Genomic DNA, 288,358 nt, shown 5'->3' with positions numbered 1-288,358 from the left:
CTTCATCTGACCACCCATAGGCCCGTCTGCCACGTCGCCTGTCATAATAGTCATCTTCATCTTCTTCATCTTCATCATTGTCTTCATCTTCATCATTATCTTCATCTTCATCTTCATCGCTATCATCGCTTAAGGCTATGGCAACAGGATGTTTTGCTAACTCTTCTGCTTCCTCTGTAATTGGAATATAAAACAAAATAATGTGTTCACATTCAATACATGTGTTTTAGTTGGACATATATTCAACTTAACGGTAGATGACCCAGTTGATATCATAATCGCCCACATCTAAATGGAGCTTTTGGAATGACAAAGAGGTATCATCCATGAACATGGACTTTCAAAAAGCACGCTAAACACATGAGCATTGATCTAAAAGTGCACTAATACAAAGTGGGGCAAGTATCATTTCTGTACCTTAACCAAGTATTGGAATTCTCTTATACCAAGCAAGTAAATTGTAAATGTTCTTGACTCTAAACCCTGCAATATACCAGTTGCAAAAAACAATAATCCCAATTTGCAACTTTTTTTCTCAAAAGATTCTTAATACATGATTCATTGAGCAAGGAATAACCTTTTTCTTGCTTGTTTTAGATAAGTATGTACGTACACTGCTTTTATCTAAAAAATTACCCTTTTAAGGCGAATCTTTGTTCATGGATGATACCCACTAGTCAATGACCACTAGGCCCCCTGGGGTGGGAGATCCATCCTCATCGTCACTATCATCATCTATGGCTATGACAACAGCTGGTTTCTTGAACTTTTTTACTTCCTCTGTAATTGGAAATAAAATAAAATAAGTAGATAAGTATGTGATGCTTACTATTTGTTCCGGCTGTATTTGCTAGAATATTCTTGCCTATTTCTTGGTGTACAAAATGCATAACCCAGGACTGCTTTTTGTGGGCATAAGATTGGAATTACTACCACCAATAATCATCTTGTTCTGCATCCCGAGTTTTCCACTTCATCTGACCACCCATAGATTTTGAGAAAGTTTTCCATTTCATTTGTACTATTTCAATATTATGCAAGGGAGTACAGCCAAAATGATTTGCGGAGTTCAGCCATGCTTTGCTGCCTTCACTGACGATTCAGGTTCAGCTTCGCTAGGGCCTTTGATGCTAACATGCAAACTGTATACCAGTTTGCTGATATATTTATCAGAGCCTTCATCAAAGCAGCAAGATTATAAACATGGGTCGATGACACAACCATAATCAATTTCCTTTGTGTTCAGTTAAGTACATAATGATCGATCTACTCATCAAATGCTCAAGTGGTCATCACACCAGTATGTCCGGGGTTGTTGTCTGCGGTCAACACTAAATCAATCAAGTATGGTCGTAAAATAAAGTCAATCGATTTTTGGTTAGCGGTGGTTTCGGAGCAGTGTATGTAAATTCAGCGAAGCCTGTCAGTTTCTACAGGTTATTATGGGTTTGGGCTTTGCTAAAAGCCGGGTACCCCTTCGCTAGAATGCATTACCAAAGGCAGTAAAGCTTAAGTTGGCTGAGCTCAGTGAACCATTTTGGCTATTCTCACTAAATAAGGTGAGGATCCCATTTAGATAAAAATGCAATTGTATCAGACGAAAGGCTTAGGCCAAAAAAAAAAAAGCCAATTAATTCTAGTTGATATACATTGCTCCCACCTATGTGAACATAACTATTGGCCATTTGAACAGGTGAAAACGAATAAATTTGCCCAATATTATTGACCTTTAATGAAATATAGCCAGTGAAATTTGCCGTAGTCATGGTAGTGTAAAAACTGGGTTGCCAAATTTTGTGTGTGCATACGCCAGTCAAATGCTTACTTTAACTGCCACGTACGCTTTGCAAAAGCCTTCTGATGCCTTGCTAGAAAAGCGCAAGTAATAAAAATGCACTTTTTGCGCATGCGTTTACATGGAAGACCTCCGTTGGGTAACAAGATGGCGGATCAGTGCAAAGGGTGAATATCCTGTAAAATGGACACATAGTAAATGAAAAGAGGCAACTACTTGGGCATGTGAACACTGCTACATGATATCCTTTACCTAAGCTTACATTACCTTGCCATAGCCACATAACCAAATCAGATAACTTTGTTTTCAGTGCATGCTTATTTGCATTCTATTTGTAACAGGATGTGCAGAGCATATGTGACGTGTCATGTCAAAAACAGACACTTTTGGGCAGGTTATCAATTTTTAGGTTTTTACATATCTTAAATATAGAGATATTTTGCTCCACAACGCCGTTTTCCTCAATGAAATCGGACATTCCTAAGTGAAGATATTGAATTCGTAAGTTATGGTATCATAAAATTGGAAATTGAGATATCGGCCTTTAAAAATATTATTGACAATGTTAAGAGTAGGAATTATCTTGAAAAATGTCTCAAAAATGCCAGATATTCCAGTCTGAAACTATCAGACAATATTTTAAACATTAATAACATCACAAATTCGCAACAAACCCAAATTGTGAAAAAATCACCCCGAAATGATCTCCTGCACATGCGTACTTGCGTAATACTTGTGCGTGTGTATTGTATACCATGACTGCTATAACATTAGACCCAGCTTTAACCACCGCTTATCAGTGGGAGCTGGTAGCCTAATGGATAAGGCGTCCGCCTAGAGATCGGAAGGTCGGGGTTCGATTCCCATGCCGCACATTCCCTTGCTTTTTTTTCAAGTTGGGTTGTGTGCCGGTCGGGATTTGTGTTTATTTGTTGTCATGTTTAATTGTAACACTTTGGGTTGGTTAAACTGTTCATTCTTTCTTATTAAATATATTCAGTTTCCTCTTGTAGCGAGCAATCGTTCCCCATTGTGTTTATTTGTTCTTGTGCAGGATGCGTATCCCCATTACCTACTTCACCCCGGACAGATTTTTGGCTATTTCTCCATTTACGATCCTGCCCAAAAGTGTCTGCTTTTGACATGAGACGTCACATATACAAACCCTTGTGCGGCATTCCAGTGTGCTGAAATTTAGCTTTACATTTACCTTTTCTTTCTTGCACATACTGCTCTCTCTTTTTCCTTGCCTCCTCCCCAATGGTCTTCAAAGCTTGTTCTATGTAGTTATCAAGGACTAGCGATCTTGTTTCTGTGGTAATTTTTGCTCTGCAGGTGGGGCAATCATTCTTGGTTAGCCTCCACTTGGCTATACAATGCTTACAAAAGGTATGAGTACAGTTTAATGTAGTTGCCTGTGCAGAAGAACAGTGGAATCAAAATATTAGTTTATATTGTGACTGAAATATATGTGACACAATTTGGTCCATGGGGCCAAAGGAAGCATTTTTGACATTTGAGTTACTACATTATAAAAACATTAGGTTATCATATGCTGATATCACCAAAAATCTAGCACACTTGGTTCTAAAGTTCTGGTGATGTCTATTTTCTTATGTATTTAATTTTGTTTTACTCCAATTTTTTGCCTTTATTTCAAATTTAAACAGTGACTTAATGTAAAATGGTATAGTGGTGTGCATAACACAACATCTTAAAAGCGTCATCTGAAATGCCAAACATAAATCGGGAGCCATTTATGACATCATATTTCTTATATTCAATCTTAAATTATACAACTTACATAAAGCAAAGTTAATGACCCACACTCAAACACTAGAATAACCATGGTTTACTCCCTATAATTGCAAAATACAGACCATGTTACATTGTGGGTTTACCTTACTACATTAGTTTGCACACCAAAGCAGTAAACCCTATTCACTGTCGAAGTGACGTAATAATTGGATTAACTACCATAGATCGCCCTGCACTACAATATTAACACGGTACTATACCTATGCATTGAACCATATGTCAAAGAAATGCTGATCACTCATACCTGTAAGATTAGTATCTTTGAAAAGAGTGGTATTGTATTCAATCTATGATTGCAGACATACACAGGTGATGAGTGCAACCTGCTTGTAGTGCAGGGCGATCTTAGTTAATCCTATTATTACGTAACTTCGACAGCGAATAGAAAGAGCCCATGTTTAAGTATGTACTATCAAATGCTTTCCAACACATTTTCATGCACATACATGTACTTGAATCTTCTTGTTGTCAAGGGTCTCAAGCCACTATGATTTGAAAAGTCACAAACCAACAGTTGTTCAAGAATTGGGTGGGGGGTAGCAGCTTGAGTGGTTTCTCTCATACGAGTCTGACATTGCTTATTTAACAAGTTACAATATTTTGTTAATACCAGTTACAAGGGTTACCGACATTGAAATACCAAAATTGAGTTTGAAACTTTTATTGGACAAATTTTCTTGCATCCGAATTGCACAATTTAACCCAGGGCTTTGTCATGTAGATTTACATAGACACACTGCACATACAGTTTTTGGCAGAGAAGAACAGCAGTTGTTTACATTTTGAGAGCATACAGAGCGTAAAGACGGATGTGGGGCTCTGAATGGCTGGATCAATCGTCTGACAATCATAGCAACAGACCGATAATCTGATTGGCCTTATTAACAGGGCGCTCGCGTCAATCTGAGCAAGGGGCTGCCGTTCTTCTCTGAAACCCAAGTGTAGTTACAATAACACCCAACCAGCTACCCAACAAGCTACCGGTCTTTTTGTTGCAGTAACTAAAAATGATTACGGTGTTTAACCTTTTACTGACCTGAATGAATAGATCATTGCATACCACACATTGTAGCTCCGAGTCCATCACTTCCTCTACATGATTCAAGATTTCTTTTTTGGCTTTGAGGATCTCAGCCTCTCTTGATTCTTGCTCCAGCTGTCTTGCAGTCAACTAATGTAGAAAGATAAAGACAATCATCAAGCATACTTCGCATATATAACAATAACATTTTTGAAGTTGCATTAGAAGAAGTCAGGTTATAACGGTGGGATCTTCAATAATAAGGAAACAGCTAATACTCTCCAGACCTTTTAGTTTATACAGTTGGCCAAGCAGTTTCACCACAGCAAGGGCAGGAATAAAAATGACAAATCTACATGTAATAAATAGAATTATATCCTTCATTAATATATTCTTATTCACATTGGTTAAAACTGTATCATGTGAGTCAAAAAGCCTATGTAAAGGAATGAGATACTATTGGGAACATACTATTTCCCCTGCAAATTGTACTACCATTTCCCTAGTTCTTAGTGGTTGCGCAACCACTCATTTCAGTATCGGCCCGTATTTGGTGTGTAGCGAGTCAAAAATGTCTTGTGAAGCATACAAGTAGCATAGAGCTGCAGTAAATATGGTGGTTTCATGGCATAATCTGAGTTATATGACGTTTGATCAGCATCATATTTAACATAGAACAGGCTATTCATCTCACGGCGGTATTGCAAGTTGCTAAATTTTTCACAGGCTTTTTCATGCCAACTATAGCACTGAGAGGACACTCAATGAGTTATTTGATCCCTTCATCAGGACAGTTGTGTACCGGCAGTTATTCTTTCTGGACAACATTAGGCTATGAAATAACCTTTATTTAAGTAACTTTATCACCTGCACTGTATATATCTTCACTTGGCATGCACACAGCCATCACAGTACGTAATACGTCAGAGGCGGACAAAGGTAGACTGTACTTTACAGAAGAGAGAGAGAGAGAGAGAGAACCTGATGTGCCAATTGATAAATTCATGGCAAAAATGAGGCAACAGCTAAATGAGGCAACAGCTTTTAAACAACATTCACCAGTAGGCCAACATTACTCCATGGCCGGTCACGTTCCTGGCTTATTAGCTTACTTACTTCATTCATTAATTCTGTGTGCTCTTTTTCTTTCTTGGCCACCATCTCTTCCAATTCCATTTTCTCCATCAACATCTTGCTGCTTAATTCCTCTGTTTTCTTCTCCATCTCAGCCTTGAAGGTTTTCTCTGCTTCTTCTTTCTTGGCCAACAACGTCTGCAGTTAAAATAAATTGAACATGTCGTGTTCAAAAGGCAAAAAAATATATTTGTGTTGCCTTCAGTGACCAACCCAATCAACATTTCTTAAAATCAGTTTGTAGCACAATGCAGATAAGGAAAAGTAATTGCTCAAGGTCCAGATCCAAAACTTGATTCTACAATACAGTTCAATAGTAGATAAGCTTAACATGGTGCTCACAATATGTCTCCTATTATCAATATTACAGATTTTTGTCTATAAAGTACTGCTTGGTAAGCTGCTTGTGTATTCAATCTATCAAAATAAGACAACGTTTTCTCCTTTGATATCTTTGCAAAATCTCTTAGAATTCCTTTAATCCTTCCAAAGGTCTAATCTTTCAGGTCTATTAAGTTCTAATCTTTCAAGCAAATATTTGTTGTGATCAATGTTTACCTTTCTCTCTTCTTCAAGCTGTTTCTGAATTATGCTTTCTCTTTCCTTCATCCATTTATCAAGCATCTTTGTGTTATTCTCCTGCACTTTCTGTAAATTCTTCTCTTTCTCCTCCAGCTTCTTGGAAAACTCATCTTGCATGTCTTTTTCCACCTTACTCTTTTCTTCCATCAATGCCGCTTTGTCCGCTTCTATCTTTGCTAAGAAATCTGCCTCTTTTTGTTTAAATTCCATCTCCAGTTGTTTTTCCCTTTCTAGTTTAGCATTTTCTAATGCCGATTCTTTTTCTTTGAGTTGTGTCTCCCATTGTTCATTGAGGTTAGCCTCCAGGCGTTGTTTCTCTGCTACCCAGGTTTCAATCTGTTGTTTCATCCGTTCTTCTTGTTGTGCTTCTCGAGCTTTAATGTCTGCCTCAAGAGCCTCTTTATGTCTTTGTTCTGCTTTCTCCATTTCTGCTATGAGTTCCCTGGGGAAAAGTAGAACAGATAAGTATATATTCTGTTTCAGGCACTCAATTAATAGGAATGTTTTAATGAGCATGTTGAAGAGGGTGGGGTGGGGGAGGTTACTGCGCATGCATCATGGGTTATTGAGCGTGCGACAGAAGTGTTGAGGGGGACTGGCAGGCTCTTTGTAGCAGGGTTATTAGTTGTCACTTATGGCAACTTAATATACCTCTGGGATAAGTGGACTACATGAAGTGCTAAATAGCACAAAAACACATGCCATAGTGTTTGTTAGCCAGATTTCTGTCGGTCACTTTTTGGCCAGAGGCCTTATTAACCTTCACACTGCTGAGGTGGTTCGGGTATGGTGACCCATATGTTGCCTGCTCTTGCTCCATTCCAGGAAAGACACCCAGAGTATAGTAATTTGTGGCACTGGCTGGTGTTATGGCTAAGTCAATGCATGAATTTGCATGAATCAAAGTTTATTCTCATAACAAAGTCTAAACAGTAGATAACTTATGTGAGTCAAAAGATCCTTGCAAATCCAGGAATCACAACTGATTCTTGCACTTGTTCGCACAAAATTTGAACACTACAATAAAAACCTTGTTTCAATTCTGAAGCAGACAAAAGGGTAGCAGACAACTTCAGTTGGGTCAGTGTGATGCTGGAGAGTTAAAACACCTACTTTTGGCAAATGCTATTTAGATTTGCTGCAGTGTACGTATTTCCAACAGTGTATTGCACAACATATCTAGTGGGGATGAACATTTTCTAACCTGTGTGATTTCTCCACCTCAGTCTTGGCTTGCATCTCTTTATCTTGCATTTCCTTCTGTAGTTTCTGACGTTCAGTCTCCTGTTCTTCAAGCTGACGCTTAAGTTCCTTCAACTGTCTTTGTGCTTCAGCAGCCTTTTCTTTGGCTAACCTGCTTTCCTCTTCCAGCTGTTTCTGTAATTTTAACCTGGAAATCAGAAAACCAGGAGCATTTCAGGGAATCTTCAAGCAAACTAAAATTTCATACATGATCAGCATTTACTCCAGACATGCCAACTTTGAAATCCAGATTTCCGTACTCAGAAGAACAAAAAACCGTATTTTGCACCCTAAAACCGTATTTTTTAAATATGTACCTTTTGCATACCTGCCAACCCCAGAAACGCCATATTAAGTAGAACACATAATTGCGAGGGAGCACTTATGCGACCGAGCACGTAACGGACGGAGTCCAGAGGCCCACCTTACGAATTTGCAATCAAATTTGGCAATACCAAAGAACCATTCCATCAAAGTAATAAATCAATTCAGAAAGATGCTTCCTTTACGAGTTATCACTCATTGAAAGTGCTACTTTGCTATACTTTACATGGAAAGCGGCCATCTTAAAGTCGTCATATTTCCTTAATCACATGACCGATCAAGCTGATTTTTGGATATGTGATGCACAGTTGAAAATTAATTATTAAAAGATTTGGTGACCTCAGTCGACCTTTGACCTTGTATGTGACCTTTGACCTCACGAAATTGGATAAAGTATGTAGACCAAACAAATTGATATATTTCTGGAAACATTGGGTTTTGTTACTTCTAATGTTGTTAGAAGCATGCTTTGTTAAAACTTTCAAGTTCAAAAAATCATTGATCATCATCATCTGAATCATCATCATCATTATAGTATCAGTCGGTAGGCCTAACATCAGGTTTTGTTCATGTTTTCCAAAAAATAATTAAACAGTTTAATGCCAATGTCAATTAAAAGACTGTACTGAGTATAGCAGTTGTACTATGCATGGTTAAAGAAAAATATTTAAAATATTAATGTGCCACTGGTGCACCATTGAGAAAACAAAGTCGGAAAGCATCTTGTAGGCTTATTCTTTTGCAGACCTAAATAGTTAACTAAATACCTCCAGAAGACATAGCATGTGTAGCAGTTAGATGAAGATGCTTAATAAAAAATATTAATGTGCATGAAAAATCTGCAAGTCAGGAGAAAATTATTTCGGAAACCATCTTGTAGTAGGCCTATAATATTTCTTTAATGTGCATGCATCGTGCGAAAGTCGGAAGTAAAAGGAGGTCGGAAACCTTCTTGTATGCTTATTCATTTGCACCAATAAAGCTAAATAGTTTACTAAATATCTTCAGAAGACATAGCATTAGGTGGCTAATAAAAATATTAATGTGCATGAAAAATCTGCATTAAGTCAGTAGAAAATTATTTCGGAAACCATCTTGTAGGCCTATTAAATATTTCTTTAATGTGCATGCATGGTGCGAAAGTCGGAAGTAAAAGGAGGTCGGAAACCTTCTTGTACGCTTATTCTTTTGCACCAAAAGAGCTAAATAGTTAACTAAATACCTTCAGAAGACATAGCATTAGGTGGTTAATAAAAATATTAATGTGCATGAAAAATCTGCATTAAGTCAGTAGAAAATTATTTCGGAAACCATCTTGTAGGCCTATCAAATATTTCTTTAATGTGCATGCATGGTGCGAAAGTCGGAAGTAAAAGGAGGTCGGAAACCTTCTTGTACGCTTATTCTTTTGCACCAAAAGAGCTAAATAGTTAACTAAATACCTTCAGAAGACATAGCATTAGGTGGTTAATAAAAAATATTAATGTGCATGAAAAATCTGCATGTCAGAAGAAAATTATTTCGGAAAGCATCTTGTAGGCCTATTAAATAATGTTTTTAATGTGCATGCATGCATCCCGCATGCATCATCGAAAGTCGAGAGAAAAACGATGTAGGCCGCCACTTAAACTGACCAAGAAAGTGGTCAAATGATACTAGTAATTCAGTCGGTAGTCTAATCTTGCAGCTGTTTATCTTTTAAGACACAACATTTTATTATTTTGGTCAAAATTCTGGAATTCCGTATTTTTTTTTGGGGGTGACCGTACTACCGTATTTTTCACGTTTTGCCGTACAAAATACGGTGAAACATTACTAGTTGGCATGTCTGTTACTCATATGCCATAAAAGTTGTGATTTTGGCTCAATGAAAATTAAATTTGCCCACAAGAATGTGCAATTTTGTTTTATAAAATTTTAGTAAATTTGAGGAATTTCTGATCCAGAATGGTGGAAAATACTTCATTTGGCATACCCAATTTCTAAACTAAAGTAAATACTGCATATAACATTTTTTCAATATATTTAAGTTAACTAGTTACAAATTTCCATTGCAACAGGTTTCATAATTTCTAGACTGGACTTACAAATGAAACCGGTTTTGAGGTGGATTTCATGTCTACATGTACAATGAGTCTGTGCTGCAGATCATGTAAACTATCCATAGGGAGGGAACTACTGGGTACCACACTCTCACAGAAAACAGAGTGGTCGCGCTTCATTGCTCTGTCATGCCTTCGGCGCTCCCCGCTCATCCTCCATCCATCGTGAGTAGTCTTTGACAAAGACCAGTCGACAATTGACATTCTTAATTCTCTGCATTATGCAAACCTCACTCACTGCTGCACTGCTGTGCTCAACAGAAAAATGATTTTGCAAATCTGTAGAACACCTCTAAAATATAAAATGGGCTATTCCAGTTGAAATCCATTCATCCCTAACTTCCACACAAGGAGTGTGATTTTCAAATGGGGATACCTGAATGGGCGACTCCATAGTCATTCTCAATGAACAACCAAATAGTAAGCCAAATGCTAAGTGCCGACCAATTTTGTTACAGAATATCTTAATCTTAGAAATCTACATCTAAACCAACCTTTCGGCTTCCCTCTTCTTTGCCTCTTCTGCAATCTGTTCTCGTAACTTGCGCTGCTCTTCATCAGCATCCTGACGAAATCGTTTCATAGGTGGTGCACCTTGTGTGTTTTCATCGCCCTGTTTAGTTCTTTGTGCACTCTTCCTATGCAAACTACACAAACAGGCTTTATCATTGTTATTAGTTCTTGAGCTACTACCTGCCTTCGCTTTATTACAATGAACAGGACAATGAGGATAGGCACTACTCTTGGTCACACATGCCATACACTGTTTCTTAGCCACAACTTTAGTTTTCTGCCTATTTCTACGATTTTCAATATCCCTAGCATGCCTGGCTAAGATTTCTTTGGCTTGTTCCTGAGTGAGTTTTTCAAGTATCACGTCAAATATATATTCTGGTTGTTCATCACTTGTTGGGATGTCCAGTTGGATTGTATCACCGATGCTAATGTTCCAAGGTAAACCTGCAATGATCCTGTCTCTATTAACATACACACCATTTAAGCTCTGAAAAAAAATAGAAATGGTTGAAATCTTTCACTGAAGTCCAATTAATGTTGCAGTTCTATAGGTATTACTAATACTATTAGTGCTATTGGGTTATGACTACAAAAAGGGTCACAGCAGATTTTGTTTTCATATTTTGAAACATTATCTCAAGAACCACAAGAACAAAAAGTATGATGTATTCCATAAAAATATGATCCACATTATCCAACATAAAATCATACTGTACGGTACTTCAGAAAATATCCAAACTGATCAGTCTTCTTCAAATATCATGTTTAAAATGTTGGAAAGGTACAAATAACAAAGCTGAAAATAATAAACACCTTATCCTTGAGAAATACATGTAATACATGTATACATCCTTTTTCCCAGATATGTTTCACAATTACAAAAACGGGTGTCAAAATAAAAACAAGACACCGCTCACCAACCTTATTATCTGTTGCAGTCCATCCACCTTCCTCATTCTGCTTGAATATCACATGCTTTCTTGATAACATCAGGGGATTCTTGTCTGATAACAGCTGCACAGTAACATCATAACTTCTGCCGATTGTTACCTGGTCATGAGCAAAAATTTAAAAAGTGTGAATTGCAAAATGTATTTGCGCCAGATATTGCAGAGTTGTTGCAGAAATGTTTCCACCTTGTTTCAAATAAGAGAAAGATCTTGGAGAGAAAATTTTGTTGAAGGTGCACTGCAAAAAAAGTTCTTTTCCGAGTAAAACTTTTTTCGAGCCACGTCCGTTGGGAGTATGTCGTTGGTCAAAATGAAAATTTACTTTATAAGAAACTATAGGAAAGCACTTTCAACCATACCATGCCGGGGAAGAGGCCCAGAGCCGTTAACTTAATTACCCATAGACATATTACTATACCTCATAAATATTTATTAGGTCGGTAATCCATACATCTAATTGAATAATGACGCCAGCGTCCGAGTACAGTATCTTGACTACTTCCCCGCGCCTGTGCAATTACACACACGCGGGGAAGTAGTAAAAACTTCCGCACCCCTACCACACAGCGTCTCAACCTCGCGTGTCACAGTTCAGACGTAGCATTATGCTATAAAACGGCGATTCTGCAGATGCATTTATCGCGATTCGTGAAAATGCTGCAGTTATTTTGTCGAGTTTTTCCGATGGAAAATAACACACAAATTTGACGTTCAAAACAAAATTTTATTTATGGGGTGTGTGTTAAAAAATAAATTGGAATAATATAGGCCTAAATGTAGATTGATTGAACAGAAATCCTCCAGTAAATTACCAACCAAGAGCTCGGTGTCGTATATAGTGGTTATGTCAGGCCAATTCTTGAGTACGCTGATGTGGTGTGGCATTCTGGAATCTCAGCTAAACAGTCCAAATATATAGAGGCCATTCAAAAACGTGCCTGCAGAACAATTCTGGGTCGGCACTATTTATCTTATAGTAATGCGCTTCAAGTCTGCAAGTTTGACACCCTCTCTGATAGGAGGGAGGAGCACTGTCTTAGGTTCGCCGAAGGGCTTACCAAAACAAATTGTACAAGTTCTCTTATCCCTCCTACCAGGAAGGAGTGGTAACAAAAGTTATGTATATTATTGGGGCAAGGAATCCAATTACTACACTGAAATGTCAGTGATTCAAGACAAGCGGTTCAATATATATGATAGGAAACGAGGTACATCCTAGCGATACCTTATTTCTTTTCATAAATAATGAACCGCTTGTCTTGGGTCACTGAAATTCCAGTGTAGTAATTGGATTTCTTGCTCCTATAATATACATAACTTTTGTTACCACTGTCTGTGTTATTAGTTTTTGAGAAAAATGCAAAAATAGACACAAATTTTTTGTGTACATCGTGGAACATTAAACTACGCTTGTTACTCCGCGACTAATCATGCTATATACACGAGCGTACAATGCTACTCTATGCGTCCATATAGCGAGGTTATCTGCGTACAACAGCTTACTATGCGCAGCCACGCAAAGAGTAGGCCTATGTTCCACGATGTACATAATTTAATAATTTGTCTATAGGTCGTGTGTCATGAGGTGGTCCATTTTGTGTTACATGGTCAAAATGGTCAAAAAGATTATTTTTTAATATGTTATAGATATTGTAAAACTACAACATCTCATACCATTTTTACCTCAAAAACGTTTATCGTTTTGGCGTAATTGCCTAATTAATAACTAATTAGCCCATAGGCCGCAATGTAAATCAAAATTTTCAAATGCGTTTTTCTCAAAATGGACATTATTCACATAAAAACCTGCACAACAAATGTCTGAAGTTGGATTTTGTCCAATGTGCTAGGATATGTTCACAACATAGTGATGCATCAGTCTCACCCTTCAAATTTTTTTTATGTAATCGCGTTCACGATATACAGGGTGCGCCAAAAAAAGTTGATATTTTTTAATTAAAATTGAATTAATCATTCATATTTTCCCAACACTACTGCCTACCATTTTCATAACATTGCAAAAATTAGTTTCCTTGTGCAATTTCCTTTCAGAAAATGTATACATTTATCATGATACAGTGAATATTAAAGGAGATATGGACCTTTGCAGTTTTTGCACGTGATTGCATTGACTTCTGTGCATTTAGAGGCAACCCGTGGTACAAAATGTAATGAGAAACTAATATGGAATATGAAATTGATCAATTTTGAAGTCAATCTTGTTTCTTTAAGTAATTGGCTCTAAAATGAGACATTGAAAAGCTCAATATGACAAGGGGTTATGAAGATACAATAATTTATTCAAAGCAACACTATGGAAATCTTACATAAATCCTATGCTTTTACCTACTCCTGATCCACGTGCTCCTGATCCACGTGCTCCTCCACCCCATCAATTTTCAATTCCAGCTGATGCCATTTATTTAGTTTGACTCTCTTTTCAGTACTAGGTTACACAGTTTTAGCCCTGTTCTTTAGCTTTAAAATGAGACCCAAAGTAGCTCAATAGGACAAGGGGTTGGTTCAATTTGACATTTTTCATTCGAATAAAAAAAAAAAATTGTAACACCTCCACCTTTTTTGGGGTACCAACTTGTGACATGCGACCACTACTAGTATTATTGTTACGATGAATAAAAGCAATGTTAAAGACAAAATCCAAATGATAACCCTTTTTTGTATTATTTGGCAGCACATGTTTTAGCTTAGCATCAACAACACGTTAATTAAAGAAATGTGGAAGTAAAAGTATGAACATTTGCAGATTGACGGACTTTGCACATGTTTTTGCAGTTGTTTCGGACCACGTTTCGGACCAAAACTGACACAGAAATGAGAAAAATTATCATAGCGATTGGAGATGGAATATCACAGCAAAAATGCACTTTTATTTTATTTTAACAATGTTACAATCAACATGATTTGATGAGGTGTGTAGACCCGGGGTACGTAGCACATGAGCAACAAGGCCAGGTTGCCATTCTGATCATGGCATTCCGCGGCGTTTCCCGCTATGATTGATTGTGAATTTCAGATGGACGCACAAAAATCTGTCTGGACGCAAGTTTTTGCAACCTTCATGACCTTGTCAGCAAACTTGCGTCGTCACAACGCCAACGCAACGGACGCAGATATTTTTAAACCTTACGGGAACCCTGGATCATACATATAACTCATGAACTAAGTTAAGTACTTCATATCAGTCATGTCACTGTCAGTCCAAGAGCCAATATCGATAACCATTTTTTTTTTAATCGAAATTTGAATTATTAATTAAAATTGAAACCCGGGATTGATGAAACCCATGAACCAGTCGAATTCTGCACCCCATCCCAACACTCGTCCACAAGCGGCTAGGGGACGACAGGTAACCTTGTCAATCAAAGCACTCAGCTATTGTTCTCTCTCTGTGCCTGTGACCGTTATCCATTCAATGACATCGATCGGAAGTCGGGTCACGATGCTGGGCCGACTATGCCAAATAGTTGGAGGAAAAAAAAAGAAAAAAGAAAAGAAACAAGAAAGAAAGAAGAGAAATAAAATGATGAATAAATAAATCTATAATTAATTGTAAAAAAATAATAATAAATAAATTTAATTAATTCATAATTACAGAGAAAATAAACATTTAAAGTAGAATTATGTATATATGCCCGCCCTAATGCTTGTACAAATCTCAAATCAAAATTGAAATAAAACAAACACAAAATAAAATTACATTAAATAAAATAAAATAAGCTGAGATATATCATAATAGTATAGGCCTACTTATAATAAAGTTAATTAAGGTAATTGTGTCTTAGGCCAAGTAAAAAATAAAACATGTTTCACGTCCGGTTTTCAAAAAAAGGAGGAAGAGGGGCTTTTTATTTACTATTTTTTATCGCAAAATTGGTGTAAATACCCATACTTGGAGCTGTTTTAGCGTATATAATAATGCCTGGAAAAAGGAGGAGGCCCTTTTTTATTTGTTGTTCTGAGAGTTACACCCCCTCTAATGATCACAAAACCTTCCTAAAATGTTTCTTGTATCTTAACAAGGCTAAAGAAAGCATTCAAACTTCCTAGACATATTTTTTGAAAAGTTATAAAAAATTTCAAAAAATAAAAATATATTTGAGGAAACCTCAAAAAAGGAAGCGGAGGGGGCGTGAAACATGTTTATTTTTTTATTTTGCCTTATAAAGAAAAACTGTATGGTCAAACTCATAAACCAATTAATGAAAAAGGAATGAGAAATTTCAATCACAAGGAGAAAAGAAATATTTATTTTTGAAGAAATAGGCAGAAAGACGACTAGAACCCGGAGACGAGAACAGAAAAAGAAAATCTAACTTAAAATAAAGAAAAATAATAGGGCCTATATAAAGAATTACTAAAATGAAAGAAGAAAAACTATTTGATAAAGTATTAAAACAAATAGGGCCTTAAGGCAAATGCGTACAAAGAAATGAATAAAGAGAAAAAGAGAAAAGCAAAAGAAAAGAGAAGAAAATGAGACAAATTAAATCATGAAAAATCAAATAAAAACGAAAAGAACTACATATTTTGAAGAAAAGGAAAAAAAATCTCCGTGATGAGAAGAATAAACAAAATGAAAGGAAGAAAGAAGAAAATAAAGTGTTGGCCTAACAAAAAGAAACTAATGATCAGAAATAAAGTAAAGAAAGAAAATTCCACCATCAGAATAATTTTTTATTATTAATATTATTATTATTGGATCAATCGATCAATTAGAATAGATGTCGATAATTAAAGGATCTCTGTGTCGATTCACAGGATAGCGGTCAACGGATTACTGTGTGACAACAATAGCTGAGGCTGAGCGGAAGGTTACCTGTCGTCCCGTAGCCGCTTGTCACTCGTCCCAGCTCTATAAACCTTATACACATCCCTCATTAACCATAATGCAGATTGAATTGACAAACGTGACCACAATATTATCAAATACCTCATTTCCAGCAATAAGTGGTATCAGAAACGCTACGGAGTCTGCATTTTCAGTGCATTCTCTTCTCCGCAAACACCAAACTTCGGCGGGCTCGTTCGACTCCATTTTGAGACGTCAACAATAACATTGGTGGCAGTATTTTTTTTACTGATTCATGTAGCAGGTGGTGCCAGACACCTCCCCAGATTCCAGCAAAATACTGAAGAAGGCCTACAGACTTTTGTTGACAAATTCTGGATAAAGTGAAATCAAATTCTGGAAAAAGCTTTTCTTTATAAAGACAAAGATGTGAATCTAAAAGGTGAAAGTTAGCCAAGATTTAGGCCCTATGTGTGTGTGCCGGGGGGGGCAAAGCCAAATTTTCCGGTTCCCACTTACCGTTACCAATTTCCCATTTAGTCATTTTAATGACTCTTTACTCAAACACCCACCCACCCCCACATACCACATAGGGCGGGGTGCAATAATCATGTGTTTCCGACAGGAAATATCCAACGGGCCTTCGCAATGCCATAAAACCTTTGCAACTCCATACATTTTGTTTATCAATTTTTTTAAGACCCCCTATTTTTCTTTCAAAATATTTATGACCGACCCCCCCAGTATATTTGGGATCCCTCTTCCGAAGAAAATGATAAGCCCCTGGAATAAATTAATCTAAATTCTTGTCAAATCTTGTCATTGAAATTGCTCAGTAGTTTTACAGCATCTCAAATTGTCTTTATAACCAATTTCCTGTTGAAACTCACTGTGAAGATAAATGTGCCATGCTCATGGCTTATAAGAATGAAATAGGAACATTTTGAATGTCAATATTGGATAGCGAAGTCAAATACATTGGGTATCAGAGACCACTTAGAGTGAACCAGTAACACAAGCGGCTAGGGGACGACAGGTAACCTTGTCAATCAAAGCACTCAGCTATTGTTCTCTCTCTGTGCCTGTGACCGTTACCGGGGACCGTTATCCATTCAATGACATCGATCGGAAGTCGGGTCACGATGCTGGGCCGACTATGCCGAAATAGTTGGAGGGAAAAAAAGAAAGAAAAAAAGAAAAGAAACAAGAAAGAAAGAAGAGAAATAAAATGATGAATAAATAAATCTATAATTAATTGTAAAATAATAATAATAAATAAATTTAATTAATTCATAATTACAGAGAAAATAAACATTTAAAGTAGAATTATGTATATATGCCCGCCCTACCGGGCCGCCCTAATGCTTGTACAAATCTCAAATCAAAATTGAAATAAAACAAACACAAAATAAAATTACATTAAATAAAATAAAATAAGCTGAGATATATCATAATAGTATAGGCCTACTTATAATAAAGTTAATTAAGGTAATTGTGTCTTATAAAAGAAAAACTGTATGGTCAAACTCATAAACCAATTAATGAAAAAGGAATGAGAAATTTCAATCACAAGGAGAAAAGAAATATTTATTTTTGAAGAAATAGGCAGAAAGACGACTAGAACCCGGGGACGAGAACAGAAAAAGAAAATCTAACTTAAAATAAAGAAAAATAATAGGGCCTATATAAAGAATTACTAAAATGAAAGAAGAAAAACTATTTGATAAAGTATTAAAACAAATAGGGCCTTAAGGCAAATGCGTACAAAGAAATGAATAAAAAAAAAAAGAGAAAAGCAAAAGAAAAGAGAAGAAAATGAGACAAATTAAATCATGAAAAATCAAATAAAAAACGAAAAAGAACTACATATTTTGAAGAAAAGGAAAAAAAAAATCTCCGTGATGAGAAGAATAAACAAAATGAAAGGAAGAAAGAAGAAAATAAAGTGTTGGCCTAACAAAAAGAAACTAATGATCAGAAATAAAGTAAAGAAAGAAAATTCCACCATCAGAATAATTTTTTATTATTAATATTATTATTATTGGATCAATCGATCAATTAGAATAGATGTCGATAATTAAAGGATCTCTGTGTCGATTCACAGGATAGCGGTCAACGGATTACTGTGTGACAACAATAGCTGAGCGGAAGGTTACCTGTCGTCCCGTAGCCGCTTGTACCAGTAACTCATTGGTTAAAGGGGCACTTCGTGATCCACAGCTAGCCTCATCCCCCACTTTTCTCAAAAAAGTTGAGATTTTTATATCACTGGAAACCTCTGGCTACATAATGTTTATGTACAAAATATTTCTTGCAGATTAATTCGTTTAGCAAAGATATCGTGAAATTTGAATTTCGTTCTGGTGCACCAGAACGAAATTACAACGTATTGTCTATGGAGCAGTGTAATACACATAATCATGCATAACTCGCAAACGCAAAATCGGAATCAACTGAAATTTTGGGAATATGCTTTTTTCGTGGATATGTACTGAAAATGTCATAAAAAGAGGATGCTAGGATCACGAAATACTCCTTTAAGTCCCAAAGAAACTTTAATTTTATAAATTATATACTGGGCAAAAAAATAGAGGACAGTAAGAACTGTGCATTTCACTAGTGCAGACCCAAGTGAAAAAAAAAAACATGTTACATTTTGTAACAATATAGGAAAATATTGGAAGAGTTCAAAAATATAGGAAATAGAGGACCCAGGACTACTTGAAGCTCTGAATTGCTATTGATAATGTGATACATGAGATGCATGCTAGGATTAATAGCACAATTTTTATCCTGCACAAATGCCTTGCCATGGTATTAAGATAAATGACACTGAAAATATACACACATATAACAGAATATCTTCTATGAGATATTGTAATGATTTACTCAGGGTGTGGTATATGGATGATGCGTGATTTCCTGATAAATAACTCAGAGAACTGAAAACATGGAGCAAAACGACAATGGAAGTACAATCATAAAATAACACGATTTATTAATAAAACACGAATCCTAACCATACAGAGACTGCCGCTTATATTGAAAGTCATGTCTCTAAACAAATGGTCAAGCCGTCTTTGCACAGAAACAAATGCACGTTTTAACTCAACAAGCTCCAAATCATAAGTGAAGGTGCATCGGATGACTGGCCCACGCGCACGCTCATGGCACGCTCCTCTCACATGCCAGTCCCCAGACAAACAAGTACCTAGACCTATGACTTTGGTTTGCGTAGTGAAGTCAACACTGCTTAGCAACGATTTTGACAAGGGCACAACCCGGACGCAAACAAGCAGACATGTTCGCGTCTACAGAACATGTTGCGTTTGACGCGGGCGATAACGGCGCAGCAATCACGCAAACGATCACGTTTTTCGTTCCAGACATGAACGCTTATTTCTCCGCGTCCGACCACCGACCAAAATCACCTTGGATACGTGGATTCACCTACTGCCATGGTTAGGGATGGGCAGTTACAGGTCTAGGTGGTATGTCTATGTGCCAGTCGACCCAGCAACAGCACCAACCAATCAGGGAACGGCGACGTAAAAGTGCGACGCAAAAGTGCGTCGACATAGTCGCCACATCTCTCCGTCCCACAGAGGAGTAAGATAAGACAGAGCGCGTACCACCAGTCAAAGTCTCCGCCTCATCCGATAATGAGGGCCGATTGTTCCATGAAATGCGACAGGCGAGACTGCTACGCAATTACCGCGTATTTTCAAGGTCTATCGCGTAATCGCGAAAGCACGCAACGCTCTATCGCGTAGGCACGCAGCGTTGGCGTGATTGTTTGACACAGCACGATCGAACAATCGGCCCTCATGAATATCACGAGAACTGGTAGCATACAATACACGGGGACTTTGACTGATGGTACGCGGTCTGTTTCTCTTTTGTCCATGCTCCGTCCTCATTGCAGAAATGCGTCTACCTTTCGCTGCATAATGCATACCACAAATGCAGACGCATCCACAATAACGAGGAAGAGAAGTAAATGGGACAATTAGTAAGCAATTAGCGTCAATTAATTAACAAAAGGAATAATTTGGGTTTCATTTATGAAAGTCCGAAAATACGCAAATAATCAGGAATGTGCGCCTTGTGCAAATACAGCAAGTCAACACACTCTCCTGGGTCAATGTCCGTTCGTCAGTCGATGGCGACGCAAAATTGCATCGCCGAAGTCATTACATTTGATGAAAGTTTCATACACAAGAAAAAGGTAAAACCTAAATAAAATAGGGAGACACCCGTAGGCTCAGGGCATTTCAATATTTATTGGTTTTTTTTAATATTTCGAATGCTATTAATCTATGGCAATAAAAAATATAAAAAGTTGTAGTACATACTACATCTAATATATTCATGATCAAAGTTGAGCATACCTAACAACACCAGTGACCGTGCCTAACACATGCACTGGATTAATGGATAATCTGAGAATTTGAAGTGATCATATTCAAAGAAGCGCACTTTTCTTTTCACTTCCCATTTGGCAGGGAATATCTAGTTACTGTCCAACCATTAATTAAATGTTTTTGATGAATATTCATCCTAAACAAATTCAGCGAGTTAGTGTTCTCCTTGTTTTATACAAAGATGTCTGAGTGGCATTTGAAGCCAAATGGTTTTTGACGAATAGCTGAAAGTTTATTATCGTCATCAGACTTTCATATCATCAAAAATCCATTTATATATTGTACAATTTCTGACAAAAATTACCTAGAAAGCAAGATGCAAATCAAATTAAAGCTATAATGGAAATTGTACATTATGGCTTTAAGAACAAAATGCACAGATACCTTGGTGTAATTGCAATGTAAGTAATTGCAATGGACAAGTAATTCACAGCAAGTCTCAAGGTGCTGAAGGTTTTTTATGTTCACTGTATTTTTAATTTATAGAGTTCCCTTCAATCAATTCAGATTGATCAAAATAATAATATAATATAAGACTTCATTTTAGATGATACAAGAGCATAATACAAGTGATACAAAATATTCTGCATGCATATCAACTTGTTGTGGATTAGTTTTTTCCGACTCATAAAAAACATTCTTGCATCATCTTCACAGCTGACCTGGGATGATAAATTTGAAATGATTGTTGCTGTCTCGGGGGTAGACTACAGCGGCCTTCGCCATCTGGCCAAAGCATTTTTAAAATACGTAAAAACAACTTGGTTTTAATGCTAATTATTGCATGTTCTAGGGAAGTCTGATTATCTTTATAAGATAGCAGAGTGGGCGGGTTTTCGCTGAAATATTTTTTGTGTCAAAAGTGAAGCATTCTATGTATAAAGGAATATATGAATATTAACTGCACAACATGTAGAACGATTCATGATACCCAATTCTGGTACAGTTGGTGTTGTTTAGGAGGGGAGAATTTTATTTCAATTTTATATCGTCAAAATATTTTTTGAATTTATTGAAAATGGACACTCAAAAAATGATGAAAAATCTATGTAATTTTTACATAGAACCCCGATAAAGATTACTGTATCGTTTTTATGGTAATCTAATCTTCCATTTTCTAAAAACATCTTGGGGGTTCTATGTGGAAATCTTGAATAAACTGGGGGAAACCCAGCGTCTATACTCCGGGGACTAGGCCTACAAGAAAATGGCAGAATCCCTATACAACACAGCACAATACACGTTTTGTTGTATTTCTATGCTATACCCCAGAAATGTTGGAGTTGCCTATTGCCAAACCCGTGATTTGGTAGCCCAATTGGGCGACTTTTGAAGATTTTCCCCGTGACTTTTGACAATTTCCTGTCCCATAGAAACCAATGGTTAAGAAAAAATTTGAGCGACTTTTCAACATTGGCTCCCACGACTTCTGATAGTTTCCTGCCCCATAGAAACCAATGGTAAAGAGAAAAATTGGGTGACTTTTCGATTATTTGACCAGCGATTTGGGCTGAAATCTTTTTGCAACCCTGCCTATAACCTATATATATGTTTAAAATTCAATATGGCTACCAACAATTCATGTGGTCCAATGGATTAACGCGCTGGATTTGGAGATTCTGTATGCAGCTGCGGCGTGGGTCCGAGGCCCACCTCTGCCAAACTGAAATTCACTTTTTTTAATTTCATATTTGGGAAATGGGACTGGGCGAATTTATGTATGGCAAAGAGTGGTGTAGGGGTAGACATAAGGAGCAATAACTAGCTGGCCCAAGGGTCACCTGGGAAGGTTTCCAGCTGACTCAAGGGCAAATCCACTGGCCCTGATTTGTTGTTAATATTGTAACATGTCATAAATTCATAATTATGCCAAAATCCCAACTGGTCCACTGGCCCATCCAGACAGAAAATCTGGCCCGACCAGAAAACTATTGGTCAGGGCCAGTGGCTAAATTGTCCCCTGCTGTCCATGAAAAGCTAACACTAGTACAGTCATCTTCTTGAAGATAGGTGGTCTGAATTTTACACAAGATTTACCACCAAAACATACTTCTAAGGACAAATAGAGTGATGATGAAGTGTGAGGGGGATGAGGCTTTCAATCTGATCGCCCACCTTGAACATGTTAAAGGCATTTAGTCATTTATCACCTGGAACTTATTTTAATAATGTACCTGGCTGATAGGTATTTTCATAAGTGCTTTTTCTTCAAATTTACGGCTTCTGATATCTTCAATTTTGTCAAGGAAGTCATTACTTATCAAGTACGGTCAGAACCTGTACTCCATTTTCATCTAACCTTTAGGCAAGAGTAGCCACAAATAACTCAATATTATTTATTGCAATTATTTTGCCTGGCTTGTCAGTCATGATATCATGCAAGTAGACATGTATTTTTCAAATTAGTGACATCTTGGATCTGTTGCTTACACTGAACTATTTCAACATGACTTATGTTCACATGAACAAGATACCAGGCTCCCCTCTCACATTCCTTTTCTACTATGAGCTCATTATAGCTACATTGTCTTCACAAAGGTTTTGCCTAACTTGGAGTTACATGCACTTTAAGGCATCCCGCTGGAACTTTTCCATTTCAGATCATTAGCAATGTTTCTGTCAGAAATGTCCTTCTGAGATGTTGGATACTTTCACCTTCAGAACAGCCTATCTATTTCATTGTTGGGCAAGAGTGGCTAACAGTAGCTCCATCTTATTCAGGAAGTTTTTCCCTGGCATACGACTCATATTTACTTCATGGTACCCTGATGGCAGGCTTTCCCATTTGAAATCGGTGACCACATTACTCTTAGGACTACATGTAGCTGATTGAGAAACCTTGGCTCCTTGGACGAGAACCTGGATGCCTTCCAATGGATCACTGCGCACAGCAATTTTCCTGGTGAAATGGTAAGAGTAAATGATATGGTAAGCTTATATAAAGACACAATAACTATACAAACAAAATAAGCATTTAGGACTTAATTATTGCTGATTCATTTACAATATATGGTATTTTGCTCCACACCAAATAGTACTTGGTGAAAAAAAAAAATATGGGTCTTGGTGACAGTCACTGTTTACTATCTGTAAATGTGTACTTTTCTTAAAAAACATGTTATTTTGCCTTAAAACCGATACTACCGTATTTCCTCGCTGCAGGGGGGGTGCATTTTCCAAAAGGGGGGGCATTTATTAGAGGTCATTTTTAGACAGATAATTCCTGATAAAATCATTAGGTAAACTTAAAAATCACACTGAAATGACAAACTATGAACTTAGGAATGATGACTTCAGGTTTACAACCATTTTTTCCCCATTACCGATGCCATTAACGACCATGTGTACACCTTGGTAAGCTTATTTTACAAGATAGCATAGAAATATCAGCATTTTTTAAACATCTTGGTTGAAAAAAGTGGTGGGGGCGTTTAATTGAAGGGGCGACTATTCAAGGAAATAAGGTATTCTAGTTTTCCCGTAACTTTTTCATGACTCAAGCAGTGCTGATCAGGGAGATTACATCCTTTTCAAATGGCATGGCTGATCATGCTCAAATTTGATTTTTTTTTAGTTTGGTTTACACACAGTTGAAATTGTGCATTGTGTCTTCTGTACTTCTGTTCATCATAAACTTGACAAAAAGCTGTATTCAACTTTACTTTCCCATTCAACTTCATGATAGATAATTGACTCACATACCTGTTGCCATTTGGTGTGGCAATCATAATAGCTGATGCATTGCCTAACTTAGCCACAGGTCCTACACCCACATGGAAGTTATACTGCAATATTTGCATTCCCATGGCTTTTGATAATGTCGATACTGTGTTCACTTGATGCTGTGATACCTGAAGAAAAAAATTAAAAAATTACAATAACAATTGAATTTTGGTGGATTTACATTATGACAAATGAAGGAAAACATCAGAAATGGCTAGATTTGAACCAGCTCCACCAAATAATTTGCAAGGCATTACAAAATACATAATGGACACATGTCAGACAATATTTGCAATATATGCACAAACTTTCACCACCAATTTGATTATTTCAAACATCCCAGCTTTCTTAATTAGCTAAGTATTACCAATACAAGATGACTAATTTTGAGCTTATAGAAACTTTTTTGTCTGGTAATTTCAATATGGTCTGTGTGACAAGCTATTTTATGCAAAACCCAATTAGACTCAAATGAGATGATTTTACATCTAGAAATGGGATAGACCCTCCCTCGGGTCCATGGAGAACTACTGGTAATGTAGATTAGGCCTACATCGCATTAAAAATCCACCCCATACATGGACCCTCCCAGTCTGTAAGCAATTTGCCTTCAAGTTCCCACAAAATGCTGGGAGTTCACTTTGACGGATTTGGAGTCACTCAATCTTTCTATATACCACATCCATGTTTTCACTACATTAACGTTTGTGTAGCGACTGAAACAACGATATTGTATCCGACCAATCAACGCCAGCTTGGCAGTGCGGGGATATTTGAAAAAGCTTCCTAGCTAAATAATGTGCAAACATTTGCAAACCGCCTTAGCGATAATATCATAATATGGACAATAGGCCTAAGTCCGAGTCGAGTGGTTGCCTTTTATTATTGCTGCGTACCATGGGTCTATCAGGCGCAGCGTGCCACTTGAGCTCAATACCTCTCAGTTGTTGACAAGTGTCCCATCCGATCTTGCGTCACATCCGGCATAGCTTTGTGCTACCATATTTGAATTGAAACTGGGGCGGGGCTTTCGTAAGTGACACCGGAAACAACGTGCTTCGTTGACGAATGTTTGGAAGGGAGAACTCTAACAGATTGGACCAGTCTCGGAATCAGCGCTCAATGGACTTTCGCGTTCACTTATAATCTGAGTATATTTCTATATTGCTGCATGGTTGACTGTGGTGGGTGTAATTAGTGGCGTCGATTTGTGGATGAAGGGGGGGGGGGTTTTTGGCATTTAAGAAAATAAGGGGGGGGTTACAGGACTTTTCATATTTTTTTCATAGGGCATTATGTAATTATTTATTGTTACATTATCCAGAGATGGAACCGAACCGAGACTGGGGGCCAGTCTAGAAATGGGAGTAAGAGTAACCTTTCAAACTTTCACAAATGTGTACCAATACAGTACAAAACTTACCTGACAAAGGAGAAGATCTTTGAGTTCTTGCTGTTCATGGCTCAACTTGATAATTCTGCCATCTTTGTTGATTGCTCTGATGTAATCCACATCAATGATCAGTTGTAATGATGACCTAGCAGTCAAATTAAAAGTTAAGACATTAATATTAGTTGGCATTAATCATTAATGCAGTACCACCGTCGACAAGAGATGAATAATTGTTACTGCAATATATGAAAATTTAAAGACAAACATCAGGAGTCTAAAGTGAAAACATATATGTGACCATCCACCACGAAGTGGTAGTAAAGTCGGCTCTAGACCATTTTCTGTTTATTGCAGATTTTGTAACAATGTACTTTCAGCTTTAGAATGACACCTCAACCAGTTTCATCTGACATCTCGAAGTGAAGTTATGGTTCATCAAAGGTCAAATTTCTTATATATTTTACATAGAAATCCATATATTGTTTTTGATTGTATCTCAAAATGGTAAATGCCGACTTGACGACCAGTTTGTGGTGGATGGGCACATATCATGATTTTTCCATTACATCTGGTGAGTATACCTTGGGGTCATTCTGTGTGAGGTGAGAGTCCAGGCTTAGGGTAGGCAAGTTCAAGGAGGTAAGTCAAGTGCTTTGAGAGGTCCAAATGTACATTTGAAGGATCTTCTTCCCAGTTCCCATCTTTTCACTAACCTCCCTACATCATGTACCAACCAGCAGACGTGGAAATGCTCATCCGGAACATCACCTCAGGTGATATCAGGTTAGGTTATAATTAACTCTGATATCACATGTGGTTGCTTTTATACCATTACCCTCTGATCTACAACCTTAGACATAAAAGAAACATGTGTCCTTCAATACAAACCCACTCACCTTCCCAAAGACTCATACCCTGTAGACGTTACATAGATCTTGACAGTTGTTTGCAATGGCTGAGTGAGGGCACTCCAATGACCCATTAAACATGTATCTTGTAGTTTCCCTGATAGCTCATCAATAACCAGGGCTGTTCTTGATCTCAACACTATATGCTTGGCCTGTTTGAGTAGTTTCTCTAATAAGCATTCTGTCTGTTGCATTTCTGCTAGTTGTTTAAGGCTCATTGCCTGTGGACCCGCTAACCTCCGCCTCTTGCTGATAGTGTGTGAAGCTGTGACTGGACGGGGTGTTTGGCCGTTAAGATTACTACGATGCAACTCTCTTAATAAGTGGTGTAAAGAGAGTTCTAGTGCATGACTGTGTTTAGCTTTGACCATAGGCTCGATCTGGTAAAATAAATTCAACATAATAATTTCAAAACAAAATCATACGGTAATCAGTTTCTGGCAGGTAATTACAGTAATATGACTTGCGAAGGTGAAATTCAAAGTATCCATTGCACAAATTTAATGCTCCAGAACCAAACCATGGTATCTATAAAGTTCTGTAAAATTAAATGGCATGATATCCTCATTGTTATTGCAACACTTTTGTACTTTTAACTTTAAAACTACAAGCTACTCCGACAACTTACAACTAGGGCTCAACTGATTATCGGATCGGATATTGGTAAAAAAAAACGATTTTTTTTTTAATTTTTAAAAGTTTTCAGCGACTTTGGAGAACTACTGGACATATTCTGAAGTGCTAGTATCATTCACACTTCACAGTTAATTTGGAGAAAAAAGAAATTAACTGTGAATGATTATGATCCTAGCACTTCAGAATAGGTCCAGTGGTTCTCAAAGTCTCAATTGAAACCCTAGTTGTAAGTTGTCAGAGTAGCTTGTAGTTTTAAAATTAAAAGTACAAAGGTGTTGCAATAACAATGAGGATATCATGCCATTTAATTTTACAGAACTTTATAGATAGATTTTTTTTTCTTTTTTACCAATATTGGATCGGATCAGATATCGGCCGATATTATAACATCAATATCGGATAGGTAGACAAATGCCATTTCGGTTGAGCCCTACTTCTAACCCTTTTGATGTAGGAGTGTGATCTTGCCATACCTGTTTATCCATGCTAGTGTCATGGCATAATGTAATACAGAGTTGTACACCAGGGAAGATATTACAGATGATCTGGTTACCAACAACTAGATGAGGTATGGGGGACTTGAGTTGTACTGCTTCTCTTGCAATCTGAAATAATAAATAACCAAAACAAGATTAAAGAATACTCATTAGAATAGAAGCAATAATACCAAATTACCAATATAGGTGATACTCTGGGACTGATCTGATATACTGTGTAAAAAGAAATGAATTGTACAGTTCTCAAAACATCCTCTAAAGGTGCAGACCTTCAACTGACCTTGCCCTTCAAAAACTTATAAGAAAACTTAAGTTAAAGCATCAATATTGATCACTTTTGTTTTGTGTTCTGAGCAACTGCAGATGTAAAGCGTCACTATTGATCATTTTCTGTTCTTCAAAATGCAATGAAGTGGAACCCTTCCTTCCTTTCTACAAATAATATCTTCTTTCTATTGAGCATCCACAAATTTCCTATTTCTCTCTGGAATGCATTTTCAGGGGTTTTTTTCCAGTAGTATCCTTACTCTAGAAGGATAAATTCCAGTGAAAACTCTTCACCAGCTAATGGCAGAGAATGGATGTATTTATAATTTGGTTCACCTCAAGTTTGGTAGTGACGTCAATGCTTCTTCGCGGTTGCGCTGCAAGCGTGCCAACAAAACGCTCATGTATGGGTGCATGCACACTTAGGGCGTTTAACTTAACGGACGCGATTTCATACTGCGGCACGGAAAATATGCACATACGTCACTACCAAACTTGAGATGAACCAAATTATAGTGAACAAATTAATCTGTTAGCTGGTATATTTCAGCAAACAGATCTCAATAGAAAAACACCATTAGTTAACCTCACCTGAGCAAAAGCTTCCTTACAAAACAGCACATTCTGAGCAGCCTCTAGTCTCTCCTGCCAATGTGGATCTTCTGATACCTTACTCCTACTTGACTGAATAGCAAATGCTGTGGCTATTTCAGCTTCACCTGTAAACAACAAGGCAGATATGTGTGACTATGTCTGCCACATAATTGTATATACCTCAAATGCAATGCTTGTTTTAACCACTTACCAAAAGGGGTACCATTACTGATTGAGGGGCCCCAGTCATTTTTGGCATTTTTCTTACGAAATTTGTCAATTTTGATGCATTGCCTGCACAACTGTCCTGTAGCACAAGAAAATTAATTTTAAAACACAAAAACATTTGCCATAAGAACAAAATGGGAAGATTCAAGAATAGAATATGTTAACATTTTGCTTTGTTGTTTACTTAATGAGAGCATATATTTAAAATCTTTCTTTTTCCATTGTCCACCCATTTATAATGTCACAGGTTCTTCTTAGGGAGCAACCCCTGATTACAATAATCAGTGATCTGTTCATTCTTTATCCAATGTCGATTTTGACAATGCCACTGCCCACACTCGGCACCCCCTGTCCAAATGTTACTTTTAAACAATTCGTAGCAACCTTTTGAAAGATCAGCAACAGCATACTCTTAACATTACAGTACAGTACTCATACCTTCTTTGATTAAGACTTGAATATAGCTTGTTCCTTCTAGATCTGATGGTACAGTGACCTTTAGAGGACACGCTTTTCTCTCTGGTGTGTCTTCCATGTCTTCTTCTGGTGTCTTTGTGACTTCAAACATCCCACTGTGCCAAAATCTAGAACCAGCTGCAAAACAAAACATCGTGGGCATTGTTTTTATTTGGTGACAATGTAAGGCAAATCAATAACATGTAAGAGTGGCAGGAGATTTCATCTGATGAACAAAAAACATAGAAATATTCACCGTTCTTTAGGTCAATAAAAGATGGAGACTACATAATATCCAGATTTTAAAAACTGCCTTTGCATACATCATATTTATAATAATGTTATTCCCCACTCCTTCAAGTAAGTTTAATGTTCAAATCCCAACTAACATGAATCAAACTGATACAAGTAGTTGCATATTAACTACCTGTTTTAAAGCTGAGATCCCCTAGTATATTATTGCCAACTTTCTTGAGTCTCCAATGTAATCGTAACCTGTGTAAGGCCGCATGGAATTCTGATTCCTGGTTGACTTTAGCGGTGCCTGCTGCAACATTTTGTGGTCTTGTCATACCCTGTGCTCCTTTTAACAAGATACTAGCGGCCGATGTTAAACTCTGAAACAAAACAAAATACAAGTTTAAATACAATAAGCATAGTTTTTAATTTTATCATGAAAGCAAATTAACTTGAGACATATCATAACCAGAAAATGGTGTTCAAATCAAGTTATTATCTGAAAAATCCAAGTACATACACCTTTATACCTAACTAACCATTTTCCCTATCCAACTGGGGATCTATTTACAAACAAGTTTACATAATTGACATAATGTGTAACTCAATACAGTGTTAACTTTCCACTATATCTCCGGTTGACTACAGGAACTATTTCATACAAACAACATGCTAACAGTATACTGGTGCAGGTAGCCCTAGCTGGCAGTATTAGCCTATAAAGTGTTTTAACATGATTTAAAGCCTCAGTTGCATACATGTAGTATAGCGCCATTTTGGCGAACAGAGGTATCCCTGTTACCAGATTTGTCCTCAATTACAAGAATTTTTCCTGTGGTATATCCCCAGTTGGATAAGCAAAACAAATGTATCTTCCCCCAATCCCCCACACCCTCAACAGATAAACCCATCAGAGCTACCATTTACAAAAGCAGAGATATGAGAATGGGGCAAAGGTTTTTCTGCTTTGAAAACATTTTTCTTCTATATGATAATGTCAACAAAAAGTAGACAGATTTTAAGTTTGAATTAACCAATACTTCAAGTAATCATGCATTCAACCTACCGTTTTCTTATCAACAAGTTGTATAATTTGAACTTGTTTGACAGGTGGGGGTGCCTCTTGTGACACTGGATCTAGGACCATGTAGGGAGGTTCCTTGGCCCACCGAGAGATTTGAAGTATATCAGATAGAACACTCATTTCTGTCAGAGCCATCCTGTGGAGAAATCAAATTAAATTGGACATCATTAGTGAACTATTATTAGTAGCCTAGGCTATTATAACATTGTCTTTCATTTACCAGCATGTATGGTTCAATTGACTACCTTTATTATCTTCTTACAAACACAGTGAGAGAAAGTGCATAGTGCCACCATCATTGATTGCATGAATGTGTTTATGAACTGAATACATTTAACAAAATAAACTGATACCGGTATATCAAAATATGTCGACTGTCGAAAGATATCAGTGAGTATCGTTCTGTTCCCATATTTATTGGGAGCATCAAATCATTTGCCAAACAGATTACTTGTGCCCAATTACAATAAATCGGTAATCGGATCAAAGGAAATTAACAAGGAAATAAAACACCAGGACATAACAAAATAGCACTGGGGATCTTTGAAATTAATTTCTTGTTAGAACATTTGGATGCGAAACACACACTCATGATGCATAATTTTAATAAATTAGCTCACACCAGGCTTGAATTTTCTAGCATTACCTGAGTTTATTTCTGACCGACTCCCAGGGCCAGGTAGGAGGTTGGAATGATGTTGGTGTTGCCTCCTTGCTGTCAGGTGTGTCCAACTCTTTCTTGGCATCTTTAGCAGCCTCTGTAGGTTCTTCTTCGGATGTACTGAAGTCTATCTTATGAGCTAGCTTTGTCAGGTTATCTGACATAGACAGCGGTCTGTAAAAGAAAAATATTGTACTTTTGTTATTGACATGTACATGAAATGAGGTGGTCTTCTTTTTCCTGATCCTGATATATTTTCTTTGTTCTTTCCAGGCATAGATGGCGCTATTCGTCCATAGGGAAGTGGAATGTGCATGTACAGTCCAAAAATGACTTTACTGTGGGGCTCAATGGAAAAAATCACTAAAAATTAATTTTGACAACTAAAACCTAAGTGATGTTGATTCATAAACTATCACATAGTGCAATCTATGTTCCACCAAGTCGACACTTGTTAAAGCGCAAAAGCAATTTGTGTGTAAATCAAGACCATCCAAAGCAGCTTTCTTACAGTAAAGAATAGGAGGTCATCTGGGGTCATATACAGTAGTGTATAGTACGTGTGCCTGCTGTCACAATATCACACGCAAAATTTTGGGCAATTTGGTGACACTATTTTTGTCTGTAAATTACTTCAAAAGTATATGCACTAGAAACATGATTGACCCCTGGCCTTATTGTTTAGGTAATTTTATTCTCTTTCAAATGAAAGAACTTTCAGCTGCAAATATTGAACATCAAAATTTTATGAACATCCCTACCCACAGTTCCGAACACTCCCTTATGCTGTGGTTTAAGTTTTAGTATGTTATTGTTTTTAGTTGTCTTTTTAAACCCAAATCAAAGAATGCTCCTTTTTCTTTCCCTCAAAACAATTACCGTATTGGTCCGAGTATAGTCCCACCCGTTTTTTAGGAGAAAATTTTTCACAATTGGGGTGGGGTGGGATTATACTCGAATTTCCATTTTTTTTTTTTTAATTTCTGGAATTTTTCGTAAAATGGGGGGTGGTACTATACTCGAACGTGGGACTATACTCGGACGAATACGGTAGTATTCATTCCAGTCGTGTCTCGCTTGTTAGACTCGCGTAAGCTTAGACACGCTGGACGCTGAAAGACCACACAACAAATTAAAACGCTAGATAAGCAGAGCTTGATAACTAAAAATTAAGATCTAATGATCAATTGGATTGATCATGACACCTGGCATACCTAGAATATATTCATGTTGTTAATTCCACGATTTCATGTTGTTAAAAGCCTAGTCCTGCCAGCAAGACTTCAGTCTTTATTATAAACATAATGACATAGAAGTCCTACGGATCTAGGTATGATGAGTTACAGTTACTGGAACTAGTTAAAACCATAATAATGATGTGTGATTTGCAATTATTATGAATAGAATATAGATTTTAGGCCTGTTATCGACACATGATTCAACACTTCGTCAGGGAAAAAAATACGACAATCGACACATGTCGAAACTCGTAATGAGATTAAAAATGCTGAAAAAAGTCAAAAGATAAGCTTAAAATCACGCCGATATGAGTTATGATTGCCGACTTCCGGTGTAAACATACTTCCTGGTTCGTTCTACTTCCGGGTTCGGGTCAACTTCGGGAGGTAATTTTCAACTTTTCGATGAAAACATGATCGTACGGTAAGCTTATTCGGACAAAATAGCATGGAAATTTCATTTTTTTTCTTTTTGATATGTGTCGTAAAGTGTCGAAAAAGAACAATTTATTTTGACATGTCGGATTACGGGTCATATCAATGATAATACGATACATACGACAGTCGATAACAGGCCTAATAGATTTAGAGTTTTCCTGAATCCTCGATCCTGCACATTGTTGATTGATTGACATTCATTGTGATTGTCATTCACATTCAGTATTCACTCCAGACGATGGTGGCCGACAGTCATTTAATTTAATGCGGCAACAGCCAATAGCGTAAACAAAACAGACAATATGACGGCAACACTGCCTGGACGTTGGACGCCCCATGCCGAGGTGCGTTTTTAGCTCTATTGGCCCTGTTACAGAAAAAAATGCACAAAATAATATATATTTCCCAGTGCAATGCATACATTTTTACATGAAATTAAATAATTTTGGATTCAAAATGAATGTGAAGAAAAAAAAAATTATCGCCGGGAGTGGGAATCGATCTCTTGTATACGTGAGGGAAAATTTTTAGTACTGTATATCATATAGGTAACCTAGGCAAACCTTAGTTAACACATTTACTAGTCAGCTTAATTCGCCGAGACCGGGCCCCAACACAATGCATATTTACATAGAAATTTGAATTTTTTTCGAGAATAGGTGGGTGAAGGAAACCTACATAAATATGTTTTCTATACTTCACTTGACCCAAATATATGATTTTTATGGTGATAATCAAGTCGCACATGGAATTTTAGAGGATTTTGATAGCAGTTCCATTAAAAAAAAGCTGCCATCGCCATGAGACTAAGATTTAGAAACACCCCCAACATGCCGTTTTGGGGAATTTTGCTAGCTGAATCTTTTTGATGAAAGTCAATCTTTGACAAGATGTAACTTTGCTACGGAAAGTGCTAAAAAAAAAGGTTTTCAGTTTTGGCTTAGTTTACTCAAGGGCTTTAATTTGATATATAAAACGATGCAATTTGATGGCAAATTTGAATTCACCTAGGATACCTATATCCAGAGAAGATGAGAAAAGAGGAGATCGCTCGAACATATAATCCGATTACCCACAGTTAACCTCTATTCACTTTTCTTTGTTTGGGGTACTTAAAACACCACTTGAAACTTCCTTTGTGGTAATCTGTTCATCCGCCACACGCTTCGTCTGATTTGGTAGTTCTCTCAGTGGAGAAAATAGTCCACACACGGAAGTACATCGTTAAAGTCCCAATTTTGCAGTCAAATCATGCTTTTTTTGTTTTAAAAAAATAATACTAACCAGGGTGACCATGATTTTTAAACGAGTGAAGAAGCATTATATATATTGCAACTCCCATTAAAAAAAACAAAAAAATTGTTAAGTTATGGAAAGTCAAGCATAATTAATTTTCCAGTCAAATTAATATAAGGTCAAAGGGAAAGAAATTTAAATGATTACTATTTGAATATTTATGGCAGTTTACGGAAACATAAAACCAGTGTAATCAGTAATTCAAACTCGTGTCAGTTTCTCCATATACTCCCGTTTTGTGTCCAAACGTGTCCAAAAATGCTATTTGGATCCAAAATGCGGGTCTTTTTCACAGGGATCTCGGGTCAAACTTAGCAGCCAGTCATGCCAAACAATACAGAAATTATATTTCGCGGTCAACTGACGTAACAAATTGATATCCGGGCATGCGTCGTTTAGAGCTAGACAGTCGTGACTTCATAAAGCCACTTATCGTATTAGTTGATCAATCGGATTAGATCATTGTTTCCATCAATAGGCGGATGCACACATTATTTATTTGATGTGGGCAGCGAGCGACCTCCTCTTTTATCATCTTCTCTGCTATATCATAACATATTGACTTTTATTGTGTGTTATTCATTAAAATTTAAAAAACAGTACAATACAATGAGGTTTACTGTTGAACCTCAACAGATTTAGACTGATAAAATAGTGCTTGATAACATGCATGCACTGAATTATTTGAGACATTTTCGTGTTTACGTGTAAAACCAATGACGACGTCAAAATTCAGTCAATCTTGGCCCCCCCCCCCCCCCCCTTCACTCATTGATCACATTCATTATTAAATTAATAATTAAACACCCCCCTTATTTTTGGTGTAAACAATTCTGACCACCCTATTTTGGTATAAAAATTCTGACCCCCCCCCTCCCATTTTTAATACTAGTATATGCAAGCCATCCTTCCGAAGAAAATTACAGCCCCCCGTCATATGCCCGTGCACGGCTGCAAAATTTTGACGCTCGATTGATCACCTTATTAAAGAGAACACTTTTAAAGTCTAAATCACATTCATCCACGGTGCAAAAATTTACATAATGTACAAGCGATACCAAAACTTACTTAACAAACGTTTCCTGTCCATCCAAGGCCACTTCTTGAACCAAATGTTCTGCCAGAGATTCAACACTCACTCGCAAAGCAGACGCCATTTTTCCTTGTTTTGCTACATACACAATTGCCAGATCGCAACTGTATGACTCAAAACGTCCAATGGGCGTAATATACCATCCAATTGGGCGCATTTAGATTCTTCATACGTTCGTGGAATCGACGGGTGTATTTCAATTTCCCTATTGGGTGGAAAAACACCCATTCGTTCTAGAAAGTAGCATGGTTGGCAACATGCAAGATTATAATTGCTTTGCATTGTGGGAAAGGTCATGACGTCACCGGGCGATCCCGAGCCGAAAATGGCTGGTGAGTACTAAAATTTTTCCGGCTCTCACTTTTTATTTTTAATTATTTTGGGCAATTTTAAGTAGAATTTAACCGTTTTACAATGACTGTTTATTTCAGATCCTCCTACTCGGTGGTACTGCAATTATTGCCAGGACGAGCTCAAGTCGTTCAGCGTAAAATGCTGCAAATGTCCCGACTTTGATCTTTGTTTACAGGTAAGCACGCATAGGTTTATACGGCTGACTACAGTCGATATACACCCAGACACAGCCCGCATTGAGTGCAGGGTCAGTCCGCTGTGGCAATTTAAAGGGAAGCTTTGCTCGCTGTGTGTGTGTGCACAGCACGGCGGCCATCGTTGTGCACATCTTTTCGGATGAGATAAAGTCATTGATTAAAGCTATGCAGCTGTAAATAGTAGGACAAAGCAAAGCCCTGCCCCCTTTGTTTCCTGGTTGTGTTTGTTGATTTAATTTTGTGTAGAACTAGAATTAATGTTGTGTGCATAATATGCATAGTGTACTACACACTACAGTACAGTCACTGTATACTACTGGTATTCCTAATTTATACAGAGTACATATGTTTAGATGGCCTGATGGCCACAATATATATTACAGTGTAGTAAGTTGTATTGTATCCCTACCATGCAAACATCATGACATTAACATTTTTAATTATTAATCAATCACATTTATTTATTTATTTATCAGCACTATAACTATAAATTACCAGTTTACCTAAATTCTGCCATGGTCATGATGGTTCCATGTATCCCGGGCCGGCCATGTATGCAAGCTTAGCCTTCATGCAAAAAATATAAAAAGAATGCCTGCCTAACAATTATATTACTAACAATAAAACTGATTTAAAATATTTATGTAATAAAGATGATTATTAATAATAATAACAATGGTAATAAATAAGACCAAGTAAGAAAAAAACACCATATAGGCCTATATCGTCCGGACTTTGTCAAAAATCGGTGAGGGAGGCCCTTTAATATTATTTGTTATTAAATATGTACATTGTAATGTTATTTTTTTACCAACTTCATTTAAGTGTAAAATTGCAATTACATAGTGTTTGTCAACACATCATAAAAACGGTGAGGCCCCTAATAATTTTTTATTTCCCCCAACCCCTGTAGACCCATAGCTTGAAGAGAGTGTTTGCAATGTGTTTTACAAATGATAATCAAGAACTTCTTCACATCTTTTCATTTCAACAATTTTAGAAACAAAGTAAGGGAGCAAATAACAAAAATATTTGAAAAAATCCAAAAATCGGGGAGTCGGGGACGATATATACATGTTATTTATTTTACTTGGCCTAATAATAAAATAATAATTAATATGAAATAAGAATAACAGTACAACTGCCAATAATTAGGCATAGAATATTCTATGAAATTTAAGATATAAAAAAAAAATCACCATTGTATACTAATTATATTACTGGTATTATTAAATTGAAATAGGACTTCCCAATATAATTTTGTAAAACTAGATTATAAGCATGAGAATTTTCAGGCTTTTGCCTGAATTCAGGCCGTTTTATTGTCCACATTTACGCATTTTGTTTCAGCTGGTTTTGGTTTAAAGGCTGAATTCATGCACTTTTACAGGCAGTTTTCAAATAAGCCTTTCTCATGCCTGAGATAAAGAAGTGAATTATTAGTCAGCAAGGTGTTGCATAACAGTGTGTTGCATGGTGCAACTGCAAGTGTTCATGGTGTTATGTTTTAAAAGTCATAATTATTCTTTTAGCAAATCTAGTGACATCTGATCTAATGTGTTAATACCTGTTGACAGACAATCCCAGCTTGACCCCAGTGCATCATGTGCATTAAATTTCAATGAAAACATTGATCCATTCTAAACAAAGAACCCGATCAGTGGGATATGGAATCCGGTGTCGTATGTAAACACTGATCGGAAGCAAACAGTTGAATATCCAACTCTCCCCTCCGGACTTCTCATCACAAAATGTGATGAAGGTCAGCATCAGGGATCAAATGATACATCCTTGTGTTTTATATACTGGCCACAGTGTAATTATACCATCAAGGTACTATCTATGATTATAAACAGCAACCAATTATAACATCTTCATTGCATTCCTTCCAATCCTGCAGTGTTTTTCATCTGGTGCTGAAATTGGAACCCACCAAAGAGACGATGACTACCAGATTGTGGTAAGTGCTACTTCAATTTAGGCGTTATGTGCCGGGGTTATGTGGTGATACTGAAAGTTGATTTTCTGTCAGAGTCATCCAATTTGGGGTAATGGACAAAAGAAGGGAAGAATAAGATAATATTTAATCAAAAATGGTAAAAGATGGTAAATGAATAATACAAAATAGGAGCAGAAATGGAAAGGATGAATTCCAATTGTTGTGATTTGCTTGCTTTTTTGTTTTTGTTGGGTTTTTTTTTGGGGGTGTTGTTTGTTTGTTTTTTGGTGTTTTTTGTTTTGTTTTTTTCCCTCTCCAAATACCAAATAGATGTTTAATGCATTTCTGTAACATTGTCTCAAGTGAAACGTTTAAGTCCAATTGCAACCATTAGTCCATTGTTATAGATTGATGAATTGAAGTGTGTGAAAATATTGGATCCAAAGCATAATAATGATACAATTGGATGCTTTATGCCCAATATTTATTAGTCTCGATATAGTTTTAAAATATTAGACAAGACCTAAACTCATAGTTCGCCCAATAAATATTTTTATATCAAACTAGGGTAATTGGTGCTATATGAGATCCTTCATTGCAGGGACTGTCTTTTGGAATTTGCAGGAGAGCATTAAATAGCTCTTCTGGAGCCTTCAAGGAGAGCTGTTTAGAGCATTTACAATAGAATGTAAGGAGAGAATGGTCAACTAAGGAGAGCTAAAAGTCACTCTCCTATATCAGATTTAAGGAGAGCAGTAGAGAGTGATTGCTCTTGCTCTCCTCGAAAGGCAGTCCCTGGACATGTATTGTTGATGCCGAAGGTCATAGGTCATTTGATGTTAACTTGTAAAAAAAAGCTGAAAATGTTAAATTGTTTAAATTTTATGTTATGTAACTTCATTTCAACAATGCGATACAGAGATGGAATATTTGATGGTTTGGTGAAGTGGACTTGATTTCTTCAACCAAGCCAAAATGACAAATACTCCCATAATCATTGATTCAATATAAAAACAAAACGCTCATTATTTCTATCTATTAAATTATTTCCAAATACTGTAACAAATCGCGATTGAAGAGGTTCATCAGGTCTGTTTAAAATTAATCGGCTATTTAGAATTCATTTGTCAAGACCAAATGAAAAACTTATGTTTTAATGAACTCTAAATAACTGTACTAAATCTGTTTATAATTTATTTTGCCAGTGAGATACACATAACATAGTTGTTTAGATTGCTGTACCCATAAGCATATGTATTTGAAACTCTTATGATATGAGGAAATGCAACTTTTCAGGACTTGTTTAAGTTGTTGACTATGCTGATGTTTAGCATGCCATATCTTTTGTGTACAATGTACTGTAGTACACATACATGCTGAAAAGACCTGTGTGCATGTAATTATTTCCACTACTTATTAAGGAATGTATTTATAGAAAAGTTTGCCTTTACTTTACCAATCAGTTTAAATACCTTCAGTGAAATGCATTGGAAATGCAACCTGGGTTCCCTTGCACTTGGTAATGCAAAATCATTGGAGCATATAAATAACAAAAAGAGTTCCACTTTTTAAGATTTATTCACAGAAATGTCAAGCATGATTTAAAGGGTTGTTTCAAACGTGTAATGGGTCACTGAACTTATTCAAGCATTGGTGCATGCTCATTACTGGATAAGTGCCACACCCCCTTTGCAACAACTGCCAACCAGCAACTTCTTACTGGTCTTATTGATGTAAATTTAGGAATGTATACAGTGGTCACTTAAACTAAGCACCATCATGATTCATGACTGTATTTGTATGAAACCCAAAATTTTTTTGTAGGTCACCAAAGTCATTTATAATGCAACCAGTTTTGGAATTTACAAGAAGTCTAATTGCAAGAACCATCAAGCTGATTCCCACACCTTTCTCAAATCCCAAACACATAATAATATATTTGATTTGTAAGTCTGTTTCCCAGGGTCATGCTGCAGTAGTTTTCACCCTGCATGTTGTAGAATGGTGCCAGTATCTGTGGTATAGAATGAATATTATCATTCTTATTCTCATTAAATTTGTACTTTCCGTAATGCATAGACCTCCACGACTACACAATGTGGAAAATTGTAAGATTATTATATCAAGTTAATGATATTGGTAAAGATTATTTTAGCTAACCAAGTAACGAGTGGCCAACTAATAGAGCATGCCAATCTGATAACCATGATAACATCCAGTCACAATGCAGTGCTGCGAGTAACTCCGAGACCTATTCAGGTACCATTTCATGCTCTTTTTACTATCGGTCAGCGACTCTATTCACGTTTGTAGAAACTGACACGCCCCCTAATCAGGGACATTCCAATGCCCTTTTCATTTGTGTATGAATTCAGCCTGGATCTAAATCAGTAGAAAATGTCATAATTTAGTTATTTTGATACATCAGTTGATCATGAAGATAAAAAAAATTAAAATAGGTTATTTGTTAAAGGTACCAGGGCAGTGGCAATTTAACAAATGTTAGCTTGTTGGTGAAAACAAAAAAATGAGTATCTTACAGAGAAAATTTTGTGTTTGTTTTTTCAGTAGAGAAGTATTATAGTGAAAAGTTGTTATTTTGCTGGTGCTGTGATCATGATGTTTGTACTCACACAACACATCAAATTAAACATGTTTTAATGTAAGATTTAATGTTAATTCAATACATTGCATTGAAATGTGAATTTGGGGGATTTTCATTTCAATGCATTGGAATTGAATTGGAATAAAAATGATTTGGCTTGGGCATGAATTGAATTGGACTGGAATTGAAATAATTGTGAGCAGTGAAGAATTGAATTGGATTGGAATTGAAATAAATTTTCTTCCAGAGTGACATAACATCAGTAGGAGCCAAGATATTAGATATTGGTAGTACTAGCCCAGTAGTACTAATATTCAGGGTAGTCAGGTTTAACCGGCACTGACACTAGCCGACTGGAAATTAATTTTTCCTCATAAAAAGACCAAATAAACATCTGTTTAGAAGGGTGATACTCCCGTAGTCTATGCCACGATCCCCTGCGCTCCTTAAAAAGATTTGGCTAGCTATAACTCTGTTAGTATAAAAGTATTATTAAGTTGGGTATAGTTTTTTATTTGCACATTTTTTACAAGGTGTACATATCCTTGTGTACAAGGTCAGTGTCCAATCAAATAGATTTGTATGTAAACACCGATGCACTGACCCAAATAGTAAATACAGTGTAATTTTTGTGCGATCAATTTTTCACACTGAATGCTGTTATATTTAAAGATGGCTGCTATGCCAGACACATGGTTGCTATGGTGACCTTGCCTACTACTAGTAAATTTTCACTTGGTTTTACAGTTCAGTGATCGTATTTGATGTAGTTGTCTGATGCTCTGTTCCAGATAGACAAGTGAGCCAATTGAACAAGGGATCATTTACATTATTGGAGCAAAATGACAATGAATACAAATTCCACAATAGAATGGTATTGACCTGGCTTGGGGTTAAGGATAAAAGATGTGAACAAATTTAGTGTTAGAAATGTAGAAGGTTGTCTTTTGTGTTGTTCATGAGATTGATTAGAATTGGATTCAAAAGTGTAGGCCCTATACATTTGAAATATATATTTAAAAAAAATTGTCATTTAGTGGATACCCCTGCATTGCAGAATAAGGCATGAAATCTTTGAAACTCATTTATTTGTATTTAAAAATGCCATCATTTCTCAACTGAAAATGTTAAAACATCAACTGTTTAAAATTAAAACAAAACAACAACAAAAAAACACAACCAAACTAATTATGCCAATTTCAAATGAAATAAACTTTTTTTAGGTTTCTGGTTTTTTTGTTGTTGTTAAATTTTCTCTACACTATTTTAATTTTTGGTTTAAATACCATTTCAAGCAACATTTGTATACTTTTAAATAACTATAGTCTATGAAAATGTTTTTCTTTTGTTGACCATTTTGTGGTTAATTTACACTAAAAAGTGTCTTTGAATAGAAAATAATTTAATCCATGGTTTAATTAATTGAGCTTCAGTAACTTTGCCCCCTGGTGAGCTTATTAGTTTCACATTCAGTGGCAGAGTTCATAAACTCTTTGTAAGTTGGTCAATTTTACGGGGATGAGTTTGGCCTGCCCCAGGGTGAGTTTCACTGTCCCTTTCCATGCAATTGATAGGTGTGGTACTTGCTTTCAATTGCGGTATTTTAAAATTATTATTATGATTATTTGTATAGTAATTTTTAATTTTGATTATAATTGTTATTATTATTAAATTATTATTATCATCATCAATTCATCATCATCATCATCATCATCATCATCATCATCATCATCATCATCATCATCATTATTGTTGTCGTCATTGTCATCATCATTGTGAAATTTTAAATTTTAAATGCATTTATCAATATCTCTGCATGTTGCTCGCCTTATGGTGTGTGCAGTATGTAGATCTGTATGAAAAAATGGGGCAATTTATGTTAAAATGTTGTGTGAAGTAGAGTTCATTCAGTTGAACAAAGTGTGACCCTACAGTAGGAGGTCTTTGTATTATATTATACCATTGAAAGTTTATATGTTTACATACAACTAGTCTACAGTTATTTGGACAAAGGGACATTTTATTTACACATCTATGGACACCTGTTGAATTCTGCACATTTCAAGAGCAAAAATAATGGGTTACCATGGTTACAGTAGCATGCTACAATTTCAGCTAAGTTAAAATTTAAGAACAACTAAAATATTAAATAAATGTAACATACAGTACCATAATGAAAAATACATTTTCACTTGATAACATGGCATCAAAATAATGTGCTATTTAATATCAGAATTCTAGTTCAATGTTAAACAAGCACATTGACATATTTTAGGGATCAGTAATGTTTTTGTTTCTGCAATGTCTCATTGCAACAAAAAAGGGAGCAAATAAAGAGAGAAAGCAAATTAATATTTTTACCAAAACTATGAAAGGTCATTTTATTTAATTAAATTTCAGTGAAACTGAATTGACATGCCTATAAATTGGAAGTTTGTAATAGTCATTTAAAAGAATAAGAAAAGAAACACACACAAAAACATTATATAATTTAATTTACATCAGCTATTAAAAAACATTGCAAATGTAATTTTAATCACAAACAGGCTACAACTGAAATAGTAGTTGAAAGGGTATAAATTTTAAAATACAGCTTTTTGGTTAGTTATGCACTGATACACTCACTTGTTTTATAGAAAGTGTATGAGATAGCATTAAGTCATCGGACAAAAATGGAAAGAAAAAATTAACAAAATGTAAATTAAAATAATTTTAAATAGCAGTATGAAGTGGCACACAGTGCATAGTATGTGTGCACTGCACAGGTTACTCGCAGAGAAGCCAATATCATTAGCTGTACATCAAGCGGCCGTGTGTAACAGGAGACAGTATTATGAAGAACGGCGACTCATCATTTAAAGCAAAAATATCAGAAATATTATCCATCATTTCTCTAGACCTGTGCACATTGTGAGGTGCACTATGTAGTTGTCGCTTTGATTCAGCAGGGCTGCTACTATGCAACTGAATTTATGTGTGTGTGCAGCTGAGAATTTATCCATTACTAATTAACATGTTTTTGAAATAGCTGAGGATCATATAAATTTGACATGGTATCATATAAAATGTTTTAAATATAGTGGTTGTAGAGACATAAAATCTCATCTGAACATCAGTTATCAAGTCAGGTATTGGTTTTATTTTATTTTATTTGTAAAATCATGGAAGTACAATGTGCCGTCTATAGGTTATAATAATGACAAGAAGAGTAATAAATTATTAATTGCTTTATTTATAAGTGTTATTCATAGCCTCAGTGAAAACATCTCAGGAAATGCAAGAAGCTCTTGTCACTCAGTCAACGTAGACTTGCCTAAAAGCCTGTTGCAATGTCAAAATTAAAATTTACACTTCTGCAGAGCTCTTTTTTGCCCAATTTTAAATGCTCACTTCCTATAGAGAGAGGAAAATATGTTGCTGGTTTTGTGTTTCAGATTTACTGACATACTGTTAGTCTTTAGAGTTCAATTATAGTCTATTATGTTTGAGGTGCTTTATTTTGACAAAGTGAAAATAATCTTTTTAAAAATTAGTTGCTTTACAGTATACTGCAGTGTTAACTGGACATTAAATGAATGAGTCCCATACAAGTAACGCTATTGATTTCCTCAAACTATGCTGCTGTAATATTACTGTATTTCCTGCAGGTGGATGACTTGCCAATTCCATTTAACAATTATTATTATTTCTGTCAAGTAATTCTACAAACGAATGACTAAATCAAATTAATAATATTGACAGTGACATTGCCCTATAGATACTTTATTCTACTGTATAGATGTTCTGACTGTGAGATTTAAACTGTAACCACGTTGCATCAATGGGAAAATACTTTAATATTTAATAAATAGATTTGATTTTTAATGTTTTAAAATCAAGCAATGAAAAAAATATATGTCCTATAAAGCTTCTAAAAAGCTTTACTTAAAAAATAAATGAGACTTCACTTTTATTAAATTTTGTTTAAAATCTTTCAATTTTAGGAATAAAGGAAACATGAAAGATGTTAAGATTCTGTGTATTCGTAGATCACCAGTCACTTGCTGATATATACATATATGTGTAAATTATTATTTAAAAAATCTTGTAGAATTTATGTAAATATTATACAGATTTGATAGCATTTTTGATGAACAAATTGGCAGGTATGTGCATTGTATGCAAAAATAGCCCTTAACATGCTCAACTACAAATTGATATATGGCACATGTCTGCATGATGCATTGAGGTAGCAATAACCTCATAACTACAGACAAGGTTCCATCAACAAACATTCCCAGTATAATTAACCCCTGGTCAGTCATACACCATGGGTATCACTTTTGTCTGCTCATCTATTTATATGCAGCACGCTTAACGCTCCAGGGGGATGCGTGGTCACAATATATAGTGATAACTTTGTTTGATGGATTAATTTTTTACGTCCTGTACAATTTTGCAGTGATTAATTATTCAGGGAATATTTTATGTTTGTTGTTATTTTTAGATTTTATTTTTGTCCCATTCTGAAACTATAAATGGTTATTCTCATCAACATGGCTAAGTTCTACCAAAAGTAATTGACACTGATATAATCATAATATAAACCTGAGACCTCTTTAAAGTTGAAATCCAATATCAGGCAATTATTTGTATAAATTTATTCTTTTTTTGAATGAAAGATATACAAAATTAATTCTGTAAAATATGGGTATAGTTCCCTAGATTATAATTTAACATAAATTTACAATGCTGAAGCTCTGAAAATAACTGTAAAAATGTGTGCAAGCAAAGCTATGCGCAGCACACTCCTGGCCCTAGGCATGTTCAGTGAATGTGTTTAGAATTGATATCAAGCAATTCAGGATGTAACTTGTGCAAGTTGTATTTTTCACAAAAGATGTTGAAAATAACAGATTTTTAGCAAGGAAGTTGCAAATTCTTCCTTAGTTTCCATTTCCTGTTAGGGAACAAGGTCAACAACAGGCCATTGTGTATGAAGTCAAAAAACAATAAGACTCAAAATACAGAGTTCATTTCATATTAAATTTACATGGGGCTTACATCTGAATTTTCTTCATCAAATCAGTTATTAAATTGTCAATTGTCAGCACATTTTTTTAATCAAGTGATTATGTGAATGTTTATTAAAATTATGGCAAACAGAAAATATTATCTTTTTGTCTTGAAATAGATGGGTTTTGCTTTTTAAAAAAATGATAAGAAATGACAAAAAAATATGCAATTGAGCAGTGCAATATTCATGGATATATCAAGAAATGAATGTGTTTACAGGGATACCATGCGCTGAGTGATATTCCTGGTTGATTGGTAACTGAACAGAGAAAATCAGTGAAAAGTCACGACTCTGTCCAATCCATTTAATATTAGCATCTAGTCTCAGCCCAAGGCTTAGTGGTAGTGCCAGAATTCTTTATTTATGAAATTTTAAGCATACAAATTTCTTCATATTTATTATCATATTAATTTATTCATTTAATGAAAGATTATTGTTTTCAGGAATTCTTTCAAATCAGAGAATTGAATTTTCAGAAAGTTTCTTCAGGTATTACTATCTTCATTACAAATTTATATTAATTGCCTATTTAATACTATAAAATTGATGCGAAAGAATTAAGAGATTGTACTTGAAGTTGATCAAAATTTAGTCTCCATGATGGTAAAATTGTTGCTTCCAAGACAAACAAACAAATTGATTGTATCTTCAAATACAATAATGTAATGCAGGGTATCATATTAAAAAGGGTATCATAATAGAACCACAATGTAAAGCTGGCTGTATTGGTGCTGTTAAACCACTTTTTTTTAAATTTAGTTTATTTTTAGCAATGGTAATTATATTTAGATAAATTTATTGTAAAATAAAACTTTTTTTTTCCTTCTTTCTTAAAATGGTTTGGTACATTTGGAGCTGTCTACAATCCCAATCTAGAATTAAATGTGTAGATTGGTATATCTTTTTAATCAGTGAAAATTGAATGACTGTAAAATAAAGCCGGTTTTATGTCCCAGTATAGTGTAATTGGATACACGTTTGTGAATTTGTCAGCAAGAGAAGAATAGTGTACAGTCCATAACATTAGACAACTTAATTTTCGCAAGCTTCAAAAAACATCAATATTATGAGAAGATTAGTTTTAAACATAAGGAAATAAATGAAATTAGAAACCTGCCTTTATTGTTGCAATTTTCAATATGATAGTAGAAATTGCTGTTCTTGAAAAAATCTTGTCAACTGTAGTATTGTACACATAAAATGCTTGTGAAAGAAAACTGTTGTGAAAATAGTGTGTACAGACAGCCAGGGTTGTATGTGTGTTTTTGTACTAAAATCAGATCACGAACTGCATGTACCCTTGCACATATTATTACCTAGATGCAACTATGTGCTGTGTATATTTTTAGCAAGACTAGAGCTGTTTTTTGCAGTCTTTTTATGTGTATTCTAAAGCAGGCTCAGTTCCTCTGGGGTTGTGGGGTCTACCAGGTATGCCAGCATGGAAAGGTGACTGGAGTGCAATCGGTATAGTGTCAGGGAGAGTCTGTCACACTAGTAAATGGGAAAAAATTTGGTATCATAACAATCATGTATTACACCCCACCAAAAAGGTTTCATATGTATCATAGATGTGACTATTAAGCCGAAAGTGACTAAGCCGAAAGCCATGTATTGAAGACAAAATAAGACTTTTTTTGTTTTAACAGAGCTTCAACTTTGTCAATACTGCTGTTTTCCTCATTTTTGCCAAATTGCCATTTTGAAAATACCCAATGACAATCTGAATGACTTGTCCTTCACATTTAAGTAACTTGTACTGACTTTCAATGTTTTTGCAATTTCGCTGGGATCACTGAATGGACCTTTAAATGAAAGTTTGATTATTTTACTCTCTCTTCGCCAAATGCCATAATACCCTACAATACAACATAAAGTAGGACTTCACCCTTCAGAATGCTTTAACAGCTCAGTTACTATGGTAATTAAGGGTCCTGCACATTATCTAATAAAATCTTTTATTTCTGTTTCACCCTATACAGGACCATGCTCTGTTTGAAGGCAGCGATTGGAGTGTTAGCGAGGAATATGCTCTACTAGATGGTGTAGAAACATTCGGCTTTGGAAATTGGTAAGACACATTTTGGGTGAAATATGCTCAAACTAGCATTTTTTCTTCCGTAAGGTAGATATTTTCCATGGATTGCAGCATTACATGGAACACATGTATGACACAGAAGTAACCACCAACACATGACACAGAAGCCTATCTGAAGTTCAAACCTATCCTCCAAACCCATCCATAATAATTCTATGGCAGAGTTATGAGGGGTTTTCGCTAGGTCAATTTTCATGATCTTATCAATTCTGGACAGTTTAGTGGGTGTTTAATTTGTGTTTCCAAATATATTCACATTTAAGTACTATGTGTGATAAATATTTTTGTATGGTTAAATATTCGCGGCAGCCTGTTCAACCGCAGAAAGTACAAAAATTACCCCCCCCCACTATACAGTAAGATGGATTGCAAATGATAGTGAAATCTTCCCCTGGATCTGTAAAAGATCTTAGTCTTAAAAAAAGTGTAGTGATCTATAGTGCGCTACGCACAGGCACAATGCCTAAACGTTGATCCACAAGCCTCAGCACACTTTACAAGTTGTCGCTGACCACTACGGCCCACATCATTCCATAAACCATTAAACAACAATTCAGGGACTTTGCTGCTTCAAGAGAGCACATCCTAGACATTCCACAAATAACTTAGCAACCAGGATCAGTTCCCAAATTTCATACGAGTTACAATGAGACAAATTAGCAGTAAGTTCCTTGTCCAAGAGAGCATACTAGGCACCGCCAGGGTTCGAACCGGCAACCTCTCGCACCATAGTCGATCACCTTATCAATCGAGCTAACTTGACTGCAAAGCATTAAAGTTACAGGATACTTATAACAGTAATAAGGAGAAGTTAGGTACTCTGTGTTAATATAAAGCAAGTAACAAGTTATCAATTATCTAAGCTTTTCTTAACTTACGATTTTATTTTTATATTACTCAGGGCGGATGCAGCCAACCATGTAGGGACCAAATCACAGGCAGAGGTCACAGAACATTACAACAGTACTTTTATATTAGGCAATGTAGGAAGAGGTGAGCATTTGATTACAAGAAAGAATGTACATCAGAGAATCATGTGAGGTGTAGCCAAATATGTAGCAATGGATTAATGTTACCGTTTCATTCACATTACACCTAAGCTGTAACTGTAAACCCTGAAACAAAAGCACACATGATGCTCTCCATGAGGTCTTAAGATGACTGTTGTTAGTTTATCAAGAGTTCAGCTCTCGGACATGGCCCTCTCAAGGGAAAACTACACCCTACTTATGTTTTCTGGCAAAGAATACCAAATATTTTCAAATTGAACCATTTAAGCCAAAAACTTTGATTAAAAATAAGACAATGAAACCAGTGAAAACATATAAATTAATTTGTTTGAAGTTGTGTGATAGATAACTATATTAGTAATAGTAATTTAGTAGTTCACAGATGTCATTTTCACAATTTCATAATGTTTACTTTTACAGTTACAATACCAGATAAACTTACTTCCAAAGTTATAGATCACACTGGACCTGAGGAAGGTAAGTGGAACCTGTTTGAAGCAAGATTGAAATGTGTAGAATGTAAAAATAAAAGCAAGCAAGCATTACCATTTGCTCCATGATGTGATCCATCCAATGCTCTGAAATGTGGAACTCTCACAAATCGCTATAATTTTTAAAGGAAATAAGTAACATTGTTACAAATAAGGTATAAAATTGAATACCTGAGTGGAAGAAGTTTTATAGACAGAATGTTTTCATCTTCAGAGGAGCTTTAATACATGAACATACAATATTACATACATTTGAAATTATATATGATATTTCCATGGCAACAGTACAGGCCTTAATACGAGCTGGAGATCGGCCCTTCTTCCACTAATATACTGCAAGTGCCAGTTCCGTAAGCAGATGTGTTATAAATAGCTACAGAAATTTGGTAATTAATTACCCATTAATTGCACAAGTAGAAGCATGTAATATGTTAGCAAGAAAGTTCATTGTATTGAAAAGCAGATTTCATAGTTGAACAAAATTCTTCTTTAACCCTTGTGGAAGAATGGCCCAACTCCATGGAGTTGGGCCTTTCTTCCATGAAAACCATAATTAAGTGTATGTGGAAGACTTTAGAGAGTGGATTTTGGCTCATCTTTCAAACATAAGGAAGAACAGTCTGCTGGCAATAAAATGCTGGGTCTAACTCATTTGGAGTTGGGCCCTTCTTCCACTCAGGTATTCAATTGTGTAGAACAAATTTTTCCATGTGACTGTTAAATTCTCGTATTAAGCATAAATATCTTCATTGATTACCTGTATACTTTTAGTGCAGAGTTGATCCTGAATCTCACTGCTCATTTGAGAGCCAGTCAGAATGTATGAATTGACTCTCTTTTTCTTGTGCTGATTATTCCTTTTACATTTCCTTTGCAGGTCCCTTATCTCCAAGTCTCAGTACTACGTTTACTCCTGTAGATATTACATTAGCTGATCAATCAGAATTAGGATATATGCCTCATAGAGATGACTTTGAAAGAGTAAGTAAAGATAGAAAAAGTCAGATGGGTCTATACTAATTCATACATTCACATACACACTCATCGTAGGATGCAGAATTTTGTTTTGTACATCATTTTTGTTGTTTTTCCTGAAAATCAACTGATTTTACAAAAATGATGTATGGGAAAAATATCACCCCGGACACCCCTGAACTGGATGAATAATCTACACAAAGATCGCAGAGGTTACTTTCTGGTTTCCCACTATCTAACAGTGGACATTTTGTGTATTTAATGTGGATGTTGTAAAACCTGTATCTATCAACTGGTAACTAGTTTATTTGTGCCAAAAATTCACCTTGTTTAGGCATATTTTGGCATTTTTTGCATGCAGAGTATGCATTGTTTTAAGTTATTAAGTTATTCTGGGAATAGTTTGGCATGACAACTTTGCGCAATTTTGCTCTTGTTGGAAATGTTGTCCAGTACGCTACTACATAAAATACATGCTCACATACACATGAACCTGTTTGTGTTTTCACTGCGAATTTGCAGATGCCGCATACACTTTGTAAAAGCCTAGAAAAGCGAGAGAAACAAAATTGCACTTTTTACACATGCATTTGCAGGGAGAACCTCGTTTTGGTAGCAAGATGGCAGATCTGTGCAAAGGGCGAATAGTGCATGGGATGAACTTACTGCATTTTTCAATCCAAATCTAATATACTTTGTACAACTTTTCTTATGAATTTGTGTTGTGGAAACCATTGCTACCTTCTACTTCAAGTTTGATATTTCTCATTGCAGGAGTTTGATAATGATGCAGAAACATTAGTGAGTCATCTAGCTGTAACAATAGAAGATGATGATTTAGATATTAGTAAGTAGACTTCAATGTTATAAAATATAGTATACAAATATTGAATGTTTATGAGTTCAATGGTAAGAATATTTCCATGAGGTGAAATATGGACTGTTCCGTTCGAGGCTTTGCCGAGTTGAATGGAACAATTCATATTTCACCGCTTCCATTGAACGAATTTCTTCCGCTTAATTTTATAAATCACCAAGAAAACAAAATAAATTAAAAAATATCTTAAATTTGTATTTATTTTAGAAGCAAAACCTGCACCTATAATTGGCGGGTCCAGATGGAAACCTTGCGCTGCCTGTCACAAGCGTTGCTATGGTAGCTCGCGTCAGTGCAATGGAAAAATGACCATTGTACTCGCATGAGTGCAATAGACCTTTGCAGCTGGCCGCTAAAAGTAGCAGAAATAATCAATAGTAATTGACAAGAAACTTTGTATGAGTTATATAATTAGGATTATTCACTGGGAACTTTGGAAGTAAAATGTTGATGAGAGATAGGATCTGTTGGATTCTTTTTACAGAGTGTGATTCAAAGTTAACAAAACTAATATTGACAGAAATAAAGCTTATGTTTACATTGTAAAAAATGATCCATAATCATTTGCATACAGCTTCCATTATTTTGTTTGTTTTGGTGTTTTTTTAGTGTTGGGGTAGTTAAATGTCCACAAAATGGCTCATATTTTCTACAAATGTCACTTAACAACTACTGACAAGCAAGCATGACATGCATTGAACATCAGTTAAATACAATTTAAATATTTTTTTGGCTGAAACATATCATGTGTATATGTATGTAGGATTAATATTTTCATATGTTTTTTTACAGGTTTAAAATTAGCCCATGTAGATATTTATACAAGTAGATTGAAAGAAAGATTAAGAAGAAAGAAAATATCGAGAGATTATGGCCTTATAGTAGCTGCTTGTTCATCAGCTAAGCAAAAGCAAGGTAAGATGGAGGAGTGTATTTCAAGGATTTTGTGCAACAAAGGGCTATATGCATTTTTGGTGATATTGTGGTTTTGGTACCAAAGTAATCCTGAGAACACTGGGCATATTTTAGACATGAAGGGCTATCTGCATTGAAATTTGTATTTAAATTACATGGATTTCAATGTCTGACTTCCTGAGCAAAAGTGCCATTTTGTTTAGTGCAACAAAGGGCTATCTGCAAAGCTTCCATAGAGTTGTATGCAACGTAGGGGGTCTCTGGTGTTTAGAAGAACAAAGGGTTATCTGCATCTGGGCTATCTGCAAACGTTTTTGCTCATATCTCGAAATGCCCAATTTGTAGATAGCCCTTTGTTGCACTAACCTCTCAATTTGTTGATCAATCAACTCAAATCGTGTATGGTTTGCTCAAGCAAGCAACTTGGAGCAAGACTCATCAACAGGCCCATAGCATGGAATTATTTTTTTGATTTGTTTTTTCAATTTGACCTTTTTTCATATTTTTGAAAAGGTGGACTTTTTTTGGGCGGTGCCACACAAAATGAGTGGGGATTTTTAGTGAATTGGGGGGGGGATTTTGTATGACCATAGGCCAATTTTAGGGGTTTGGGGGTACTTGGGGCAGGTATGAGGGACTTTTTTTTACCTTGATGGATTACCCCTCCACTGGCTATGTCACGTGCTGCATGTCAAAACAAAATATAGCACCCTTGCCAATTTGAATTCATTGCACACAGGAAGGGGGAAATAAAACAAAATACTAACCTTTTTCTGAATACAGAAATTTACATGATATCCACCTCTTTTTTTCTTTCTTTCTTTGTTTCAGCAGCAAATAAAAACAAGAAGCAACTCAGTAAACATGAATCAGACTTTAGGGAAAAGCTAAGACCATTTTCACAATTTATGACACCTAGAGACCAGGAAGAATTATATGAAAATGTACAAAGTAAGTAAAACATAAACAAGAACTCAAGGGATCTTTTTGAGTCTTTGTGCAGCAATGCCTTTCTGTGGTTACTGTTGGAGATGGTAAAGATAATTCTTGCACATTTATGCAAGTGAAGCAGCACACCGCTCAGCGGCAGCAGCGTGAATCTGAAAGCAAATGCTGCCGCTCAGCTCCACTCTGTGCTCATTGGCCAAAAATCGTATCCTGTTTTCATAAATCTGAGCGACACCGCTCCAGAGTTGACTTGAATTCAATTCCTAGCTATCTGCCACTTCGCAGTAGAAAAGTTGATATATATCGGCTTGCCTGTGGTCACCGCTAGCATTTCTGGTGCAACTGCGCAGTGAAGCAAAATTGTCCTCAGAACAGCAAAGCGGCAAGCAGCAGAAAAGTATGAAAACAGCCTAAGAATCATTAAGAAAAGGAGAGAACACTATGAATTACTGTTGGTACATTCAGGTAGCAAGATTGACTATATTCATTGTTTTTACCAAATCGTTAAGCACAAAGTAAATTCGAACTACATAAACTTCTGGACCCAGGGGATATAGGCCCTTCTTTGTCCGAGAGTAGCATGTTCAATAAAATACATCTGCATCGTGAAGGAACGTATATAGTTTAAATATTGTAATAATGACAAGGTTAAAAACAAAACTTTTATTGGGAAGTAAGATCTCATGTAAGTAAGAAATATACTCAAATGAGATATACAATATTATTGTTTCTTGATTGATGTAATACTGGTAGGAATAACTCAAGCATTTGCTGTTTTGTTTGTTACAGAGGAAAAGCGTCTCAGAGCTAAAATAAAGGAATTATTAAAATATAGGAGAAATGGTATCACAAAACATGAAGGTAAGCAGCCCGTCCACATGGACATCCATCTTTCAGCCTTGCAGTAGGTCATTTGACAGATTTTGTCAAAATGTAAATTTTGTAACAAAATCAAAGATATCAGTAAACCCATAATACAGTACAACCTCACTTATCCAGCCGTGATGGGACCAGGCATTGGCTGGATAAGTGAAAAATCTGGATAAGTGAATTATATGTAATTTTGCATTAAATGTCTGAACTGCTAACATTGAGACAGCAAAATAATTAGTCAAAATGGGGTACAAACAAAAAAAGATGGTATTTGAGTGTGTATGTCACTGTCCTTCTAAATGTAATAGTGCATGAAATTAAGGTCTCAAAGCATTAAAAACATGTTTTTCTATGAAAATCACATGTCAGGATAACAGAGAGATCCATATAAAAGATTTCAGAAAAAGTGAGGTTGCACTGTAAAATGTCTTTGAAGTGTACCATTGTACAAGAAACAAACAATTATTGTAAATATAATTACAGCATTATCAAATAATTTACTTGTTTCTAATCAAGCATCTTTTTAAAGAAAAAAATCACAGTGATTTAAATCCACAACGTTCAGTACACTGTACATTTTAATCTTTTGTTGTACTGTCCTTTGCCACAAAAGTGTATTTTGCAAAATAAAGCAATCCCTCAGTTTATCAAATTAATGAGCTTGCTTGTAAATTTAATGGATTCATAGTAACTAGAAGTCAACCATATCCTGCTATGCCTGCATGTCAATACTGCCCTCTATTAACTGTACAAAAATGGTTGTTTGTACAATAATTTCATGACTACTGCAGTGAAATGCTGCCCTCTTCCAATGCTGCCCTCTTGTATTGGCTTCTTAGTGAATGTATTTCACAAGTTGATACAGCCTGGATAAATTATCTCAAAATGGATGACCTGATTTATGAATCAAAGAAAATGGGAGGGGAAAGGGGGGGTAAGTTTTCACATTGTATGTACCCTTTTTGCAAAGTTAGTCAACTTTGTGTATTTAATGTAGGTCCAAATGTATTCCTAGTTGAATCATTGTACACTATTTAATTTACACAAAACATTACAAATTGTAATATACTTTGATTTGAAATGTTACAGAGTGTGCAGAATACGAAGCAGCTAGATTCAAGAGGGAAAAAAGGAAAGAAAGTAGGAAGAGGTTAGCGGAGAAAGCCAAAGGCAGGGTGCTATCAGCAAAGAAAGAAAAGGAAAAACTAAACAAAATAGAGTAAGTACACAGTTCAGTTGTTAACGATGACAAGAGGAATAATGTCTGGGTACAAAATCACTACTAATGTAACATTCATGGGTGAGTTAGTCGGCAATGAAAGACTGATTCATACCCTAGAAATTGTACTCGAGAAATAATTGTCTCTAGGGCACTAGAGAAGATACCGTCCGTTTAACATGGCCAAATTCAATTCAACAAAAGGAATTTTGGAGGCAATATTGATTTTTGAAGACCAATGCAAGGAGCCATCCTAACATGTTTGGTATGATTTTAAAGGGTATAATATAAGGATTTCAAATTTGTATATCTCAGAAAGTTGTCTTGTAAATTTTGTGCTCATTTTTTATGCTCATTTTGTGAGAGCAGTTCACAATTATATAATTCTATAATAAAATGCAGGTGTAATAAGGTTAGGGTAATTTTACCTGTTTCTACTGACATTTGTGGCTGTGAGTTGCCATGTAACAAGTCCAGTAGAAATAGATGTTACTGTGTAATGATGTGTGCTAGCCAATCATGAAGTAGAGTACTGCTACTATGCCATACACATTGTCCCTGAGTAATATACAGAGGTGAGCTTCCTGACTACTTCTTAGTTTGCTGGCATTTCATGCTGGTCATCAGCATTTCCCACACTCATTGAAATACTGATAAGAAAATAAGAATACATGCTATTGATTAGGCCTGCAATTCACCTAAGAAAATATATGAAAAAATCCTACAGCTTAAAAAGATGAGCAAAAGAGGCCCAAATTGGGAAGCAGAAATATTCAGAAAGCCAAAAAGTGTAATGTCAAAGTTTAACATGCATGCTATTTGACCCCTAAAAAGCTTCCAGTAAATAAATTGTAGCTATGTTCTTGCCATTGATGTTGCATCCCCTGTGTTTCATCCTTCTTTACCTTAGTATTTAAGAGTCTGTGGTCCTCTATCTATCAAATCATTTGACCTGTCTGAAACAGAGATGAAAGGTTATGCCTGCATCTGCGACCACAAAGTGAAGATATTTATAATGGTCCAAGAATGGCATCTGGAAGTATATCTTCTCATATACCAATTTGTCAAAGTCAGACATTTTTCCAATTCGGTTAATCATCTCATTTGATATAGAAGATGATCTTAATTACTTCTGACAAATCGCATTGTACTAGTAGATTTTAGTGCAGTAGCTAAAGGGTGTGGTTCACCACACTACTGTAATATAAGTTGCCCTTTGAGGGAACCTGCTGGGATGAATGAATTGTTTAAAAGGATTGCCTCAAGAAAAAGTTTGTTATTTGTTCCACATGTGGGATGGAAGATATTCTAATAGTGTGTACTTTTGTCAGAAATTGACATAAAGTTAATTTAAAAAAAGGCTGCAAAACAAATTTGAAGTTCATTGTTATATCATTGTAGCAATTTACTCAATTGTTTCTCAGTTGTTGAATTCTATTGTTTTTGCCCAACAGACCTTCTCGAAAGATATATTTTACAACACAGTTAAGGCTGCAAAACATATCAAAGCTCATTGTTATATTATGTCAATGTAGTAGCAATTACACATTTTTGTTTTATGGCAACACAGTCTTGCTCAAAAAAGGTTATTTAACATAATTATGTACATCTTTGGATATACCCTCTCCACCTACTCCCCACTATCGAATCACAGGCAGCACTTGACATCTGTAAGCCAATACGTGCTACACTGGGTAATCTGTCAAAGTCAGAAGTACTTCAGCCCTAGTATGTAAATCCCATTTAACTTGTGTAATGATAACCCATATCATTTTTGTCAGTCCTTGTGTATACATTGAAAGGCCAGGCGGTTGGCTTGAGGGTTTGACTGCAAGGCTCCATCCCTCAAAGAAAGTTTACCGGCCCTTCTGGAATCACCTTTGGGCAAATACTTGCATGCATTTCCATGTGTGTAAAACTGGACTTGCAAGTGTTATATAGACAGTAGACTCTAAAGTCAATGGTACCTTGCTTGGTGCCCCAGAGAAGAGAGAAGTAAAAGTACATCTGACACCACTACCCTAAGTATGCATCTATCATTTATATCTTTGTATAGATCTTTCATTTTGTAACTTACAAATGAACAATTTTAACTTGTATTGTCATGGGTCTGTACTTTCATGTTGAATGTTGAATTGTGATTATCACAACAAATGTGCAATAATCTAAAACATCGAAATGAAGATATCTACCATGTGGGTTTTGTTTATTTGAAATATTGATAAGACAGCCTAGATGTACTTTTTGTGCTGTAACAACTTCCTTTGTTTATTTAAATAACTCATTGTGTAAGTGATTTATGTTTAATAGCAGATTATATCTTTTAATTATTTATATAAAGTTCATTGATGTTCATGGAATTATAAGGTTACCTTCTTTGAACACAGTTTAATCAATCCATTGATGTTGAACGTATTGATGGTTGTGAGCATTTTGATCTTGATTTCATAATAGCATTGCAGGGATTCATGTATGAATCTTTGATAAAATAGATTTCAAGCATTTAACCTTATTGTACCAACAGCATTCAGGTTGGCATTTGATCATAATTATCATGAGTTAAAAATGGAAATTTTGTACCATTTTACCCACAATTTTAAGGAAGGTTGCAAAATTGCTGAATTAGTTCTTTTGAATTTGTGAAAATGACATAAGACATTCCAAAATCAGCAGTTGATGAAAGCATCCTTTATTAGCGCATGATTATGATGAATGATTACGGACACATTCTGTCAACTGTATCTCAACTTTTCATATGATAAACCAATCCACTTTGACACAGATCAGGTCAATTATGTCCTATTTTGATCAATTTTGATAAATCACCACATAAGTCAAGCTTGATCTTTTTGTAATTATGCTTAGTGCACTAGGTCAATTATGATATCATTATGATGGAGTAGTGGTGTCTTCTTAAAGGACTTAACATTGATGTGCTTTCCAAGTTTCAAATGCTAGGTGATAGGATGCAAAATAGCAGCAGAACATTTATAAAAAGGTGATTAAACATTTCCAACACCCTGAGTAAATTGAAAATACAAAAATAGTTTAGTTCAAAGTTGGATCACATTTAAATTTACTTTCTGGCCATTTCTTCTGAACACTTTTGAAAGTGTTGGTGTTTACCCTGGATCTAAACACACAATAATGTGGCTCAAGGCCGTAGCAATGTTGAAAAATGTGGGCAGATATCAAAATGTGGGGCGGCCATCAAAATGTGGGGCAGCCATCAAAATATGGGGCAGCCAAAATACAAATAGGCCTATGTGCCAAAATAATAATGCCATAAAGAAAAACATAACAAATTGTCAAAAAGTGGGGCAGCCATGCCCTCCCCATCTGCCCTTCCATGCTATGGCCATGATGTAGCTGTGGAAAGTCTTTGTACGTGCTGCCATACCTTGTACAACTTCATCTACACTCCCACATATGTTCATGTATGTACCCTGGTAAATGCTATAGTGTGTCTCATCTCAAGTTGAGAACAAAACACCATGTTGGATTTCGCAGTGATAGAATCGCTCACTCCCATGGGGGCGTAAGCACACGCGTGGAAGGGAGAGTTGTCCGTATGCTGGCGACATAACCGTGTAAACGCACTGATTCGAATCTGCCACTATGAAATCCAGCATGGCATTACTCTCAACTGGAGACAAGACACGCTATAGTTGCTTGTTCCACAAGGTAACAACAGCAGACTCCTTCCTCAGTCAAATATTTACCTAACTTGGACTAGTTTGTTCTCAGAAGAAGTTTACATAGCAGAAGTAGGACAAGGCTGTTTAGTCTCAGTCTGTTTATCTAGAAGGACATACAACACGTTCACTGCCAAAGCAGATTTGAAATTGGTTTTGTTAGCTATAATAATTGAGAGATTACGCAAACATATTATCTGGAAAGATTTAGTTATCAATATGTATATAACATTGTATTATAATGTGGTGATGAATTGGACGGAAATGTAAGTTAGAATAGGATTTGTGCATGCAATTGATTTACGGTGCTTACATGCTATGCATGGCATGGAAATTCCTGCATTTTGGTCACATTTTTTCTTTAAAAAAAGATGTGGTCATCTAAGGGGCGTTTAATTAATAGAGTAAATAGGGTATGCATGTGCATCAATACCAAAGCCTACTTTGACAAGATTCTGCTTCCCACAACACCATTAAAACTGCCAATTGCAGGAAATCAGGCATAAACTTTACAACCACATTTCATTCCTCAAGAGTAAATTTGGTTTACTTCAGGCATACAGTTGATGCAAAGAATACTTTGGTTGATGGAAGAACCATATGAACACATTCAATCCATTCTACAGAGCAGACTCCCCATCTCTACTATAAAGATATTACAATGGAGTTTTAAAGAGTTGCCTCTGAGTAACCAATCACACCTTTACCAAATTTGACTTCTTCCAATATTAATTTGCATTAATAACATGGCCTGCTCCCGGTCCCCCGCACTCCGTGCATCCGCGGGTATTCATGCTCGTCGGAAATTTCGCGAAATAAGGGGTGTTTTCAGATGAATAAAACGCGATTCGCGAAACACACAAAAAAGGGTGTTTTTTCAAACCACATGTTGGCGAAATTGAAAAAAAAGGGTATTTTCATCGAGCAACCTACGCGTTTCTGCCAGAAAAGGGTATATTAGAAATATCGTTCGCTTGAGCGAAAATAGGGTATTGTCGAAGGGCAAATAATTCGCGAAATCGCTAAAAAAGGGAGTTTTTCCCTAAAAACTTCGCGAAATGAGATGCAAAAGGGGTTGTTTTTAAAGTTCACCGACAAGCATGAATACCCGCGGATGCACGGAGTGCGGGGACCGGGGGCCTGCTTTGTTTGTTTGTTTGTTTGTTTTTGATTTCATTCATATTTATATTCTCCCTAAGATTTGTTATGCCAAGGTAAGGTTATTATTAGCACCAATCACATAGAAGTATACTTATAGCCAGGCCCATATGCTCTCCACAAAAACTCCACTTTTCAGGGTAATGGGTTAAAAAATGTTTGAGAAGGTCCAAATTTTTTGGGGGGAAGGTCTACATTTGGGAAATTTCGCCCCACTCCCTAAAAATCCTTTGTACGGGCCTGTCTGCAGCCAAGAAGTGTGCAGACAGGGAGTAGCGTGAACGTGTAATCCAAACTTCAGTGTGTGAAGATAGACATCTTCTTTTTGGATTTACATGTTTAAAATGCCAAAGAATCATTCACAAACTATCATTTCCTGTTGAAGAAATCTATCTTCAGGAGGTAAAAGTCTGCTATATGAATGCATGCAAGACAATCACATCTTGGAAATGTCACTCCCACCACAAAAACCACTTCAGACACCTAATTTGACCCTTCATAATGTTATTTCACCCAAGCAATTGGCCATTTCTCTGTGGATTTGGGCAATTTCAAAGTCTGTTGCAGCTTTGAAACATACATGTAATATCAGGATAATTCTAGTAGTGTCTGTTCCTCAGTAAGTGAATTTGGACTGCTTGAAAAACACCACCTTTGGGCCTGAATACTAGAGCAACTTGATCAAAGTGCCTATAGACTTTCCTCCATCAAACTCTTGACAACCAAGAATAGGTCATTTATCATAATCAAGAGTCCCTTGAGTGATTGAGTAAAGTGCTAAAACAGTGTTAGCAATTAGAGTTGACAGTAAATTCTTAGTTTCCTGTAACAGGCATGCCCCCTGGCTGCTGCAGAGGTCATCTGAGGACACAATTGTATCAACCTTGGGCTGAACATGAGAAATGCCCTTTTAAATGTTTACAATGGTGAAATAAAACATGGTACAGGTTGAAACATTTAAACATGCCCTACATTGTAAGACTATGTTATGTTTTTGAGTGATAGACAAGAACATGTTGCAATACTTTTGGCTGTGATCCCTGTAAATGAATGCTCATAGGTACACACAATGAAAAAAAATCTCATGTTTCCAACATTCTACAACATCTGGGAATGGAATGGAATCCAAGAAAAATGTATCTATCAACAGAAAGTACAATGAACAAAAACATCTTATTCCAATTTCAGCAATTGCCCGGACCAGATCTCGATCTAGCTTGTTGTGTGGTATAAAATGATGAAATAGTTTGTAATAGCATGAAATATTCAAGTGTCAGGATCACTTTTGTAATATTGAATTACCAACAAGAGCCTGCCAAGCAGAATGGGGAACTCTGGAAGCTTGGGAGGGAGCTCCTCGTCCCCGCAGACCGTGCATCCGCTGGTATTCATGCTTGTCGGTGAACTTTAAAACACCCCTTTTGCATCTCATTTCGCTGAAGTTTTTAGGGAAAACACCCCGCTTTTTAGCGATTTCGCCAATTATTTGCCCTTCGACAATACCCCTATTTTCGCTAAAACGCGAATGATATTTCTAATATACTCTTTTCTGGCAGAAACGCGTTGGCTGCGCGATGGAAATGCCCTTTTTTTCAATTTCGCGAACACGTGGTTTGAAAAACACCCCTTTTTGTGTGTTTCGCGAATCGCGCTTTCTTCATCTGAATACACCCCTTATTTCGCAAAAATTTTCGACGAGCATGAATACCCGCGGATGCACGGAGTGCGGGGACCGGGGGGGAGCTTCAGTCTTCCTAGCACTTCACTAGCATTTGGGCTTCCAACTCAATCTGGTTGTAAAACCCACAACTTTGTTGTAAAAATTGAAAAAAAAAAGAAAATGCCTGCAGAAGACAACCGTGATTCTTTTTTTTTCCTCAAATCTCTAGGTGAATTCATATGTTCAGCTTGCATCTCACATGCTGTATTTCAGCATTTCACATTTCAAAATACTCTGTGCCCCAATTGATTAAAAAGGGGAGCTTAAAATCCGGCCCTTCCCGATTCTGGTTTGCCTTGTTGTGTTGTAGCTGCTATTTTATCACACACATACATGTACCTATACCATATTATTTCCTAAAATTTAATTCAGGAATGCCTTAATCTCCACTGTGGAAGACCTGCATTTGTGCAACATCCAGTCTTATTTCCTACCAGACACATGTCTCTCTTGCCCAATCAACTTTGAATTATCTTTGTGAGCTTCTTTCAGCCTATGCTCCCGGAAGAGAAGGATTGAGATCATCTTCCGATAAGACCCTGCTTAGTCAACTTAGGGCACGTAGAGCAGCTGGTTCAAATACCATCTCTGTCTCTGGCCCGAGGGTATGGAATAAACTCCCTAAAGCCATCAGGGAGTCTTCTTGAATTCACAGATTCCATTGAGAATCTGTGTTCAATTCCAGTTTTCAGAAAGAATAGCTTCTTTCTTGTTCCTTCTGTTTTTTGGTTTTTTTTGTTTTGTTTTTTTCATTTTTCCTCTCCTTGTTCAGCACTTTGATAAATTTCAAAGGCGCTTTATAAATATCTTTATGTATGTATGTATGTATGTATGTATGTATCAACAGAAAATGTGGTTCTCATATGTGACATGGTCTGGTCCATGGAGGCCATAGGTGGCAAATTTGAAATTGAGATAAAGGTAAAAATATGGGGGGGGGGGGTGGGGAATAAGAAAATATACATAAGAAAATAGCATCACAAAACTCAGAACTTTAGATACATGTACAAGTATGCTAGACCTGTGATGTTTCAGTATATGATACTATGATAGCCTAACAAAAACCAAAAACATTGAACAAATACCCATTTCTTCTCTGTCTGAGTGATATTGCCACTTAAGGCCTACATGTATGTCTATATAGACTAGTAAGACTCTAGCACTAGGACAATGTCTGATGATGTTGTTATGAAATCTTAGAAATGCTGAACTTCTGAAGATTACTATCAATCAACTGAAAGTATGTTAGCAGTTGATTGGTTTTCATGTAGGCCCTATCTGTCTGACTGTGTGGCATAGAATGATTGGAATAGCTCTAATAGGATGTGATGCAGAAGAGGACATAGCTTCATTGGTAATTACTGTGTTGATGGCAGCATATAGGTCCTCTTGAATCTGGATTTCCAAAGTTCATTTTGGTGTGAACATATGGTGAAGGGACCAATCATTTTGTAGGTCAATTTGGTACAGATGTACATGTAGGTTGAAAGGTTGAGGAGCCTGGATGGGAAAGCTAGGTATGCCAATTACCTGTTATGAAAGACCTCTCTCCTCCCAACTCCTCCGCAAATCCTTAAGGTATGTTCATGCTTTGCCGCATTTGCGTTTCAGTGAGTTGTGTTACCCAATACCCGCATTGCAGTCTCTTCCTAAAATACTGCATTGCAGTATGGCAAGTTAAATGTGACCCAATGTGATCCACTCAAAATTGAGTTACTACCATTACTAACTTGCTCAGTACCTACACTTACTGATGTTGAATACCCAGGTCTCTTGAATACTTGATTGCAAAGTTATCAACCTTTTTTATGTCCATTTTCTTATGTTTTTTATTGTTTTTACCTAGCTGGGGGGTTTACACCCCCCAGCTAGGTACTGTAATGCTATCCGATTCTTCTTTCTTTCTTCTGTCAACAAATTTCTAAATGCTTCTCCGCCTACATGTTACACCCTACAATTACGTAACTTGCACATATGTACCGGCTATATTCAGTGCCCATAGGGTGCAAACAGAATTGCGGTCAAAAGTCATTAAGGGGGCATTACCGGTATATAACCAAATACTTTCAAAATGCTTCTTCTGCCACATATTACATAGCACAATGACGCACTTACACATGTGCATCGGCTTTACCCAGTGCCCATATCTTGCACACAGAATTGGGGTCAAAGGTCATTAAGGGGGTAAAATCTTATCTGGACATCTGTAAGGGGTATGGGGCTTAAACTCAGTGACAACAAATCTCATGACCAGGAGAACATTTTGCAGGGGTCAGGTCAAAGGTCATGCAGAGGTCTAATTTTAGAAATGCATTTCCTGGACATATGTAAGGGGTACGGGGTTCAAACTTGGTGACAACAAACTTAATGATCTGGGAAACATTTTGGAACATTTTGCAGGGGTCAGGTCAAAGGTCATGCAGAGGTCAAATCTTAGAAATGTATTTTCTGGACATCTGTAAGGGGTACGGGCCCAAACTCGGTGACAACAAACTTGATGACCAGCGGAACATTTTTGGAACATTTTGCAGGGGTCAGGTCAAAGTTCACATGGGGTCAAATCTTAAAATTGCATTTTCTGGACCTCTCTAAGGAGTACGGGACTCAAACTTGGCGACAACAAATCTCATGACCAGGGGAACATTTTTGGAACATTTTGCAGGGGTCGGATACCGCCACAACACCAACACGCCCCAGCTAGGTTTGTGGTCTATGACCACCATTTGCCACTAGTTTCTTCTCTTTTTTACCTATTAGGCTATTTTTTCATTATTGCCAACTTTAACCTGATTGGACCAGATCTGGTCACAAATTTGTTTTAACAGGATTTGCAGTGTGTAGCATTGAGTTGCAACAGAAAATGATAGATATATCGGTAACACAAGGCAGATGCAATGAAGCATGAATGGACCTTAATTAAGGCTTATATTTAGATAGATAGTTGAGTGGATGCTTTAGAAAATGTTTGTAAATAACAGTAATTATATACTTCATTAATATATTCTTGTTCATTGATTGGTTAAAAGTGGATCACATGACCAAAAATAGTTTTACCATCAGTACTCCTATCCGTAAATAGTACCTCTAAGCCGTAAATAGTATTTTCAATGTCCCGGATGAGCCGTAAATAGTACCTCCAAGCCGTAAATAGTACTTTTGACCATGCCTTCGCTGCCGCATTCGATCGCGACGAACAGTTCACGCACGCTAAACTGCCATAGCGTCATTTCAAGCGCTGCTGTAATTGGTTAGCCCGATTTTAGGCTATTCGATTTTTTGAAGGGTAGGTTGTGCTTAAATTAGCCGTGCTGTTCACTCAGGATAGAAGCGGGAGAGTCAAAACGTCAAATAATTTTCTTTTAACAAATCAATGAACAAAGAACATATTAATGAAGTATATAAAACAAATATATACTGCCTTTATTCGAAGTTCTGGTTAAAACTATTAATCCTCGTTGAGATCAATTAATACTATTTTCCTTCGGGCTGCGCCTCAGGAAAATAGTACTATTGATCTCACCTCGGCCCATAGTTTTAACCAGAACCTCTCATGGCAGTATATATTTGTATAATAGTATCTCGGATTTGACACTGACAGCTTTCAGAATTTCTGAAATAGAATTTCCAGCCTGTAGTAATCTGTATATTGGTTTCAAGCATTTCAGATTTCTCATTTGCCTTCTGTGTGACCACATACCCTACAAATGCTCTGTGGTGTGACCAACTTCATTTCATGATGTGAAAGCAAAAATCTGTTTTACCGATTCTCACAGAGTACTACTGCATGAGAGTTAATTTTTCAATGATATAAGCTCACTTTTGTAGGTCATTAGTCTTCTGTCAATCTCTGCATGACAATGATTTAGTCCTGATGGAAATTATGTCTGGTACATACATGTACATACCAATAAAGTTTAGCAACCAATTTCATTTCCAAAATTAAGACACAAATTGCTTGATACAGTTTCCTGGTGAAAGACAAAAGTGCAGCTGCTTTGCAGAAGAATTCCATATATCTAGTCCACAAAATGTGCTTTATTCTGTCTGATTTTGATCATGCTTGTTTGACCAGGGAAGTGATCTCACCTCCCTGGTTTGACCAACACCAAAATGTAAGATACACACAATTGTGTATTATTATTTAATTTTAATAATTATTTATTTTTGTGTCAGGAATAAGGCCAAAAAAAAATTGTTGTGTTGCCCTCAACCGCCCGACCCTAAATCCTGAAAAATCAGGGTCGGCATTTTTTTTTTTTAATGATGATTTTTACAGATTTGTTCAAAAAAGCAATGTTTTTCACTTAAAATTAATATTTTATTGAAAGACTTGAGGGCAACACAACAATTTTTTTTTTGGCCTAATAGCAAAATATTGTTCAAATAATTACCAAAAACATGTAGCAAAGTTGTTTAAATATGAAAAATTGAATTTTAAAGATTTATTTCAATAGACCCAAGTATATTAATATCATCTCCCTTGTTAACAACTATTTTGAAAATGGATATATACTAAAGTAGGCCTAATATTGGTATCCTTTCCACAGATTGCCAAGGTTACTGTGGCATTACTTGTGGATATACCACAAACTAAAATATCACACTTTACACCCACAAAATGTTTATTCAAATTTTGTTTATAGGGAAATATTGTGGTCAAAATCGGATGCAATTATAGACAGCATGGAAAGCCATCACTGCCTACACTGTCAGCAGCTTTACCAAACTATAAAGAGGTTAAACTTGATTTAACATCCAACTATGTTTAAAATTTGGCGTCAAATTGATGACATTTGTTAGAGTCATATCTTCCTGAATGTTATTATAGTAGCTAGAAATAGAATAAGTCATGTTTGTGTAGGATTTAAAGGGGAACTATTTGCTTTTACTTCAAACTGAAACTAGGAACCAAGCTTCTTCTACAGTACAGACCATGTACAGTATTAAGCTGTATTACATGTATGACTATGATCGTAGGAAAAGTTTTCTTTCTCCACTTTCTTTTTTCTTAAATTCATAATAAAAACAATGGAAAAGTCTGACTCAGAATCTGTACTTGACCTTATTTGAACCATGAAACTTATTTTTAATAACCATAAATTTATTTGTGAATTTACAGTGTTAACTTCGTGGAAAAACCCCAATCATCAGTTTGGAATGCTTTGAATTGACCCAAAATTAGCATTCTCAATCTTATGCCTCAGTTCACAAACATATTTAACTGTTCAGTATTGCACTTTTAAACTGTGCTGTGAATAATCTGCTCTATGCTGATGAGTAGGGAGAGAGACAATGGTCCACTCCTCCGTCTTTCCCCAAAGTGTGTCATGGGGTGTGAATCCAGTACTGATTTTGTGGGAACCAAAAGTACATGGGGGTCAAAGCGAAGAAACCAAGTGGTCATTATGGTATTGGTTTACTGAACTTCATTGTTCAGGATTAGAATTCCTTGTATCAGGAATACATGTCACAAGGGCTTGTGTTGACTTAGTCAGGCGAGGTCTAATCCCCCCCCCCCCCCATCACCCCTACTCCATATGAGACCATGAACCCACATACAGCCAACAACATGGATTATGTATAGGAAAACCCCTGTTTGGGAGCCTGTTGTTAGTTTCATCAATCCAGTTCCATGTCTTAAATTAGATTCATGAAGCAGAGAGATTTACAATTTAGGACCACATCAGTCTGACTACTTTGAACCTGACATTAGAAGACTGATATACCTGAGCTGAATATGACATACTTTAAACCAAACCAAGAAGGGTTGATTAAGTTGGATTTGGAGCTGTCTGTTTGTCCATCAGTCACTGCTTAGGTATTTCATGTAAACATTTTTGCCACATTGTTTCATGGTGTTATGGTAGAGGGTAATGGGGCAGTGACCTGCATCATTTTGTGCAGCAATATTTGGTTTTCCAATAAAGGATTTTCTGATAAGTATTTTTGCCAAGAGTATTGTGGGTCATGCCTGGGTGAAAGAAAGGTATGAAGTACAAATTGAGAGAGTGACTCACTTTGAGGAGGAAAATGTCATGAAAGTGTGAACTTTCTTGACAATTGTTTAGTAATGAATGTTATAATATCCTCATCATTGTAATGTTACCCTTGTGTTTTGGTATATGGTGTTCTGTTTCTTCAGTTCTTTCATTTGTGTGTTCTTGCATTCATTACATAGTTGGGTTTATCCCAGCTAGTTCCTGTTTTTAAGTTAGGCGGGCAGCCTAACTTTAAGTTAGGCGGGCAGCCTAACTTATTTCTTTCTTGCCATTTCTTTCTTCTTAAGTTAGGCGTGCAGCCTAACTTATTTTTTTCTTGCCATTTCTTTCTTTATGTCAGGCGGATTATGTCAGGCGGATTTATCCGCCTGATATACTGTGAAGCTCCTAAATCTTCTTCTTTCTTTCTTCTTTAGTAGAACCAAAAAACGCTACTAGTGCCAGACGCTTGGACCAATTTTGACCAAACTTGGCCACAAGAAGCACTGACCCAAGCTTAATATAACTTCTACACGGATAGGGGTCAAAGGTCATGTAAGGGTTATTAGGGGTCATTTTGTGAAAATCTTAAAAATGCTACTTCTCCTTTAAATGACATGCTATGACCACCAAACGTGGTGAGCAAGAACCGCTGGCCCAAGCTTCAAATAAGTTGTACCACAGATTGGGGTCAAAGTTCATGTAAGGCTTAATAGGGTCATTTTGTGAAAATATTTGCATGAAATGTAATGAAGCAGCTATCATTAGAGGCAGCAATTTGGCAGATACCTTGTGCAGAGAAACAGCTATTTGATAACAAGAGATAAGCATATAGATTGGTTGCATGCTTGGGCATGTCTACTGGTGTGGTTTTAAGTTTCCAGGAAAATTAACAGTAAATATTGTGCTGCTATTTTGATAAAAAGAGATAAGAGTTGTTAGGTTTGGAAATTATGCTATCCCATGATGCATTTATGAAAATACACACTAAAGGTTTGGAAATGATGCTATCCCATGATGCATTTATGAAAATACACACTAATGGTATGTGATAAATGCTATATAGTTGTGCGGTGGGGATGGTGGTCAAATTATATTCCTTCCCATGATGCATTTATGAAAATCAATACATACACACTAAGGCTATATGGTAAATGCTATATAGCAATAATGGTGAATACTAGTACTCGGGTGCGTGGGGGGGGGCAAATTTTGAAATATGTCCGATTGGGCTAAAACTTACATATAATAATCATAAGGGGATCATGAAACATCGGCTATGGTCATCCAAGGTCAAAAGTTACAGCTGTTCCGATGGGGCAGTAACTCTGGGAAATTGATCCCTGACACTTGGGGAGTATGAAACCGCAAAGGTCATGTGAGGTCAAAGGTCAGGTCAAATTTAAAGTTGCTCTGATAGGGCTTCAACTTCGGGAAAATGATCCCTGACAATTGGGGAGTATGAAACCACAAAGGTCATGTGAGGTCAAAGGTCAGGTCAAATTTAAAGTTGCTCCGATCGGGCTGTAACTTGGAAAAAATGATCCCTGACAATTGGGGAGTATAAAACCGCAAAGGTCGTGTGAGGTCAAAGGTCAGGTCAAATTTTAGGTTGCTTCGATTGGGCTGTAACTCTGGGTAAATGATCCCTGACACTTGAGGAGTATAAAACCGCAAAGGTCAACTGAGGTCAAAGGTCAGGTCAAATTTAAAGTTGCTCCGATTGGCCTGTAACTCAGGGAAACCAATCTCTGACACTTCATGAGTATAAAACTAAACAGGTCATGCGAGGTCAAAGGTCAGGTCAAATTTAAAGTTGCTCCGATCGGGCTGTAACTGGGGAAAATGATCCCTGACACTTGGGGAGTATGAAACCATAAAGGTCATCTGAGGTCAAAGGTCAGGTCAAATTGTAAGTTGCTCCCATTGGGCTGTAACTAGGGGGAAATAGTCCCTGACACTTGGGAAGTATGTAACTGCAAAGGTCATCCGAGGTCAAAGGTCAGGTCAAATTAAATATTGCTCCGATCAGGCTGTAACAACTTGTGGAAAATGATCCCTGACACTTGGGGAGTATAAAACCGTAAAGGTCATCCAAGGTTACAGGACAGGAAAGGTCAAATGTCTGATTGGGCTTAAATGTGATGCAAATTACCCTTGATTTGAGAGAGCATGAGTACATGTAGTCAACTCACGTGTACCCGAGGTCAAAGGTCAAATGAGGTCAATCAGAAGTCATCGCCTGACATTCGTGGCTCGTGAGCCACAGTAGCTCTAGTTCCTCTTCTTCTTCTTCTTCTTTCTCACAATTTGCTACTACTCCCACATCCTTGATCGGATTTCGACCAAACTCAGTCACAAGCAGTATTGGGTAGCTGGCTACAAAAGTTATGGATTTGTTTAACGTCCGAGGTCATCCAGGGGTCACAGGGTCAAATAAGGTCATTTTAACCGAAAATGCTCCGATTGAGCTGAAATTTAAATGCAATGATCCTTATGACATTCTAACCATGTTTAAAACATGTTTAAATTTATTTAAGGTCATTAAGGGGCCATAAAGGGGTCAAAGGTCAAGTTTTTCAAAATGCTCCAATTGAGCTGAAATTTAAATGCAATGATCCTTATGACATTCTAAACATTTTTAAAAAATTTAAGATTCATTTAATGTCATTAAGGGGTCATAAAGGGGTCAAAGGTCAAGTTTTTAAAATGCTCCAATTGAGCTGAAATTTATATGCAATGATCCTTATGACATTCTAAACATTTTAAAAACATTTTAAGATTTATTTAAGGTCATTAAGGGGGTCATGAAGGGGTCAAAGGTCAAGTTTTCCAAAATGCCCTGATTGAGCTGAAATTTAAATGCAATTAGCCTTATGACATTCTAAACATGTTGAAAATATTTTTTAATTCATTTCAGGTCATTAAGGGGCAATAAAGGGGTCAAAGGTCAAGTTTTCAAAATGCTTCAATTGAGCTGAAATTTAAATGCAATGATCCTTATGACATTCTTAACATGTTTTAAATATTTTGAAATTCATTTAAGGTCATTAAGGGGTCAAAGGTCAAGTTTTCAAAATACCAGCTTTCCACGATCAAGGTATATTAAAATGGCAATTAATGAAACAGTCTTATTAAAATTAATACTATCCAGCACAGTAGGCCTACATGTATTGCTGCTTTATCAGATCGTCACAATCATTCTTTCTTTCTTTCTTCTCACAATTTGCTACTACTTCCACATCCTTAATCGGATTTTTACCAAACTCAGTCACAAGCAGTATTGGGTAGCTGGCTACAAAATTTATGGATTTGTTTAACGTCAGAGGTCATCCAGGGTCACAGGGGTCAAAAAGGTCATTTTAACCGAAAATGCTCCGATTGAGCTGAAATTTAAATGCAATGATCCTTATGACATATTCTAAACATGTTTAAAACATTTTAAAATTTATTTAAGGTCATTAAGGGGTCATAAAGGGGTCAAAGGTCAAGTTTTCCAAATGTCTGATTGAGCCGAAATTTAAATGCAATGATCCTTATGACATTCTAAACATGTTGAAAATATTCTAAAATTCATTTAAGGTCATTAAGGGGCAATAAAGGGGTCAAAGGTCAAGTTTTCAAAATGCTTCAATTGAGCTGAAATTTAAATGCAATGATCCTTATGACATTCTGAACATGTTTTAAATATTTTAAAATTCATTTAATGTCATTAAGGGGCCATACAGAGGTCAAAGGTCAAGTTTTCAAAATGCCAGCTTTCCACGATCAAGGTATATTAAAACGGCAATTAATGAAACAGTCTTATTAAAATTAATACTATCCAGCACAGTATAGCTGCTTGATCAGATCGTCACAGTCATCCGCCTAACTTACCTCGTGCCCTTGCAAAGGGCACAGTTGCTCTAGTTAAGTTAGGCGGGCAGCCTAACTTATTTCTTTCTTGCCATTTCTTTCTTTCTTTCTTCTTCTTTCTTCTCACAATTTGCTACTACTCCCACATCCTTGATCGGATTTCAACCAAACTCAGACACAAGCAGTATTGGGTAGCTGGCTACAAAAGTTATGGGTTGTTTAACGTCAGAGGTCTTCTAAGGGGTCACAGGGGTCAAAAAAGGTCATTTTAACCCAAAATACTCCAATTGAGCTGAAATTTAAATGCAATGATCCTTATGACATTTTAAACATTTTAAAAGTATTTTAAAATTCATTTAAGGTCATTAAGGGGTCATAAAGGGGTCAAAGGTCAAGTTTTTCAAAATGCTCCAATTGAGCTGAAATTTAAATGCAATGATCCTTATGCCATTCTAAACATTTTAAAAACATTTTAAAATTCATTTAAGGTCATTAAGGGGTCATAAATGGGTCAAAGGTCAAGTGTTCCAAAATGCTCTAATTGAGCTGAAATTGAAATGCAATGATCCTTATGACATTCTAAACATGTTAAAAATATTTTAAAATTCATTTAAGGTCATTAAGGGGCAATAAAGGGGTCAAAGGTCAAGTTTTCAAAATGCTTCAATTGAGCTGAAATTTAAATGCAATGATCCTTATGAAATTCTTGACATGTTTTAAATATTTCGAAATTCATTTAAGGTCATTAAAGGGGTCATACAGAGGTCAAAGGTCAACTTTTTAAAATGCCAGCTTTCCACGATCAAGGTATATTAAAATGGCAATTAATGAAATAGTCTTATTAAGATTAATACTATCCAGCACCCAGGACAGTATTGCTGCTTGATCACATTGTCACAATCATCCGCCTAACTTACCTCGTGCCCTTGCAAAGGGCACAGTTGCTCTAGTTAAGTTAGGCGGGCAGCCTAACTTATTTCTTTCTTGCCATTTCCTCTTTCTTTCTTTCTTCTTTCTCACAATGTGCTACTACTTCCACATCCTTGATCGGATTTCGACCAAACTCAGTCACAAGCAGTACTGGGTAGCTGGCTACAAAAGTTATGGGTTGTTTAAAGTCAGAGGTCATCCAAGGGGTCACAGGGGTCAAAAAGGTCATTTTAACCAAAAATGCTCTGATTGAGCTGAAATTTAAATGCAATGATCCTTATGACATTCTAAACATGTTTAAAATATTTTTTAAATTATTTAAGGTCATTAAGGGGCCATAAAGGGGTCAAAGGTCAAGTTTATTAAAATGCTTCAATTGAAGTGAAATTTAAATGCAATGATCCTCATGACATTCTAAACATGTTTAAAATATTTCAAAATCAATTTAAGGTTATTAAGGGGTCATAAAGGGGTCAAAGGTCAATATTTTCAAAATGCTCCAATTGAGCTGAAATTTAAATGCAATGATCCTTATGGCATTTTAAACATGTTTAAAATATTTCACAATTCATCTAAGGTCATTAAGGGGGTCATACAGATGTCAAAGGTCAAGTTTTCAAAATGCCAGCTTTCCAAGATTAAGGTTTATTAAAATGTCAATTAATGAAACAGTCTTAAATTAATCTTATCCAGCGCAGTATTGCTGCTTGATCAGATTGTCTCAGTCATCCGCCTAACTTACCTCGTGCCCTTGCAAAGGGCACAGTTGCTCTAGTTAAGTTAGGCGGGCAGCCTAACTTATTTCTTTCTTTGCATTTCTTTCTTTAAGTTAGGCGGGCAGCCTAACTTATTTCTTTCTTGCCATTTCTTTCTTAAGTTAGGCGTGCAGCCTAACTTATTTTTTTCTTGCCATTTCTTTCTTTCCTCTTCTTCTTCTTTCTCACAATTTGCTACTACTCCCACATCCTTGATCGGATTTCGACCAAACTCAGTCACAAGCAGTATTGGGTAGCTGGCTACAAAAGTTATGGATTTGTTTAACGTCCGAGGTCATCCAGGGGTCACAGGGTCAAATAAGGTCATTTTAACCGAAAATGCTCCGATTGAGCTGAAATTTAAATGCAATGATCCTTATGACATTCTAACCATGTTTAAAACATGTTTAAATTTATTTAAGGTCATTAAGGGGCCATAAAGGGGTCAAAGGTCAAGTTTTTCAAAATGCTCCAATTGAGCTGAAATTTAAATGCAATGATCCTTATGACATTCTAAACATTTAAAAAAATTTTAAGATTCATTTAATGTCATTAAGGGGTCATAAAGGGGTCAAAGGTCAAGTTTTAAAATGCTCCAATTGAGCTGAAATTTATATGCAATGATCCTTATGACATTCTAAACATTTTAAAAACATTTTAAGATTTATTTAAGGTCATTAAGGGGTCATGAAGGGGTCAAAGGTCAAGTTTTCCAAAATGCCCTGATTGAGCTGAAATTTAAATGCAATTAGCCTTATGACATTCTAAACATGTTGAAAATATTTTAAAATTCATTTCAGGTCATTAAGGGGCAATAAAGGGGTCAAAGGTCAAGTTTTCAAAATGCTTCAATTGAGCTGAAATTTAAATGCAATGATCCTTATGACATTCTTAACATGTTTTAAATATTTTGAAATTCATTTAAGGTCATTAAGGGGTCAAAGGTCAAGTTTTCAAAATACCAGCTTTCCACGATCAAGGTATATTAAAATGGCAATTAATGAAACAGTCTTATTAAAATTAATACTATCCAGCACAGTAGGCCTATTGCTGCTTTATCAGATCGCCACAATCATCCGCCTAACTTACCTCGTGCCCTTGCAAAGGGCACAGTTGCTCTAGTTTCTTTCTTCTTTCTTTCTTCTTTCTCACAATTTGCTACTACTTCCACATCCTTGATCGGATTTCGACCAAACTCAATCACAAGCAGTATTGGGAAGCTGGCTACAAAAGTTATGGGCTGTTTAACGTCAGAGGTCATCCAAGGGGTCACAGGGGTCAAAAAAGGTCATTTTAACCAAAAATGCTCTGATTGAGCTGAAATTTAAATGCAATGATCCTTATGACATTCTAAACATGTTTAAAATATTTTTAAAATTATTTAAGGTCATTAAGGGGTCATAAAGGGGTCAAAGGTCAAGTTTTTCAAAATGCTCCATTTGAGCTGAAATTTAAATCCAATGATCCTTATGACATTCTTACCATTTTAAAAATATTTTAAAATTCATTTAAGGTCATTAAGGGGTCATAAAGGGGTCAAAGGTCAAGTTTTCCAAAATGCTGCAATAGAGCTGAAATTTAAATGCAATGATCCTTATGACATTCTTAACATTTTAAAAAGATTTTAAATTTCATTTAAGGTCATTAAGGGGTCATAAAGGGGTCAAAGGTCAAGTTTTTCAAAATGCTCCAATTGAGCTGAAATTTATGTATGCAATGATCCTTATGATGTTCTGAACATTTTAAAAACATTTTAAGATTCATTTAAGGACATTAGGGGGCAATAAAAGGGTCAAAGGTCAAGTTTTCAAAATGCTTCAATTGAGCTGAAATTTAAATGCAATGATCCTTATCTTATCCAGCACAGTATTGCTGCTTCATCAGATCGTCACAATCATCCGCCTAACTTACCTCGTGCCCTTGCAAAGGGCACAGTTGCTCTAGTTAAGTTAGGCGTGCAGCCTAACTTATTTCTTTCTTGCCATTTCTTTCTTAAGTTAGGCGTGCAGCCTAACTTATTTTTTTCTTTTTTTTTCTTCTTTCCTCTTCTTCTTCTTTCTCACAATTTGCTACTACTCCCACATCCTTGATCGGATTTCGACCAAACTCAGTCACAAGCAGTATTGGGTAGCTGGCTACAAAAGTTATGGATTTGTTTAACGTCCGAGGTCATCCAGGGGTCACAGGGTCAAATAAGGTCATTTTAATCGAAAATGCTCCGATTGAGCTGAAATTTAAATGCAATGATCCTTATGACATTCTAACCATGTTTAAAACATGTTTAAATTTATTTAAGGTCATTAAGGGGCCATGAAGGGGTCAAAGGTCAAGTTTTTCAAAATGCTCCAATTGAGCTGAAATTTAAATGCAATGATCCTTATGACATTCTAAACATTTAAAAAAAAATAAAGAATCATTTAATGTCATTAAGGGGTCATAAAGGGGTCAAAGGTCAAGTTTTTAAAATGCTCCAATTGAGCTGAAATTTATATGCAATGATCCTTATGACATTCTAAATATTTTTAAAACATTTTAAGATTTATTTAAGGTCATTAAGGGGTCATGAAGGGGTCAAAGGTCAAGTTTTCCAAAATGCCCTGATTGAGCTGAAATTTAAATGCAATTAGCCTTATGACATTCTAAACATGTTGAAAATATTTTAAAATTCATTTCAGGTCATTAAGGGGCAATAAAGGGGTCAAAGGTCAAGTTTTCAAAATGCTTCAATTGAGCTGAAATTTAAATGCAATGATCCTTATGACATTCTTAACATGTTTTAAATATTTTGAAATTCATTTAAGGTCATTAAGGGGTCAAAGGTCAAGTTTTCAAAATACCAGCTTTCCACGATCAAGGTATATTAAAATGGCAATTAATGAAACAGTCTTATTTAAATTAATACTATCCAGCACAGTAGGCCTATTGCTGCTTTATCAGATCGTCACAATCATCCGCCTAACTTACCTCGTGCCCTTGCAAAGGGCACAGTTGCTCTAGTCTTTAAGTTAGGCGTGCAGCCTAACTTATTTTTTTCTTGCCATTTCTTTCTTTCCTCTTCTTCTTCTTTCTCACAATTTGCTACTACTCCCACATCCTTGATCGGATTTCGACCAAACTCAGTCACAAGCAGTATTGGGTAGCTGGCTACAAAAGTTATGGATTTGTTTAACGTCCGAGGTCATCCCGGGGTCACAGGGTCAAATAAGGTCATTTTAACCGAAAATGCTCCGATTGAGCTGAAATTTAAATGCAATGATCCTTATGACATTCTAACCATGTTTAAAACATGTTTAAATTTATTTAAGGTCATTAAGGGGCCATAAAGGGGTCAAAGGTCAAGTTTTTCAAAATGCTCCAATTGAGCTGAAATTTAAATGCAATGATCCTTATGACATTCTAAACATTTTAAAAAAAATTTAAGATTCATTTAATGTCATTAAGGGGTCATAAAGGGGTCAAAGGTCAAGTTTTTAAAATGCTCCAATTGAGCTGAAATTTATATGCAATGATCCTTATGACATTCTAAACATTTTAAAAACATTTTAAGATTTATTTAAGGTCATTAAGGGGTCATGAAGGGGTCAAAGGTCAAGTTTTCCAAAATGCCCTGATTGAGCTGAAATTTAAATGCAATTAGCCTTATGACATTCTAAACATGTTGAAAATAATTTAAAATTCATTTCAGGTCATTAAGGGGCAATAAAGGGGTCAAAGGTCAAGTTTTCAAAATGCTTCAATTGAGCTGAAATTTAAATGCAATGATCCTTATGACATTCTTAACATGTTTTAAATATTTTGAAATTCATTTAAGGTCATTAAGGGGTCAAAGGTCAAGTTTTCAAAATACCAGCTTTCCACGATCAAGGTATATTAAAATGGCAATTAATGAAACAGTCTTATTAAAATTAATACTATCCAGCACAGTAGGCCTATTGCTGCTTTATCAGATCGTCACAATCATCCGCCTAACTTACCTCGTGCCCTTGCAAAGGGCACAGTTGCTCTAGTTTCTTCTTTCTTTCTTCTTTCTCACAATTTGCTTCTTCTGCCACATCCTTGATCAGATTTCGACCAAACTCAGTCACAAGCAGTATTGGGTAGCTGGCTACAAAAGTTATGGGTTGTTTAACATCAGAGGTCATCCAAGGGGTCACTGGGGTCAAAAAAGGTCATTTGAACCGAAAATGCTCCGATTGAGCTGAAATTTAAATGCAATGATACTTATGACATTCTAAACATGTTTAAAATATTTTAAAATTTATTTAAGGCCATTAAGGGGCCATATAAAGGGGTCAAAGGTCAAGTTTTTTAAAATGCTCCAATTGAGCTGAAATTTAAATGCAATGATCCTTATGACATTCTAAACATTCTAAAAACATTTTAAAATTCATTTAAGGTCTTTAAGGGGTCATAAAGGGGTCAAAGGTCAAGTGTTCCAAAATGTTCCAATTGAGCTGAAATTTAAATGCAATGATCCTTATGACATTCTGAACATGTTGAAAATATTTTGAAATTCATTTAAGGTCATTAAGGATGTCATACAGAGGTCAAAGGTCAAGTTTTTAAAATGCCAGCTTTCCACGATCAAGGTATATTAAAACGGCAATTAATGAAACAGTCTTATTAAAATTAATAAGCACAGTGTTGCTGCTGGATCAGATCGTCACAGTCATCCGCCTAACTTACCTCGTGCCCTTGCAAAGGGCACAGTTGCTCTAGTTTCCTCTTTCTTCTTTCTTCTTTCTCACAATTTGCTACTACTGCCACATGCTTGATCGGATTTCGACCAAACTCAGTCACAAGCAGTATTGGGTAGCTGGCTACAAAAGTTATGGGTTGTTTAACGTCAGAGGTCATCCAAGAGGTCACAGGGGTCAAAAAAGGTCATTTTAACCGAAAATGCTCTGATTGAGCTGAAATTTAAATGCAATGATCCTTATGACATTCTAAACATGTTTAAAACATTTTAGAATTCATTGAAGGTCATTAAGGGGTCATAAAGCGGGTCAAAGGTCAAGTTTTTCAAAATGCTCCGATTGAGCTGAAATTTAAATGCAATGATCCTTATGACATTCTAAACATGTTGAAAACATTTTAAAATGCATTTAAGGTCATTTAAGGGGCAATATAGGGGTCAAAGGTCAAGTTTTCAAAATGCTTCAATTGAGCTGAAATTTAAATGCAATGATCCTTGTGACATTCTTAACATGTTTTAAATATTTTAAAATTCATTTAAGGTCATTAAGGGGGTCATACAGCGGTCAAAGGTCAAGTTTTCAAAATGCAAGCTTTCCACGATCAAGATATATTAAAACCGCAATTAATGAAACAGTTTATTAAAATTAATACTATCCAGCACAAAGTATTGCTGCTTGATCAGATCGTTCAGAGATATTCTCATCTTCTCTGGATCGTCACAGTCATCCGCCTAACTTACCTCGTGCCCTTGCAAAGGGCACAGTTGCTCTAGTTAAGTTAGGCGTGCAGCCTAACTTATTTCTTTCTTAAGTTAGGCGGGCAGCCTAACTTATTTCTTTCTTTGCATTTCTTTCTTTCTTTCTTCTTCTTTCTTCTCACAATTTGCTTCTTCTGCCACATCCTTGATCGGATTTCGACCAAACTCAGTCACAAACAGTATTGGGTGGATGGCTACAAAAGTTATGGGTTTGTTCAACGTCGAAGGTCATCCAGGGGTCACAGAGGTCAAAAAGGTCATTTAATCAAAAATGCTCCAATTGAGCTGAAATTTAAATACAATGATGCTTATGACTTTCTAAACATGTTTAAAATATTTTGATATTCATTTAAGGTCATTAAGGGGCCATAAAGGGGTCAAAGGTCAAGTTTTTCAAAATGCTCCAATTGAGCTGAAATTTAAATGCAATGACCCTTATGACTTTCTAAACATTTTAAAAATATTTTAAATTTCAATTAAGGTCATTAAGGGGTTATAAAGGGGTCAAAGGTCAACTTTTTCAAAATGCTTCAATTGAGCTGAAATTTATATATGCAATGATCCTTATGACATTCTGAACATTTTAAAACTATTTTAAGATTCATTTAAGGTCATTAAGGGGCCATAAAGGGGTCAAAGGTCAAGTTTTTCAAAATGCTCCAATTGAGCTGAAATTTAAATGCAATGATCCTTATGACTTTTTAAACATTTAAAAAATATTTTAAATTTCAATTAAGGTCATTAAGGGGACATAAAGGGGTCAAAGGTCAAGTTTTTCAAAATATTCCAATTGAGCTGAAATTTATATGCAATGATCCTTATGTTCTGAACATTTTAAAACTATTTATTTTAAGATTCATTTAAGGTCATTAGGGGGCAATAAAGGGGTCAAAGGTCAAGTTTTCAAAATGCTTCAATTGAGCTGGAATTTAAATGCAATCATCCTTATCTTATCCAGCACAGTATTGCTGCTTCATCAGATCGTCACAATCATCCGCCTAACTTACCTCGTGCCCTTGCAAAGGGCACAGTTGCTCTAGTTAAGTTAGGCGGGCAGCCTAACTTATTTCTTTCTTTGCATTTCTTTCTTTCTTTCTTTCTTTCTTCTTCTTTCTTCTCACAATTTGCTACTACTTCCACATCCTTGATCGGATTTCTACCAAACTCAGTCACAAGCAGTATTGGGTAGCTGGCTACAAAAGTTATGGGTTGTTTAACGTCAGAGGTCATCCAAGGGGTCACAGGGGTCAAAAAAGGTCATTTAAACTGAAAATGCTCCGATTGAGCTGAAATTTAAATGCAATGATCCTTATGACATTCTAAACATGTTTAAAATATTGTAAAATTTATTTAAGGTCATTAAGGGTCATAAAGGGGTCAAAGGTCAAATTTTTCAAAATGCTCCAATTGAGCTGAAATTTAAATGCAATAATGCTTATGACATTTGAAACATTTAAAAATATTTTAAAATTCATTTAAGGTCATTAAGGGGTCAGAAAGGGGTCAAAGGTCAAGTTATTAAAAATGCTCCAATTGAGCTGAAATTTCAATGCAATGATCCTTATAACATTCTAAACATTTTAAAAACATTTTAAAATTCATTCAAGGTCATTAAGGGGTCATAAAGGGGTCAAAGGTCAAGTTATTAAAAATGCTCCAATTGAGCTGAAATTTCAATGCAATGATCCTTATGACATTCTTAACATTTTAAAAACATTTTTAAATTCATTTGAGGTCATTAAGGGGCAATAAAGGGGTCAAAGGTCAAGTTTTCAAAATGCTTCAATTGAGCTGAAATTTAAATGCAATGATCCTTATGACATTCTTAACATGTTTTAAATATTTTAAAATTCATGTAAGGGGGGTCATACAGAGGTCAAAGGTCAAGTTTCCAAAATGCCAGCTTTCCACGATTAAGGTTTATTAAAACGGCAATTGATGAAACAATCTTATTAAAATTAATACGATCTAGCACAGTGTTGCTGCTTGATCAGATCATCACAGTCATCCGCCTATCTTACCTCGTGCCCTTGCAAAGGGCACAGTTGTCTAGTTAAGTTAGGCGGGCAGCCTAACTTATTTCTTTCTTGCCATTTCTTTCTTTCCTCTTTCTTCTTAAGTTAGGCGTGCAGCCTAACTTATTTCTTTCTTGCCATTTCTTTCTTCTTTCTTTCTTTCTTTCTTTCTCACAATTTGCTTCTTCTGCCACATCCTTGATCGGATTTCGACCAAACTCAGTCACAAGCAGTATTGGGTAGCTGGCTACAAAAGTTATGGGTTGTTTAAACGTCAGAGGTCATCCAAGGGGTCACTGGGGTCAAAAAAGGTCATTTGAACCGAAAATGCTCCGATTGAGCTGAAATTGAAATGCAATGATACTTATGACATTCTAAACATGTTTAAAATATTTTAAAATTTATTTAAGGTCATTAAGGGGCCATATAAAGGGGTCAAAGGTCAAGTTTTTCAAAATGCTCCAATTGAGCTGAAATTTAAATGCAATGATCCTTATGACATTCTTGACATGTTTTAAATATTTTAAAATTCATTTAAGGTCATTATAAAGGATGTCATACAGAGGTCAAAGGTCAAGTTTTCAAAATGCCAGCTTTCCACGATCAAGGTATATTAAAACGGCAATTAATGAAACAGTCTTATTAAAATTATTACTATCCATCCAGCACAGTGTTGCTGCTGGATCAGATCGTCACAGTCATCCGCCTAACTTACCTCGTGCCCTTGCAAAGGGCACAGTTGCTCTAGTTTCTTCTTAAGTTAGGCGTGCAGCCTAACTTATTATTTTCTCGCTGTTTGTTTCTTTCTTTCTTTCTCACAATTTACTACTTGTGCTACATCCGTGATCGGATTTCGACCAAATGCATACCCAAGCCGTATTGGGTAGGTGGCTACAAAAGTCTTAAAATGTTTTAATATCGGAGGTCATCCAGGGGGTCACAGGGGTCCGAAATGGTCAGTTTTGCCTCATATGTGCCGCACCCCCCATTATAATTAGGGGCAAAACATGGAGACATCTAGTCTAGTGTTTTGATAAACAAGAGATAACCACAGGCAATGGTTCTGCTGTCTGTGCTTCAAAACGTGTAAATTTTAGTCTCGATTGGTCTAGTGCCAGGTGGTGAATGCCGTGCATTCTCTAAATTCAGTAAATTTCCATCGTCAACCGTGTGGAAAATGTCATACGGCCGGGCGGTTTCACAAGTTGCCGGCTCTATCATACCAGTCGCCGCCTGGCTATTGCAGCTGCAATCCATACATCAAAACATGTAAATTTTGGCTATTCCAACTGCAATCCATACACCCTTCAAGCAAGACATGACTGGAATCGTCCACATAGGGAGTGAATATTACAAACGGAGTCACCCATTGAGGTAGGCCCATTCGAAATTCACACGCCCTGTGTGGGAGATTAAGATAATGTCTTCCGGAGAGGTTGTATGAATTTCAACTGGAACAGCCCAGTTGGGGTGTTGGAAACCGCAAGTGGGCGATTCACACTAAACAAACTGAGGTATGTTCAGATGCCAATTTTGTTACATATCTTGAGTGTAACTTGTGATGTGATGCCTGTATGCTAGACATAAACAGCTACAACAGTATTATGCATTGCTTGAGATAGTCATATCTTTAAATAGGTGTGATTGCAGTTGTTTGTACATGTACATGTAGAGATGGCAATGGTATTAGAAGCTATTACATGTGGTTGTGAAATAGGCCATTGTGGGAAATGACTTCATTCAATCAGATTTGATCTGAATATTGTGAGGTTAGTGATGCAGTGGTATTAGTACTATAAAAGCTTTTGTGCTGCACTGGTACTGCACACACGTACTTTTCTTCTTTCTTGAAGAAATGTATCGGAACTGGTTGGGGTGGGTGTGTGTGTGTGTGGGGGGGGGTGATATCTTGGCTAAAACTGCATCACGCCTTCCCATGATGCATTTATGAAAATCAATAATCCCACTTTATAGTTTCTACAGATGACGCAATAATGGTAAATAATGGGGGGTAAGTAAAATGTTGAAATATGACCGCATTAAACTGCAAAGGTCATGTGAGGTCAAAGGTCAGGTCAAATTACAAGTTGCTCCGATTGGGCTGTAACTCGGGAAAATGATCCCTGACACTTGGGGAGTATAAAACCACAAAGGTCAAGTGAGGTCAAAGGTCAGGTCGAAGTTGAAGTTGCTCCAATTAGGCTGTAAGTCGGGGGAAATGGTCCCTGACATTTGGGAGTATAAAACCACAAAGGTCATGTGAGGTCAAAGGTCAGGTCAAATTTAAAGTTGCTCCAATTGAGCTGTAAGTCGGGGGAAATGATCCCTGACACTTGGGGAGTATGAAACTGCAAAGGTCATGTGAGGTCAAAGGTCAGGTCAAATTTGAAGTTGCTCCAATTGGGCTGTAAGTCGGGGGAAATGATCCCTGACACTTGGGGAGTATGAAACCACAAAGGTCATGTGAGGTCAAAGGTCAGGTCAAATTTGAAGTTGCTCCAATTAGGCTGTAAGTCGGGGAAAATGATCCCTGACACTTGGAGAGTATGAAGCCACAAAGGTCATGTGAGGTCAAAGGTTAGGTCAAATTTGAAGTTGGTCCGATTGGGCTGTAACTCTGGGAAAATGATCCCTGACACTTGGGAGTATAAAACCACAAAGGTCATGTGAGGTCAAAGGCCAAGTCAAATTTAAAGTTGCTCCAATTGGGCTGAAAGTCGGGGGAAATGATCGCTGACACTTGGGGAGTATAAAACCACAAAGGTCATGTGAGGTCAAAGGTCAGGTCAAATTTGAAGTTGCTCCAATTAGGCTGTAAGTCGGGGAAAATGATCCCTGACACTTGGAGAGTATAAAACCACAAAGGTCATGTGAGGTCAAAAGTCAGGTCAAATGTGAAGGTGCTCCGATGAGGCTGTAACTTGGGGACAATGATCCCTGACACCTGGGAAGTATTAAACCACAAAGGTCATCCGAGGTCAAAGGTCAGGTCAAATTTAAAGTTGCTCTGATTGGGATGGAACGCGGGGAAAATAATCCCTGACACTTGAGAAGTATGAAACTGGAAAGGTCATCCAAGTTCAAAGGTCAGATCAAATTTAAAGTTGCTCCGATCAGGCTGCAACTTGCGGAAATGATCCCTAACACTTGGGGAGTGTAAAACCGAAAAGGTCATCCAAGGTCAAAGGTCAGGTCAAATGTAACATTGCTCCGAATATGAAACCGAAAAGGTGAACCGAGACAAAGGTCGGGTCAAATTTAACTTTGCACAGTATTGCTGCGTGATGATGTCATCACAGTCATACGCCTAACTTACCTCGTGCCCTTGCAAAGGGCACAGTTGCTCTAGTTTCTTCTTTCTTCTTTCTCACAATTTGCTACTACTGCCACATGCTTGATCGGATTTCGACCAAACTCAGTCACAAGCAGTATTGGGTAGCTGGCTACAAAAGTTATGGGTTGTTTAACGTCAGAGGTCATCCAAGAGGTCACAGGGGTCAAAAAAGGTCATTTTAACCGAAAATGCTCTGATTGAGCTGAAATTTAAATGCAATGATCCTTATGACATTCTAAACATGTTTAAAACATTTTAGAATTCATTGAAGGTCATTAAGGGGTCATAAAGCGGGTCAAAGGTCAAGTTTTTCAAAATGCTCCGATTGAGCCGAAATTTAAATGCAATGATCCTTATGACATTCTAAACATGTTGAAAACATTTTAAAATGCATTTAAGGTCATTTAAGGGGCAATATAGGGGTCAAAGGTCAAGTTTTCAAAATGCTTCAATTGAGCTGAAATTTAAATGTAATGATCCTTGTGACATTCTTAACATGTTTTAAATATTTTAAAATTCATTTAAGGTCATTAAGGGGTCATACAGCGGTCAAAGGTCAAGTTTTCAAAATGCAAGCTTTCCACGATCAAGATATATTAAAACCGCAATTAATGAAACAGTTTATTAAAATTAATACTATCCAGCACAAAGTATTGCTGCTTGATCAGATCGTTCAGAGATATTCTCATCTTCTCTGGATCGTCACGGTCATCCGCCTAACTTACCTCGTGCCCTTGCAAAGGGCACAGTTGCTCTAGTTGCCGTTTCTTTCTTCTTTCTTCTCACAATTTGCTACTACATCCACATCCTTTAACGGATTTCGACCAAACTCACTCACAAGCAGTATTGGGTAACTGGCTACAAAAGTTATGGGTTGTTTAAAGTCAGAGGTCATCCTAGGGGTCACAGGGGTCAAAAAAAGGTCATTTTAACCAAAAATGCTCCGATTGAGCTGAAATTGAAATGCAATGATCCTTATGACATTATAAACATGTTTAAAATGTTTTAAAATTTATTTAAGGTCATTAAGGGGTCATAAAGGGGTCAAAGGTCAAGTTTTTCAAAATGCTCCAATTGAGCTGAAATTTGAATGCAATGATCCTTATGACATTTTAAACATTTTAAAAATATTTTAGAATCCATTTAGGGTCATTAAGGGGTCATAAAGGGGTCAAAGGTCAAGTTCTTAAAAATGCTCCAATTGAGCTGAAATTTCAATGCAATGATCCTTATGACATTCTAAACATTTTAAAAACATTTTAAAATTCATTTACGGTCATTAAGGGCAATAAAGGGGTCAAAGGTCAAGTTTTCAAAATGCTTCAATTGAGCTGAAATTTAAATGCAACGATCCTTATGACATTCTTAACATGTTTTAAATTTTTTTAATTCATTTAAGGTCATTAAGGGGGTCATACAGAGGTCAAAGGTCAAGTTTTCAAAATACCAGTTTCCACGATCAAGGTAGGCCCTATAACGGCAATTAACAGTCTTATTAAAATTAATACTATCCAGTACAGTGTTGCTGCTTGATCAGATCGTCGCAATCATCCGCCTAACTTACCTCGTGCCCTTGCAAAGGGCACAGTTGCTCTAGTTCTTTCTTTCTTCTTTCTTCTTTCTTCTCACAATTTGCTACTACTTCCACATCCTTGATCGGATTTCGACCAAACTCAGTCACAAGCAGTATTGGGTAGCTGGCTACAAAAGGTATGGGTTGTTTAAGGTGGCTGTGTACTCTCAGACATGCATGTAGTAAAAGTGCAATAACTTTGTAATTATTCACAAAAACATATAAAAGTATACATTTTTATGAAGGCAAGACATCAATAAATCTTAATATAAATACAGATTTGGGGGTAAAAACAACAATTTTGAAGAAAATCACAAAAAAGTGAGTTTTTGGCAATTTATTTATGCTACAAAAAAAAAAAAAAACACTCTTTCCAAAATATTTTATTTTGTTTTTAGCTCAATCTTGAGGCTCCATTCCAAAAACGGTTTTTTATTTTTTTGATATTGGCCTTATTTTTGAGATATTGACCATATAAGGCATCAAAATGAACTTTTAAAATTCAAAACGCCTATTTGCACAAAATGATGCCCAAAATCGGAAATAGACCAAAATATAAAAAAATGAGAAAACCGTTTCTTGAGTCGATCATGCTTTTTACGATGATCATATTTGCTTACCTATAGATGCTGTATTTATTGAGTTATCGTGTACCTAAATCGTCATTTTACCGAGAAAATGAACATTGAAATAATGGCCGTTGAAGTTTAAAGTTGTCACATTTTGCACTTTCATCGAATCTACAGGAGAATGCGACAGTTTTCGTTTTTGTTTCGTATATTACCTGAACATCGGGTAAATCCACAGCCCCTTGAGAAGTTTGAGCGAAATCCATTCATAACTTGATATTTAAATCGGGGAAAGAACTTGAAAAACCCACATTTTATCAGCTAAAACGGAGCCATTTGACCACTAGGTTTTTGTGAAATCAGTGCTTCCGTGGTGTTTCCATAAGATGCGCCACGCAGCATGCAGATAAGCGCAGCGTATCGTCAGCGTATTTGTGCGTGAACAAATTGCGCGATACGCAAGGCGATGAGTTGTTGCGCGCGTGTACCTTGCTGGTACAACAAAGATTTTCTTTCCTTTTCAATTTCAAACACGAGTGGAATAGTGAAATAAAATCCTTAAAATATTGCAGTTGGAGTTTACAAATCTGGATTTTCATTCCTTGTATTTATAAAAAACATAACAAGGTACAAACATATCATAAAAACTCAATTTTGAGAAAGAAACAATGGCTAGAGTACACAGCCGCGTTAACATCAGAGGTCATCCAAGGGGTCACAGGGGTCAAAAAAGGTCATTTTAACAGAAAATGCTCCGATTAAGCTGAAATTTAAATGCAATGATCCTAATGACATTCTAAACATGTTTAAAATATTTTCAAATTTATTTAAGGTCATTAAGGGGCCATAAAGGGGTCAAAGGTCAAGTTTTTCAAAATGATCCAATTGAGCTGAAATTTAAATGCAATAATCCTTATGACATTCTAAACATGTTAAAAATATTGTAAAATTCATTTCAGTTCATTAAGGGGCAATAAAGGGGTCAAAGGTCAAGTTTTCAAAATGCTTCATGAGCTGAAATTTAAATGCAATGATCCTTATGACATTCTTTACATGTTTTAAATATTTCAAAATTCATTTAAAGTCATTAAGGGGGTCAAAAGTCAAGTTTTCAAAATGCCAGCTTTCCACGATCAAGGTATATTAAAACGGCAATTAATGAAACAGTCTTATTAAAATCAATACTATCCAGCACCCAGCACAGTATTGCTGCTTGATCAGATCGTCACAATCATCCGCCTAACTTACCTCGTGCCCTTGCAAAAGGGCACAGTTGCTCTAGTTAAGTTAGGCGTGCAGCCTAACTTATTTCTTTCTTAAGTTAGGCGTGCAGCCTAACTTATTTCTTTCTTGCCATTTCTTTGTTTCTTCTTCTTCTTCTTTCTCACAATTTGCTACTACTCCCACATCCTTGATCGGATTTCGACCAAACTCAGTCACAAGCAGTATTGGGTAGCTGGCTACAAAAGTTATGGATTTGTTTAACGTCCGAGGTCATCCAGGGGTCACAGGGGTCAAAAAGGTCATTTTAACCGAAAATGCTCGATTGAGCTAAAATTTAAATGCAATGATCCTTATGACATTCTAACCATGTTTAAAACATTTATAATTTATTTAAGGTCATTAAGGGGCCATAAAGGGGTCAAAGGTCAAGTTTTTCAAAATGCTCCAATTGAGCTGAAATTTAAATGCAATGATCCTTATGACATTCTCAAGATATAAAAAATATTTTAAAATTCATTTAAGGTCATTAAGGGGTCAAAGGTCAAGTTTTTCAAAATGCTTCAATTGAGCTGATATTTATATGCAATGATCCTTATGACATTCTATACATTTTAAAAATATTTTAAGATTTATTTGAGGTCATTAAGGGGTCATAAAGGGGTCAAAGGTCAAGTTTTCCAAAATGCTCCGATTGAGCTGAAATTTAAATGCAATTAGCCTTATGCCATTCTAAACATGTTGAAAATATTTTGAAATTCATTTCAGGTCATTAAGGGGCAATAAAGGGGTCAGCCCTCGAATTAACCCACGGCACCCATGGCATTTTGCCGTGGGTGCCCATCCCCACTGCCGTAATGCCCTCACAATATGTCCTTTACCCAAAGCAGTCACTTGCCGTGCCCTCTAATGAAAATGCCGTCGGTGCCCCAGCCCTGACCCTTCATTATAAAATCATCTATCAGACTGTTTGTGTGTGTTTCTTCACTTTTGAGAAATTGCCTTGGTGCCCTTCTCAAATTTTAAACAGTTGCCATGATGCCCTCTTGAAATATTACAAACTACCGTGCTGCCTTGCCTTTTGAGTGAAAATCCAAGGCAATTATCAACTTGCCCTAAAAAAGTTGCCGTGCCCCTTCAGATCCTTAATTCGAGGGCTGAAAGGGGTCAAAGGTCAAGTTTTCAAAATGCTTCAATTGAGCTGAAATGTAAAATGCAATGATCCTTATGACATTCTTAACATGTTTTAAATATTTTTAAATTCATTTAAGGTCATTAAGGGGGTCAAAGGTCAAGTTTTCAAAATGCCAGCTTTCCACGATTAAGGTATATTAAAACGGCAATTAATGAAACAGTCTTATTAAAATTAATACTATCCAGCATAGTATTGCTGCTTGATCAGATCGTCACAATCATCCGCCTAACTTACCTCGTGCCCTTGCAAAGGGCACAGTTGCTCTAGTTGTGCTTTCTTTCTTTCTTTCTTTCTTTCTTCTTTCTCACAATTTGCTTCTTCTGCCACATCCTTGATCGGATTTCGACCAAACTCGGTCACAAGCAGTATTGGGTAGCTGGCTACAAAAGTTATGTGTTGTTTAACGTCAGAGGTCATCCAAGGGTCACAGGGGTCAAAAAGGTCATTTTAACCGAAAATGCTCCGATTGAGCTGAAATTTAAATGCAATGATCCTTATGACATTCTAAACATGTTTCAAATATTTTAAAATTTATTTAATATCATTAAGGGGCCCATAAAGGGGTCAAAGGTCAAGTTTATCAAAATGCTCCAATTGAGCTGAAATTTAAATGCAATGATCCTTATGACATTTGAAACATTTAAAAAATATTTTAAAATTCATTTAAGGTCATTAAGGGGTCATAAAGGGGTCAAAGGTCAAGTTTTAAAAATGCTCCAATTGAGCTGAAATTTCAATGCAATGGTCCTTATGACATTCTTAACATTTTAAAAACATTTTAAAATGCATTTAAGGTCATTAAGGGGTCATAAAGGGGTCAAAGGTCAAGTGTTCCAAAATGCTCCAATTGAGCTGATGAGCTGAAATTTAAATGCAATGATCCTTATGACATTCTAAACATGTTTCAAATATTTTAAAATTTATTTAATATCATGATATAATACTGCATGATAGAGTGTGCACCTTTGGTAGCACCTCGCATCTGTCTCTGAAACAAATTGTGATTTCTCCAGCTACGGTGCATTTGCAACCTTCCATTTGATGTACATATGTTTGGATAACATTTGTGATCAAAGTGGACACATTGTTTTGGAGTTTCTACAACTTTTGAGGAAATATTAACTGTGACTTGTTTTTTTCATCATCCTCTTGTATAATCTAGCCCATGGCTGCCATACTTGTACACAGTGTTAGCTTTTCACTGTTGTTGTTGGCTGTACAGTCAATTACACTTGTTATTCCATCAATTGATCAGTCTAATCATCTGAATGATCAATATTTTCATCTTCAAAGTACTTATCTGTGTGATAATCCAGCTGATTATCACTCTACCACAATGTGTTATACTAGGAGTGATCTCCTTAAGTACAATACTGGTATTTCAACTACATGTAGACTGCCTCAAGAAGTTTGGTACAACATTAAGTCACTTGGTTTAAATAAACAGAAACCAACTCGTCGAGGAAAGAAGAAGATACTTTCAAACAACTTTCCAATTATGAGCTGTGTGGATCCATCTGCATCACCTGCAATGATTTCTCATTCCAATGAGCAAACTGTTCAGCAAAACCAATGTGAGCACTCACCAGGTAACCATAGCAACATGAAGTTAGGTCTATGGAATGCCCAGTCTGTCGGCAATAAAGGGGACACAATAACTGATATAATCTTGAATGCGGACTTGGACTTCTTCTTCCTCACGGAAACCTGGCTCCGTTCTGATGATCGTGTCATCACTGGGCAAATGTGTCCTCCTGGTTACTCATTTTTGGGTGTACCCGTAACTCTGTCCATCATGGGTGGAGGAACTGCCTGTGTTTTCAAGAGCCAACTGAGTCTCGAACTCTGCGAAGAGAAACTACCTAAAAGTGACACTTTTGAACATTCATTATTTTATATGAAGAACCAGAACCTTTACTTTGTTGTTGTGTATAGATCATCATCTTTAAAGCAAATGCCTCAATACTTTCATGATTTTGAAATATTTCTCAATGCAGTTGACCTCCTTCCTGGACGATCAGTGGTATTGGGTGACTTCAATATCCATATGGACATGCCCGATGAAAGCGACACCAAATCTATGCTTGCTATCCTTGAGTCTCTTAGTTTCGAGCAACTTGTTGATGAGCCCACTCATGTAAAGGGACACACTTTGGATTTGGTTATGGTTAAAGAGAATGATCATGTTGTCAAGCCATATGACATCCACCCTGTTCATGTTTCTGATCATTTTCTCATACTTTGTGACATTGATTTTAAGAAGCAGTCAATTGTCAGAGCCACCAATGTGTACAAAGCGCGGAATTTCCGCAATATTGATCCTGTTGCTTTTGAGGAAGACCTTGTGTTCAAGCTCAATACCACTGATGATTCCATGGATGAGGCACATGTAGACCTTGTGCAGTTTTATAACAAAACCTGTAGCCAAGTACTTGAGACCCATGCACCTGCCAAAGAAAAACCATGTACCGTTAGCATCAAACCTGAATGGTTTAATCAAACTGTTCAGGATGCGCGACGCCACGTAAGGCGGAGTGAACGGCGCTGGCGTAAAACAAGGACTGAAGTTGACCGTCAAGCCTATATTGATTCCCAGAGGGAAGCTGCAACAACCATTAGCAAAGAGAAAGCATCTTTTTATAATGAAAGGTTACTCAATTGTAACACTAAGGACATGTATAAGACTATAAATGCTCTTTTGAATAAGACCTCACGTGACCTTCCTGATAGTAGCTCTCCAGCTACATTAGCTAATGATTTCTGTAAATATTTCATTGGTAAAGTAGAAACAATTCGTGCTGATGTTGATGCTGTCCATGCTACCTCTTCAAACACCACTTCTCAATGTTCTACATCTAGCACATTGCAATGCTCGTCTTGACAAATTTGAAGTTGTGTCTGAAGAAGAGTTATCTAAAATAATAACGCCATGGACCTCCAAGTCATGTGACCTAGACCCCCTCCCGACCTGGTTGTTAAAGAAACATATCCATATCTTTCTCCCTATTCTTACTAAGATCGTCAATAACTCCCTCCTTTCTGGCTGCTTTCCTGCTGAACTACGTAGGGCTACCATCACGCCTGTGCTAAAAAAGGTGTGCCTTGACAAACAGCAGCTCTCGAACTACCGGCCTGTCTCCAATCTGGCCTTTGTTGGTAAACTGATTGAGAAGGTTGTCAGTGTTCAGCTCACCGAGTATGTCAAGTGCAATAAACTGGCTGAGCCTTTGCAGTCAGCGTGTCGAGCTGCTCACAGCACTGAGACAGCACTCTTGGCTGTTCATAATACCATCCTCAGAGCTATTGATGACAACAGGGCTGTCTTTGTGGTGTTACTGGACTTGACTGTCGCATTTGATACGGTGGATCACCGTATTCTGTTGCAGCGGTTGAGCCAAGAATTTGGCATCATTGGTGATGCCCATAGAGTGTTCCAGTCCTACCTTGAAAATCGCAGTAGTCAGGTCTTTGTGAAGGGATGCTATTCTGATAAGGTTCATCTGCCTTATGGTGTCCCCAGGGATCGGTCATTGGCCCGATATTGTTCACCTATTACACTCATGCCATCGGGAACATTATTCGTAATCATGGCCTCCAATATCACCTCTATGCTGATGATGTTCAGCTGATTATCACCTTTAATCCTGCCATCCCGGGTGCTGCAGCTTGTGCCTTGTTCAAACTTTCCAACTGCATCCATGAGCTACAAACTTGGCTCACCAGTAACAAGCTCAAGCTCAATATGGCGAAGACTGAGTTTTTTACTGCCTCTTCTGATTATCACTACATTAATCTCAAGCATCTCACCCTTTATTTGGATGGGTTGGAGATCTCTGCATCTTCATCCATAAAGAATTTAGGGGTCATTTTTGACCATGACATGAAGATGTCCAGTTATGTTGCACATTTGTCCAAAACTTTGAACTGGCAGATTGGCAATATTTGGAGGATTAGGCGATTCCTAAGTTTTGATGCGTGTACCAATGCGGTTAGGACTCTTGTCCTGTCCAAGATTGATTACTGCTCCTCCTTGCTTAATGGCATCTCCCAGAAAAACCTCACCCGCCTACAGCTTCTCCAGAACAAGTGCGCCAGACTCATTTTCAGAGAACCAAAATATACGCATACTTCTCCTTTGTTTCATAGTCTGCACTGGCTTCCAGTTGCTAAACGTGTCCAGTTCCGCACTCTCGTCCATGTTTATAAGGTTCTTGCTTCATCTACACCTGAATACCTGTCCTCCATCCTTCACACCCGTCATTCTGGGTACTCTTTGCGCTCTACTGCTGCCACTTGTCTTTCCATTCCTAGATCCCACAAGTTGGCTGGTGACAGAGCATTTTCCATCATTGCCCCTGTTCTATGGAATGGCTTGCCTTCCCACATTCGTGACTCTCCCAATGTCCAAACTTTCAAAACGAACCTAAAACCCACCTTTTCACCTAATGTTTCCTCCCTCTTGCATTTTTCCTTTTCCATAGCGCTTTGTTTCTTCATTTAAAAAGCGCTCTCTAAATCTGTGTATTATTATTATTATTATTATCATTAAGGGGCCCATAAAGGGGTCAAAGGTCAAGTTTATCAAAATGCTCCAATTGAGCTGAAATTTAAATGCAATGATCCTTATGACATTTGAAACATTTAAAAATATTTTAAAATTCATTTAAGGTCATTAAGGGGTCATAAAGGGGTCAAAGGTCAAGTTTTTAAAATGCTCCAATTGAGCTGAAATTTCAATGCAATGGTCCTTATGACATTCTTAACATTTTAAAAACATTTTAAAATGCATTTAAGGTCATTAAGGGGTCATAAAGGGGTCAAAGGTCAAGTGTTCCAAAATGCTCCAATTGAGCTGATGAGCTGAAATTTAAATGCAATGATCCTTATGACATTCTAAACATGTTTCAAATATTTTAAAATTCATTTAATATCATTAAGGGGCCCATAAAGGGGTCAAAGGTCAAGTTTATCAAAATGCTCCAATTGAGCTGAAATTTAAATGCAATGATCCTTATGACATTTGAAACATTTAAAAATATTTTAAAATTCATTTAAGGTCATTAAGGGGTCATAAAGGGGTCAAAGGTCAAGTTTTTAAAATGCTCCAATTGAGCTGAAATTTCAATGCAATGGTCCTTATGACATTCTTAACATTTTAAAAACATTTTAAAATGCATTTAAGGTCATTAAGGGGTCATAAAGGGGTCAAAGGTCAAGTGTTCCAAAATGCTCCAATTGAGCTGAAATTTGAATGCAATGATCCTTATGACATTCTAAACATGTTGAAAATATTTTAAAATTCATTTAAGGTCATTAAGGGGCAATAAAGGGGTCAAAGGTCAAGTTTTCAAAATGCTTCAATTGAGCTGAAATTTAAATGCAATGATCCTTATGACATTCTTAAGATGTTTTAAATATTTTAAAATTCATTTAAGGTTATTAAGGGGGGCATACAGAGGTCAAAGGTCAAGTTAATACTATCCAGCACAGTGTTGCTGCTTGATCAGATCGTCACAGTCATCCGCCTAACTTACCTTGTGCCCTTGCAAAGGGCACAGTTGCTCTAGTTAAGTTAGGCGTGCAGCCTAACTTATTTCTTTCTTGCCATTTCTTTCTTCTTTCTTTCTTTCTTTCTTTCTTTCTTCTTCTTCTCACAATTTGCTACTACTTCCACATCCTGGATCGGATTTCGACCAAACTCAGTCACAAGCAGTATTGGGTAGCTGGCTACAAACATCATGGGTTGTTTCACGTCAGAGGTCATCCAAGGGGTCACAGGGGTCAAAAAAGGTCATTTTAATCGAAAATGCTCCGATTGAGCTGAAATTTAAATGCAATGATCCTTATGACATTCTAAACATGTTTAAAATATTTTAACATTTATTTAAGGTCATTAAGGGGCCCATAAAGGGGTCAAAGGTCAAGTTTTTCAAAATGCTCCAATTGAGCTGAAATTTAAATGCAATGATCCTTATGATATTTGAAACATTTAAAAATATTTTGAAATTCATTTAAGGTCATTAAGGGGGTTATAAAGGGGTCAAAGGTCAAGTTTTTAAAAATGTTCCAATTGAGCTGAAATTTCAATGCAATGATCCTTATGACATTCTAAACATTTTTAAAACATTTTAAAATTCATTTTAGGTCATTAAGGGGTCATAAAGGGGTCAAAGGTCAAGGGTTCCAAAATGCTCCAATTGAGCTGAAATTTGAATGCAATGATCCTTATGACATTCTAAACATGTTGAAAATATTTCAAAATTCATTTAAGGTCATTAAGGGGCAGTAAAGGGGTCAAAGGTCAAGTTTTCAAAATGCTTCAATTGAGTTGAAATTTGAATGCAATGATCCTTATGACATTCTTAACATGTTTTAAATATTTTAAAATTCATTTCAGGTCATTAAGGGGGCCATACAGAGGTCAAAGGTCAAGTTTTCAAAATGCCAGCTTTCCACGATTAAGGTTTATTAAAACGACAATTAATGAAACAATCTTATTAAAATTAATACTATCCAACACAGTGTTGCTGCTTGTTCAGATCATCACAGTCATCCGCCTAACTTACCTCGTGCCCTTGCAAAGGGCACAGTACAAGCAGTATTGGGTAGCTGGCTACAAAAGTTATGGGTTGTTTAACGTCAAAGGTCATCCAGGGGTCACTGGGGTCAAAAAAGGTCATTTTAACCGAAAATGCTCCAATTGAGCTCAAATTTAAATGCAATGATCCTTGTGACATTCTAAACATGTTTAAAATATTTCAAAATTTATTTAAGGTCATTAAGGGGTCATAAAGGGGTCAAAGGTCAAGTTTTTCAAAATGCTCCTATTGAGCTGAAATTTAAATGCAAGTATCCTTATGACATTCTTAACATTTTAAAAATATTCTAAATTCATTTAAGGTCATTAAGGGGTCAAAGGTCAAGTTTTCAAAAAACCAGCTTTCTACGATCAAGGTAGGCCTATATTAAGGCAATTAATGAAACAGTCTTATTAATATTAATCCTATCCAGCACAGTATTGCAGCTTGATCAGATCGTCACAGTCATCCGCCTAACTTACCTCGTGCCCTTGCAAAGGGCACAGTTGCTCTAGTTAAGTTAGGCGTGCAGCCTAACTTATTTCTTTCTTGCCATTTCTTTCCTCTTTCTTCTTTCTTTCTTTCTTCTCACAATTTGCTACTTCTGCCACATCCTTGATCGGATTTCGACCAAACTCAGTCACAAGCAGTATTGGGTAGCTGGCTACAAAAGTTATGGGTTGTTTAACGTCAAAGGTCATCCAGAGGTCACTGGGGTCAAAAAAGGTCATTTTAACCAAAAATGCTCCAATTGAGCTGAAATTTAAATGCAATGATCCTTGTGACATTCTAAACATGTTTAAAATACTTTAAAATTTATTTAAGGTCATTAAGGGGTCGTAAAGGGGTCAAAGGTCAAGTTTTTCAAAATGCTCCAATTGAGCTTAAATTAAAATGCAATGCTCCTTATGACATTCTTAACATTTTAAAAATATTTTAAATTCCTTTAAGGTCATTAAGGGGTCATAAAGGGGTCAAAGGTCAAGTTTTTTAATATGCTCCAATTGAGCTGAAATTTAAATGCAATAATCCTTATGACATTAACATTTTAAAAATAATTTAAAATTCATTTAAGGTCATTAAGGGGTGAAAGGGGGTCAAAGGTCAAGTTTTGCTAAATGCTCCAATTGAGCTATAATTTAAATGCAATGATCCTTATGACATTTTTAACATTTTAAAAATATTTTAAAATTTATTTAAGGTCAATAAGGGGTCATAAAGGGGTCAAAGGTCAAGTTTTCAAAAAAACAGCTTTCTACGATAAAGGTATATTAAAAAAGGCAATGAATGAAACAGTCTTATTAAAATCAATCCTATGTCCAACACAGTATTGCTGCTTGATCAGATCGTCACAGTCATCCGCCTAACTTACCTCGTGCCCTTGCAAAGGGCACAGTTGCTCTAGTTCTTTCTTTCTTTCTTTCTTCTTTCTTCTCACAATTTGCTACTACTTCCACATCCTTGATCGGATTTCGACCAAACTCAGTCACAAGCAGTATTGGGTAGCTGGCTACAAAAGTTATGGGTTGTTTAAAGTCAGAGGTCATCCAAGGGGTCACAGGGGTCAAAAAAGGTCATTTTAACCCAAAATACTCCAATCGAGCTGAAATTTATATGCAATGATCCTTATGACATTCTAAACATGTTTAAAATATTTTAAAATTTATTTAAGGTCATTAAGGGGTCACAAAGGGGTCAAAGGTCAAGTTTTTCAAAATGCTCCAATTAAGCTGAAATTTAAATGCAATGATCCTTATCACATTCTAAACATTTCAAAAATATTTTAAAATTCATTTAAGGTCATTAAGGGGTCATAAAGGGGTCAAAGGTCAAGGTTTTTAAAATGCTTCAATTGAGCTGAAATTTAAATGCAATGATCCTTATGACATTCTAAACATGTTGAAAATATTTTGAAATTCATTTAAGGCCATTAAGGGGCAATAAGGGGGTCAAAGGTCAAGTTTTCAAAATGTTTCAATTGAGTTGAAATTTAAATGCAATGATCCTTATGACATTCTTAACATGTTTTAAATATTTTAAAATTCATTTAAGGTCATTAAGGATGTCATACAGAGGTCAAAGGTCAAGTTTTCAAAATACCAGCTTTCCACGATCAAGGTATATTAAAACGGCAATTAATGACCACAGTCTTATTAAAATTAATACTATCCATTCAGCACAGTGTTGCTGCTGGATCAGATCGTCACAGTCATCCGCCTAACTTACCTCGTGCCCTTGCAAAGGGCACAGTTGCTCTAGTTTCTTCTTTCTTTCTTTCTTTCTTCTCACAATTTGCTACTACTTCCACATCCTTGATCGGATTTCGACTAAACTCAGTCACAAGCAGTATTGGGTAGCTGGCTACAAAAGTTATGGGTTGTTTAACGTCGGAGGTCATCCAAGGGGTCACAGGGGTCAAAAAGGTCATGTTAACCGAAAATACTCCAATTGAGCTGAAATTTATATGCAATGATCCTTATGACATTCTAAACATGCTTAAAATATTTTAATATTCATTTAATGTCATTAAGGGGTCATAAAGGGGTCAAAGGTCAAGTTTTTCAAAATGCTCCAATTGAGCTGGAATTTAAATGCTATGATCCTTATGACATTCTAAACAGTTTAAAAATACTTTAAATTCATTTAAGGTCATTAAGGGGACAAAGGGGTCAAAGGTCGAGATTTTCAAAATGCTCCAATTGAGCTTAAATTTAAACGCAATGATCCTTATGACATTCTAAAACATTTTAAAAATATTTTTAAATTCATTTAAGGTCATAAAGAGGTCAAAGGTCAAGTTTTTCAAAATGCTCCAATTGAGCTGAAATTTAAATGCAATGATCCTTATGACATTCTTAACATGTTTTAAATATTTTTAAATTCATTTAAGGTCATTAAGGGGGCAATACAGAGGTCAAAGTTCAAATTTTCAAAATGGCAGCTTTCCACAATCAATGTTTATTAAAATGGCAATTAATGAAACAGTCTTATTAAAATTAATCTTATCCAGCACAGTATTGCTGCTTGATCAGATCGTCACAATCATCCGCCTAACTTACCTCGTGCCCTTGCAAAGGGCACAGTTGCTCTAGTGCTATTCTTTTTCTTTCTTCTTAAGTTAGGCGTGCAGCCTAACTTATTTTTTTCTTAAGTTAGGCGTGCAGCCTAACTTATTTCTTTCTTGCCATTTCTTTAAGTTAGGCGTGCAGCCTAACTTATTTCTTTCTTGCCATTTCTTTGTTTCTTCTTCTTCTTCTTTCTCACAATTTGCTACTACTCCCACATCCTTTATCGGATTTCGACCAAACTCAGTCACAAGCAGTATTGGGTGGCTGGCTACAAAAGTTATGGATTTGTTTGGCGTCCGAGGTCATCCAGGGGTCACAGGGGTCAAAAAGGTCATTTTAACCTAAATGCTCTGATTTAGCTGAAATTTAAATGCAATGATCCTTATGACATTCTAACCATGTTTAAAACATTTTAAAATTTATTTAAGGTCATTAAGGGGCCATAAAGGGGTCAAAGGTCAAGTTTTTCAAAATGCTCCAATTGAGCTGAAATTTAAATGCAATGATCCTTATGACATTCCCAAGATATAAAAAATATTTTAAAATTCATTTAAGATCATTAAGGGGTCATAAAGGGGTCAAAGGTCAAGTTTTTCAAAATGCTTCAATTGAGCTGATATTTATATGCAATGATTCTTATGACATTCTATACATTTTAAAAACATTGTAAGATTTATTCAAGGTCATTAAGGGGTCATAACGGGGTCAAAGGTCAAATGCTTCAATTGCGCTGAAATTTAAATGCAATGATCCTTATGACATTCTTAACATGTTTTAAATATTTTTAAATTCTTTTAAGGTCATTAAGGGGGTCATACAGAGGTCACAGTCATCCGCCTAACTTACCTCGTGCCCTTGCAAAGGGCACAGTTGCTCTAGTTCTTTCTTTCTTTCTTTCTTCTTCTTCTCACAATTGGCTACTACTTCCACAGCCTTGATCGGATTTCGACCAAATTCGGTCACAAGCAGTATTGGGTAGCTGGCTACAAAAGTTATGGGTTGTTTAACGTCAGAGGTCATCCAAGGGGTCACAGGGGTCAAAAAAGGTCATTTTAACCGAAAATGCTCCAATTGAGCTGAAATTTAAATGCAATGATCCTTATGACATTCTAAACATGTTTCAAATATTTTAAAATTTATTTACGGTCATTAAGGGGCCCATAAAGGGGTCAGAGGTCAAGTTTTTCAAAATGCTCCAATTGAGCTGAAATTTAAATGCAATGATCCTTATGACATTTGAAACATTTAAAAAATATTTTGAAATTCATATAAGGTCATTAAGGGGTCAAAGGTCAAGTTTTTAAAAATGCTCCAATTGAGCTGAAATTTCAATGCAATGATCCTTATGACATTCTAAACATGTTGAAAATATTTTAAAATTCATTTAAGGTCATTAAGGGGTCAAAGGTCAAGTGTTCCAAAATTCTCCAATTGAGCTAAAATTTGAATGCAATGATCCTTATGACATTCTAAACATGTTGAAAATATTTTAAAATTCATTTAAGGTCATTAAGGGGCAATAAAGGGGTCAAAGGTCAAGTTTTCAAAATGCTTCAATTGAGCTGAAATTTAAATGCAATGATCCTTATGACATTCTAACATGTTTTAAATATTTTAAAATTTATTTAAAGTCATTAAGGGGGTCATACAGAGGTCAAAGGTCAAGTTTTCAAAATGCCAGCTTTCCGCGATTAAGGTTTATTAAAACGGCAATTAATGAAACAATCTTATTAAAATTAATACTATTCAGCACAGTGTTGTTGCTTGATCAAATCATCACAGTCATCCGCCTAACTTACCTCGTGCCCTTGCAAAGGGCACAGTTGCTCTAGTTCCTCTTTAAGTTAGGCGTGCAGCCTAACTTATTTCTTTCTTGCCATTTCTTTCTTCTTTCTTCTTTCTTTCTCACAATTTGCTACTTCTGCCACATCCTTGATCGGATTTCGACCAAACTCAGTCACAAGCAGTATTGGGTAGCTGGCTACAAAAGTTATGGGTTGTTTAACGTCAAAGGTCATCCAGGGGTCACTGGGTCAAAAAAGGTAATTTTAACCTAAAATGCTCCAATTGAGCTGAAATTTAAATGCAATGATCCTTGTGACATTCTAAACATGTTTAAAATATTTTAAAATTTATTTAAGGTCATTAAGGGGTCATAAAGGGGTCAAAGGTCAAGTTTTTGAAAATGCTCCTATTGAGCTGAAATTTAAATGCAATTATCCTTATGACATTCTTTACATTTTAAAAATATTTTAAAATTCATTTAAGGTCATTAAGGGGTCATAAAGGGGTCAAAGGTCAAGTTTTTCAAAATGCTCCTATTGAGCTGAAATTTAAATGCAATTATCCTTATGACATTCTTTACATTTTAAAAATATTTTAAAATTCATTTAAGGTCATTAAGGGGTCATAAAGGGGTCAAAGGTCAAGTTTTTCAAAATGCTCCTATTGAGCTGAAATTTAAATGCAATTATCCTTATGACATTCTTAACATTTTAAAAATATTCTAAAATTCATTTAAGGTCATTAAGGGGTCAAAGGTCAAGTTTTAAAAAAACAGCTTTCTACGATCAAGGTAGGCCTATATTAAAAAGGCAATTAATGAAACAGTCTTATTAATATTAATCCTATCCATCACAGTATTGCTGCTTGATCAGATCGTCTAACTGATCTAACTTACCTCGTGCCTAACTTACCTCGTGCCCTTGCAAAGGGCACAGTTGTTTAGTTAAGTTAGGCGTGCAGCCTAACTTATTTTTTTTCTTGCTGTTTCTTTTCTTTCTTTCTTTCTCACAATTTACTACTTGTGCTACATCCGTGATCGGCGATTTCGACCAAATGCATACCCAAGCCGTATTGGGTAGGTGGCTACAAAAGTCTTAAAATGTTTTAATATCGGAGGTCATCCAGGGGGGTCACAGGGGTCCGAAATGGTCAGTTTTGCCTCATATGTGCCGCACCCCCCATTATAATTAGGGGCAAAACATTGTTTTGATAAACAAGAGATAACCACAGGCAATGGTTCTGCTGTCTGTGCTTCAAAACGTGTAAATTTTCGTCTCAATTGGTCTAGTGCTAGGTGGTGAATGCCGTGCATTCTCTAAATTCAGTAAATTTCCATCGTCAACCGTGTGGAAAATGTCATACTGGCCGGGCGGTTTCACAAGTTGCGGCTCTATCATACCAGTCGCCGCCTGGCTATTGCAGCTGCAATCCATACATCAAAACATGTAAATGTTGGCTATTCCAACTGCAATCCATACACCCTTCATGCAAGACATGACGGGAATCGTCCACACAGGGAGTGAATATTACAAACGGAGTCACCCAATGAGGTAGGCCCGTTCGCGAGTCACCGTCCCTGTGTGGGAGATTAAGATAATGTCTTCCGGAGAGGTTGTATGAATTTCAACTGGAACAGCCCAGTTGGGGTGTGTGAAACCGCAAGTGGGCGATTCACACGAAACAAACTGCGGTATGTTCAAATGCCAATTTTGTTACATATCTTGAGTGTAACTTGTGATGTGATGCCTGTATGCTAGATATAAACAGCTACAACAGTATTATGCATTGCTTGAGATAGTCATGTCTTTAAATAGGTGAAATTGCAGTTGTTTGTACATGTACATGTAGAGATGGCAATGGTATTAGAAGCTATTACATGTGGTTGTGAAATAGGCTATTGTGGGAAATGACTTCATTCAATCAGATTTGATCTGAATATTGTGAGGTTAGTGATGCAGTGGTATTAGTACTATAAAAGCTTTTGTGCTGCACTGGTACTGCACACACGTACTTTTCTTCTTTCTTGAAGAAATGTATCGGAACTGGTTGGGGTGGGTGGGGGTGTGTGTGGGGGGGGGGTGATATCTTGGCTAAAACTGCATCATGCCTTCCCATGATGCATTTATGAAAATCAATAATCCCACTTTATAGTTTCTACAGATGATGCAATAATGGTAAATAATGGGGGGGTAAGTAAAATGTTGAAATATGACCGCATTAAACTGCAAAGGTCATGTGAGGTCAAAGGTCAGGTCAAATTACAAGTTGCTCCGATTGGGCTGTAACTCGGGGAAAATGATCCCTGACACTTGGGGAGTATAAAACCGCAAAGGTCAAGTGAGGTCAAAGGTCAGGTCAAATTTGAAGTTGCTCCAATTAGGCTGTAAGTCAGGGAAAATGATCCCCGACACTTTAGGAGTATAAAACCACAAAGGTCATGTGAGGTCAAAGGTCAGGTCAAATTTAAAGTTGCTCCAATTGAGCTGTAAGTCGGGGAAAATGATCCCTGACACTTGGGGAGTATAAAACCACAAAGGTCATGTGAGGTCAAAGGTCAGGTCAAATTTGAAGTTGCTCCAATTAGGCTGTAAGTCGGGAAAATGATCCCTGACACTTGGGGAGTATAAAACCACAAAGGTCATGTGAGGTCAAAGGTCAGGTCAAATTTAAAGTTGCTCCAATTGGGCTGTAAGTCGGGGAAATGATCCCTGACACTTGGGGAGTATAAAACCACAACGGTCATGTGAGGTCAAAGGTCAGGGCAAATTTGAAGTTGCTCCAATTGGGCTGTAAGTGGGGGAAATGATCCCTGGGAAGTATTAAACCGCAAAGGTCATTCGAGGTCAAAGGTCAGGTCAAATTTAAAGTTGCTGATTGGGCTGCAATTCGGGGAAAATGATCCCTGACACTTGAGGAGTATGAAACCGCAAAGGTCATGTGAGGTCAAAGGTCAGGTCAAATTTGAAGTTGGTCCAATTGGGCTGTAAGTCGCGGGAAATAATCCCTGACACTTGGGAAGTATTAAACCGCAAAGGTCATCCGAGGTCAAAGGTCAGGTAAAATTTAAAGTTGCTCTGATTGGGCTGCAATTGGGAAAATAATCCTGACACTTGAGAAGTATGAAACTGGAAAGGTCATCCAAGTTCAAAGGTCAGGTCAAATTTAAAGTTGCTCGATCAGGCTGCAACTTGCGGCAAATGATCCCTAACACTTGGGGAGTGTAAAACCGAAAAAGGTCATCCGAGGTCAAATTTAACGTTGCTCAGAATATGAAACCGAAAAGGTCAACCAAGACAAAGGTCGGGTCAAATTTAACGTTGCACAGTATTGCTGTGTGATGTCATCACAGTCATACGCCTAACTTACCTCGTGCCCTTGCAAAGGGCACAGTTGCTCTAGTTAAGTTAGGCGTGCAGCCTAACTTATTTCTTTCTTGCCATTTCTTTCTTTCCTCTTTCTTCTTTCTTCTTTCTTCTTTCTTCTTTCTCACAATTTGCTACTACTGCCACATTCTTGATCGGATTTCGACCAAACTCAGTCACAAGCAGTATAGGGTAGCTGGCTACAAAAGTTATGGGTTGTTTAACGTCAGAGGTCATGCGAGAGGTCACAGGGGTCAAGAAAGGTCATTTTAACCGAAAATGCTCCGATTGAGCTGAAATTTAAATGCAATGATCCTTATGACATTCTAAACATGTTTAAAACATTTTAGAATTTATTGAAGGTCATTAAGGGGTCATAAAGGGGTCAAAGGTCAAGTTTTTCAAAATGCTCCAATTGAGCTGAAATTTAAATGCAATGATCCTTATGACATTCTAAACATGTTTAAAACATTTTAGAATTTATTGAAGGTCATTAAGGGGTCATAAAGGGGGTCAAAGGTTAAGTTTTTCAAAATGCTCCAATTGAGCTGAAATTTAAATGCAATGATCCTTTACACATTCTAACTATGTTGAAAACATTTTAAAATGCATTTAAGGTCATTAAGGGGTCATAAAGGGGTCAAAGGTCAAGTTTTCAAAATGCTTCAATTGAGCTGAAATTTAAATGCAATGATCCTTATGACATTCATAACATGTTTTAAATATTTTAAAATTCATTTAAGGTCATTAAGGGGGTCATACAGAGGTCAAAGGTCAAGTTTTCAAAATGCAAGCTTTCCACGATCAAGGTATATTAAAACCGCAATTAATGAACCAGTCTTATTAAAATTAATACTATCCAGCACAGTGTTGGTGCTGGATCAGATCGTCTGAGTCATCCGCCTATCTTACCCGTGCCCTTGCAAAGGGCACAGTTGCTCTAGTTGCTGTTTCTTTCTTTCTTTCTTTCTCACAATTTACTACTTGTGCTACATCCGTGATCGGATTTCGACCAAATGCATACCCAAGCCGTATTGGGTAGGTGGCTACAAAAGTCTTAAAATGTTTTAATATCGGAGGTCATCTAGGGGGTCACAGGGGTCCGAAATGGTCAGTTTTGCCTCATATGTGCTGCACCCCCCATTATAATTAGGGGCAAAACATGGAGACATCTAGTCTAGTGTTTTGATAAACAAGAGATAACCACAGGCAATGGTTCTGCTGTCTGTGCTTCAAAACGTGTAAAATTTCGTCTGGATTCGCTCTATTGGCAGGTGGTGAGTGCCGTGCATTCTCTAAATTCAGTAAATTTCCATCGTCAACCGTGTGGAAAATGTCATACGGCCGGGCGGTTTCACAAGTTGCCGGCTCTATCATACCAGTCGCCGCCTGGCTATTGCAGCTGCAATCCATACATCAAAACATGTAAATTTTGGCTATTCCAACTGCAATCCATACACCCTTCATGCAAGACATGACTGGAATCGTCCACACAGGGAGTGAATATTACAAACGGAGTCACCCATTGAGGTAGGCCCATTCAAATTCACACGCCTGTGTGGGAGATTAAGATAATGTCTTCCGGGGAGGTTGTATGAATTTCAACTGGAACAGCCCAGTTGGGGTGTGTGAAACCGCAAGTGGGCGATTCACACGAAACAAACTGAGGTATGTTCAGATGCCAATTTTGTTACATATCTTGAGTGTAACTTGTGATGTGATGCCTGTATGCTAGATATAAACAGCTACAACAGTATTATGCATTGCTTGAGATAGTCATATCTTTAAATAGGTGTGATTGCAGTTGTTTGTACATGTACATGTTGAGTTGGCAATGGTATTAGAAGCTATTACATGTGGTTGTGAAATAGGCTATTGTGGGAAATGACTTCATTCAATCAGATTTGATCTGAATATTGTGAGGTTAGTGATGCAGTGGTATTAGTACTATAAAAGCTTTTGTGCTGCACTGGTACTGCACACACGTACATTTTCTTCTTTCTTGAAGAAATGTATCGAACTGGTTGGGGTGGGTGACTGTGGGGTGTGTGTGTGTGGGGGGGGTGATATCTTGGTTAAAACTGCATCACGCCTTCCCATGATGCATTTATGAAAATCAATAATCCCACTTTATAGTTTCTACAGAACGACTCAATTAAATAGTAAATGATGGGGGGTAAGTAAAATGTTGAAATATGACCGCATTAAACGGCAAAGGTCATGTGAGGTCAAAGGTCAGGTCAAATTACAAGTTGTCCGATTGGGCTGTAACTCGGGAAAATGATCCCTGACACTTGGGGAGTATAAAACCACAAAGGTCAAGTGAGGTCAAAGGTCAGGTCAAATTTGAAGTTGCTCCAATTAGGCTGTAAGTCGGGAAAATGATCCCTGACACTTTGGGAGTATAAAACCACAAAGGTCATGTGAGGTCAAAGGTCAGGTCAAATTTAAAGTTGCTCCAATTGAGCTGTAAGTCGGGGAAATGATCCCTGACACTTGGGGAGTATGAAACCACAAAGGTCATGTGAGGTCAAAGGTCAGGTCAAATTTGAAGTTGCTCCAATTAGGCTGTAAGTCAGGGAAAATGATCCCTGACACTTGGAGAGTATAAAACCACAAAGGTCATGTGAGGTCAAAGGTCAGGTCAAATGTGAAGGTGCTCCGATGAGGCTGTAACTTGGGGACAATGATCCCTGACACCTGGGAAGTATTAAACCACAAAGGTCATCCGAGGTCAAAGGTCAGGTCAAATTTAAAGTTGCTCTGATTGGGCTGCAACTAGGGGAAAATAATCCCTGACACTTGAGAAGTATGAAACTGGAAAGGTCATCCAAGTTCAAAGGTCAGATCAAATTTAAAGTTGCTCCGATCAGGCTGCAACTTGCGGCAAATGATCCCTAACACTTGGGGAGTGTAAAACCGAAAAGGTCATCCAAGGTCACAGGTCAGGTCAAATGTAACATTGCTCAATATGAAACTGAAAAGGTGAACCAAGACAAAGGTCGGGTCAAATTTAACGTTGCACAGTATTGCTGCGTGATGATGTCATCACAGTCATACGCCTAACTTACCTCGTGCCCTTGCAAAGGGCACAGTTGCTCTAGTTTTTAGTTATTTTCTTGTTGTTTTTTATGTTCTTTATTTTTATTTGTTCCCCTTTTTTTTCCTTGTTTTTTTTCTATCTTTCGTGTTTAAATTTGTTTGCCTATTTCTTTCATAATTACTTTCTTCCTTCCCTCCCTCCTTCCTGAATCCTACCTCCTTTCTGAATCAATATTGCTAATAATAATTGCTTACAAGAATTATTCCCACATCTTGAAGCTACAGAGGAAAAACATATTACACAGAACATTTTATAAACAGCAACTTTGCAAGAATCAGGTCACCTATGAAATTAGCAATTCTATTCGAGTTAAATTAATGAATTTCTTTATTTTCTTGTGTTTTTGCTCACCAGATCCAAAGAAGATACAATTAAGAGGGAAAAGGAAAGGGAAAAGGAAAAAGAAAAGGAAAGGGATAAAGATGATAGAGGTAAGTGCAAGGTGCCATACAATAACGTTTCTGTTTCTCTGAGAGGAAAAAGGACAAAGCTAATAACTTCAAAGTTCAACTTGAAGGAACTTTAGTAATGTCAATAACATTTTGTCAGAACAAAATTGAGTTTAGCAACAACAACAGAACATTGGTTTCCAAATGTAATGTTTTTACCAACAGTATTTCCCAAAGAACAAAACAGGTGCCAAAATATTTTAACATACCAAGCTCTTTTATATGCTAAATGTTCCTTTGAAGAAACTGTTGTGCATCATTCATTCATCCCTCTCTGATTTTACCAAATCACAACAAATATAAAAATAATTAGCAAATAAATACATAAATGAAGGAGATGAGAAGACATAATACCTCACCCTAAAATAACAAATTTGGTCAACAGATATTATAATGGCAAAAGCTTGATAGAAGTAAGTTCAAGTAACTCTGTATACCAGTATCAGCGTTCTGAGGGTTAAAACGCCTGGTCACTGAGAATTTGATCCTGTTTAGAGGGAAACTATAGTATCCAAAAAAGGCTGAATTCTATCTGGATTTATTTGAAAAAATTGTGTCCGTTGCACGCTTCACCCTCCTCCATTTGATTATACACCAGTGTGTTTAATCCTGATAACATCTTACCCCTTCCTTTTACTATTATATCATGAAGGAATATTAAGTTACAAAGCAACAACTTAACAAAAATTCAAGAAAAGACAATATTGCTTTTAGTGAGAGCATATTAAGATGTAATTGATTACTGTGATTACCTATTAATGTCTATTTTTGGCTCCAAGCTTGCTTGACGAGCCATCGTGATCACGTTAAGTGGACGGTGTATTTTGCTTCATTTTTCGCCACTTCCGATGGTGCTTTTTATGCTAAGGTTATTTCTGTGTGCGATATGTGCTTTTAAAATTGAGTTCTAACTTTCTAAAAGTTATTTTTCAATCGATTGCACTCCATATTGGGTTGAAATGTGGTGGGGAAAGTAGTTATTTTATGAAAGAAAAGTCCGAAATCGTCATGAGAAACGAGCAATTTCAATCGCTTTGCTTGGTTCCATGTGTGTGCTAGAGATTATTTTGGTCTGTATAATTTAAGTTGTGAGAAGATGACGGAAATAGACGGATTGCACTATTTTTCTTTGGCAAGTCAAGTGCACCTGTTATCTGAACACGGACTGAAAAGTCATGCAAGCTGTTCGTATTTCACCACACTCTTTGTAGATTTAATTGTTAGAATATAGTTAAAAACAGTAAATTAAACCATATTGTGGACATGATTCTGAGGAAAAATTATATTTTCAATGGGATTTACCCCTCTTCGCAAAATTGAAAATTGTTCGTATTTTTCTATAGCAAAAACAGTCTAAATAAATGATGTTCCACTTTGCCCAACAATTTTATACTTCAGAATATCAAAGATTAATATGTTTTCTCCTGAAAAACAACATAGTTTTTAGGCCAGGACTTCTTAAGAAATTCAAGACCATGGTTTATTTGGTCGATGTTACATCGACTGTGCCGACCAATCTCGCCATTTTTGACTGTTTATTTTGGTTTCACCACACAAGGGTCATGACCTTACGGCGCATTGATTGATCATGTTGATTCTAATTGGACGGACCCAAGGTCATCACAGTTTATGAATGAATAATTCATAAGGGGGTGGCAGAAATAGAAAAGTTGAAATAAAATGTACATAATTAATATTGAATTAAAATGTGACTGAAATAATTATTAGTGGTTTCAGAAATCATTGATCATGTTGATTGAAAGTTGCAAAGTTTAATGTTTTACTCTAGGCTGTACAATATTAATCATTCATGAACTAAGTTTTTGAGAGAAATCAAAAGGAATGTCAAGCAATCAATGACAGCCGGGGAATCACTTTTAAAAATTAAAAAAAATTTCCCCAATCAGAAAAAAGTTACAAAAAAAATAATAATAATTTGACCCGATTGCTTCCGGAAATTAGTAACAACTGTCATGTGGGCATGAAACTGCGGTGGGTACAGTCAACATTTGGAGTCAAATTTTGGAAGGTCAATTCGGGGTCACCAGGGGTCATCTGAGGTCAAATTAGTAAAAACTACTATGGGTATGAAACTTGGTGTGTACCGTCAACATTTATAGCCAAATTTTGTGAAGGTCATTTCGGGTCACCAGAGGTCAAATTAGTAAAACTGTCGGATGGGCATGAAACTTGGTAGCTACAGTCAACATTTGGAGTCAAATTTTGGAAGGTCATTTTGGGGTCACCAGGGGTCATCTGAGGTCAAATTAGTAAAACTGTCGTATGGGCATGAAACTTGCCCGTACAGTTAGAGGCAAATTTTGGGAAGGTCATTTCGGGGTCACCATGGGTCATTTGAGGTCAAATTAGTAAAAACTGTTGTATGGGCATGGAACTTGGTGGGTGTAATCAACATTTAAAGCCAAATTTTGGGAAGGTCATTTCGGGGTCACCAGGGGTCATTTGAGGTCAAATTAGTAAAAACTGTCAAAAGGCCATGGAACTTGGTGGATACAGTCAACATTTGGAGTCAAAATTTTTGAAAGCCATTTCAGGGTCACCAGGGGTCATCTGAGGTCAAATTAGTAAAAACTGTCGGATGGGCATGACATTTGGTGGGTACAGTCACCATTTAGAGCCCAATTTTTGGGAGGTCATTTCAGGGTCACCTGAGGTCATCCAGGGTCATTTGAGGTCAAATTAGTAAAAACTGTTATATGTGCTTGAAACTTGTTAAGTACAGTCAACATTTAGAGGCAAATTTTTGGAAGGTCATTTCAGGGTCACCATGGGCCATCTGAGGTCAAATTAGTAACAATTGTCGTATGGGCATGAAACTTGGTGGGTACCAGAATGGTCGTCTGCAGATCCGTCGGATAACGCTTTTTCAATGGGAAATGAACTTTGCTACTTGGATGTCACGATGAGGTTAGCATTTATTCCGTATTGAAAAGTGTGTTCCGACGGATCTGCACTCGACAGCCCTCGTACAGTCAACATTTGGAGTAAAATTTGTGGAAGGTCATTTCGGGTCACCAGGGGTCATTTAAGGTCAAATTAGTAAAAACTTTTGAACGGGCATGAAACTTTGTGGATACAGTCAACATTTATAGCCAAATTTTGGGAAGGTCATTTTGGGGTCACCAGGGGTCATCTGAGGTCAAATTAGTAAAAACTGTTGTATGGGCATGAAACATGGTGATACCGTCAACATTTGGATTCAAATTTTTGGAAGGTCATTTTGGGGTCACCAGGGGTCATTTGAGGTCAAATTAATAACAACTGTCGGATGGGCATGAAACTTGGTGGGTACAGTCAACATTTGGAGTCAAATTTTTGGAAGGTCATTTTGGGGTCACTAGGGGTCATTTGAGGTCAAATTAGTAAAAACTGTCGGATGAGCATTAAACCTGGTGGGTACAGTCAACATTTAGAGTTAAATTTTGGGAAGGTCATTTCAGGGTCACCTGAGGTTATTTATGCAGGGGTCATTTAAAGTCAAATTAGTAAAAACTGTTATATGGGCATGAAACATGGTTGGTACAGTCAACATTTAGAGCCAAATGTTTGGAAGGTCATTCCAGGGTCACCATGGGTCATCTGAGGTCAATTTAGTAACAGCTGTCATATGGGTGTGAAACTGTGAGTACAGTCAACATTTGGAGTCAAATTTGTGGAAGGTCATTTCGGGTCACCAGGGGTCATCTGAGGTCAAATTAGTAAAAACATTTGGATGGGCATGAAACTTGGTGGATGCAGTCAACATTTGCAGTCACATTTTGGAAGGTCATTTTGGGGTCACCAGGGGTTATCTGAGGTCAAATGAGTAAAACTGTTGGATAGGCATGAAACCTGGTGGGTACAGTCACTATTTAGAGCCAAAGTTTTGGAAGGCCATTTCAGGGTCACCTGGGGTCAACTGAGATCAAATTAGTATAAACTGTCGATAGGTATTAAACTTGGTGGGTACAGTCACTAATTAATTATAGCCAAAACCTTATTCAGACAACACTATTCTTGACATTGGCTTATGTATTTTGATACATTTTGATCAGTTTCGTCCATTTGGACCCATTTCTATCCAATTCCACCAGATTCGATCCATGTCGCTAAATAGTAATTCCCTAAATTGATTGATGTATTCTTGTATGCTCTGCAAATGAGATAGCACCAACCAACCAGATGTACCCAATGAATGTGATCGGTCACATTGCGCAATCAACTCCAAGAACAATTACTTTCACTGTCACCAAAAAGCGCAGAGCCACAGCGCCATTGGTGCTCTTGTTGTTCCAAGTTATGGATACTACAAGTACATACTTGCAAATATAACTACTATGTCATATCAATTATGTCTATTTATTAAAACTTAGCAAAGGAAAGTAATTTCCCCACCTATTTCAGGAATGTTATAGAAATTGGAACAACTTTTTCTTAGTTTTGGAAAATTCAGTTCCTTGAATTTTCCTTTTTTATGCCTGCCTCCACCGCAAGGCATACTGTTTTTGCAATGTCCGTGCTTCCGTCCTTCCGTCCTTCCGAGCTTCCGTGCTTCCGTCCGGACGCTATATCTCGGGCATGCATGGGCGGATTGACTTCAGATTTTCAGGATAGGTGGGTCATGGTCAAAAACTCTGGCTACTTTTTTTTTGGGTGAGGTTCAAGGTCATATACTGAGGTTAAAGGTCATTTGAGGTCAGGGGGCCCATTTTCCTTATTTACCTCTTTTCTCAGAGACTAGGGGTCACACGCCTCAAACTTGGTGGGTGGGTGCATCTTGACCCCAGGCAGAACAAGTTTGTATTGGTTAGTGGGTCAAGGTCACCTGAGGTCACCCAGGGGTCATCTGAGGTCAAATGAGCAAAAACTGTTGTATGGCCATGATACTTGGTACATACAATCAACATTTAGAGCCAAATTTTTGGAAGGTCATTTTGGGGTCATCTGGGGTCACCCAGGGGTCATCTGAGGTCTCGGGCATGCATGGGCGGATTGACTTCAGATTTTCAGGATAGGTGGGTCATGGTCAAAAACTCTGGCTACTTTTTTTTTTTTTAGATTCAAGGTCATATACTGAGGTTAAAGGTCATTTGAGGTCAGGGGCCCATTTTCCTTATTTACCTCTTTTCTCAGAGACTAGGGGTCACACGTTCCTCAAACTTGGTGGGTGGGTGCATCTTGACCCCAGGCAGAACAAGTTTGTATTGGTTAGTGGGTCAAGGTCACCTGAGGTCACCCAGGGGTCATCTGAGGTCAAATGAGCAAAAACTGTTGTATGGCCATGATACTTGGTACATACAATCAACATTTAGAGCCAAATTTTTGGAAGGTCATTTTGGGGTCATCTGGGGTCACCCAGGGGTCATCTGAGGTCTCGGGCATGCATGGGCGGATTGACTTCAGATTTTCAGGATAGGTGGGTCATGGTCAAAAACTCTGGCTACTTTTTTTTGGGTGAGGTTCAAGGTCATATACTGAGGTTAAAGGTCATTTGAGGTCAGGGGGCCCATTTTCCTTATTTACCTCTTTTCTCAGAGACTAGGGGTCACACGTTCCTCAAACTTGGTGGGTGGGTGCATCTTGACCCCAGGCAGAACAAGTTTGTATTGGTTAGTGGGTCAAGGTCACCTGAGGTCACCCAGGGGTCATCTGAGGTCAAATGAGCAAAAACTGTTGTATGGCCATGATACTTGGTACATACAATCAACATTTAGAGCCAAATTTTTGGAAGGTCATTTTGGGGTCATCTGGGGTCACCCAGGGGTCATCTGAGGTCAAATTAGTAAAAACTGTCGTATGGGCATGAAACTTGGTGGGTACAGTCAACATTTAGAGCGAAATTTTTGAAGGTCATTTTGAGGTCATCCAGGGGTCATCTGAGGTCAAATTAGTAAAAACTAGCATATGGGCATGAAACTTGGTGGGTACAGTCAACATTTAAAGCCAAATTTTTGGGAGGTCATATTGGGGTCATCCAGGGGTCATCTGAGGTCAAATTAGTAAAAACTGTCATACGTGCATGAAACTTGGTGGGTACAGTCAACATTTAGAGCCAAATATTTGGAAGGTCATTTTGGGGTCATCCGGGGTCACCCAGAGATATCTGAGGTCAAATTGATAAAAACTGCTTTGTATCAACTTTTGAGTGCTACATCGCTCCCTTTGGTGGAGGCATCACAGTCGACGCTGTGCGTCGAAAACCGCGACATCCGAGAACCGCGGTCCATCTAGTTTTCTTCAGCAAATAGGGAATGTGCTATGAAATTCAGGGGTTTGTTATACGCTCTGTAATTCTAAATTTTTTAAAGAGAATGTCTAAATTTGATAACATGACATATTGCTTATTAAAATTGGACCATTGGTTGGCTCAAGAATAATTCTTGTATATTTAGCGTTTATTGTAACCAATAAATCAGGGGAAAATCACTACCATATCCTTTTGCAACCAAATGAATCAGAAAACATTTCTAAACAGTGAATATAAAGGTGAGCAAATTATATGTGAAAAATGATGTTTTTATACTTTCAGCTTATTTAGTAAACTGTACAAAGTCAGTGGGATTTGGCAGTGATAAAATAAAATATGCAACTCATAAAAAACAATCTTTTGGATAAAACTAAAAATGAGCAGAAGATGTTTTTTTTCATCCGTTTTAAATATGTATCCTTTTCAAACAAGTCTGTACAGAACACTGTAGCCGTAAAAACAACAAACTGTTTTGTCAAATTTGCTTTCAATATATGGAAAAGGCAAATGCTAGCATTTTAAACCTTTGAAATCGACAGTCTATAGTTAACCTTATTTATACTGCTCCACTACTGACATTCAAAATGGATTATAAACAAAGTCAGTAGAAGAGCATTTCATCAAAGCAAATACAAGTAGCTTGAGATAGCATTAAGTATGTTATCTTGGAGAATGTTAAGGATGCCCTGAAGCTGTACCACCCAGCTCTGTGATCAAGCTTGTAACTCAAAGAAATACTTTGACGTATTGAATGCATTATTAAAGTGGCATTTCTGGATCATACCCTTCGCTTTCCGACTTGAAATGTCTATGTTTAGCTAACATTAACATGAGTCAATGAACTACCAGTAAGAGATCTTACTTTAACAAAAGATCAGTCATGTAGGAGGCAGCGTTTTATTTATTTATTTACATTCACTTTTATCTTTATAAACAAATTATCTTTAACCAGGTTTGTAGCCAGTGGGTGTAGTGCATAATCCAATGTTCTAAAAGGTGCACAGTGCAAATGAAATTGATCAATGCAGTGGTGGAGAAAAAACGTGTTTGCCTGTTTTTTTTCCGCATTATCATTATGATGCAACATATCAAGGGTTTAGGACCAGAAGGCCCTATCTGCAATAGCTGCCAGGTGTGATGTTGCTGGATGTATACAATATAGAATGCAGAAATGGTCAAAATGTATATAGAGCAGCTATTTCAGATAGGACCTGCTTGCTCCAATCCCTAGATGTATTGTTGTGAATATTTAATGTGTTACAACTTCATTGTTCACCATGATTTCAGTTGTACCATCATCAGTAGGCAACACATTATCATCAACACCTCAAACAAAATTAACGTAAAACCAAAATGGGTAAAACATGACTGTGATTCAGTTTAAAAGTACTACGCAGATGACTTTATCATGTCATTGCCTGGAGGGGGAGCTTTTCTCTTATCTCGACAAATCGCATACTGAAAAATGTTTACTTCACCGCAAAGAAAGGGCTGACTTGTTTGAATTCATCAATCCCATAATTCAATTTGATATAACATTTTAGACATGGCTTGTAATGATACACGCTGCAATAATCTTGAAGACGTCCTATGTAACCACATTGCATTATGGTATATTTTGGTATTTGAATGAGAATGAGGTCTATAAAGCCATGCAGCAGATTGAGGTTATATAGAAACTGTATTCAATAACATGTTATAGAGATTCAGCGCTCTGTTGAAAAATTCTTTGGACATTTACCATTGGTAAACGGCTATGTAATAATATATTCTTAATCAAAACTGGATTTCCTGTTTCTAAATCTCATTGAAGTAAATCTAGATTTCTGTATGATTTTACATCATTTAGTTATCAAATGTAATGGAATAAATTAAAGGCAGTTATTGAGATCAATACTTTTCTCTGGAATAAATGAATTTATGTCAAAAAGGAAATCTGCATACTCAGCCCAAACACCAAAAGGATTTAAAAGAAAGCAAATGCTATATTTCTAATTTCATATATATAGGACCAAAATTGTTATACAGTTTTTCTTTCCACCAAAACTAGGGCTGCTGTTGACAATATTGTTGACAAAGTAATTTTCCTGATTGTAAATAAGTGTGGAACAATTGTTTACAAAAAAATATTCCCTAAAATATTATAGATAAGCTGAAAATATACTTCCCTATTATTTACCGTACAATAACTGTATCAATCTTCTATTTAGTGAGTGGTGCAGATTATCTTTCCATTACAATCCCAATATTCTGATGATGTGTAAACAACACACTCTGAACTTAATATTTTGACTTAACTGATGCTTTGTCGACAACTTGTCCACATTGAAAACTCTACTTGACAATAGCCATAACCAAAACCAAAGTTAAATTCAATTGAACATGATCATGTTAAAAGTAAAAGGGCATTTCGTGATCCACAACCTCAATACCTCATCCCCCCACTTTTCTCAAAAAAAGTTGAGATTTTTATATCACTGGAAACCTCTGGCTATATAATGTTTATGTACAAAAAAATTCTTGCAGATTAATTCGTTTAGCAAAGATATCGTGAAATTTTAATTTCGTTATGGTATACCAGAACGAAATTACAACACATTGTCTATGGAGCAGTGTAATACACATAATCATGCATAACTCGCAAACGCAAAATCGGAATAAACTGAAATTTTGGGAATAGGCTTTTTTGTGGATATCTACTGAAAAAAGTCATAAAAAGAGGATGCTAGGATCACGAAATACTCCTTTAAGCATAATATGGATCAGAAGAATTTGTATTCCGAGCTAAGTGTACTATTTTTGACCAGTCAAGTTGTTGGATTGGAAGCATTGGTCTGTGGCAATGCGAGTTTGAGCGCATGACCCTGTTTGTTCTCTTGAAATAATTGAGTTAACTAGCAGATCCTGGCTGCAATGGTGTATTGTGGTATGTATATGGTGTGCACTTTAGCTGGTAGTCCCTCAATGTGTTTTTAAAAAATGTGTCTTTGGCCACAGTGGTCAGTGAATTTCCTGCAAAGTGTGCTAAGGCTTGTGGGTTTATGCTTGTGTGTTGAGCATTATAAATCACTGCACTTCTATTTTATTGGTGAAAATTGCATATGGCTCTGAAAAAATAGAGGATTACAGAGCATTCAATTGTGCTTTTAAAGTCATCAATAATATTATAACCACAGTCATGGAGTGTTAGAAATGTGTATAATAAAAGTTGTTTTGTTTCGTCTTTCATATGAGGTATGATAAAAAGGAATCATTTACCATTGTTATTCAGATATTGACCCATATTTCAAGTACTGCATGACCGATTGAACTAGAAATGTAAATTCAGTAATTAAATAATTTCTTTATATTTCTACCATTTGGTGGTACTTCTCATGATGAAAATGTAATCCAATAAGATTTGGGAGACATGCTAGTAATAACTAATCCAATTAGGTCTATCAAACAGCACTATCTTATGATCAATATTTTCAGAGAAAGTGCATTTGAACTCTTCGATAAATTGGATATTGTAAACTCTTGTGAACACATCGCTACCTGGATGCAGATCAAGAAATTTAGAATGCATAGCAAGTAGCAGGCCTATTTTGATCCAGGGACAGACAAACAAATATGAGATGGTTGTCTTACTCCCTCAAGTCAAAGGAAGCATGTGTGGCTACAAATTAGGTTTTCCCTGCCTATTTGGATCAGTTCCTCTAGATCATTGGTAGGTGTGGGGCTATCTGTGACCCTTGCAAGCTTGGTTTAATAGCCAAAATGTTGGACTACAGATACTAGTACATGTAGTGTCTGTGGATACCCATGTTAGCCAAGAGGAGATAAACTCAAATCTTATCGGATTTGGATGTTCAAGTGAAAAAGCATTTATATGATGCTTCTGACTCTTTTCACAAGATAATCCAGGCCCATTGGCAAAAGCAAAAATGTTTTTGTTGCATATCTAATGGAAGATCTACATTGATTGTGTGGATCAGTCTTAGTGCAAAATGATAGTATAAACAGAACAAATGACTCAATTTGCAATCATTTTTACTTAAAAATGTAATTAGAAAGTGTCAATATTTCAGTTTATGTATCCTGTACCTTTTGGGAAATAATAATAATAATAATAAACAGACACTTAATATAGCGCATTATTACGAAGAGCCTCAATGCGCTTTACAACAAAATATACATGCATAAAAAACATTAAAAGAACCAACACGCCTAAGAATACAGTCAGAAGGAGAGCAAAACATGGCCAAAGGCTGAAACTCAAACGTGATGGTTTTACAAAAGCAGGCAAGCAATACAAGTAAAATACAGTTATACAGTTATACAGTTATAGAACCACAAAATATAGGCAAGCAATATAATGATATAATGATATAATATGAAAGTAAGCTACAAATATATCAAAGCATCAACATAAAAATATTTCAATTACAAATGCCAAGTAATAAAAGAGAGTATGGATGACCAGCATCCAAAAAAAAAAAAAAAAGAACATGTCAAACAACATTATTTTAATGCAGGCAAAACCTTATCTAAACAAACATCAGAATACATAAGGCTAAGTAAAAAATAAAACATGTTTCACGTCCGGTTTTCGAAAAAAAAGGAGGAAGAGGGGCTTTTATTTTCTATTTTTATCGCAAAATTGGTGTAAATACCCATACTTAGAGCTGTTTTAGCGTATAATCCGTACATACAATAATGCCTGGAAAAAGGAGGAGGCCCTTTTTTATTTGTTGTTCTGAGAGTTACACCCCCTCTAATGATCACAAAACCTTCCTAAAATGTTTCTTGTATCTTAACAAGGCTATAGAATGCATCACAACTTCCTAGACATATTTTTTTGAAAAGTTATAACTGAATTTCAAAAAAATAAAAATTTATTTGAGAAAACCTCAAAAAAGGAAGCGGGAGGGGACGTGAAACATGTTTATTTTTTTATTTGGCCTAACATAAGAGCATATTACATTTCAACAAACTATATGAAACCACTAATGATCATTAATGATTATCGGAAAGATCATTAATAATTATGAAAACAAAACCAAATAATGTGATCAAGCAATTAACAAAGATACAATATATATGCAAAATATAATGCAAAATGAATCAAAATATGAACCAATAATTATGAGGAACACGCAAAGGCAAGAGTAAATAGGGAACCCTTGAATAACGAAATGCCTAAAAAGTGTATAACAAATTGGCAATAGTATCTCAAATGAGAAAGCAGCGTGGCACACTGGTTAAGGTCTTTGCCTTTGGTTCGAAAGGTCCCAGGTTCAATTCCTCGCAGGACCTTTAAAAAACCTCCGCTCTCCCCATGGTTCATCTGGCAATGGCGGGGCAGATGATCCATGGTAAAAGACCTCGCTTACAGGCGGTTCCGATCAGGGTAACATCCGATTGTCGGCTACACTTGCCTGTCCTGTAAAAATACCCTGACCAGCTATCTACGGCAATCCCCTTTGATCACCAGATCACTCGTGCCTGGCCGAAGTTTCATCAGCGTTATCTCCTAGATTTCAGCTGTTAATGCCTAGATATGCCCGACATAAAAAAAATGTCAGTGATTTGTTTACATTTATTAAATATGTTTTCTTAGTGTATTGGCAAAATATCACCCAAATTAAGCAGTGCATATGTTACTGAGCTGCTGCCAACTTCCAAGTTCAACCAATATGCTTTTATGGCATAAGAAAATGTGTATATTTCCAATAAAGAAAATTATATTTGACTTCAATAATTATTGAGATGCTTGTCACTTCTCTTTTCATATCATTGACAGTTGAATGGAAATGAAATCCTCATTAGTTGAGGTCAACATTTTAAGTACTCAATTAAAGCTGTAATTATCCTTACATACAATTGCATTTATCTTGAAATCAGATCGGTTTAAATTAAAAGTCTATTTTCATTTGAAAGTGCATTTCTTAGATATTCTGATATTTTTAATAAAAATTATTATAGTCATAAATATCTTCAAGTATAGACCTTTTTCTATTGCATTGATTCCGAATTTAAATTCAATTTCCAACACACACAGGAAATGCTGGCTTATTGTAATAATTAAAATGACCACTGGGATTAATTACTTGAAAATGTTATGAATATTTACCAAACTACCGCCTCTGTACAAATACAGCCTCTGTTACCGAGAGATATAAAAATCATCAAAGTTCACCAGGGCCAAGTGCACTTTGCTTTCAATGAGCCTGACTTTCTATCATAACCTCTGTTATTGAACATCCATTGTAGGCCTGCAACTGTAAGTGTGCATATCATTCATGAAACATGTATTCATAATTTTCCAAGTCCACATGCCCCATTCTGCTATACTTTGACTCTCACAACTAATTTATATCTAACAATAAACTAAAATAAATCCCCAAGTCCTAAACAAACAAAAACAAAAAGCATAGGTTTACTTCCATATATAATGTCAATATATATTTTTATTAAAACAAAAAAAACATCATGAAGATTTATATAAATATGATATAGAAAATAAAATAATATAGAATATACAGGAATCTGTGAACTAAAAGTTATTTGATTCCTAAAAGTTAATTGGCCATGTATAGGGATGTGTAATGGGCTATGGTCAGACAAAGATAGCCAATTATAATGAAATACTTTTGGTTTGTCCTGCATGATTGATGTGTTATTTGAGCCATGTCAGAAGGTGCTAGAGTACATTGAAATGGTTGAATGCAATGATGAACTTGAATGATCAAACAAACCTTAGAATTTATTGAATTTTTTTGTCAAAAGGTGAAACTCTATGAATATCAAAGATGACTAGTTTGTTTTGGTTCAGGCTAGGTTAATGACCAGAGTGAATACATGTATTTGAATATTTGTGAAATTCTCTATACAAGTTACGATTTCCATGAACTTGCATTGTAGACTATTTCTTTGCTGAAGCCTTAAGCAATGTTGTGAAGCTGAGACGATTTAGGTATTATCGTCTCAGGTTGAAGCACCATCTTTTTCATCATAAGATATTCCTGTTGTGTTGCATGAACAGAACCAACATTAAGACTTAAATATTCAATCATTTTACTACTCCTGACTCCAGAGTAATTCAAAAAATATATTGTTATATTGTTATGCCAGATGAAACATATCTCAATTATAATTGTCCTAACTAGGAATAAAAGTTAATCAATTTCTTTGGAAAAAAAACCAAAACCCTTTATTTTGCATGTTTTCTGAAATAACTGTTAACTAAAGTCACCAACTTTGCACAAGTCTAAGCATTCAAAATCATGTGTATATGCCAAAATATCACTCTTACATGTGATTTCACTCTTTGTCTTTTAATAATTGATTATATTTAATAAAGGAAAATATGGATCCTGATATGAAACCCCTTTACAAAAATCAGAATGCAGACTTGTATGCCTATTATTTAATTATTATTTAATTGCTAAAATGCATGTTCTCGTCGCTCATTTCCAAACAATTGGCCAAATATAAAAATTTAACTTTATGTCAGTTAAATGCAACTAAATGATTTATGATTGAGCAATGGTTTTTTTTAACAAAACCGATTTTTTTAAAAAATCCCAACACTGATTTAGTAGTATCATAATATTCTGAACCTGGAGAAAGTTTTGGCCTGAAAGTTACACTCCACATCATTTATGGTAATTCTAACTGAATGGGGTCAGATATTACCTGTATACTTAATTCCTTCAAATTACAATCTAGTTTTAAATCACAAACCACTTAATTAAGTCAATTTGAAGAAAAAAAACATAACATTTAGGCCAAGGATACTTTAATATGGGTGAAACAAAATCCGGTTTTAATCAAAAACTCATTTAACTGTACAAGTGTAATCAATCTATATTAATTGTACCTTAGTTAAATCAAAGTGGTTAAATTAATTGCATGTCAGTTATTAAGTGGTTAGACCTTGTACCCAAGACAAGTCCATTAATAATTGTCATAGGTGTACATGACCTACCAGAACTTGACATTCGTGCCATCAGTGTCAGTTCAAGTTTATGTCAACAAGTTATGACAACATCTTACATATGGGAGTCATTTTCATCATGATTTTAGACTCTTCATAGACAGAGGTTGGTGATGAGTCCAAGCCCAGTTATCAGGGGTTCAGTTTGTTTTAAGAATAACTATGTCCACATAGAATGTTCAGCATACCCTGGAATACCAGTTATGCTCAATCAATACACTGTTCTGTTAGGCATGCTTGTTTGTGACCTTTTAATGTATTGGCTATAACAACATGCTATAGTTTTTGACAAGGTTCTTCAGCGGTCAGCCGATTTGGCGCTGTTTATAGCGTAGACACGGAAGTGGGGTTCTGATTGGCTAATTGAATCATGTCATCATCCGGGGTCGTCATTCACATTGATACCTCATTCACGATCAAGCTGCGTTGCAACGCGTGTTCTTAATTCTCTTTACGCAATAATCAGGAAGAGCACCACTGAAGGACCTTTCCAAATACTATAATAAAGCACCTTCAACCCAATATCAGTACTTCTGTACTCCAGGAGAAGTTGTTTTTAAAGTAACTTGTAAATTTTCTTTTTCAGCCCCTGTTTTATAAGATTTTGTAATGAGTTTTAAAAAAAAGGTAGTGCAATGCACTGCTTGTTTGTCGCAAACACTAATCTCTATTTCCTTTTGTTTTTTCAGAGCTAGTAGAAGATGAATTCAAAGCAATAAAATCATCTCCTGGTTTCAACTTCCTGTCAGACAGGGAAAAGAAAGTAAGTATTAAATACTACCTGTGCATTGATTACAAAGATCCTAAGCTTAAGGGCTAAGGTAGAGGTTTTGTCTTTTATCTGTGTCTCTTTATAAACCAACATCCTTCTACTACATACAGAGATTACAGTTTTTTAGAAAATGTTCATGATTTCAGGATATTTGCATCATATACTGTGAGCATAGGATACTTTTTCTCCACTGTGCATTTGTAGGTGAAGCTGACTTGTGAATGTTGATTTATACAAGTACACCCACATCATGTCTGCATTGACAAAATCGTTTTGTTTTGGGAAGTTGCTATCAATTAAAAGTATATGGGGTAGTCCTTTTAGCTGCTGTAGAGTATGCCAGGAATATACTGGTTCTCATAAAGGTACTCTAGCGAGGCTTCACAGGGTTTTAAGATTCTTCAGGCGAGAGTCTGATTGTGCATAAGTGCGGTTTCACTTCACTGAAATCAGACAAATTCAGCATTAAATTTTTCAGATTAAAAAAATGGTTTTGCCAGGTGAAATTAAAAGTTATATTTTAGCCTTCATGTCAGATTCTGAATGCTTTTCCTTGTTATGTGCCAAATCTTTGTGACTATTATTTGTCAAGTGTCAAAATTAAAATGTGACTTTAATGGTCAAAACTAAGCAAGTTAGTGTTGTATTTTACTGGAATTGGGGAGTAGATGGCGTCATTCAAAGAAACTTTAATCACAGCACGTATCCGAAGTCAATTGAGTGCAGTTACAATAGATTAGGGGACCTGGGAAAGAATTCCAACACCATTATACTGTTAAATAAAGCCGTCAGCATGCATAGTTTTGCAACATGTATCAGATACTTGCATATTTATCTTTGTGTTTGTCTGTTCAGGTGTGTTTTTCTCCTGTTGCTTGTCTTATATGTGACATGATCAAGGGGAATGAGTCACATGTCGACCCTGGTCGTAAATGAGTTTTACATGTGATTCTAAAGAGGACATTTAGAGCTTTCAGAAACTGAAAACCCCATGTTGATATGGCTTTTCTTTCCGAAATGACATTACTTTAGCAATCGCTGAAAACAAAAGAAAACAAAAGAATTTTAACACTTTCTTTGCCAATATCTCAAAATCAATGTTAGCGACATCCGATTCATTCCCCTTGATCGTGTCACATATGTCTGTTTGTCCAACTGTCTACATAGGTGTTAATGATAAAAATGTGTTGCCTGTCCACCTGTATAATCTATATCCCATAACTGACTGGTTTTGTGTGTTTTTTTTGCAGTTGTGCAACTCCATGAAGATGAGGCCTGCCAGATATATTACACTCAAGGCTCTCATCATCAAGGTAAGTTAATATTACAGATCATTGAGATTTGCACACATTAATTTTTCACATCATGAGCATTTTTAACATACTTGGAAGTATAAGAAATACATTTAAAGGACATCTTGTGGGCCACAGGATGGGTAACGAAGAAGATCCCAGAGTTAAAAAAGTAAATCAATAGATACCAGCTAAAGATATTGTCATAATGGTTTATACATTGTGTTTGGATACTCCCAAAGCTGTTAGATATCTCTGCCAAGTTATGAGCATGGCAAAAATATTCATTTAATCCTTTGTATTTACACAGCTAGCCTGAAAGTATGAAGGACCAATACATTCACCACTTTTCACCCTCAAACTTTTTTACAATTTTTATTTTGTTTTCCTAGGACCATCTATTACGGAAGCAGGGCATCCCACACAAGACACGGTATCCAAGTAACTTAGACAAGGCCCATAGGAAACGAATCTTCAACTACCTGACTAAGAGTGGCTGGATCAAATCCAGTTAACAATGGCTACTTCCTATTGGTGCTATCCACAACTCCAAGCCTAGCTCTATTGCATATAGTATGTGTGTAATTTATTCAAGTCTGTTAAGCGAAAAATTGCTGTCAGACAGCAGCCATGTCTGTCTCTAACTTGTCCGTCTCTAATGTTTGTTAGCATAGCGTGGAGGCTATGTGCAGCAGACAAGTGTATCATGTATAGGAGAAAGAACTATCAAGGCGATCAATTGAGGATTGGCCAATGATAATCTTTATTTACGCACAATTATCCACCTGTTTCATTGGGTAAAACTCAGTTGTTCATTAATTAACTGGGGCATAAAAACCAGCTCAAGTTACTACTGGTTTCCCACTATACACAGAGTAAATTATTCTGTCCAGGCCTTTACATTCAGATGTGGGTTTACCCTTTGTGTGTACATTACAATGAGGGATTATGAGATTTATTCTGGGATCTTTCGTTAATTGTTTCACAAGTAAATTATTGAAATCATTATACATTGGAATGACTCCTGTTAATGAATTCATATTACCAACTACATCCAGCAAAGAAAGAGCTGAACTTTGGTTAATTACCTTTTTTTTTGTTTACTAAATGTTACCAAGAACTTCCCCTGATGCATCATAGCTTGAATGCGAGAACTTACGACACTCATGCATACAACTGAGGACATTATGTCTGATAACATAAAGGAAATAATAATCATCTCATATTATTGTGCCAAATTAATGTAAGTGCAACAAATCCGCAAGTACTTTCACAAACCTTTTGGTTCTTATCTACTGTGCATCTCAAAGTTTTGAAGGAACAAGATAAAGCCAAATAGGATTACATCATCAGTTGTTCATAGCATCAGTTCTCAATTGGACAATGGTAAGTTCCAAGGGACAATGTCCAAGATTTGAGTTGTTTTCAAACTGAAAACAGTAATTCAATATCATTTTTGTGTTGGAGTAGTTTCTAAAGGAAACCACACTTTTTTGATAACTCAGAGATATTTTGCTTAAAATGGCTACAATTGTTACTTATGTTAAGATACATGCAGTTGCATTATTTGTGTGTGTAATTGTGTACTCCAAATGTATTTTAATTTCATTCAAATATGGTGCAAGATAGGTCAACTGTATTCATCATTTTTTTATACCTTGTAGTGCGTAAGGGAAATTGAGGTAATCTTCAGTCCGAGCCAGCCCAGGCAGATTCCTTGAATACAGACAGGACAGTCATCTTTATTTTCTCATTATTACCCAATTTTAAGCAGGGATATGAGTTTTAAGTATACCAGTCAAATGTGCATTTGATGCAACAGACTCTTACCCGCTTAAATTATGCAAAACCTCAGGATGTGCGTTCATTGAGCTCAGTGTTGTGGCGTTTGGGACATGGAGGAATGAAGGAAACCCATTACATTTCCACATTCCCTACTCCCTTATGAAGTTTTTCTTGAACTGGTGGGTGCTCCGGTGATGTATGCCCCAAATAAGCAAAATTAAATTGAATCAGTCCCTATTAATGATAAGGGAACAACCCAAAAGTTCAGCGATGTCCTATAAATGAAAATGCTTTGGTTAGAAGGCTGACTTCCTCCTTCTCCCTGAAACAAAAGTATGACATTTTGAAAATTACAACCCGAAAGTTCAATGACCAATAATTTTAACCATTTTTTGTCGCAGGCGGTCGCAAAAAAGCAGGCGAGACTTGTGATTCGAGAACCGCCTTGTTTTATGAAAGGACTCTTGTTTATAGGACATCAACAAACATTTTGGTTTGTTCCCTAAAAGGTGTGCAATGTGTACAAATTCTTAAATAACTAGTTTATTACGATTTACCTGATTTGTATTTTGTTCCTGTTTTTGTACTTGTAATTTTGTTTTCTAGGTAAAGTGTGTTCCACTTTTATAGGTGATTGGTTTTGTTGATTTATTTATTTGCTTTATGTGTGTATTAATTCTTTTATTTTATGTATCATATCAAATTTCATCACGTTTCCAGAGTGTGTGGTTCATATCCTGTATGTATTTGAATACAAAATGATGGACATCGTGTAAGAGGGTTGATATCTGCCTCACCTTGATCTGTGTTTTGACACTTTTCCCAATACATAAGTGAAATGAAGGTTTGCAAGTCAAGTTTTCTCACAAGTCAAGAAAAGAATTCTTCATTAGGCATGATGCAGTCGATTCTGAGTTTCATGCCTACACTTCCATTTTAGGCATCCATTTGAATTTATTATTGAAATTCTTATTATTGAGATTCTGTAACAAATAATAATAATAATAATAAATCTTGCCTCCCCCTCCAGAAAATCAAAGAAAGTTCTCCAAATATTAAAAATCACAGAATGTCTCTTTGGAAAAGTAAAATCTCAATTCAGCCATATTTCCTGACTTTTTGATTGAGGTCATCAGTGTGAACTTCTTATTTAACACATGAATTTTGTCAAATTAAATGAAATTTCAAAATAGTGAATAATTCAAGAGTTAGTTACCTACTTGTTTTGTAAAAATTTGTGACAAACTCAAAATCGACTTCCGCTGCACCTTACCGTGTGAAAACAGTCGTATGTTTTGCATATGAGAGGAAATACAAATGAGTGCTTGCCTTATGTAGGAGAGATTACACACTTGTCTTGCTCTTCAATATTTCATATGCTTTCTTTTGCTGTGTTTGTTTTGTATATGTATGTATTATTGAGCATAGATAGAGAAATATAATTCTATCTCCCACACTCTTTATGCTCCTTGTATTTGAAGGATGCCAAACCTTTATTTCTTGAGAGCAGTCAAGTAAATATATGATTTTGAATTATTCCATACAAATGATAGCATATGTTTAAATCATGAAAAGAGAATGACAGATTGCTATCCGGATGAGATTATAGGAATGGATATGTACAGTTTCCGCACATCCATAATTTGTTGTCAATTGTGTTATTTATTGAAATCCTAAAGATTTATGAGTGGCTTAACTTGTCACTGCTATTCTTGTACAGCCCAAAATATTAGAATAATTATGTATATTTGGACATAAAAATCATATTTTTCATGTAATTTTTGTAGAAATTTAAAACAAATGAAATTCAGAAAAGAAACTTCACAGTGTTGTTTATTACATTCTGTGTTATGAAACAATTTTGTTGACGTTTTTAAAAATTGATATTTTTGGTTAGGTTTGTGATACCAGATGAACATCTTGGTGAAAGAAGTTTCTCATTATTTTATGAAGTAATTTGCTGAGCTAGTCGGTTATGAAAAGTTGACACCCAGAATATGTATAACTTAAAACGTTAAAAATTTCATTGTAGCAAACAAAACAGCAATTTTTATGTTTTTGAGGTTTTGGTTCCTAAAAGTTGTAACCATTTTTGTTTACAGATCAGTCAGGAATTGCATACAAATAGCTGCTAAAAAATACTCTCATTAGAAATATCGTGAAAATTGTGGTTTATGACAGGCCATTAAAAGTGGAAGAAATATGGAAATCTTTTGTCAATTTTAGTTTGGCTTTGTTGACAGAAAACCATTTATCATGTCAAACACTGTTAATGACCCTGAACTTGATACAAGTTAATTCCAGTTTTTAAAATGTGTTTACTTGACATAATTTTGATTCTGCTACATATTTAATATGACTCATACTTGCAATTATAAACACAGGGTATTGATCTTTTAGCTATCAGAGGTATTGACAAAATGACAAACAACTAAGATTTATATCTATTGACATCTACAAGGAATAAGGATAGAGGTTAAAGGATGTTGATTTTCCAATTCATGGTGCATTTTGCAGATATTTTTACCACAAAAGAAATCCAGTTTTAAACAGGTTGTGCTCTCACAAAGATATGAAACATGTAGTAACTTAAGTTTCAAAGGTTTCAAGTGAAAGCACTATTGCTTGTAATGACATCAAAATCTGAGCGCTATGCAAGTCATGATTTTAATGCTCTAAATAATAAATGACAAGGGACCAATCCAGCAATGTATAGTTGAAGAACATAGCTTCAGGTTTATAAAATGATACATTTGGGATCTTTGAAAGTGTTGTACATCTTTGTGGGTGAATGTTGCACATCTTTGTGAGAATAGTCCTGAATTAGTAATATCAGCTTATCTCCCAAGCTGGAAATGCTTCAAAATTGTCAGCTTCACTAGAGAAGTGTTGCTTTGACTTCAACCTTGGCTTGAAAAAAACTTCTTCTAAATGTATAAAATGCAGAAATTTCATCTTTTGCACTTTGTGAATTACATTGCAAGGCAAATTTTGAACGTATAAAAAGTCGGTGTTTCTGACGAGCACTGAGATTTGTCTGTCAAACTGACTGATCGCAACCGTTGTTAATTTTCACTGTGGTCTATATACATGTATATCCAAACAGTGTATTCATACTGAATTCCTTCATCAACCCATTGTGCCATAGGTGCTAGAACTACTTTATATGAAATATTACTCATAACTTATTTTGTTTTTATCTAGAAAAATACCTCAGTATCACATACAATCATGAAATATAAATATAAAGATTATTGCTGTTGGCAAAAGTATCATGGGAAAAAACTCTAAGCTAATATATGTAGACGGAAGCAAACAATATGAAGAGTGTCAGTATGGGTGTAATCAAGCAAAGGAGTGCTAGCAAATTTATTATTAGTTTCTCTCACAAGATTACCATTTACTTAGCTGAAAATGCCTTGCATATTGGACATGATATTTATGAGAAATTAGTGTCTTGAAGCAGAAAAAGATTGGTCGAGGTGTGTTTTCCCATGTCTCAAAATCAATAGTCCTGTGAAGGTTGTCACTTTGCTTGATCACATCATGTATGACAGAATGCAAAGCAGACCTAGCCATTCAAAAGAATGGGGTCTGCAAGTTTCCAAATGAGCATGACGGGCACAGAAGAAATGCACTTGACATAATTTGACAAAGCAGTGTTATATATTCAACATGCAAAAGGACTACACTGCAGCACATGAATTAAAGCTTGTCCTCTCATAATATTTGGATAAAATCAATATGCAAGTTTTAAATTGCCCATGTTGTTACAGGGACTGTCTTTTGGAATTTGCAGGAGAGCATTAAATAGCTCTTGTGGGGCCTTCAAGGAGAGCTGTTTAGAGCTCATTTACAATAGAATGTAAGGAGAGAATGGTCAACTAAGGAGAGATGAAAATCACTCTCCTATATCAGATTTAAGGAGAGCAATAAAGAGTGATTACTCTCACTCTCCTCAACATGCTCAAAAGGCAGTCCCGGTTGTTTGTTCTGTCCCGGTTGTTAGTAGAAAACAAACTCAAATAATTGCTTATTACTGACATTAAAAAGAACATGGCAGTATGTTGGCAAAATGTCAAAAAATCCATTTTCTTGACATACTACATGTACTTTCTTAGCTTGATTACACGACACAGTATGCGTTGATTTAAAGATAAGATTTAGTTAGCTTTCATTGTCATCTCTATGGTAGCTATTATGGTATCACTATTGTCATCCATCCCTAATAATAATATAGGCTATGCAAAATCACCTTCATTCCATGTTCTGTCTATACCACTTTTTGCTTATTTAATTTCCAAATGCAAGATATCTATGAACTTCTGCTTTTGTTTTCTACTCTGTTCATGATCTTTGATGAATGACTACATGTTTGTGATTGACATGAATTTGTAATGATGCACAAATAATAATCAAAACTTCCTACTTATGTAGTTATGAACAGAGTGTAACAGTATTATAGGCCTTTTGAAAGGGCTAGAAATCTACATTTGTACATGTTTCAGTTTGTACCTTCTTTGTTACTTTTGATTTTGTTATGTTGTCCATCTATTTTTCTCTTCAGCATTTACCAAGGACTTTTGACAACTGCCATTTTGATACTAAATTTGATATAAAAACAATGTTTTGAAGACTTGTGTAGTCAAGGCTAACATTATGAAACAGCGATATAGTAGACAAAGAAATGTGGCAAAACCTTTGAAAAAGGTCACACGTTCCATATCGAAAAGAGAAGTATTTAAGATGTATGAAGAATTTCCCAGTACTGTGACAAGGAAAGGGACCTTGCTATGAATGATCCTGATAAGAATTAAATTGGACAGAAATGAAGATATAATTGAGGGTTTTTAGTACAAGGCATTTGAATTCCGGTTAATCAGTCTTGATGTAGATTGGTCAAGCTTAAGCGCAATCGGTCAATCTATTGTTTAAATCCTGTGACCAAACCCCATGTCGATGGTGCTGAGGTAAAACTGGTCATGGTTGAGATCATCGAGTCTCTAGATTGATCCAGCTTGGTTTCAGTTGATCAATCATGATTCCTATCATTTGCATTGATTGGTCATGATTCCAGTTGATAGTTTTTGCCTCGCCCACATCATCATATCCCCCGACATCAAGAAGCTAAAGAGACCCCACATTCATAATGCAGAATACTAAAAGTTACTTCATAAGCAAATGATTTTTCTACTGAACACAGACCAATTGTTGATCAGTATTAATTTGCAGAGCTGCCAACTCTCCCTCTTTTCGCAGGAGACTCCCTACTTTTAAACCTTCAGAACTCTTAATTTTTGGTCACCTCCCTGAAAAGGAAATGGTTTCATCCATTAAGATGTACACATTTTGACAAATCTCCCTGATTGCAACAGGAAATCTCCCTTTTTTCAAGATTCAAATGTTGGCAACTCTGGTATTGATCTTCTTCTGTATGGACATATACATTCCAAACTAGTTCCTCACTCCATACTGAGTGCTCTGGAACAGAAATGATGCACATTAACGTGGATCCAAATGCCTGGTAAAGAAAACCCCAATGTAAACTTGCAACTTGTAAATGGAAAGATGTTTTATCTTGAAATGTACAAAGGAAACAGATTATTGTGATTATGGTAGTAACGTATATTGAAAGGGACATTTTACTCATTTCTAGTTTACTGGTAACTTAGTGCATATAGTGTGTAGACAAAGTAGATCTATTTGGTGGATGTTTGGGAGGGAACAGGTATTTAATTTATTTGGGAAGGTACATAGGGAGATATAAAAAATGTGATTTGGTCAAGATAAATGGATCATTTGTCACACAAAAATACATTCTTCATTTTCACTATAATTAAAAGTTCTTGTTATTATAGCAGCTTACAATGTGCTAACTGTTGAAATATGAAAATCTTCATATTCCTGATAGTAACAGTAAAATACAAAAGAATTTGCACACTTATTTTGACTATATTTCTCAAGATGGATTTCAGTGACAAAATGCATTTTACTTGATAATATCACATATGAACATAGATGTACTGGTGCAAAGTTATAGTGGGCGTTAAAGGAGTAATTTAGGGCTAATATGCACGGAATCTGAGGGGATGTTCTTATCACACAAAATCCCTCATGACATTGATCAAAGTTACATAGAATAGACCTGCTTTTGTCAAAAATCATCGGATTTTGTCACTGATGAAAATGGTAAAGGAAGATGGGCGAGAATGCTTGCCAAGACATGTCTGGAAAAACCTTTCAGGTGTCTGATTGACCTTATGATATGATATTAAATTTCTCAGTGTTTCAAAGCAGTAAAATGTCCCTTTCATGTAAATTGTGATGATATTGTGAATAGCATGTGAAACTTAGATCTTCTAAGTTTATCGAAAATCTTGTGAAAATTGTTTCTAGAATGTATTATAGAGCATGCATTATTGAATGGGTCTGTGGAATGGTTCTTCAACAAAGATTTTTACATAAAAGATACAAGTTGTTGACAAAAAAAATATAGTTGTGTTTTACGAAGTTTGTTTTTAATAGTGTGTGTGTTTAAAAAAAAGTATTGTTTGTTAAAGACAGCGTCAGAAATTCACATCCAAAATTGACCAACAGTTTGCCCCAGGACATTTTGCAATACTGTTCTCCCTTTGTTTCTGTTTCAACCCAAAATGAGGCCTAAATCTTGTTTTGGTCCATTTTTGCATTGTAATACATGTATAGTATGGTCCCATTTGTCCTGGTGACGGGAGCAGTTCAGCGGGAGAAGCCAAGTACAGATCCTTATGATCTGTGGTTAAAGCCATAATGTACAATCTTTTAAAACACAGGTCCTCAACATCTGTGTTTAAAATGATTTTTGTCAAATTTTTTCAAACCCGATTTTTGACACATATCCCAACTTGCACCTAATTGAATTCACTCAAATCCATTGCGTTTTGGACAACGGAGCAAATTTGAATGAAAGTCGTATGACTTCCACAGTTAAGCAGCTAAGATAGTGACTTTGCTTTCATTTTGCCTTATTAGTTTGGCTTTTAAGTTGATCAGAAAACTTTTCAGGCAGTTAAACTGATATTTTGGAATATTTGACAAAGAATAATAAAATTTGACCGAAATCGTTATCGTATATATAAAGCTTTAACAATCTTGCCCCTTTGAAAATTCCAGTCAGTGCGCCGCTGATATATAAGAAGGTTAAAATGAGAACAACTAAAAAAATCTTTCAAATCTAGATCATAAAAACATGTTATTCAACTTTAAGCTACTTTAGTATACCACTAAAGAATTCAAGTGATATCTGATGATGTTGACGTCACCATAATAGTACGATCTGATTTTGATGACGCAATTTTTATTCTGAAAACCAGTTGTTTTCAATTAGAATTGCTTGTATCTGGTGCATACCGTGCATGGTATTGTTTATCCCGATTTAGGTATTTGTTTTCAACAGGTGTGCTCGCTAAGTAAAAGCACTAAAAAGTAAAGAATATCTGGATAAAAGAATTCTATTATACAAAGTTGTTTTTACTAGCCTATTTGCAAATGTGACGGGGTACTGTGTAGTAAAACAGATTGCAGATGGGTTTTTGTTTGTTTTTCACTTTCTACTAAATCGGTTTGGTTTTCTGTATTGCAACTTTGATATAAAATTGGATCGATTGAGCCCATATTTATTGGTCGAGCTGTGAGTTGAAGGATATTTTAAAACTTATAATAAAGCATCAAATTTTATCGTTATTGTGTTTTGGATCCAATATTTTCACACTTTGATTCGTCAAAACATGACGTGAACACCCCGGCGTGAACATGTCCAGACAGACTAAAAATTTTAGTGGGCCTATAATTTTCATGATTGTGCTTTTAATTGCATACATAAAGTATCATAAAGGATGTCTAAAGCCTACGATAACAAATGAATTTCCGCAAGGAAGTTTTAACAGCAAGAATATTTACACCCCATGGCCCATAGTCTAATAACTGCGTTAGTGTGTGTACAGTATAGGCCAATTAAATTAAATAGCAACGCATGATGTTTCTCCTGTCAACAAACTTTATTACAACCTTTATTTAGGGTCGAGCCAATATAGGTTATCCTACTTTTCTGTCCCATCTTTATCGCTGCAAACGAGTAGGAAGTAATTTACTCGATATTACATTTTACCATAACAATATTAACATTCAGTCTTGCAACTGAACAAAGGCTATATAGGGGGCCTACTCTTTCATTTCTGGAGGGTTGTTGGTCTTCTTCCTTTGGTCTACTTCGTGCTCCCACACCCTTACGCCAAAAGGGTATACCATCAGAAAGGACTCCAGAACCTATGTGTGCATATCAGCCTTTCTTGCAGCTTTAGTCGTTTTGACAAATATTTATTTATTTATAACATTCGGCGAAATGCTAGGCAAAGCCAAATATTGAGAACAATAAATTGAAGGGATGCCTATACATGAATAACACCAAAATCAAACAAAGAGAATAAATCAAAACACAAAAGGTACAAAAACAAGCCAAACAGACAAAAAAAGAGCAAACGGAAATGGGAAAAATACACAAAAATATAAGACATCGTCCAATTTGTTTTATGTCGACAGACATAACTGATACACACCGTCAGTCCGAACCACCGTCAGTGCACCGTCAGTCCGAATTTTTAAGGATCCTAACCCTAACCCTAACCTAAAAATTCGGACTGACGGTGTAACGGACTATATAACGGGGAGCCAGAGACCCCATATGAAATGACAGGGATGTGAGAGTTCCTCTTTTCAGCTGATTTCCTTCCTTTTTTTTTTTTCCTTTTTTTTGTCAAAATGTACGTGTTTTCTTTTATTTTCAACCATATTTGGCATTTTACCCTGATTTTACGCTGTTTTTCAGCGGGGTTTTTTTACAGTAATTTTCCTCTTTTTTTTGGTCTGTGGCCTCTCACACCCCTGAAATGGGGAGGGGTGCTCTAGAAGGTGAAACCGTAGGCCCATAGCAAGAGAAGATGAGAATCTTCTCTGGCCTACCTCTAAGCTAAAAGTTGACCCAAATTTTAAAGTGACCCATTCATCATAACTCTAATATAATAATATGGACTCATTCTGCAGTTGGCTGAAAAATGATCCATAAAGTTTCATAGTCGGAATCGTCGACCCGCCACCCCTGGCTATATGGGGGTATTTGCATTGGGCTATTCCAGAAAATAGATGCACACCCCCTATAGAGGAGTTCGGATATCCGGACTTTTTGTCCAGTCTGTTGGAAATCCAGACTTTTAAAGTGCCCAAAGGCAAAAAAATAGTTTGAAATCAGAAATCCTCAATTTGAGAGCTCATTTTCAACATTTCCGTGATTTGTCCTTCATTTGATTGGATTTCCAAGCTTTTTCCAGTAACATTGGCAACTGGAAATCCAGTCGTTTTCAGAAAGCAGACTTGGAAATCCGGATATTTCTTTGATTGAAAATTTACTCCTCTATAGGGGTGTGCACCTATTTTCTGGAATAGCCCAATACCTTATTGGTATTGGATTACATTATCATATAATACATGCAATTATATGCGTTACTTATAATGGTCAAATCAACTTAAATTTTGGAAATATTTCGTGAATGTTGAACCATAGCCTCACACTAAAAAGAGGATGTTATAGAATGCATGCACGTAACTTTTAATAAGTTTCGCTTTTTGTCATGAGTGAGATCATCTGGCCATATTGACTATTAGTATAGCATGATTAGTTCAACATATAAAAACACCAAAACTAAATCTGTTGGAAAAATTTATAGGTCAGACGTGTATTGTATAAAAATCTCTGAAACACTCATACATCGCAGGCCATTTTGGGGTTTAACTTTTTTAACACGCGGCCCACAATAAAAGAACTTAAAAAATCAAACCCACTCATTTAATTATGTATCTATCAGTTTTCGTCGGCATTAATATCCAAAATGGGGTTAACCCTTACTTCATAGAAAAAAAACGAGTAACTTTCATCTGATGCGGAATAGCATCCTGAGGGGAACACCTCTTCATGACTCATAATGCGTTTACACCATCAAAAGGTGCGCAGTGTACCACCCTCATTTGCCAATAGACAAATATCCCACAATGCACAGGGCAGTTGTGTACGTAAAACAGGAAGAGATGCAAATAGATAACCGATATGTTTAACTGATGTTTAAGGGATGGGTTCATTAAAGTAGCGTTCTCCGAAAAGTTTTTCGATAAATTCATTAATTTCTCAAAAAGTAAAAATCTCAGTTTAATAAATAACGGCTAAAATGAAAGCCATTATTGGGGGCCTAATTATCGTATCATTATAATAGGTCTGGCACCAATGCAAGCATTTGTTTCGGTGTCCCAAATTCATAGTAAAATATGCTGACGCTATTTTTTTACAAATCGCCTGGAATTGCATATTTAGGTTTCAGCGATTGCTGAAAAAGTGGGGTATGTTTCTGAAAAGCGTTTCCGCTTGGAATGTAGATGCCTATTGTTGAGCTAAATGTCCGTGATTTTAATTTATAAGCTCTTTCATTGACAATTTGCAACGTCTTTTTCATACCATACGGATCGCCTGCTTGAATCCCGATATTTAAAAAATATCGGGATTTTAAACCAAACAACCAGCAAAAAGAGTTCTCTAAACTGTCCTCTAACCGCAGATAACATTAGATCGACTGTGCTATTGGTAGAATTTAAACGAGAACCAAAAGTGTTCGCCGAAGTCATGCAAATATGGACTATCGGAGAATATAGCGTTTTTGTAAGAAGTTGCATTTTTGGCAATGTTTTATAATTATGTTCTTGCTATGAAGAACATTAAGAATTTACTTCAAACGTCGTATGTAGTTTACATACCTATTCCGGTTCCGCTATGTATATATTAGAATCCTTGATCGTCGTTATTTGCAATGTCTTTTGCACTTTTCTCCTCCATAAAATGGCGAAAATATTCCTATTACAGAACAACACCTCCAAGTCACTTTAAAATACCACAGCACTATATAGCTTGCGTTGACAGTTCTGACAGAATACAAGTCACTCTGCATTGAGCGCATTGGAATCCCAATTCTTTCTCACATTGATTGATTTCAAACAATTGATTCGAACCAACGCCCTTGATCCTAATGTACTGTGTTCAGAAGTTTTGAATTGAGTTATCAAATTTGTAACAGCTGGACTCAGTCTTGCGTATAATAAGCGTCACATTGTAATTCACATTAGATAAATGAATGTGAAATGAATAAGAGAGTAATTTATCGGTGAGTTATGTACTGGGACTGTTTTCTATATAACTGTATTATTTCTTGTTGTTTTCTATTATATTTGTTGGTTTAGTTTATCGCTATGCACAGCTCCAAGATATAGTATATTAGTATAGTGCGTTTTATTTTTAATTCATCCTATTATTTTGGCTTCAGATGGACATAAACCATTTTTTACAGTTATTGCTGATATTATTTCTTTATTTTTGGTAAACCGAAATAATAAACTATAAAACCACTACTGATAGAATATATTTCCTATAAGGCGCGTGAAAGTCGATTCCGAGTTTATCGTCCCCCGCCCGTGTCACTTTTTGGAAACCAAAAATACCCGCATCAAATTTTCAAAAATGCCAAAATAATTCATTATTTTCAAAGTATCAGTGTTTTCACCAGTTTTAGCAATTGGAAACATATATTTTTGTTTGTAAAACATATATTCATAACTTGGAAGCATGAAACCAGGCTCTTTTCTAATTTTTCTAGTCCTTACCCATATAAAAAAAAACATGTTTATAAATCACATGTATGAGTTTGGCTTCAAATCAACACGCATTTTAGGTCAATAATGAAATCTGATGAAATAATGAAAAATGAAAAAAGAAAAAGTCTCCTCACCAACCTGAAAAAAAAGTAACGATAAACTCGGAATTGACTTTCATGGGCCTAATCTATACTGTCATGTTGGTGCCAATTAGAGCATTTGAGATTGTTCATCAGGGTGGTAAAAGTTGTTCCTGAGAGCATCCGAAAGTCCCGCTGCCTTTAAATTTCAAGCCGTAACAGTATCAGAAATGTTGAATGATATCAGGCAGCTGTTAATTGCCTAACCCACCCCTCCCCAAGCCTCGAAATAAGCAGGCACCCAGGAGCCAATGGTCATAACATTTTGGCTCCTGGTCCACACCAAAACCAGGCTCCTCTTTTTTTTTTTCAAATAGAGCCTGTTAGTTAAATCGGTTTTTGTATGTAACATGTACAATTAAAAATTAAATGACTCATGCATAGCTCTTTAAAAATGCCTCCTGGTTCACTAGATAATCACAGGACGAGGGAACCGCTTTTTCCAAATGTGTGGTTCCTGGTCCAGATCTGCTTATTTCGATGCTTGTCCCTAATAATATAAACCCCGGGCCATAAACACAACACATGCCCCCCACATCCACACACCTCGCTCTGCTTTCACTTTGCAATGGAGCTTATAACTCCCCATTAATAACTCAGGAAATCATTTTGTATTCTTACATGTCAAAACTAAGCATAGGCCTACGCCTGTCATTATTTTGCTATCGGGGGAGCACTTCATTATATTATATGAGATCTACTAATGACGCCTACTAATTTCAAAAGACTTTTTGGCAACATTATCAGTGATAAATATAATAAAAGTTGTCCGAATGAAACAATAAAAGCGTCTAAATCATGATGACGATAGATCCAATGGGAAACAAGTGTGTGTGTGTGGGGGTGGATGACAAACCATGTGCTGGGTGATAGCGAAAGGGGGGTCTTAATTTAAGGGCTATTCATTGATCCCAGAGAAAGTATAAAATGGTAAAACAAATTTTAATTCTATATAAAATGCCTAAAAGTGAAGGATAAATCATTAAAATTGTCATTAGATATTTTAAAACGTTTTGGCAAGAACCGAGGAAAGCAGTATAGTATTGATAAAATTATAGCCCCGTTCCTTATTTTTTTAATCTTTTAAATCTCCTCTTGGGATTGTTCTTCATTATTGCCAATGCCATGATTGCTTTTTATAGTCTGGTACAACTGTTATATTATGTTTGACATATTTAATCAGTGGCGTAGATTTCTTTTTGACATGGGGGGGGGGGGGATGGAGCCCGGGGGTGGAGTTGGAAAAAAAATTGAAGTATAGTCAATCGAGCGACAATATATGGCAATTATGGTACAATTGCGCGCTAAGTGCTCGAAAAATTTTGGTATTTTTAAGCTAAACTGATGAAATATGGTGTAAAAGTAGAATAAATGCGCGCGAAGCACGTGAAAATTTGCACTTTTGGGGCTAAAATGGGCAAATATGAGGTTAATTTGATCAGAAACCCATTATCAGGCATCGACATGGGGGATGACTGTATGGACCATCCCCTGGCAAAATATTGGGAGGGGGGATAAATCCCCCATCCCCCGGGATCTACGCCTATGCATGATATTTTTGGATTTGAGTATATTTTGATGTTTTTCATAGTGCAATAGTATTTTGGTTAAATTAATATTTTGCGTGCAATAATATGACCGAGTGCTTTTCTGATCCCGGACAAGACAAATTTCAATACCATTTAAAGTTAGAAGTACTCCCGGGAAGTATGAAGCATGATTAATAGCTCCTAGTATTGCATAATATTATTACTATAGTCTGGTCAGTACTAAAATCGCAGAGTGATTTAAAAATATTACTATAGTCTGGTCAGTACTAAAAGCGCAGAGTGACTTTATTTATTGCATTTTTAATTAAAAGAACCACTTTTTAGGTAAGTTACACAGCTGAAGTTGTGATAGTATTGAGATACAACAATATCATGGTATAAACAAAAATATGTTCCTTTGGTAAAAATTTCTATAGTCTCTGCCCTTAAAGGTCTAACATCGTTGGCCTGGTCAACTGCATGTTTATGCAGGACCTCTAAATACCAACAATTACTAAATGTTTTATAATATAGGATTTAGGCATATAACCTTGTCCTTACATATAACAAAATGTTCTTTTACTTTAGATGCTTTATAATAGGACCTTGGCGAGTTTTGTTGTCATGGATTATGTTAATTTTGTTATGCTATAAAATGCTGAGATTGTGTAAGACTTTATGAATAAATCCAGGTTTGTTGGTAAAGGACCATTCAATGATTTGCGGGTGATTTGCTCATCCGCGGATTTCAAATTCAGATTCGGGTACCTTTGTCGTTGTCATAGATGGGCTAACATAGCCTGCTAGGTTCAGCCGACCGAAAGCTGATCATTTTACATCAAGATCAGTCCAACTGAACTCTGAGGAAACTTAAATGCGATTTGTTTGTGTATTATGCAAGTTTTACAGCGTTAAAGACCCATTCAGTGCCCGGATTCAGTGCCCCCAGCGACTGAGTGTAAAAAAAATAAATTGCTTATAAATTGCTTAAAAGAAAGTGAAGGATAAGTCATTCAAATTGTCATTTGGTATTTTTTATAATGAATAATTTGGCAAAAGTTTTTAGATCTCAGTACTAGGACATTTTCGCGCAAAGCGCGCGAAAAAAAATTCAATTTTGGACTATGTTAGCCCGAATTGAAGCTGATTTTGCTATATTATAGGCCAGTGTGTGCGAAGTGTGCAATTTTTGTAGGCTATTTTGGCCCAAAACATGGTGTTTTTCGGCTAAAATGGAAGATGCACACTGCACTGGCCAATGGTAAATCATGATGCAGTCATGTCTACAGTAGAATTCATCTCGACCTTTGCAGGACTTAACCCCATTAAAAGCTATTAAACCAAGATAACACTCATTGAAACAGCTCAACTGATTAAATCGGATCTTCTCTGGTTGTGCACAAGTGACTGTTTTCATGTGCGATATCGCAATAAAGCTTGGTATTCATAGCTTCAGTTGGGTAACCGATTATAAAGGAAACGAAAGGAAACAATGTTACTGTGGCTTTGTTCACGAAATCAGACAATGTCGTGCTTTTTGTAAACCAGCATTCTTGAAAATGAGCAACATAATGATTTTTGACTAAACACGGTTTAGAAATAATTTCTTCATATTTTTGGTGTTATCTGTCGTTTACATGTCCTTCCTAAAACACAAAAGTACGACCCTCTCCAAACACCTAAATTAGCTAAAAATTTAGGACATGTTACAAAACTTTATTTTCTAGAACCTATTTAGAATAATTTAAATGTAGCTTTTACCGGTTTTTTGTGGCATCCTTCAGAAGTGAGCGGTCCGATACCAATATTTTCGGTCAAATCTCCATTCAAATAACACGGGGAGTTGGCTAGCTATGCCTTGCCCTCACTCATATTTTACAAAAGTACGACCATTTCTGAACATCTAACCTAGCTGTAATTTTAGGTCATGTTAGAGAAATATATTTGCTAGAAGTTTTGGAGAATAAATAAAATATTGGCTGGTTATTTTTCACACAGTGATGTTAACTAGGCAAGTGTCCATTCTCCCAACATACATCATTTGTAGGGGTCACGCGTCAATGGTGATAGCCAGAGGATGATTTAAGCACTTCCCAGAAGTCTTGCGGTTAGCACAGCTGTGTGAGTGAACATGACACCACTGCCCGCCCACTGCATACACACGTGCATGGTTAAATTTGAATTTGGACAGATATATTTACAATAAAAACACCTTCTAAAGGTTGGTCGATTTCACATTTTACGTTATCTACAGAAGGTGTGAATTATCCTTCATGCATACATCACTTTAGATCTAAAATCGACCAAGTAATGACGACACACGGGCAATTCTAAAACAACATCTTTTGCACAGAGTTCAATGGGATTTGAAAAGTAAAGTGGCAGTTGAAACTCTAGTGATAACACTTTTTACGGTGCATGATGGGGCTTCCTTAAATCATCCTCTGGGTGAGAGCACTGTGTATTGTGTATAGGAAAACGGACAGTAACTGCAGTATGTCCGGCCCTGGTAACCAGCGTTCCGAAGCTTTTATATGTCTATCGGTACCCCTCGGTAGGCCTACAACCGATAGTTGTACCGATAGACATATAAAAGCTTCGAACGCTGGTTACCAGGGCCGATTTACCATTGGCCTGTGCAGTGTGCATCTTCCATTTTAGCCGAAAAACACCATGTTTTGGGCCATAGCCTACAAAAATTGCACGCTTCGCACGCACTGGCCTATAATATAGCAAAATCAGCTTCAATTCGGGCTAACATAGTCCAAAATTGAAACTTTTTTACGTCATTAAAAAAGGGGGTCATTGAGTACAAACAAAATGAAAGAGAGGGTAATTGGGTATATGCCTAATAGCCTGCCTAACAGAGTGAAAAAGGGGTAATTTGGGTATAAAATGTCAACAAATGGGTCATCGGATAGAACATTTAGGAAAAATGGAGCTTTCTCATGAATTATACCTGGCTTCCCTTATTGTTGTTTTTTTTTGGGGGGGTCTACATGAAACATTTTATTCCCAGCCATATAGCACAAAACATTTTCGTAAAAACGTCTTCAAAACCTGTCGCCACGAAATATTTTACAAAAACATTTTGACAACATTTTAAAAACGTTTTTGTATTACTCTGTGTATTAATCAAATTAAACCAATTTGGACAAAGCACTGTGGGATCGCTACAACATAGCCAGGCTGAGCAAACTTCATTGAATGAGGTCACTGATTTTCTCTTACACGGACGATGTGTGTGTACATAACACAACACGGTGTGCTCCATTCGATTCATGCGGCTGCCACTTACACGTTCTTGGTGCTACCAGTGAAGATGCACGGTGAACTGGAGGAACAGATAACACTTGGCAATTCGACATAGGATTTATTTCCCGGATTTATTTTATTGCCATTTTCGATTCGAATTGTTTGGACTCTCGACAATTTAGGTGAATATTTTGCACTTTACTAGATGTGGTATTTTATCACCCACTACATTTTGCATTAATTATGGAATATTGTTGAGACTAGGCGGGCGTTGTGTCAATGAACCATTGCTGCGTGACTAACGGGCAACTTTTGGATCACACTTGCCGTGCACTCCATTGTGCTGGAAGATATCAAATACCTGTATCCAGATCCAGGGACTTGTATCAACTGCAACTGATGTTACAATTAACTTTAATTATTGGAATTTATTCGCGGCTTTTGGTATTAAAAAGGTGAGTAAATTACTGTAAGTAAAATCGGTTTATAATTGACCAATTAGATGTAAATGGGAAAACAGATCCGTACGTTTGGCAGAACAGTAAACAAACTGAAGAGCCAATTTATTCATTTTAAAATTTAATACACAAACCTGATTCCAGTTTTTGGAATTTTAAATATTTCAAATCTAAATCTTATCATGATTTAGGCAGATCTTAATCTTATCATGATTTAGGCCTTCACGAGACTATCGCTAGCATCTTCTCCAGTCCATGCATGCATCTTCTCTGTCATTTTGTTTGATATTAAAATCCGGACTATAGAACCCGGGTATAGAACTAGAAATGTCATTTTTAAAACATCAGGATTTATGCAATACATCGGCATAATCTGTCACTTTATGAATGTACAAAAATAGATGGTATATTGTCATTTCAATTGTTACAAATTTGCAGTATGCCTATTATATTAGCTGATATGTACATGTATCAATTGATCGAATCACCCGTCGAATCAATATAATAATATTATCCTGATAGAGCTGATTGAATTAATAATACTTCATGTATAACGGTAAACCGCAATCCTGTATGGTGACTTGATTGTTCGATCAGTAGCTCTGTAAATTGTTTGTCATGCAAATCTTATTATCTAATTTGTCATGATGATAATGATTACAATTTGTACTGCCATTATTTACATTTCTGGTTTATAAAAACAACATACAGGAGCATCCATTTAAATTCCTGAAGTTCATGATTCACTAAATTTGAACTCATTTTGACTCTTTTAATCTTTATGTTGGTAGGTTACCATAATTTCCGGGTTTAATTGTGCAAGAATAATATGTTTGCATCGGTTTATTCTGATAATTTCTCATCAACAACCACTATTTTGAGCATTTCCCAATACTTGGCCTGAACGCAACAATCATTGCATGCACATGCTATAATTTTTCCAAAAGCAATATATTCAAACCCCAGCCATACGGCTTCAACTCTTGTGCAGACCTTTATTTCCATTTCCATGTTTCTTGAATTTCTGAATAAGTACGACTAAAAATTCCAAAATAGTTTATATAATCGACCAAGTATGATGTGAAGGAGAAGTATGGAATAATTATATAAAAGGAAATCGTGAAAACAGGAAATAAAAGACTAAAAATAAACTTAAAAGCCACAAAAGTAGAATAATACTAATAAGTAGTAGTTTGGAGACTTTACCATATTCATGAACAAGCAAAACCTCAAAATCGAAAAGCAATTTGTAAAAGATTTCACGGATGATGATGTGTCAAGTGATGTTCATATTACATGTATTGTAAAACCTATTGAGAGATTTAAATGATACCTGAGTAAAAATGAGTGGGACAAGCAAACAATATTCAGGAAATGTCTATTCAGGTACCCCATTCATTTGGAAAGTCAAATAATTTTCGGTACATGGGAGATAAGAAAATAATCTTCAATTTGATTCATGTATAATGAGATTATGAGATGTAATTTCAAAGTAAGACATCCTACAATGTATAAAATATTAAGACTTAAATAATATTTTTAGTAGCACAGTATAGTAGTCAATATGATTATAGTAAAACCATGGAAATGGTAATACTTTAGATGGACAGGACAGGCCTGTGGGAAAATCCAATTGCGAGCCATGTATAAATGGAGATCTTAATATTAAGGTTATTAATTATTTTAAACTGTTGTGATTACGAATGGTAGTGAGCTTTGGCAAAAACTATATTGCTCAATTCATAGCGAGTGTGTAGAAGAATTAAAATATCACAGATATACTTTTATACGTGCTGCGGTTCTTTACGTTGTAAAGAGGGCTGAAACAACAACACTTTTGTAAAACGTACATAACTCAAAAACAACAATAAATTAAGCAAGTTTGCAAAGTATACGATGTGTAGAATGAACTTTTGCAAAACATCAAGGTGTTATTTTTCAATAATATATTGATTTAGACAATGAAAATCTTTTTAGGTTGCTTCGACCAACAATACCTCGTCTACCCTTAATAATTTGCTTGTTCTAGATATTGGTAATTTGTTAAACTCTTTAGCACTCTAGTAATGACAGAAAAATCAGTTATGTGTCGATATTCCAAAGGGTCATTAGTCCTAACCCAATAGACCCTATGATTAATACTTATGCTAACCCATAACCCTAAATTTCACCCTAACCCTAAACTAATAATATAAGTCCTATTCCTAACCCTAAAGTAAAACTACCCCTAACCATACACCCTAACCCTATAACCCAGCCTAACTCTGACCCTAATCCTAGCCTAATCCATGTTGCTAACACTAACCCCAAAGCTAACCCTAACCCTATCCCTAATCCTAATCTGAAATGTCCTATAAACCCTAACTTTAAGGGGGTAAGTACACTACACCCTGACCAATTTTATAGGAGTTGTTTGGTTTGCTGTTTCTGTGTGCATGTTCTCATCATTGATGGTTTGGTGGACTGTCATGAAACATGATGGATCATAAAAAAGAGTGATCCTAAAAATGCCACCACCCAAACTAATTACAAGGCATCTTCTGCATTGAAGCTGGCTTTCCCTTTAAAGGGAATTTTTATTTTGCATTTTTCTCAAATATTATAGTGCATTGGTGACAAGTAAGATATGTATTATTATAGGGGCAAGGACTACAACTACTGTACTGAAAATTCAGCAACTCAAGGCAAGTAGTTATTGATTATGTTTATTAATCAAATATTGGTTTTCCCTCATTTTTGACTGTAACTCCACAATTGTTGTCTTGCTGAAATAAAATTTCTAGTGCAGTAGTTGTAGTCCTTGCCCCTATAATATACATAGGCCTATCTTACTTGTCATCAATGCTCTATAATTTTTGAGAAAAATGCAAAAAATAGGCACAAAATTGGTCAGGGTGTAGTACCCCCTTAACCTTTTTCATACAAATAACCCTTCAGACTCTGGGCCCATAATCAGCGTTCGAAATTAGTTTTAGTTGTCCGGTTGCCCGGGACAACTAAAAAAGTCGCCGGACAACCAAAAATACTGATTCGGCGGACAACCATAAATCTAGCCAAAAGTCACATTTGTAGGCCTACGGACATCCAAAAACTTAAGACAGACAACCAGAAATTGTAATCTGGTTGTCCGTGGGACAACCATTTATATTTTCCTAAATTCAAACACTGCCCATAATACTATAGAGAGCTGTACATCTAGATGGTAAGGCCCCATGACTAGATGGGTGCTGGGTGCACAGGTGTTGACTATGAACTATACAAGAGTTGAGTTTGCAAAATTCTCCCTCCCCACCCCAGGATCCACGGATAAAATTGTTTCTTGGTTGGAGTGACTTGATCAATTTTAATGTATTATATAATTTTAATGTATTTATAAATTACTTTTGTTAGGATAAGGGGTATAAATGTTCACATTTTCAAGACAAGAAGCCAGCTTTGGAATATCCATAGAATATGGTCTGTATATCCTAAACCTTTAACATTGACATAACCTAACATAACCCCAAACAAACTGTGAATAAACCCTTGGAAATTATTCAAAATGCAGAATTATTTCAAAAACTACATTTGTACATGTATTACTTGCATATAAAAAAAAAAGTAGAATTTACTCCCTGTACTTTATTATAGTTAGAGGGATTATAAATAGTAAATAGGTGTTGTTGTTTTTTTGGTTTTTTTATAGCCTTTTTTGTGGATACCGGAGGGTGTGGCTTATGACCGAGTCTGGAGGTGTAAAAGATTGTAATCTTCATCTGCTTTTCATAAGGGGGTTTCAAAAGAATTTGTGAATGCAAGATCCCTCAAGTTGTCATGTGCCAAACTGTATGCCAAACATGAAACTCCTGCAACTGAAGGCTATATCATTACTATTTAAAGGACTGTTCCGGGCAAACAAAAGTGATTCATTCCAAGAATAAAAGACTTTTCAAAATCCCCACTGGTTGCTTTTTATTTACATTCAATGCATAGTAATCACAACAAAATGTAGGTATAGTGTTGTTGACCAAGTGGGTTCAGTCCGGTGAGGCAGTGTGGTTCAATGCATCTATTCATAGGGTGTACAATGACAAGTTCAGTCAATGCAAGTTTTCACCATGCCTGATGAACCATAGACTATGGGTTTTACACAGAATTTTGAACACTCTTTGTACACTCTATAGTCTATAGATCCCAATCCTAGTTGTTTCAATGCATTTTAACTAATAAAACCATGGAAATGGGACACATAAGATTTTTTGTTAGGTGGAGGTGAAATTTAGAAAAATAGCCATCAGGTCAAAAAAATGGAGTGAAAATTAAGCAATTAATCAATTTTCAGCATACCTAAAATTTGTGAAATTGAATTTGTTAATCTTTAAAAGTAGAATTTTATTTAAAAGTGTGTTATACCACAGACCCTAGAAATCTATTAGTTATTCACATAGGGTAGTGAGCGTCTTCCCCCAAACCAATCACAATGGCACCAAACTGTTTCAGTCCAGACCAAGTACTTTCAGACGAGGTGAAAAATAATGTTTGTAATGTTTTTTGTTTCCTTATTGTATTGAATGGGTTAGCAAATTGTGTACCACTGTACTTGTTTTGCTGTTTCCACTTCACCAATCAACCATGAACATACCGCATTCAATTGTAACTATTATTGCTGACAACTTCAAATTTGTCATTTATACCAAGAGTATATTGACATTTAAAGTTTATTCAAATCATATCCGAAACTTTGTTTAGAATTTTGGATAATTTGTGTATGCATAAAACATATTACTCGAACTTAATGTATAATACCCAATCAACCATTTACAGTGCGATCTGAAGTCAACAGAAAACCAGCTATATTATCAAAATTATTCTGCAACCAATTTTACATCCAAGATCATTTAAACTATTTGATCAAATTAGCTCTGTTTTTTTTAATTGTTTGCACATATTGTCTGTAAACAAACTTTTAAAATATCGCAACATTCATCAGGCCTGCTTTTTATGGAACACCCTGTAGAATATCCTGCTAAGCTGAAATACAGACATCAGACATAATCTATCAAGATTAACATTTACAATACAAATGGATTCATAAAGCCAGAATAAAGGTTGATTTAGTTGTTGTATGCTATGCTGTAAGACTTTCACATGCTTCAGTGTATTACCAGATTTCCTGTTCTATTTTTTAATCAGGTACTCAACACAAAATATGCAACAGTAGGTTGGGTAATGTAGGTTTGGACATCAAATAGCATGATTTGGTAGCATCATCAGCTTCTAGGCTAATGAAAGTCGATTTTGAGATTCCTGTCACCCGCCCTTACTTTATTCTCTGACCGTCACTTGAATTCATTATTGTGATTTTCTAAAAATTAAAATAAAAACTGGTCAGATTTGCACAAAAAAAGAAGATGACCCAATTTAAAAATACCATCAAAAAACATCTGATGGATCAAGCCATAAGAACTGCAGAGTTCTTTCATTAGGTATTGATGGGGTTTGATTTTTTTGCTTTTGGTCGTAATTTATGTGCAATATATGGGATTTGGGTGTTATTTATTTATTTATTTATTTATTTATTTATTTATTTATTTATTTATTTATTTATTTATTTATTTATTTATTTATTTATTTATTTATTTATTTATTTATTTATTTATTTATTTATTTATTTATTTTTATGTGCAATATTTTGGGTTTGGGAGTTATTTATTTATTTATTTGGTTCTGTTGCCTGATCTGCTTGTTTCCTCCATTTCTTTTTTCTTTAAGGACCCCAATGGAAATAAGCTTCAATTTTATTGAGGCTTTTTGGGCTATCCTTGGTACTCGTCTGGTGTTTACTCCATAATCCATATATTTCGTTGCTATATCTGGTATTTCATGCAATTGACCATATCTTGTATGGTCGCATGTCACAAATAGGTCACCCAAAAATGGAGCAGCCGTAACATGAAAACACTTTCTTCACACTTCAAGTTAGGTTTATTCTAAAAGTACAATACCTATTGTAGCAAGTTTGGTGTCATTTTGTAGATAATTATGTTCTTTTTCAAATACAAAAAACCCCAAGTTAATTGGACAAGTACCTTGAGATTTATACCTCAATATGTAAGATGTGTCAATGGAGCAGCCGGTTCGGAGAGCAGTTCGGGAGAAACCCCATAGGGTTATACACAAAATTGTGAAAATATGGCAAACTTCAAACCTTTGTATCTTGAAAAGTACAACTAGCATGGACCTCAAATTGCACATATATCATCCTGGATTGTAGATCTACCTCATAGTACATCAACTGTAACAAAAGATGTAACCAATTAATTTCCTAATTAAATGCTAATTAAGACAGTTTTCCCTATATGTTACTGTACAAAGTGTGCATACTATGCTCCGACATTTGTAAATGGACTATCTCTTGTCCGAGTCACCCTGCTTATTCAAAAGAACACATATTTTTAAGGAAATTTGATGAGGAATTCAATTATGCTATTAGTTTTAGTGCCAGAAATGGAGGAAAAAAGTTTTGATTGAAAAATGTCATAAAAATTGTGAAATTATTTTACAATTTTGACCACCCTGTATGTTTAGCATAGCGATACTAAACTCTTTCTTCCTAATTTGTTTGAAGGACCCATGCAATGTCTTTCTGAATCCATATTTATTTTGATCTACATAGCTTTCAGAAAAGGAAAAATATGGGGTTCACCATGACAAGAAAGATGCTAATTTTGTTGTTGTTCCACCCTGTATATTTCTCACCCACCCTGTATTATGATGTTATGCTTTGTTGATTTGGCATCCTTGTAATATAAGCTTTCCAGAAATATATACTTATAATGGTCTAAAATGTATTCATTAAAAGTTGTGTTGAATTGAATCAAAATTGGTGATATTTTTCTCATTTTACATCATGTTACACAAAAGATGACCAATTCATGACATGCGACCGTATGTATTTATAATGTATATTTTTTATCATATGTGCTGTAATATTTTTATGTGAGTACTGAATAAAAATATGAATGAACTTAGTGGAAAATCAAAATTGAAACATCCATTTCATTATCAGCGATTCTGTTCAGTTTAACTTGTTGCGATAGATTGACGTCTGATAACAAATAACAACACATTTTAAACTTGCGTTTGGTCATATAATGAAAGTCACAAAATAATGAATAATGAAAAAGTTACCTCACTTTTTTCAGAAATTATGTGATGGGAAACTCAAGATTGATTGTCAGTAGCCTTATTTCATAGTGACACAAAATTGTCTAAAAACAATTCTGGTTTGCTAATAAATTTGGAACAATTTCATGTTGGAAGTTGTTGGCATACATATAGCCTATGACGATGCTGTCTGCAGGTCTATTTTTTATAAATATTTTTAGGTCATATATTTTGCTTTTATTAGTGATATAAAATCACTGGTGCTGCTGTGGGTGCTACCACAGATCCTGCACACAGCATTAAAGTAACTAAAATCTAAATGTTAACTTTAACACCACTTTCCAAATATTCTAAACTTCTATTCTGAACTTTTTAACTTGGTGAAGTCTAAACAAATCAAGCACTTGAGAGTAATAACATTCCCAACACACAACACCTATTGCAAAATTGCAGCACATGAAGACATATAATAAGTATTTTGAGTGTTGATCTCATTCTCATCACACACCAGGATCTGTTCACTGCTTATCATTATCACCCATCTGGATACATCAACTTCACAGTTAGCTGCTTTCACCAGATGTGAATCATCTCAATAAGGGTGACACCAAATGAACCCATTGCTGACCTCTGACATCTCCCTTGCCAAATACTAGAACTCTTGGTTTCAAACGCTACAATTTTCCAGGGCAGAGTTCATTGAAGTACAGGGAAAACAAATGCTGACACAGCCATGTTCACCCCTACCCTCTAAAATCATGGTTCGCTTTAAAGCATTTTCTAGGCCTGTGTATAGGTTGCCTTGATCTGGAAGATGCAAATCTTTAGGCGTAGCTACTAGCTAGAGAGGCCCACGGTGAGATAGCCTGCATTTGCTGCGCAGCAGAAACAAACCAGGTGACAGTGAGCATGTTGAGAGGATTTAAAATGCAGGGGAGTAAAAGTGTGGTAATGAGCCTGTAATGCTAATGCTAATGCTAGGAGCTTAGTATAAACATGCTCTATTATTATTATACCCGTTTAACTTTAAGTCAATGACGTCAGCATGAGAGGGGGGCAGCTTCAAGAAAACCATCTTGACATGTTAATGGCTGCACTAGAGAAAAAGCAATGTACATGTATTAAAGCTTATTAACTATTATCAAACATTATAAGTAACAGCAGCACAGAAACATCTGTTAATTTTGTGATCAAACTGTACCAACATGCCATTAGAAAACAGATTGCTCTATTTATCTCAGCATTATCTCCCAACAGCCGGAGGGCAGATCACATTCTCAACAGAAGAAACAGTGTTCTCTTCTTCAAATGGTTGAACTTCCTCTTAAAATAAACTTGCAGGACCTGCTGACTTTGACCTTAGATGATTCCCAAATGAAACCACATAATCCCATATGGCAGTTAGGGATCAAAAGGATTTGAAGAAAAATGTCCTTTGGGAGTTTTGAAGAAATCCAGCTCATTGCAATAGCCTCCTTTCTCCAGGCATAGTTCATCTCCCAGAATCCTTCCCCACTTTCATCAGACTGATAAAATGACACGAAAGTGGTTCTGGATGTACCTCTTGGTTTTGGATTCTAGCCAGTTTTCCTCCATCATGTTCAAGAGCTTTCAAGTTCAATTGGTGCATGGTGAGTAAATAGATTGGTATGGTTGGGAGAAAATCCATTGAATTTGATGTCTGGATTTGATGCCATTTATCATTGTTAAATATATTCATACTGATCCACCTCCTATTTTGAAAGAAGAAAAGTTTCAGAAAAAAGATGCATCAAAGCCAAAGAGATTCCACCAAAAGAGTCTGGACTCAGACCATGTTTCCATAGAGAACAAAATGGATACTAATTAAATACTGGGGATATTCTATATTACACATGAGCATATTTGCAATGCCCTGCACCCCAAGTATCCTCCTCTGGAAATATGCTTTTCTTTTTTAATGATAACTTGAGTATTTTAAAACTTTATTTTCAGATCTGGTCAGCATGGCTAAGTTATGGATGAAATGCAGCCATTTTCCAGTGATTCTCACAATACTTATTTGTAGTATCAACACAAGCATAACAGGTAAGACTCCAGGTTAAAGTGTTGTGATAGTGTACACATGTGTGTGACCACATTTCATTTTTCAAGACACCTCCTAAACAGGTCACCTTAAAAGTAAAAAACACCCCCAAAACAACCCAATTTTACTGTACACCACTTTTCTCCCAGCACAATTTTGGCCAAACAAATTTATCCTTGAGCAGAGAAACTGCTTTTCTTGATTAAGATTAAAAATTATGACTGATTGTGATTTAAATTTTAGCCAAAGATCATGCCAATTTAAGTTAGTTTGGTTAGCTGACCTTTTTTCTGAAAAGTAAATCTCATTGTCCAGACAGAACTTGACCAAATATTTATCTTGTGGTCTGAGATCTAACATTTGTCTTATTTTCTTTATTTAAGATGAGTTTGACCTTATTTTGAGCATAATTTGATAAAGAAAACTGGTTTAAAAATCAATCTGTAGCTAATATTTGCTATCTACTGAAGATAGCATTCTACCATGCAAATGCACAGGTTAAAAACCATATCCCTGTTTGACCATATTTCAATCACTCAGCTGCAGTTACAGGTTGTTAGGCACACCATACTGAATATAGTTATCTATGGCTTTTTAGTTTACGTACCCTAGTAATGCAATACTCATAATTTTATTTGCCCATCCAACTGTGAATCAATAAAACACAGTATTCCAAAGTCCATTTTTGTTCAATATCACTATATGTGATTAATTGTGGTGAGTGTTTAATCATTTATTATATAAATGAAATAATATTTACCTTGCAAACAGATGAGTAATACTTCTCTTGTACTGGTATATGTTGGTGTAATAATTAATTTTATTTTATTGGTTTGGAACAATTAATATCATCATGAAAAGATGGCTTTTATAGCAGATGACCAATTTTAATACAGAAGCTATAATCTTTACAAAATGATTATAATGTTGGTTTTAACAGTTTCGTTGGTTCATTTATTTGACAATAATTACAGTAAGAGGACAGCCCAATAAAATGTTGGTGTTGTTGGACAGATGTTTCAAATGCACAAATCATATATCAAAATGTTCAGAAGAGTAGGAGAATCTTTTCAGCTATGTTGACAATTTTGTTACCCATGCGTTCTATTCCATTGCTATGGCAACAGTTGCTCCGGCCCCCATTGAATGTTTTTTTCTCATTTTTACCTAAAAATGTCACATTTTAACTAGCTATTTCTTTGAAGCTAAATGGAGAAGAAACTTCATATTTGGTGTGCAGAATACACAACACATGGATATATGAACAAGATCATCAATTAATTTGAGACATTTGATGTTAGGGTGAAAATGTCATTTTTTGGTGACTTTTGTACAGCTTTAACCAAAAATGTAATTTTTACCAGATATTAAGATTTTCATTTGATTTGACGCGTGTACACAATCTTTCTTTTTTTTTTCAATTTAATTTTTGCTAGATTATTAATATTCCTCTACATGCTCTACCTTTTCAGCTTGCATGCTTATCATGCTTATGAGAAAGTCCAACAGATTGAAAGTCAAGACTAGCAATGTACACTATAAGACTATGTGTATACATTTACATTTTGTTTATTATATTTCAGAGGGTGTGACAACCACAGAACCAGACAACACATGTGCCAGTCAACCTTGTGAGAATGGTGGGACGTGTGTGCGATTACGGGAGGCGTTTGTGTGTCAGTGTGCAGACGGATATGTAGGACTCAGATGTGAGACTCATGAGTCTGAACAAGGTGAGTTACCAAAAAATGAGTCACAAACATACTGGGCCTATAAGATAAGGCGACTTTGTTTGACAGAGTTAGGTAGATATGCTATTGAAATAGGCTGGGCACAGATTCAGTGGCGGCACCAGGATTTTTTTCGGGGCATTAGGGGCAAAGTGATTATTAGGGGGCAAAATTGCCGCAAAAAGTGGAAATTTACGTAATTTGGGGTTTTTTTTGCTTCAAAAGTTGTGGGAGCAAGAAAAATATTGGGGGGGCTGCAATCGAGTTATAGTCTCGAGTTCAGGTAAATGTTAAAAAATTTACACATTATTATACATATCTTTTCAACCCAAACTCAGAGTGAAATTTAGATACATGTTGGAGTAATATCATTGTAAAGCTTGTCAGTAATTTGTCATTTTATTTTTGAGAAATTACATGTAAGATGTCTTTTTATTGTAACCTGTGACATTTATTTTGTGAGTCATGAAATAAGTTAACTCTTCTTTACATGTACTATAACTAGACATTTATATTGTGACTCTTCATTCTCTCATAGAAAAAACTGCCATTTATCAGATTTTGTAAATTATTAATGAGACTTCATGTATTAATGATGCTTATGATTCAATAATACAGAAAGCAAAAGCCAGCGATATACACTCACTCGCTAAATCAACACTACTATGTCAATATTCAAGTGAATTCACATTTGCATAACGTTGAACGTTAACTCTATCATCTCATCTTGGTGGTTGCTTGCCGCTCTTGTATCTGTTTCGTCACCGTTTACCAATATATACCTCAGGGATTGGATCAGTTTCTCCTGGTGCTTTAAATTCGCACTGAATAATGCTGAAGTACATGATAGGGCATTGTTAAATCCCTGTGGATGGTTATACGTAGTTTTTCATAAATTCAGTGCTTAAACATGTTTTAACAGAATGTGAGAATGCAGTTTCTAGAAAATCATTTGAATTGGCTGGAAATAAATTGGGATGACTTGCAGTAAATGTCACCAAAATTGCTTCATTTGTCATCTTGAATGTCTAAGGGTATATTTAGCCTGAAATTTAGCCTTGTAATGTTTAATAAACATTGCACAAATTGTCTTGTTAGTTCCAGTGGCAGTGCCAAGTTGGAACCAGCCGTCCCAACAAATTATGAAAATTTCCACTTTTTGCGCCAATTTTGCTCAAAATTGGTTGATTTTGCCCCCCCCCCCCTTAATTCACTTCCCCTATGCCACCCCTGAAACAAAATTCCTGGCCCTGTCACTGGTTAGTTCCCAAAGGCTAAATTATTTCTATGGCTATATCATTTTTTTAAAATTAATTAACTGTGAATTATCCTAGCACTTCAGAATATGTCCAGTAGTTCTCCAAAGCAGCTGAAAAAATAATTTTTAAAAAAAGCAGAACATTTTATTTATTTTTTATTTTTTACCGATATTGGATCGGATCGGATATAGGCCGATATTATAAAATTGATATAGGATATCGGATTGGTAGACAAATGCCATTTCGGTTGAGCCTTAAACTAATGCAACTCGATTGAACAAGCTTGGTTGTTTGAACAATTAAAATTTATGATAATTCAAATCAAATTAAAGATGTGGTGTTGTGTTCCTAAAAATTATTACTACACAAATCACTTAGTGTTTCGCACTTACACTTGAACGTTGTTCCAGGTCAAGAAGTGTGACATTTGCTAATGTATTTAAGGAGAAATTGGAGCAAATTTGTTTCTTGTCTCTAGATCTCCTGTTTCATTTATTGAACTAATGTCAGCAGCAGCTTGGATAGCTTACTGTAAATCTGCACTTTTAAAGAAAGCTTTAGCTTTTTTACTTAGCATTTATATCACCAATGATTTAGGTTTTTTTCCGAGATCAGTAGTATATATTTTCAGACCAATTTTCAGCTATATTTTCATGTTCTCTGTATTAAAATTAAAATTTCTTTGGAAGAACATGAAAAAAAAGGATCTGTTCTGTAAATTTAATTGATAATTTAACAGGGGCAGATTTAGGGGGGGGGGCGCAGCTGGCGCGCGCCCCTCTATTATTTGACTAGCAAAAGGCGCCGGCCTAACTTAAAAATACAAAATATGAAAGAAATTTTAAAAAATGAACAAATTCGGCCATGAACAGCAAACAATGGGCCAAAACCATTGAGTTTTCGAGGGGGTAACCCCCTTAACACCATTTTTTCGTCATCGACCAAAAGGCGCCCCCTCTATCAAAAGTTCCTGGATCCGCCCCTGTTTAATATCAATTAGCATGTGTTCAAGATTGATAGATCACAAGCCATTCACCTGGTCACCAACATTATCAAACCACACAAGTTCATTTGAAGGCTGTGACCACAATTAATGCAAATATAGAGGGCACAACCATGCACCAGTTGTATGCAGTCGTGGTATAACCATGACAACAAGTCATGGGGCTAGTTTAATTCTGAAGTGCAATCTGGGGGTGGGGGTATTCAAGTTTGGTTGGGTAGGGATATGATTCTGACAATTTGAAATTGTAGCCATCAATATACCAAAAGCTACCAAAATTAGACCCATCGCTATATACAGTCAAATTTAATACAAAGTGCTAATGCACAAATCAATTGTAGTCCCAGCCCCCTGGCAATAGCGGGGGGTCCGAGCCGGGACTTGGCGAGGGATGTAACAGCTCAATGTGTCCCGCAGTGCGGGGCGTGGTTGGGGAGTGTACGGGGATGTAATGCCTCTCAAACAGGCCGGATCTACCCGGGGAGTGTACCGGGGCGTAATAGAAGAATACTCACAACTGTGCCGGGTCGTATCTTGGGGAAACACTCATGGGGACTTCGAACATGGTGCCCGGGGCTAGGGGGGCGGGGACTTGGCCGGGGATGTACCCCGGGATGTACACAGAAATAGTGCCCCGCCCTGCGGGGACTAATCCGGGACTGTAACATGTTTGTAACAGTTTCCAAAATTACATCCCCGGGTAGGTCCCCGCTATCCCCGGCCCCCTGGGGGCCGGGACTACAATTGATTTGTGCATAAGTTAAAAGATTAACTTAAAACGTTTCACAAAATATTTTGACAAATAAAAATTATGGCTACAGTCACTGGGCAAAATTAAAATTACATTTCATTAAATGATGTCCATATTAATGATGGGTCCATCACTGCCATCAGCCTAACCTGGTTATTACTAATTAGCAATGTTAATTAGTAAACCTATTACAGGATGAGAACAGGTTATTGGCGAGTTAAAAAATAGGCGAGTTAGAAAAAGGCGAGTTAAAATGGCGAGTTACCCCCTGCAGTGTTTTCCGGAAAGTCCACGCGTCGAGTTGTGAATTTCCGGAAAGTCCACGCAGCGAGTTGTGAATTTTCAGAAAGTCCACGCGGCGAGTTGTGAATTTCCGGAAAGTCCACGTGGCGAGTTGTGAATTTCCGGAAAGTCCAAGATTTTGAACCAAAAATGCAGTTTTGGTCAAAATTCAAAAAATTATTATTTAAAAAATTGCTACCATTAATGTATTCTTTGACTCATGTCCGTTCCATATTATACTTTATCATATAAATAGATATCAGCCTTGATTTTAAATACTGCAATCAATAGTTATTACAAATACCATTAATACTGTACAAATTTGCCTAGGCATTATGTGTTTTGACTTTGGCACATACAATTTGATTTTTTTCCGGATTTTATTTATACTAGAAGAAGAGGGCAGCCTATGCACAGGCGAGAGTAGCACTGCCTCTATATATTAATTCCCAAGATCATTGCAAGCCCGAGAGAAATATATATGATAAATGGAAACTGATTTTGCTGATTTTGGACTAGCAGCTTTAAAAAAAAACAGTACTTAATACCCCGCTTAATACACTGTGATATTTTTATTTCACTGTTGGGACTTCATCATATAGTGTTACTGTAACTCGCCACTGGGACTTCATAGTGTTGCTGTAACTCGCCACCGGGACTTCATAGTGTTACTGTAACTCGCCACTGGGACTTCATAGTGTTACTGCATGTAACTCGCCATTGGGACTTCATAGTGTTGCTGTAATTACCACGGGACTTCATGGTGTTACTGTAACTTCGCCACTGGGACTTCATAGTGTTACCCATGGGAATATCTAAAAATAGCCTGACTCTGTGGGGGTAACTCGCCTTTTTAACTCGCCTTTACCTAACTCGCCCATATTGTAACTCGCCTAACATGCTCTCTTACAGGATCATCCACCATGCATCGTGTATGGTCAGTAAGCAGCAGATATTAGACACATATAGGAATGGACTTTGTAAAGGAGAAAAATGTTTGTTTTTTAGCCCAAGATTTTATGAAAGTTGACCAAAAACAGATTTTCTTTGAAAGCTTGGGCTTTAACTCTTGATACTTGTTGTTGATATACTTAAAGCCATATTGTAATATTTCCATAAATAATAGATTAGTATTTCTTTTCCATAAAATATTTCCCCTTTTAATTTTGAGCCGAACAACTGAGGCAAAGAAAGCCTTTGTTTTGTACTATAATGTGCACATTGGAAGATAATACGCATAGTGGCCAATTAGTGATACAGTTTTGTGCAGCATGCTTTCTTTATGAATCATTACAGGGCCAAGATGGAGGAAGCATTCTTTGTGACATTCCATCATGATCTTGAGCTATTTCGATACAGCTACATTGAAGATGTAATAGTGTCCAATTTTCAGTTTTATTTAAGTTTAAAATTTTACATTTTAACATTTAGGCCAACATTTTATAATAATGGCGGTAAATTCAATTTAGATCTGTCCAATTAATCCAATAATATAATGATCGGTTATAATAAAGGAGACTAAATGTTTCTCTATTGAATTTGAATTGAATTAATCTAATGAATCTTTAATGATGACCATCTCACTATAGGATGTCAAACATCATCATCTGTCAGTGCACAGTCCTTTAACCCCAATATGTTTGTATATTGACAGAATGACCTTTCATTGTGTTGGGTACATAAACTCATACTCCATAACTAGAGGTCAAATTTTGAGCCATGCTTTTTTAATGGAGTTCAGTGATTGTGCCATTGGAGTTGAGATCATTTTGCTTATAGTGTCTCAGACATCAAACTAGTTGACAACTTCAAAATATTTTGCTATTATTATAATACACTGTGATCATAACATATCAGTGAACATGATCACAGCATGGCATTCACCAAGGTGGAAACCACCGACAATTAAAATGGCTATTCGATCTCACGTGTGTCGTATCATGTTTTAAACACTCAATAAAATTCCAATAGGCGCGAGGTTAGGTGTGTCCTTGCGAGATAAGTGCTTAGCTCGCAGCAGTGAAAACAATTAAATTGCAGGAGCAATTATTAGCGTGGATCACTATTGGTCAGTGGAGTAGATAAATGCTCTGATTTGCTATATAATGGCATTATATAGCTTGATTATTTATATATTAACACAACAACAACAAAACTGCATATAGCGCCTGTACAAAACACCTCAAGGCGGTTTACAGAGAATAGGCTATACAAATTAATACTAGTGCTACAATTTAAATCATAAAACTATATTAGTAAGGCATGTTTTAAAAATATACTATTTATTATTATTACGGTATTTATTATCTTTACCCAGGGTATGCCCGAATCAGCTTAAAGCTAGATACTATAGATGAAAAGTACCGTACGGTACTTTAAAAACCTAGTATATGACAGAGATTCAATGTTGCTCAGTCACGAGGGATCATTTTCTGGACACAAGCATAGATATGTGATGGATATATTTTTACAAAAATGCATTTGAATTAAAAGCTTCATTCAAGAGAGTTAAAAAGCCATAATGGGTGATTTGCTCCACAGTGACGCCCTCAATATTTCTTGAATTTCTACTTTTTGCATGATTGTAATGCCCAGTGGTGTATGAAAATACTGTGAAAGACCAGGGATATGAGACAAAGACTGAGCCAAAAATGCTTTAATTGCAGTAAAATTTAAGTTTTTATATTAAATCCGGAGATCTCCGGTTTTATTCAGAGTTCAAGCACTTGAATGTCATTGAATCAGTAACGTATAAATGTGCGCATATTGCTATTCATCGTACGTTTTATAATATACGTCCCAGCTACATGATGCTCTGTGCAATAATACATGTAATAAGATCAGCGAGCTAATACACGCATTGCAGGCGTTGGAATGAAATAGCAATCTTTGTTTTACCTCATTTGTTTGGCTTTAAATTAAAAGGGGATGATGTGATCAGTGAAAACTAATATTTAAATAGGAATCTATTCTTTATGCAAATCACACATTATTGATATGATCAAATCCAATCACTGTATATTTCCTGTTCAGAATGAAAGATGCTAACTATACATTCAGATGACCTGAATTAGACACAACCCTGAGGAAACTAAACACTTCAGTGAACATCTTAATACATTTGTAATATCCAAATAACTAAATGTGTGTAATCTGTGTATAGATTTTGCAATGTATAAGAAGTCATGATGAGGAGCAATTGAAGCCTGAAGTGGAAAAAGTGCCTACGCACAACCCAATAAGCGCACCCCTAATGAGCCTGATAAATTTGTTTTTTTCTGTCCAAAACCTGTGATATCAGGATTCTGCTGACAATGGTCCAGCAATGGTGTGAGAACCATCCTAGTTTTTAGTAATCCCAAACTCTCAGCGTATCACCTAGTATTAGCTTGTTCTAAATTTGTATAAAACCTAAAGAGATGTTTATTATAACGAAATTATAGAAAAATACAAGGTATAAAATAATTGACACACATCAAGTCCAACTGTCCAAGGCAAATAATGACTGCAATTGTATAGAAGGTCTGTAAATTTTTCACTAGAGCATTGAAATAATCATGAATTTCACTATATAATTCCTCAAGGGTTAAGACCTTAACACGCTATTTCCCAGGATGCTGTTAACCCTAACCACAAAAAGTCTTATGAGGAAAATGAGCATAACCCCTGTAGCTACCAGTCAGTAATCTTGTGCTTGGCATGCAAGGGTCTAAGGTTCGAATCCTGCGAGTATCAAGTAACTTCTTTGTTCATCTTCCCTCCTTTTGCATTCCTTCTTTCCCTTCTGATAGCAAAAAACTAAATAGGCGGTGTTAGGGTTAATGATCATGTATATCCCTTGATTGAGGCTTATATTAACCCTTAAACCACAAACAATCTTACAAGGAAAATCACAAGTCAAATATAATTAAGCACAGATTCGTTGGCCAGGCCAGCGAAACGCCAGTGGCTATACCGGTTCGTGATTTTGTGCTTGCCAAACAAGAGGTCTAAGGTTCATATCCCAGGGGTGCCAAGTGATTTCTTTGCTCATCTTCCCTCCTTTTGCATTCCTTTTTTCCCTTCCGATAGCAAAAAACCATGGCAGTGTTAGGGTTAGCAGATGAGTTGCATATAAACGGTCGGAAACACGGAAGTACATAATCTTATCATCTTTTTCATTTGATTTGATGACTATAAGTTATAAAATGTTTGACTTTGATTTCCTGCAAACATCAAAGTATATGTACTTGAAGATGATAGAATAAACTCTACAATTCTATTGAATTGATGCCTAAGATTTCTTGCAGCAGGTCAGTCAACATCATTTGTAAACTTTACCAGTACTCATATTAATAGGAAAGTACAAGTGGGAAATTTATGTAAGTGGCATCCATATAATAAATAGCCAAAGGCATAAGAAAACTTTCAAAATTATTATCAAACAAAATCAGTCAGAACTCAGCAGTCTTTGCTTGGGTGAAAAAATCAAAATTGACTTTTTGTGCAAAAATGGAAGGAAAAACATTACTTTTTTCACATGAAAATATTTTTATTGACATTCTGAAGAGAAAATGTTAAAAAAGTGACATTTTTTACCCTCATCCCATCTTCGATATTTGTCAAATATCGTGAAATTAGTCCAAAAGAAGCTCGAATTTAGCATTTTGTTATGCCAAATTTTGTTGCCATAATTATCTTAAACCAAAGGTAGCCTATAGCTGCTAAGTTAACTTGTATTTATATGTATTTTAGGTGTGCTAAACTTGATTTTCCTAAAATTGACCAGGGCCTACTGCAGACTGGTTTTGCTTGATCGTATAACGTTTGAGCATGATTCAAAAACCTTTAGATTACACCATGCCGGTTTCACTGGCCCGGCCAACAATTCCCCGAGTATATATGACTTGGGCTGATTGTGTCATCGCATCATGTGATATCCATGCATTCAGTGCTTTTTATAGTGAGCTTTAGTGAGATTCAGTTCAGTTAGGGTTAATCGTTTTCATCCAAATGGTTGTCTGTCTGTTTGGCTGGCTGCTTGTCTGTACGGATGGACAAGCAAATTCATGAATCTTCATAATTGATTTGAAAGCTTTTAAATTGCCCTTTCAAAAAACCTCCAATTGGCTCCAATTATGTCAAAACTGTTGGCAGATACATTTGCTACATTACCGAATTGTGAATAGTCCCTAGATGTAGAGAAGGCAAACTTAATTCTTGATACTCTCTCAAGTAGCAAAAAAGTACACACACATGCAACGCTTATATTGGTATTCATGTATTCCTACCTCAATTCACACCTGTAGCCATTAATATGTAAAGAAAACTCCGCACGAACGTTTACTTTATTACAGAGATTTCATCGTCTTCTTTATTTTTAATTTAACATATTTTAAGTTGTAGCAGATAAACTAGAGTGTCATGTCCTTTATTAGGAAATCAGGGACTGTATACATTTAAATTTCCAAAGGCAGTTGTATTCCTTAATTTAATACCATGAAAAGACGGCCTCTTTTTCCCGTTCTACACGTACACATCGTCTAAAACGTGCAACGAAATCTTTCTATTATGTTTAGTTAAGATGGGGATGGGACGCATTGTGCAAGATATGATGTCACTTACTGTTGCCCTGCCATTGATCCAGTGGACTTTAGAATAACCATGACTTAGAATTACGCCACTTGCGGTTCCGCCATTATGCACTATGTGCGGGAGAGCCTCGAACTGGCAGCATACATGAATGGGAATTGAACCAGTCATATAACATTCTGTGTAAGGTTACGTAATTCTTCCTTTCATGTATGCTGCCAGTTCGAGGCTCTCCCGCATATAGTGCATAATGGCGGAACTGCAAGTGGCTAATAACCACTGACCACATACAATAGCACATTATATTCACACATTTGACAACTGCACTGGCAATACCACATGATCCACATCCAGTCATCCACACATATAGCTAAAAGCATAAGGTTGTGAACAATATTTTGCAGTACAGCCGGTTTAAATTTAATACTAAATTGTGTTAATTGTCTGGTAATTTCATTTCATTTCATATTTATTCAAAATTACATCGTGGCAAATTATATTGTTGTGTACTTCTGAATGAAGAAGCAAAATGTTCAAAACCCACATCACAAATACTCAAGAATTGCATGCAACGAATGTCATGGTGGTAGTAGAGTCAAATTACAAAATTCACAGCTATATAGAATTGTCTGACAGTACGTATTATGTGATTGCTATTAACTTTGAAAAGTGGTTTAAAAAAAAGAATGGAAATTTTGAGTTCTGCATTGAAATGGTAGAATAGAACACCAGGATGGCATGTTTTATGGATGCTGCATAGTAATGCCTTTTAGTTTACATTGCTGCAATATAACAATTTAGCAGGGAAAGTGTTTCATCCATTAAATAGGAATTGAATTTCTTTCTGTATGAGATGACTTCAACTATTTCACCTGAGTGGTATGGGGTTATACACCATAGCTGCCCTATACATAGTATCTTGGGCATAGTATAGTATAGTATATTCATACACTCTTACATAGCGAGAACCAATCAGAGCAAGCGTTAGAAAAATCCAAACCATGCATTGATTGTGTATAGTGTGCACTCCGCGTACATTGATTCATTTTTCGACCGGGTTGATGCATTTATATTTGGTTCTATTTTCCAATATTTTAGTGATAATTTTGTTATAAAAACAGCAAAAATCATGTGCTTTTTCTTCTCGTGTATGAAATAGGTTAATGAATGCATATTACTTGTTGCTCGAGAAATTAGACAAAATAATGTTGATGCGTCTAATGCACTCCTCCTTCGGGGCTCGTGCATTAGACGCATCAACATCGGCACACAAATTTCGCGCAAAATTGCAGCAAAAAGTGGAAAATTTCTTAATTTTTTGGGTTTACTGGGGGAGGGAAACTGGGGAGAAATAGAGTTCTGACTGGGGGAATTTTCCCTGCATTCCAACCCCTCCCCCTTGCTGCCACTGCAAGTAGAATGTCAAACAAGAGGAGGAATGTGACGATGGAATTTAACATGAAACAGCTATTACAGGATTGACTTTATTGCAATGACACAGTACAATACCAGCGATGAATACAATTGGAACAGTTAAATGTAGGATGAAGAGCGACAGTCTGATAGAGAGATTCAACATAAAAGATATCTTACCCTTCCCATAATGCATTTTCTTACATTTCAATAATCTGTACTGATCTGCTATCTAGTGCAGCATGCATAAGTCGAGAGTGACGAAATGTACCTCAAATGTAGAGAGCATAATTATCCAGATCTTGCAAATTGTGTTTTTTTCTTGACTATATGAATCCATTATTTGGCCAGTCTATTCTCAAGCTATAGATGAACAAAGGGAACATGAGAGGGAGTGTCATTTGATGAAATGAGGTGATATGTCATGTTGCAAAGGATTCTGGGAAGCGTAAGATATCTTCTGGAGATTCAATTTAACTGCCGCTTTTGGCAAGGTACTTTATACCTGTTATTTTGGCAGCAACTTAAAATTAGCCTTGTTACAAATGTCAAAGGATTCCAACGGAAATGAAAATATCCTTCAATGTCTGTGCAATGAAACTATTCCTTTCAAACGAGCATATTAATAAAGATAGCAACTTGTGTTTGGTTAAGGAAAAGGGGTTTCAAATCAGGACACTTAATTTGAAAATTGTGTCACATATATAGCACACTGCTACATTTGATATTCTTGGTAATGCAAGCCATTACAACAACTCATGCATATCAATTTGATCAAAATATTGTGGGTTTTAAATGCTGATTTTCAGTCACTATTTATCTGAAATATATACATGAAACTTGATATCTAGGTTAGTTGTCTAAATAAATGGGTAAAGTATATTTGTCAGACAAGTTTGAATACATGACAATGTATTTAGGACAAATACTTGTCAAAAATATAGGCAAATTTCTAAATGTTAAAATGGTCCATTTTTATGTACAATTTGATAACCATGATTTAGTACTATAAACCTAGAATGTTGGCACATTTGCAATTTTTACCAGTCTGTTTTAGGTATCAAAACACTCCCACCTTCCCCACCCAAAAAAACCCACACCAGAATATGTTGGTAGAACAAATTTTGAAATACAAATTTTTTTTTTAAAGCCATTGGTTGAGTAAGTCCAATGTCAACCTTACCATTAATTTTGTAGATGCTATAGCTATTTTATTATAATTTGTTTCTGAGAAATGAACATTTATGATGTTACTTGATCAAGAAATGATAAACTTATCATGACCGTATCATATCCTGAGATCAATTTTTCCCAGCTTGATCACATCACATTATATACCTTTATATTTAATTGAAGAAAATGTGCACCAAAATCATTTTATTTTAACAATTGAAATGTCAGATGATTCAGTGTTTCCAAAATAGGGTTGTTTTTCAATTTGGCTTTCCATTAATAGTAGTTTTTGCTATGCGTGATCCAGCCTCTATTCCCACCTTGACGGAATACGTTGTCAAGATCAGTTTGTAGTATCGACTACTCTGCTTTATCTTCATCCCCAAGTTACTATTTAATATCAGTGGGGATTTATATTGAAACTGGCAAGAACCGTGATTGAATCCGTAGCACAATACAATGAGGCACTCCAGGGAGGCACTCATTTCATTTATAATGTAGCTGAAATTGTTTTGGCATGGTTTCCTTTTCGCACGTTGTAGGAGTGAAATGTAGGGTTCATTAATTAATATAATTAGGACATGATTTCTTGTTTAACGTTTACAGTCATGATGGTGAGAGCAGAGTCGAGGACAGAAACAGCGATAATACCCTCAAATCTATTAAATCAATGAACACAGTTCAAACAGCGATAATACCCTCAAATCTATTAAATCAATGAACACAGTTCATACATACCCAAACATTCAGTGATTGCTGTTCATTGAAACAGTCAAAGAAAATAAGATGTAACATTTTAAATTAGGGGTTTTCCCTACAAATGTTTTTGTAGTTGTCACGCTAAGCAGCCAGGCATATAGATATAGATATGCTGTTGCAGCACCCGCTCTCGGCCAATCACTCACGCCATCATGGGTAGATATTTTTGGCTCATATTTACTATCCTTTGGAATGTACAGAGCAAACCACACAAATGATAAGAAAATATACAAAAAGAGTATAAAAGTACCATATATGGAAATATCTCACTTACTGGCTATATTCAGTTTTCAGTGTATGAAAAAATCCAAGTTATACTTTAATAATTTGTATAATCCAAGTTGGGAGGATTTATATTGCAACTGACAACAACCATGTCTAAACCAGACAGACATGCCCACCGGTGTATGGGGTCCACTCAAAAAATGCATTTTCCATAGGAATCTTTCAACTAATCTCCTCTCCCAGCATGTCAGAAGTGTGTCAAAGAAATTACTTTCCTGAAGCTGAAATAAAGCCTTCACAAAAAGTAACAGAGCCATTATGAATACACCTATAGCTTCAGAACTATTCATCATATTCACAATAATTTAACATAGAAAGAATGTTGGTTTATTAACATGCATCTGCCCAAGAAATATAAGATCTATCATCCAAACATATTCCACCAGGCCAGTTTCCATGATATTGTTGTTAATTCTCACAGCATTGAAAAAAATAATACACATGGAATCTCATTAATAAGATAATAATTTGTGACAACGTATGTCCATAAAATATCACCCTGCTAAAGCTAATAACCTCAGAGTTGCAATGCTGTCATGAAGACATGATGATGGAACACGATATCCTTGTCACCACTTTGAAATCATTTATTACCGATTCAATTTCAAACATGCATGCTCCTTGTGCTGCATGGCATGTTAAATTAAGGGATATTTCTCTAATTCATTAATATTTAAAATATTTTGTATGTGATAAACTTATTTTGAACACAATTTGGGAAAACAAACTTGTTTAAGTTTGCTTTGAAGCAGAATTTTTAGAGTGCAAATATCTGCTATCTACTGAAGATAGCATATTATGCTGAGTATCTTACTCTTAGCATGTGGTGAGATCTGAATATCAAACAGGATCAGGCCAGTGTGCGGGGGGTAAAGACAGTGTAAAAATGTCCAGGGTCTAATTAGAAAGACAAATTAACAAATGGACCACTTTATCATGTTTTACTATTCAAAATAAATGCAAAAGTCATGGGGTACAAGCCTGAGCATGCTATACTGAAAAAAAAAAGACCAAGTATAATGTATAGCATATCTCATTAATCATTATCTGATGTGTGCACAGAAAGATTATAGCAAATGCTAAAGGAGGCACAAATAAGTCCAATGCGGATATTTACAAATATCAAATTCACCCAGAGTGTCATGAAAATAACCCCAAGGCACATCTGTTGTATTTGCCATAGTTACATATGAATGTTAAGATTCTAGTAGTCCTACTAAGAGGATATTTTTAGGCATTCCGAAGGAGAGACCTTATGGCAGCATGATCAATTTGTATGTCTGTGTGTCAACCATAAATATAAGACTTTTGGTTAAAATTTGGTCTCATATGAACACCAAACTTGAGTCATAGCAGCACTACGGGAACCTTCAAGTTGTAACACAATAATGGAGCTGTTTCTTCATTCAATATTCATTAAGCATGGTGTGAATGCACACTTCATTGACTAATGACGATTATAACTATTCTTCATCGAATGAAGAAATGTTGTGATGTGAACGAGTTCAAAGGTCCATATCATGTTAACCTCCAGGCAATGCTGTCATGAAGATATGGCGAGGAACAAGGTCTTCTTATTACCACTTTAAAATCACTAATAGCTGGTTCAATTTCAAACATGCATAATACTATACTGCGCCAATAAAGTATCCTTACACTTGGAAAAATAATCACAATTCCCAAACTAAACAAAATTGGGGTAAATTTTGTTTTTTAATAGATGCACTAGATAATCCTGCACATTATGACACCACATTGAATCCAATGTGACTTCAAGAAGCAAAGTTACAAGCATTTGATTAGACGAAGGTCCAGTTTTGAAAGTGACAAACTGGCCTATTCAAAACTCCACAGACTAGACATCTGGTTTGAGTGTGGTGAATGGCTAATTTATGCATTTGGCTTTAATTTAAAACAAAAGGAACAAAAGAAGACTGAAATAAACGAACTGACAAATAAAATGAAAGTTATGAAAAGTACACAGAAGTAAAAACTGAAATTAAAACTTCTTTAAATAACGCTTCATTGAAGAAACTGTGCTGTCTCTTTGTTTCGCTTGTTGTAATCTTTTTTATGCCTTGTATAGGCCAGTTTGTCACTTTTAAAACTGGACCTTCGTCTATTCAATTGCTTGTAACTTTACTTCTTGAGGTCACATTGGATTCAATGTGGTGTCATAATGTGCAGGATTAGATAGTGCATCTATTAAAAAACAAATTTTACCCAATATTGTCCAGTTTTGAAATTGTGATTATTTTTCCAAGTGTAAGGATACTTTATTGGCGCAGTATATATTGTATACTGTATATATACTGTAATATTTCTTAAAGAAATTTTTGCATGTTTTGCATGTAATTTAACTTATTTTGAAAATCAAACTTGTTCAAGTTTGGAATCAAACTTGTTCAAGTTGCTCTGAGGCAGAATTTCAAAGTGCAAATACCTGCTATCTACTGAAGATAGCATGATTAAAAATACTATGGTGAGCACCTCAAGATGTGAGAAGGAGTGTTCATTGTAGAGCTTTCAGAGTCATAATTTATTGGCATTAAAATATAGCAAATATCACAATTTTTCAATTTCTCTGCTTTAATTTTATCTGAAACAAATGGTTAATGTTACCATTATTAAAAACAAATATTTAATAATAATACACTGCATTTAGAATACTACCCGGTATCATAACAGGTACATTTGAGGTGACATAATTATATGTTATTTTAACCAAAGTATGTGCATTATACTTTTGAATTTGGCAAAATGAAATTTTTTTTAAATCATAATTTTCCGTTTTTATTCAAATATCACAATTTTCAGCTGTAAATGCTCAGCCTATCTGTCTATCTTGATGGTGTCCACAATGGTTTGACTACTGAACAGTTAGGATATAGAACATATTAGGATATTTGAGATGAGCATGAAGAAGTAAAGATGCAATCGAGAGAAATAAACAGAAATGCCCAATCAAACCTGCTTGAATTACATTGCCTTGTCATCCATCCAGCTTTATTATATATATGCCTATGTAATTGAGTCCACAGATCTGCCACATCTTATAAAGATGTTACAAGTATATCAAAACAAATGGATTAAAGACAGGATGTTTTCTCTGTTTTGTCATGTTTGTGGGCACTATGTGTGCAACTCTGCCATATTACGGTGTTACCAAGTGCTCGTCTGTGATTGGTCACAATACTTTTGCCGGCTCATCGACAGATCAACATTGCTACTTGTCAGTTTTTGACAAAGATTAAAAGCAGGCAACAGAACTTGGAGTAATCCTTTTGAATAGTCAGCATTTTGATATGAAATCTTGAGGTACTGCATCTGTTTGTATAGCTGTTTAATGAGTTTCAGTTACTCCTTCCAGATCATTGATCATATCAAACTTGTCAAACTGTTGCTTTAAAATCATATTATGTTACTGAAGATGAGGCCTGGTTCAGACCTTTATAATTTGATGTCAACATTCAATCTGTTTCAAGTCATTTTTATCTTCTAACAAATCTTTGTTGATGAAAAAGTATTAGCCATCAAATATTCTAGATGTTGAATGCTATCACCACCAAATAGGCTATATGATGTCAAATACTTGTTTTGTCAGCAACAAAATTGTTCAAAGATAAAAATGACTTAAAAATTGAACAAAATTCTTGTATATGGAGTATGAATCAGTCTTGTTTCAGAGCAATCACTCAAAGAAAAGATCAATACATATGAACACATCTTTGTAGGAGAGTACTGATTAAAGTATACACATAAGTGACATGCTGCCAAATGACAATTTCATCCAAATAAGCTCAGATACTGATTGGTTTCACTGCAACTGAGGGTAAATGAAATGAATCAAAATAGGCAGGATTTGTATTGCAGATTGATGTCAATATCAAAGAATAATTGTGATAAGAATATTTGAGAAATATTTTCTTTGCACTTATATCAAGACAATGGTATCTGCAGTGCTGTATGGTGCAAAAACTGATTGAGGAGCCAGTGGCTCCTAACTCCAACCGCTCAAAGTCATTCTGCCACAATGGTTTAAATCTACGTTCAATTTTAAGTTTTTTAGGCTACTTTCATTTCCAGTTCCATGACTTTACATAACACCACTATATACCTTGCATCATTAATAGTATTAGTATTTAGTAGCTGTTGGATTACTTGATTTTATTGTTTCATCCTCCTTCTCCTTGTTCCCAAGGTTCATCAAATTCAAAGTTCTTTTTTACTTTGATGCCATCTTGAGTACTTAAAACAATCAAAACTTTTGACCTATCCTATCCTATTTGCTGGCGATTAAAAGCTTCAACAGTTGGTCGCCATTGGCGCAAGGGATTGGAAGTTTAGTCGCATTGGAAAAAATCTAGTCGCCAATGCAACTAAAATGGTCGCACCATACAGCACTGGGTATCTGACATGCAAGCTTTCATTTAAAAATCATATTTTCAGTTTGGCTGTGTACATGTTGCCTGGGGCATTGCCCTACTTGTCTGGATATTAAAATGTAAAGATTGACTTTAAATCTAAACAAGATCATCTTTGCAACAAACATGACAACAACAAAAAGATACAAAAAGTTGTTAACAAAATGTTTCACTTTCAATAATTTGTCTTTTTTATTTAAATTTCATTAATGTCATTGAATGTACCATTGAACTTTAACTAAAATACATTCACTATTTTTTTATTTCTTATTTGTAATATCTCTCTATGCAAAAGTTCAAGATAGTGCTGGATACAATATTTTTAGAAGAGATGCGCAATATCATAATCAAGCAAAAAAATTTTAATAATACTTAAAAAAAAGCTATGTCTCAAAGCCGCAGCACACATTCGTTTTTCTTTAGCAATGTCCATGTCAGCTGAAATGACAAATTCATTTTTTATTTCCTTTTTCTTTCTCTTTTTTTCTTTTTTCTTTTGCCGTAAAATCATGAAATTCTGAGACAAATTTGGAAGAAAATTTACTTGATTCGATACTTGCTTTGTTTAGGTATAAAACAATTCATACTTGTACCCCAAATGTGTAAATCAACAACAATTTTATGCTGTGTACTTTCGAACACTCAAAAATGGCATCTTAATTCAAAATTTAAGTGCTAAAAAAATCTTTAAAGAAAATGAAAATCTTTGAAAAAAACCGCATTCCGCATTAGTTTTTGAAATTGCCATGGGCTTTGAGACAGCTTTTTTTGTTCAGCCTAATAGAATGCCTGAATCAAATAGTTTTAAATATAGATATAATTATAACTCCCAAGGCTTTTTGTGGCTTCAATTTGCTCATCATAATGCTTCTATTTTTGGCAACATATTTTCAACACTCAAAAGGTTTTGAATTTGAATGCGCAGCTTCATTATCAAGTTAACATTCATCACCCGACCTCATTTTATCCGTTTAACCATTTACTCTGCAACATCATCTTGATCACTTGACCTGATTCAGGGCTATATTTAGGGCTAAGATAAAAATGCAAGTTCAGGCAGCAAATAAAGTACAATTTATTGATTTTAACCATAATTTATAGCCTAATATTAGGCATGTCCACTAAAAATTGAAGTACTTTTAAATTGATTCAGACCTAACTTATTGGATGGGAATTGATGAAAGAAACATTTTGGCGTTTAAATAATCTTAATCGGACGTTTCATTCCAGAGATATGGCCTTTCGAGTGTCACGGTTTTATATAGGGCTGCTAGAACATGTTAAAAAGTTAAAGTCCAAAAAGGAATACTAACAGAAAGTGCAACTTTAAGGTACTTTTTCTTAATGTATTTATTAACTATCTTATCTGGAACATTATATTTGCTTATAACAACATGAAAATAAGATCATCCTGAAAATTTAATCGATTTTGTTGACATACAACAAAAACTATAAGACCTCAAAACCCATGGTTTGTTTGTTGAAACCTCAAGCATGATCATAGATGGCCGCCATGGAAAATATCTCCATAGAGGAGATGAACAATAAGTGCATTATTTCAAATGAAAAGCGGTAGTCTTAAACATTGTTCAATCTTTTAAGGTCAGCACATTTTATCTTCAAAAATTATTATATTTCATCATGGCATAAGTTTGGTAACATTAATCACTACCAATTTTGAGAAATTTGCTCCAACTCAAAGGTTATCTTTACTACATTGAGCAATACACTGTGTGCATGGAAGCCATGATGGTCCCCGGTTTTATACTCCCTATGAAATGGACATGGTAGTGAGAAGTGCACGGGAAGTGCATGATTTGAGATGGCCCATGTAGGCTTAAACATTCTTAAATTTCTTAACATCCTACACATTTTGTCTTCATTAATAGTTATATTTTATGAGTATGTAAGTTTGCTTGTCTGATTCACTCCAAATTCGGAGATAATTGCGTTTGAACACCTGATGCACGGAATGGTGTCACTTCAACCTAGTTCATTAAAAAAAGTTGATCTCTTCATGCAGGAAGGTCCTCTCTATTTACTGACCAAACAGGAAAAAGTTTGGTGAATGTTTTCTGGTGGAATCAGGAATTTCTTGAAACACCCTGATATAGGCCTACATTTGGATCAAAACAAGTATGTACGCCATTTAACATGCCTGGGATTTCTTGTATCGATAAGTTTCTCCATAGACAATACGTGTGTGAGTGCACGCAAACAAAAAAAAAAAAATCGTTCTAGTGGAAACTGTATTGAGAGTGGGCATCCCTACTAATATTGCGACAAAAAAAGTTGTTTTATTGTTCTCATCCGACCAGCCCTAATCGGCATCTTAAAATAGTTTCTTCACTTTTTTTGAAATATGAATGAAGTAGTATACAGTAGAGAAATATCCCAATTCATACCTATTTGGGCTATTTGTTTTAAGCTAATTATTAGGCAAACATGTTTTGGCTCTGACGTTTTTTATTATTGTTTTAAAGTTTAACCAATCGGACCGACCAACCCTACCCCAAGGAAGGAATCTATGGACAATCGTATGTGGTATAGCCTGCTAATGGTTAAGCCGAAAGCCATGTATTAAGACAAAATAAGGCATGAGAAATTAGCTATATGTATTTGAATGGGACTTCAATTTTGTCAATACTTCTGTTTTCCTTGTTTTTTGACAAGTTGTTCATTATAAAAATACCTAATGTCAATTTTAATGACTTATTCTTCACTTTCAGGCAATTTATACACAATTTTAATTTTTTTCACACTTTTGCTGCAGGATCATTTTTGGGTCTTTATACTTATAGTAAGACCCTGTTTCTATAGAGAGATTGGCATGCCAGGAAAGAGCATATTGTCAAAAATATTCAAAAAAGTCCCAAATGTCAATACGGATTGCTTGATAAAATTACTTGCAAATGAACATAAGTCCATACCACATTTTGTGCATTCCTCACGTAAAAAAATAAAATCCTAGGCTCCTATAGCCTTATCCTTTGTAAAAGTCAGTAATTTAAAAATTATTGCTTATATTAGAATCTATGATATTGTATGATTTTAAAAATAGACATGTAGGCCTATTTTGTTAACAATAATGTGGTGTGATCTTGTCTAATTGGAAATTAGACAGAGCATAGACCATGTAGACCCCTTCTAGCACTGCTAGGGTCTACAGACAGAGGAGGAAGTTTACAGGATATTGCAGTCTGCAGAGATGTAAGGTGTCAAGGACAATAAAATTAGAATGAATGGACAATGAAATCAGTTATTAGACACAATTGACCTAAATATGTGACATGATCAAGGAGAATGAGTCACATGTCGGCCCCGGTCGAAAATGAGTTTTACACATGATTCTAAAGAGGACATTTAGAGCTTTCAGAAACTGAAAACCCCATGTTGATACGACTTTTTTGTGTGAAGTTATGTCAATTTATCAATCGCTGAAAACAATATAAAACAAAAGAATTTTAACACTTTCTTTGCCAATATCTCAAAATCAATATTAGCGACATCCGACTCATTTCCCTTGATCATGTCACATATTACAGAAATTAGTTGCTAATAGGCCAAATTATATTGACCTAAAGCCATATGATTATACCATTCAGTATTTGCTTGTGTACAAATAACAAACCAAATTGGTTTGAGGAGGAACTCGTGGCTAATGTGGTTTAGCACGATGGACAATGATTAATATTACGGTACATGTACTGGATGTAGAGTTTAAATTGATCAAATAAAGCAAAATAAATAATATATACCATTTAAAAAAAAGTAAAATATCATCTGTACATTTGATTGGGTCCTCAAGCAAGTACAAAATGGGTTCCAAAGCTGATCCCTTATGTGAACAAAACAGTGTGAAAATGGTCCTTTTGAGAAGATGGCATATTGCATTGATCCCTGACTGGGACTTGCAGAAAGAAAGTCAGGTGTTCTGATACTTTTTTGATCCCGTATTGGAATTACTTCAGTTCAATGTGTGTTTAGCCCCTTACATACATTATGATACAAAGACTTCTTGTGAAATGTTATAGGTACCCAATTATTCGCCCGGTGGGTTCAGTCTTCACTGACAATGTGTACGCATGATGGTTCCAATTAGGGGTACTTTTCAAGAAATGTCCGCGGAATTTTCTAGGACAAAATTGTTCACAATTGTCCACATTAGGGGTGCTTTGGAGCAAAATTGTCCTTGATATGAAAAATAGGGTGTATTTCTTGAACTTTCGTCCGCGTTTTACCGCTACAGTTTTCATTATTGTCCTCATTTCCCCATGAAATAGGGGGGGGGAATTCAAAAGCGTCCTTGAAATGGTAAAATTAGGGGTATTTATTTCGGAAAAATGTCCTCGATTCCTCATGATAAGGGGGTGAAATGAAAATGCGTCCTCAAAATGATAAAAATAAGGGAGGTATTTGGTTTCTTGATTCGCGCAAAATAGGGGGTAAAATTGCTGCAAATGTCCTCGATTCCCCGTGAAATAGGGGTCATTTTTAAATCCTGGAACGGTCATACGTCCTACCTTTAAATACAAACTGAACCCACCGGGATTATTCGCCGGGGTCATTCCAATATATGTAGTCTCATTTAAAAGTGTTATTGGGTGTTGGTTCATTTTGTTGTGCACAACATATTATGGAACTGAACAGACTCATCTGGAATATATATATAGGTTAATATAAAGTAGGCCCTGAAGTAGGACTATTATGGTCTATAGGCCTTCAATTCAAACCTGAATTAGGTCTGCTTTTGTAAATGTTATACAAGTGGTCAATATGACTAACTGAAGATAAGTGGAACTTTATAATTGCATTTTGTAAGACTCTTGACCTTTTTAGTTTGTGGATGGTAGATATATGTCATACTTGACTCATATATTGGAAATATTCCAATGAGACAAAAATACATCAGATTTAGCTATATCTTTGCCATGATGTTATTCAGACTGTAATATCGCTACATGTAGGTATTATCATAGATCATCTTGTTTTTTTCCGGGGGTACTCAGTACAAATGACCATACGGGACGTGCATAAACATGGGTAGCATTTTCAGCCTTCTGGTATATCAATGACCCTTTTTCAAAGCCTATTTTGGTATATGAATGGGTCCTTTTTTCAAAATTTTCTCAATTTTTTCGGAAAACAGCCCAATTTTTCCTTAATCTAGCCAAAATTTTCAAAATTTTCCCAAAATTTTGGGAAAATTTGTAAAAACTAAGAAAATTTTGGGTAAATTCGGCCGAAAATTTTGACTTTTGGTATATCAATGGGTCCAAATTTCTTTAAAATTGGTATATTTATGGGTCTACTTCCAAAATCTCAGCGGCACGTCCCTACCAAAACCAAACTTGAGTACCCCCCCCCCCGGGGTTTTTTGACGATCTGTGGGTAATGGGGTATTATTACACTATTTTACAATATCCGACAGAGTAAAGGGTTTTAAATTACAGCAGTATAGCAGAAGGGTTATGATGATGATACATGTTATGTCACAAATTGATTCTGTTTGACTCTGATAGAGTGAAGTGAAATCTCAAAGAGCCCTTCAACATGTTAATGAAATTAAATCTGTATTTGCAACAGTGATCTTCATAATGGATTTCAAATGAAGATATAATTAGTAAAAATAAGCTTAAATATAGTTGTGATTGCATGTAATTGCTCTCAGCAGAATCATAATCAGTTGAAGATGCAGGGATGGTACTCTTGAGATGCAGGGACGTACTCTGTATCATGATATTAAACTCTATACAGTCTGCAAACTAAAACTTAGGGGCTGCGCAATATTATGAGTGGGGGGGATGGGGTAAAATTTCATAATGGCATGACAAAAATTGCTTGGCCCTTCTCTCCGGCTTGCCAAAATTACTTTTTGCCCCCTCCATCTGCCTTTCAAAAAATCTTTACCCCACCACTCCTTTGCACATGCATGCCAAATTTTGGGGTTTCGAATTTGCAAACCTTATGTAGTGCAAGTGTAACGAGCAGGACATTTTGTGCAATTTAATGTTCCTGTACTGGTTTACAAAACCTAGAGTGTACCGGGGTATTATTTTAAAGATGCCACATAAGACATAACTGTATGCCCCCTAGTGGTAAAATCATGCCCACCCCACCCCCAATTTAACCTCCCCAGGGCTCATAACTATTGCACACACCATATGCCATTGGCAAAGAAGAGTTTGGATGGAATTGCCCATACAATCTTTTCACTGCTCATTCCACTTCAACAAAAAATGACTGACTTCAAATTCCCAAGTCCTTGCAAATTAAAGCCAAAATTGGGGACCATTGTGTGTAAAACAATGACTGATGTGAAACACATTTTTGAAATTTTGGTATATTTTGGGGGTACAAATGTGGCCAAATATTGACAAATGGGTTAAAATTGCCAAATCACCTCTATTATTTACCAGGTCAAATTGTACTTTCCCAGATATCAGCCTCCCCCACCCCCATAAAACCCTCTACTTCATATCTCGATATGTACACACCTATTTCAAATAATATCCATTGGGCATTCACATCTATGCATCTTTCATCATGTTCATCGCTATTTGAAAGGAGCGCACAAAACATTTTGACATTAAAGTTTAAACATGTTAAATTGCTATCTGCATGCCTCATGAAGAAATGACATTCAACATACTCAGTGCTCAATCACAGTGACTCAATAATAAATGCCAAATGAGATGTAGTCATCTGTCATTATGAGGATCAAAATGATATATGACATTAAATAGCAGGCTATAATTGGTGTCTCAATTAGCTAGTGACAGGTCAATTACACCAGTTTGTCCTCATTTGCCCTTGTTGAGTTCATATGCTTGGATCAAAGTATTTGGTTGGATCAATCGCAGATTCTCAAATTGATGTTTTGCAAGTTTGCTGCATTTATAATTTTAAATACTTCTTGCTCTATGTTAGTACAGCTTACAAATTTATGTTACTGCTTGTCTTTATTTAGAAGAAAAATAACCAATTCAACGATTTTATCATCATCTAAATAAATATGATCCAAAGTTTGTACAGAAATACAAAATGAATAATAATTTGTGTCTGAAAGATCAAACTGTTCCTCTATTTGTGATTAAGATTATATGGACATGAATCTATTTTTATGATGTTTCCAAATTTGCACACTGCCATTTGTAAATTGAATTCCTACTTGCTTGTTAGTACAGCTTGTTTTAAATGTATAGTCTTTATTTAGAGACTAAAGGAGTAATTCAATGATTATCAACAATTCCATCATATCAAAGTTAATCAACAATTTTATAATAATTTTATCACGATTCCTAAACCTTGGCCACAATACAAAGTAATAATTTTAATAATCTGAGTCTGAAAGTAAAGAAACTTAATTGCATATCAAGCAACATAACAAAGGTTGAGAGCCAGAAAGCCTCAACTCACAATCACCTGCTCCCACAAAATGAGCATAAAGTCGCCAGGGCACTATAGACGATACAGTCCAATTAATCAGGACAAAATACATAGAAAACAAAATATTGATTTATGAAGGAGCCAAAGCAAGGAGCCAACTTTATGCTCATTTTGTGAGAGCTGGTCATAGTGAGTTACGGCTTTCTGGTTCTGAACATTTCGATAATTATTTGAAAGGGTAGACTATTGAGACTGTGAATTCTTGTGATATGACAAGAAAGCTGACGACTAGATAGGATTATCAAAACACCTTGAGGGTTAAAGCGATAGATTACTCAGTGTCCCATGTAATTAAAAGATGAAATTGAATAGGATTTGTACGGAAACACAATGGAAATATCGTGCAGCCTTTGGGTCATTTGTGCCATGTTATACCATGGATACCTCTATGAGATAGATTCAGTGTCTTCCCATGGTAACATCGCGATTGTAACAGAATCAACTCACGAGTGTCGAGTGGCTATGATTTTTGTCATATATAAGTTGACTGCAAATGTTTGGTTTTATTGAGACACTTTTTTTTCAAAATATCACATTACCATGTTGTGGCTATAATACGTGCTATATGAGGGCTTATTTTATTCTTCATTAACACTGTTGTTACAGTTATAAATGTGCTTACAAATTACATATGAGGGTCATTCAAAAAGTTCTACCTCCATTATCACATCTCTGTTATCTTACGTTTTAGGCTATTGAAATTACCCATGATTATATTCTTAAGTCTTGACTGCAAAATAAAATAGAAAAGTTATTTGATGAAAATGTGATTTTTTTTTTCAATTTCCTAGCACGTAAGATAACTGAGATGATGGAGGTAGAACTTTTTGAATGACCCTTGTATAATACTGAAAGAATCTATCTTATCTGTTGGCTACATCAGCATTGTTGTAGCACGCAACCTTTTTGGTGTTGGAAAATTTTAATCTACAGATTATTGTATTGAAATTTAATAGTACTACATGATATGCGTTTGGATCTGTCAGTTTGTAACAAAGGCTGACAAGATTTAAAGCTTCCAAGTTATCATAGAAGGTATACCTTTAGCTTATGCCTACCCAAACCTGGCGTCTGTCAGACAGTCCCTTGTTATCTAGTGTTAGTTTAGAAACTACTGAAGTATATGCCAAATGATAGTTAACCATCTTGAGTAGATATAAGCTTACTAAGTCGTACTGCCCTAGGATATTTGGGTTTCATACTGAGATAAAGAGACTCCTGATGAACAGCACACCACAAGGTTGATTTCATAAATTGTAATGCATTCAATTCAAAGGAGTGTTGTCATAGACCTGGGTCATAGACTGTAAGTGTTGTTAAGGGCTATAGTGTAACCCACCTAATATATCGCAAATTTAAAAAAATCTAAATTTTTGATTTCAGAATAATGCAATTTGGTGTGTCTGATGTGGTCTCAGGTCCCAATGTTTTTATCTTCAAGTCTACTATTTAAAACATACTGAAGCTTTGGTTCCCAAATCCCAACGATTTTCTGTCCCGAAACTACGATAAAAACTGTTTGAACACAGATTGTTTAAACTGCACAATAATTCCAAAAGAAAATTATGTATGTGATGAGCCACCATTCAAGTTCATTTAGTTATTATTTGCAAAACTGAATCTGTAGGGAGCACAAAGTGGTTTCCTGTGAGCGATTTTCGAGAGCAAGCCCAAAGGAGTACAAAAGAGTGGTGTTTTTAGTCTATATTGTGAAAATGTAAATCTGGAAATGCTAACAAAAATTGATCATGATCTGAAAATCTTTTTTTTTTCCAAGTCTTGAATCAGCTAGGCCAGTGAACTTGCTTTTATTTCTCAAAGGAGCTATAGAATTCATGGAAAATGTACCACTGTCAATTCACTGAGCTCAGAATAATGCATTAGTAATATTGATATTTGAATCAAAATTTGTTGATGAAAAGCTCAGAATAATGCATTATTAATATTGATATTTGAATCAAAATTTGTTAATGAAAAATTTAGTTGGATATGTCATGTCAATCAGAATTGCTTAATTATTATTTAATTGAGTATTTCGTAAGCTTCAGATTTATGCTGTATGGCAAGGTGATTTGAACTTACTTTAAATTTCCAGCTGAGTTGACAGTATTAGTATTGAAATTCTAATGTATAAAAATATAATTGTATAATTCTCTTTTTTTTTCAATTTCAGAGCAAACAGCCTGTGCATCTCAGCCTTGCGTCCATGGTCTCTGCCACAGCACTAACCCGTCATCATATACATGTATGTGCTATATGGGCTGGAAAGGGAGCAACTGTAACATAGATGATAATGAGTGTATTAAAGATGACCGTTGCAACAGTAAGCAGACTTGTGTCAATCTTATTGGAAGTTTTGAATGTCGATGTCCAGCTGGTTTTACCGGAGAAAATTGTGATAAAGGTGAGGTTGCAAAATTTTAACTTGTACACTTTCTTCATACACTCCTATATCAAAGCAGCCAATCAGAAAAGTGGTTAGAAAAGTACCGTATTTTGTCAAATAGTCGCCCCCCTCAAATAAACGCCCCCCACCACTTTTTTCAACCAAGATGTTTCAAAAATTCTGATATTTCCATGCTATCTTGTGTAGTAAGCTTACCAAGTTGCTCACATGGTTGATAATAGCAGCAATAAATGGCGAAAATCTGCATCGGCAACCCGGAAGTGAACCAAAAGTCAGTGTCAAAAGTTCATAGTTCATCATTTTAGTGTGACTTTTAAGCTTACCTAATGATTTTAACGGAATTGTCGTGCTAAAATGACCTCTAATAAACGCCCCCCCCCCCCTGGGAAAATGTAACGCCCCCGGGGCGTTTCTTTGACGAAATACGGTATGCAGAGTGCATTGATTGTGTATAATGTGTATTCCGTGTACTACGTGCAGTGCTTTTGCAAATGCTCGTGTCGTACTCATGTAGGAATGATTCATTTTTCGGGTGGGTTGATGCATAGGTTGATGCATTTATATTTGGTACTATTTTCCAACATTTTAAGGGATAATTTTGTTATAAAAATAGCAAGACCTGTTTTTCTTGTGTATGAAATAGGTTAATAAATGCATATTACTTGTTGCTTAAGAAACAGTACAAAATAATGCACTTTTACTGAGATATTGATACTCTAATGCACTCCCCCTCCCTTCGGGGCTCATGCATTTGACACAATTTCACTCCCAAGTGCTAGGTGTTTATTAACTATTTTTTAGGATGTCACAAAGTATTAACTAGCACATGAAAAGTACTCTTTTTACCCATTCATTTTTAGAATGCATGGAAAATGTTACATAGAGATGTAATATTATCAATCTGATGGATTTATTTTCAAATACTTTTAGATATCTGTACAGCAGCCAATCCCTGTGAGAATGGTGGTAAATGTGAGAGGGCGCCAGACACAAATATTGGCTACACCTGCAGTTGTCCACAAGGCTTTGGAGGAGAGAATTGTCAAGGTAACCATGGTAATAGGTCACAATCCTAGAAATCAAAATTCAAATGTACTACTGTATATTCTCCTCCTGATGAAGATTAGGGTTGGGTTAAGTTAGGTTTGTGAAGAAAATTTTTCAAAAGTAAATGTTTTCTATTAGATCTGAACACATGGAAGTTTTGGAGAAAGCATCAATTGGAGTACCGAATAATAGACCTAATTTTCCTGATTATGTAAAGCACATAAAATCTTTGTAATGTCTATGGTCTTTGGATTTAACCTTTGATGCAAAATAATTATTTTTTGATGGGGGTCAAACCCCTATCCCATTTCTAGGGAAAAAAACAACAAATATTGGCTCTTTTATGTTGATTATTTTAAAAGGTGGACTTATGTCTAAAGAATTTCTTGTAATAAACTATTCCATTTTTGCCATTTTTCACAATTTTTCAGAACATGGACCCATGTATAAGGATTTTCATTGAAAAAAACATAACCCCATGTCTAGGGATTTGTTGTGAAAAGGCAACAACAGGTCTCTGTTCGTATACTTCAACATTGAAGGAGAGGAATAAAAATTACTTTGGTTTGGCCCCTGTGTATAGGACTTTATACACCTAATTTCTCATAGCGTTACATGTATCAATGATACTTGTTCTTTATTGTACACTCTTCATAGTAATTTAACTCTTTTATGGAGTATTCCTTCTTGTACAGATTTCAATTCGTTTTATTTTAAATATCTCTCTTTGACCTGTTTCTCTCTTAACACAGCCTCAGAATGTGCTTCAAATTTCTGTCACAATGGAGGTATTTGTTACGAAGCAGATGACACTCAATTCTGTGAATGCAGTCTGGGATACTCAGGCAACTTCTGTGAAATTAGAGAAAGTAAGTCACTTGGCGGGAAAGTTGCATGATATAGGAGTCACATGATTTTATTATTGGCAGTGTTGGTATTGCATTTGATCAATTTTAATAGGTGATTGCAATTAAAAGGGAATCTTAGAAATTAAATTAGTATGTTTAAAATTTATCTTTGCAAATTGTAAGCTGGGATTGTAAGGTGATGAATTATAAAGGCAGGTTATATGTCAATAATTCTACCAAAGAAAGAAAGAATGAATGAATGAATGAATGAATGAATGAACAAATAAGTAGGGACACGAAGGACCCGGCCCAAGAACACACACAAGACTTTTTACTATTTAACCGAAGACCTAACTGCAAATGAACACAGTTTGCAATCTGCAGTAGGTCGCAATTGCGTACCAAATGCATTTTTGAGATATGTCCTCTGTATCTTGCAATAAACATATTGACCTTGGCTGTGTATCATACACAAAATTTTGGTCCTTGGGTTTGTCGATTAAATGTCAATCCAGACATCCTCGGTTTTAAAGCAATAATGTCAGTGGTCGGGGCAGGCGTAGGTAGAGGAATGTGTGTGCATTTTGAATGAATGATATAGAGTATTAAGAGTGGTTTGGCGGATAAATTTTAATGAAAATCAGACTGCAGCACTACAGGGACCTTCCTACTGCATAACAGATTTAATGAAGCATGGTGCAATCAAATTAACAACCAATATGAATGTTTGGATGGTACGGTATCTAAGAGACGTCAGCTATGATCACATGATAGCAAACGCCTTAAGACTCTATATATTTTAGTGTATGAAACTATTGCCTAATTTGACACTATTTTTGCCCATGATCGTGATGAAAATGGCTATATTGTGACAATTTTGTATTTTACACTATTTTGGTCCATGATCGGGGTGAATTTTGATGGAAATGGGCTCCTTGCCCTTTTTCTTTTCCTTTGGTCAGTCACACTTTTTTGTCAGTTTCTTCCAGATTTGTCAATTTTTTTGTCCTATTCTTAGTAATTCTAATGACATTTTTATCTTTTTCATCCCTATTTTTCCCAGGAAAATGTCCATGGCAATTTGCCCCCCCCCCCATGACTGCACCACTACAAACACCACACCTTGCACCATTTATATGTGAGGATTCTGATTAAGAGCTACTTAATTTAATTTGTCATTTCTGCTAGAATCACACTGTAAATGGAACATGGTGTAAACTTTTTCCGCTTAAGATATTGTACCAATGTGCACATGACTAACACAAACATATATTCTTTAGCCTTGGTTTGTGTTCGATCTTATGCAGGTGAAACAGCATATTTTAATTTAGTTTTGAAGCTCAATTGGATTGCTAGTGCAAAATGCAGTGAGCGTAAACATTGAGATTTAAAGAGATACCGATATGTAATTTAGTGTCTGTGTCCCAGTGGAGCTCAGCAAAAATGTTTTTAATTGGTTTTGGTTGCATCGGCATGTAAGACTCAAGACCCGATAAGTGTTAGTAATAGCAGGGATATGGTAATTTTTATATTTTTTTTTAATAGTGTGTGTGCGTGTTAGAGCATAGACAGAAGACATGTTAAAGAGAAGCTTGTGTGCATACTATTTTGTGTTTGTGCACATATGGATTCAATTAAATTCAGATTTATTCAGATTTATCAACATTGTACAAATAAAAAACATAGTATTGCACAGGCTAATGAAATACAAATTCTTATTTACAATTTAACAATTGATTACATTATGTAAATGAGTGCACATTACAGAATTAAATACTCATTAAAGTTTGTTTGGTTTATATAAGGCGGAAAAAATAAGACTCATAACACTGTGTATTGATATAGAATGGCATGCACGTAGTTGGGCACAATGCTTACGCTAGTTGTGCATTGCGTAATGCGTGACTGGCGCACGCTTTAAATTTACATTTAATAAATGTGAATTTACGCGAGCGTGAGTTGGGACTTTATTGACGCGCGCAGTAACAAAAGCCAAATAATTTCTGCCTTATATAAGCCGATCAAACTTTAGTAATAGTATCGGACAAAAAAATGTGTTGGTGACACAAGGAGAGCCAAACCAACAAGTATAATATTTTATAAAAATTATTTCCAAAACTAGAACCAAAACAATATATAAACAAAAACAAGCCATAAAAGGGAAAGGATATGTTACTATGATATTTGTGTGCATAGGGTGTGGTGGTGGTGTGCATGGGGGTATAGGTGGTATGTCATAAATGAGCATGTGTGCACAATTTCAGCTTCCATGAACAAAGTGAAGAACTGCACGTTGGGCAAATGTTGCGAGCTTGGCTTCAAAAGGTGGCTAGGGTATATGCCATGGTGGCTTGAAGTTGAAGTAGAGGAAGAGCAGGTTTAGGTTTAACATTATATGCACTGCAGAACCTGGAAATAGGGATTTGAATTAGTTCTGCACAAATCATTAATATCTGATCAATACCTATACATTTTATCAACAGAATGTGCATGTTGAATCAGAATGTGCATGTTGAATCGGAAATATTTTGGGTTGAGGCCATCTTAATTTAATAGTTTGCCCGCTCGATCGCATTAGTAAAAGACTAAAATCGCCCAATTTTTGCGTGCTATTCCTGCTGGATTGAGTAAATGTAATTTTTTCACACATTCCGCATTAGGTCTTTAACTTGGGAAGGGAAGGGCTCAGAGGATGATTTAAGGAAGCCCCATCATGCACTGTAAAAGTATTATCACTAGAGTTTCAACTGCCACTTTACTTTTCAAATCCCATTGAACTCTGTGCAAAAGATGTTGTTTTAGAATTGCCCGTGTGTCATTATTACTTGGTCGATTTCAGATCTAAAGTGATGTATGCATGAAGGATAATTCACACCTTCTGTAGATAACATAAAATGTGAAATCGACTGCCATTTTGAATGTGTATTTATTGTAAATATATCAGTCCAAATTCAAATTTAACCATGCACGTGTGTATGCAGTGGGCGCGCAGTGGTGTCATGTTCACTGAACACAGCTGTGCTAACCGCAAGACTTGCTGGGAAGTGCTTAAATCATCCTCTGGGAAGGGCTTTGAGACAACTATTAAATTAAGATGGCCTTATTTCAATATTATTTTCATATTTTAACTTACTAACTTTATAAACCGATTTTTTTCCATTCCCCTCCCTTGAACCACACCATAAACTTGTATGCGCTTGTTGGCATACACATTCAGATTTCTCACCATGTGAGAGCCAACCATGCGAAATAACAGCATGTGCAAAGAAGTTAACGACACCACAGGATACGAATGCATGCGTGAGTTTGACGATTCACGATTACGATTTCATCGCATTGTTGCATGAGCCTCATCCTTGTCTTCCTGATACCCCGCTAGTTTTCTTTATAAAATCTTTTTGCATGATTCTGAGTTCTTATTACTTGACTCCATTATCATCTATTGTAATATTTTCCCTTTTGCATGCTTCTAAAACGGTATAAATGTGGATGTGAATTTTGTCTAACTAACATAAGGTTGTTTATGCCAGCTTTTATTGTTATTTGTTTGTGCATGGTGCTTGTGCTGCTTGCTTAATATATATTAAGTAAAGCTTAGGTTAAAATTTGCTGAGAAATCAGTGCCAAAACTAACTAGACGCCGACGGTGACCCTTTTTTAATGCAATACCTGCCTGTAGAGGATGAACCAGTTGGTATTATATATGTGACACAATCTGGTCCATGGGGGCCATAGGCGGCAAATTTGAAACCGAGATAAAGGCAAAAATATGGAGTAAAAAACAATAAAATAGATTTAAAAATATATGCATCACAAAACCTCACAACTTTAGAACCAAATATGCTAGACCTTTGGTGTTTTCAGTATATGATATAGCCCAATGTTACTACAAGGTACAAATTATAGTAACTCAATTTTCAAAAATGCCTCCTTTGGCCCCCATGGAGCAGATTGTGACACATATGTCTTATCTAGCACACTGTAGGTGTAAACTTTGTGTGACAAAATATCCCGGCAAAATATATATCCTTTGTTGAACGAAACATTTAATATTTTACCACAAACAACCAATAACACAACAAAAATATTGAATACATCTTTTACCACTTTGCCATACCTCAGAATCATTTTTAGTAACCAACAACTAATTTGTGCTTGATAATGATACAGGGATGTTTTGCTCCTTAGTGAAATGTACATCCTTTATGATTATGACCACTGGATTCTGACTGGTAGTTTGATTGAATTGCCTTATACACTAGCTACCACAGATTCACCAAAGGTACACCAAAGTCAATTCAGTAGATGCGTATGAGCTGACCATGTTAATGACAAACTTTTCATGTCTTAGATGAGCTTTCATAAATTTATTAAGATGTTTTTTGCTAACCTCTCTATATTGTTGTAGCTTTCTTTTTATCATATGCTTTGCTTGCTATCATGATCTCTGATGTGTTGTTTAAATCTTGCTAATATACTTTGTAATAAGGATGTGAACATAGTAAATATGATAATGCCATGCCAATATGATCAAGCAAAAAGAGGACAATTGTCACCAAAGATGTATATCAGTGGTACTCCCTATTCCAGAAAAATACAGCACTATTTTTTGGGGATTAAAAAAATAATATCAAGTTCTGCCAAATGAAACATAGCTCAATCCTATTCATTCATTTAGTCCTAGCTGGAGATAAAAGAAAAAGTTAACTATTTTACTAATTTCTTGAAAAAAGAGCCAAAAACATGCATGACATATCAGTCCTCATTTTGTTTGATGTGCATATGAATTTCAGCAGTTGTTTGCATGCCTACAATGAATTCTGTATTCTTATAACATAACAGGTACTTCAGTTATTTCCCCTGTTCTATCAACATTGATATTATATTTTTGCATGTCTAATATTTCCTTACTATAACATTTCTTTGATAGGAATTTGGGGGTATAGGTAAAAGTAATTAAATGCATGCAAGGTTGGCACTTCTTAGTAACACTTTTCCTAAAAACTTATGGTCAACTGTATCAGTCAGAACATTTGAATAACTTTTCATTCTCAGTGTGTCAGGTACGTTAACTGTGATACAGAAATTCACTATTCAAAATGGCTGCCATTTTCCCTTATTTCTTTAGTTGGTTGTAACAGTCAACCATGTCAGAATGGCGGAAGTTGTACGACATCACCCGATGACCCTAATGGCTACGTGTGTGAGTGTGCCATTGGATATACAGGGAGACTTTGCGATCAAAAACTACATGGTGCGTTAAAAGTTTTGTTCATATATTAAAAACAGTAAATAAAATAAATATAATTATAACTTATAAAAAAAAATTGTTATGATCAAAATATGAAATCTAAAATAAAAATCAATAACACAAAGATATAGCCAATTAGGCCAAGAAAAAAAAATTGTTTGCTTGCCCTCAAATGAATTTTAATAATTGGGTCGGTCGGTCAGGATTTCTTTTTTTTTCTTTTTTTTTAAATTGCTAGCAAAATCTACTGTTTTTATCAATTAAGGCTCAAAATATGAAAAATCAGTCACTTTTGGTGTCAAAATGAATCAACTAACATTACAAAACAACTAAAATGTTGAACACAAGCTGTAAAATACATTTTTTTAAACACCTTCAGAATGCAACAATTTGAGAAAAAAACCACTTTTTCAGGAATTTCCAAAAATAGGGTCTGTATTCTTTTGTACAGTAAATAGAAAAAAAACCTTTTTTCTGATTTCCAAAATTAGAGTCGGTCGGTTGAGGGCAAGCAAACATCTTTTTTGTGGCCATAGTGCAGAAACATTAGAGATACTCTTCTTTTCAATTAAGCCCTATAGTTTATAAAACCTGGCATTTGTGCAAATTATGGAAGATCTATATATTTTCATATAATATGAGTCAATTTGCCATTACATAGGAGTCACTCAAGTATTTGTAAAAATAAACCTACTTCCTCTTGTATAACAACTTGCCTGAATTCTTAGCTGTTTGGTAGAAAACTGCTCTACTAATTATTATGCAACTGTTATAACTAATTTCATAGCACTGATAATGATGTTATCTTTCTAATAATTGTAAGCCTAGAAATTGATATTAGATTAGTGCACTAATCGACTAACAATTAAACAACAATTATGAAATAAGATTATGGATCTGTTTTGTCTCCACAGCTGTTTGTTATTATAATGGAAAAACTTATATACATGGAGAAATACGCATTGCGGAGTGCAATAAATGGTATGTAACTGGTTTAAAATTGGGCAAAAAACAAAAGATAGTTTGCTTGTCCTTCACAAGTTTTTCAGAATTGGGTGGTCAGTAGGTTTTAAATATATTTTTAAATATTTCTTTTAAAGGTAATAGCCAAAGCATGACTCTGTGCCTTTATTCAGCTTTTATAGCCCAAGTAGTTATGAATTGGGAGATATCTCTACTATATACCACTTCATTCATGTTTTCAAAACAGTTTAGAACTGTGTAGAAACTGTAAAAAAAATCAGGATGTCAAAAATGTTGAAAGAAATTTTTTTTTTTTGAATTACCAAAATTAGGGTCGGTGTTCATTTGCACAATAAAAACAAACAAACAAACAAACTTTTATTTTAATTTTCCCGATTAGGGTCAGTTGGCGGAGAACAAGCAAGCCATCTTTTTTTTTTTGCCTTTCAGTAAATTTGACCTGATGTGATCTAATCAGTGTACAAATAATCACAAATTATGAAATTCAGAGAGAGAATAAACAAATACAATTATCAGATGTCAAAACAATAGATTTTTTAACTGAAAACTTATGCTTGAATCATGGATTTCTAAACACTTGGCAATAGAACGAGGTATGTACGTCATCCACCAGTGGAGCTCCTGCGCCCCTCCGCAGAACTTCCGGTAGTGGATGTTCTGCGCTCGGGGCTCAGAGAATCCACTGTCGGAGTTGCTGCGCCCGGAAGCAAAATAATAGATTTTCTTATTATAATGACGGTGGGTCATTTCTGCGCTCGGGCGCAGAACATCCACTATCGGAGTTGATGCGCCCGGGCGCAGTCCCTTATATGTAACGGTGGATCATTGCTGCGCCGAGCGCAGAACATCCACTGTTGGAGTAACTGCGCTCGGAAGTAAAATAATAGATTTTCGTATTATAATAACGGTGGATCATTTCTGCGCTCGGGCGCAGAACATCCACTGTTGGAGTAACTGCGCTCGGAAGTAAAATAATAGATTTTCGTATTATAATAACGGTGGATCATTTCTGCACTCGGGCGCAGAACATCCACTATTTTTTTTGAATTACCAAAATTAGGGTCGGTGTTCATTTGCACAATAAAAACAAACAAACAAACAAACTTTTATTTTAATTTTCCCGATTAGGGTCAGTTGGCGGAGAACAAGCAAGCCATCTTTTTTTTTTTGCCTTTCAGTAAATTTGACCTGATGTGATCTAATCAGTGTACAAATAATCACAAATTATGAAATTCAGAGAGAGAATAAACAAATACAATTATCAGATGTCAAAACAATAGATTTTTTAACTGAAAACTTATGCTTGAATCATGGATTTCTAAACACTTGGCAATAGAACGAGGTATGTACGTCATCCACCAGTGGAGCTCCTGCGCCCCTCCGCAGAACTTCCGGTAGTGGATGTTCTGCGCTCGGGGCGCAGATAATCCACTGTCGGAGTTGCTGCACCCGGAAGCAAAATAATAGATTTTCTTATTATAATGACGGTGGGTCATTTCTGCGCTCGGGCGCAGAACATCCACTATCGGAGTTGATGCGCCCGAGCGCAGTCCCTTATATGTAACGGTGGATCATTGCTGCGCTCGGGCGCAGAACATCCACTGTTGGAGTAACTGCGCTCGGAAGTAAAATAATAGATTTTCGTATTATAATAACGGTGGATCATTTCTGCGCTCGGGCGCAGAACATCCACTGTTGGAGTAACTGCGCTTTCCGCAGAACTTCCGGTAGGTGGATCATTTCTGCCCTCGGGCGCAGAACATCCACTATCGGAGTTGATGCGCCCGGGCGCAGTCCCTTATATAATATAGCCCTAATAAGAAAATGTATTATTTTGTTTCCGAGCGCATCAACTCCGACAGTGGATGTTCTGCGCCCGAGCGCAGAAACGATCCACCAGTATTATAATAAGAAAATGTATTATATTGCTTCCGAGCGCAGTTACTCCAACAGTGGATGTTCTGCGCCCGAGCGCAGAAATGATCCACCAGTATTATAATAAGAAAATGTATTGTATTGCTTCCGAGCGCAGTTACTCCAACAGTGGATGTTCTGCGCCCGAGCGCAGCAATGATCCACCGTTACATGTAAGGGACTGCGCCCGGACGCATCAACTCCGACAGTGGATGTTCTGCGCCCGAGCGCAGAAATGATCCACCGTTACATACCCAGACAAACAAGAACCTAGACCTATGACTTTGACTCGCATAGTGAAGCCGACACTGCTTAGCAACGAATTTGACACGGACGCATACCCGGACGCAAACAAGCAGACATGTTCGCGTCGATGGAACCTGTTGCATTTGACGCGGCGATAACGGCGCAGTAATCACGCATAAGCAGCGCGTCAAACATGTTTGCGATATTTTTCCATGAGGCTAGTAACCCGTCAATCCGTCAATATCACCTTGGATACGGGGCTTCACCTCCCGCTGTGGTAAAGGATGGGCAGTAATAGGTCTAGGTTGGTATGTCTATGGTTACATATAAGGGACTGCGCCCGGGCGCACCAACTCTGACAGTGGATGTTCTGCGCCCCCGAGCGCAGAACATCCACTACCGGAAGTTCTGCGGAGGGGCGCAGGAGCTCCACTGGTGGATGACGTACATACATGATAGAACACAGCAGTTGAAGGACCCCTGGAACGATTAAGGGGTTATCATGTGACTTTGAGCGATATTATCAAATGATGCAGTACGTTAAGTAGGTATTCTAATTATATGATTTTGCAATTCTTGACAGAACATGATAGCTATTCTTAAGATTGTAGAGTGGTTGGATCGGGTGTTTTCAGGCCTGTAGCATATCTAGGGTATTTATTAAGTTTTTGGGACAAATCTGCTTGCATAGAAATTTGGACTTTATCCCCTAAAAATTGACTTTAAAAATTTGAACATTCCCACTCACAAATGGACAGTGTGTGATTTTTTCCCTTCCAAATTAGGGCCTTTTTGGACTTATTTTAATGTATGTTCATAAAAAGGGTTACTAGTTACAGGCTGGCCTTGTTAGTATTGTAACCAAATTGGTGTTGATTTTTCCCAGCAATTTGCAAATTAATGGGGATTTTCTCAACCACACTGTTATCAAAAAAATAATAATCAAATGTAAGAAATGGTATGATCACAAACCAGGGTATTTAATACTTTCAATTTTATTTATTCTTATTTAAAGTCATATTTTTACCAGGGTAACCGTTTTGCACGTACTGCTTTCCACAGGTTCACTTGGTTAAGCATTTTTCTATTGTGAATGTAGTCAATAAAATATTTTCATGATCATTAAAAAGAGTTCAATTCATAGCTATGCATAACTGAAGATTAGATAGGATTGATCCAGACGGTACAATAAACATCAGGCTATGAACTTTGTGCAGATTTTCATAAAAGTGCAACATTGGCAGTGTGTACCATATTTGACAAATTTTGCAATTATTAGGCTATATGTTTCTTTATATAAATTATTCATATGATAAATTAAGTATGGTTTGTAAATTGTTTTGTGGTATAAATATTTACAGGATTGTACTATCTTGCTACATAACTTTAAACCCCATGAGAACTACCTGCCGATTGGCCAAAAAGAAGTTTTCATTATCAATTAACCCAATCAGCAACATTGTTAGAATGTTAGGCAATGTTAGATCGGCAGGTAGTGCTCAGGGGGTTAAAACCTCCACAGGATGAATAGAAAATAAAATAATGTTGTTCAGTGTTGTAAATTTGTTATTTGAGAAGGAAATTGAGGCAAATTATAGTCACATATGTAGGCCAATAAGTACATGGAACTACCTTAAAATCTTTACACTTGAATAGATATTTATTACGCCCATTATTATGTTCACCGACACTCAAGTGACAAACCTACTATAGAGTTATTCAGAGTAAGACATCTATTTCCCTAATTGATTCAAATGGTTTATCTTCACTTCAATTGCATGAAGCATTCCGTGGACACACTGAATGATCATGCACTTTTTGTAACAAAACAGTTCGCCTAAGGTGATAGTTGAACTTGCGGATATGTATTGAAATCTGTGATAATGAGGGGTACCTTGTGACAGTTTAATATATAGGCCTACTGATTATAACAATAGAATATTCGGTTCACTTATGGAGTTGAGTTGAGTATTCAGTATAATTGTCCACAAAGATCTATAAGCATGATAGGGGTAGTCGGCAAATTGTTATTAACTTGTCAAATTTCAAATTGGTCTGATATACATCAAGAAAGGCTAAAAACTGTTTGTTTGGAAAAATATTTGTATAGCATAGCAAGCAAATTAATCATTAACCAGATGCATATTTTGTAGAATCGGGTTGCCTAAAAGTGGTCATTTTCTCTCCAATATTTGAAATCTTCTTGATTTATTATTCAAATAAGTCAAGTAGGCAAGTAGCCAATTAAGCCAAGTAGAATTTTGCAATAAATGTTTTGGATTTTTTGCTAGCACACAGGGTTAAGCTAATGATTATGGAATTCTATTTATCTGATGTGGATGAGCTTGGATGAAATATAGTGCATTGTATCCCCCAGTAATATTTTGTGGCAGAATTGATATCCATGAATCCGAACATACAGTACATTGGGTCACATATCTGCTATGCAAGGTTGCAAATTATTTCCAGAGAGTTGCCATCATGCAAATAATTATTTGTTTGGAAGAGTCAATTGTACTTTACTTCCTTATGTTTGGATTCAAAGCATTGCAAGGTTGTTATATTATTAGTATAACTTGCTTACTTGTACTACTGTATAAACGGTAATTTTTGTGAGGGTTTATTTTTCATGAATTTCGCAGAGTTCCAACTGCGAAATTAACACATCGCAAATTATGTTTTAATGTATAGAAAGTATATAGGGCAGGATTAGACAATCAGGGAAATAACAAAATTATAGGCCTAAATGTTCTTCTCACTCCAAATCGCGAAAAATAACTATACACAAATATTATACACTTTTGATATAACTCATCTTTTTAGATAGACAAGTAAAATAATGCCATGACAGAAATATTCTACAATGTTGTTGTCAACAATATTCATTTGATGAAAGTCTGCCAACGACAATTTCAAATTAAAGAAACTTGGGAATTGTAAGGCCTTTTTAAATTCCAGTGAAGACAATAACTTTAAAATGTGATTTACTTGCTGGTTTCTCATACCCAGGGACAGGCGATCTGCGTGAAAAAAAATAGCAGATTGCGCGTAACTTTGTTTTCAGTGCAAATCATGTGTCCCTGCCCATAGGAAAAATATATCCAATTGCACGGAGATTGCACGGGAAAAACGTTCCGTGCAAATCACTTGTCCCTGCTCATACCTGTACCAATTCAGAGGGGCTCATGCATGCATGAGGGCTCCCTGTATGTAAATGTAAACATTTCCTATTTGCAAAATGTTGGGACAGCTCAAATTGAGCTGGACAATTTAAAGATTTGTGACTAGGGGTGTTTAATTTCCTTTTTCCCCTGATTTTTTAATTTAGATATAAAATTATTTCTACTTTGCAGAAGAATAATCATTATAAAAAACAATAATATGTTAGAGTATAAATGCAGAACCTGGTACCAAAATCAAACACAAGGGGGAATATTTCTGCTGATACAAATGTGACTTGTTTTGTTGACCTGAATGGCTTACAAATAATTTTGGGCATTTATACTAAAGTAAATACTACTAGTAGCTCTCTAGTTTCAGAATATTCACAAAGATATAGTAGCTCATCAGTTATGTCAGTTTTAATAATTTCTTTCCTTCTTATTTTCAGTCATTGCAAATTTGGGTCATGGCTATGTACAACTAAATTTTGTGGGTAAGTATGGATTAAAATAATGATAGGCTGCATGGTTGGATTAGCTGGGTGATTGGTTATTGACTTATAGATAAAATAATTCTTTGTTTAATCTTTTTTTTTAATTAACGTAATACTTCATTGCATTGATTGATTAATTGAGATCATACAATCAATTAATATATTTGAAGGTATGACTGGTTGGTGCAGGTGCGTGGCCAGCTTGATCGTTCCTATGGGCAAAAGAGAAATTTGTCCCAGTTGAATGAAAAACAAGGCCCAACATGCCCAATAGGGGCTGATTTAACTTTTGTTCTTTCTGTCCCCCGGTTTCTGTCCTGATTTCAGACAAAAGCAATTTTTCAAGGGGGCATTCTGCACTCACCCCTCACCACTGCAGCCTGGGTTTGATTCCCTGATGCAATGCCAGACCCTCTTAACAGGTTCTCCTTGTTTTGTTATAGCTATATTTAACGCTACACAACAACACATTCAGATTGATTAGTTGGGTGATATGTCACATGTTATAATCCCAACATTCATTTATATTTCAGCACAATAGCAGTGATGCTTGATTTCACAGAAGATTTCTCATTGCTCACAGGAAGAACAGCAAAATTCAAAAAGTAAGTTGCACCTTTATGACTGTAATTTAAAACAAAAAACCCTCTCTGATGAGAATGTTATCAAAATATGAAGATATGTGACTATAGTTATCAATCAAACATGGCGTAGTCTTGAAGTGGCATCAAGTACATTAAAATAATGCAATGTTTGGAGTAAATCTCACTTCAGACCACTTGGCATTTATAGCCACGAATGAAAGAAAAACAAAATCTAGAAGTATCAGGTATTAATGCAAAACATGAAGTTGTTTTAACTTAAAAGTACATTGCATATAAAGGCAAAAGCAAGCAATTGCATTTTCAGGGAAAGAAAAGAAATGGTTGATTGTTGAAAATTCAAAACCTCATGAATATATGCGATATGTTTAATCTAATCACAGATAATAACTTTTAAATATGCGGACACAAATGTAGGTTATTGAAAAAGTATAATGGCCGTGTCTTGTGAAGTAGCTAAAAGTACGCTTTACAATGAGCGTGATGTGTGATGTGTTATTACTTTCAGATGTTATTTTTATAATCATTATAGTCAGATATATTTATTACTTTTCATGACCTGTAGAAAATGTCATATTAAATAACTAGTGTCAAACTAACTGCTTCTTTTCTGCTCCATTTTGTTTTGTTGTTTCTTTCAGTGCATTTGAATTACATCTAGCAGAATCAATTCATATAAGTAGAAATGTAATACAAGATATGCAGGTACGTTTCTTTTCAGAATAAAGAGAGCATGAAAAAGTCTATGCAACAATGAAATAACAAAAGATACTGACAATGGGTGACTCTACATGGGAAGGATCGACATCAATGAACACTCCTGGGATGAGGATCAATGTGATCTTCTCTTGTTTGTGACAGTTCGCGCAGACAGCATTGTGCCATGAGTGCACTTCACACACACGCACTGTAACACACAAGAAATGCGCTCACTACGCAATCATTTCCCGAATGTGGATAAGAATGCTGTGTAGACACTTGTTATTATGGATGTGGATACCAGGAGTGTGCATTGATGCGGATCCCAATCTTGTGTGCAGTTGCTCATTGTAGAAGCTGATAAGTTTGAAACCAAGTACGATAGAGTTATCACCGGCCCCGGTCACCGGTGTGTCCAGGATCTGGAGGGGGGGCTTAGTGGCTAAAATCGCCAAAAAACAGCTGATTTTACATGATTTTTAACAATGAGCGATGTGCGGGGGACTTCAGCCCCCAAAGCACCCCCCTGGACACGCCACTGGTTATAAGGATTCCAGCAATAGCATGCTTGGTTACTGTGAAACATGATGATAACACAATTACCTTTGACCCAGATAAGTCAGATCAAATCACATTGCCTTTTTCACACCTGATTGTTTTATTTCAGATATCAGCTGGTAGTAGTATTCATATTGAATTCAATTTAGTTGCAACTGCTGATGTGGAAGCAGATATAGAGGATGCAGCAACCAATGTAGTATTACTGGTAAGTTTTCATGAGTTAACTAATACCCCATTTTTATTGGACAAAAGTTGTAGTATAGAATGCATTATATACCTCATATAAAGATTCCTGTCATCTGATTGGTTGAAAGTGCAGTCATTGAATTAACTATGCCCGCAAAATGAACTATGGACCGGTCCATGGAAATGAACTATAGACCGGTCACGTGCGTCACGATCAAACTGCGCGTTTTTCCCAGCGTAAATGATATTACGCACACGTTAATGTTTTCACGCGCTATAATTACGCAGAAAGCGCAGATTGTAATCTGTGTGCCGTTCGCATTGAAACTATTTTAATAGTTTAAAATTAAAATTTCTCTTCCCAAAATCGATGCTTTTAACCAAACAGATGACAAGAATCTTAAGATTTGGTATATAAAACAAATATTGACTGCTTTTTATTCGGGGCATGGTTAAAATTATAGGCCCCCGGTGAACTCAAAACCATGACTATGCCCCGAGGCCCCAAGGCGTATCCCTTGGGCCTATAATTTTAACCATGCCCCTCATAGCAGTCAATATTTGTATACTATGGTCACAATTAATTTCATTTTGTCTTTAGACTTATTATGTTAACAGGTAGTTGCAATTTATGATTACTTGGCACTTGAGTTAAGTCAAATAGGGTTCAAGTGTTAAATGAGCACAACTTATTGCTCTTTTTTTCCAAGTTGGCTAAGGAAAGAGACCTGGATTTGAACCTCCGGTACTCCACACCAGCACTCTAACCATAGAATCTTGTAGCATTGAAGCATGATAATTTTGTAGGTCTCGTATTTCACATCATACTTCTCCCTCTTCTCTAGCAACATGCATGAGAGAGAAGTACAGTGAATTATGGATTGTGTACCGGTATTATTTAAGGGTAACTGTTATGATCAAAAATAATTCTTCCACTCAGTTGAGTTAGCGCACAGAAAAAAATAACCATGACCAGGATTTGAACCTAGGACCACCGAGATTCTGGACCAGTGCTCTTATCTCAGCTAGAGTCGGAGATATCAAGGCAGCTTCACCAAGATACCCAGGAAGCTTGCTTTGGAAATCTTGGGGGTTACATAATATATTTAGTATGTTACAAGATGTCATATTAAATCAAATACTTCGTTGCATTTTGTTTGTAGTATTTGCTAGTTTGTTTGTTTAATCAGCAAAAGTGGTAACATATTCTCTGATGTAATCCTTTCATTTCAGCTGGATTCAGGTCATTATATTTTCCCATTTGAGGGTCATGCATTCCACGTAGATCCAACTTCTGTGCAGTTAGTCAAGTATGAGCCAACAGAAGAAAACCAAACATACAAGCCAGTTGTAACACATTCACTGCTGGTCACGGTGTGTGTGGTTGTAAGCGTTACATTAGTACTAGCAGTCATTGCAGGACTAATTATAATATTTGTAAGTACAAATTATTTCTCCTAAATGTTCAGTAGTGTGACATCTACCATACCATAAAAACTCGATAGATAGCAGATGTGCTTACTATCGAGCGCTTTTAAAACAGGCAAACATGAAGAGCCCCATCCACAAAAGTGTAAAGGGTTTTGAGCAAATCATCGATACACATAGTTATATACGAACAAATAAACCTGCAAATGTGTATCTGTTGGTAAAGCACTGGACTTTGGTACAATTTCATGTTACCAAAAGCGCTCAATAGTAAGCACATATGCTAACTATCAAGTTTTTACGGTAATTTGTCGCTTAAGATAGTAATGCCAGACTAATAAACAAGAGCATCACACTAAACAGTCAGTCAGGGGGTCATGCATACCTCCTGTTTTTGTCCATGCAATCATACAGTTTTTGAAGTTGGCTAAAAGGGACTCCATAAAATTGCATTTTACTTCCCTGAATATCAAATTGAAAGAAACAAAAAAGTTTGTGGTTTGCATATATACGTGATATATCATGCCATTATTTTCAAAACAAAGGCATTTTATTGTCCAAAAGTGACAAATTTAACCAGTATTACCAACTTGATAACAACACAACCCTACAATATGTCATGGACATCAAACAAAAGCTAAATAACTGAAATAGAAAATTGCCCAAAATATCACACATTACAATGACTGCAGCAAGCCACACATCAACAAATCACAGCTAGGCCTGTAATATTGTAATGGGTATGAATAGCGAGACATCAAAATGTTTTCTTTCATTTCTCCTTTTAAATGCAGGTTAAAAGAAGTAAATCAGAAAAGACAGCAGTAGATCAATTTAACACACCAGCAGGGGTAAGTGTTCCTCTCAACATTTTGGTTATGTTGTAGATTAACCCTAACACCGGAAAATACCACAAAATACCACGATGAAGAATTCTGCGCATGCATGAATCCCAGGGTCTGCGATGACGCAATCACCCGAAGTGTTATATGCTCACGGAATTGCTGGCCGGGCATCAATAACCTGTGTAACTACTGGTCCGTGATCGTGTGGTTGGCATGCGGGGGGTCAAAGGTTCGAATCCTGGGGGTGCCAAGTCAAAATTCTTCTTCTTCTTGACTTTTTCGTATCTTCTTTGACTTCCGATATCAAAAAGCAGGGTTCAGTGTTAGGGTTAATAAATGCATATCACTTGTTGAGAGAGAAATAGGACTCCATAATGCGCATGCATTGAGATGTTGATTCGTGCAGTGCATGAGCCCCACATGGGCAGTGCATTAGACGCATCAACATCCAGGGCAAGTGTATTATTGTGTCCAATCTCTCAAGCAACAAGGGATCTGCATTTATTAACTTCTTTCAAACACAACAAAGAAATTCTGCAATTTCTGCTATTTTTTATAATATACAAAAAATACTTAAAATGTTGGCAAATTTGACCATTATCAATACAACCACCTTCAAGAAAATTTATCAATCTTGCAAGATGAGAATGCACAGCGGGTAGCAGGTGCATCGAAATAGGCGTGCCTCGTTTTTTGTCTCTTTGCTACACGTCTGGCCTATAGTATACAAAATTGCACACAAGTGCAAATGTACAATATTTATTCACTCCTATTTTTCTAATGGTTTTTCTAGGTTCAAAACTCAATATATAGGCCTAGGCTATTTTGACTCGCATTCTGATAGGGCAGTTTTAGTTTTATGGACTGATCTTGATGTAACTCGCATCAAAATGCTAACTATAAGAACTCAATTTAATATGACTTAAGGAGGCTGTGTACTCTCAGACATGCATGTAGTAAAAGTGCCATAACTTTGCAATTATTCATGCAAGACATATAAAAGTATACATTTTTATAAAGGCAAGACATCAATGAATCTCAATATAAATACAGATTTGGTGAAAAACAACAATTATGAAGAAAATCACAAAAAAAGTGAATTTTTGGCCATTTTTGTTCGGTACATCATAACAAAAAAACACTCTTTCCAAAAATGTTTTTGTTTTTTTCTTAGTCTTGAGGCACCATTCCAAAAATGTTTTTTTAGTTTTTGATATTGGCTTATATTTTGAGATATTGACCATATAAGGCATCAAAATGAACTTTTTAAAATTCACAAACGCCTATTTGCGTAAATGATGAGCATAATTGCTTACCTATAGGTGCTGTATTTATTGAGTTATCGTGTACCTAAATCATCATTTTACTGAGAAAATGAACATTGAAATAAAGGCCGTTAAAGTTTAAAGTGGTCACATTTTGCACTTTGATCGAAACGCACAGAAGAATGCGGCACTTCTCGTTTTTTCTACCTTACATTACGTGAACATCGGGTAAATCCACAGCCCCTTGAGAAGTTTGGGCGAAATCATTTTATATCTTGATGTTTAAATCGGGAGAAAGAACTTGAAAAAATTCACATTTTATCAGCTAAAACGGAGCCATTTGACCGCTAGGTTTTTGTAAAATCAGTGCTTCCGTGGTGCTTCCATAAGATGCGCATGCAGATAAGCGGTGCGTATGCGTAGCGTATCTGTGCGTTAACAAATTGCGCGACTACAAAACGCGATGCGTTGTTGCGCGCGTGTAACTGATGGTACAACAAAGATTTTCTTTCCTTTAAATCGCGGAAACGAGTGAAATAGTGAAATAAAATCCTTAAAATAGAGCAGTTAGAGTTAACAATCTGGATTTTCTTTCCTTGTATTTATAAAAAACATAACAAAGTAAATACATTTCAAAAAAACTCAATTTCGCGAAAGAAACAATGTCTATAGAGTACACAGCCGCGTTAAATCAATGAGATTTGAATAAAATGATAAACAACCACACTATAAATGAAAGTGTAACAAACCACCTTTTGCAACTTTGTCTTCATTTTACATCACATTTTGTTGCTTTTAGCCCAAGAATTCAAATATGTCAAGAAACTATATAAAAAAGTTTAAATTGTTATGTATAGAGCAGTATTAACTAAACCTTTGTTTTGTTTTGAATATTTCCATTCACAGATTAACATGAACAAGCTGAACAACACATGTGCAAAACAAAATAATTTAGAAAGCCGGCAATCATACAACTCTGTTTCAAAAGACAGCGATGACGAGAGTGGAACAAGCGAAGGAAATACCAAAAATATCAACCTCTACAGAGATGACGATTTATACTAGGTTTTTTTTTTTATGAACCAATGCACGCAATACTTTCATTCACAGATTATAAAGGTAAATGGATCAAAATCCTGAAAATCTCATTCTGCCATGACTGAGTAATTGTGACTTGCTACCACGAATTGGGCGTAAAGTCGCAAGTTGGTAGTTTCAAGACGTCCTGGCTACTGATTTGGTGTTCTTCGTTTGCCATGCACTTTTCAACGGTGTGGTCAACAACAATGGAGCGGCCCCACCTAGATGAAATGAATTCCACTTGTAATTTACGAAGGACATACTACTGGCTTGTACAGGTGCAGAGCAACAAAGGATATCAACTCAGTCAGCCAGGATTTCTTGAAACTACAAACTCGTGACTTTACATTCATCTCGTGATAGCAGGTCACAGGCATTGAATGCAGGGGCAGGTGGCCATGCGATGTGCATGCGGTAGACCAATATTTGGATTCTTCATGCATATGCCAAATAGATAGCTACATAAAAAGCAGAAGGACTTAGTGATAATGATCTCTACTTTTCCTTCATGGATCACACATGCTCCATAGTATAAAATTCTGTATGCAAGTCACATCCACATACACCATGTACACTACTCTAACTAAAGGATCAGACTTATTTTTCAAAAACGGCATATGTTCAGGCAACTGCACACTTGCACCTCCAAGTACTGACATCCCATGGCAGTGAAAACACTGTGCACCATAAGTACAAGAATGCAAATAGAATTGTCAGTCTCTGATCCTTTTTCATTTTTTGTAAGTAGTGTTGTCTGTACTGCTTAAAACTTGGCAGCATTGTTCTAAGTATTCATTTTTCTTCCTATTTATAAGTTGTATAAATACAATTAATGGAAGTGAAACAAAAGTATGTCACAATTTATACAAAAGCTTTCTGAACTTAGAGGCACACTTTCAACATTAGGTCTTTCATAGTAAAACTAGTATAATGTATTTCATGTGAAAATTATGTGTGATAAATTCTTTATAATTTATCTACTCACAAAAGAACAAGGTTTATAACAATTCCATAATTTGTATACCATTGAGATGACAATCTTAAGATAACTGTCAGATAGGCCTACATTCTTTGACTCTTTGTGTGAGCACAAAGTGCTAAGACAGATGAGAACATGTACACAATAGTATAATGTATCATATTGGCCTTTCTCAATCACACTTGACTTTTCTACATTTTTGTATTTTCACATCCATCTTTGTGCTGAGCCAAAGATTTAAAAAAAGAAGTCCTATTGATTCTTGTATCATTAAATAAGAGCAATTAATTGTTTCACATTGTAATAGCTTGAACGATATATAATTAAGTCTGCACAGATATTTGATGTAAGAACTTTGGAATATGACCATTTTATATGACACAGGTCATCATAGCCACATTGTCAAAATGGTCCATTTTCTGGTGACAAATCAGTCTCAGAAGAAGTGCAAGTAAGAAGTGTCAATCAGTTTGCTCTCTGACAGTTTTAATGATGCACAAAATGGACCAAAAACTTCCAGCTGTTTGAGATTCACTTAAAATGCTCCTATACCTGTTAAATAATGTTTCATCTTTGACCACATAATTTGTCTCAGATGATAATATAAGATGTGGGAAGTCCTGTTGTAGAATAGGCCCTATGTTGCAAAATGTAATACATGATGCAAGAGAATATGAGCAGAAGTGGGTGCTACCTTCATGTAAGCATCCCAAATTTTCTCTCCTTAACCCTATAACCCTAACCCTCGGGCTAACCCTTACCCTAACCCTAATTCAAACCCTAAAACCAAACCTTAGAATTTGTGATGATCCTTACATGAAGGTAGAACCCAGAAATGTTAATTGTGTGTTAAATTTCATCTGTTAGTCAGGCCATGCAAACTGATTTCTTTCTTGATTTCTCTAGATTTAACCAAAGTAGTTGTAGGCTCAACCTTCCTAGTATTCACCAAATTATAGTTCCAACTATGCTTTGTATTCATTATATTTAATCAGGAATAGTTACCTTCATTGATTTGTTTCATTTTTCTTATTGCCTACAAAATGTAAGACCTCCTGCATGCTTCCCTTTCCCTTCATGCAATTTGAAATTCTAATTTGTCATGACATAAAAAAAACCAGATTGAACTCCACCAATTAATGAATGATGAAATTGATGGGAAAGAACTTGTTGATCTTGCTTTTTCAACTTAAACATTTTTCAATCAAACTTCAAATGCTAAATCATTTGAGAATTACTCCTTTTGATTGATTAAAAAAATTGGAAATTCAAACCATTCAACTGAAAAAGATTTGTCACTAACTGCCATTGACAAAATCAATCTTTTTGATTGAATATTCAATATGAACTCAAATTATCAGACTTTGCCAAGTACTCCATTCCAAGTGAAACAAAAATTTGTTCTTTTCCTTCTTCACTTTTTTCAGTGGATGTACTCTCATTTATTTCTTCAAATACCTGTATCCCAGGGCATTTCTGAATCTACTAATATGCGTTAACCTTTATAGAATATATTTATGAAGTTTTTTCAATTTTGTTTGTGTTTTGTTATAGACTGTTTGCATTAAATGCATTATTTGTATTAATATGGATTCATGAGTTGTTTGAAACCAAAGTTTCACTTAATCATGTTGCAACTCAAGTTTGAAATAACTGACAAACTTTTGTTATTAAATAATAAATGTGATTTATAATATGTTGTTTGAATGTTAAATTTAACATGTTTAATAGACTAATCTGGCGCTGTATTTTTCAGGCTATATGCTGCAGTTGTAATACCACATGCATGAACCAAACAAATAATTGTTTGGTCATATACCACTAAATCACATCCAATGATGTTTTAGTACAAAAGTTTCAACTTCTTGACTATAATTGGTGATACAGTTTCAGTTATCAGTTTTATATATGTGACCCATTCCAGCAAATATACAAGTACCTTTGAGCTTGGAAAGTTTTGAGAAATAGACAAACTAAGCTTCAAAAATAAAGAAAAACATAAGAATTATGTTGGCTAAATTTATTGTAACTTCACAATCAAACCTTCAATTGTAAGGTATGGTATCATGAAAAAATTGATTTTTGCCTGTTCTAAAATTAAGTTACTTTTTTGAAAAATATTAAGTTGAAGGTATATTTTCCTTGAATGGGTCGCAAATATGCACCTTGGAATCAAGCTTCTGGTAATGTTTGAAACTGCATTTTACAGTCAGCTATAGAGCTAGTTACCTAGCTGGGGGGTTTACACCCCCCCAGCTAGGTACTGTAATGCTATCCGATTTTTCTTTACCTAGCTGGGGGGTTTTCAACCCCCCGAGCTAGGTACTGTTTTGCTATCCGATCTTTCTTTCTTTCTTTCTTTCTTTCTTTCTTCTTCTTTCTGGCAATTATTTCAAAATGCTTCTACTCCTACATGTTACACCCTACAGTTACGTAACTTGCACATATGTATTGGCTATATCCAGTGCCCATAGTGTCTAAACAGAATTGGGGGCAAAGGTCATTAAAGGGGCATTTCCGGTATTTAACCAAATATCTTCAAAATGCATCTTCTGCCACATATTATATAGTACAATGATGTCATTTGCATATATGCATCGGCTATACCACACGCCTATAACTTGCTTACAGAATTGGGGCCAAAGGTCATTAAGGGGGTAAAATCTTCCAATTGCATTATCTGGACATCTGTAAGGGGTATGGGGCTCAAACTCAGTGACAACAAATCTCATGACCAGAGGAACAATTTGCACGGGTCAGGTCAAAGGTCATGCAGAGGTCAAATTTTATAAATGAATTTCCTGGACATCTGTAAGGGGTATGGGGCTCAGACTTGGTGACAACGAACTTAATGATCAGGGGAACATTTTGGAACACTTTGCAGGGGTCAGGTCAAAGGTTATCTGGGGTCAAATCTTCTAATTTCATTTTTGGGATATCTGTAAGGGGTATGGGATTCAAACTCTGTGACAACAAATCTCATGACCAGGGGAACATTTTGCAGGGATCAGGTCAAAGGTCATGCAGAGGTCAAATCTTAGAAATGTACATCTGTAAGGGATACGGGGCTCAAACTTGGTGACAACAAACTTAATGACCAGGGGGACATTTTTGGAACATTTTGCAGGGGTCAGGTCAAAGGTTATCTGGGGTCAAATCTTAAAATTGCATTTTCTGGCTGGACATCTGTAAGGAATGTGGGACTCAAACTCGGTAACAACAAACCTTATGACCAGGGGAACATTTTTTGCATTTTGGGGGTCAGATACCTCCACAACCCCAACACGCCCCAGCTAGGTTTGTGGTCTATGACCACCATTTGCCACTAGTTCTTTCTTTCTTCTTCTTCTTCTTCTGTCAACAAATTTCAAAATGCTTCTCCTCCTACATGTTACACCCTACAATTACGTAACTTGCACATATGTACCGGCTATATCCAGTGCCCATAGGGTGCAAACAGAATTGGGGTCAAAAGTCATTAAGGGGGCATTTCCGGTATTTAACCAAATACTTCCAAAATGCTTCTTCTGCCACATATTACATAGCACAATGACGTCACTTACACATGTGCATCGGCTTTACCCAGTGCCCATACCCTGCACACAGAATTGGGGTCAAAGGTCATTAAGGGGGTAAAATCTTACAATTGCATTATCTGTAAGGAGTATGGGGCTCAAACTCGATACAATAAATCTCATGACCAGGGAACATTTTATGGGGTCAGGTCAAAGGTCATGCAGAGGTCAAATTTTAGAAACGCATTTCCTGGACATCTGTATTGGGTACGGGCTCAAACTTGGTGACAACAAACTTAATGATCAGGGGAACATGTTGGAACACTTTGCAGGGGTCAGGTCAAAGGTTATCTGGGGTCAAATCTTTATAACTTCATTTTCTGGATATCTGCAAGGGGTATGGGACTCAAACTCAGTGACAACAAATCTCATGACCAGGGGAACATTTTGCAGGGGTCAGGTCAAAGGTCATGTAGAGGTCAAATTTTCTAAATGCATTTTCTGGACATCTGTTAGGGGTACGGGCTCAAACTCCACAACAAACTTACTGACCTGGGGAACATTTTGGAACACTGTGCAAGGGTCATGTCAAAGGTCATCTGGGGTCAAATCGTAGAATTTCATTTTCTGGATATCTGTAAGAGGTACTGGGCTCAAACATGGTGACAACAAACCTCAAGACCAGGGGAACATTATGGAACATCATGCATAGGTCAGGTCAAAGGTCATCTGGGGTCAAATCTTAGAATTGAATTTTTTGGACATCTGTTAGGAGTACAGGACTTAAACTCGGTGAAAACAAACCCCATGACCAGGGGAGCATTTTTGGAACATTTTGTAGGGGTCAGATACCTCCACAACACCAACATGCCCCAGCTAGGTTTGTGGTCTATGACCACCATTTGCCACTAGTTCATACTCCATTTGCCATATAGACTGGGAAATACAGTATTATTGTTGTTGTTTGTACAATCTAATTTTGTTTATGGAAGAAACATGAAAAGGTTAATGTAGGCTTGGATAGTAAATACAAAGGTTGTCCTATTTATTATGCACATATTCAGAAAAGGCAATCTTTCAGCTTTGTGTTTTCAATCCAGGTGATCAGTAAGATATCATTAACCTTTTGGGGTTTATTCCATTATTTCTTGCTGGTCAAGAAAGTTTAAATGGACTATAGAAAGAGAATCAATTTATCGTAAAGTTTAAATGGACTATAGAAAGAGAACCAATTTATCTTAGTGCCAAATTGACAATCTCCTTGGGTACAGTGCCTTGTGGATCTTTCATCCAAAAGCTGATATCACTGAACTTTTTGTGGCGCCCTCTACGGAGGGGCCACAATATAGGCATGTATTTGTAAACTGCTTCTAATTTCACTCTTGCTAGATTGCCTTCGCAATTGTTTTGCTAAAATTATGCCCAGCTCAGAAATAAAACCACAATTTGCTTGGATTTTATTTTATTATTGTTTTCTGATATGCACGGGATAAAATGGTGAGCGTATATTCTTTGTTTAAAATACAAAATTAGGATTTATAAAAACACCAAATAAATCCTGACCTTTGTATGCGTTCAACCAGTTTACCGTGTGCCTTAGAACCCGATAGACGGTGACATTTGACCATACACTAGGATCCACAACATGCTCATCTATCATGGGAACAGTTCTTAAACCCTAATACATTTGTACATTCATCCTTTGTACACAAACTCATACTCTGCAACTTGAGGTCAAATTTTGCACTATGATTATGTAATTGAGGTTATTGGACTATGCCATTGGGATGAGACTCTTATGGTCCATAGTGTTAAGATCAATTAACGAGCTTTCTTAAACTGATGGCTTGATTCTATGAGCGTGTTTCTACAGAGCCAAATACCGTTTTGGAAACGGTATGGAACCGTTAATCACTCCTGTGGAAACAGCCTCCAACGCCTTTTTGTAACGCCTTTTCATCGCCAACGGAACCTCGTTGGAGTAGGTTTTTGCCGTTGACGAAGCGGGTAGATTTTCTGTGGAAACAGACCTAAGCGGTAACTTGCCGATTATTGAGCAAAATCAAACAAAATGGCTGTTAATCAACATGTTAATTGGACAGACGACATGAAAAAAAAAATTAATAACAGCCTGGGCAACATAACAAGTCCAAACTATTATGTAAAGCCACAATTTCTCTGTGATACGGAAAATCAGAAAAACTCACGGAATTCGGGGTTTGCTCACGGAAATTTGTAAATGCTACAAAATAGTGAAAAACTGTGTAAAATGTAAAACTTTTTTGTTGATTTGCAAAATATAACAAAAAAATTGATTATTTAGCAATAATCAACCATTAAACAATCCATTCTAGCATTAATTCTAGGCCTCACGATGCAAGATTTTGGCGATACTACCGTAAAAGGTAAGACAAAATACACTTTTAAAACATGTTTGTCATTCAGATTAAACGGTATGAACACTCCAACGGCAAAAACCTGTCTGTGGAAACAGCAGGTTAAACGGTAAGATAACGGTAAGATAGCGTTATCCATTTAGCGGTAACTTAGCGGTGGGCCTGTAGAAACACGCTCTATATAGCGGTTACTCCATGATTGGATTAAGTAAATAACTAAATCCTGTTATCTATCCAGCAATGTTTGCTTATCTTAATTATTGTAACAAACTGTAGTGTACTAAATGGCACAAGACAGAAAAGGCAAACAGACATAGATTTAAAGTTTTAAATTAGAGAGTTGACAGGAAGTTGTAAGAGTTAAATTGTTATGGATATATGATTGGTGTAAGCGCGAAATGTTGAATGTCATATCAAAGTCATCCGAGGTGAATTAAGTAATGTCAATCACAAATTGTTACAGGTCATTTGAGGTGGACTAAGTTTATATTTGGATTGTCAGAACACCTTCCCCAATCAAACACATTTCTCTTGCATTTGATCATCTTCTACTCTTCCCTAGAAAAATCATTATAATACCAAATCTACACACCATGGAATTCACCATATCACGTCCAAGTTCACATTGGGCGCCACATTCCTTTTTAAAGGAATTTTTATTCTGGGGAAAATTGTTTACTGTACAAGGCATATCTAAGGAGATTATCACCAAACTTGATAAAATATGATGTAATTGGTGGTGTGATTCACCAAAATGTAATATGTGATGATTAACTTTGTAAATGACAATGAGTGTTTTCATGTGGTGATAATAATAATAATATTATACAAATATTGACTGCTATGAGGGGCATGGTTAAAATTATAGGCCTAAGGTGATCTCAAAACCATGACTATGCCCCGAGGGGTTGCTGAGGGGCATAGTCATAGTTTTGAGATCACCGCTGGCCTATAATTTTAACCATGCCCCGAATAAAAAGCAGTCAATATTTGTTTTATATACCGAATCTTAAGATTCTTGTCATCTTTCTGGTTAAAAACATCGATTTTGGGAAGAGAAATTAATAGTTTCAATGCGAATGGCAGATTACAATCTGCGATTTCCGTGTAATTATAGCGCGCGAAAACATTAACGCGTGCGTAATATCATTTTACGCTGTGGGAACAAAGCACATGCAGAACTATGCCCGGGGAATAGTTACTTTTGCGGGCATAGTCAAAACTATCCCCGCACTTTTAACCAATCAGATGGCGGGAATCTTTAGATGAGGTATATACAAATAACTGTTGCCTATTACTAGCGAGGCATAAGTAAGGAGGGGATATCCATACAAAACTAATCATTCAAGCTGTGGACATATAAAACCCATATTAAATGATTCAAAGTACATATATATGGTATTTGATAGCAACGTTTGCACAGTATTTTTGTGGGACATAAGAGCACATCAGATATATCAAAGATATACATTTTCCCCCAAAAGACCTAAAAAAATTAAGTCTTTTCTGGAAAAAAATGTGTATTTTCAATACGAAAAATCAAAATTTTCAAATGATTGTCGGCTTTTCCTCCCAGTTACTTAAATATTAAATACATTGATGATTGTTAATGTGATGCGATCAAGCAAAATGGGATGTTGGGAATATTGCTTTTGAGATATATTCAATAATAGTATTCAACTTCCTTTGCATTTTGTAAAATGTGTTTTATATCGCCAATTTCAAGAAATCAAAATTACTTGATATCAGAAGGACATTCCTCATATTAAGAATGCATGCAATTTGATATGTCTGATATTCTCTCATGACCCACAAAACGTTGCTATCCGATCCCTTCATATTGCTATACGATCTCTAATAACTTATCACTGTAATAGGCCTCGAGATAGATTTGCCCAATATTTGGACATATTGTTGTTTGATTGTTGTACTGTAATATGTAGGCCTTCTTATTCACTTCATTTAATTATTTTTGGAAAGATAAAAAAGGATTCAGATTGATTATGCAGAAATAAAAAGAAATCTAGTTTTGTAGCACTATATTATATTCCAACTCAAAAATAGGTATGAAAACAATGGTGACATAGTACAATGAATTATTATTCAATCATGTGCTTAATTTACCTAATTTTAAATAACATTGTGTAAGAAGGTCAGGATAATTATGATCATGATAGACAATAGTTATAGTGAATTCTTGCTATACGGTACAAGCAGGGGCGTCGCTAGACCAATATGATTTGGGTGGTGTACAGCATGTTTTGCTGACGGAAATATTTTGTGAATTGTAGACCAAAATTGTTTTTTTTAGCCAGGATGGCGCTCAAGAATCTAAAAAGTGGGGGGAGGTAACAGTCAATTTTTTTAAATTAGTAACTACTATAACATTTACAATATGTCTATTACGTAACAACAGCACAATTTCATAACACATTAATATTTTACATGACTGTTGCAATTTGCTGACAATCACATAGCTTTGATTACATTTGCGATAATCACATGGTTTTGACGACAACAGTCTATTTTATGCCGACAAAAATTGTGTATAGGGGTGTCATGCCCCCCTCTAGCGACGGCCTTGGGTACAAGAGGTAACTTTCATGTTAGGTTTTCACACTTGTTCACAAATCACATTGAATTTGACTATTCCATAAATCCCCTATGGAAGACATGTCCTAAATCTCCCACACAGGGAATGTGAATTTCAAATGGGGTAACCAAATGGGCGACTCGATTGAAATCTGCACCCCCTGTACCCGCCCCTGTATGGAAGATCAAGGTTATGTCTTCCACAGGTGGTGTATAGATTTCAACATGGAATAGTCCATGAAGTAATGAACACTGAATGCTAAATAATCACAAGTGATCTGTTCTATGTGTTTTAACAAATCTTACTTTTTAAATCAATTATGGTTGGTTGAGCTATGATAGATATGTTACAGTGATTGCTCTTCAAAGGCAAAATAAAGGCAAAGTAAAGGAGTAAATGCTAAAGTCTTTACAAATCTTGACTTCTGTTATTCAAAGTCATACCTTTCTCAATTCAAGAGACTAAAGACAAATCCAAATTTTGCAGAACACAGATAATTATTTCATTCTTTTATTACCTGTTCATTTTGAAAATAGTGTGGAAGTTACTCAGTTATGTACCCATAAGGAGATCATAAAGTTGTATTTGTAAGTTTATGTGCTGTTCTAGAGTATTATATTTTTCCAGATTTAAATTTGTAAGTTATGAAGCCATTTTGGCTTTTAAAGTTATATAACCATGGGCGTTACCAGGTGAAGTCGTTAGAGGTTAAGAATTGTGATATATAAAGGTATTGGACAGTGTATAGCACCCCTGGATAGGAGCTTGGAGGTATTGTGTAATTGGCATACCAAAAAGCCTATACAAATGTTCAAGTTCATGTCTTTTTGTGACAGGAAGGTAGGCTTCAATTGGCAAAAAGAACCTTTTTATCAAATCACTAAAAAATGGTCAAAATAGTGAGGCCATCTTATGCCTGGTCCTGGTGCCTCTCCTGACTCAAACAGTACACAGTTTATCTTGACTAAAATGTATGCCATTTTGTATAATGTCATACATCCTAATGGTTTAATAAAGCTACAAGTCCAAATTGTTAGAAGTTCATATTTTCATGAAATAACTGTTTTTGTATTTTTGCTAATTGAAATTGAAGTAATTTGTATATTTGGGCAGAATCTGATTGTATAATAATAATTGTTTTGATTATATTGATTACATGATTGCTATTCTAATAAATATTCAGAAAATAGAATTTAGAAGTGTGCTGCTACTTATTCAGTCTCTCTGACGGTACCTCTGGTTTGAATTACTAGTATTTAAATGTGTATGTTCAGTATGTTTATATTTGTAAACATGGCAAGTGAGTGTCAAGTTTTAGAAATGTATTTACTAGAAGTGCTATAACTTCCTTACTATTCACATATGACATACAAAAGAATTTTCCTAATGGAAAAGAGTCAAGGAAAAGTTATGACACTTTTACCTAAGCAACTGGAGGTGGTGACCACCAGAAGTTGGCCCAAAACACCATAGAATACACACAAGGTTTATGGGTTAGTATAGCGCTGATCTGATAATCCAGGAGGTACATGTATATTCACAGGGAGAGACTGACATGGGCTGTTGGTCCCCTAGCTCCCATGACAGAACCTACAATCAGCAACCCTCCCCTGCCTCGTATGGGCTGAGAGCATCCCTTTCTTGCCCTGAAAGACTTTACAACCCCCTTAAAGAATTACAAAAAATAGCTTTTGCCATCTATGTTGCTCGGTACTTGGATAGGAAATTCATCCCTCATTCTCCAGATTATTGGTTTGATTCTCAGCAATTTTTACATTTTTCATCTCTTGAATGGCTCATATGTAGGTTGATTTCATAATGGAAACAATAATGGGGGAAAAGTCACAAAAATATGTTTAAAATATTTATGAAGCAGACTATACACAGATCCAAGGAATTTCAATCTCACGAAGAATTTAGAAAATTTGCAGTTTATTTAATAACAGTAAATACTCATAGACTGAAATAATAAATAGCTTACAATTTTGGCAAGAATCCATTTTGCTTCTACAAATTGATTTTACCAACTTTATTGCTATCAAATTTATAGCAATTCTCAAAATCTTGATGCCATGGAAGTAATAATCTCGTCACCTCAGAGAAAGCAAGTCGTGGTGTCATGATTATGATTTTATTTGGATACCAAATCAAACAGAAGATAATGTAGAAGTCATTTTAAAAATAAGTATGAATAATTAAAAGCTTTAAAATGTAAAGAAAATTTACATGTGAACAAATATTTCAAAATGTGTAACATTAAAATCATTTAGGAATGAAATCAAAACTCAACCGGTGGTTCCATCCGGTTGCCATTGTTTAGAACAATAGCAACTGCACAGAACTGGGCGGAACCGGCGGTCAACCCCGGTCGAGTTTTGATGTCATCCCTTACATATTTTATAATTATGGAAGAGAGAAAGGTTAAAAACACAAGCAATCATTCCAAAATACTAAGTTGCTCAGCAATGGCAATAAAATTTGAGGTGGAAATAAAAATGTCAGAGTTCATGTGTCATTTCTTTTCTGACAAACCTTCTTTGAAAATACACATACGCTGCATAAAGCTTTAACCAATCGCAAACCAAATCCAATTATGATCAGTGAAATGTTGAACTTTGTGCACTAAATGACGCCAAGTGTTCAACTCTTGAAATAAGTTACTAGTTGAGCATCGGTCCACATGTCACCAAAATTGTTTTTGTTAAAACATTTTGTGAATATTTCATGATTGCCATTGAATAATTTTACTAATATTAATCATCATCATATTCAAAACTTGAAAACAAAGGAAAAATATGCAAAGACCCTTTCACCAAACTTGACTTTAAGTCATTTTAACAGAAGACTGAGTGTATATCATCAAAATTCAAATATATGTGTGAAAGGACCATTTGTGACAATTGACAGCACTTGGCGATTCCCATAGGTTCCGTTTTTCACAGTTGTCCCTGCTTCCTGACTTGGTCCTTTACTACTTAATCCAGTTTGGCACATATGACAAAACAAGGTGTAGAGTTCTAATCCTTGGTCCTTGGCTATATTGGAATGGTACTGCATCATTTTCCCTTTTGCTTTACCTCCAAGTGTAGCTTGTGGGACAATTAATACATTGCCAGGGAGATCTGAGACAGATGCTAGTTTGGTATCTTTTTCACTCAGTCGAATGGTCAGTACTGTTTTCACTGAAAAGGAGAATAAATATAATGAGTCTTTAGAATGTGAACAATGTCTTTTCTTAGAAAAAACTATATATCAACTGTAGTGCAAACACATTATTTTAAATTTATAATGCAATCAAGCAAAATCAGATTTCAGATCTATTCAATGAAAATAAGTGAGCTGATTCTTTTTGTGATACAACAACCATTCATATCTCAGAAATTACAGGCTCAATTTTGAAGCTGTTTTCAGCTAATGCAATGCTTACATTATTTAAATTAAATACACAACAAAATATAATTGCCTAATTCTTGTTGCTCAAACGACTAATTTTATGCTCACACGTACATGTGGACAGCTTTCTGCCAACAACTCCTATGGCTTTTGTTTTATGTTTGACTCATTTTGCTTCCCATTTTCAAACTCAATTTAAAGTGTAACTTTCAGATTATGCTTTTAAGATATTGCTGTTAATTGCATGGAAATGTAAAAGTTTGCCAATTTGATATTATTAGATAATGTATTTCAATTCTTTCAATTACACATGTTAAGCTGCGGTAGCATTTACAAAATGCTAGAATTACAGAATGTATACACTTTTCTTTTGGTCTTACACTACATAAGCCACAAATATTAAACTTACCCATTTTTTCAACAGTTGCCTTTGAAGCACCTTTTAAGAAACAAACATACACAACTATCCCCCTTTCAACCTGCAGAACAATAATGGACAGAAGTCATGCACTTGTACATAATATGCTACATGCTCTTCTCTATAAAGTTACAAAATATATTGGTTTAAATTGTTGCTCTGTGTGGAGACATGTATATGTCCTGATTGTTCAAACCAGGCTAAAAAGTTTTTTTTTTTATCACGCACCATGTTTATATGTTTGTTTGAAGACAAATTTGTACACTTCGTCAAAATTCTGTGCTGAATTTGCAATGATCATGGAAATGTTTATTTTGTTTATGAACAAACATGACATCTACAATAATGATTTACCCTTCCCCTATCAATCAATGTTGGAACACTTTGGAAAACTGCTGAAGACATTGGCAGTTCAGAGGGGTGTCTGTTTCCATTCTTGACGCCAAAGCATTCCACAACTTGTTTCCAAGACTGTAGAATGTTGACCCTGCTGCATGGAATGCTGACTGGTGCAAGGGTGAAGGTTTTTTTTCTCTCAACTTTTCTCCACTTGTTTTTGTGGGTCAACCTTCTCAGCGAAATCTTTGGGGCACCTTTTTGTAATTTAAAACAAAAATGGTCCATTTTAACCCCAAATAACATCTTGGCTACAGGCTTCATTAATCTTTATGTTTGGCTTCTGTTAGTAAAAGGTTATAACTCAACGGAATCAGATGATAAACATTTAACAGAATCAGATAGACCTCTCTCCACCAGACCTACCTCCACATACGCTGCCTCTTCATCATCAGATGGTGGCTTTACTTGTAGCCTGGCTGATAAACACTGCTGAATAATTAGCTTTGCTAATGGCCCATTGCTACCAGATGATGATCCGGATTTACTTGTGTCTTGTTCTGATGAAGCCATGATTCCTGGTGACTGAAGTAACAAGGGTTTGGTATTACTAATAGTTTGTTTTGTTTTTCCATATTGGTATTACTAATATCATTTCATAAGAGTTTAATTACATCACATAGCTACATTTTCTTTTGCACTAATTTTTAAGAGCAATTATTTTTGTATTCATGTGTGCTATTAAAAATACTGTTTTAAAGTTTCCATTTCTTTGGCATACATAAGGCCAAAAAAGGTCTGTTTGCCCTTTCAGCTCAAAATTTATTTGGGTTAGTAGGTCGATTATGTTTCAATGATTCAAAGAGTGCTAAAATCCCAATGGAAACAATGAATTTGTGAAAATTGTTCCAACTTTTGTTCTGATACTTTATAGCAAAGCTTGGTGGAATTAACGTTGCAGAATAAAGCATATTAAAAAATCACTCGGCAGCATTTAACATTTTACAATACATCCCGGTAGGAAATTCCCTGGTATACATCCAGCTGCCATTTTTCTGTGTACGGCGGTGGATCAGCATTTGTTATACAGCATTCATTGACATCTATAGATGAATAAATTGGGTCTACACCTCTAAGATCTAAATTTCACCAATGTTTAGTGCTGAGAATACATACATACATACATACACAATTCTTTTATAAAGCGCCGTTACATCTAGACCACAGCGCATAAACAAATTCAAAGCATAAACACAATATAACAAAACAATGTGAGCAATAAAACAGTTAACTTTTTGGGAAGAGATATGACTTCATTAATTTCTTGAAGACTGGTAATGAGTTTGCAGTACGAATGGTGATGGGTAAATTGTTCCACAGTCCAGGAGCAGCCAAAGAAAAGGCTTTATTTGCCGCAGAACTGCATCAAATGTTCAAAAGCTACATTTCCACTTGGGGGGAGCGAGTGTGATTTTAAAATTTTTTGGTCAGTCCGGAAAGGGCAATAAAACCCTTTTTTAGGCCTAATGATATATTTTTATGGACTGTGTATGACAGCCACGTTTTCATGTTGTACATACACTGTACTTGGAGAATACACATTCATGACACTCCATGCATAAACTCTTTTGAGTTCTGAGCAATTATGAATATGATGTAATACGAGGGGGTATCAAAAAGTTTTTGAAATTGCCCAGAAGTGAAGGAGCTATATGGAATTTTGTCTGTATAATCACTGGTCCTTATGTACATTATGGTGTAAACATTGTCTCATAAGTATATTTACTTTCTGTCTACGGTGATGATTGTCAGTCATATGAAACTGTTGCTTTTTGGAAAAGGAATGTCTAAACTGGCCCTCTCGTCTATAAATGATGATGGACGTCCCCTTCTGGCTCATCTGTGAGGGACATGTAGCCAGTTTGGTAATACCTTTTTTTAAAAGCAACACTGCCATATGATGGGCAATTATCACTGTAGACAGCCTTCATTTCATCATTGTTTTCTGGGCACTGTAACCCTTCATATGCATGCAGAGACTTAAATATCGCTGCATGCCTCGATTTTCACAATCTTGCAGGTTACTGACATCTAGCGCCACCTATAAAGAAAGTAAACATACCACTGAAGCTATTTTTTTGTTACAAGTATTCTTTACGTGCCACTAATGGATTGGAGCGCTCTGCCACAGTCAATATCATCCATCGAGGACAAGAAAGCCTGCAAAGCAGCCGCACCACCTATCACTATCAGTAACCAAGACATTCCAAGAAAGATACACATGTGCACAGTATCCTGTCCGGTTGACTTGCCTAACAGTGGGTGTTGGACAGTACAAGACAAATGTGAATGTTGTGTCCCCGACGCTGCGGTTTGAAACAAGCAAATATCAAGGAGCCAAAGCGACCAATTTGGTAGGTTCACAATCTTTGACCGTAATTAAAAACACAAATCAACTACAACATATTCGCCACAAGTCTGCTTAACTGGTAAACAAGATGAAACAAACTGGTAAAAAACTTATTTGTTTATTCGCTAACCTGAAAATGACATCTAACGGTTAATTCTCTATTCTAAAAATTAATGATAATAATTAGTCATAGGTTACAGCTAATAGATAATTAGGGATTCAATCATGTTTCACCGTTGTTCATCACCGTTTAACAACGATGCGGCGCGTCGTCTGCGTGGTTTACTTCCAGCGAGGGCAGCTTTAGCTGCCCGGCGAAATAAACTCACGCAAAACAGCTTTAGCTGCCCGAGCGAAATAAACCACGCAGACGCGCCGGACGTGAGTTGTTAAACGGTGATGAACAACGGTGAAACATGATTGACATTACAAGAAGTTAACACGGGCATGATGACAAACTATAATTAGCCTTGCTTAATTTACATACAGCCAAAGGGTCCAATCATAACGCGCTGCTGTTTCATCTAATGAATAAACAACAGTTGGTCGTTGTAGCTATCACGCATTGACCTGATGTGACCCCATGAAAGCAATCAATTTCGTATGTAAATGAGATAGAGAGGATCGCACAGCGCATGCTCATCATCAACATGGACAAACAAATGAGTGACGGACCGAGGAGAAACTGCAATCATTATTCGGGGAGGGGTGACGTGATTCGTGATGCCCTCGTCCAGACCGGACGAAGGCATTTATTTTATTACAAAAACGCAAATAAATGGAATATTTTTCTTCTTTAATATCTGTTCATAAATTGTAAAGGCCTACGGAAAAGAAAACCAATAAACAGAATTTCCAAAATACAAAAACTAGGCCTACCCATCCCGTACCCATCAAGCCCGGCCATGAACATTGCAGAGTAAATGTATATTTTATTTAGTTTATATTCACAGATTTTATTTCAACGTAATGTTTCCCAAATTCTAAAACTTAATTTTGGAATACGGATAATAATTCATTATTAAGTCACGATGCACGGAAAAAGGTAATAAAAACCAGGAACAAATTGCTTTAAACTATCAATGAATATTATAGTACCATTAAAAATTGCACGAAAAGCGATATAAACCCCCCAATTGAAAGTGCGTGCTCCCAGATCGTCATTACCGTTATGTGTGTATAATGACGTCATGCCATTCATAAAATGAGTCGATCACGCGCTGCCGGGTGGGTCATTAGCATGTAATTTGATGGAATGTTTGAGATCGAAAGATGCCTATGAATATTGGACAGGTACCTATGGTAAAAATATGTCGAATGCCTTGATATTTGGCTCGAATGTGCTTTAGGGTTACAGAAACTATTAGGCGTGTTACTATTGCTATGGAGTGGATGAGTGACACATAAATCGACTCCGGCCGTTGAGGTTTCGCTTCATCGGTGGGTAATTCCCAGAGCATGTGTTTTCAATGGAACTTGACCGGAACAGAGGGTGGCAAGTTGTAAAACTTATAGGTTTCGAAGCAATTGGTACATGCATATTTTTTTCACAAAAGAATACATGTTTGGTATTGATGGTTAGAGGAAATATTGAATTTACATAGGAAACAGTTACTTTATCAAAAATTTGTTTCTGTTGGGAACAGGAGATTCTCAAAAATGGGGTACATGCATTTAGCCCATACCAAGCTATGCATGAAAATACGGCGTGTTATTGGCCATGTGTCATGCATTGAAGGATGTCCATTTACTTGTTGTAATGAATCCATTTCAACAACGAAAAGAAGCTAAATATCGTATAATTCACGATTATTTTACGAGGAATGTCAGTTAATCATTGCCACTCAGCCTTACAAAAACTTCGATGATTTCTCTTTTGATATCAGCAATAAAACTACAGAATAAAACGGCAATGTTTAGCCGCTACCTGAAAAATACTGAATTCAACTTAATGTAAGCGGGAATTTTACGCGCTCTCGCATAACGCGTAGTCTCGCTCGCGTTCGCGTATACGCTACAGTAAAAGTGTGGGTTCATCACGGTTTAACAACGGTTGGCTCCTGTACAAAGGTATAGGAAGAGTTGTTGAAATGCCTATCAATTATCATTGAGGAATGAGGACTGTATTCCCCAGTCTAGCTTTGTCCGAGAATAATAGGAACAGCAGTATAGTTTACAGCAAGGTCCTTCAACACTCCAGCAGTCTGCAGTGCCAGTGGCGCTGTTTTCGGCATAAACATGGAAGTGGTGTTCTAATTTACTAACTGAGTCCCATCATTATCAATGGACTCAATTAGTAAAGACTGCTGGAGTGTTGAAGGACCTTGCTGTAAACTATACTGCTGTTCCTATTATTCTCGGACAAAGCTAGACTGGGGAACGCAGTCCTCATTCCTAATCTAATTTAACCGCGACTTTGCACATTTAACCGCGACTTTGCACATGACACCCCCCCCCTACGTATGCGACAACCAGAGATGGTGATTGTATGTGACGCAACAGATACAGATACAGACCTTGTTGAATACTGTAATAGTACATTAAGCTTAAATATGCACCTTTTTCTTTGCCTGGCTAAGCTTACTGAAGTTTACATGCATGAGAGAGTTCTTGATCATGCAGGTAAATTTAATATTACATGTTTTCTGAATTTCAGATTCCTATATACCTGCTAGCTGTCTAAATCAATTGTATATTTACATATTTTTCATAGAAATGCATCAAATCAATCCTACTCAACATGCCAAGTCGTTGTTTACTTCTTGCATCAGCTTTCACAGCTCGTCATCAGTCGTCCTACAGGCTACTAATAGCGATTCCCGTAGGTTTCATAAATCAAATAATGTTGTGACATAACCACGGAAACCAGCAACGCTAATTGATTGGTCTTTAAAATATCTCAACACTGCATACTGCGGCATCGGTTTAACCCACCCAACATGGGAAAATGTGGAATGTAACCAGAGAGATGTCTACAGAGCTACCATCAAGACAAAGCTACTGACTGGTACTTACAACCTACAGGGCAATCGTGCCAAATTTAACCAATTCAACATTGACCCAACTTGCCTGCTGTGTAATAAAGAGGCTGAAACCAGGGAGCACTTTCTTGTCTGCTGCACAGCCCTTCACAAACAGAGAGACCCCTTTGTCAAGCAGCTAAAAGCTCAGTGCGAAAGTCTGCATCCGGGTAGCTGGTCACTAACTGCTGAATCTAACGCAGCACTTACCCAACTCATTCTTGATCCAACCCGCTTTGCCTGCTATCCCAACCTGCATGCTCACACTGAACCCATCTCAAGACTACTTGTGTACAGACTTCATGTCACAAGATCTGCTATCATCGCTGCTCTGCCTATCTAATGACTTTGTGAAACTCCTAATTTTGACTTTTAACTACATAAAAGGACTTGTACATTGTATATACAATATGACTTTTTACAGAATTGATTTTCTGGTGCTCCTAATGCAAAGGAGGGAATTACGTCAACCAACCAACCAACCAATGGCTGCGCCCAGTGGAAAGCATGATTGGAGCAGAAGACAAGATGATGATGATGATGACGATGAAGTTGATCCAGTTGATGAAATGATTAAAAGAACAGGGTGCATAGAAAAACATTATGCTGTGCAGGTAAAGTTTAATGTAGTAATTAATTGCAGTAATAGGTTTATACTAGCATGCATTTAAGCTTTTGCCATAAATCATAATTTAAATTAAAAAGGGGGATGTCATTTTCTTCGGAAGGGGTCATGAATATTTCGATGCACGGAGTGAATTTTTTATGACCCCTCCCCCACCGCTGGGCTAATTTTTTATGACCTCCCCTATCTTGGGTCGAAATTTGTTATGACCCTCCCCCTGCTGCCGTGCCTAACACGGACTCAAGACAAATTTTTTATCACCGGAACTAAGGAGCGGAGGGCGCCAAAACTTTAGAATGAAGAAAGTGTGCGGATTTATGCGTATAACATCCCAAGCCTTCGGCAATGTATGGACCAAAGATTTTGTGCACATAATTTTAGGCCTATTTCAAAATGTATATTTTGGACAATTGTACAGCTATCGTTTTCTACCCTTGAAAGTTTCTTCTTATCAAAGTGTCTGCAAAAAACTGATCATCGCTAGCATCTTTCTAGAAGAAAAATGAGAATATTCACGCCGGGACAGGCCGAAAACCTTACCTCGATCGTGAAATCCACCCGAATTCGTTGTTGTAGTGTCAGTGATTGTCGTCCTTGCAGCTGCACGTTGAGTTGTCAAGCTGAATTTATACTCGATCGCTGAATCACCACTGGGAACTCACCTCCATGTGGTTGTTAATAATCGAGCACGCTGACTGGTTTAGCAATTGTCAAAATAGTTTTTTAAACCAATCAGGTTAGACGTACTTTGCTTTTCGTGGTCAGATCTACATTACACAAAAAGGCCATCACGTTCATTGATTGCAGCATTGTTTCAGTCCCATTAATGAATACTGCTTATGCATTGTGTGCACAATAATGTTGGAACGATAGTAGGAGAGGAGACATTGGCTAAAACCGTACACTGAACTCTGAATTCATGGGGACTTTTTTTGTACTTGCTTGTGGAACCAGACATACACTGAGTGTACACAAGCATCAAAACAGAAGTGATAAATAATCACACATTATCATTAAATCACAAATTATCAAACATTATATGTTACCATAAACATATATCTAAAATGTATAAATCAGGCCTTGTCTTTTGAGGTGAGTGAGAGCGATCACTCACCATCACTCGCCTAAAATGAAGCTGAGGAGAACTTTTTATCACTCGCCTACATTTGGTGTAATAATAATAATTAATACAAGTGATTAAAATCACTCGCCTACAGCTCACCTGACAAGTTTTGAGGAGAGTGATTTGTCACTTGCCAGCAATTTTCAAAAGACAAGGCCTGATAAATGGGTAATTGTTTTAACTTCCATTCAAAATGTACCACACTTATTACTGGTATTCCTATTTTCTGTATTTCTTATCATTTTTAGGACTGTATGGCAGAGCATCGTGACTGGAGGAAATGTCAACCTCAAGTGATGGAATTCAGAAAATGTATAGCAAAGTCCTCGGCAGATTTCCACCAAAGAGCTAAAGATGGACAACTAGATGACAAGAAGCCTGCCACACAATGATGATAACTATAGGATATAGATGAGATAGATTATTTATAGACAGATATTTTCGTATGGAAATAATACCAGATTGACATTGGTGCACACCCAACAGACTAAAAAAGTGAATCATCAAATAACAAATAAGCTGGAAATTATATCGAAGTACAGGGAACTAATTTTTATGGGCAATTCGCACTGTATAATAAGCAACTGTTTGTTTTAACAACCAGTGAAAAAAAACTACTCTGGAACACCTTGCATCATGTGTCTTATTCTGCACATTAGTGCTTGAAGTTTTATATTTATGTAAAGCAATAATTGTCATTCTGAAAGTCACATAATGCCAATACTGCATCTGTGTGTAATTTACCAAAGTAAAATAAGAACAGTTCACTCAATGTGCAAAAAAAAGTTTAGCATTTATGAGAGGTTGCAACAGCTGACAAACTTTAATTCTGAAAATGCATCAAGTGAAATATGGAGTTTGTATAAATAATCTGACAATTTGCTTGGACACTAAGCTAACTGAGTAATATGTGGCCATGCAATTACAAAGCAGATGGTATGCTCTGAAGGGCTTGGTTTTATATGTGAAGGATATCTCTCCTCTCTGAGGGCTATGTGATTTTATGTAGTGGGTGAAATGCAGCAATAATTAGGGTAGTAGTTTCTAGCTATACACTCATCCACCCTTCATTTTGGGTATACAATTGCTTATTGGATTAGCAAATTAAGTGTCACACACTTCTACAAACTATTTGCAAACAGCCAATTAAGTCCCCATGCTTTGTATGCTGTGAATTTGCGCATATTCATGAGGGCTGATCGTTCATGTCTAACAGAGTTGTGTGCCTTCGCGATATGCATAAAGCGTTGCTTGTCTTCGTGTTTACGCGCAAGACAAAGAAATATGTGTTACGTGGTTAGTGTCTATGACAGGTTCTAATAACTGTTGAAAGAAATTGGTCACGTTCCATAGCAACACACATTTCATCAGTGGCGTGCGCAAAGGTGGAGCTGAGAGCAGGTGGGGGAAAATGGGGAATTGGTAGGGATTGGCTATTACGGCAAGTGAATCAAGCCGAAAATTTTACAACAGTCAGGGGAATCGAGACCCGTCCCCCCCCACTTTTAAAAACTTCCGCATGCCACTGCATGTCATCTGATTGAAACCTTCAGTATACATGATGAAGTCTTATTAATGTATTTAAAGTCAGATACGAGGGGGTATCAAAAAGTTTTAGAAATCGCCCAGAAGTGAAAGAGCTATATTAATGAAATTTTGTTAGTGCAATCACTGGACCTTATGTACATTATGGTCCAAAAATGGTCCCATAGGTATGTTTACTTTTTTACAGGTGGCACTAGATGCCAATAACCCGCTGCCCCAGTTACTGCGCATAAACTGCAATATTGAGAAAATTGAGGCTAGCAGCATTATTAAGATCCTGCTTTTGAAGGGTTGCAGTGCCTAGAAAATTGATGATGAATTGAAAGTTATCTTCGGTGGTGATTGTGATATGTCACTGTCGCTTTTTGGAAAAGGAATTTTTATTTCATCACAGATTTTCTGGGCACTGTAACCCTTAAATGAAACTTAATCATGCTGCATGCCTCAATTTTCTCCATTTTGCTGGTTATGCCGTTACATAGGCCGGTAGTGACATCTAGCTCCTGTAAAAAAAAGTAAACATACCTATGAGACCATTTTTGCACCATAGTGTACATAAGGACCAGTGATTGCACTGACAAAATTTCATTGATATAGCTCTTTCACTTCTGGGCGATTTCTAAAACTTGTTGATACCCCCTCGTATACATGTAAGACAGGCAATTACATCCATATGATGAGCAAACCTGTATTCTTAGCCAAGTCGCTGTAAGGTAGCCGAGACCAGAATTGTTTTAATGGGTATGAGTGTTCCATGGGCAAACCATTATCTTTGCACAGAGTGTAAAGCCTGAGGAAATGAAGAGTAACTGAAGAAAGCAAGGTGGCAACTACCCTTTGCGATTCAGCTGGTGACCCAAATCAGTGAACCTCATTAACATTAACAATGCAAGTCATTCAGCAATAAACATGCCTCTATTACTGAATTTTCTTCCATGAAAAAGAACCAGTCATTATGACAAGAAAACTCAGCAAGTGTGGAAGTGTATATATTTGTTGAAACAAGTAAAATAATTTTTCTAGCTCCTCAGAAATCATAAGGGAAGACCAACAAACATCAATTGCACTATCTTGCTACCATATATTGGTCAAGTTGGTGCTAAGGATATCTCTTTTTCAAATTTTTCAAGATTTACATGCATCAAACCGATCATATTTTTCAAATATTGTGCTTGTTAATTTAAAGGTCTTGTGATTGATGTACAGATTATGGTACATCTGGATTGAAAGTGCAAGATATCGTCAGCCTGCTAGTGCTGCTACGCTAATCGCCTAAGTCATTTTTTGTAATTTTGAGAACAAAGAACAAAATGTGGTTCAAGCATGCATCAGTTACGTAATCACCCTGATTATTTCGGATTAATCCTTTCATTTGTACATGTATCATTTGTTCTTGTGCAAAGATTGGTGAATAAATATGTTTAAATGCATGCCATGTTTTGTACTTATTCTCAAGTACTTTAGTACTTGTTTTGAATGTTCTCAAAATTACAAAAAATGACTTAAAAGGTGCAGCAGGCTGACGATATACTATTACAAAGTACAATACTTGGAATTCTTTGATTTTAAAAATTTGCCAAACATTTTGGTATAGAAATCTTAAGTCTAAAGAGGTTAAATATATAAAATTGTGAAGTGTTTGTGCATGGGCAAGACATATTTGGCTCACTCCATCCATTTACTGGATGCTTCAGCATACATGTTTTGTTCATGATGCACACACAAGCAACCATTTCAGTACGAATAACTACATGACACCATGTTTATAGTCCAATGTTGTGCATCAGAATTTTATTAAAATAAAGCTGATTTTCATAGGAAATCATTGTATTTGAGATCTTTCTTATTGTAGAAGCAATTATGTTCTTAAAGCACCATTATCTATTTTATCTTCTTGTGGAAGCTCTTAGCAATTATTAAATTACTGAATTTATTCAATTATCAAGACAATAGACTGATTTTGCTTATCACAAATTTAAAAGTATATACAAATATTAACTGTCTATGAGTGTGATGGTCAACATATAAACATGAGTTGAAATAAAAGATGGATTGTTCCATTCCACAAGCTGGAACAGTGAATGGAATGGAACAACACATCTTCCTCCTTGTGAATATATTTTGACCATTACATAAATTTAAGACCATTGTCATTTGTTTCATATCACTCATACATAAATTCTTAACTGTTCAAGAACAGTTTTTATACTCATTTGTTGATGCAACACAAGTTAGCAGTTACATAAGTTTATACATTTTGTCACCCTGCTAAAAAAAACGCTGCTATGATGCATTTTTTGTTGTAGGTTTGAGAAAAAGTACAAAATATGGTTCAAGCATGCATACAAACATATCTATTCACCAATCTTTGGACAAGAACAAAATGATACTGAGACAAATTAAAAGGAACTATGAGACACGATTAGGGTGATTACATGATACATGTGACTTTCATTGACTTAGGCAAGAATCAGAGCAGAATCTTCACACAAACAGGCATAAATAATAGAATAGGCATAAATTCTGGTATTATGCCAACTCACCATTTATCACCTGTCAAAATTGCCTACCACATTCCAAAATCTCCTTTAATGTTTGGTCAATGGCATTATTACAGCAGGTCATTTGCATATGCTAATAGAGACATGATTTTGGCAAAAACCTCAATTTGGCTGAAAAGTGAGTTAGACAGTTATCATAGCAGGGTGACAATTTTTAATTATCCAAATTGGCAAGTCTAAGAGACACACACAAATTGTGCTACAAGTCAGCCTCTTCCCGTATGGCTAGGGTATCACCCAGTATAAGCGTCACAATGGTGGTACTAACTATCAAACAGCATTGGTTGATAGTAAAAATATTTAATGGTAATCAACTAATGAGTGGTCTAGAATTTATGTGCGAGTGATATATTAAATATTATTAATGGCAAGCTGTGATTTTCAAACAAAAATTTGGAGTAAAGTTTCCACAGGTTTTATTGACATTATATGGCCATCATTTTCTTAGCAGTAGCATTTTTTGTGCTGGTGTATTATCAATGACAGTCTTCAATTCTTGTATGAAATACAATAGCATTTTAAAAATTACTAAAAAAGGAATACTTGTAAAGGATTCATCATTCAATGCCTTGACCAGTAACAACAGCCTCTCAAATGGTACAAAATGCATGTTAAAAATTGTTGATAAAAATAAGCAAAAATGAACTGATTTCCAGTATCCTTGTTTTTGCAATATCTCATGCCCAATCTGCTCCTACATATTCCCACCTACACCTTCATTTTGATGGCAGGCTCAGCAGCAGACAGACGTATGTCCATCAGCTCTGCATGTATGATCGTCTCTGGTATGTGAAAGAACAAAACCTATATATGGGGTCCTGTTTGGGAGTACATCAGTACATAAAATACTATGCCTGACAAAATATATACACATCAAAAACAATCATACATACAGTGCTCAGTTCATGTACATGAGTCTATCTGCTGCTGAGCTAGAGAGCTGTCAAATCAACCCTCCTTACATCACAATTGTGATGGAATATGGCAAGGGTAGCGATTTATGAGATTGACAAAACCACCATGATGTACACACCCAAATATATAAGTACACACACCTTGGTTGAACCACTGACAGGTTAAGATAAAAATATATAAATTTTATGTGCCCATCCACCACAAACTGGTCGTAAAGTCCACAGACGTTAAAGTCAGTATTTTCCATTTTGAGATACAATCAAAAACAGTATATGGATTTCTATGAAAAAGATATTTGGAGTTTGACCTTTGATGAACCATGACTTTACTTCCACATGTCCAATGAAGCTGGGTGAGGTGTCATTTTAAAGCTGAAAGTGCATTCTTTCAAAATCTGCAATAAACAGAAAATGATCTAGAGCCCACTTTAGAACCACTTCGTGGTGGATGGTCACATATTATATTGGATTTCATTTCAAAACAGGGTTGTTCCTCATTGGAGTGGTGCATTATAAACAAACAAACAAAATATTTACAATTATAAAACTTGCTTACAAATAGTACAAATAGAAAATTATTAATTGTTAAGAACAAAAATTGTTTTTGAATACAAATTTTTCAGCTGTATGAAAATTGCACACATACTTTTTACAGTAATTAAGATACAAAACATGTTTTTTTCTTTTTCCGAAGTTTTCACTAGCACACAATTTACCAAAGTATTATACCAATTACTATAATATCTCTGAATATACTTGTTAACAAAATGTGAACATTAAAATAATACCTTTAATTCGTAATTTAACAATTGTTATATGCTCTATATACAACTGTATTGATTTTGTTTTTACTGATATTTGCTTGTAACCTGATAACAACTGATTCCAATTCAAATAGTACCTACTGAGATGAGTCTTACGTCTACATAAAACTGAAAACCAAGGACTTGGATGTAGAATAAGATAAAATAATAATACTACATAACAAAAATACCCTTGTGCTTAATACAAAGCTTCTGAAACAATATGGTATAGAATATTATGAAAATATCAAAATGGAGGGACTCAGCCATTAGTAGAGACTCTTCTTTCACCTATGGAATAGGATCAAATACATATATTGTAGAATTTAATGTAAAAATAAAACTATTTATAAACTTATTGTAGTACTGATTATGTCACTTTTCATAATTCAAAAGCATCTCCAACATGATTACTGTTGCTCCTTGATACTAAATAGAGGGCATGCTTTTAACCACACTTTATATATTGCTACTTCCCAGCCCCACACAAATCATTGATTCACCAGACTCTTCAAAATGCTTCGCGATATCCACAACATCTGGAAATTCATAAATCACAATCAATTGGAGAAGAGAAAGTTTAACGAAGGCTGATCTAATTTTTCATCAAATTATTGGCCAAGTACATTTTGTCCAAGAAATTTTGAATTTGTTTAAATATTTCAAACAGAAGTATAAAAATGTCAATTAAAATAGATTTCAGGAACAAGGCCCATGTGCTCCATCAATACATTATGGATCTGGGCCTGGGCCCTGATGCTGACTTTAGGCCTCATCTCTTGATAATGCTTCAAATTTATCTGATCTTTGGAGGTGGTGGTAGTTCTATCTTCTCCTCTGAGTCACACAGGCTAACTTATTCACAACCATCTCCTCCCCATGTATATTTAATACAGGCCATCTCCTGTATTTCCACTCAGCCAACTTGTGGTTCGCCTTGCTATGTAGCTATTTACAACTGATGACCATATTCTCCCTCTTGGTTAGCACTAATCTTGCTTAGTAAATATGCTAAAACCAACAAAAATGTGAGCTTCAGTTGCAGTTGGGTGATCAATTTTAAGTGAGACCGAAGTGGAACAACTTGGTTACAATTCAACCAACTTTGGCTCTTGTCCATCACTCCTATCAGTATTTTAATATAAAGCAACTGAGATGCTTTTCAACCTAGATCAGCAAAACTTGTTTTGTTTCAAGAAATAATACAATATACTTCTAGAACATATATGCAATTAAGCTTCTTTAAATCTGATAATTCATTTCAGCCATGTTATAAATTAATACTGAACACTAAAACCATGTTAGAAATTAATACTGAACATTAAAGTATGGCAGTAATAATGGGATGATATACATGTATGGTCTCAGCACACTGTGCAACATTGCACACCAGTCTTGCTAATCACAGAAGACAAGTCCCTTTATATTTATTTATTTATTATAAATCACTTTAGCATCATTTAATGACATATACATGCGCATATTCACTGAATATTATTCAGCCTACAATATTATATTTATATATAATAAGATATCGGCCAATATCTGCTTCCTATTTTTCCCCAAGTTAACTGCTGCATTAGATACCACTGGCATAGGAGACACCATTCTCATTTGGTCTACTATCTTCACTCACTTATAACTTTGGAAAAAAATGAGGTACCATCAAATATTGAAGTACCAATCCAGCAACTGCAGTTGAGATAACTGGACTATTTCATCTTTACGGATTTGTTTTAATGTTTATAATGCGAGGTTTTTTTTTTTGTAGGCGCTTAATGTACATATTATTATTATTATGCCATGCTGTCCTCTACAACACAAGTTTTGCCTTATATTGAAGTACTGCTCCAATACCTGAACTAAGCGTAAGCAGACTGTGTTTCATCTTCACTCGCTTATAAAAAGGCAAAAAAATATACAATATTAAATGAATTGCAGTTTCACAACATAAGCAGGTTACAGTTGATCACTTATCAAAAAGAATAATTTCTCTGAATAAGAATTTGGGAAATTATTTCTATATAATAAATGAACATTTCAAGCAAAATATCCTTGCATTTTTGTGCACTTTACAGAAGTGATGTCCCACTGATCTGATAACAACATGACTTTACTGGGACAAAAGCACTTGAAGCATGCACAAATTTAAAAATAAGCCATAATTAGCCTTTCAACAAGGCTTTGCCTAGAGCACCGTAGTGAGAGCGCGCGCCTGTGGCGCTCGCTGTTGCGGCTTCGGCGCTCCCTCGCCCCCTAGGATCGCGAGGTCTTTGACAAAGACTAAGCCATAATTGATAATTGTTATGAAAGAAACATATTACAAATTTTGGTCAATTTTGTCCTGTTATTTCGAGTCAGGAGAGCAACATGACCCTATGACCCCTGGTTGGTAACTCATTATTGCTAAATACCATTACCAACAAACAATGTATGACTTCCCTAATCCCTGTAATACATTGTACCAGGATGTAACATTATTATGTTACATCCAATGAAGTAGAACCAAACAGTACCAACTCTGCCATGTTTGTGTGTCGCTCATGGAGGGCAAAATAGTGTACCTCTGAAAAATTTTGCTATGTGCCCAGCAAACTTCAATTCAAAGTACACTGTTGTTTGAATTTTGCATGTAATGCCAAAAATCAATGCTAAACAATGAGAGTGCAAAAACCTTTATAGCCATGTAAGTATAAATTGTTTGATTTAGGGATCTTGTCGAAAACACGCCAGAGGTACACTATATGCCCTCCATGAGCGACAAATCAAAATGGCGGATTTACCATTGCATTACATGCGGGCAGATTCTGAGTCAATACTCTTTGGGTGAATAATCTCTTTGGTTACATCACATTTGTACCAAATTCAGGATACAAAACAATAAGTTTGCAACATCTTGATAGTTTCAATCTTGATACAATGAAATGGGATAGAATGAATATCTGTGCAGTCTGTGCAAGAGGCTAGTTGTGTGAATTGAGAGACCTCATTGTCCAACCGCCTTTGCCGTCTAGGTGCAGTACGCAGTCATGGAATTTCCGCAGTGTTTCACGGTGGCCAACACTTACAATTGTCATGTTCAGATTTGAACAGTGTCTATACATAGCATCTTCATGGGTTATTGTTAAGGCACTTGTAGCTTCATCAAGTACTGAAAGAAACACAACATTTATATTTAAGTAGTACAAGAAAATGTGAAATAAGCATGCATCATCTCTAACAATGAAGTAAAACATCTTTATATCAAACAATTTTCATACTCGCATAAAGGTTACAATACAAAAATAAAAAATATTGTACTTTCATACAGATTTATCTTCCAATCATCTCAAATATGTTTCCCCTATTAATTTAACATTTGACAAGCAAATTTCAGATTTGTCAGGCAAATTATCAGTTTTGTCAGAATGATGTTCCTACCCAAAGTTATGTATGTAGCAGACTCATCACCATTGCTTTATCTTGTTGCAACAAACAATGATACACAAAGTTGAACAGCACCATGACTTGATGGTATACTGTATATTACGCAGGGCAGTGACAGCTCTCCCTCAACACAGCCTGATCACATCATACACTTACAATATCACTATGCATTAGGGGAATGCAAAAATGGTCAATACCATTTTTCACCCTGAAGTGGCAGTGACGTTGGTGCGCATTTTATTGGGTGCAGCTTCAGATAGCTAGCGGACGCTGAAAGTGCTGGCATATGTACACATGTGCGCAAGACGCCGCATAGATGCACGCGCGAAACACCTGCCTCAACGTGTTGGTGTCACTGTCACATCAGGGTGAAAAATATTATAATTGATCCAACAATATTCAAGCACATGTATGTAGACATACTTAAAAGTTATGTGTAGAGTAATTTGACAAAAGATAAGATTTGTATCTAGCATGGTGTAAAAATAAGAAGAGGATAAGGAATCCATGGTCACTGATAATATATGTTGAAGCCACTAATAAAAGTGCATAATATTTAATATTTGCTACTTATTGCTGCTCAATGATAGGTTCATGGTCTACCCATATTTAAGTGTTTATACACTGTATTTACTTACTGGCAAACTTTGGTCTAGCATAGAACAATCTGGCAAAAGACAGACATTGCATCTCTCCCGGAGTCATAACATCTGACCAGTTCCATTCCACTGGTACATCAAAGCCACCAATGCGATTATACAGCTTTAACAGACCTACTCTAGCCAGAATATCTAGAAGTTTGTCATCATCATCCATGGGTTGGGAAGTACTGGATACCTTGGCTGGGTACATTATCTGTAATTGTGAAATACACAACAATACCAATATTGAGCAAATTAGGGGTACTGCTATAATTAAAGACAGAGATAAAAAGAATTTATCGCGTCTGATGTCACTGTCAATTACGATCCTTGATTGGTTTACACAGGTTAATCAGCGCGTAAAAGGAAGACCGATCTATCTGGTGCTGATCAGAGAAAAGGAATAGCAGCAAATGGCGCAAAATTACGTACTTTTACAAGGCAAAAAGCAGCTTTTCTAGGCATTGTGGACATGGTGCCTTCGGTTATGAAAGTTTCCTACTATAAAGACCTAACTTTTGAGATGGTTTGCATGTCGAAAGGTGCAAAATTAACAATAAGGCGCCCGTTATAAATCCGCGTTCAGCAAGTCATCATCACGACACTTGTAAACAAACCGTGCTCGAGTTTGATTGACAGATGACGCCAGACGCGATAAATTCTCTTTATCTTTGTCTTTCATTATATGGGGATGGCATACACAACAAGTGCCACCAGTGCTTCTAGATCAAGTCAGCACTCATGACCAAGTAATCCGGCAGTAGGTTTCGACACATCAAAATGTGAGTACATGGATATGTTATTAGAAGTCAACTACTATTGACAATCATAAGCTATTGTGCACTTTGGAGTAAAAGCTTTGATTGTTGTTTTACCATGCAAATTTTACCTGTTCTCTTAATGTCCCATCCGATAAGAATGGCTTCTGGGGTAAAAACATGACATCTTTGGGTTGTACTGTTGGGTATCTGTCCACGCTTCCAGCTGCTGTTGGCCACATGCCGTGCAACACACGTAAAATGGAAGTCTTCCCGCTGCCTGTTGCACCAGTGATCATCAGGTTCCGACTAGAAGTGATTTCTAAATTCAAATCTGAGGAGAAATACAATATATAATGAACTTTATTTTTAGAATGTGGGCATAGCACACTGTGGTAATGCAAGTTGCCATTTTCCTTTCCCCTCCATCATGTTCTTAGCTAGAAATTGAGGTTTGCCCATCATTTGAATAAAAATGCCTGTCCTAATTTGACCTTTAAAACATTTACCAGACCTCTACAGCCCAGGAACAAACTCCCGTCTAAAATGACGGCCAGACGGGTGGCTAGCTAAAGGGCTGCTCTCCATCTCTTTTCTTTGCCTCTACTTACACACATGCAAGTATTCAAAATTGATGATTAAAATGTTGAAGTGAACACAGAAATACATACAATGGCATCATGAAAAGAGTTAAAATGATGAAAAACTTTGATCAGTCATTCTGTCAGTCCTCAAGACCAACTATTTATCTCTAGTAACAATAACATAAAAATCAGTGACACACCAGCCAACTATTGACTAGCTTGTCTTCATTATTCAGAAAACATACCACATGATCAAAAACATGTTGGCTAGTTTAATAAGAACATAAAGAGTCCCTCACTATGCTTGTATTTCAAAGAGAACCACCAATCACTTGCTGTAAACACACTGCAAAAGGGTACACCTCAAGGAGGAATTAAGAACAATACCATAATGACCAACCTTTGACTAGCACTTCTTCCTTATCTGGAGGACATATTGCAACTTGGTCTAACTGGAATGCCATCAAACTCTCCCCACTTGCAATACTTTGACTATCCACACCATTTATGTCACCCCTGGGCGACATCCTTGATGAAATATCAGCCTCTTCTTCCACCAACTTCTGCGTATCCCTGATAGCAACCAGCTTACTGTCATCAGGGTCAATCTTCTCATTGTCATCTTTGTCAGGGTAATAGTCATTAACAGGGAGGGACTTCAGGCTCTCAATCAGCTCACCAATTCTGTGAGGATTTAAGAATGTGAAATAAAACTGAATTTATACTTGATCGTTGAGCGATTGCGATGCACTGCTTTTGAAAAGCGACGGGCAATCGGCAAATTTTTGCGATGCATCGTTTGCACTTTTGCATTTATACTATTCACAGCGATAGTGATTGCAGACGACAATTAAAATATTCTAAATGCCACAAAATACTTTAGAACACCCATTGCTGTCAATAGTTACTGCTTTCAATTAATTCATCATCGAAAGTTAATGATCGAGAAATGTTGCAAAAGCGACATCGTTTTTGCCTCTGCGACTTGTATCGATTGATAGGCTTGACGCTCTGAAAATGGAAGTAAACACTGAGCATGCGTGCGAATCGCTTTTCTGCAAAAGTGATCGAGTATAAATTCAGCTTAAAAGTAAAATACACATTGATGTTATTCATCATCACTTGCACCACAAGATATTATACCAAATAGTTGGCATGTTTATCCTCTGCATTTCATAGCATGTGACAATTTAGGTCAAACTAGCATAAATATATATCCTTCAACCTTCAATGGGTAATGAAAACTGAGTGTAGCAGGTACGCTGCAAAAGAGAGATGGCACTTCAGGCATTATAAAACATATTTAAAGCCTGTTTGCTGTTTTGAATTAAAAACACTAGCGAAAAAACTATGGCTACATCAGCATAATTAAAAATGATTTTTGATGAAAACAATTATGTCTACAAGACATGTAATTGTTTCTTCCCCAGGTGAAAAATTTCATTGCTATGTTTAGTTTTGTATAAAAAAAACACACTTTCTTACCTGTGTGAGTATGCAGCTATGTCTGATATTTGATTGGATAAATCAATGAGTTGAGAAAAACAGAAGATCAAGTACATGCTGACAAAAGAATTCTGTAAAGAAAAAATGTAAATATAAAATTCATTTTGCCTGCAACAACTAATTGATAGTAAAGGTATAGTTGAATTTGAAGATATTCACTGCAGAAGAAAATTCACACTTTTCTCAGCTTTCTTAGCTCAAGTGTTACATGCAATCTGATTATCACTATTTCAACTGGATCAGTCAGGATCACATTTCTTTGCTCTGAACTACAATCAAACTGATCAACACACAAGGTCTATCACAGTATTAACATCTTATTTAACCTGGATAGATCTTTCGGCATTGAAACATTGCTCTCTCAGGATGCCTCACAGACCACAGTGGGGTGTATAAACAGCCAGGCATTACCTTGATTGGAACTAGCTGAGTGAGATCTTGTAATCCACTGTATCTGCCCCACAATTCAAATACAATAATGAAAACAGCTGATAATTGAATATAAATTTAACCTATCAGGGATCGAACCAGGGACCTCCTGTGCCAGAGGCAAAGACATTTTCCTCACCTAAACTCATTTAACCACATTTACTATCATTCCATAAGATGCATGATCCAGTTACCAGGGAGTTATGCATGTCTGCTCAGTGAATACCTTTTCACTTTGATCAAGATTTTGATATCAGCATAAACAACTGTTAATAAGCCCAATTTGCAAATTAGGCTAACAACTACAATCAATGTGGTAATTATACATATTTCTGAGCTTTCTATCTTAATTACCTACCTGGCTTATGAGGCTGTAGAGTTCATCTGAAGTTAAATTATCATAGGCACCAGCAAATATTGGCACAGCAATGACTACGTAACTCAGAATGCTACCCAGGTAATCAAACATGTTCACTGCAACTGTACGCAATAAGTAAAATCACAATGGTGATCAAGAGATGTTTTTGCATTCATTTAGATGTTGTTGATGAAACATTAATATAGCTTGAATCAAGTTATGATACATAATGGTCATGCTAAAAAGTAGGTAATCGACTGGTGTCTCTGACGGTCATTGTACAAAAACACAACAAGGATCAAAAGATTATACAAGAGGATACCTAGAATATGTAAAAAAGATTTGAGCCAGGTAAACCAACTTGATGTGGGGAACAAGACAAAGACAAAGAAAGATAAAAACGAATGCAGTATGCAACCCATTGAAAGGTAATTTTTGCATATGTGTATAATGTTTACATACTGGGCATTAGTTTTTATCTTTCTTTGTCTGAAGTTGTCTTGTTCCCCACATCAACTTGGTATACCTGGCTCAAATCTTTCTGATCATGCTATAATAAATAGTCACTACCAGCGTAGGGTTTTGTGAGTACAACTTAATCTGAGCAGTGACTAGCCAAAATATATACATGTATCAGAAGCTGCTAGCATGCCCAGTGTCAAACTGCTCAAGCACTTTGGGCATGACTGAATTTGCACAATCCCTACAAGCATTTTATCACCAGTGATTTGTGACTCAATCACTGCGACTGCTAATATTACACGGATATAGCATTTCAGTAATTATCAGACTTAACTCTTTAACAGTATCCTTAAACATCTATTTTCAAACTTACTGTGAAGCCAGAATTCCCAGTTGGCTACATTGAGTTGTGTATCAAGCAAGGTAAACAGTGTATGGTTGGTCTTAGCTCTCTCTACATCACCAGCCACATAAAATGCAGCAGACTCAGCATTGGACCTAATCTGCATGTGTTTAAATCTGCAAAATTAAGTATAGATATAACACATGTTACTCTACTGAATGAGTTTGACCCATTTATTTAACCTAGTTTAAGTCAATTTGCATTTGATTCAATCAATTTATTTCAATTCTGGAAACAGGCAAAAGGAAAGATGCTAACTTATGCATCAAGAAAAATTAGAATTGAAATCAATTTAATCAAACCAACAATACCAATTCCATGCACTAGCATAATGTACTGCTAGTGACCAGTAATATTAATGTCAGTCTGATAAAACAGAGCAGCATCGCAACATTACAATGTGTATACAAATATACACATACCTATTGGTAACATTCAGAAGAGCCTATTGAATAGTATTGACAATGTTGGACATACCTGAATGCTCCTTCTTTTCGTTGTTGACAGAAGGTGAGATTAACAACAGGTGACATGACAAACTTGTTTATGACTGTCCCAATTATGAAAAACAAGTAGATGCTGACTGGGCCTATCCATCCAGAGCTGCAACATGAATAAAATAAAAAAATATATATATATTGTAACTCATATAGAAAGGTGACTGTTCTAACAGGTTTCATTGGAATGAGATCCAATTTATTATCTATTTATTGGGAAAAATATTCACAGTTACAAACCTGTCAGAATATCACCATGGGCCTAATAAAATGATAGTTTTAGATCATGTTTAATGTTTAAAAGAAATGCTTAAAGTTACCTTTCACAGTACTAAAAAATAGATATGTGACCCTTGGCTAGACTACCTTTTCAGATCTTTTTACTCTCTCTGGTATTACCAGTATAACCATATTTTCATGCAATTGATCACATTTGCTATTTGTACATTCCAATTCCATCCAAAAATGCCAAAATCAGAATTTTCATGAATTTAAGGATGTAAATGTCTGGATAGTTAAATCACTGAATGGAACCTTCAACAACACCACACTGAACTTAACTTACTTGGGTTGATCCTGCATATAATTATTTTGTGTAAGCTAATCCTAACCCTAACACTAAGACTAATCATAATCAGAAGTTCATAACCCTAATCCTAACCCTAACCCAAGCCCTAACCCTAATTTTGTGTAAAATTACATGAAAGAAACTTACTTGACATAACAGTTGTATGTATAAAATGCCACAGTGAATGGTGAGATAAGAAAGAGTGATATAATCTGGCTGAATTGATTGCATAGTCTCTCTACATCCTGTGTTATTCTTTGGTCTCTGAAAACAACAGAAAATATTACAGCAGTTAGAAGTGGTAATACAAACAAATATATTCTTATACCATACTGCATGAATGCACTGAGTAAAACTACTATTAACTACACACAGATTTGAACTGAGGACCTTCACTTTGGTTCACTTTAAGTTCAGTAGTGATGTCAATGCTTTTTCACGGTTGCGCCGCAAGCGTGACGACAAACCGACCTTGTATGTGTGCATGTACGCTTTGCGCAATTAAAATTACGCCAGCGAAATTAGCACATACGTCACTATCGAACATGAGGTGAACCAAATTATAGGTGAATAGGGATGGATTTCACAAACATTTACAGTACATCATTGAAGAGTAGCAACTCAAATGCATTTAAAATATGACTGATTGAATTTTCTGGAGGAAATTTATGATTGTTACACATCATAAGTGTTATGAATCCATCATCAAAGTGATGTGTGAAAAGTTTCTTAGGTTGAGAAAATGTTCAGGGTATCTATCTCTTAGTGTGGTCCAACACAACAAGAATGGAAAGAACACTAAAATCTCTGCAACAAGGAAAACTGCTACTTACGGATTGTCAATACTGTCCACCCTCAGCACATTTAGCTGATAGTAGGTAAAATTTCTGAAGTAATACTTGTGAATGTAAGCAGTAAGGGCCTCACGCCATCTTATGTATAGAAGGCTGCTGATATACTGACGAGCACTTTTATTCTGAAAGATGGAAAATATTGCAATTGAACTGAAACATTTTTGAGTCAGTACAAGAATGTGCACATGTACAATGGCTGCATCATGCTCCAATGATGTATGAAGAACCTGGTGAGTACATCATATGTGATGTGATCAAGCAAAATCAGTCGGAAGTCGGAAATATGATCTGGGATGTACCTTATGCATTGTTGGCACTTCCCAGTCAGGTAGGTAACCAATAAAAGCTACCAACGACAGGAACTTTTAGCTACCTGACATGCTGGAGTCTTCTTGAACAAATCACTTAGTTCCAAAATGGGATGTTGTGCAGTATTATAAAGAAGAAGAACTATAGAGAGAAGGTGAGGTCAGTGCATGCTCTGGTGTGTGTAGAATTCAATCATGCGCATTGACTCTAAGAATTGGCATGTTTTTTTATACACACGATCAAAGGCGGTACATCTGTAACTGTAACTCTGACAAAGTATTGACGTCACTCTCTTCAAGAAGCCAAATGGGTACAATTCTGGTTTACCCTGCACACCCTGTGTTTTCAATACAATTCTGGTTTACCCTGCACACCCTGTGTTTTCAATACAATTCTGGTTTACCCTGCACACCCTGTGTTTTCAATACAATTCTGGTTTACCCTGCACACCCTGTGTTTTCAATACAATTCTGGTTTACCCTGCACACCCTGTGTTTTCAATACAATTCTGGTTTACCCTGCACACCCTGTGTTTTCAATATAATTCTGGTTTACCCTGCATACCCTGTGTTTTCAATACAATTCTAGTTTACCCTGCGCATCCCTATTTTTAAAGTTAGGGTTAAGATTAGGGTTTGGGTTAGGGTTATACTTGTGTGCAGGGTATACCAGAATTATTCTGCCAAATGGTATATAAATTTCTACCAGTCAGCCAGGCATACATGTATAATTTTGAAGTTTTAGCAGCAACTTTATAGAGCAGCAACTGGCTATCAGGCTGGTGTGAAAGTACATCTACCATAATGCATGAATGATTTTCTGGCTAAAAACAGAAACATCATTGCTACAAAAGCATGATTTTATTCCCCAATTAGGAATATGGTACCACAGCATAATTACATTTGAAACATGAAATGTTTAACTGACAATAATATGGTTTGATGAAATAGCTGATTTGGATTTCCTATAAAAGCAAGCCCTTACATAGATCACCAAATGCACCTTATGAACTTACCACAGCTATAAGAATGATATAGAGGAGTGACTGCCAGAGGACTTCCATAAAACCATCAAAATTTTTGACTGGTAGGACTGAGTAGAACTCACTGGGTATGAGCCCAACATAGTAAACGGCTATTTGTTCTGGAATCAAACAAACTTAAGGTTAAAACTTCGAAGAGAATACAAAGTGTCTCACACATGTTGATTCCTAATGAAGCAGTAAACTATACTGGGAATTCAACTGAATGAACACAGCTTTCAACAGCTGTATTTGACCCATCCGCGATCATATATCGCGTATTTCAAACTACAACTCGAACGCATGACCTTGGATACAATACTAACCAATCACAAGTGAGTTGGCATGATCTAGTTGTAAGTGGACATGTGGATGTTCTTCACGCTGTTGTACAGCTGTGTTCATTCAATTGAAATTCCTAGTATAGTACTACATATGTATTTGACATAGCTTTGTACATGGTACATTATATTAGCAATTTTCCCAGGAATTCCAACTTGATTGAACAAAAACTCTTATTCTCTTGGTTTGCAGCATGTTTACTGGCATATTTTCCAAGTTTTCTGATGATTTTGCCTGGATTTGCAGGGAGCAAGTACATATAGTAGTAGTACTATATTAGGCCTTCCAATGTTGAAATTCTACATAGTTTGCCGAGCTATATAACACATTTATATCAAAATTTTATGTGTTACTTACCACCAACAGCAACAATAAGCAAAAGTAAAAATAGTGCTGTGTGAGGAGTGAAGCATCCTGGGAAAAATAATCCTAGAATGCGAAGAAACCTCTTCAAAAATAAGAAATCACATCGGTATCTGAAACAAATATTGAATTGAACAAAAATGTATTAGGTCCAGTGAGAGTGTTAATCTTACCATTCCTCACACCAGGAGATATGCTGGGGATAGAGCCTTTTCAGTGGCTGCTCCAAAGTTCTGGAATGGCAGGCTTACCATCTACAATCAAGAATGCCATCAGCCTGGACTCATTTAAGTCACTGATCAAAACTCACTTATTTCCTAAATTGTTGCTGCCACTGCTTTCTGGGTTTTTTTGGGTTTTTTTTTACTTTTGTGCCTTGAATCCTTAGGCAAAGGCGCATATAAATACTTGTTGTTATGTTATGTCATTTCATTGACAGTAGTATTGAAAATCACTATCTTACATAACATCCATTTTATAATGTGATATTTTTACATGCATGTTTTATGCATTTTTGAAAATGTATGTTTCTTGTACAATATGTTGTTGTTAATATATTGCATTGTATCGCATTGCATAGAGGTTATCCGTGTTCTATAAGCTGCATATCCTATCAGCTACTGCTATACCTTGTTTAGGTTTTTCAAAAGAAGTACCTGCATGTGCAACCATGACGTTTCAAAATAGCCCACCAACAGGGTTTTCTTTAAGCATTTTGCTGAAAGGGTATTTTCAAATTTTTTTGACCCTTTCAATTGTGAATTTTTCCTCTGAAGGAGTCAATAACATTGCCCAAGGGGTATTTTTATAAATACTATTTTTGAAGACATTTTAAACAATATGTGTGTTTTTGGAGCCATAGATGTAGATTTTTTGCCAGGGGGATGGTCCATACAATCATTCCCCCCCCCCCCATGTTGACGCCTGTATGTGGGTTTCTGACCAAATTAACCTCATATCTGGTCATTTTAGTCCCAAAAGTGCAAATTGTTGCGTGCTTAGTGCGAATTTATTCCACTTTTGCACCATATTTCAACAGTTTAGCTTCAAAATGGTAAAATTTTTTGTACTTTGTACCATAAACTTATTCTTTCCCCAAAAGGTGCTGGATTCACTATACTTCAAGACATCTTTTCACCCCCCCCCCCCCCAAGTCAATAAGAAATATACGCCACTTTTTGGAGCAGTGGCGGATCTAAAGCAGTCAGAAGGGGGAAGTAAAAAACTTGTGCAAAATGAAGACCTAATTGAAGCAATTTGGTGGATACTTTTTGGCACTATCAATGTGTAAAATTTTAGTTTAAAAAGCCGAACATTTGTGAAATGAGCAGTCCATGGAGCCTTTCGTGGACGGCAACTTTTCCCTATTATGGTAGGCCTACAAATTGTGTTAAACATAAATTGGCAAATGTCGAAAGCAGAAGTGAAAGTGGCCGTTTGTTTATCAACTACGCAGGGGGATGTTCCCCCCCTCAGAACTGGAAAAATTTGTAAAATGAAGACCTAATTGAAGTGATTTGGTGGACCATTTTGGCACTATTACTGTGTAAAATTTAAGTTGAAAAGCCGAAAATTGTGCAATGACGGTCCATAAAGCCTTTGTTGTCACGTTTTCCCTTATTAGGCCTATAAATTGTGTTAAACATAGGGCCTAAATTGGCAAATGTCGAAAACCGATGCGAAAATGGTCACTTGTTTATCCACTAGGCATGGGGGTGTCTGAGGGGGATGTTCCCCCATGAGAGGAAATATTTTGCCAAATTAAAGTCCAATTGAAGACATTTGGTGCATCATTTAAACAGAAAAAAGGACCCGAACCCAGTTTGCAAGATTTCAAACTGACCCTCTACAATTTTACTAATCACTAAAACATGCATGGATCGATGCTGACAAAATGTGATGGGCCCTACATATCGGGAGTAGGTCCTAAATGCCAAAAGCCGAGAATAAATGCACAATATCGGGTGTTTCTCTATTCAAATCTTGCAATATCTGAACGCGTACGTTTTCAAGATTTTGTACGAGTTGGACTTTGGGACTTTGGATTTGAAGGAGTCAGCAAAGTGCCTGAATGCGTAAATATGCGTGTTTTGTGCGTTAAAGAAAACCCTGCCCACCAAAGTCATGCAAGTACTCCGAGGCAGTGCAATGAATTGGTTTGAATGAGGAATACATGTACTACGGGAAGCAGCGCCTTTTGTTAGAAGTCACACATGAGTAAACATGGATAACCTCTATTGCATTGCATTGCATTGTTAGGCTTGTGGTGTTAGTGATGCCACTCTCTTCCTGGCAAAAGTGACTTGCTGCTTCTGGCATCTCCTCACTAGCCTTAGGCATGAGTCAACTTTTGTTTTTGTAAAACTATTCAAATGGTTTGTGCAACTTTCTTTCGTTTTTAGAAGATTGTTTTTAACTAATAATAATTATTAGGCATGAATGGCTGAATAATGATGCCAAATTTGCAGGGACATGTTGACATTTCAATGTTGACAAAGTTAATCTGTACCCATGATTGCATTGCTGTTATACAAAATACACATTAAAGTTAATATAATGAACCTGATGCAAAATTGTGGATCAATATTTTTCTTTAATCTGTGAAAAATTCCCTGTATACAATGCACTCACTGCAGGGGTGCATAAATTGTTGCCTTCTTCACTGTTCTACATTAACTTACTTCTTAGCATCTTGTGAATCCTTTCTAGATTTAATGTTGACTTCTGGCGGTGATTGGAGCTCAGATTCAGATTCCATCTCAAATTTGGTGTAAATGTATTTGTAGTGCTTCCCAAAACAGATGATTTAATTACCTGCATGTAAATAAGACATATTTTGTAAACAAGTGAGTTGATAAAACAAACCAGAAGTGCCACTAGGATTAATGTGGTACAAATGAGTTAGTATACAATTGGGAATTCATTTTCACACATTTCCTAACTACCACCAAATGGCTTCAAATGGGCCTTCATTTTGCAAAATTTGATAACTTCTGCATTTAAGAAGTTGCCCTTTTCACTTCTGCTTTGGACCCTGGGATTTGGACACCCTACAGGCCTGCACTCTATATTTAAAGCAATAATTTAGTGAAAACTTGTCAATAGCTAAGTCAATTTGGCTGTCATTTCCTTGAAGTGAAAGATTACCTTTGAAATGAATGACAAAGTCAACAAAATTTCTCTAAGTTAGTTAAATTACTTATTGTTTGGAGTTGTTTTTCTGATATATATTATCAACAATAAGGCCCTTCGCACTTGATTATTAGTTTCCTGTTTAAGATTTTGAAAAAGGGACGAGGTGACTTTTAATTATTAATTATTAATTATATTTTATTTTCTTTATTTGGTTTGAACTATTACAAGCAACTATCGACTCGTTTTAACAAGGGCGGGCATTTAATTATTTCACAACAATATTTGATTTTATAAATAAGTGAAGGTGGAGTTGTACTCTTTGTTCATTCATCATTATTGTTGATATTATTAAAGTCAGAAAATGTCAAGTAGAAGTAGTTGAAAGTTATTTTAAAGGAGAAAATTGGAAATAAAAATAAAATAACTAATTATTTTGAGATTGTCAATTTTGGACGCGAGCGGTAAACAGGAAACTAATAATCAAGTGCGAAGGGCCTAATGTGCTGCAAATGTACTTGAAGAAAAGTTAACACTATGAAATCCAAAACATTATAAATTTGGAAAATTCAGGACAACTCCAAAGACACCACAGGAAAAGTTTCACACCAGTTATAATGGGGAGTGAGCATGTCAAATTCAACAACTCCGACCGACCAACAGAATACATATTTTGCATAGAAAATTAATAGAAAATATAGGTCAAGGAAACCTACATAATATGTAGCCTGACCCTATTTGTTGTCTACACCTAACTTGACCCAAATATATCATTTATTTTTGTGATGAAAGAATCGCACATGGAATTTGAGAGGGATTTTGATAGCAATTCCATATTCTGTTGGTCGGCATGACGTCACTTGCGATATATTCTTCTCATTGCATTGGTTGCTTTTGCCAAGATTTGGCTGTCCCATCTCGCCCCCTCCCCCTACAAGATTTGGCTGTTCCATAACGCCGCCAAGAGAAGTGAAAAGCTGTACTGTCATGAGACTATGCTGTTTGCAATTTTGATGCATTATTAACGATGAACTGTTGGCTGAATATTTTTGATGAAAGTCAATCTTTGACAAGATGCAACTTTGCTACGGAAAGTGCTGCGAGCCTGCGACAGAACGGTTTTCAGTTTTGGCTTTCTTTACTCGAGGGCTTTAATTTGATATATAATTTATACAATGATGTGGTTTGATGACAAATTTTAATTTGCCTTACATTACAGTTTAGGGGCTGTGCAATGATTATGAGCCCCCCCACCCCGGGTAAAATTTTTGAACGGCCCGCCACAAATTGCTTGCCCCTCCCCTCCCTATCGGCATGCCAAAAATCGCTTGGCCCCCCCTCTCTCGGGCCGCCAAAAAATCTTTGCCCCTCCCTTCACACATAAAATATGCATATATATTAAAGCTTTTCCGTACTGTTTTCCTCGGGGGGGGGGGGGTCTCACTACTGGACTTGCTACGCACCCGTGTCCAAGAAAAACGTCTAAAAGGGTACGGTACGTTTTTCACCACACAGCGGCGTCGACGTCTTTTTGAAAAAGGGGTACTTTTTCAGAAGGCATCGCCATTTAGGGGTCCTTTTTCAGCCAAAGCCTTAGACGTTTAAGGTTAGTAATATTATTGTTTGAGTGAGTTTGCACTAATTTGATAAAAATCACCACTTTTTAATTGATTCTTGTTACTTTTGTGCATGTTTTCTTCAGTATCTAGATATGTCTGCAACATCAAAAAGACACCTTGGGTATCAAATTAGCTCATTTCCCTGTTTAGTGTTTACGCCACTTAGGGTATCAATATAGATATTTCCAAGTTGACGCCATTTAGGGTATGGTTTTTGCACATACTACGCCATTTATTTTAGGGTAGGATTTTGCATGTGTTTCGCCATTAAGGGGTGCAATTTGGTTATGTGAAAATTCGCCATTAAGGGTGCATTTCAGAGGTGTTCGGACGCGGGTGGGAGGCACTTTTGTGTGAGAGTGACCCCCCAGGGTTTTCCTAAGCCTTTTTATAGGTATGAAAGCCGGGTATGAAAGGTTATTTCAAATTTGCCATTGAACCACATCATTTTAATTCAAATTAAAGCCCTGAGTAAGCCCAAACTGAAAACCATTTTGAAATAGCACTTTTTAAGTTTTAGTAGCAAAGTTACATCTTGTCAAAGATTGACTTTCATCAAAAATATTCAGCCAACTTTTAATGCATCACAAAAACAAAACAGCATAGACAGTCTCTGGAGCAGCTTATGTGGAACTGCTATCAAAATCCCTCTAAAATTCCAGGTACGATTATCTCACCACAAAAATAAATCATATATTTAGGTCAAGTGAAGTTTAGACAACATATTTATGTAGGTTTCCTTGAAAAATCTGTTCTTCTTATTTTCTATGTAAAATATATATCGTGTTTGGACCCCGGTTTGGGCCAATTTGGCTGACTAGCAAATGTGTTAACTAAGGTTTGCCTTTCATACCTAGAGTGTTTTATTTTAAGGTGCCCCAGACCCAAAAATTAGACTGCGGAACTCAGTCTTCCATGATAATCGTCATTTATCATTTGGTCGTTATATCGCTTCCCCCCCTCTCGGCTCGCCAAAACTTGCTTACCCCGAGCCCCCTTAACTTTTACCCCCCGGCTCATAATTATTTATTGTAATGCAGTGCACATCCAGTAAAATTAATTATGTAAGCTTACACTAATACATGCATGGTCACGACACAGCTGTGTTGTACTTACAATTACATCAGCTATTTCATATCAGTAAGGTGCAAAGATCATTGCTGCGACAATGCATTTACCTGGATGTGAATGAATCTGAACTCATGAACTATAAATACATGATTTTATTTACTCATCGAGATATCGAGGTATAGGAATGATACACGTGCATAAAAATTATTTGATACTAAATCGCTGAACGACGAGTTACTGCTTTTGGCCAATAAGAAAGCGTGCTTTTGTTGTATTGGGGAAAGTACCCTATTTTCATTGGTCAAACACGAATCGCTCAGCGCTCAGCAATGAAGCGAAAACTCAATTTAATGTTTATTGCTGTACGATTCAGATATTATGTCACAAGTTTTGTTTCGGTAAAAAAAGAAAATAGCTACGTAATTTGAGTATGAGAGAAGCTTAATTGTTTCTATTCAATAACTTAAAATTCCCTGAACTCAAAAATAAACTTTATTTACAATTTTGTTCAACTTTTTTGTGACCCGCACATTATTTAATTTTATGTTTTATCGAAATGTATTCAAATATTGCCAATAAAGAGCTTTTATAATTGTAAAATCAATTTTACTTTAGGCCCGACCCAACCCGGAAGTAACCAAGACCAAGTCAGCAGGTAGGATCCTGTACTGCTGAGTGTGGCTGATTGATTGTTTAACTTTTTATAGGTCAAGTTGTATCCTGGTCTGGGATGACTTGGGATTTCCATTGAAAGCGGAAATACACGGTCAGTAAAGACAGGAAAATTGTAAGCTACAACTCTGCTCAGCCTCAGCTGCATGCTGCACTAAGTGACAAAATTTCAAGATAAAGCGAAGAACAGACTAGTAAAGCTAGGTAAGCTTAAAATTAACTTTCCAAAAATCGGATCTTTATTTGCAATTTATACATACGTGGAATAGATTTGTGCATAAATCATATACCATAGTCCTGCAAGCAAGACTTCAGTCTTTATTATATACATAATGACATCTACGGACCTGAAGTCTTGCAGCGGCGGTACACGCTCAGGGGACGGGTGCCGTGTCCTGTACATTTAAGAAATCCAAAGTTCAAGCATTGAGAAATATTTAGTGCCGTACTATTACGCTGACTTTCGTATTCAGCGAGGAGGGCGATTTCGACCTCCTGGTTTGTTTACAAACAGAGAGGTAGACAAAAGACGTTCCGCTTGTCCAAACACTCAAGTATCAGAAGGATGGTCCACAATAGCGTGATTCATGTACTGTATGTAACATGAATAGGGATTAAAAAGCTGTCAAGTATAACCGTGACCATGTGCTACTTTTGTCCTATTTGCCATCAAGATTTCATATGGAAACAGTTCAGGAACAGGATCATGTCAGAAATTAGTATTTTGTTTTGGGTCTGATTATTCGAACTAGAGAAATATATAGTATTTGTCAGTTTTACCTCGGAGTTACTCAAGAACTCTAGCTTCGAATTTGCACACTATAGTTACACATCCGATGCTAGAGTACATATTGCTATCGTTTTTCGGTCAGACAGCATTGGCACTTTTTGCAACAGATGTTTTTATTCTGTTAATGTTAAAATTTGGATGAAAGTTATTTTGATGGCATGAGTCAACAGTATCTTTTAAATAAGATTTGCCAATGTTGAACAGTCTAAAATTTTGTTAAAGTGCAATTTTAGCATCTATCAACTACATTATTTTGTACAAGTTGTATTTTCTTTAAGAAATTACTTAATAGTGTACTACAGAATACAGATACTTTTATGCCCAGGCTTAAAACATGCAAATTAAAGCGCAATAGATGGGCCAGAGAAAGTCTAGCAGTGTAGATGGCTATGTGATCGTGTAAGGCCCCTCCGCAGATGCTCAAATGACTTGCTCAGAGCATAATGCATTTCCAGTTGTAAATGGCAACAGCAGCATCAGGAAATGTATATTTTTAATTTTAATTTGTTTGTTCATTTATTCATTCTCACCAAATAATAGATATCAACCAGAATGGCAGACAAAAATGTAAATGGCAACAGCAGCATCAGGAAATGTATTATATTTTTAATTTTAATTTGTTTGTTCATTTATTCATTCTAACCAAATAATAGATATCAACAAGAATGGCAGACAAAAATGGTCAAGACTTGCGTAAAAGAAATGTTGGGTCGTCCGAGAAGGAACCAAAGGAGGAATCAGATAGGTTTGAATCAGTTGGTGCAAGACCCACACCTTCAGTTCCAAAGACAAGGAAAAGAAATTGTATTATGTTATATGGTAAGTACATGTATATCTAATCAATTCTAATTTTATTTTCAATCTCAAAAGTAGACCAATCTCCTGAATTAAAACCATATCAACAAACATTACATGTATTTATTAACTCACTGAACTCACTGAAGCCTGGATGATCCATTTTAATTTATAAATTCAAATGATGAATAAACCTAAATATATAACAAATAACTGAACAACCATGCATCTCTCCTGGAGACATCCATTTCGTTATTTGCAAGCCAACAGGGTGATTTTTGTGAGATTCACAGCCCAGGGTGTGACTTCTCTGTTTTGGGATTTCCTGTGAAATGAAAATGAAACAGGAAGTTGATCCACATGCTGATGCTGATAACTAAATATCAATAGTCTACTGGGGTTTAATGAGTTAAATGTTAACATGGCTTCCATTCAGGAATTTTATCTACTTTTTTGATTGAAAATGTAACTGTTCTATAGATACGATGATCTGTTCAAGGTGTGATTTTTGTCTGTATGTCCCAGGCTCCAGCAAGAACACTTTTGACCAGCAAATAATGAAATGCATAAATAACAAGTTGTCTCTAAGACCAGGAGAGTACTGGTGCCCAAAGGTTTTGTAATTGGTGCCCGGTGGTCCTGTCAATAGTCTGCTTAAATATCCTTGATTAGTTTGCTTTCTTAAGTTTTATGTTGGATCTGAGTTGCTCTATATGTATTATAAGACACTAATAATTACCAAATTATTAATATGCATGGCTCGAAAAAGTGGGGAATTTGGGAAGCTCATTCCCAGGAAATGTTGGTGTTTGGAGGGAAATTCAAATTATACAGTTTATGAACATTGAACAAGTTACATATGATCTGTATCTGTAGCAATACTGCTCAACGCTTCAGGTGAGGCCACACGAACATTGAACAAGTCACACCAGGTTCAATGTTTACAACTACATGTAGATACACATGTCATTCATTCACAGGAACATACATTTGTTTTGTTTTTCTCCATAGGGACTCTGTGCTTATACCACTAAAAAGACTAATTCAGCTAGCAATCGTAGGATTGATACTCTATGCAATATTAAAAGAATCACCAATAAAGGCAGTAGCTTATACGTAAGTATTGTTGCAGCAAAATGTCAAAGATTCAATCTTTTATGCATCATAAAAAGTGGTTTTTTTTTTTAATGAATAACCTTCATAAACTAGTATGTTCATAGAAATGGTCATAAGGAATAAATCTGTTCAAATACCACAGGAATAACATTTTTGGTACCATTTGAAGACTATCTTGATCTTTTACTGTCCTTTAGTGATTTGTTCACAGTTTTCTTTATTTAAAATTATCTATATTTCTTTTCTTCTTTCCTAATATTCTTTCTATTTTCTTTGATTGGTCAAGTGGATATTGCTTGATTCAGTGTTAGACAGTGGTACTTGTCTGCCTGTCAGATATAGGCTATTTTTTCATTGGAAACATAAACTTGCTAACTTACCCCATCTGATGGGCATTGTGACCATATGCCAATGCTAGTTGGGTCTTTGAGTGTCAAAGTTCACTAGGGCCACAACGGGGGCCACAAGAGCAACCTTAAAGCAATATTTCCAACTCATCTTAGACTTTCGTGATACATGTATGAAAGGGATCTTTTCAAAAGGAGGAAACGGGCCAATATTTAAAGACTTTTAAGACCAACCAGTCCTGCTCTCTAGTTGGATTTTTAATGAATTCCTGTGCTGATTGATTTGTTGATTGATTTATTCTATCTTTAAAGACTCCAAGATCCACCCACATTTGTAGGGCCATTAGCTCCAAACACTAAATTACAAGAAGGCAAAAGGATACTTGAGGGCAAGATATCAGGACCAGAATCACTGGCATTTTATAAAGGTGAGTCAAAAGTTACTAATTCCCTAGCACATCTCAGAACTATAAATCCCAGTAGGGATGACCAATGAACCATCAACTTGATTAGAACACTCCCATAGACATGCAGGGAGCTCAACTGTGCACTGCTTGCACATGCAGACATTTCTAAATTGATCTCATTCTTTTATTTTTCAATATTTTTCTGTAAAAATTGGGGAAGTTAATGCCAATTATATTTTGTAACTATCTTGCAAATTACAGCAACATAACTTATTTCATTTTCCTGTAAGTGCGAGTCAAAATTGGTCCATTGCCACAGTGCGCTTAATTGCCAGTGGCCGAGTTCAGCACTGCTCAAGAATGGCACAAAATATTTATGTCAATAATTTCAGGTGAAAAACGTGGCCTACTGAGCTGAAATTTGGCAGAGTTGTCAATAATACCTCTATCATACCCTCTGTAAAAAGGTTAAAATATTGAACAAGTAGATCTCGATTTACAAATTAAATCACCAGCTTCCCTTTGGAATTTCCATACTCCTTTCGAATCATGCTAAGAAGACACCTTTTTGAACAGAAATGTGAAGTTTCGTGCTCATTTGATGTATTTTTCACCTGATTTCAACCCTAAACGTTTTCTTATATTTAGGCCCATACCATCTACAACTTGCTGCTGGCTATACCTTGTTTAGAACTTTCAAAAGAAGTACCTGAATGTGCAACCATAACTGTTTCAAAATAGCCCGCGAAAGTCATGCAGGTAACTCCGAGGTCATGTATTGAATTGTTTTGAATGAGGAATACTACAGGAACCAGCACCTTTTGTTAGAAGTCACACATGAGCATGATGAGTGAAGTGGATAACCTCTATTGTTGTGAATGAGTCAATGACCTTCAATGACACTTAAGATTTAATTTGCATACACCTACTAATTGGTCATATTAAACCCAATAACCTCGAAATTTTTGGTTGCGAAAAAAAAAGTTTACCTGGACTTAGTGCAATTTTGATTTTGTGCCATATCGGCCATCTTGAATGATTTTTGGCAAATGTTCGCTAAATGCATGATTTCAATGCCTCGGTTTGAAAAAATAATTTATGCCATTGACTAGTAAAGTGCCATTTCATAAGAAACCCCTTTGATACTTTCACAATATGCTTGTTTCATGTTTGCATATATGTTAAAATAAAGAAATATATAAAGGTAAATATATGCTTATGCCAATTTTGCTCCCAATTAATATTTTTGGACCTTGTCATTTTATTTCGTTCCAATGACCGGTCAGAATGGGAAACTTTGAAAATTCATAATTCGAAAAGTTGTTGACCGATTTTGACCATTTGACCACCAAAATACTTCTATTGATGAGTAGGGGCAACATGAAATTTTGATGGTTATCCCTAATCCCAGGTATAAATCAAGAAAGTATGTTGTGATCTTGATTATCAGGCTCTTTGAACATTGATTTACTTTAGCAAATGCTGATGTGAACTTGGGAACAAAAAATTCCAAACCTGTTAGTATAACCTCACATAATTATTCAAAGTATAAAAATATCTTTACTACATGTATTGATCATATTTTTTCTTGACTTAAACCTAAAAAGTGAATTCTGTTTCTGAATATTGATTTTGAGACAATTTGTTTGTATTTTCAGGCAATATTTATACTGGTACCTACAATGGAGAAATTCTACGAATATCAACAACCGATCACAAAATTAGGAGGCTAGCAAGACTTGGTGTAAGACCATGTGGTAAGACACATATTCATCACTGTTATATGACTATTGCATAACTCATGTTTAATGGTATTTACAAAAAACACACTTAAGGGATCTGGAATGAGCGTTTGACAGTATTTTTTGTGGGACATGAGAGCACATCAGACATATCGAATTGCATTCTGAATACGAAGAATGTCTTTCTGATATCAAATAATTTTCATTTTTGAAATTCACGATATAATACAAATTTTATGACAAATTATTAAAATTTGATATTTTTCACATTTTTGATATATAACAGTCCTCGAAATAAATTTTATAAACCTAATGATATATTCTTAAAGTGTATGTAGCTGGGAGGAAAAGCCGACGATCAATTGAAAATTTTGACCTTTCATATTGAAGATATTGATTTTTTCCCAAAAAGACCTAATTTTTGTTGGTGTTTTGGGGGAAAAATCCATATCTTCAATATGAAAGGTCAAAATTTTCAATTGATCGTCGGCTTTTCATCCCACCTACATACACTTTAAGTATAAATCATCAGATTTATAAAGTTTACTTCGAGTACTGTTAAATATCAAAAATATCAATTTTAATCATTTGCCATAAAATGTGTATTACATTGCGAATTTCAAAAATCAAAATTATTTGATATCAGAAGGACATTCTTCGTATTCAGAATGCAATTCCATATGTCTGATGTGCTCTAATGTCCCACAATAAATACTGTCCAAACGTTCATCCCTTAAAGCACTGGTCAAATCAGCAGATTTATTCACCATTCTTTGCTATGGAAATGCATGTTTAAGTGATTATATGTTAAACATGACTGGTTCATATAATCAGAAACAAACCCAACACAAACACACCCCATTCCCCATCACCACCACACACACCCTACATATTCTTGCTATCAATGTGGACATTGAATTTGAGGACATAACATTCACTATCTGACCATGAACACATCTGGTCAAACCTCAAACTGCAGCGAATTATGAACATTTTATCAGGGTTGTAGCTAGGACATTTTTAGTGCTGGGTGGCATTTGATGAAAATCAATCATATTTGGCCATTTGTTGTCAAAATTTATCAAATTCTTGACTAATTTAACAAAATTGTGCAATTTTTGGACTCTGAGTGGTGGGCTCCAATGCCAAAATTGCAGTTGAGTGGGCTCTACCACCCACCACCGCCCACTGTAGCTATAACCCTGCATTTCATATAGCTGTCTATGGAACACATAGTGTTGAATGACTGAAATATTGAATTCCTAACAAAATCACAAATAATATGTACAGACAAATGTATTCTCTTTTGCAGTACAAGACAATTAAACAAAAAATATACATGTTAAATATATTATGTTAATTAATCATTCTTACTTTGCTCTGTTTCAGGCAAACCAGAATATGAGCCAACTTGTGGTCGACCACTAGGCATTCACATAGACAATGGTCATATCTATGTACTGGATGCATACCTAGGTCTATTTGAAGTAGAAGATGGAACAGGTATGTGCTATGCTGTCTAACATCAGAATTCAAGATACATCTCAAAAGTATTGCCTTCACCTACAAATGTACTTAGGGCCAAGGCCGAGAGGCACTCTTGGCAACCTATGATATAGGCTGTCTCGACTCAAGTAACACATGCCATGTTGGATTTTGTAGTGGCAGATTCGAATTGTACACGCTAACGTAATTCCAAGGAGGCTATACAGTCGCATAGATGGGCGATATGTCCATGCGTTGGCTACGCAACCGCATAAAAACACTTGATTTGAATCTGCCACTGTAAATATGCAACATGGTGTTACTCTCAACTTCAGACGAGATACACAATAGTATACACTGATTGAGGGTCAACTCCTAAGAGCCCATGTTTTGAGACTGCTCTATTTTGGTCAAAGAATATATTATGAAGAAAACAGTTTTGAGTCAAATTCAGCAGCAGAATTAGGGTTTTCAATCACAACTTAAATATTCGATGTAAATATTAGTAAGTTAATCATGCGTTTTGTGTATTTATCAATCAATCAATCAATCAATTGACTTGACTTAGTATTTACTCAAAAATACAAAATCTTAAGCTGCCAAACAATGATATTGGGGAGATGATCGTGAGGTCATTATTATAATGATGTGATCTTCCCTTAAAGGGACCATTGAAAGAAAAACATATTTGGTATCAAAATAAAGCTAATAACATATAGAATCCATTTCTAAAATGATAAACGCAATTTTCCTTTATTTTACCCCCAAATCAGCAAATAAAGACAAAGCGCCCAATGTCGCGTCGTTCCGCCCCATTCATATGTGCAGAGATACGTGGCAACCCCTGTGACGTCAAAGTGGTTATCCTTTCCGCTGCATGGCAACACTGCATAGTCCAGACTTGGTCCTAAACTAACGCATGAACGTGCTTACAGCAATGAACTTTTATGTGCCTTTTAGGCCTAACAAGTATATTAAAAAGCATATTATAATATAAATTACAAAGCTACAATGACTTCTATGATAGGCCTATATATAAATTCTAGCTAGGCCTACAACATTGGCCAACAACGGGGAAACATAAGTAAGTTAGGCCTAGCCCTTAATATTGACAAAGTCAAAGCTCTCAGTGCTAGCTGCTCGGCGTTTGCAAGAGAGTAGCCTATCATCATTTGTTTTGACTGAGGCATTCTGATATAGCAACTCTTTACTTATATTTCCTCTGAAATATCTGGTAAGGATAGGAAAGAGAAGGCAATGATGTTTCGGGTTAGCCCATGACATGCGACTTAATTTCTTTAGGCCTAATTAGCCTACCTCCCGGGCGTGCGGCCTAGGTTAGGCCGTATAGACCCCCCTAGAGTAGGCCCTACCACTAAAAGACTTGGAAGTGGTCCTTGTTCTCTAATAAACTTATTTATAGGCCTATGTATGAAAAATTCATAAATCATTCCAAAGTCTAAAAGAATTGAAAAATCTATTTAAAAAATCTGACAAATCCCAGAAATTGAGGAGGGAGGGGACGAGAACCAAAACATTAATTTTATACGGCCTTAACCGCCAGGCCTAAAACGCATAAGCCGATCCTGACTCAAGTTTGGAAGCTGAATTGCGAGTGATTAAAGTGTGTTGCTTGTTTCTAAACGGTCGCTCCGTGCAGAGACACACTTATGGGACCAGGTTCAAAACAAAAGTCAGGCTCGGGAGGTTGTTTCCTCGCCTTTCACCACGGTCCCGGGTTCAACTTCAAGCCCCGGCGCGCGGCCCAAAGACTCATGTGAACTTGGTTTATCTCGATCCCGCAGGTTTTCTTCGGGATCTCCAGTTTCCTCCTGCTTCTCAAAAATCGGTGATTAGTTGTTTGGTTATCAAAAACTTCCTTCACCCAATGAAATTTGGGGAGCTGGCCCGACATCCGTCTCATTTCGATATTCAAAAACTAATCAATAATCCTATTGTTGAAGTGGATAATAAGCTTCTACCTTAGATGGCTATAGAACTTTTAATAGCTCTGGTCTTTGTTTGCTTATATTGCTAAATCCTGTTCAAGTGGTGGGTTACCAGGCATTGTATTTTGTACAGGTATGCATAACCAACAATTAACAATGAGAGAACTTTCTTAAACCTCGTTGACTTGGGGATGATTTGAAATGACCGCCAATTATGACTGTTTGATATTTATTGCCAACAATGTGGAAAAAGAGCCACATGTAAAAACGTAAAAAGCTATAATTTTGTTGAAGGAGCAAAGTTTAACAAACCATAACCCCGCTTCTGGATATCGTTTGAAGTCAAATGATATATACCATTTTAAGTTTATGATGTTTATTTTTAAACACAAAATAAAACAAAATTGACCGGGGGAGGACGGTCACATATTGGCAAGTCTCCCGCGTATAACACATGGTATACATGGTATAGGGGAATAAATTTGCAAAATAAAAGGGCCTATAGGCCTACTTTGCATTGTTTGAGGTATGAAAATAAGCACTTTTGAAAGTTAACTTATGGAAGAAAAGGCTTTTTTTATACCAATTGTCAGGTTTTGGAAAAAATAATCATCTCTTGAATATTTTTTAAGGTAGGTCCTACGGAAAAATACATAGGCCCTAGGCCTATAACAATAATACCCATGGGAGGTGCTCGCGCCGGCACATCATTTGCAATTTATGTGTTGCGACAAATCTTAGCGATATTCTCCTCAACATCGTCACTACGGTATATCATAGGCCTATTAGGTAGGCCTACTCATAATTAGTGTTATGGTTTTATATATGCCATGTCATAAAATCATCGGAATCATATCTTGGTCATGTTGACCGGGGTGTTGAATTTATGAATAAGTAAAATAGGAAGCTGCATGCTTGATGACTTTGGGTCACATCGATAAAAACCAATTGATCGTCTCCGCCCACTTCCTTTCGCATGGCATTGCCATTGAAGGAGTCTGAAATGTTTAATGATATTTTCTTTATTATAAGGGAAAACTTCTTTTTTTAAATATTTCAAAAGTTAATAATATTGTCAATAGTTTAGATTTGCTTCTATCCAATAAGCATTTCAATTTAGAGGCTTTGTTTTAATCATCCTCTCAGAGAACCATCAAATAACAAGAGCCTCGATCCTATTATTCTCCTCTACAAATTACACAACTATAGTAATAATGTCTGGGAATAATACATGTACATAGGCCTAAATGATCCATTTGCATTGTAAAAAATAACTAATAAATGATAAATAAAAAGGCCCTCCACTTCCTCTTTTTGATAACATGTGGACAATCAACTGGAATTTTGTTTTTTACTTGACCTTTAAATAATTATAAGTGGTTGTATTATCATGATTATTGCATCTGATATTTAGATCGCGATCGCTGTTGTCAAATTATCCCGGCACAAATGTCAACGCAACACAAAACGCGTACCCACAATGACGACATCAGGAAAGCGCCCAATTTTCTACTTTTGATAAATGCCGCGCGATGTAGCGCCGGAAGGGGGTAAATCGAGTACGTTGTTTTCATTGTATTTTTATTTCTAAAATAGTTAGTTCTTCAATTGTTTTAGATATTGATTCTATATATATTTTATGGGCTTTATTTTGATACCAAATAATATTTTCTTTCAATGGTCCCTTTAACCTTAATGTCTCAACACAAATAAAAAAATAATACAGATGTAAAATCAAATAACAAATACATAGACAAGCCAAGTCTTGCCCTTTCGTGAAAAGTTTTACTGACCACTCCCCTGCTTTGACCTTTTTGCTTATAACTCAAGAACGGTATGTCAGAGATAGGTCAAACTATACTTTTTCTGAAACCTTGAAAGAACAATCTTGAATACTTTGGTATGGTATGTTTTTAATCAAATTTGAGCAAGTGTGTTGATGTTTGATTGGCCCTTATAGGTTTTGGGACCATCTAAAAAACCTAAAAAACTTTGTTTGCATTAGTCTTGGGGAGGCAAAGGTAATGGTACTAGCTTCCAGTCTGTTACTTACCTATGACATTCTATCTCTGATCCTCTTTACAGGCAAACATGAGAGCTTGGCACACAACAAACGAACATATGACGCCAAGGCGGTAGCATTTGCAAATGACTTGGCCAAATTCAGCAGGCAAGATGGCGATTTCTTTATGACAGACTCTAGTAGAAAATGGCAGCGAAGACAGTTTCCACTCGCCTTGTTTGAAGCCGATAATTGTGGAAGGTGAGTTGTGTCCCTATCAAAATGACCTCTGATCTATATTTCAGGCATTGAGTTTTGCAATGTGACAGGTGTGCTGTAAATCGCACGCCTGGATAACCCGAGGTGTGCTTTTAGGTGTGCTGCAAATCGCACACCTAAATAAACCAAGGTGTGCTTTTTTCAAAACTGGTGTATGACTATGATTTCATTTTCAGCTAAAACTTAGCAATTGTGACAACATACATGTACTTTTTTTAAATGGCCATGGTAAAAGCTCTGGGGTAATGAATGGTGTATACTGCATAGATGTCCCTGGACTTTGGACTTATTGCTAGTGTCATTTGTAATTTTTTTTTTAATTAGTTTTTTTTTTTTGGATTTAGAATGTCCTAGAATGTCCCTGGAACTTTAGAATGTCCCTGGAATTTTTTTTAATTAAAAAAAAAAAAAATTACAAAAAGATTTAAAAAAATTATAAATTCTTGTTTAAAATAGGCAAATTTGTAAATTATGTTCACATAATAATCTATGAATGATTTTAAAATGCATTTGTTTTGTATGCTTCTTTACTTCATAAATAGGTTGTAATGTGAACATCAATTATAAATTTGCCTATTTTGAACGTGAATTTATAATTTTTAAAATCTTTTGTAATTTTTTTTTCAAGTTTTAAAAAAAATTAAAAAATATTTCAGGGACATTTTTAAGTTCCAGGGACATTCTAAATAAAAATAAAAACTTAAAAAAAAAAAAAAAAAAAAAATTTTTTTTTTTTTTTAGGTGTGCGAAAAATCGCACCCCTCGGCGTATTTTCAGGCGTGCGGCGCGTGCGAATCGCACTCGCACGCCTTAAAACTCAATCCCTGATATTTACATTAATATTAATACATTGATACTATACAGTCTGTCCACTTAGAAGTACAAACCAAATCTGTGGCATCGGGTCGATGCTTTGCGTCACGCGCGACTCTACGCGGATAGAGCGTGGTGCACAAATCGCGCAGCAGTTGACGCGCCAAAGAAGCATTGCACTGAAATAATTATTCTCATACCTCCAGTTTCCGAGGTCTATTTACTCTGTACTTCTATGTGGACAGACTATAGAATATATGTCAAGGATGCCAATGATCACATTTATATTCCCATAGATCTTGTGGTTCTTGAGTTAAGGCCAATAATGTATCAAAACAAAAGTTTTTGTTATTTTCTGCCTCCCGTCATGCATACATGGGGCTGATATGACACCATATATCATATCAAGCATTGGGATCTCCTTTATAGAATTCATACCATTCTTTATGTGTCATCTTTATTTGTCTCAATATTTGAGTGTAAACACCGCTAGTTCATGATCCCCTCCAACCTACCTGAAATTTGTTTTTCTTGCATCAGTCATTTATATCGCAATCCGGTGAAGCATATTAGGCCAGCTTGTTTCTTATTACATTATGTGAAGTAACCTTTTTGTGAATAAATTAGAGCGTGTAATATGAAACTACAATGTGAACTGTAGATCTGTGTCAAACAGTTGAATGTTGACAAGGCCCTACTGCTACCTAATATTCACATTTTATTGCATGAACCTATTTGTATTTGCAGGTTAATTTGGTACAATCCTAAGAGTTCCCGAAGCAATGTTGCATTACCAAAGCTATTCTTTCCAAATGGTATAACAATGTCACCACAAGAAGATTTCTTATTGATCGCAGAGTCATCTAGGTTCAGAATTCTGAAGTAAGTATTAATAGTCACCTCAAAAGGAAATAAAACTTTAAAAGGTAGACAATCAAAGGTAACTTTAGAGCAAATTTATTCTGACATATAGTGATTAGGAAAGCTGTGAGAAATGTTAATGCTAGTATCCAGACTGACCAAGAAGCCCAGGCACAGGTTCATCAAAGTTTTTGATTGAAATCTTTATAACTGTGTGGACTTTGTACAACTTCTCACTAATTTAAGAAATAACTGAATGTACAGTTTGTTCGGCTCATATAAGGTGGAAAAAATAAGACTCATAACACTGTGTGTGTAGAATGGCTTGCATGCAGTTGGGGGCAGTGCTTACGCTAGTTGTGCTTCGCATAATGAACGACTGGGGCACACATATGTGAATTTATGTGAGCGTGAGTTGGGACTTTATTGAGGCACGCAGTAATAAAAGCCAAATAATTTTCACCTTATATCAGCCGAACAAACTTTAACAAAGTGAGTTACCAACCAATCATTTCCAGTATAGGATTCAATGTCAAAAATAATAGCTTTGATATCGCTTTACTTGTCAGATATTACATTGATGGACCCAAGTCTGGTAACTTAGAAATATTTGCAGATAATTTGCCCGGTATTCCAGATAACATAACACCTAGCAGTACAGGAGGATATTGGGTAGGATTAGCCTATGTTGGAGGACGAATGGGGTCATATCCATTCTTTGATTTCTTAGCAGACAAACCCTGGTTAAGGAATCTAATTACAAAGGTATGTGTTTACTAGTAATAAGTTTTTATATAGGTATTTTTGTAAGCTATGAAATTGACTCCACTGGTTATTGTATGACCTGAAAGGAGTTCTGTTATTGTGTTGTATTGATATACACCTTTAAATTAAGCAGCAGTGTCATTATGTTCTTTCTTACTGTAATAATAATTCTAACTAAAGTTTGTTTGGCTTATATAAGGCTAGTCCTGCCAGCAAGACTTCAGTCTTTATCATAAACATAATGACATCTACGGACCTGAAGTCTTGCAGCGGTACATAGGGATGCACTGTACGTTTAAGAAATCCAAACTTCAAGCATCAAGAAATATACCTTGTATTTGTCAGTTTTACCTCAGAGATGCTGTAGACCCTCTCTACACAGTGTAGAAACATCACAAGTAGAATGCTGCTCAATATTATAAATCCAAATCATGAAAATCAAGACATTTTGCAGAGCAATATTTTGACCACTTTTGCACTAAGTAAATTACTCCCATGAAGATTGCAGGTTTTTCCAACTCAGGGAATTTTGAACCCACCCAAAAGATGAGATCAATGTAGATCAATTACCTCAACTTTGTGAGTATAGACTAGTACAGTGGGATTAAAATCATCCAGGCACGCCCAAACCCTGGTACAATGGGATTAAAATCATCAGTGCATGCCCAAACTGTCCTTGAGAGAGTTCCTCAGCTGCATCCTTAGAGCCCAAAATGAGCCCACATATTGTGATGTTTCTTATTTGTGGAAAAGATAGCAATAGAGTGCACTGTAACTCTAGGTATGACGAGTTACAGTTACTGGAACTAATATAAGGCAGAAAAAATAAGACTCATAACACCATGTATTGATATAGAATGTCATGTTGCAGTTGGGTGCAATGCTAACGCTAGTTTTGCGTTGCGTAATGGGTGATTGGCGCACGCTTATGTGAATTTACGCGATCATTAGTTGGAACTTTATTAATGTGCGCAATAACAAAAGACAAATAATTTCTTGCCTTATATAAGCCGAACAAACTTTAGATAGTGTTAATAACAACTTGGCCATGTTGACCTGTATCCTGCCTTGACAATCACAGTGCTGTATATTACACCTGTCTGAATTGCATTATGAGTAACTCTAGCTTTGCTGTTAGGTTGGGAAAAACTAACACATTTTAAATGAAGACATTACACCAATCCAGCAATCCTAACTAATTGTTAGGAGGAAGTAGGAGCATTTTATCTTGGAAACCAATTTTGAAATTATTAACACATCATACAGTGGTGAAGAAAATATTTCAGTGTATCCTTGTGATAGAGCAGCAAAGTAACATATCATCTAGAAGGTAACAAGTAATGTCATATAGATGAAATTTTCTATTCACAAACCGCAAAGATCGCCTAATGGAGCTATGGGCTTACTTAACGTAAGTGGAATTTTAGGCAAGTGCCCTTTAGTAAAAATTCCACAAAAAAAAAAAAAAAACCAATAAGGGCACAGAACCTTAATTCTTGTAGGATTTCAGAGTAGGGAGTTCTCTATTTGCCTATGATATTTACCCCAAGACAAAGGAGCCCAAGTGCACCATTAGGCGAATCTTTACGGTATGTGGCTTTCAATCAGTCATCCCTCTTTTCATTAATGAACACTATGAACACTTATATTTTCTCTTTTCTTGTTTCAGTTTGTGAATCCAGCAAAACTTCTGTCACTCTTACCCACATATGGTATGATAATTGAGCTGGACCAAGAAGGTCTTATAAGGAGAAGTCTTCATGACCCAACAGGAGAAGTCGTTGGTTCCGTCAGTGAAGTGTTAGATACGGGAGATGCCCTCTATCTGGGATCATTTAGTGCACCATATTTAGTGAAAGTTGACATGAGAACTAATAAGATGTGATGAAAACATGTGATTTTTATGCCTCCACCGGAGGTATTATGTTTCCTGGTTGTCCGTCCGTCCGTCCATCCGTCCTTCCGTCCATCCGTCCATCCGTCCGTCCATCTGTCCGTCCGAGCTTGCGGGTGCAATTTCTCGAAACTGGTAAGATGTACAGTGATGCAATTTGGTGGGGGGATGGTCGTTGGCAGTCTTCAAATTCCAGTAGGTTTGGTTAGTGGGTCAAGGTCACCCAAGGTCATCTAGGGGTCATCTGAGGTCAAATTAGCAAAAACCGTCATATGGGCATGAACCTTGGTGTACAGTGATGCAATTTGGTGGAGGGATGGTCGTTGGCGGTCTCCAAATTCCAGTAGGTATGGTTAGTGGGTCAAGGTCACCCAAGGTCATCTAGGGGTCATCTGAGGTCAAATTAGCAAAAACCGTCGTATGGGCATGAACCTTGGTGGGTACTGTAAACATTTAGAACCAAATTTTTTTTTGAATGGCATTTTGGGGTCATCTGGGGTCACACAGGGGTCATCTGAGGTCAAATAACTTAAAACTGTCATATGGGCATGAAACTTGGTGGGTACAGTCAACATTTAGAATCAAATTCTTGGGCGGTCATTTTGGGGTCATCCGGGGTCACCCAGGGGTCATCTGAGGTCAAATAACTTAAAACTGTCGTATGGGCATGAAACTAAGTGGGTACAGTCAACATTTAGAGTCAAATACTTGGACGGTCATTTTGGGGTCATCCGGGGTCACCTAGGGGTCATCTGAGGTCAAATAACTTAAAACTGTCGTATGGGCATGAATCTTGGTGGGTACAGTCAACATTTAGAGTTAAATTCTTGGAAGGTCATTTTGGGGTCATCCGGGGTCATCTGAGGTCAAATAACTTAAAACTGTCGTATGGGCATGAAACTTGGTGGGTACAGTCAACATTTAGAGTTAAATTGTTGGAAGGTCATTTTGGGGTAATCCGGGGTCATCTGAGGTCAAGTTACTAAAACTGTCGATTGGCATGGAATTTGGTGGGTACAGTCAACATTTAGGGTTACATTTTTGGGCGGTCATTTTGGGGTCACCCAGGGGTCACCTGAGGTCAAATTACTAAAAACTGTTGTATGGGCATGAAACTTAGTGGCTAAAACTTACACTGTCATCTACAGATGGCCAGCTCCTAGTGAAATTGCACCGGTTAAAATGATACGCCTCAAGGTGGAGGCATTGTGGCCGACGCTTTGCGTCGAGAACCGCGCAAGTCGAGAACCGCTCTAGTTTGATCTTTTTTTTCACTGAAAATGTGTGATTGATTACAGTATTTTGGTAAATGTTCAGCCATCTCAAGTACAAAGACATGTTTTATATTTATATGTATTGCATATGTAAAGGTCTGTTCTTACTACGGCGCAATTGCTTTGTGGTGCGGTGCATTGCCACATTGTATCGTACTGCAAACTACTGTATTGCAATATCGCAATAAGGTTAAATACATTTTCAATTGGAAATGCGACGAGTTGAGTTGCGGCAAAAAGTAATCAATATATCGGCAACGCACCACACTGCAATTGCGGCGTTGTATGAACGGACCTTACAGTTATTTTACTGTATCGTCTTGCAATTGACACTGGCATACATTTTAAATTTCATTAACTTTCATATTCTTTATTTGGAGTCAAATGATTATATTTTGGATAGGTTAGGTTAGGTTAGGGGTATACATGTATGCATCATGTAGGCTTAGTTGTAGTGCAACTTGTAAATTGTCTTTCATTGATTTGTGATGTTATGTGATGCTTTCATGCATTATGTTATGGAAATAAATGATGAATGAAGTAGTATTGTTTGTTAAAACAGTGTTTCCAAGGCAAACCTGAAAGTTTTCTGTTACATTAGTTTATATACATGTAAGAAATAAATTGAAATAAGTATACTTTTCAATATTCACTAAAAAGTTGCATAAAATTTTGATTGTTAAGTCAAAATGTGTGATCACAAAGACCATTTCATTGTATTTTCCGAAGAACTTATGTGAAAGTAACATTCTTTGTTTGTGTCTTGCATTGTCTTTGTCCGTTCAGAGAATGAACTGATAACGTAAAATATAGTCGGACATCGTAGGTAGAAGCGTGATGAGATTCTATTTTCTTACACAAAATATGTCTTTCATAAGAGTTATTTTGACCACTTTTGCACTAAGTAAATTACTCCCATGAAGATTGCAGGTTTTTCCAACTCAGGGAATTTTGAACCCACCCAAAAGATGAGATCAATGTAGATCAATTACCTCAACCAGAGAAGATGATAAAAGAGGAGGTCGCTCGCTGCCCACATCAAATAAATAATGTGTGCATCCGCCTATTGATGGAAACAATGATCTAATCCGATTGATCAACTAATACGATAAGTGGCTTTATGCAGTCACGACTGTCTAGCTCTAAACGGCGCATGCCGGATATCAATTTGTTACGTCAGTTGACCGCGAAATATAATTTCTGTATTGTTTGGCATGACTGGCTGCTAAGTTTGACCCGAGATCCCTGTGAAAAAGACCCGCATTTTGGATCCAAATAGCATTTTGGACACGTTTGGACACAAAACGGGAGTATATGGAGAAACTGACACGAGTTTGAATTACTGATTACACTGGTTTTATGTTTCCGTAAACTGCCGCAAATATTCAAATAGTTATCATTTAAATTTCTTTTCCTTTGACCTTATATTAATTTGACTGGAAAATTAATTATGCTTGACTTTCCATAACTTAACAATTTTTTTGATTTTTTTAATGGGAGTTGCAATATATATAATGCTTCTTCACTCGTTTAAAAATCATGGTCACCCTAGTTAGTATTTTTTTTTTTTAAACAAAAAAGCATGATTTGACTGCAAAATTGGGACTTTAACGATGTACTTCCGTGTGTGGAATATTTTCTCCACTGGAGAGAACTACCAAATCAGACGGCGTGTGGCGGATGAACAGATTACCACAAAGGAAGTTTCAAGTGGTGTTTTAAGTACCCCAAACAAAGAAAAGTGAATAGAGGTTAACTGTGGGTAATCGGATTATATGTTCGAGCGATCTCCTCTTTTCTCATCTTCTCTGCCTCAACTTTGTGAGTATAGACTAGTACAGTGGGATTAAAATCATCCAGGCACGCCCAAACCCTGGTACAATGGGATTAAAATCATCAGTGCATGCCCAAACTGTCCTTGAGAGAGTTCCTCAGCTGCATCCTTAGAGCCCAAAATGAGCCCACATATTGTGATGTTTCTTATTTGTGGAAAAGATAGCAATAGAGTGCACTGTAACTCTAGGTATGACGAGTTACAGTTACTGGAACTAATATAAGGCAGAAAAAATAAGACTCATAACACCATGTATTGATATAGAATGTCATGTTGCAGTTGGGTGAGATTCTATTTTCTTACACAAAGTATGTCTTTCATAAGAGTTGCTTTATTACAGAGGAATAATATAAAAGTTGAATTTATTTTGTATAATTTTGTTAATCACAATATCAAACCATGAATTAGAGAATTATGATTATTATAAATCAATTTGACCTTATTCCAGTCATTCAAGGACCAGGTTTGTAAAACGGACAGGGTTCCAGATAGAATTTGAATGCATTCTCTTAACCGTTCACCCGTCATTTTAGATGGGCAGTTTGCTCCTGAGACAAGCAAGATTAATGCCTGGGATTAATGCCTCTGGCAGATACTAAAATAATGCTCAAATAAGTTCTGTGAACTCAAAACAAAACTAGACAATAAATCAAGGCTATAGCAATAGGTATTTGAACTGACTGAACTCCCAGAATGTGTAGAGGTCTAATTTGTGTTTTCAGGTCAAATTTTGGACAGGAAGTTCTGGTGAAAATGACGGACACTTGTCAAATAAGACCATGGACTGAACCCCAAGAAGGTGCAGGGTCAAAATTTGGACGCAGTTTTGGTGAAAATGACCAAGCCCATGTCAAATCCTAGCTAAGATGCCGTTACATACAATAGTCATTGAAATGCCTTGCTGTATATTCTTATGATACTGATATACCCAATAAACACAAAACGTTTTACAGAAAACGCTTAAATGTTGGGCTATATAAAGGGTAGCAATGGTTTCAATAACATTCAGAACAATTTTTGAAAACTTAATGCAAAACATTCTAACATAATATTATTCAGTGTTTTTCAAAAATGTTCGCCAAAAAGTATTTTGCAATAACATTTTAATATTGTAGTTTTTTCATAATTATGTTTTAAAACCTGTTCATGACCTTTACATAACCTGACATTTGAATGTCATTCAAAAGTTATGACCAAAACCAAAACATGTTCATAACACATTTATAACATTTCAAAAACATTTTTGTGTTTGCTGGGTATTGTATGGAGTTCTACAGGCTGTATAAAAATAATTGAGACGCACTTCAGTGTCAATGTTTATTTAAAAAGCAGACTTTTTCCAAATGCTACCTTTGAAAATGTCCAATACTTATATATTTTTGACATTTTATAAGGTTAATTATGTTGCATTTTGATGTGGTATTCTTGTCCATAATAAGTATCACTGAAAACTGATGGGTACCAATCATTTTGCTACAGCTTGTTTTTCATACTAATAATTATGAATATTGAAGTTTTACTGCTCATTTTGATGTAAAGGAGTAATGGAATATAACATGATTGGAAAACTACTTCATACATGTATTTGTCAGTACTGAGAAAATGAAATTATGCAATTAATAAAACTTTGGTTATATTTTAGGTACAGAATTTGTGTGGTTTGTTTTTCTTTCTGCCTAGGAAACTTCATAGGTCACTTGGTTTTTTTATTATTTGTCCTAGAAAATTCACTGTAGTGTCCTAGAAAATTCACTGTAGTAGCTATTTAATATTATCTATTCCAACTCCAGTACGTGACACCTCATTAATTTCCCTGGACCTGTGGATGTACATACTGAAATAGGTATCCACATTTTACGTTGGAAAATCAATACAACAGGGCTGTTATAGTACTACTACTAGTGTTTTACCCCTCCAGTGAACATAGGCCTACTCCTATCCAGAAAATATGCATGAGGTGTCACTGGATTTGGAACAGATAAAAGGCACCAGTTTTTGCCAGTGAGCTCCAGTGGCCATAGGTGCTAATTTCACCAGCAGGACATGTGTCTGCAGTAAGGACCATCGATATATCGATTTTCCTCCCAATTTTTTGTGTCACTAAAAGCTTCAGAAAGTAGAATGGAATATAAACTGCAGTAAAATAAAGGAACAGTTATTTATTCCAGAGGTTTTGACATTTTAAAATGTGTCTGTTCTGTTGTAATAGCGGCAGCGAACACACTGCATACACCTGATTTTTCAATACTTTTTTTCATTATTGGTAACTTGGATATATCTTTTTTTTTTTTTTCAGAAAGTGATATTGGCTATATCGATAGTATTGATTATTATCAATATATCGACAGTCCTTAGTCTGCAGCATAGGTTTGATCATGTAGAGGCCACTGACAAAATATGATATGTTAATGGTGAATATTGCATGCATTTAAATTAACGTTATCTTTTAAGAAAATACCCGTTTTTGCCCTTTATTTATTTTGATCATCTGTAATGTTGGTATACTATACTGCACCAAAAAAAGTATCCTTGCACTTGGAAAAATAATCACAATTTCAAAACTGAACCATATTGGGGTAAATTTCTTATCTGGCACATTATGAGATCCCATTGAATCCAATGTGACTTCAAGAAGCAAAGTTACAAGCATTTGAATAGATGAATGTCCAGTTTTAAAAGTGACAAACTGGCCTATTCAAAACTCCACCGACTAGACATCTGCTTTGAGAGTTGTGAATGGCTAATTTATGTGTGCCTTTAATTTAAATTTAAACAAAAGGAACAAAAGAAAACTGAAACTGAAACAAAAGAACTGACAAATAAAATATGAGTTATGAAAGTACAGAGAAGTAAAATCTGAAATAAAAACTGCTTTAAATAAAGCTTCATGGAAGAAACTGTGTTGTCTTTGCTGCGCTTGTTGGAATCTTTTTGCGCCTTGTATAGGCCTGTTTATCACTTTTGAAACTGGACCTTTGTCTATTCAATCGCTTGTTACTTTACTTCTTGAGGTCACATTGGATTCAATGTGGTGTCATAATGTGCAGGATTAAATAGTGCATCTATTGCAAAAACAAATTTACCCCATTATGGTTCAGTTTTGGAATTGTGATTATTTTTCCAAGTGTAAGGATACTTTTTGGCGCAGTATATTCATGTATTACTGACACAAGGTACACAAACAACAAAATGTACAGATTTTCTTTGTGAATGGATTTAATTTTAATACTCAAATATCTACCCAAATATCTGTTCATTACATAATACATATATGGGAGAGCATGAATCTACACACAAACCAAGCATCCTAAAACAATAATTACTGACCATAGAACTACACTGAAGTAAACATAAATATTTGACATACAATTTGTATATTGTGATGGAATCAAGTACAACCAGTGAACCAGATAATAAATTTTATAACTCGCAAAAACAAACAAAAAGATTGATGCAGTCCTATGAATGATACTATAGTCCAACCTTTCATATCCAGAACTCTTTTATATAGATCTCCCTGGTTACCTGGTCAAATGATCTTCAATGGGAAACATGTTTTACAATGCCATAACACCTGGTTTTCATGCTCTGAAGGATTGAACATGTTTTTCTGTGTACTACTGTGTTATACATGTACTCAAATACCATGTTTTCAGTGTAAAAATTATGAAGTAATCGCTTGATGTCCCAATTCTACACTTGGGCATTCAATGTAGAATTTGACTGATCAGTGCCAGAAGTGTGTAAATGCAATAGCCACCCTGTGAACATTTGGTAAGCTACACACAGTGTATTGTACTCATCTACACATGGCAACTATTGCACTTACCCACTTCTGGCACTGACCAGTCGAATTATACACTCTTCACTTTATATCCAGATATTTCATTTTCCGCCTGATGCTTGGTCCCATCATAGCCATTAAAACAGGTTGGACTGTAGTTTCTTTAGGGAGGGGGTAAAATGCTGATTGTGTTTCTCATAAATACTGTTGAAGGATATCAATGTAATTTTGCTCATTTGGTTTCATCACAAGGGTCATCTTGTAGTACAGCTAGTTAACATTGGTCAAGTTCATAGGGCTGCAATAATTTATTTTTTGCATGCACAAGATCACAAAACAGCAAATGATTACTTGAAAAATACTACTTGCATAATAAGAGTTACTATGCAACCATGGACACACACAGAGTTTTTCACCTTACTGTGGATATGGTAAATGTGTATTACTATACCTCATAAATATTTATTAGGTAATCCAGACATCTTTATATTGGTTAATAACGCCAGCGTCCGAGTACGGTATTTTCGCTACTTCCCCGCGCCTGTGCGATTATGCGTACGCGGGGGAAAATGTGCTATCCAAAATGTACTACAAAATCTACTACCACACCTCATATCATCCCCCACTAAGGCCCACATGCAAAGTTCAAAATTGCCATTACGCTACATTCGGAACTTTGAAATAGGTAGTTGAGTTAAAGCGGAGAGATCAGACGACAACAACAGAAATAAAAAATACAAAATTTTTCGGTGTTAACAGTGACAATGGCGGTGCCGGCTGCAGACAGGTTTGCAGTGCTGTCAGAAGTGGATTTGCAAAACATTTTGGATGGAAAAGATGCTAAACAAACGAAGAAAATCGTCGAGAAAGCCGTGGTAACTTTTTCATCGTACTGTGCAAGCAAAGGGAATGATATTACAGAAATTGAGCAGCTCAAAGAAGAGGACTTGTGCATCTTTTTACGACAGTTTTACGCAGAGATTCGTACTCAGAAAGGAGACTTTTATGCAAAGAAGTCTATGCAAACCATCAGGTATGGGCTTCAGAAGCATTTTTCCAAGCTCAGGAAATTTGACATTGTGAATGACAGTGCATTTAAAGATGCAAATGAGATGTTTGCTGCCATGGTTGTTAAGCTGAAAGACGAAGGGAAAGCTGCCGTCAATCACAAGCAACCAATTGAGCCGCAAGATATGCAGAAAATCAGACCAAGTGATGCCTTGAATCAGAACACACCAAGAGGTCTCATGAATAAAGTCTTCATTGACATCATGCTTTTTATGAGTCAGCGTGGCCGTGAGAATCTGCGAGAGATGGAGAAAGACGAGTTCCAAGTCAAAGTGGATGCTAACAACCGTCGTTATGTTACACGCATCAGAGATCGCCTGACAAAAAATCACCATGTTGATGATGAAAAAAGTCACGCAGGTCTCATGTATGAAACGCCACAGTTTCCAGAGAATTGTCCCGTGCAAGCATTTGAAAGATATATAAGCCATCTTAACCCTGGTTGCAACGCCTTTTGGCAACGACCGAAAGAGGCATGTCAATTGAAGGACAGTCATGACAACGCGCCGATGGGCAAAAACACACTGTATAATAAGATGAGGAATATATCAATTGAAGCTAAAAAATCGCAAATTTACACGAACCATTGCCTTCGTGCAACAAATGTGACCACATTGGATCAAGCTGGCTTTGAAGCCAGGCACATCATGAGTATTACAGGGCACAAGTCAGAAGCCAGCATTCGAAGCTACAGTCGCACCGGTAATAGCCAAAAGCGAAAGATGAGTGAAAGCTTGTCATCACTGGCTTACGGGGGGTCCAACAGACAACAGTGCGGTAAGCTTATCTTCGCCTTCAGTGCCTAGCATGCCTAGCGGCCCGGGCCTAACCCTAGTCTTGCTAATGCTAGTTCCGCGCCTAGCACCTCAACTAGACCCACAACGTCTGTTCCCAGCATCTCTACTACAGATGCAGAGCCAACTTTCGAGTTGCAGCTTTTGTCAGATTCCCAAGAAGACCAAATTCTAAGCGACTTGACCAACTCGCCAATGGCCCCAGCTCTTGGCTTGAATATCGATGTCACACGTCAAGTGAATCAAAAGGCATCAACTGCCAGCTTTAACTGTCAAGTAAATATCTACCATGCGTAAAAGAAAAACGCATCAAAAGGAGACTGTATATTTTTTTCTTGCATTTCAATGACTTTAAAACTGTTTACGTGTTACTACTTTTGCAACGGATGTTTACTGTTGGACTTCGGTTTTTATCACTGTTGGATTTATTGCTGTTGGATTTGAAGTTGAGCATTTGACTTTTTGGTAATATTTAGAATGAACTTATGCTTATATTAGCAAACTTTTGGAAACTGTTGTGAATAATATTGTACAACATGTCCAAGCACAGCAAAGTGCAACATTAAACTTGTTTTCTTCGGAGGCTACGTGGCTGCCATGGACATGATGATAAGGTAAGGTCAAATTATCATTTTATAGCAAATTATCATAGTAAATATTTATGAGGTATAGTAAAACAAATACTACATGGTTATTTTCGGGAAGTAGTGGAAAATACTGGTCCCTTGGTGTTGGATGATTGGGACCCAATCATCCAACACCTCGGGACCAGTATTTTCCACTACTTCCCTCTATACCATGTTGTATTTGTACATTTTTGTATACTATCCAAGTGAGACTCATTAGCTAATAGCTATATTGATTTGAAGCTTTCTTTTGGTGTTTTACACCTAGAACCACACGTCCACTGTTGTACAGTGATTTTCTGTGTGTGTCCTTGTTGGTTGGTGTTTACAAACATATACATACATTTACAACCTGCAGTTTTGAGGGTGACGTGGTATGTGAATGTCATTCAGATATATTCAGCCATCTGAGTCCCCAAGTTCACTTGATGTACAACCAAATCCACTCTGTGCAGCAGGGTCTTAGCTAGAAATTGAGGGTTGCCCGTCATTTGAATAAAATTGCCTGTCCTAATTTGACCTTTAAAACATTTACCAGACATCTATAGCCCATTGGGGGGTTCAAAGAGTTCAAATGTGCTGATATGGCCTTGTTCTACAAATTGTGTCTACTAAAAAGGTCAATTAGCTTCTCAACACATACAATTTACAATATAGCATCTGTCAAAGGCATTAATTTTGCCCGTCCCAGGAGCAAACTGGCCGTCTAAAATGACGACCAGACGGGTGGCTAGCTAAGACCCTGCTGTGCAGTCTGTACATCACATCCACCACATCCACATACAAACTTTTCTTACTTCATTTTCTTTTGGTCATAATTATGGTTATACTTTGAAATAACTGCAATAAATTATTTTCATGGTTAATAGGTATATACAAATATAAATATTAATATAATCAAGGTGATGATTTTCTCTTGCACTGTCACGACCGTGCTATAAGTACATAATATACAGGAAAAACTAGTACACACAAATCGCTTTGTATCTGAATATGAAAAGTGCCCAAGTCCATTTGGGAAATTTGTCTTTGTCATTTGAGATGAAACTAAAGATGACAACATTTATAGTTTCAAAAGCAAACTGCTAGTATATCATAACCATATCTGATTATGATACATACTAGTTGTTACAAAGAAGGAATCATCATTGGTCTCATTGAGATGACAAGGACAAATTTTCAAAATGGGCCTGGAGCCTGGACCCTTTTCATATTCAGGTATTGAATTCTGCAGACACATTATCAATGATGACTTACAATATGTAATGTACATGTATGATGTTATCAAGTAAGAACAATCATCTGTAATAAATGGAATTCATGTGATAAAAGTGATAACTTATTTCATATTTCATAAGCAAAGTTCCCTGGAGTAATACAAAAATATTTTAAGTAAAATTCTTCCAAGACAGTGAATATGGCAGCTTTCTTGCTGCTTACATAATTTTGAAAGGATTTGTCACAGGTTCTTAGATTCACTCCTTATCCACATAAAAACAAACATGACATTCATTCATATAAACCAATTCCTTTTAATATTGATGATGACTTATAATACTTCAAACATTTCAGCTTTCGCAGGGGACTGTCAATCAATTAAATCTCCGCATGATATTCACTACATTGTCAGATTGTTCACTTTTGAAGTACAAGTGTCTACAACACAAATGTTATTTTGGTATAACCAGTTTAGCTCCAGCATGGAATGCCAACTCATCTCTCCTAACTTCTTTCTGGTACTTATTAAATGTGAGATTGTCTGCTTTGTATCCAGTGATGCTTTTCCTTTCCAGATACATCCCCAGCGGCTCCCTGTGCGGTAATGAGATGCTACGACTCCAGTCAGGATCTTCAATTTCTAACATCTGCCGAACGCATTGTGATATGAACTGGAAGAAAGAAAGAAAAATACGGTACTGAGGATGAAAAATTGGTAGAAATAACAGTTTTCCCTTACTCACAATTTGATAAAATTGATTAGAAAATGTGTTTTCCCAAAATAGAATGCTTAATAACCTCAAATTAGTCTTTGTACAAGTCTTTGCTTGATTGTCATGCAATGTACAAAACAACCTACAAATGCATGTTTTTGACCCTTATTTCCAAAAATTTCCAAAATTTTGAATTTTTAATCCAAAAAAATGAGTGATGTCTGTTTCTGGAATTGGAGTAGGGACTAGAGATGGACTTACAGTTGCAGTAAACTACGGGCTTATACCGACATGATCAGTGGTGTACTCAGTGCTAGTTGATGCTTTTTATAGCTTACCTGAATATGTTTGAAATCTGTGATTCCAAGCTGAGGTAAATGAGATGCATCTATTAATATCAGCTTTCTACCATCTATTAAATTTCTTGTAAAACACTCCTGTAACAGAAATGAGATTAAAAAAGGATTGAATAATGATGCTTCATTGAAGTAGACCCATGGTCACATGTCATGAATTGGTCATCATCTTTTGTGTAACATACCGGGTAAAGAGGGTAATTTTTTACCAGTAGTGAGGACTGTGAAATAGGCAAAATAGGGGTATTTAATTTGCACTGTTGGCAAAATTTCGATAAAAGGGTTACCTGGGAAAATCTGGTAATTTAATGTCAATATTTTAGTGTCATTGTGAAGGGGTGTTTGAAATTTTGGTCATTGAAAAGGGCTGTTTGAAATTCTAGTCATTGAAAACCACAAAAAAGGAGTTCTTTTTGGACAAATTTTGTCCTTGATTTTGCATGAAAACGGGGTAAATTTGATTAAAAATCATTGCAAAGGAGGTCTTTGAAAGATTTGGTATCTCTCATGGTCTTGATTTTGATGTTGATACTGTCCAACACTCCTTACGGAGTCACTCTGATAGGTTGATATGCCAACTTTTGTGTTGAGTTGAGGGACCGGGCCCTATACATTGCGTGGATCCTTTCTAATAAACCCCATTGACATTATATTGAATATTGAATAATTCCATGATTTTTTATGTTTCAATCAACTAAATGCCTATTCTTATAATTGTAGATCCATTTTCCATCACGCAAATTAATTTCGTCTAAACTTAAAATACCGGTATGTAGTTACTAGTTTTGTTTTGATAATGTTAAATGAAGCTATCGGTGAGCAATTTCAAAGGTAGACTTCTCTAAGTCTATATGCCTGGTTCCAGTAGGGAGCATTGTGTACAGATTAGACTGTTCAAAATATTAAGGCAACCTCCAAAAGACGCTGCGTAATGTTAGGTCCACGACGACTCAATATAACTGTGTGGATAGAGATCTGGGCCGATATTCATAAAGCCTTGCTAAATTAGCAACCAACTAGTGCTTAGCAAGATGCTAAATCCACTAGTTGATAGCTACGTAACAATCAACTAATTTCTTATTCATAAAACCTTGCTAAACACTTTGCTAACTAGCTATCAACTAGAAATATTTAGCTGATAACTTATTTGGGTGTTTTGGGTGCTATGGCCTTCAACAGTTGTGTAACATCTAATACAATAGGCTTATATAATACATGTCTATTATACTTGAGCTCTGAACCACAGTCAAAATGATCAAAATGTAATGACTCATTGCTGATGGTCTTCATTGAGATTTCGTTAATAAAATTACATGTGTATTTTGTAAGCTATATAGGCCTACAAGGTTGTTACGGCAAATTAAATTAAAAAGATACTCTGAACAAGTAAAGTTCATATACATGTTAAGTCCTTGGTTTGTTGTAAAAACATACTATACATACTATATTGCTTCATCAAATAGAAAACAACATGCATCCACTTAACGCTGCTCATTTAGCTTCATGAGCAACACTGTGTAAATAATATTAGATAATTTAATAGCATATGATATATCTTGCTTGTTGTCCTGACAAAAGCCAAGCATGATTTATCTTTATCAAATTGACATATAATTTGTTATTGAAAATAAGTCATGCATCTTTACCAAAGAGAACATTGGTAACATGTCTCCAAAATATATATTTTACGTATCAAACAATTGAACAGAATTGCTTCGATTGAACATATCTGCTTAACTAAAGATTACTTGCTATATCATAATCATTTTCTTGTGCAAATTTGGTTAAACAATACTGGCTTAGTTCAATGTTTATTCATTCACCCTAAATTTGTTGTGTGTTTTTAAGACAGTTTCTTATGTGTAAAACACACTGAAGACCTCAGAAACAGAATATTCTGAGAACATTATTTTTCATAATTGACAACAGTTAATATGAAATTAAAACAATAAATCATGTCAAACTTAGTTCAAAATCATTAAGACTAGTTGTCAACTAGTGACTTAGCGCTGCCCCAGATCAACTCTAAGTTTTGGCAAAATTTTAGAATGTTGCTAACTCTAACTGGGTTTTATGAATAAGAATTAGCAATCAGCTAGGCTTAGCAGCTTGCTAAAGTCAATTTTAGCTGTCAACTAGGCCTAGCGTGGTTTTATGAATATCAGCCCAGGCTTCCCGTTAGTGTGCGTCATTGCGTCCAGACGCGTATTTTACAAATTTGGACGCAAGTTCACATGGCTAATCAAGTATTTTGCGTCCATGTGGACGCAGACAAAACTTCGAAATTTAATCATTAATTGATGATAAAAATAAGAAATTGTTTTATTTTTACGATAATAAAAGCCCCAAAATTTTGACCAACCTGCTAAGAATTGAAGTAAATTCTGCAATATTTGTAAATGCAACGTCAGGAAATCGTGCACTTTTTGCATGCTTTCCGTCGCGATCGCTGTTTGATGGGGAAAGTCCCAATTGATGCAATTGTTTGTTTACAAAGCATGCTGAACTGACGACGTGCAGTTAATGTTTATTTAGTTATTTATCATAACCTGACAATATTCAGTTTTAATATTTTAAGTTTATTTTTCATAAATAATCTACGTTTCCTTTATTAGTATTATTGTTACGATGAATAAAAGCAATTTTAAAGACAAAATCCAAATGATAACCTTTTTTTGTATTATTTGTGGCAGCGCGTGTTTTAGCTTTTATTGCATCATCAACAACACGTGGATCGAAGTTAAAGTAAAACCCGGAAGTAAAAGTACGAAAATTTGCTAAAGATTGACAGACTTTGCGCATGTTTTTGCAGCTGTTTCTGACCATGTTTCGGACAAAAACTGATGCAGAAATGAGAAAAATTATCATTGCGACTGGAGATGGAATATCACGGCGAAAATTTTATTTTAACAATCAACATGTGATGAGGTAGACCCGGGGTATGTGTGTTAGCAACGAGGGGTTGCCGTTGCGTTTCCCAGTATAGCTCTCAGTATGATTGATCGTGAATTTCAGATGGACGCACAAAAATCTGCCTGGACGCAAGTTTTTTCAATCTTGTCAGCAAACTTGCGTCACACATGACGCACATTTTAAAACCCTTAACGGGAACCCTGATAGAGATACAGTATGGAACAATAACTACTTCAGTCACTTAGTCGTCGCCAATTTTCAAACACATAAAAACAATTTTTTGTGAAGTTCAATGGTACCGAAATTTAATGTGATGACTTTAAATGTGTATTTTCAGAGTAAAGTTTGCTAATTTTTAAGAGATTAACCATGTTCAAATTCAGCGACGTGTCATTTGAGCAAATTTTGGGTGCTATGATAACCCATGCACCCAGGGTCTTAGCTAGAAATTGAGAGTTGCCCGTCATTTGAATAAAATTGCCTGTCCTAATATGACCTTTAAAACATTTACCAGACGTCTATAGCCTATTGGGGGTTCAAAGAGTTCAAATATGTGTTGATATGGCCTTGTTCTACAAATTGGGTCTACTAAGAAAGTCAATTAGCTTCTCAAAACATACAATTTATAATATAGCATCTGTCAAAGGCATTAATTTTGCCCGTCCCAGGAGCAAACTCCCCGTCTAAAATGACGGCCAGACGGGTGGCTAGCTAAGACCCTGCATGCACCCATTGTGATCGGTATTGTTGACTGACAAATTTCCTGCTTTACATGGTGTTATGCTTCACTGATTCTGCCACGATTTGAGCTGGCTCCAAGCTCTGTCCTCATATCCATCGTCGGTTATCAGTAGCCTGGATTAAGGATAGACTTCTCGATCAAACAGTGCTGGCGCACAGACTTTTACCGGACTTTCTTACATTATAGGATGCCTTGCAATAAACGGACATTATTAAATATTCGTAATTACTATTACCCACCGTACCCTTAAGTCCGGTCATTGAAGGAAGTCCTGTTATAACATGAAAACTACCATGAGAGGACATAATTGAAGTATGCATTCGGCAGTGTGTAATGGCCGATGTTATTTTCACTCGGCGCAAGCGCAGCTAGCTCATTTTTAGGTGACATCACCACCATTATCGGTCGGAAAAAGCTTCTGACTTTAGATTTATGAATGAAATTTAGCAGCGAAGTTTCCGAATTATGCAAATACGCAACATATGACCTTTTTACGTAAGAATATTAATAAGCATCATGGCACCCACTGAAAGAAAACCCGGTGGGAATTGATTCAGTTTTCAGCAAATTATGCTACTTTTTTGAACCGCTTATCGATAAATAATTCCACAAATGTGAGCACGATATTTTGAAAATGTATCAGTGGAATGTGCCATGTGGTTAAAAATTACTTTTATAAATTTTGTTTGGAGTCGGGAAATTAACTGTACTAGTAAAATTTGACTCCTCAGTTGTTGGAAATTCTTTGTTGGAACAAATAAAATATATTTTGTTTAAAATAAGTCAAATAAAAAATTGTTTATATTACGTTGCTAAAAACGTATTGCATTTTTCAAATTGTCTATGGATATTTCAATGGAAAACAAGAAATAGCAAAATATCAGTAACATCCCATTTTACCGTAACCCCCCCAGTGTCCGATTTACAAATTTTTTCCTACCTGCACTGGTGCATGTAGCCCAAAATTTCTACATGCACAGCAAAAAGTGTGCATGCACCAAAATTAAAGCAAACATAAAATCACATTGAATCACGGTCATTGTCAGTTAAGCTTGTAATAATATTCCCGGCTCCACTGTCATTGTCATTTTTATGCCGATCACTCGCCGATTTCTTAGCCAAAACACTGGATGCTGTGGCTTCATCTGTTCTAGAACTAGTCGCCGACGAGGTGCACGATTTCCAGAATGATGCAAGTGTTTTTTGAGCTATTTCCTTTTTTGCTGGACATTATTGTGATTATTTTCAGTACGTAAACAAATATTTCCCACGGTTTAAATTCCGGTTCTTTTTTTTCAATGAAATGAAAATGACAGCTTCTACATGTGCGAGGGTATCGGGAATTCACCTTTTCGGTAAATCCCATAAGCCTTTGCGAGTACACCTAAGAACTTGTCATTCTGCGTCACGCCGCTCGCGCCGATGCGCGCACATCGTTTATCGAACATCGTTACTGCGCATTGCAAGTCGGCGTGACGTCAAATGACGAGTTCTCAGGTGTACTCGCAAAGGGTTATGGGATTTACCGAAAAGGTCAATTGGTGGATAACGTCACATTACGCTAGCCCCTCTAAGGGAAGTCATAGTCTCGGACCAGACTGTATGTGGCTATCTCGAATGTTCGTTAGGATCGATAAGTATCAGACCGACGCAAAGTGGCTGTGTAGGAGACTAGGGAAGTCAATGAAAAAAAGTGACAGTTCTCACGTGATAGGGGTATCGGGAATTGTCAATTGCGCGATTTGCGCCAGCCCTTCTAATGAAGTCAGGATATTGCGCTAAAAATAGATTGGGTTTTTCCAAATCGGACTGACTGCTTGTTTACTTTTGTATATTGCCTTGTCATATCGCTAGCGCTAAAATCGTACATGCACGCTTGCAGGCAGGTAGTGAAAAGCTGCATGCACAGAAGGAATGTTACATGCACTGGTGCAGGTATGCAGGTGGTAAATCGAACACTGAACCCCCCACCAACATCAACTTAGGGTTCTTTTCACGCTGAACACGATTGCGCTATTCACAAAATGCGAGACTCAATCCTTTAGCCCGAAAAGCATGATAAAAACATATTGTCTTGTTTAATATGACCGGATTACCCGATATTGCAGGACAGCAAAGTCTGGTTGTTAAAGGAATTCCCGTTATTGCGGGACAAGTAAGTATGTCTCATAAAAACTCTGTGCGCCCGTAGTGTCAAATGTAGGCCTACACTTGGTATAAGAGAAGAATGTCAGTCACTTGCTCGGATTGATGTGAGCGCCCTTTTTAATGAATGACATATATTATGAATGGGGCGCTTTGTTGTTTTCCCCTTCAATCATGTCAATTACCGACCCACGTTGTGCACGATCTCAAAGTGTAATCAATGCCATTCTTCTCTGCCAAAAACTGCAGTGTAGGTAAATATAAACACAGATTGTGTGGCCTGACTGACATGACTGACGAATTCAACAGCCATGCATGACAGGCTTGCCAATTTATGTCTTTCATATCGAGAAAATGGTGAATTTTGAATATACATGTGATCCATCTAAATACAAAAATGAATGACCACGACATATTAGTTTACCTTATATTGTGGAAAACCTAGCTGAGCGACCCAGTTAGCGACTTGTTCACAAGACCAACTCAAACAAGCAGGTTCATCGGCCATTTTTGTTATTATTGGTTGTGGTCAATATTTCTAGAAACACCAAAATAATCTTTCTCTAAAATTATATTTAAAAACAAAAATGGTACCTCATGTGGATATTATTGGCTTGAAATTAGTGTCAAATTTAATTACATAATCATTTCAGTTGAAATTATTGTAATCAGCTCAGTAAAAGATAGAATAGCAGATTCGCAATATGTGTGCTTTATGAGAAATGTTTTCAACATTTCTAACGCTGTTGCTAAGTCGTAAGTGATTGACTGGCATAAAAGGCGTTTCCTAATGAGACGGCACAATAACTTTCAACCAATCAGAATTGAAAAAGCAGTCAACTTTTTTTTCAATCTCATAATAGTTTTACATTCAAGTTGCTTATTGGACTCTCTGTGGTAAAGTGAAGGTTTTAATGTGATAGAATTCTAAATGTCAATTTTATAGGCTAGGCTAGGCCTATATCAAAATTGCTCTGACAACTTGACATAGCACACTACGAATTTGCCTACTTCCATTAAAGGTGTAAGTTGGGACGATGTTCATAAGCCGTATAAAATCAATGTTTTGGTTCTCGTCCACTCCCTCCTATTTCTGGGATTTGACAGATTTTTTAATTGTTTTTTTTTAAATAGATTTTTCAAAATTGTTTAGACTTTGGAGGGTATGCCGTGAAACTAGTACAACGGTTGTCTTTTCCAGAGGTCTATACTTTGAATTTGTTTTTAAAATAAACAAGTTTATTAGAGAACAATCAGAACATGGATCACTTCCCAGACTTTTTGTGGTAGGTACTCTAGGCGTTTTTTCCCTCAGAATCTCACATAAAGTTCTATCCTCATAGTGACATGCAAGGTGATCTGTCAATTATTGTAAAGAAAGTGGTGAAACTGTGATTTCAATTCATGTTATTTTAATTGACTTCGCGTGACTGCATTTTAACACGGCTCGCAAAAATAGCAACTGAGTCCTTATTAATAATGGTCACACGCCAGTGAAACTTTCTAAGCTTTTACATTTTGTATGGTTACTTTGATATGAACTTTTATTTGCTTCATTGTTTTGTTTATCATAAAATTTAATCAATTATTGGTTGAACACAAGGACATTTCGGACACAGCTACAGGATAATTTCACAGATTGGTAAGTAATGATAGGCAAAGACTGGCAGATAGCACACCGCAAATGTAGCCATAAGCCTTTTTGAAATATGGCGGGCGCAAAAGGAGAGGGCGTACTTTGATTTGGGTAATCTTTTGTCAGCTGAGAAGCTAGCATACAAAAGATTACCCAAACCAAAGTACGCCCTCTCCTTTTGTTCCCGCCATACTTCAAAAAGGCTGATTGGGCATGCAGGTGTGTTATCTACTAAAGATGGTGCACAACAATTAATGTTTGAATGGGGGTAGTTTTCTATCTATTATATGACAGTGCAGTGTAAATAAACGTATATCCATGTATCACACCACATTTCGCCATACTGCATTTTAGAAACGCTTGCTGTTAGAATAAGAACAATTTTAATGCTAATTTATGGCACATTCTAGGGAAGCGTGGTTACCGTTTTGAACCCCGAGTTCGAGTTTTGAGTTCGAACCCCGCCGGCGCCTCTGACAATTTTTTTTTAAATTTCATATTATGTTGGGGAAATGTGGCTGGGAGAATGTATGTATGGCGAAGAGTGGTGTATCCATGTATATATCATAACAGGTACAGGTGACTACTTACGATTGCACACAACAAATATTTCCGTGGGACACGTGTGCTGTAGGCCTATATGTTGAAGATAGCACACAGCAATGTATCCTTGGGACACGTGTGTTATGGGTGTAACAATATAAAATTTATACAATTGCATTTCGATTTCTCATGAAAAAACTAAGAGTTATGGCACACCGTAAACGTTCGCCTAATGGCGCACCTGGGGTCCTTGGGGTAAATGTCATGTGCAAATAGAGAGCTCCATCGTCTGAAATCCCAAAAGGAATTAAGGTTCCGTGCCCTTATTTGCTGGTGGGAATTTTACGGGAGGGCACTTTTAGGTTGTGCCTAAAATTCCACTTATGTCAAGGGAGCCCATAGCGCCATTAGGCGAACGTTTACGGTATGCAATACAGTCAGTAATATCGTGGCTAAAAGAAGACGTTTAGTTGGTTTCTTTACTAGCTTGGATACAAAAGTTATGTCCAATTAATTAAATCGTCCAGAAAACGTGTTGGGCCACTTTTGCCATGTTACCCGTGCATATAATATTTGTGCATATCAAGTTTGAAAGTTTGAACCACGTAGCTATCATGCATTAAACATCAAAGAACTTACACAAATCAATAAGTGGTGTTTTTTCATATAATATTTCTTTAAAATCTATAAATGAAGTCATGATATTTCTTTCAAATTATCTTATAAATAAAGCATATCCCTGAGGTATCATTGGTAAAACTGAGAATAGTTTTTTGCATCCATGAGTACAAAACAATAAAATTTTAAGTTCAGCTGAGCTTCTAGCTATCTGGGGAGACCACTATAATTGCCAGCATTTAATTTCTGTTATACTCTTAACAAATTCTACGTTTACTTCTCATAGTTATGCGTAATTGTATGACTTGATGGAAGACGTGAGTTTGGAAAATGAGCTATAAGCAATCTTATGGTTTCTGCTTGACTCCATGTGCTACCGAATGTCACAATCATAAAGATGCGCTCTTCCAACGTGAATTGGGGTTGAAGTTATTGAGCTGCAGCCACGATTTTTCTTGTAAATGAGGTTGTTATCATGATTATGTCAGTGCATTAGTTGTGACTTTCAAAAATGTAATATTTGTACCATTTCGAATACCCCTTTGTTTAAACACAGACCCAGAAGAGCACCGACCATTAATTGGTCCATGGTTCAACTCTATTCAGCCACTTTTCATCAGACAAAAATGGCCCAAGCGGTTTTAAAGCAGTATTCAGACTTTTTATTGTACGTAAAATATTGTATATCATATCTACGTTGTTTAATCTATTGCCATTCTATTACCAGTAATGTTTAAGTTCTAACGAATGTTTGATGACGCAAAATCGATAATATATTTCTGCTAGATATTATATGTAACATATTATCGATTTTTCGTCATCAAACATTCGTTAGAACTTAAACATTACTGGAAATAGAATGGCAATAGATTAAATAACGTAAATAACATGTAGCTATAGGCCTATATACATGCAGGTGAACTATCTATTGAAGATAGTTCTACACCTTACCTTATTTCTACACAGGACATGTCATTGTGTGCTATCTACTGAAGATAGCAGCACAAAACAAATATATCCATGGGAAAAGTGTGATCGGCTGAGGACAGCAGGCCTACACAACAAATGTATCCATGGGGCAGATGTGCTATCAACTGAAGATAGCACACAGCAAACGTTTCCATGAGACAAGTGTTCTATCTACTGAAGATAGCAAATAGCAAATACATCAATAGGACGGGAACATCCCTAGTCTGAAGGGTTATTAGTCCGAAAAGGGTTAAAGTTAGGCTTTAAGGCATTTAGGTTATAGGTTAGGGGTAGTATTTAGGTATATTGAAGTGTTATGAGACGGTAAATTACCGGCAAAGTTATATGGTTTACCGGTTATTTATCGCCATCATAATTGACCGTGCGGTAAAATAGGGTACAATCAGTAAAATATGGGATTTATTTTATTAAAAATTCTGATAATGTTATTTTTGTTTGTTTGTTTTATATTAGATGCTAATTTTATTTTGCTTGCCATTTTGAGCAACTTACTTGAAATAATGATTTTTGCTATACTGTACTATACATAAAATAGATTAAATTTAGCAAGTCTAGCTTCGCTCAGATCAGATTCGACAGGGTTTCCATAGGTCACGTGTGCTATCTACTGAAGATAGCAAGTCAAGTAGCAAATCTAGCCATATGCAGGTGACAGAAGAGTTGGGCAATCCCCTGAAGATATCATTAATGTATATCCATAGGACAGGTATGGTATCTACTGAAGATATCTAGTAGCTAGCCATAGGGCTGGTCAGTAGATAGCACACATCATACACAGCCATGAGACGGGTATGTTGTATCTACTTAACGGGCCTATGTCATACAGCAAAATTAATATAGACATGTATGCTATCTAATGCAGGTAGCAAACATACGAATCCATTCAGGACAGATATTTCCTGAATATATCAACCAAGAAATGTATCCATGGGACAGGTATGCTATCTGCTAAAGATTGCAAGTAGCAAATATAACCACGGGGCAAGATATATGATCTGCTGAAGATATCATACACAAAAACTGCATTCCTGGGGCAAGTGTGCTCTCTACAAAGATAGCGAATAACAAATACGGTATATCCATACACAGGTGGACAAAAAGTTAAATCAAGTGGTTAATTTATCTAGATCAGGACATGTATGCTATCTACTGAAGATAGCTAGCCATGGGGCATGATGTTTGCTATCTACTGAAGATAGCACGTATCATGGGTATGATGTGCTATTATAGCACACACATTATATAACTGTATCGCTAGGACAGGTGGACAAAAGTTAATATCAATTAGTAAATTGATCTAGATCAGGACAGGTTTCTACTGAAAATACGGTAGCTAGTAGCAATGTAGCCATGGGGCAGGAGGTTTGCTATCTACTGAAGATAGCACATATCAAAATGTATCCGTGGATATATGATGTGCTATAGCACACACTTTAACTGCATCCTATAGGACAGGTGCAGGTGTGCTATCTTGCAAAGATAGCAAATAATAATCCATAGGACAAGTATGCTGTCTACTGAAGATAGCAAGTAGCAAATATGTAGCCATGAGACAGGTGTAGGCCTACAGTACATCTGCTGAAGATAACACACAGTAAATGTATAGGCATGGGGAAGGTATGATATCTACTGATGAATATAGCACATAGTAAATGTAGCAAGCGGATGGATGGGATATGTATAAAATGCTATGAAGTATTTTATTCTACAACGTATATAACCGGCAGTGGCGTAGCGTGGGTCATCCGATTGGGGGGGGGGGACACACCGGGTCTGATGGGGGGGACACAAGCCGTTTTTTGGCCATTTTCCTATGGGATTTTTTTCAAATTGCAGATCGCTTGGGGCACGTGCCCATCCCCACCCCCGTGTCCCTATGACGCTACGCCACTGATAATCGGTACCGACCTTGTTCATTACTTAATTTACGAAACTATTATGGATAAATAAATCACCAATCAACATACGTATGCACATCAGTACGTTTTATTTGTATCACGTTTCATTCAGTGTCGTTCTGCAATATTTAAAGCCATAATGTGCGATTTCTGTCATTTTTCTGACCATCTTAAGCTGAAATAACGAGGTAAAAAAACACAGACTACACTATATCTTGGCGGTTCACGTGGACTGAGCTGTATCAGGGGTTTATATAAATTATGATAATAATATGCAAAATTGAAGAACAACAAATATGGCTCAAGTTAAGTGTCCGTAATTGGGACATGTTTTACATTACAATTGAGCTTCATAAAGTTTTGAAGCGCGACGTGCCACCCACACACCCAACACACACCCCACCCTATATGTGCTTGCCCCCTGTAGAGGAGTGGCAAACGGGCCCGGGGTTCTCCCTGGTTAAAGGTATATACGGGCATGTGCCTTGGGGTATCTTTTCAGCGATTTTGGCGATTTGGAAAATTATTTTTTGGCCCAATTTTAGTTCACTACCCCCCCCCCCCCCATATTGAAATTTCGGTTCAGTAAGGCCATTTTTGCCCCAAAATCAGGGCAGCACACCTCATACCAATCCAGTCATGCTCCAACTAACGCACCGTTTACACATAAAAATAAGTGTAACGCTATAATTGACTTTTTGCTTTCAAAAAGTTGACATTCGTTTTGCAGAGTTATGTGAATACAAGTTTAATATGCCATGGATTACACTATTTTGTAAAAGCATTCAAATTATAGTATAGCCACGTTTCTAGAGCACTGCTCTGCCCATGCACCGACTGGCAAAACTCCTCCTTTCGCTAAAACAGCTGCTATAATATCATGTGTGTAGAAAATGGACTAGTTCATATAAAAATAATAATAATATAATACTGTCTTTTGCAATGGCTCTTAACTCAGTGTATTTCTTCTAAATATCCACCATATTTGATTCGGTAGGACCCAGTTCTCCATGTCACAGATTTTGAGAAAACTCCTTCAAGAAAGTAAAATATGAACATGATTTCACGGAATGTCCAGGCCAATGCATAGTCAAACTTGGAAAATGTGACGGGCTCCCTCTGCAAAAGAAAACAAATTGAAACTAACTTTTAGAATATTGTGGATCATGAACCTTTTACATATGACTTAACAATATATAGACGTGCAAAGTAAAATTTGAATAATTTTGTAATAAGTAATAATTTGAAAATATTTACTGCAAACTATGGAGGAGCATGCAGGGCAAACTCTGTTTGTGACCAATCACATAAATGGGTAGACTTAATTTTGCAGAAAAAAATCAAACTTGAGATAATACTGTCGATGTCATGTTATTTATTAACTTGAGTAGAGATTTGCCGGCTTTGTTATGAGACATAGCTAATCAAAATTAATGAAGACAACTTATACACCAAGAAAAGCAGCTAAAAGCTCACCTGTAACGCCATGAGTTGAAGATAGTCTAGAAAAAACCATTGTAATATATGACACACGAAGAATAATCTGGGGTCTACGTTGAACAGATACCATCCAGCCCACGACACAAAGAAACCGAGAGGTAAACATTCTGATAAAGGTTCAAAGATTAAAGTTGCAGGGCTTGTAGCTAAACGAACGGTTGTCCACCTGAAAGGAACAAAATTATTCATAAATGAAAATATGCATTGTATACAATGGTATATGTATTACAACTATACGACGACCAAACACCTCACCGCCCCTCAAAACGCAGATATCATTTCATATGGGCTATTCCAGAATAATAGGAGTAAATTTTCAATAAAATAAATGTCTGGATTTCCAGGTGTGCTTCCTGAAAACGACTGGAATTCCCTGGGAATTCCAGTTGCCAATATTACTGGAAAAAGCTTGGAAATACAATAAAATAAAAATCATGGAATTGTCCGAAATGAGCTCTCAAATAATTGAAGATTTCTGATTTTGAACTTTTTTTCAACTGGATATTTTTGCCTTTGGGCACTTTAAAAGTCTGGATTTCCAACAATCACGACTGGAAAAAGTCCGGAAATCCGAACTCCTCTATAGAGGATGTGCATCTATTTTCTGTAACAGCCCAATGTATCATACAGGTGCGTATCGCATGGGTGCGAAGAAGTCGACCACAAGATCATTCCGAGCCAAAGGAGCTCAATGGGTCAGCCCCATAGTTTCGCTCTGGGTAAACAAGAACGACACAATTATTATTGAGAAGTTGTGACACGAATGTGGAAATCTTTTTGAAAATGTGTCCTTTATTTTGCACCCAAACCTAAGCGCCATGATCATATACTGCTAAGCTCCATACTATATATCTGCTATCTATACTGTAGACATACTTATGTTATCTATAAGCTGCTATATCTACTGTAGACATGTCTTTATATACTTGAATATACATTTATAACAGATGATCTCTAATATCTACTTATAGGCCTATATCTCACTCCCACCCACGCTCTGGCACCCCACTTACCTAACCATTCTGCTCCTGAAAGATTGTAGTGACGGATTACCTGCATTCTGCATTGCTGGAAAATAGCTCAGGCTCATACTATAACCACTGCAAATAACAAATGATCATTTTACTATGTAATATTTCTACAATAATTACATATAACGAATTAAAAGCAAGATCTAATGATGTGGAATGCAACAATTGATCTGTAGTATACTGTAACATTTTCATATTCCTGTTAAAACTGGTCCTGTAAGCCTCTTTAGGTACAAAGATATTTTACTTCATGGAACATCCGTGGGAACATATTTCGTGCCATTGTTGGATGAAACATCAAAGTAGAGCGTACCGGCCGAAATTTCCAGGAGACAAAATTGCATATTCGTCCCGCTGAGTGGCTCCCAGAACTATATAGATACGGTATACGCTTTCTTAGGCATATTCAATAATTTTCCTCTTTTTTCTTCATATCAATTCTACATGATAATAAGGATTTCTTTTTTTAGTAATTATAAAATTTAGGGAAATATCTGCAAATACATCCAAAAGCATAAATTAATACATCATCCGTATACGTCAATGATTTTGTATATCCATTAATGACGTAGCATACGCACCTTTTTACACAAGCTTCACCCATGTAAAAATCTTCAGATATGTACTTGGCAAATTCAACCAGACCACCAGCCTCTTCTAAGACGCATTTTCTGATTAAATTGGACATTCCAGATACACAGTTGATTCCTAGGACGCTCAGACTGATATACACCCGTGCGAGAGCACCACCAAAATAAACCTGAAAAGTAAGATAGGTAAAATATTCACATGATTACGAAGGTGTGTCGAATGATGGATTTAGTACAGTGATAGTGATGATGTTACTGGTGGAAGAAGAGATGTTGGCAGCGATGGACATGATGGATGATGACGACGACACCGAAAACACTACTTACCTTCTCTAATACGGCTGGGAATCCCTTTCTATCTGTACAAAAAGGAAGACCTTGTACCAGCCCTACTTTCGGACCCATCCGTGCTACCATGTCTATTAAAATATCTGAATATGCTGTAGAAGAAAAGGAAAAAAAGCATTCTGTAAGAAAACTCTTCAGACTGATCTGAGTTTTGCTGATGCCTAGTATTAACCATATCAACCGTTATTGTGTGCCCTATATAGGGCGGGTATTATTAAAATCCAATATGGGCACTTTTCGGCAAGTCGGATCTCTGCCAAACAAATTTATTTTACAAAATAGAATGAACGCGATCTAATGCGAAATTGCATTTCTTTTTAGACAACATCTTTTGTTATATGGGTTAATAATGTGGCCTCTACAAAGATCAGAGGCATACATTTTTGGCATGCCGATTTCGACATGTCAGGTCGAGAGGAGTAAAGCGATTTTTGGCTTGCAATTTGGAGAAATTCCATGGGACTGACAATAATTTCAAAATATGCCCTATAGGTACTGCTCATATCATACATA

General features: G+C 36.1%; 10 protein-coding genes across 16 annotated transcripts in view; 4 read left to right on the top strand and 6 right to left on the bottom strand.

Moving 5' to 3' along the window:
* LOC140153172 (uncharacterized) overlaps positions 1-16,573 on the bottom strand; it is a 16,755-nt gene extending 182 nt beyond the window's left edge. Inside the window, exons 1-10 of one of the 2 annotated variants that reach the window (XM_072175851.1) lie at positions 16,436-16,573; positions 11,456-11,584; positions 10,513-11,021; positions 7,555-7,740; positions 6,327-6,792; positions 5,751-5,906; positions 4,650-4,784; positions 3,006-3,210; positions 637-780; positions 80-174 (exon numbers count right to left, since the gene is read on the bottom strand). In XM_072175851.1, the coding sequence (XP_072031952.1) occupies positions 674-780; positions 3,006-3,210; positions 4,650-4,784; positions 5,751-5,906; positions 6,327-6,792; positions 7,555-7,740; positions 10,513-11,021; positions 11,456-11,584; positions 16,436-16,540 (1,998 nt within the window). In that variant the 5' untranslated portion in view covers positions 16,541-16,573 and the 3' untranslated portion in view covers positions 80-174; positions 637-673. Of the gene's footprint in view, positions 175-636; positions 781-3,005; positions 3,211-4,649; positions 4,785-5,750; positions 5,907-6,326; positions 6,793-7,554; positions 7,741-10,512; positions 11,022-11,455; positions 11,585-16,435 lie in introns of both variants that reach the window. The other variant, XM_072175842.1, reaches the window with a different exon arrangement.
* Positions 16,574-22,389: 5,816 nt separating this feature from the next.
* On the bottom strand, positions 22,390-35,624 carry LOC140153153 (mediator of RNA polymerase II transcription subunit 17-like). Its single transcript, XM_072175807.1, has 11 exons — positions 35,443-35,624; positions 31,388-31,576; positions 30,724-30,877; positions 29,848-30,037; positions 29,403-29,558; positions 28,734-28,861; positions 27,852-27,983; positions 26,731-27,122; positions 25,865-25,979; positions 24,421-24,569; positions 22,390-23,617 (listed from the first exon to the last, which is right to left on the bottom strand). Exons 1-11 carry the CDS (start codon positions 35,622-35,624, stop codon positions 23,395-23,397), a joined length of 2,010 nt encoding a protein of 669 aa, XP_072031908.1. The 3' UTR covers positions 22,390-23,394.
* Positions 35,625-35,715: 91 nt separating this feature from the next.
* Positions 35,716-124,370, top strand: LOC140153162 (transcriptional adapter 2-beta-like). 2 transcript variants are annotated; one of them, XM_072175830.1, is made up of 16 exons: positions 35,716-35,799; positions 35,899-35,996; positions 37,919-37,978; positions 47,601-47,689; positions 48,618-48,709; positions 49,147-49,203; positions 50,095-50,198; positions 50,967-51,039; positions 51,862-51,984; positions 52,819-52,935; positions 53,722-53,793; positions 54,895-55,024; positions 106,728-106,804; positions 121,740-121,813; positions 123,073-123,135; positions 123,507-124,370. In XM_072175830.1, exons 1-16 carry the CDS (start codon positions 35,763-35,765, stop codon positions 123,627-123,629), a joined length of 1,389 nt encoding a protein of 462 aa, XP_072031931.1. In that variant the 5' UTR covers positions 35,716-35,762; the 3' UTR covers positions 123,630-124,370. The 2 variants fall into 2 exon arrangements, with proteins under 2 accessions (XP_072031931.1, XP_072031921.1); XM_072175820.1 differs by having other exon boundaries at positions 52,816-52,935.
* Positions 124,371-141,566: 17,196 nt separating this feature from the next.
* Positions 141,567-203,533, top strand: LOC140153139 (uncharacterized). Of its 2 annotated transcripts, none has more exons than XM_072175787.1 (15): positions 141,567-142,002; positions 151,126-151,218; positions 152,800-152,949; positions 179,489-179,719; positions 180,653-180,769; positions 181,522-181,638; positions 186,746-186,871; positions 187,783-187,849; positions 193,623-193,667; positions 194,201-194,272; positions 194,911-194,974; positions 195,636-195,734; positions 196,949-197,152; positions 197,938-197,994; positions 200,160-203,533. In XM_072175787.1, exons 2-15 carry the CDS (start codon positions 151,137-151,139, stop codon positions 200,316-200,318), a joined length of 1,590 nt encoding a protein of 529 aa, XP_072031888.1. In that variant the 5' UTR covers positions 141,567-142,002; positions 151,126-151,136; the 3' UTR covers positions 200,319-203,533. The 2 variants fall into 2 exon arrangements, with proteins under 2 accessions (XP_072031888.1, XP_072031896.1); XM_072175795.1 differs by having other exon boundaries at positions 141,567-142,016.
* Positions 203,534-210,698: 7,165 nt separating this feature from the next.
* LOC140153113 (D-aminoacyl-tRNA deacylase 2-like) lies at positions 210,699-219,171 on the bottom strand. 4 transcript variants are annotated; one of them, XM_072175753.1, is made up of 4 exons: positions 219,074-219,171; positions 214,390-214,548; positions 213,619-213,688; positions 210,699-212,998 (listed from the first exon to the last, which is right to left on the bottom strand). In XM_072175753.1, the coding sequence occupies exons 1-4, from the start codon at positions 219,113-219,115 to the stop codon at positions 212,676-212,678; spliced, it is 594 nt and encodes a 197-aa protein (XP_072031854.1). In that variant the 5' UTR covers positions 219,116-219,171; the 3' UTR covers positions 210,699-212,675. The 4 variants fall into 4 exon arrangements, with proteins under 4 accessions (XP_072031854.1, XP_072031869.1, XP_072031861.1 ...); XM_072175768.1 differs by having other exon boundaries at positions 219,109-219,170; XM_072175760.1 differs by having other exon boundaries at positions 219,042-219,154.
* Positions 219,172-219,803: 632 nt separating this feature from the next.
* On the top strand, positions 219,804-223,657 carry LOC140162919 (uncharacterized). Its single transcript, XM_072186234.1, has 2 exons — positions 219,804-220,007; positions 221,390-223,657. The coding sequence occupies exons 1-2, from the start codon at positions 219,804-219,806 to the stop codon at positions 221,531-221,533; spliced, it is 348 nt and encodes a 115-aa protein (XP_072042335.1). The 3' UTR covers positions 221,534-223,657.
* A 6,209-nt stretch (positions 223,658-229,866) lies between these two features.
* Positions 229,867-245,721, bottom strand: LOC140153105 (lysosomal cobalamin transporter ABCD4-like). Its single transcript, XM_072175739.1, has 14 exons — positions 245,353-245,721; positions 242,167-242,299; positions 239,480-239,598; positions 238,775-238,902; positions 237,430-237,572; positions 236,744-236,860; positions 236,009-236,134; positions 235,502-235,647; positions 234,667-234,788; positions 233,859-233,950; positions 232,774-233,057; positions 231,921-232,123; positions 231,029-231,245; positions 229,867-230,115 (listed from the first exon to the last, which is right to left on the bottom strand). Exons 2-14 carry the CDS (start codon positions 242,241-242,243, stop codon positions 229,928-229,930), a joined length of 1,962 nt encoding a protein of 653 aa, XP_072031840.1. The 5' UTR covers positions 242,244-242,299; positions 245,353-245,721; the 3' UTR covers positions 229,867-229,927.
* A 1,713-nt stretch (positions 245,722-247,434) lies between these two features.
* Positions 247,435-261,230, top strand: LOC140162912 (adipocyte plasma membrane-associated protein-like). The gene is made up of 10 exons (XM_072186226.1): positions 247,435-247,514; positions 247,550-247,588; positions 248,576-248,680; positions 249,340-249,455; positions 251,093-251,191; positions 252,566-252,679; positions 256,696-256,873; positions 258,452-258,586; positions 259,135-259,330; positions 261,000-261,230. The coding sequence occupies exons 1-10, from the start codon at positions 247,435-247,437 to the stop codon at positions 261,213-261,215; spliced, it is 1,278 nt and encodes a 425-aa protein (XP_072042327.1). The 3' UTR covers positions 261,216-261,230.
* Positions 261,231-271,062: 9,832 nt separating this feature from the next.
* On the bottom strand, positions 271,063-279,215 carry LOC140153100 (sterile alpha motif domain-containing protein 15-like). Its single transcript, XM_072175725.1, has 3 exons — positions 279,116-279,215; positions 272,874-272,972; positions 271,063-272,493 (listed from the first exon to the last, which is right to left on the bottom strand). Exons 1-3 carry the CDS (start codon positions 279,197-279,199, stop codon positions 272,275-272,277), a joined length of 402 nt encoding a protein of 133 aa, XP_072031826.1. The 5' UTR covers positions 279,200-279,215; the 3' UTR covers positions 271,063-272,274.
* A 5,249-nt stretch (positions 279,216-284,464) lies between these two features.
* LOC140166926 (ceramide glucosyltransferase-like) overlaps positions 284,465-288,358 on the bottom strand; it is a 9,106-nt gene continuing 5,212 nt past the window's right edge. Inside the window, exons 5-9 of the mRNA XM_072190413.1 lie at positions 287,825-287,937; positions 287,489-287,667; positions 286,890-286,976; positions 285,853-286,042; positions 284,465-285,495 (exon numbers count right to left, since the gene is read on the bottom strand). Coding sequence (XP_072046514.1) covers positions 285,331-285,495; positions 285,853-286,042; positions 286,890-286,976; positions 287,489-287,667; positions 287,825-287,937 — 734 coding nt within the window. The 3' untranslated portion in view covers positions 284,465-285,330. The remainder of the gene's footprint in view (positions 285,496-285,852; positions 286,043-286,889; positions 286,977-287,488; positions 287,668-287,824; positions 287,938-288,358) is intronic.

Source organism: Amphiura filiformis, chromosome 1 (genome assembly GCF_039555335.1).
Source record: "Amphiura filiformis chromosome 1, Afil_fr2py, whole genome shotgun sequence".
NCBI classification, from domain to species: domain Eukaryota; kingdom Metazoa; phylum Echinodermata; class Ophiuroidea; order Amphilepidida; family Amphiuridae; genus Amphiura; species Amphiura filiformis.
Note: the sequence above shows the minus strand (reverse complement) of the source record. Positions and strands in the feature narration are given on the sequence as shown.

What these genes read in the sequence shown, in the direction of transcription:
- LOC140153153 (XM_072175807.1), bottom strand. Translation starts at nt 35,624, where the DNA reads ATGCGCCCAATTGGATGGTATATTACGCCCATTGGACGTTTTGAGTCA. An exon ending in TCAAGTCTTAATCAAAGAAG is followed by an intron (nt 28,862 to 29,402) that starts GTATGAGTACTG and finishes TGTTGTTTACAG; the next exon opens with GTGAAGCTGAAATAGCCACA. An exon ending in GCCACACCAAATGGCAACAG is followed by an intron (nt 23,618 to 24,420) that starts GTATGTGAGTCA and finishes CCATTTCACCAG; the next exon opens with GAAAATTGCTGTGCGCAGTG.
- LOC140153162 (XM_072175820.1), top strand. Translation starts at nt 35,763, where the DNA reads ATGACGTCACCGGGCGATCCCGAGCCGAAAATGGCTG. An exon ending in ACATTCGGCTTTGGAAATTG is followed by an intron (nt 47,690 to 48,617) that starts GTAAGACACATT and finishes TATATTACTCAG; the next exon opens with GGCGGATGCAGCCAACCATG. An exon ending in ATTAGGCAATGTAGGAAGAG is followed by an intron (nt 48,710 to 49,146) that starts GTGAGCATTTGA and finishes TTACTTTTACAG; the next exon opens with TTACAATACCAGATAAACTT.
- LOC140153139 (XM_072175787.1), top strand. Translation starts at nt 151,137, where the DNA reads ATGGCTAAGTTATGGATGAAATGCAGCCATTTTCCAGTGATTCTCACA. An exon ending in TATCAACACAAGCATAACAG is followed by an intron (nt 151,219 to 152,799) that starts GTAAGACTCCAG and finishes ATTATATTTCAG; the next exon opens with AGGGTGTGACAACCACAGAA. An exon ending in AATTTAACACACCAGCAGGG is followed by an intron (nt 197,995 to 200,159) that starts GTAAGTGTTCCT and finishes TTCCATTCACAG; the next exon opens with ATTAACATGAACAAGCTGAA.
- LOC140153113 (XM_072175753.1), bottom strand. Translation starts at nt 219,115, where the DNA reads ATGTTGAGTAGGATTGATTTGATGCATTTCTATGAAAAATAT. An exon ending in TGCATTTCTATGAAAAATAT is followed by an intron (nt 214,549 to 219,073) that starts GTAAATATACAA and finishes TTGTTACTTCAG; the next exon opens with TCACCAGGAATCATGGCTTC. An exon ending in GGCAACTGTTGAAAAAATGG is followed by an intron (nt 212,999 to 213,618) that starts GTAAGTTTAATA and finishes TCTCCTTTTCAG; the next exon opens with TGAAAACAGTACTGACCATT.
- LOC140162919 (XM_072186234.1), top strand. Translation starts at nt 219,804, where the DNA reads ATGACTTTTTACAGAATTGATTTTCTGGTGCTCCTAATGCAAAGGAGG. An exon ending in AAAAACATTATGCTGTGCAG is followed by an intron (nt 220,008 to 221,389) that starts GTAAAGTTTAAT and finishes TATCATTTTTAG; the next exon opens with GACTGTATGGCAGAGCATCG.
- LOC140153105 (XM_072175739.1), bottom strand. Translation starts at nt 242,243, where the DNA reads ATGGAATCTGAATCTGAGCTCCAATCACCGCCAGAAGTCAACATTAAA. An exon ending in GCTTATTGTTGCTGTTGGTG is followed by an intron (nt 238,903 to 239,479) that starts GTAAGTAACACA and finishes GTTTGATTCCAG; the next exon opens with AACAAATAGCCGTTTACTAT. An exon ending in CTGGGAATTCTGGCTTCACA is followed by an intron (nt 234,789 to 235,501) that starts GTAAGTTTGAAA and finishes TATTGCGTACAG; the next exon opens with TTGCAGTGAACATGTTTGAT.
- LOC140162912 (XM_072186226.1), top strand. Translation starts at nt 247,435, where the DNA reads ATGGCAGACAAAAATGGTCAAGACTTGCGTAAAAGAAATGTTGGGTCG. An exon ending in CCAAAGGAGGAATCAGATAG is followed by an intron (nt 247,515 to 247,549) that starts GTTTGAATCAGT and finishes CCACACCTTCAG; the next exon opens with TTCCAAAGACAAGGAAAAGA. An exon ending in TAAGGAATCTAATTACAAAG is followed by an intron (nt 259,331 to 260,999) that starts GTATGTGTTTAC and finishes TTCTTGTTTCAG; the next exon opens with TTTGTGAATCCAGCAAAACT.
- LOC140153100 (XM_072175725.1), bottom strand. Translation starts at nt 279,199, where the DNA reads ATGGCCGATGAACCTGCTTGTTTGAGTTGGTCTTGTGAACAAGTCGCT. An exon ending in TAGGTTTTCCACAATATAAG is followed by an intron (nt 272,973 to 279,115) that starts GTAAACTAATAT and finishes TTTCTGTTACAG; the next exon opens with GAGTGTTTTACAAGAAATTT. An exon ending in CAGATTTCAAACATATTCAG is followed by an intron (nt 272,494 to 272,873) that starts GTAAGCTATAAA and finishes TCTTTCTTCCAG; the next exon opens with TTCATATCACAATGCGTTCG.